Source organism: Nycticebus coucang, chromosome 10 (genome assembly GCF_027406575.1).
Source record: "Nycticebus coucang isolate mNycCou1 chromosome 10, mNycCou1.pri, whole genome shotgun sequence".
Taxonomy (NCBI): Eukaryota; Metazoa; Chordata; class Mammalia; order Primates; family Lorisidae; genus Nycticebus; species Nycticebus coucang.
The window spans coordinates 118,640,888-118,918,567 of NC_069789.1; the positions used below are offsets into that span (position 1 = coordinate 118,640,888).

General features: G+C 48.2%; 12 protein-coding genes, 1 long non-coding RNA gene, 2 other non-coding genes and 2 pseudogenes across 28 annotated transcripts; 10 read left to right on the forward strand and 7 right to left on the reverse strand.

The window, feature by feature from the left end:
- The first annotated feature begins 1,775 nt into the window (after positions 1-1,775).
- SLC1A5 (solute carrier family 1 member 5) lies at positions 1,776-16,319 on the forward strand. Of its 2 annotated transcripts, XM_053604173.1 has the most exons (8): positions 1,776-2,863; positions 5,321-5,363; positions 5,807-5,866; positions 7,246-7,412; positions 9,646-9,879; positions 10,582-10,776; positions 10,874-11,008; positions 14,173-16,319. In XM_053604173.1, the coding sequence occupies exons 1-8, from the start codon at positions 2,292-2,294 to the stop codon at positions 14,405-14,407; spliced, it is 1,641 nt and encodes a 546-aa protein (XP_053460148.1). In that variant the 5' UTR covers positions 1,776-2,291; the 3' UTR covers positions 14,408-16,319. The 2 variants fall into 2 exon arrangements, with proteins under 2 accessions (XP_053460148.1, XP_053460149.1); XM_053604174.1 differs by lacking the exon at positions 5,321-5,363 and having other exon boundaries at positions 2,845-2,863; positions 14,173-16,316.
- A 4,889-nt stretch (positions 16,320-21,208) lies between these two features.
- Positions 21,209-34,388, reverse strand: FKRP (fukutin related protein). Of its 3 annotated transcripts, none has more exons than XM_053604175.1 (5): positions 34,362-34,388; positions 33,458-33,575; positions 32,713-32,774; positions 32,480-32,603; positions 21,209-28,235 (listed from the first exon to the last, which is right to left on the reverse strand). In XM_053604175.1, exon 5 carries the CDS (start codon positions 28,195-28,197, stop codon positions 26,710-26,712), a length of 1,488 nt encoding a protein of 495 aa, XP_053460150.1. In that variant the 5' UTR covers positions 28,198-28,235; positions 32,480-32,603; positions 32,713-32,774; positions 33,458-33,575; positions 34,362-34,388; the 3' UTR covers positions 21,209-26,709. The 3 variants fall into 3 exon arrangements, with proteins under 3 accessions (XP_053460150.1, XP_053460151.1, XP_053460153.1); XM_053604176.1 differs by having other exon boundaries at positions 32,713-32,771; positions 34,362-34,377; XM_053604178.1 differs by lacking the exons at positions 33,458-33,575; positions 34,362-34,388 and adding an exon at positions 32,844-32,870 and having other exon boundaries at positions 32,713-32,771.
- On the forward strand, positions 33,588-62,876 carry STRN4 (striatin 4). 2 transcript variants are annotated; one of them, XM_053604169.1, is made up of 18 exons: positions 33,588-34,308; positions 42,679-42,782; positions 43,428-43,501; positions 45,673-45,751; positions 48,333-48,530; positions 50,479-50,620; positions 51,492-51,651; positions 52,218-52,331; positions 52,665-52,780; positions 55,678-55,853; positions 55,942-55,989; positions 56,955-57,076; positions 58,123-58,293; positions 58,436-58,576; positions 59,046-59,144; positions 59,287-59,373; positions 61,604-61,834; positions 62,041-62,876. In XM_053604169.1, exons 1-17 carry the CDS (start codon positions 34,027-34,029, stop codon positions 61,771-61,773), a joined length of 2,283 nt encoding a protein of 760 aa, XP_053460144.1. In that variant the 5' UTR covers positions 33,588-34,026; the 3' UTR covers positions 61,774-61,834; positions 62,041-62,876. The 2 variants fall into 2 exon arrangements, with proteins under 2 accessions (XP_053460144.1, XP_053460145.1); XM_053604170.1 differs by having other exon boundaries at positions 52,686-52,780.
- A 2,164-nt stretch (positions 62,877-65,040) lies between these two features.
- PRKD2 (protein kinase D2) lies at positions 65,041-107,343 on the forward strand. 3 transcript variants are annotated; one of them, XM_053604167.1, is made up of 19 exons: positions 65,041-65,125; positions 65,306-65,928; positions 68,108-68,246; positions 74,876-75,007; positions 79,716-79,870; positions 79,970-80,192; positions 82,172-82,249; positions 82,351-82,504; positions 86,704-86,821; positions 87,177-87,254; positions 88,902-89,160; positions 90,878-90,930; positions 91,048-91,120; positions 91,694-91,800; positions 92,622-92,783; positions 98,446-98,544; positions 102,831-103,098; positions 106,562-106,647; positions 106,931-107,343. In XM_053604167.1, the coding sequence occupies exons 2-19, from the start codon at positions 65,689-65,691 to the stop codon at positions 107,141-107,143; spliced, it is 2,637 nt and encodes an 878-aa protein (XP_053460142.1). In that variant the 5' UTR covers positions 65,041-65,125; positions 65,306-65,688; the 3' UTR covers positions 107,144-107,343. The 3 variants fall into 3 exon arrangements, with proteins under 3 accessions (XP_053460142.1, XP_053460141.1, XP_053460143.1); XM_053604166.1 differs by having other exon boundaries at positions 65,042-65,928; XM_053604168.1 differs by lacking the exons at positions 65,041-65,125; positions 65,306-65,928 and adding an exon at positions 66,992-67,734.
- LOC128597888 (U6 spliceosomal RNA) lies at positions 78,805-78,910 on the forward strand. The gene has a single exon (XR_008383442.1). It is a non-coding gene; the product is annotated as a U6 spliceosomal RNA (small nuclear RNA).
- On the forward strand, positions 82,940-83,045 carry LOC128597897 (U6 spliceosomal RNA). Its single transcript, XR_008383450.1, has one exon. It is a non-coding gene; the product is annotated as a U6 spliceosomal RNA (small nuclear RNA).
- Positions 107,344-107,669: 326 nt separating the features above from the next.
- Positions 107,670-107,802, reverse strand: LOC128597751 (uncharacterized; annotated as a pseudogene).
- A 13,281-nt stretch (positions 107,803-121,083) lies between these two features.
- Positions 121,084-125,866, reverse strand: LOC128595510 (uncharacterized). Its single transcript, XR_008382943.1, has 3 exons — positions 125,616-125,866; positions 125,385-125,478; positions 121,084-121,209 (listed from the first exon to the last, which is right to left on the reverse strand). It is a non-coding gene; the product is annotated as an uncharacterized LOC128595510 (long non-coding RNA).
- DACT3 (dishevelled binding antagonist of beta catenin 3) lies at positions 124,594-135,463 on the forward strand. Its single transcript, XM_053604171.1, has 4 exons — positions 124,594-124,968; positions 131,868-131,964; positions 132,124-132,276; positions 133,207-135,463. Exons 1-4 carry the CDS (start codon positions 124,720-124,722, stop codon positions 134,601-134,603), a joined length of 1,896 nt encoding a protein of 631 aa, XP_053460146.1. The 5' UTR covers positions 124,594-124,719; the 3' UTR covers positions 134,604-135,463.
- A 7,674-nt stretch (positions 135,464-143,137) lies between these two features.
- Positions 143,138-146,950, forward strand: GNG8 (G protein subunit gamma 8). 8 transcript variants are annotated; one of them, XM_053604188.1, is made up of 4 exons: positions 143,138-145,333; positions 145,909-145,992; positions 146,242-146,443; positions 146,767-146,950. In XM_053604188.1, the coding sequence occupies exons 3-4, from the start codon at positions 146,360-146,362 to the stop codon at positions 146,893-146,895; spliced, it is 213 nt and encodes a 70-aa protein (XP_053460163.1). In that variant the 5' UTR covers positions 143,138-145,333; positions 145,909-145,992; positions 146,242-146,359; the 3' UTR covers positions 146,896-146,950. The 8 variants fall into 8 exon arrangements, with proteins under 8 accessions (XP_053460163.1, XP_053460166.1, XP_053460168.1 ...); XM_053604191.1 differs by having other exon boundaries at positions 146,334-146,443; XM_053604193.1 differs by having other exon boundaries at positions 146,358-146,443.
- A 7,607-nt stretch (positions 146,951-154,557) lies between these two features.
- Positions 154,558-158,711, forward strand: PTGIR (prostaglandin I2 receptor). The gene is made up of 2 exons (XM_053604180.1): positions 154,558-155,834; positions 156,875-158,711. Exons 1-2 carry the CDS (start codon positions 155,067-155,069, stop codon positions 157,244-157,246), a joined length of 1,140 nt encoding a protein of 379 aa, XP_053460155.1. The 5' UTR covers positions 154,558-155,066; the 3' UTR covers positions 157,247-158,711.
- Positions 158,712-165,783: 7,072 nt separating this feature from the next.
- On the reverse strand, positions 165,784-175,410 carry CALM3 (calmodulin 3). The gene is made up of 6 exons (XM_053604183.1): positions 175,154-175,410; positions 170,752-170,782; positions 168,230-168,373; positions 167,966-168,072; positions 167,550-167,685; positions 165,784-167,433 (listed from the first exon to the last, which is right to left on the reverse strand). Exons 1-6 carry the CDS (start codon positions 175,154-175,156, stop codon positions 167,405-167,407), a joined length of 450 nt encoding a protein of 149 aa, XP_053460158.1. The 5' UTR covers positions 175,157-175,410; the 3' UTR covers positions 165,784-167,404.
- A 32,182-nt stretch (positions 175,411-207,592) lies between these two features.
- On the forward strand, positions 207,593-211,870 carry PNMA8B (PNMA family member 8B). The gene has a single exon (XM_053604172.1). The coding sequence runs from the start codon at positions 208,336-208,338 to the stop codon at positions 210,175-210,177; it is 1,842 nt and encodes a 613-aa protein (XP_053460147.1). The 5' UTR covers positions 207,593-208,335; the 3' UTR covers positions 210,178-211,870.
- Positions 211,871-218,372: 6,502 nt separating this feature from the next.
- On the reverse strand, positions 218,373-220,867 carry CCDC8 (coiled-coil domain containing 8). The gene has a single exon (XM_053604179.1). It carries the CDS (start codon positions 220,090-220,092, stop codon positions 218,770-218,772), a length of 1,323 nt encoding a protein of 440 aa, XP_053460154.1. The 5' UTR covers positions 220,093-220,867; the 3' UTR covers positions 218,373-218,769.
- A 6,435-nt stretch (positions 220,868-227,302) lies between these two features.
- LOC128595506 (ras-related protein Rap-1A-like) lies at positions 227,303-228,002 on the forward strand (annotated as a pseudogene).
- Positions 228,003-229,168: 1,166 nt separating this feature from the next.
- PNMA8C (PNMA family member 8C) lies at positions 229,169-230,736 on the reverse strand. The gene has a single exon (XM_053604182.1). The coding sequence runs from the start codon at positions 230,241-230,243 to the stop codon at positions 229,632-229,634; it is 612 nt and encodes a 203-aa protein (XP_053460157.1). The 5' UTR covers positions 230,244-230,736; the 3' UTR covers positions 229,169-229,631.
- Positions 230,737-262,658: 31,922 nt separating this feature from the next.
- PNMA8A (PNMA family member 8A) lies at positions 262,659-266,461 on the reverse strand. Its single transcript, XM_053604181.1, has 3 exons — positions 266,234-266,461; positions 264,716-266,087; positions 262,659-264,361 (listed from the first exon to the last, which is right to left on the reverse strand). Exons 2-3 carry the CDS (start codon positions 266,004-266,006, stop codon positions 264,345-264,347), a joined length of 1,308 nt encoding a protein of 435 aa, XP_053460156.1. The 5' UTR covers positions 266,007-266,087; positions 266,234-266,461; the 3' UTR covers positions 262,659-264,344.
- Positions 266,462-277,680: the final 11,219 nt, after the last annotated feature.

Sequence of the window (277,680 nt, forward strand, 5' to 3'; positions counted from 1 at the left end):
TTTATAAAGAAAATAACTTTGTTTCTGCTTTCTTCAGCCTTTTTTGTTTATAAAAACAATTCTTTTGGTTAATTTATTGGAACACTTATTCTATTTTATGGAATGATGCCGATTCTAGAATTGGAACACTTATTCTATTTTATGGAATGATGCCGATTCTAGAATTGCAAATACAGCAAATTAAGATCTTTAAAATTTTGTTGTAATTTTGTCTTTTGACAGTACCTAGGAGGAAGTGAATCATATGACCCTAATATAATAACTGGATGTTAATTAAAAAGTGTCAGGCTCTGACCTGGAAACGTTTATTGTGTTGTTGTTGTTCTTTTTCTTCTTCTTTCTTTCCCTTTTTTTTTTTCTTTTTTGAGTCTCAAGTTGTCACCCTCAGTAGGGTGCCTTGGAGTCACAGCTCATAGAAACCTCAAACTCTTGGGTTCAAGTGATACTCTTGCCTCAGCCTCCTGAGTAGCTGGAACTACCAGCACCGGCATAAAGCCCGGCTATGTTTGGGGGGCGGTGTCCCACTATTACCCAGGCTGGTCTCCTACTCCGGAGCTCAAGCGATCCACCTGCTTCGACCTCCCAGAGTGGGAACGTTTATTTCGAAAATTATAAATATTGGGGCCCGGAGCGGTGAGCTCACACCTGTAATCCTAGCACTTTGGGAGGTGAAGGCAGGTGGATTGCTTGAGCTCACGAGTTCCAGACCAGCCTGAGCAAGAGTGAGACCCAGGCTCTAAGGAAAAAAAAAAAAAAAAGTAGCTGGGCGTTGTGCGGGTCTCTGTAGTCCCAGTTGCTTGGGAGGCTGAGGCAAGAGAATCACTTGAGACCAAGAGTTTGAGGATGCTGTGTGCTATGAGCTATGACGCCACAGCACTGTACCGAGGGTGGCAAAGTGAGACTCTGTCTCAAAAAAAAAAAAAAAAAAAGACCAGGCGCGGTGGCTCTTGCCTATAATCCTAGGAGGCTAAGGCAGGTGGATTGCTCGAGCTCATGGGTTGGAGACCAGCTCTGGGCAAGAGCGAGACCCCCGTCTCTACAAAAAATAGAAAAACCAAGGCAAGAGGATTGGTTGAGTCCAAGAGTTGAAGGTTGCTGTGAGCTATGATGACGCCGTGGCGCTCTACCCAGGACAACTTGAGACTGTCTCAAAAAAGAAAAAAAGAATGAGAAAGAAAATTACAAACATTATTAAATAAATAACTCCATCTGATTTAAAAGATGACCTTTTATCATCTACATTTTACACTGGAGAAACTGAAGTTTTGAGAGGAAACAAAAGACAGAACTCAGGGCTGAAGAAGCGTTCCAAGCTGAGCTGATTTGAAAATTAACCACTCGAGGATCTTCTGCACTTCCTCACGCCAGGGACCAGCTATGGTTCAGTACTAGAGGTCTAATTTAAAGCCTCTTTCCTTTGGCGGGAAAAAGCACCAACTCAAAGCTCAGCTCCTCAGACCCCACTCCATTCTCTTAGGGCCCTGCCCCCATCCAGGCCCCGCCCCTGGACAGTGGGCTTGTTATTCCGCCTTCTACAGAGTGGCCTAGCCCAGCTCAGGCCTCAGCTCCGCCCCTCGTTCGTGGGAGGGCACTAAACGGTCCGCAGCCAATCGAGGTCCGCAGATTGATCCCCGTCTTTTTAAGCCCTGCCCTCCGCCCCTTAGCTTGGCAGCTCTAGCCAAGCAGCCTCAGATCCACGCGGCGCCTCGAGGGAAGTTCTATGTCGGCTGTAACTACTACCTCTTAGAATCCGAACAACACCACCTTTCATATCCACGGAACTGGATCTCCTCTTCGGTGCCTAAGAGCCTGGGTCCTCTCTTGCCAGAACTCCGCTTCCCGGCCTCCAGATTCAGGCGACCTAGCCCCTCTATTTCCAGGACCTAAGCACCCCGGGTCTCTGCCTCCCGGATCCAGTCGTCCCGGATCCGCACCAACAGGACCTCCTGCAAACCTCTGCCACCTGGGTTCACTTAAACCTTCCGGAGCCCAGCTTCACGTCCGAGCCGAGAAATTCCTGTATTCCAAACTCCAAGCTCCCAGAATTTGGGCATCTGGCATAGCCTGGAAGAACAGAGGAGCCCCAACGCTCGCTTTAGGGAACTCAGATATACTCCAGCTTCCAAGAGCCAAGGAACTTCGTCGCTGTGAATTCGCAACTCGAAGGAGCGGTCCGAAGTTCCAGCCTCCAGGCGCTGTTAGTCAACTCTCAGTCCTAAGGAACGTGGGCGTCCTCTTGAGCCTAAGCACTTCCAGTTTTTAGGGGCTAAAGAAGCCCAGTGCGTCCCATCATGGTGGCCGATCCTCCCCTTAGTGGAGACCTCAAGGGGTTCGCAGAGGCGGAGCCCACCGTGAAGGATGGCTCGACGCTAGTCCCTACCGAGGACAAAGGCAAGGCAGCGGGCGGCTGCTGCCGTTCTCGGGAGCAGGTACGCCGCTGCCTTCGAGCCAACCTGCTGGTGCTGCTGACAGTGGTGGCCGTGGTGGCCGGCGTGGTGCTAGGGCTGGCGGTTTCGGGGGCCAGCGGCAAGTTAGCCCTGGGCCCCGAGCACCAGACGGCCTTCGCCTTCCCGGGCGAGCTCCTGCTGCGCCTGTTGAAGATGATCATCTTGCCGCTGGTGGTGTGCAGCCTGGTCGGCGGCGCCGCCAGCCTGGACCCAAGCGCTCTGGGCCGCCTGGGTGCCTGGGCGCTGCTCTTTTTCTTGCTCACCACCCTGTTGGCGTCGGCGCTCGGAGTGGGCTTGGCGCTGGTGCTGAAGCCGGGTTCCTCCTTCGCCGCCTCCAATGCTTCGGTCGGGACCACTGACTCTATCAAACAGACCCCCAGCAAGGAAGTGCTGGATTCCTTCCTGGATCTTGTGAGGTCAGACCCTGCTGCCCTGGAGGTCGGGAAGGGGGTGCGGGAGTGGCCATGTGGACAGGACAGCGCTTTGGGTCCCCTAGAACCGAGACGACCCTTCTAGAGGCTTAGGAAAACGTAGGGGGATAGTGGCGGGGAGGGGTAATTTTGGCCTCTTGGGATTTCGAGGATGGACTCCCGGAGAAGGGGGCTTCTACATTTGCAGGCCTGGGTACATAAGTGTGATCCGCCTGGCAGGCAATAGATAAGGAGGTGGAGGTTTTTTAGAAGGAGGGGCAAGTGTAATGCTTGGAGGTGCAGGGAAACATGAGGGTCTGTCTGTCCTAAGGGAGAAGGACCCTGTGGGGGGAGGGGGTTCCAAGGAGAACTTTTGGGGAGGGAATCTTTGGGTGACTCAGGGTTCTAAGACTGGGCTTCTGGATATAGATTGGGGCTAGGGTCAGAGTGTTTGAGACCCCTGGGTAAGGAGCCCTTGGGGTTACTGGGATCTGAGTAATCCCTACCAGCCTGCCTCCCATCCCCAGGGCTCTCTATGCCACGTGTCACCCGGATATAGCCAGGTTCCTTTATTAGTCCCTTCCCTGCCCAGTTCAGCTGGGGCCTGGCCACTTCCCCTTACATCTTTCAGGTCTATCTGGGCTGTCCCTAGTAGGCTGTCCAGGAGGGGGCCAGTTATAAAGGGGAACACATTTTTTTCCTTCTGGCCTCTGCTCCTGCCCCCAAAGAATGGCCTTCTCCCTCCTTTGAGGAAGGCAGATTGCTGGGTCCACGTGGCCTTGCATATAGGGCCTGCTGATTCAGTGTCTCCAGGTGGGGGACTTCCTGGAAGTATGGGGAGGAAATGATGAGTCACGGAACAGGGTTTCCCCAGCTTCAGAGGTGTCAGTGCAGGCTGAGATGGGAGACTAGGGGGAGGAGGCTTGGTGGCATCTCCTGGCTGAGAAAGATAGCTGAGTCCTGGCCCAGATCTGGACTGGGTGAGTGAGGGCAGGCACACCCATTCTAAGGTTGTTTATGAGCATAGGCTTCCCCTGTGTGCCAAACAGCTGTAAGCCACACTTGGCCAGCCACCCAGACTAACTGTAAAATCTCACAAACATGTGGCCATATACCTGCTGTTGTACACATACATACAGCACTGTCTAATAAAACCCCTTTGGCACTCTGGGGATGCCACCAGCCACACCAACACCACAAACACGCGCTCAAGAGGGCAATACATACACACCAACAAACACACAATTATACTCAACTGTGAGTTTGGCATCCATCCACTGACGCTGTCCCATACATGTAGACAGTAACCTGCACCCCCAACAAGATAGCAGCATCTGCCAAACTGTACACAAACCCGACACAGGTATCCACCCACATCACTGGTCTGAGAGGGAGGAGGCAGAGCAGTCAGGACTAGGAAGCCAGCTGGCTGGGTTTGAATCCCAGCTTTGCCATTTGTTAGCTGGGCATATTTCTTCACTCTTCTGAGCCTCGGTTTCCTTTTCTGTAAAATGGGATGATGGTGTCTATCCCCAGGGTTGATGTAAACATTTAAGGAGGACAGTAGATGCTATAGATGGGTTAGCTCCTATTTTCATCTCATAGCAGACACCATCACATAAGAGTGGCTGTGTAAACACAGATAAATATTGATGAGACACACAATGGACACTTGTCGCCCTCTCTCTTATTTCCTCTCACTGCCACCTCCCCCACACCCAGATCTCCCCATACCCTCAGACCCACTTGCCAACCCCTCAGGGATTCAGCCCTTTTCTCAGCACTGCAGGAGAAAGTGGCTGATGCAAGCCATTCAGGATATTAAGTTTGCAGCATGGGGTGGAGCTACAGCCTGGAATGACCTGCCTTGGCCTGCCTCTGGAGGCCAGCATTCCTGTCCCCCAACCCACAATCCCTTGGGTCTCACATACCAGTCTCCTGGGCTGGAGGAAGCCAGCTCAGACTCCCCACTCCTTGAAAAAGTGTGCAAGCCCAGGTCAGACTCTGCCTGGCTGAGGCACGAGAAGGGGCAGCATTTGGGTACAAATGGGGCCTCAGGGCGGTGCCTGTGGCTCAGTTGGTGGGGCTCCGGCCCCATGTACCAAGGGTGGCGGGTTCGAGCCCGGCCCCGGCCAAACTGCAACCAAAAAAAACAAAACAGCCAGGCGTTGTGGCGGGCGCCTGTAGTCCCAGCTACTCGGGAGGCTGAGGCAAGAGAATCGCTTAAGCCCAGGAGTTGGAGGTTGCTGTGAGCTGTGTGAGGCCATGGCACTCTACTGAGGGCCATAAAGTGAGACTCTGTCTCTACAAAAAAACAAAAACAAAAAAAACCAAATGGGGCCTCAAAGTTTCCTCCCATCCCCCCTAAAGAGGCCAACCCTGTTCCCCAGACAACTTTGTCCTTCCCCTATTATTAGACACTTCCCCAGTGTCTAATAATCCCCTATATGTCTATCTCTGCAGAAATATCTTCCCTTCCAACTTGGTGTCTGCAGCCTTCCGCTCAGTGAGTCCTTGGGGGCATCCAAAGGGGTGGAGGGTGCACAGGGAGGGAGACAGCTAGTCTTAGCCCTTGTCACCTGATTTTAGGTAGTGCCTGGAAAAATGCACATGCCCACATGTTCCAGGCATTATGGGAAGGTTCTTGGGTAGCCTCTGGAACCCATCCCTGCTCTTCCTTTTCAAGAAATGAGAATACAGGTTCAGAGCCTCCTGTGGGTTTTAACTCTAGCTATGTGACTCTGGGCAAGTGCATTTACTTCTGAGCCTTGGTTTCCCTCTGTGGAAAATGAAGCTATTAATTATTCTGCCCCAGTGGGGATGCCAGTAAGTGAAATGAGCCCAGGTTTAAGGGATGCTTAGGGCAGGCTTTGAGCATTTTTAGCTTCAGAATGGGGTGTAGGGGCCTTGATGACACCTGACACTGATGCTTCTCAACTCTACCTGCAGTACTCTACTATCTCCTACAGAACGATCAATGGGACCACACTCCATGGAACCTCCGTGAAGGTAAGGGCGGGAGGGGGGTTGAGGCACCCCTTAGGCCATTAGTGTCCCTTTTCAGTTCTGTTACTGCTCCAGTCTGACTCTGGTGTGGAATTTGATTTAAATTCTCTGCAATTGTCTCTCGATTTCTGTCTTCTGCCTTCCGGATACATCTTCTCTTTGTTCCCTTTTACTCCCCATGGCTCCACCTTGTTCCAGTCTCCTCCTTCCCCCTTTACTCTCTTCACCCTTCCCAGCCCCTCCCATGCTACCCCCAGCCTGCTCCCTCCCACCCACCCTAAACCTGGCAGCTAGAGGGGTCTTTCTAAAGCCCAAATCTGACCCTACCTCTCCACTGCCCGAAGCCCTGCTGTGAACCACAGTGCCCTCAGGAGGAAGCCTGGGCTCCTTGCCGCCATCCATGACCAAGGTGTACCACTTAAGTCAGACCCCTACCTGTCTGCCCAGTTTCACCTTTGGGCATTTCCCTGCTGCTCATTCCACTCTTCTTTCCATTTCTTCTTTTTTTTTTTGAGACAGAGTCTCAAGTTGTCGCCTTAAGTAGAGTGCTCTGGCGTCACAGCTCACAGCAACCTCAAACTCTTGGGCTTAAGTGATTCTCTTGCCTCAGCTTCCCAAGTAGCCCGGACTACAGGCACCCGCCACACCGGGCGTTTTCTGTTGTTGCAGCTGTCATTGTTGTTTTAGCTGGCCTGGGCTGGGCTTGAACCACCAGTCGGTGTGTGTGGCTGGCTCCTCACCCACTGAGCTGCTATCACCGCCTTCTTTCCATTTCTTTTTTTTTTTCATCTGTATTAACTTTATTTAAATAAATGACTAATTTGCCACTCAATATGTCATATGGCTTCTCTGCATTGATCCTGCTTTATTTTCTCCATTTCTTTTTCTTTTTTTTTTTTTAAATGGCTAGGGCTGGGTTTGAACCCTCCATCTCCGGTATATGGGGCCTGCGCCTTAGTCCTTTGAGCCACAGAGGCCGCCCCTTCTTTCCATTTCTTGAACACCTAAGTTTCACTTGCCCCTAGACTGTTGCACATTCTGCTTCCTTTAAAACCTACTGCCCGTTTTTTCCTGATTCACTTCTCCTGTCCAAATCTCAACTCAGGTTCCCTTCCTCCAGAAAGCCCTCCATGACTCCCCCCACAACCCAAGCAGGCACCTCCCTCTCCTGGGCTCCCCCTTTCCAGCCCTGACCACTCTGGGTCATCCCCAGAGATAAGTGTATTTCCTTTGGACTTGGATTGCATGCGGTGGGAGGAAGGGCCCCCCTGGGGGGGCTGTCTCATCTTTGCTGGATCCCAGCAGTGTCCAGAGCAGGCCCTCAATGAGTGTTGCAGGTTGACTGAGTATCCCTACCACCCTTGTCTGTCTCTTCCCCAAAGATTCCGGTTGGGCAGGAGGTGGAGGGCATGAACATCCTGGGCTTGGTGGTGTTTGCCATCGTCTTTGGTGTGGCCCTGCGGAAGCTGGGGCCTGAGGGGGAGCTGCTCATCCGCTTCTTCAACTCCTTCAATGAAGCCACCATGGTGCTGGTTTCCTGGATCATGTGGTAGGTGGTGGGAGAGGAGGTGGGGTCAGGGGTTGGCCAGAGACATCTTGGATGTGTCTGAGTGAGGTGGGGGGAACCCTACATCCGTTTTCTGGAGCCAGATTTCATTTATATCCAGTATTAACCATTCCCTGGCTTTGTGACTTTGGGCAAAAGTGGCTTATCATCTGTACCTCAGTTTCCTTGTCTATAAAATGGGGACAATGCTATATTCCATTCTAAGATTCTGATGCTGGCTTATCAAGCTTACTGGAAGGTGATAAGACAACCAAGCTCAGTGCCTCAATTTCAGAGATTTAAATTGAATCAAATGCTCCCCTTTAACTGATCTAAAACAGTGCTTACTTCATAGGTCATGATGAAGATTACATGAGTGGCTGAGGCAGAGCACTTAGAAAGTGCTTTAAATGTCTGGCATGTAGTGGGCATTCACTTAACTTTTTGTTTATTTTTTTGAAAAAGAGTCTCACTCTGTTACCCTGGGTTGAGTGCCATGGCATCACAGCTTACAGCAACCTCAAACTCATGGGCTTAAGCAATCTTCCTGCCTCAGCCTCCCCAGTAGCTGGGACTACATGTATGTACCACTACACCTGGATAGTTTTTTCTATTTTTAGTAGAGACAAGATCTTGCTCTTGCTCAGGCTGGTCTGGAACTCCTGAGCTCAAGTGATCCCCCTGCCTCAGCCCCCCAGAATGCTAGGATTACAGGTGTGAGCCACCATACCTGTCTGCATTCACTTAATGTTATCTGTGACTATTAGCATTGAGAGTTGTTAAATGACTCCAGTTAGTGAGAAAAAAAATGTGCAGAGACCTCTGCTTCCCCCAGCTCTCTTCTCCCCTCCTTGTGTCCACATGGTCCTACTCTACTTCTCAGGTCCTGCCCTGGATTTAGAAGGTCAGAAATCAGTAGAGAGGCTGGGGTTGCTGCTTCCAATGCTAACATCTATGAAGCTTTCTGCCTCCTGACTGCTCTTGGAGTGAAAGCACTTTTCAGGGGAGGACCTCTTGTACCTCAGTTTCCCCAGCTGAAAAGTGGGTTTAACAGCAGCAGCCTCGAAGAGTAGAAGTCGGGCACAGTGAGTTAATAAATGTAGAGGTCTTTGTACAGTGCCCAGCCTATATAAGATGCCTATGGTAAATAATAGCTAATATTTTTTAAGCACTTTGCTTGTATAACTTCTGGGCACATCCCATTGGACTGAACTTGGGCATCTGGCCACATATGGCTGCACAAGTAGCTGAGAAATGATGCCTTTCTTCTAATAAGGATTTGGGATGCAACTAGCTGTAGCAGTCAGTCAGGCAGTCAGTCAGGGAGGCCTCCAGACTGGGAGGTGAGGGCGCGCTTTCGATCTTCACTACAGGCAAGGATGATAATCCACTTGGAGTTCATAGGTCACTTATTATGAACAAAAAGCTTTCAGCTGGGGCGGCGCCTGTGGCTCAGTGAGTAGGGTGCCGGCCCCATATGCCGAGGGTGGTGGGTTCAAACCCAGCCCCGGCCAAACTGCAACAAAAAAATAGCCGGGCATTGTGGCGGGCACCTGTAGTCCCAGCTGCTCGGGAGGCTGAGGCAAGAGAATCGCGTAAGTCCAAGAGTTAGAGGTTGCTGTGAGCCTTGTGACGCCACGGCACTCTACCCGAGGGCAGTACAGTGAGACTCTGTCTCTACAAAAAAAAAAAAAAGCTTTCAGCTGATTTCAGCTGGCATCTCATCCTCCCACCATTCCTGTGAGGTTGGTAGCGTTAGTCCCTGTTTTACAGACCTATTTGATGTTGTTTAATCTGCAGTGACTCAGGAGCTCCCTCACGGGGTTGCTGGGAGGATTCATCAGCTCAAGAGCTCAGCATACAAAAAATGCTCCCCGCTGGGAGCCACAGCCTTTTCAGTTTTCATGATGTGCTGAAAGTGTCAGTTCAAACTAGCTGCTATAACAAACAAACTCAGAAAATGTAAATGACTCACATTTGATGGGTGCTGCTTTTTCACTCACGTATCCAAAATCTGGTAACTGTGCTCCCTACACAGTGGTAGAAGCACTGAAGCCTCCTTTATCTCTTATCTTCAAGGAGAAAGAGCCCTGGGGTGCACAGGGAGGCTGGGTCTGGGAAAGGTGCCTGCAATGAAGCACTCATTGCTGGGGCTCCTGACCACAGGGAGGCTGGCACATGTGTCTGGCTGCTGGGCTCGTGGTCAGTGGTAGCAAGCTGTCTCCTGTGTGGTTAGGTACGCCCCTGTGGGCATCATGTTCCTGGTGGCCAGCAAGATCATTGAGATGGATGACGTGGGGATACTCTTCACCAGTCTGGGCAAGTATATCCTCTGCTGTCTGCTGGGCCATGCCATCCACGGATTCCTGGTGCTGCCCCTCATCTACTTCCTCTTCACCCGTAAGAACCCCTACCGTTTCCTGTGGGGCATCATGACACCGCTGGCCACCGCCTTTGGGACCTCATCCAGGTGCGGCCTTGGGGCAGACCAGGGCAGGATATTTAAGCTAAGGGGCATGCAGTGGCATCAGGTGTCTGAAGACCCCTGAAATGTTGCTTTGAGGGCATTACATCTGGGTACAGGGGTCATAATTTTATGAGTGTCTCATAAGGTCCTGGATTCCACACCCCCTTAATAGAAATTAAGAAATGACCTCTTCCTCCCCTGACAGTGCTCTCCTCCTACTCCCCATCACTTCCTCCCCACCAAGACCTGGCCCTGCAGGGCTCCAGTGCTCAGCTCTGGATCCAACCTCAGAACTCTTTCCACTTTATCACCCCAGTTTTCATCCATTGCAGCTGGGCCTACCCCTTCAGAACCAGACCCTCCACGTGGGTAGTAATTCTTAGTCTATTACTGGTAGAGACAGGGAAGGGATGTGGGGGGCCAATGAACACTCATGTGAATTTTTTTGGATATTTTGAGGAGCAGCAGGCTGTACTCTTCATGGGTCCTGGAATTTTGTGAGATCCCTAGCGCCGCCTGGCTGTGGGAAGAGAAATGGCTTAGAGAGCTGTGGGTGGGGCCTGGATCGGTTGGGCGGGGTCTGGGACGGAGGGTGGAGCTTGGGCGGGTGGAGGGCTGGAGCCACTGCAGGGAGTGGCCTGAGGATAAACGCGGGGTCCTGGCCTGGCTCCTAGTGGGCTGCCTCTGATCTAATGTCCCATGCAGTTCCGCAACGCTGCCGCTGATGATGAAGTGTGTAGAGGAGAATAATGGCGTGAGCAAGCACATTAGCCGCTTTATTCTGCCCATCGGCGCCACTGTCAACATGGACGGCGCGGCACTCTTCCAGTGTGTGGCTGCGGTGTTCATTGCCCAGATCAACCAGCAACCCCTGGACTTTGTGAATATTATCACTATTCTGTGAGTGCCAGGAGGCTGTGAGATCCTCGGGCCCAACTTGACCCCCATCTTTTCTCACTACAGTGTGGTCGACTTGACCTCCTCTCTCCTCCTCTAGGGTTACTGCCACAGCATCCAGTGTGGGGGCAGCAGGCATCCCTGCTGGAGGTGTCCTTACTCTGGCCATCATCCTCGAAGCTGTCAACCTCCCTGTCAAGGAAATCTCCTTGATCTTGGCAGTGGATTGGCTAGTGTGAGTATGGGCTTGGGGGTTCAGGGGCCCCATGGGTACCCCTGGGAAGGGGAATAATTGCGAGTCATTGAGGGTTGCTGTGCAGAAGAGAAGAGGAGAGGAAGGAAGGACTTTGAGTGTTCCAGAGGTCAAGGGATGGCATCTGGGGTTCTTTTTAGAACCCTAGAAAGGTAGTAGATCTGAGTGATTAATAAAGCTGACTCTAAGGCCAGTCTGCTTTGGTTCAAATCCAGCACCACCACCCCCAACTCCCCCTTGTTAGCTGTTGTGACTTTGGGAAGTACTTAATTTCCCTGCGTCTCTGTTTCTCCATCTATAAAATGGGAAGAATAGTCTGTAAGGATTATGGCCAGGCATGGTAGTTTATGCTTGTAATAGTAGCACTTTGGGAGACTGAGACACGAGGATCTCTGAGGTCAGGAGTTTCAGACCAAAGTGGGCAATGTAGTGAGACTCCAAAATTAGCTGGGTGTGGTGGTGCACTTCTGTAGTCCCAGCTACTTGGGAGACTGAGGCAAGAGGATTGCTTGAGCCCAGGAGTTGGAGGTTGCAATGAGCTCTAATGATGTCACTGCACTCCAGCCTGGGCAACAGAGTAAGACCTTGTCTCAAAAAAATAAAATGACACATAAAAAGGATTTGATGACTAATATACACAACTCCCCTAGAACATCCTCATAAGTAGTGAATACTATGTGTTAGCAAATAATTATGCAAGCTGTTAAGAGTATAAAGATTAGAAAGGAGTTTGGGACTGGGCATGGTGGCTCACACCTGTAATTTTAGCACTCTGGGAGGCCAAGGCTGGAGGAGTGGTTGAGCTCAGGAGTTCAAGACCAGTCTGAGCAAGACTGAGACCCTGACTCTACTAAAAATAGAAAAAATTAGCCTGGCATTGTGGTGGGCACCTGTAGTTCTACCTACTTGGAAGGCTAAGGCAGGAGGATCACTTGAGCCCAGGAGTTGGTGGTTGCTGTGAACTAGATTAACACCATAGTACTCTAGCCTGGGCAACAGTCAGACTCTGTGTCCAAAAAAACAAAAACAAAAAAGTCTGGTTTCAAAAGTTAAATATATTAAGTTACCATATGTCTCTGCAATGTAAGTATATATCCAAGAGAATTGAAAACATACGTTTACACAAAAACTTGTGCATGAAGGCTCATAGCAACATTATTCACAATAGCAAATAGGTGGGAAAAAACCTAAAAGCCCATCAGCTGATAATGATAAAATGTCATATTGCCATACATTGGGGTATTGTTCAACAACAAAAGGGAATGAAGCACTGAGGAACACACAAACTACAGCATAGACACCCCTTGAAAACATTCTGCAAAGTGAAAGAAGCCAGTCACTGAGGGCGACAAAGTGAAACTCTGTCTCAAAAAACAAACAAAAAAAACCACTCACTTGTATATTTTGTATATATTTTTTTCACTTTTTTTTTCTTTAGAGACAGAGTCTCACTTTATCACACTTAGTGGAATGCCGTGGTGTCATAGCTCACAGCAACCTCCAACTCCTGGGCTTAGGCGATTCTCTTGCCTGAGCCTCCCTCCCAGGTAGCTGGGACTATAGGTGCCCACCACAACTCCCGGCTATTTTTTTTTTTTTTTTGCAGTTTGGCCGGGACTGGGTTCTAACCTGCCACCCTCGGTATATGGGGCTGGCACCCTACCCATTGAGCCACAGGCACCGCCCCACTTGTATAAAGGGTGAATTTTATGGTATGTGAATTGTATCTTTATTTTTCCTTTAGTTTTTTTCTGAGAGAGGGTCTCACTCTGACCCCCCCAGGTGGGAGGGCAGTGGCATCATCATATGTCACTGCATCCTCCAACTCCTGGGCTCAAGAGATCCTCCTGCCTTAGCCTCCTGAGTAGCTGGGACTACAGGTGCCCATCTACTTGGTTAATTTTTAAATTTTTTGTAGACACGGGGTCTCACTATGTTTCCCAGGCTGATCTCCTCGTCTCAAATAATCCTCCCATGTTGGCCTCCTAAAGAACTGAGATTATAGGCATAAGCGGCTACACCTGCTCTTTATCTTAATTTTCTTTAATGACACATACACACAAATAAATATAAAGAGGAAGCACAAGGAGATCCTTAGCATTCTAGGGAGGAGAAAGGCTGGAGGGAGAGCTTTGGTATTCCATGGGGGATGGGGATGGGTCATTGGGTCTTTGGGGGCCCTAGTTGAAGGGAGACATGACTTTTTGAGGCTCCAAAAGGAATAAATTTTGTGTATTGTTGTACATTTGGGTCCAGAGAAGATGGAGGAAGAAATCTTTGGGGTTTGAAGGCAGAGAAAAGGTGATGGGACACATTGGAATTTCTTTTTTTTTTTTTTTTTTGAGACATAGTCTCTCTTTGTCATCCTCAATAGAGTGCTGTGGCATCTTAGTTCACAGCAACCTCAAACTCTTGGTCTCAAGCAATTCTCTTGCCTCAGCCTCCCAAGTAGCTGGGACTACAGGCGCCCACCACAACACCCAGCTATTTTTAAAGACAGGGTCTTGGTCTTGCTCAGGCTGATCTTGAACTCCTGAGCTCAAGCAATCCATCCGCCTTGGCCTGTAAGGGTGCTAGCATTACAGGCATGAGCCACCACACCCCACACATTGGTATTTCTGAAAAAAGGGAGGTAGGAACCTTCTGGGGTTGTAATAGACCTTTGAGGTTCTATAAAAGGGATCCTGGGAAGATGAGGAGGTGAGCTTTGGGTCTAGGAGAAGTAGGGTAGGGTTACCTGAAGGAGGATGGCATAACTGAACTTTAAGATTGCAGGGGAGAGAAGCCAGAGGGTTGGGCTTTGGCCCTTTCCTCCTCTCCCTTCCCACTCACTTCTCTATCATTTCTCTGCCTCTTTTATTTTTTTAGACAAAGTCTCCCTATGTTGTCCTCAGTAGAGTGCAGTGGCTTCGCAGTTCACAGCAACCTCAAACTCTTGGGCTCAAGCAATTCTCTTGCCTCAGCCTCCCAAGTAGCTGGGACTACAGGCACCCACCACAATGCCCAGCTATTTTTTGTTGTTGTTACAGTTGTCATTGTTGTTTAGCTGGCCCAGGCCAGGTTTGAACTCTCCAGCCTGGGTATATGTGGCTGGCACCGTAACCACTGTGCTACGGGCGCTGAGCCAATCATTTCTCTTCTTTTAGGGACCGGTCCTGCACTGTCCTCAATGTGGAAGGTGATGCTTTGGGGGCAGGACTCCTCCAAAATTATGTGGATCGTACACAGTCTAGGAGCCCCATGCCTGAGTTGGTTCAGGTGAAGAGTGAGATGCCCTTGAATCCACTGCCAGCCCCCACTGAGGAAGGGCACCCCCTCCTCACACACTACGGGGGGCCTGTGGGAAATGCTGCCACCTCTGAAAAGGAATCAATCATGTGAATCCCAGGAGGGATCTTCCCTGCCCTGATGAGGGCCACATCATGAGGAATGGCTAAAATGGACACACTCCAGAGAGCCAGAGGCTCCAGTCCTCTCCCAGACAGGAGATCTGGGAGGCCTCACTGCTGGGGTACATGTGTTTATATATGTATATGAGTATGTCTCCCTAAATGTCTCATGTTCTCAACTTATGTCCCTGACCCAAGGTTAAGAAATGGCAAGAAATAATATTTTCCCCATCCTGCTTCCAGGACCTGCCTGGCGTTCCCTGTCGCAGGGTACAGCTCTCAGGTCACCATGTGGAATTCTACCCCTGTTGGGCAGGCAAATATTCCAGTGTGATTGCTGTTCAAATATTCCAGTGTGATGCTGTTATTTTGGTGGCTGTAGCTGGGATATGTGTGTGTGTGTGTATTCTATGACCACCTGGTCTTTCCACGGTACAGCCCACCCTGTCCCCAGGGCCCCTATTCCTTCATAGTAACAAACACTACCAGGAACTCTCTGAGGAGGCCTAGGACAAATACTGCTGTCATACTTTCTAGCAATAAAATTGAGTGTCAGGGCTCGGTGCCCATAGCACAGTTACAGCATCAGCCACATACACCAGGGGGTTCGAACTCAGCCCAGGCCAGCTAAATGATAATGACAACTGCAACAAAAAATAGCTGCACATTGTGGCAGGCACCTGTAGTCCCAGCTACCTGGGAGGCTGAGGCAAGAGAATTGCTTAAGCCCAAGAGTTTGAGGTTGCTGTGAACTGCGAAGCCACTGCACTCTACCAAGGGTGACACAGTGAGACTGCCTCACCAAAAAAAGAAAAAAATTGTCAGTTTATTTCATCAAGTGTCTTTAAGTATTTGACTAAACAAACTAGCTACAACAATGAAGATGTCCATTTAAGAAGCACCACTGGAAACCACAATGAGACACCACTCTGTACAGGTAGACCACCTAATAACAAAAACAGTACCCTTTGGTGGGCCAAGGTACATTGGGGCGATCACCTGAACTCAGGAGTTCAAGACCAACCTGAGCAAGAGTGAGACCCCCATCTCTAAAAGAATAGCTGGGTGTCATAGGGGGTACTTGTAGTCCCAGATACTTAGGAGGCTGAGGCAGAAGAATCACTTGAGCCCAAGAGTTTGAGGTTGCTGTGAGCTACAACACTACGGCACTCCACTGAGGACAACAAAGAGAGATTCTGTGTCAAAACAACAAAAACAGTACCAAATACTGATGAGGACAAGGAATGACTGGACTTGTACGTTGTTGGTGGGAATGGAAAATGGCCCCATTACTTTAGAAAACCGGACAGCTTTTTTTTTTTTTTTTTGAGACAGAATCCCTCGGGTTGAGAGCTATGGCATCATAGCTCACGCCATCTGAAACTCTTAGGCTCTGATGATCCTCTTGCTTTAGCCTCCCAAGTAGCTCGCACTACTGGTGCCTGCCACAATACCTGGTTTGACAGTTTCTTATAAAGTTAAAATATACACTTACTGTGCACGTTAGGACTCACACTCCTGGAATTTACTCAAGAGAAATGAAAACTGTTGTTCATGCAAAAACCTGCACATGCATGTTTATTGTCTCTGAATTCATTATTGCCAAACTTTGGGGAAAAAGTAAAAAAAAAAAATGGATGGAAGATCAGTCAGCAATAAATAGAAACAGTATTGATTTTTACTGCAACGTGGACAGATCTCACAAATAATTTATTGATGCCAGTACATGCTGTATAGCTGCATTTATAGAAAGACTGGTCTGTGGTGAGAGAAATCAGAACAGTGGGAAATCAGACATGAGAATGTACATTGACAAGGCACAAGAAACCTATGATAAAGCAAATGTCTTGGTGTGGATGATGGTTCTATATGGAATTTTTTTTTTTTGTAAAGACAGAGTCTCAGTTTATGGCCCTGGGTAGAGTGCGTGGCCTCACACAGCTCACAGCAACCTCCGACTCCTGGGCTTAAGCGATTCTCTTGCCTCAGCCTCCCGAGTAGCTGGGACTACAGGCGCCTGCCACAATGCCCGGCTACAATATGGAATTTTTTTGAGACAGAGTCTTACTCTGTCGCCCTGGAGTTGAATGCTGTGGTGTGATCGTAACTCACGGCAACCTTAAATTCCTGCGTTCAAGCAATCCTCTTGCCTCAGCCTCCTGAGTAGCTAAGACTACAGGTTCCTGCCATACCACCTAGCTAGTTTTGTTTCTATTTTAGTAGGATTGGGGTCTTGCTCTTGCTCAGGCTGGTCTGGAACTCCTGAGCTCAGGCAATCTACTTGCCTTGGCCTCCCAGAGTGCTAGGATTACAGGTGTGATCCACTGTGCCCAGCCTCAATTTTTTAATTTGCTAAGTAAGTTAACACATAGTCTAAAAAGAGCATTTCAAAATCCACTGTGGTTTTCTTTTTTATTTTTTTTTGAGACAGAGTCTCACTCTGTCACCCTTGGTCTGTGGTGTCACAGCTCGCAGCAACCTCCAACTCTTGAGCTTAAGCAATTCTCTTGCCTCAGTCTCCCAAGTAGCTGGGACTACAGGCACCCACCACAACGCCTGGCTATTTTTTTGTTGCAGTTGTCACTGCTGTTTTAGTTGGCTGGGGCCGGGTTCGAACCCGCCACCCTTGTTATATGGGGCCGGCGTCCTACCCACTGAGCAACAGGAGCTGCCCAATCCACTGTGTCTTTTTTTTTTTTTTTTTTGGTAGAGACAGAGTCTCACTTTACTGCCCTCAGTAGAGTGCCGTGGCGTCACAGGGCTCACAGCAATCTCCAACTCTTGGGCTTATGTGATTCTCTTGCCTCAGCTTCCCGAGCAGCTGGGACTACAGGCGCCCGCCACAATACCCGGCTATTTTTTTTTTGTTGTTGTTGCAGTTTGGCCGGGGCTGGGTTTGAACCCACCACCCTCGGCATATGGGGCCGGCGCCCTACTCACTGAGCCACAGGCGCCGCCCTCCACTGTGTCTTAATGTTCAATTTATAAAACAATTTACTTCTAAACTTCGAAATATTTCTGTTATTAATATAAGGCAGAATATTCCTTTGAACACCTACCTCATGCATCACAGCAATGTTAAAAGTTGACCACAAAGAGATTCTACAGTTAGATTTTCTTTACGTACCTTACATTTCAATGTCTTTCATATTCCATAAGAAAGTATACAGATTATGCCCCCATTTGGAAGAATTAATGAACTTATGCACTTAAATTTTTAGGTAGATGTGTGTTTAAATGCAGAATTGTGTGTATTTTTGCCCTGTGTATATTCCAGTTAAGATTTCTGTGCAACTCATGGTAATTCATTCTCCATTGTGATCACCTACATAAGAATGCCATCAGCTCAACGCCTGTGGCTCAAGTGGCTAATGCGCCAGCCACATACACCTGAGCTGGTGTGTTCGAATCCAGCCTGGGCCTGCCAAACAATGTCGGCTGCAACCAAAAAAAATAGCTGGACGTTGTGTCGGGTGCCTGTAGTCCCAGCTACTTGAGAGGCAGAGGCAGGAGAATCGCTTGAGCTCAGGAGTTGGAGGTTGCTGTGAGCTGTGATGCCACAGCACTCTACCTAGGGCGACAGCTTGAGGCTCTGTCTCAAAAAAACAGAAAAAAGAACGCAGGCATCCCTTCACATCTGAACCCTCACTATCCACATAGTCCCAATAATGACCTTTTCTTTTGAGACCCCAAATTTACTACTTGAATACAAAACCCATTTTTTATTCAAGGTGCAGGTGTTTTCAGTTTTGAACAGAATATGGGCTACACTGTCATTACATCTCACCTGTTCTAACAGAATCTTATGCATTACTGAAGCATGTTAGACATTGTTGATAAGATCTTCCCCTTCCCAGGAGGGCCCCATGTTGACTTCTGCCAGGTGCCTGGAGGCACCCCTGCCTGGGTCTAATTGTAGATGGTATCTTGAGTATCTCTAGAATCTTTTTGTAGTTTACTTACACCCCAGGATCATTTCAGGGTGAAAGAGAAATAGAATTCATATCTGATGTTGTGCAGAATAGTTGTGTATTGCACACAAACATCATCACTAATTAAGTGTCGAATAATTAGGTAACTGGTGTTTTAAGTGTTTTCTATTATGCCACGATCCTTGGTGTGTTGTTATGTAGGTGTTTAAAAGTGTTTAATGATATTTTAGGAAATTGGTTGGGGTTTTTGGATGGAGCTGGGAGTGCATTATTTTCCCTACTTAAAGTAGTGGTTTATCAAAAAATTTTGCCATTTAACACTTTAAAAAATGGATTAGGTGTAGATTCTGAGGGATGCCTGGTTATAGAGATACATGCCATACACAAACTGCATATATGATCTCTGTGTACAATACATATGTTTACATATAAAAATATGTAACTTGGCCGGGCATGGTGGCTCACGTCTGTAGTCCCAGTGCTGTGGGAAGCAGAGGCGGGTGGATTGCCTGAGCTTGGAGGTTCGAGACCAGTATGAGCAGGAGTGAGCCAGAGTGAAACCCTGTCTCTACTATAAAAAAAAAAAAAAAAAGCCAGGCGCTGTGGCAGGCACCTGTAATCCCAGGTACTTGGGAGGCAAAGGGCAAGAGAATCGCTAAAGGAAGAACAGAAAAACAAAAAATAAGAAGAAAAAAAACTTCAAACTAAGCAGAGTGAAAGCCTGCTGAAATTGAAAGCAAAATAAATAAATAAATAAAAAGTAACTTAACTTTTGCTGAATGGTACTTACTCTTTTCTATTCCATCATACACACGCACGTATATGCACACGTGTATTTTGTTTCTTTTTGAGACAGGGTCTCTGTCTGTCACCTAGGCTGGAATTAAGTGGCCAGATCATAGCTCACTGCATCTTTGAACTCTTGGGCTCAAGTGATCCTCCCACCTGAGCCACCAAAGGTGGAACCATAGGCACTGTACTACCATGCCTGGCTAATTAAGAAAAATACCTGCAGAGAGATGAGGCCTCACTATGGTGCACAGGCTGGTCTTGAACTGCTGGCATTAATCAATCCTCTGTCTCAGCCTTCCAAAGTGCTAAGATTACAAGTGTGAGCCACCTTGTTCAACCTGTTCTACTTTAATAGCCATTGTCACCTCCTAACACTCACATATATAACACTTTATTATGTTTGTTGTTTACTGTCCTCACTCAGAAGCACAGGGCATGGTCAGCTCAGCGCAGTAGGATTCACGGGATGAATGAAGAAATCAGGCTCCAGCCACAGCACTGCCTGACTGCGAGAGGCTGGCTCAGTCCCGCTTTTGCTAGCTGCCAGCTATGTGACCTTGGGTGAGCAGTGCCCCACCTCACTGGTGGCAATGGCTCTGTTAAGACTCACCCAAAGCCTGCTGGTGAAGGTTTATGTAAGAGCAGAGGAAAATCACCTGGACAGCCACTCCCTGGGGCCCAGCTACCAGCTCCCTCTCTTTGTTTGCATTGCCTCATCACTCCTCTTGCCTCTTCTTGGGAGGGAGCCCTGCATTGAGCTTAGACTTGGGTTCTAGGCTCTGAGTGGCAGTATGAGTGCTGTGTGTGGGGTACATGAAGAGAGTGATAGGTGGGCTTTGTTTCTACCAACTGTAGGCTAATTTTCTAGGTCTGTTGGACATCTCCCTCTCCTTTTGTTGAGTCAACTTTATTGAGGTTATGACACATAATAAACTACAGCCATTAAAGTTGACAAATGGATGAATTGGGGCAGAGGTTTATGCAGTGAAAAAACAGCCCACAATCAAGATACATGAAATTTCCATCACCTCCAAATTTCCTTATGCCCCTTTACAGTCTGCCCCTCTCCCCCCGCCCCCCGCCACAGGCCTAGTCAACCCTTGATCTACTTCTGGTGGCTATGAATTAGTTTTGTCTCTTCTAGAATATTGTATTGATGGAATCATATACTATGCAGCTTTTTGCATCTGGCTGCTTTTACTTGACTAATGCTTTGGGGATTTTTTTTTTTTTTTTTTTTTTTTTTTTTTGTAGAGACAGAGTCTCACTGTACCGCCCTCGGGTAGAGTGCCGTGGCGTCACACGGCTCACAGCAACCTCTTAACTCTTGGGCTTACGCGATTCTCCTGCCTCAGCCTCCCCAGCAGCTGGGACTACAGGCGCCCGCCACAACGCCCGGCTATTTTTTGGTTGCAGTTTGGCCGGGGCTGGGTTTGAACCCGCCACCCTCGGCATATGGGGCTGGCGCCCTACTCACTGAGCCACAGGCGCCGCCCCATGCTTTGGGGATTTATTTCTGCTTTTGCACATCTCAGTAGTTCATTCCTTTCTTTTCCTTCAACCACTGTAGAGTGTTCCATTGTTTGGACGTACCACAGTTTGTTTATCTTTTCACTTATTGATTGGGTGGTTTCCAGGTTGGAGCTATTGTGCTTAAAGGTGCATTTGCAGACAGATCTTAACACGCCACTTGCTTTTCATAGCAAATATTTTGTAACATCCAGGGGCTGGTGATACACAAAATATTTACCATTTGGTAAGGCCATTGGCCTTCCGCCAACTTCCGGGACAGGGCTCTCCCTTCCTCCCCACTGTGCCCAGTGTTAACTTCTTGGCTACAGGTCAGAGGGAGGTCCAGGGGCTCCCCAGGGCGAGCCATGAGAATACTGGTAGTCTAGGGGCTCATGGAATGACTATTTACCAAAGGGTAAATAATCCATAATACAATGTTGTGTGTTTTAATCACCACCACAGCTATACCAGGGCATGTGCTGGCTTGAATGTCAGCTGTAAGAAAGTATTTTTCTGCTCTCCTGAAGTTCACAGATAATATAACTCGATTGCACGATTTAAAAAATAATCCTTTATTGCTCCGATTGTAATGAAAAGGAGGAATAAGAGGATAGTAGTTTATGAATGTATTTCAATACACAAATGTGTGGGGCCACCTCCCAAGAACCTGAGGAGTCAGCCTGACTGCTTACTCCTGTAATATAGGTGACTCCCTATGTTCTGGAGATGGTTGGTATTGGTGTCTAACTATAAGAACCACAAGTGTGATTTTCTGACTGGTGGACAATCCTTAGCCAAGTTTCTAAAAATACAAGCTTCCATCATTTTACATGGGAGATGCAATTCCTGGAAGACTCAGAGGCTATTACAAATAAAAAGGACTTAGTGGCCAGGCATGGTGGCTCACACCTGTAATCCCAGCACTCTGGGAGGCCAAGGAAGGTGGATTGCCTGAGCTCACAGGTTCGAGACCAGCCTGAGGAAGTGTGAGACCCTGTCTCTAAAAAGAAAAAAAAAAAAAAAAAAATAGCCAGGCGTTGTGGCTGGTGCCTGTAGTCCCAGCTACTTGGGAGGCTGAGACAAAAGAATCACTCTGGTGCAAGAGTTTGAGGTTGCTGTGGGCTATGAGGCCATGGTACTCTACCTGGGGCAACAAAGTGAGACTCTGTCTCAAAAATAAAATAAAATAAAATAAGAGTTGGTGTTTATAGAACAGTGTTAAATTCTGGGCTCTGATGATTACTAGCAGGGCTTTTACCTCCAAATAAGGCTAAATTACTGGTAAAAATATTGATGTATTTCTATTCTGCCTGGTTAATAATATAAGAATAATTGAGAAAGCAGGAAAAAATCGCTTCTCAGCCTTTTGGCTAAGCTTAAGTGTGAGAAAGCAGGAAAATTTTCTTTTTTTGTTTTAACTCGTGATTCTTCCAAGTAATGAAAATTCAGTACATATTCTAATATGAACTTGTTAGTTCAAATTAATTATTGTGACAAGTTTCCTATCATATACCTTAGCCAATAATAATGATATTGAATATATAAAACCATCAGACAGTATTAGAAAGGCTAGAAAATGTTTTAATGTATTTGCTCAGAACCATGTTCAGAATTAACTCTGAATCATGAGGAGAAAAAGCCCCAATGTTATGGTTAATCCTAAGAGAAATTCTTTTTTTTGAGACAGAGTTTCACTATGTCACCCTCAGAAGAGTGCTATGGCATCACAGCTTACAGCAACCTCAAACTCTTAGGCTTAATTCTCTTGCCTCAGCCTCCTAAGTAGCTAGGACTATAGGCACCCTCCACAATGCATGGCTATTTTTTGGTTGTAGTTGTTCTTGTCGTTTGGCAGGCCTGGGCTGGGTTCAAACCTGCCAGCTTGTTTAGGTGGCTGGCGCCCTAGCCGCTGAGCTATAGGCACTGAGCCTTAAGAGAAATTCTTTTTTTTTTTTTGTAGAAATTCTTAATCTATTGAGACTTGAAGTAACCTAATGATTCTCAATTTAGCAGAAAGTTGCTGGAACCATTTGATGAGTCCTTGTACCAAAACACAGTCAAGGCAGGGTGATTATTATTGTAAATTATAACAATCAATCAAGAAATCAGATTGGGCAGAGGGTGGGAGGAAGGTGAGGGACAACAATTTACATATTGGTGGGTGGTGCCTATGGCTTAGTGGGTAGGGTGCCGGCCCCATATACTGAGGATGGCAGGTTCAAACCCGGCCCCGGCCAAACTGCAACAAAAAAATAGCCTTTGTGGTGGGCGCCTGTAGTCTCAGGTACTCGGGAGGCTGAGGCAAGATAATCACCTAAGCCCAGGAGTTGGAGGTTGCTGTGAGCTGTGTGATGCCACGGCACTCTATTGAGGGCAATAAAGTGAGACTCCGTCTCTACAAAAAAAACAAAAAAGAAAAAAAAATTACATATTGGGTCAGGTTCCGTGGCTCACAGGATTATAAGGTGGCCTGTAATCCTAGCACTTTGGAAGTCCGAGGCCGGTGGGTCGCCTGAGCTCAGGAGTTCAAGACCAGACTGAACAAGAGAGAGACCCAGTCTCTACTAAAAATAGAAAAACTAGGTTGGGTGCGGTGGCTCATGCCTGTAATTCTAGCACTCTGGGAGGCTGAGGTGGGTGGATTGCCTGAGCTCACAGGTTCGAGACCAGCCTGAGCAAGAGCGAGACCTCATCTCTAAAAATAGCCAGGCACTGTGGTGGGCGCCTGTAGTCCCAGCTACTTGGGAGGCTGAGGCAAGAGAATCACTTGAGCCCAAGAGTCTGAGATTGCTGTGGGCTATGATGTTATGGCACTCTACTAGGAGTGATAAAGTGAGACTGTCTCAAAAAAAAAAAAAAAAAAAAAAAGAAAAGAAAAGAAAAACTAGCTGGGCGTTGTGGTGGGTGCCTATTGTCCCACTACTTCAGAGGCTGAGGCAAGAAGATTGCTTAGAGCTGGAGAGTTTGAGGTTGCTGTGAGATATGGTACCATAGTACTCTATGTAGGGTGACAGAGTAAGACTCTGTCTCAAAAAAAAAAAAAATTTACATATTGAATACAATGAGCACTGACCTGATGGCCAGCACGCTGAAAACACCTACTTCAGCATTATACAGTGTATCCAGGTAACAAACATTTGTACCCCCTTGAAATTTTGAAATAATAATAAAAAAAGAAAGAAATCACACTATAATTTCTAAGCAATGGCTGGGTGTGGCAGATCATGCCTGTAATCCCAGCATTTTGGGAAGCCAAGGCTGGAAGATCCTTTGAGGCCTGAAGTACAAGACCAGCCTGGACAACATAGTGAGACTTTGCCTTTACAAAAAATAATTAGGCAGGCATAGTGGCTCACACTTGCAGTCCCAGCTACTCAGGAAGCTGAGGCAGGAGGATCACTTGAGCCCAGGAGTTTGAGGCTGCAGTGAACTGTGATCATGCCACTCTAGTCGGGGTGATAGAGTAAGACCCTATCTAAAAAGCCAAAATGATTTCTAAATAAAACAATATCATTACAACAATTTGAGAATGAATTGAGTTTAAACATATATTCTTGGTAAACAATCTAAAGAAATATGTATATATAGGTAAAATCACTTGGATTAAAGAATAAAAGGAATATTTTATAATTTGATACATATAGATACATATTAATTTATATTATCATACCAGTTACAAAATATTTTGAATATCATCTTTCCTGCATGAATGTCTAATAGGACATTTGGGAACAGTATGAAACAGGACTCACTTTACTGTGTAGATGTGCTGTCACAATTAAGCATAACAGTCCTGGGCCATGCCTCTTACATGCCAAGAGCACTATCTGGTCATGGTGATAACCCAAACCATCCCCATACACTTCCCAGAATGCTCTCCAGGAACCTGACAGTCTCTTTGTCAACCATTTGCAGGTTAGGTGGTTAAAAGCAGAGGCTGGGTTATAAGAAATCAGCCCTTGAGTGTCTGAGCCTTAGGAGATTAGTTTCTCCTCCTAATCTATGAAGCCTCCTCCTCCAAGAAGTGTACAATCTGCAGTAGTACCAATCCCCCACCTTACAGGTTCAGAGCAACTTGCCTAAGATCATAAAGAAAGTGGCCAAGCCAGGATTCAAACCCAGCCTGCTTCTCAACCCCTTTACTGTAAATGCACTCCTGTGGGATAACCAATCTTACTGCCCCTGTGTCCCAGATGCAAAGCAGAGGTTCAGGAGGCCCAGGGTGGACCTGGCAGTGCTAAGGTTTGAAACCAGTATTCTCTTGCCTCAGAGCCTATGGGTTTTTTTTAACCTGTAATCTTCAAAACCAGACTCACACACCCAGGGGTGTGTGTGGAAAAAGTCACTGGGATGAGGTGAGAAAGCATAAAAACATCTATTCATATCTACTATTCTAAAATGGAATAATTTAAGTGTTATTGCCAACATACACACTGATAATAGTTCCTGTGCATCATTTATATTAAATAAATAAATATATACATATTGGGAGTACATCTCCAAATACTATTTACTCTTTTTTTTTTTGTAGAGACAGAGTCTCACTGTACTGCCCTTGGTAGAGTGCCGTAGCGTCACACGGCTCACAGCAACCTCTAACTCTTGGGCTTACGCGATTCTCTTGCCTCAGCCTCCCGAGCAGCTGGGACTACAGGTGCCCACCACAATGCCCGGCTATTTTTTTTTTTGTTGCAGTTTGGCCAGGGCTGGGTTTGAACCCGCCACCTTCGGCATATGGGGCCGGTGCCCTACTCACTGAGCCACAGGTGCCACCCATACTATTTACTTTTAGGAGCTTAATCAAAAAAGGAAGGTTGCCAATGCTTCTGCCTGCTAAGTAGCATGGCCTCCCCACCCCCCTCCTGAGAACCGTCAGTAGAGAGGGTGATGGTAAGTCCAGTGTGGGCTTAGAGCCTGACCACCTGGGTTCAAGTCCCCAATCTGCCACTTCCTAAGCTGTCTGATCTTGGGCAAGTGACTTCATCATCTGGCCTCAGTTTCTTCATCTGTAAAATGGAAATTATAGCAGCTGTCACTTCAGAAAGTTGAGGTGAGGGACAAATCAGTTAACCCATGTGAAATGCCGAGAACAATGCCTGGTACCCAGGTAAGTGCTAAGTGAATATGAACTATAGTTATTATCATTTACCCTGCTGTGCAAGTTAAAAGACAGGCACAGAGAGCTGAAATAATGAGGTAATAACAATGAGTGGGGCTGGGATCCCCAACCCCATTAGTGACCATAGCTGCACCTGGAAGAGGAGCCTGTTTTCTCCTGTGCAAGGCGAGTTAATAGCAGCATGCACCTCACAGAGTTCTCTCAGGAGGGAAAGAGGTCTTCTGGAAGAGGAGATAGTCATTTCTGTCCCTATTTCACACAGGGACTGACTTAGGCAGTGAGACTGTGCAACATCAGGAGCGGGTCAGACACGCCCTCTAGTGGTGGAAGCGACCTCAGCAGCCACAGGCCCTGGAGGCTTATTCTATGATACCCAGGGCACTCACTGAATGCTGGGAGTAACCTGAAGCACAGAGAAACTGTGACACCGCCCCAGGCCCACCTAACTAGTAAGGGCTAAGTAGAGCCAGGATATGAATATCACCAGTCTAGCCCCAGAGCTTACACTCTTTCTTTCCAAAAACTCCAACTTAGCTTCCCAGCACAGGGCTCTTGGATTCTTGGGCAGGGCCCCTTCTTTGAGGTCTAGGACTAAGAGGGGCCTTGCAGGAGGCTTGGCACTCTGGCTCCATCCACCAAATGCTAGTGGCTCCTTTGATGACCAGGATGCTTCTGATGCTCTCACACATATCTGACTCCTGATGAGAAGGAACATTTGAGAATCTCTGGATGGAGCTTCCTTCACATCTTTGGCTGGGTTCTCTCCTGCCAAAGCCAGGCTTCCATCCTGCTTTCCCTCTAGTTTCTTTCTTGGTAAGTTCCCCCCTCTCCCTCTCTACCACACACTCCTCACGCCCACACCAAGCTTCTCCACATCCAGATAGACTGCTCTAAAACAACTGGAATGTTCCCTGGACCCTAGGTAAGGGCAACAGGGCTTCAGCTGCTGCCTGTCAAACTCAGGAGAGCTGGGTTGGGGTATTCGGGGTTCTCTATGACTCCAGGGCCAAACTTGAGCTCCAGGAAACGGCGGTAGTTGTTAGGCGCTTGTGCCATGAAGCCAGCAAAAGGCAGAGGCACCAGAGGCTGCAGGAAGTGCTCGGGGAACTCGACATCCTGCCTGTGGTCTAGCCATGTGTCCTTGGTCATGACTCCATTGCGGGGGTAGAAGGGCCACAGGTCCACATGTAGGTGGTTGCTCTCACTGTACTGCACGCGGAAAAAGTCACCCTCCACGGCCTTCTCCCACACGAAGCCGCGCTCATCCACCACAGAACCAGCCTCAGCTCCCCGCAGTTGCTCGCAGTTGCCCACGTCCTCCAAGTAGATGCCCAGATCAACATCGTAGTCCCACGGGATAATGTCCCCATGGCGGGCCGCCCCTAGCAGTGAACCGCCCTCCAGCCAGTAGCGCACACCTGCGGCCTCCAGCACCCCCACCACGTATCGCGCGGTCTCCCGAAGTGCGCGCAGACAGCAAGGGGGCGTCCAGCGCTCTTGGTATAGGTAGGCCGGTGTGTCGCCCACCACTGTGCTGAAGCACCGCGTGGTCTCCTTGGTGCAGCCAAACCACTCAAGCCGCCCGCCCTCCCAGCTCACCAGGCGGATGCCCAGCAAGTGTAGCAGTGCTGCCCGCCGAGCGCGCCCCTCACGCTCAGCCTTCCAACGCGCGTGGGCTGTGGCCAGCGGGGGCTGACTTGCTGCGGCAAAGGGCAAGTCCAGCAGCTGCACTGCCCAGCCACGAAGGGCGGTCTGCAGGAAAAGGCTAGTGCTCACAGGCCGGGCCATTGGTGCCGAGAGGTTGAAGAGGTCACGTGCGCGAAGGAGCACCACTGCGTCCCCGTCCAGGGCATCGCAGCGGGGCGCAGTGGGTGCTTGGCCATAGCGGGCGGTCCACTCTCGAAGGCTAATGTTCAGGGACAGGCACCGGGCAGGGTTGGCTGTGGCCACGGGGGCGGCCACCAGGCGTGCACTTCCCACCCGGAGCACCTCTGCCATGCGCTCCAGCTGGCCCAGTGCCTCAGCCCGAGCCCCATCAGGCACCAAGGCCACGAACTCGGTGGCCACGTAGGTCTCTGGGCGGGAGGCTGCGGCAGGCCGGTCCAGGGCAGGCTGGAGAAGTGCCAGGCGAACATTGGGAATGCGAGGCAGGGCCAGGGGTGGGTAGGGGAGCGTGTCGGCCACCACCACCACGGGCTGGGTGGGGTCCTGCTGTAGGAAGGAGTCCACCAGTTCGGGCACCGCGTTATCAAATGCTTCGAACTCCCGCACTAGGATGGTGACACGAGGCCCAGAGGCAGATGCACGACGGGGGCCCCGGACCCGGGAGTTCCTAGGCTGGTGTTGCAGCCACGAGACATAGAAGAAGACCAGGAGATTGAGTGTGATGGCGGCTGCCAGAGCAGCCTGGCAGCGGGTGAGCCGCATGGGGCCGAGCTCAGGCCCTAGCTGGGCCTCCAGGCATCCTGGGGAGGGGAAATTAAGGAGAGCTGCAGTTGGGTATCAGAACCACCTCCCTCCCCCAACTCAGCCTTGTCTGGATTCTCCAGCTCTTTCTCAGTGCCCTTTCTTTTCCCTCTTTGGTTTCAGCTCTAATATCCACTCCTCCAGGAAGCCTTCCCTGACTTCCCAGGCTGGGTCAGGCACCCTCTCTGGGCTGCTTTAGCTCCTTGGGTCCCCCAAATATAGCCTGATCACCTGAAGTCATCACTGAGTGGGGGAGGGTCACTGGGTTGTGATACCCATGAGGGCAAGACCTGAGCCTGTGTTCCGGGCCTGTAGGTCAGCAGCTAGGGAGCTAGCCACATACATTGTAGCTGGCCGGTTTGAATCTAGCCAGGGCCTGCCAAACAACAATGACAACTACTACTGCGACAACAAAATAGCCAAGCGTTAAGGCAGGCGCCTGTAGCCCCAGCTACTTGGGAGGCTGAGGCTTAAGCCCAAGAGTCTGAGGTTGCTGCAAGCTGTGATGCCACAGCACTCTACCCAGGGAGACAGCTTGAGACTCTGTCTCATAAAAAAAAAAAAAAAAAAAAAAAAAAAAAAGACCTGAGTCTGTCTCTTGTTGGCTCAATGCCCACAGAAGTACTCTGTAAGTTTTTTCTTTTTCTTTTTTTGTTGTTGTTTTTGGCCAGGGCTAGGTTTGAACCTGCCACCTTCCACATATGGGGCTGGCGCCCTACTCCTTGAGCCACAGGCGCTGCCCATCTATAAGTTTTTTCAATTGAATCACCTTCCTGTCCACATTCTTACCCCATCCTTCTCTGTCAACTTCTTATTCAGATTCCAGTTCAGTTATAAACACCCTAACCCCATCCCCAAGCCCAACTTTCAACTCCCACCAGTCTCTCCTCCAGAAAGCCACCGCTGAATTCTTCCTTCCTTCCCTCCCTCCAGGTGAGGCTGATGTGGCAACACCCAAGCATTATTCCCAAGCCTCTCCCTTGCTCCCCATTCCTCAAATCTTGTGCCATCTGGTCATCTCCCTGATGGTCAGCCAGATCATTTTGGTTTATAAGAAAGGCCAGAAATATTTTTATTTATTTTTTTGTAGAGGCAGAGTCTCACTCTACCCTCGGTAGAGTGCTGTGGCGTCACACAGCTCACAGCAACCTCCAACTCCTGGGCTTAGGCAATTCTCTTGCCTCAGCCTCCAGAGTAGCTGGGACTACAGGCACCCACCACAACACCTGGCTATTTTTTGTTGCAGTTTGGCCAGTTTTCGGCATATAGGGCCGGCGCCCTACCCACTGAGCCACAGGCGCCACCCTATTTTGATTGTTTTTAAATCAGAATTATCCCCCCCTCCCTTTTTTTGAGACAGGGCCTAACTCTGTCACTTAGGCTAGTGTGCAGTGACGTGATCATAGCTTGCTTGCTATAGCCTCCAACTCTTAGGCTCAAATGATTCTCCTGCCTCAACACCTCTTGAATAGCTGAGATTATAGGGGTGTATCACAATGCCTGGCTAACTTTATTATTTTTTTTAAACACTGGCTAACTTTAACATTTTTTATAGAGATGGAGTCTCACTATTGTCCAGGCTGGACAATTTTTAAATGCTGGCCACTAATTAATTTGTTCTTTTAAGGGTGTAGGTAAAACTCATAGAAACAGGAAGTAGAATAGTAGGTGCCAGGGGTTGTGGGCAGGGAGAATGAAGAGTTGTGTAATGGGTACAGAACTTCAGTTTTGCAAGATGAAAAAGCTTGGAGATTTGTTTGCATAATATCATGAACGTACCTAACTAATGAACTGTGTACTTAAAAATAGTTAAGATGGTACATTTTATATATGTATTTTGTTACAATTAAAACTATTTTCGGGCGGTGCCTGTGGCTCAGTGAGTAGGGCGCCGGCCCCATATGCCGAGGGTGGCGGGTTCAAACCCAGCCCTGGCCAAACTGCAACAAAAAAATAGCTGGGTGCTGTGGCGGGCACCTGTTGTCCCAGCTACTCGGGAGGCTGAGGCAAGAGAATCGCGTAAGCCCAGGAGCTGGAGGTTGCTGTGAGCTGTGTGACGCCACAGCACTCTACCAAGGGCCATAAAGTGAGACTCTGTCTCTACAAAAAAAAAAAAAAAACTATTTTCATAAAAAAGAGTAATGGGTCACATCTAGATACTGCCAGGCTTAGGACACTCTGCTCCCACTTCGTTCATTGGCCAAACTCCCAAGTGAGCCCCAGATAGTGCTGTCTCCCTGTCCCCATCATAGACTTCAAAGATTTGGCTGTTCTCCAGCACAGGTGGTTCTGGGCCGGTACTCAAAAAAGTTTCCCCATGGAACTTTTATAGGTTTCTGCCCTTTTCAGAGAGAGGACATCCCACTAATCTTGGTACATCTTAAATACTTCTGACCCCACCTCTCCATTTCCATAGCTCCTCCTTCAATCTAGGTCTATCCAGGTTCCCACCCAACTTCCCTCTCATCTCTAGCCCAAGTCTCCTCTTAATGGTAGCCAGAAGAGTCTTCCTAAAGCACAAATATGACCTTTCCTTTCCCTGCTCAGAATTTGCCATGGCTCCCCAGTGCCTGAAGAAAAGTTTAAATTTCTTATAACATCCACCATTCCAGCCCATCTCTTTTTTTTTTTTTTTTTTGTAGCGGCAGAGTCTTACTTTATCACCCTCGGTAGAGTGCCGTGGCGTCACACAGCTCACAGCAACCTCCAACTCCTGGGCTTAGGCGATTCTCTTGCTTCAGCCTCCCGAGTAGCTGGGACTACAGGCGTCCGCCACAACACCCGGCTATTTTTTTGTTTGCAGTTTGGCTGGGGCTGGGCTTGAACCCAACACCCTTGGTATATGGGGTCAGCGCCCTACCCACTGAGCCACAGGCGCCGTGCCCCCCAGCCCATCTCTTGCCATGCCCTCCTCCAACATTATGCCTAAGTTACCCTGAACTTTTTCTCAAACAGGTCTTATTTCTAAGTGCTTGCATTCTGTTCCTTCTGTCTAGAAGATTCTCCTCTCAAAGACTGCTTTTCCTGAAGAATGTCTACTTATGTTTGAAGTCTCAGCTCAGATGCCCCTTCCTCCAGGAAGCCCTTCCTGAACCCCCAGCTGGGGAAGGTACTCCCTCTAGGCTCCCCAGCCCTGCCCATTTTGTTTCATCAGATGGGGATGGATGTGTCTGCCCTGCACAATGTATTTGGGGCCCTACCCTGGTCTTCTTGAGCACAAGTAGATTTGATGGCCAGATGAGAAGATGCCATGGGCTGATGAGGATGTGAGGGCAACTAAGAAGGAGAAAGGGATCATCTAGTACCCTGACAAGGTTGGTTCTGGCCTCAAAGTGAACCCTAGGGCTATAAAACCCTTCGTTAGGGCAAGGTGGATAAAATGATTTTGAAGGTCTAAATGTTCTACACTTTTCTGTATCGGGAGGATAATAATACCAACAATTTTATCAGCTCACCTTGTGCCAGCTCCTGTTCTAAGCACTTTGGGTATTTTTGCTTATTCAACCCTTTTGTTATGATCACAATTAAAGATGAGGAAACTGGGTGGTGCTGTGGCTCAGTGAGTAGGGCGCCAGCCCCATATACCAAGGGTGGTGGGTTTGAACCTGTCCCCGGCCAAACTACAGCAAAAAATAGCCAGACGTTGTGGCCGGCACCTGTAGTTCCAGCTGCTCGGAAGGCTGAGGGAAGAGAATCGCCTATGCCCAAGAGCTGGAGGTTGCTGTGAGCTATGATGGTACAGCACTCTACAGAGGGTGACAAAGTAAGACTCTGTCTCTAAAATAATAATAATAATAATAATAATAATAATAATAATAAAGATGAGGAAACTGAGAAGTGAAGCAAATTGCTCAAGGTTGCATAACTGGGAAACGGGAGACCCAAGATTTGACCCAAGAAGCTGCCTCTAGAGTTGTGCTTTAAATCAATAAACTCCACTGTCTCCCTTGGGTCCACTAGGAAGGCCCAACTCAGACAATCTTTGGTGAGCCTTCCCCAACCCTAACCTGACAGGTGCTTTCAAAGCTAAATGTAGTAAATTAATTAATTCAACTCGTTAACTCTTCAAACATATTTATCAAGTGTTCTCTGTGACAGACCCTGTGTTCTGAGGACACAGGATGAACAAGGTACTCATTGTGTTGGCCTACTAGAAAACAACAACAACAAAAAGACACAAAGGAACAACTTACAGGTAGGGCAAGAAACCAGCAGGGGACATGAGAGCAAAACAGGGACTTGCCTTAGAAGAAGTGGTCAGGGAAGGAGAGAACAGTTAACCTGAGCCCTTATTAGTCTCTCTGTTCCCCACAAAACATTGTAAGTGAATCCAGATTCTCTTCAGTCTTCAGCCTCAGCCCCTGCATCTGGAGAATGGGAATATGATGGGTAGAAAAAATGAAATGTGAGAAACCCTTTGGGAATGAGCAAAGGGCAGTTTCCAAATGAGTGCTAGTGGCATTGAGGACTTCTTACCTCCTGTGTTGTAGGCTGGGGGAGATCCAGAAGTGTAGTTTCAGCCCATATCAGCTGCACTGCTGAGGAAAGGAGAGTCAGAAGACCCCATATCAGCCAATACAGCATAAGAGAACACAATTTCATCTTACCCACAAAAGTAGCTACTAGAAGGTCAGGGAATCTTTTCTTTTGAAGTTCCATAAGCTTGAGCACCACTTGGGGAGGGGTGGGTGGGAGGGAGTCAGTTATCATAGCAATCTATAACCATCTCTCTCTCATGAATGTGTTCAGAAAAGGTAGGGCTAGAAGTGACAGAAGTTGTTACCATGACAACCCCTCCCTAGATAACACTCCACCTTGACAGACAAGCTTCAAACATCCCACACTTTGACAGGCCTGGTTCCTAGGGTCACTGGAAAAAGGGGTGTGTGGCTGCCCTGTTACCATAGTAACTAAGGCTGAGCCTTGCCTGTTTTTCACTTTCCTGAGGATGGTCCAGGCCCTGTAACCATAGCAACTGTGCCTCAGCAGAGCAGCTCCTCCTCTAAATAAAAACACCTGGTTGATTTGGTCCATAGATGATGGTTACCATGGTAATGCCAGCAGGTTGGCTATGGGAGGAGGGGTTGGGGAAGAGGTGTGTTTCTCTTGGAGATCAGTGTACTTGGGACTGGGGGTCCTTTCTACCTGAGTGTCAAGTGGGAAGGGTTGTCACAGTAGTGCTGAGGGCAAAAGCAGAAGGAACACTAGAGACTTAGGTTACCTTAGCCACCTTCTCTTGATGCGGAGTCCAGAAAGGTTTGGGGCTCCACAACCACAAGGTGGAAGGGAGGGGAGACTGGGGGGCTTCAGGCTGGGGAAGGGTTACCATGACAGCCGACCTGGCCAGGAATCAGAAAGGATGGGATCAATGTTGAAACTGTCCCCTGGTGGTCGCCCTTTCTCTCAAAGAGGACAAGTGATTGTCCAGGAGAGTGGTATTTGGGTCTGAAAGGGGTAAGATTTCGTTTTGGGAAGAAGTAGTAGAAGAGGGGGCAAAAGTCTTGCTTTTGTTAGGGTGACACTCGTCTGGGGACTGGGTCTCTCTTGCCCACTTCGGGGCGCACGGCCCCGCTCCGCTTGTCCTTCCCATCGGCAGGCACGCACGTATTCAGGGTAGACCAGGGTGGGCAAGGCTCGCGCCCAGCCTCGTGCTCGCCGCCGCCCCCCCTGTACCCCCCTGTACCCCCCGCCCCCGTACCCAGCAGGGCGCGCTCGGGTGGGGGGGGGGGTTGGCGCGGCCGCGCAGGCGCGCGAGGCACAGTGGGCGCGCGGACCGGCCCCGGGGCCTCCATGATGGAGGAGCGAGCGGCCGCTGCGGTCGCTGCCGCCGCCTCCTCCTGTCGCCCGCTCGGCTCTGGCGCGGGCCCCGGCCCGACTGGGGCCGCCCCGGTCTCTGCCCCTGCCTCCGGGCCCGGCCCGGCGGGTAAAGGAGGCGGCGGCGGAGGCAGCCCTGGACCCACGGCAAGCCCGGAGCCTCTGAGCCTGCCTGGGATCCTGCACTTTATCCAGCACGAGTGGGCGCGCTTTGAAGCCGAGAAGGCCCGCTGGGAGGCCGAACGCGCAGAGTTGCAGGTGAGCGCCGCCCCAGGACCCCCGACCCCCCACCCGGCCCGGCCCGGCCTCACCCGCCGCCGCCGCTGCCGCCATCTTGGAGCAATGGCCGCCGGGACGGCCGGGGGGGCGGGAGGGGACCGCTACGGTCCCGGAGAGCGAGTGAAGGGCAGTCCCAGGGGGGTCCTGAGGGGGCCTAGGGGCGGGAGGCGACCGGTTCGACTTGAGATGGGAGTGTAGGGACCCGGGAGCGGGAGAGACCGAGACCGGCCGAGAGAAAGGTTAAGAGGGGCCAGAACCCGCTGGGAGTGGGAGTGGGATTGAGCACGTCGGTGGAGGGGCTACAGAGAGAGACGACTCGGGAAGGCTGAGAGAACTCGGGGAAGGGTGTGGAGACGTGTTGAAGGGGTCTGAGAAGGATCTGAGTGGTCTCGTATGGGAGTGAGCAAAAGCTCGCACCTCCGTCCCTGGCGACCAGGTTTGGGATAGAGGGAGCGTCTAGGGGGCCCTTGAGATCGGTCGAGAGCGGCTCCTGGCCGGCAGCCTCGGAGAGGAGGGAGAGGAAGTCCGGGAGCCTGGAATGGGGTGTGTTTGGGGGCATTTGAATGGGGAGCATTCAAAAGATGGCTGTGTAAGGACACTGGCGGTTGGAGGAGGTTTTCGAAGGGTCCTAGGGTGAAAGTGCATTCCTTGTCCTCTGAGGAAGAAACTTTGGGAGTTCGGACAGCTTGCTGAGTAGGGTTCCCTGGGGTGGAAGCGTGGGCAGGGGAGAGGAGTACCCTAGATATGTCCAGCTGGAAGAGCTTGAGAGTGGAAGCGCTAATTTGGGAGCATGGAGGAGTGGTGGCGATGGAGGTGAGTGTAGGATGTCAGGTAGAGAGCCCTTCACCCGAATAGGGGTTGGTCTGCATGTCCAGTGTGGAGATGAAGGGTCCTGGGATGGGGCCAATGAGGAGGGATGGGGTACCCTGGGATGATGTATTGGGAGGGGAGCATTTTGTAGACAGGAAGGCAGAGAGAGGTGGCATCTCAGGGGAACCCTGGGAGGAGATGTGTTTGTGGAAGTTTCTGGGAAAGGAACTCATGGTTCGTGAAGTAGTTTGGGAGCAAGATGTGCCTGGGGATGATGAATGGAAGAGCAGTAGGCTGGACTTTGTGACTTACTGAAGTGTCAGGTCCATTTGTAGTGTCTAGAGAAGCCTGGGAATCAGAGATGGGAGGATTTGAGGGGATATGAGTATGGACCACCAGGAGTCTGAGTGTTCCTGGGCTGGGGTATCATAGCAGAAGTTGTCAGTACTTGCTTCTAGCAGCCCTTCTTTCCCCTTCTGATTTGATGTTTCTTATCGGGTTGAAATAGGTACACAAATAACTGATTAAAATTTTGTCCAGGAGCATCCAGCAATTCTTCCACCCCCACTGGGAATCTTAGCTTTCGGTAGCTAAGGCTTGGTGCTGAGGTGGGAGAGGAGTCTTTATGTAAGCACTGTTCGCTTTTGTGTCCTGATCCTGATCTCTGGAGCTCTTCCCCAGCATACATCTCATTAGATCTTCTAAATGTCCCATTGTGTAGGCAGTGCGAGTGTCTTATCTCACTCAGCAATAACGAGCAGGTGCTATTTATTGAGCACATACTGTGTCTGGGGCACTGTATTATGCACTTTAAAGATGTGCATCATTTAATTCTTGTAACATGTGGGAGGGTAAATGATATCTGCTCCCCCCCTTTTAAAAAACGTTTGGAAGAGGAAATGGAGTCTTTGAGAAGGATTCCAGCAGAGGAGTGACAAGGCTCTATACCTCTCTGCCCATGCAGTATATCTCTCTGCCACCCTGTAAAGATGAAAACACTGGTTCAGGGAAGCTAAATGACCTCACAGTCATCCAGCAGTCATGGTGATACCGGAATTTCATCTTCAGTAGGTTCTTGGTCTTGGTGATTTGAAGAATGAATCCACAGACCACAGATCAGTGGTAAGACAGGATTAATTTTACAGAAAAGAATACAAAAACAACAAAGCTCCTGACAGAAACAACACAAGTCAGGGGGAAAAAGCTCTCTCTTCCTGGACTCTTTGTCCAGGGGTGTGTGTGTGTGTGTGTATCTATCTATCTAGTTGCATGGGTCCACTGTAGTTACATTTGGCAGGACTCAGTAGTTACATTTAGGGGCATGGGTCCTCTGTAGTTACATTTGGCCCTGGACTCCTTAACAAATGAATGGATACAATCCCTTTGATTCCCAGGCCTAGGAAACCTACATGAAGTTGACCAGGCCTGGGAAATGGGGCTTCCCTGTTCAGCTGCAAATGCAAGGGGAGGGAGACACTAAGGTGCTGGTGTCTCCCAGCAGTAATCTGGCCCTTCTGGCCACTGGGACCTCCTGCCCCCATTCCCCCACCCCCACCAGCCCTCTCTGGTTCCTCTGCCAGCTGCCATTGCACCAATACCACCAGGGTGGAGGTGGCAGTCCTCCCCTCAGCTCTTCAGAGCTGGCTGGGGTGCCACCTGTCCTGTATCAATAGCAGAGGTGTGGGTCTTTGGAATTTTACACTGTGAACCCTATAGCACCCCCCCAATACCACCTTTGATCTTTGAGATTCTAGAGGAAAGATGTGTGCTTCTCCACTTACTTAGTTGTGTGCTTCTCCACTTACTTAGTGACCCTTCTTGCAATTTGAGAGGAACTTCTGGGGAACAGAGAGGAACTTAGGCTCTCTCTTATTTAGGCTTTAGCATTATCACTTTTTTTTTTGTTCTTTTAATAATTCGAGCATGTGGTGTATGTATGTATACACATATATATGAGTGAACAGGGAAAGTTCCTCCCTTTTTCCCTTGCCTCCTCCTCTCTCCAGCTTTCCTCCCTAGCTGTTACTGTTATAAAAGTAGTTGTGTGTGTATAATACATGAGATCATCCCACATGTATCATTTTGTGACTTTTTTCACATCATGTGTTTTGGTGTTCCTTTCATATCAGCACAGAGTTCTCTCTCTCTCTCTCTTTTTGGAGACAGAGTCTTCCCTCTGTTGCCTGGGGGGCTATAATGCAATGGTGTCATCACAGCTCACAGCAACCTCAAACTTGGGGCTGAAGTGATCCTCCTGCCTCAGCCTCCCAAGTAGCTGGGACTGCAGGTGTAAGCCACTGTGCCTGGCCTCTTTCTCATTATTTTTGATAACTGCATAGCATTCCATTGGATGTTGGTACCATAGTTTATTTAGTTTAACCCCTCTTGATGGCCTTTCAGACTGTTTCTAGTTTTTCCCCATCAGACATAGCTACAGTGAATGTCCTTTATGCCCATGTGAGGATAAGGCAGAACAGATGGAGGGAATAGCAGAGTGAATGTGTTTATCAAATGGTGATTGGCTCTGCCACATTGCCCCACCAGATTACATCCCCAGCAGCACTTCTTTCTACACACCTTTACTTGAGCACCTCCCTCTTACAGAAGGTGTGACTTCACCTATGAGATTCTTTAAGACCCGGACAGTGGACAGTATCAGCTCGTTTTGACAAACTCTGAATAACTTTTCTTTGAAGAGCTGATAATAGCTGCTCCTGGCAGAAGACACGCTGTTTGTAAGTGCTGAGTACCTGTGTGCTGAATGGCAGCAAAGGCAGCCCCTTGTAATCCTGCCAAGAGGCACCCAGAGTGTGGAGCAAGAAGGTGGCAGAGCTGCAGTTTGATGTAAGCAGGAATTTGCTATGTGAGGTGTTCCCAGAAGTAGGCAATATGGCTTCTGTCCTTTGGAAACTTTCAGGCTAGCCGAGAAAACTAGCTTGCAAAGGAGACTTCAGAGAGCTATTCACGTTCATGCAGAGTTGAGTTCTAGATTGTACGCTTCTGCCCCTGTTCTGTGGTACCTCTGAGAGGGGGAAGCTCTTTGAGGACAGGAGTAACCTTTGGGGAAGGGATCTGAACTTGACATTCGTGTAGGAGCAGTGACAGGGAGTCAGCAATGAGTGCAGTGCCAGCACAGAAAGTGTAGAGTCGTCCCCTGCCCACTTCCAGCATCCCAGGGAGTTCTGAGGGATCCACTGGAGACTCACTCCTCCAGCAGCTGCTGAAGCTTGGGAAGAAGGCTTTTAGGAGATGCAGAGCTGGGTGGCTAGATGGTGCTGAGTGAGGAACCCCTCTTGGGGGTGCTGGAAAATAAAGCTGCCAATTCAGAGGGGCCTCAGCTCCTGGAAATACTAAGATTCAGGGACTCCTTGGGAACCCTTTCAAATGCTCCTTTGCTAGAGAGTGAATAGCCAAAGGGTAGGAGAGGCCAAGGCAGGAGCCAGGTATCAGAATGGTTTGGGGGCACTTGCTCTCCTAGTCTGGCCAGAGGGAGTGACAGAGGGTGCGTGTAGAGGACAGAGCACTTCCAGATGCCAGATCTGGTGCCCACCCACCATGGCCCTTGTAGAGGGTGCTTTGCAGCCAGGGAGAGACTGGCCACTAACACTTGCCTTTTCTGGTGGGATTCCACCAACCTGAGACACTTCACCCACATCTTTCTGGTTCTCTTTCCTCTTCTGCAACAAAGTCTGAGATCCTGGTGTGGTGACTGGGAAAGGGGAGATCAAGGCTAGGGGAGGTGGTGGGAGAGATGTGAGTGGTGGTTGAGTGAGTAGGGAGGTGGGTAGCATAGTGGACTCCACCTTCTTCCCCCACAGACACCATCACTATGTCCTTTGCTCCACTGCCATTTCTTCCTGGATTTTTGTGACTGCCCCCTTCTATGATTTGTGCCTCTGCCTCTAGCTTTGCTGTCCTTCCCCACCCTCCCATCAGTTCTCTAGTTATAGCTGGGGTTACTATGTAACATGCAAATATGGTTACCTCTCTCTCTCCTGCCTACAGCGCTCTTCCATAGCTTTCCTATGTTTTTGGGATAATTTTGCATTTGATAGCATGGCTTCTGTCCTTTGCCAGCCTCTCTACTTCTTTTAACTTTCATCTGAAGCCTTTTACACATTCTCAAGTAGTGGCACTGGACTCTTTAGAGTTCCTTATTAAGCTCACTATGCAACTTTTGTTGCTGCACTTTGACAGCAGGCCAACTTTTAGTCAGCCTTAGGTCTCAGGTGAACTGTCATTTCCTTGTCCCTCCTCCCATAGCACACTTTGGTCACTCACTGTGGACCGAGTCATGCTGTATGTGAGTTGCTGCTCATGCCTGTCTCCAGCGAGAGCCATGTGGAAACAGGATCCATGTGGCTTTTCAGATACTTCCTAGTGCCTTCCACAGTACCTGACATGTGGTGGGCAGTTACCACATGGTGGTGGGTTTGGATGAGTGTAGGCTCTCAGCAGTCTGTGCTGGGTTGGGAGGAGAAGGATCCATAACGGAAGCTCAGAAGGACAGGGAGGACCATAAGGAAGAAACTTGGGGTTTGTGTTTTTTTTTTTGCATCCAAAATCTTTTTTTTTTTTTTTTTTTTGTGGTTTTTGGCCAGGGCTGGGTTTGAACCCGCCACCTCCGGCATATGGGACCGGTGCCCTACTCCTTGAGCCACAGGCGCCGCCCAACATCCAAAATCTTTTTAATAGAACAGTAGGTTTCAGGGTTAGTTTTTATAGGGGGTTTGTGTTTAATGATTGACTTTTTCTTCTCCACTTCTGTCCCCACCTTCTTTTTTTTACTTTTTTTGAGACAGAGTCTCACTTTCTTGCCCCCAGTAGAGTGCTATGGCATCATAGCTCACAGCAACCTCAACCTCTTGGGCTCAAATGATCCTCCTGCCTCAGCCCCCCGAGTAGCTGGACTACGAAGCCTGCTACAATACCCACCTATTTTTTTAAAGATGGGGTCTTGCTCTTGCTTAGGCTAGTCTTGAACTCCTGAGCTCAGGCAATCCACCTGTCTCGGCCTCCCATGTGCTAGGATTACAGGAGTGAACCACTGCACCCAGCCTTATTCCCACCTTCTAAAATGATTTATTGTATAGATTTGGGGGACAGAGAAGATAGACAAAAGAGGCCAGGCACAGAGGCTTGTTCCTGAAATCCTAGCACTCTGGGAGGCCTACGCAGATAGATTGCTTGAGATCAGGAGTTTGAGCCCAGCCTGAGCAAGAGGGAGACTTTGTCTCTACTAAAAATTGAAAAAAATTAGCTGGTCATAGTGGTGTGTACTTGTAGTCGCAGCTACTTAGGAGGCTGAGCAGGAGGATTGCTTGACCCAGGAGTTTGACGTTACAGTGAGCGATGATGATGCAACTGCACTGTAGCCCAGGTGACAGAGTAAGACCTTATTTCAAAAACAAAAAAACAAAAAGCCCCACAAAGGGCAGAAACTTCCACTTTAGCTATATCAATCACCTGTGAGTAGTCTGGCTGTCCTCAGTTACCTGTGAACATATGTGTTGTAAAAATGTTAAAGGTGATAAAGGTTCCGTTCTCTCAATGGAGAGGTGAGATTTCTTTTCCATTACATACATTGATTTGTTGATGTCCTACACCACCCCCACTAGAATATAAACCCCATTCTGTTCAGTGCTGTATCCTCAGGATTAACATGTACAACAGTACCTGATACATAGTCAGGACTTAATAAGTATTTGTGGAGTAAATGAATGAGTGAATGATCTTTTGTCATACATTAATGCAGGGGTCGTCAAACTACGGCCTGCAGGCCACATGCGGCGGTGTGATTGTATTTGTTCCCGTTATGTTTTTTTACTTCAAAATAAGATATGTGCAGTGTGCATAGGAATTTGTTCATTGTTTTGTTTTTAAACTATAGTCCGGCCCTCCAACAGTCTGAGGGACAGTGAACTGGCCCCCTGTTTAAAAAGTTTGAGGACCCCTGCTAATGCATGTATATCCCTTTTTATTTATTCAAAAGGAGGCCTACCATTGCATGTATGCTTGTAGGATAAATCCTTGGAAGTGGAACCAAAAGGAAAATGTGCATTTAACATTTTTATAGATATTGCTGGATTGCCCTACAGGAAGGGTGTGTCAGTTCATGAACCACCAACAATGTATGAATGTGCTTGTTGCCCTGGCCTGAGTGCTCTACTAACCTGAGGGTGACACCTGGTCTCTGGGGCAGGATGGAGGTATTAGCAGGCCTGAGTATACTGTGCATGGGGCAGTGCGCCAGGGTCCAGTGAACTCCATGGCGGGGGAAGCAGTAAGGGGCGGCATCAAGGAGGTTACCCAGAACATATAGCGCTGGTGTGAGGCTTTGAGACTGAGAACAGCCTGGAAGAGGCTGGAGGCTTCTGGTGGAGTCTTAGAAGCTCTTCGGCAGGGACATGGTGTGCAAGGAGCTAGCTGGGACCAAGAAGATGCAGTTGGCCATGATGGCAGGAGTCCTGTAAGCCAGAGACATTCATATCTGATTGGTCTCCAGACTCAGAGGCATCATAGCTCCCCTGAGGAACTGTGAAAGAATGGACAGAGAGAATAAAAATGATAAGAAAAGTAGAAACTGAGACTCATTAGCCTGTATTCTTATGATAGGGGTTGGACTGAGCAGAACGTAACACATGGGGGGAGGCTCTCTTATGAGCCCTATTTCCTAGAGGGGCAAATGGAGGCTCAGAGAAGGTTGGTGACCTGCCTCAGATCTTGCAGCACAAATGTGTCAAAGCTGGGCCTGGAGCTCAGGCTGTCTGGGGCTGGAACAGCAGAGCACTTGGGGAGAAGCCAGGGAAGAGCCCTGGCCTCTAGGCTTTGGCTTCTGGAACATGGTCAGGGACCAGGATCTTGCTTTGAAAGCAGTTGGCCCAGTGTCTCCAAATGACCTGTTGACAGACCAGAACAAATTAGACAGCCCCAGCCAGCAGTTAGTGTGAAGTGCTTGGCAGGAGCCCTGGGTCATGTCTGTGGCACATCTCTCTCACACCCTGGGCAGAATGCAGTGGGACAGTTTGTCCCCACAGTGGGGGTCTAGTTAAAGCTTTTGTATTGGAGCGGGAGCTCAGCCGAGCCACCCACTCTTGTCCCTGAGCTCCAGAAGTAGCTTCCTACGCCTCCCAGAAACAGATGCTCTGGTAAGAATAGTGGGATGCCACCTCCACCAGCATCCTTAGGGCTGGCACCTGCCATGGGGTGTGGGGGAGTCCAGGCTGTTAATGCCTCCTCTCCTCCTTACCTTCATCCTTGATCTGACTTCTTCCCAAAGTGTAGTCACCAAGTTAGACCCAAGCTGCCTCTATTTTAATTTCAGGGGTTAAAGGACTCAAGGTCTTTCATTGTGGGTGACATGGCAGGGTTCCCTGGAAACAGATCCAGCATGTCCTCTTGGTGTTCCATTGAGGAAGTGGCTGCCGCATGTCATTGGGTGGGAAGGGGCTGGAGCCGTACCTGAGTGTGTAAGGGGCCACCCTCGGGGAGTCTGAGCCCTGCTGTCTTCCTTTGCTTTTGTCTCCCTGGTCTCCCCAGGCTCAGGTGGCATTCCTCCAGGGAGAGAGGAAGGGACAAGAAAATCTAAAGACAGACCTGGTGCGGCGGATCAAGATGTTAGAATATGCGCTAAAGCAGGAAAGGTGAGCCCTCCTCCCTTCCCTGACCCTGCCTTCGGAGAGTCAGTCTTAAGCACAGTCTGAAAGCAACTGGCGGGCAGCACCTGTGGCTCAAAGTGGTAGGGCGCCGATCCCATATGCTGGAGGTGGTGGGTTCAAACCCAGCCCTGGCCAAAAACCACACATACACACTAAATAAATAAATAAATAATCAATGAAAGCCACTGGCTGTGCTTCTCCCAGCTAAGGGAGATTTGGGGTCAGACATTCTCTTCTAGTCATCCCAATACCATAGGGTTCTGGAGGAAGGAGGGGTGAAAAAGACATAGCATTCAAGAACCAGCAGCAGTATTCATGATGGTGGCCCACCTTTTTTATCCCTTCCAGTAGCCTAACGGATACTATTTCTGATAAGGAACTGAGGTTCAAGAGGATAAGTCACTAATTCGGGAACTCCTAGGGCAGAGATAGCAAGGTAGTCTGGAATGACTGCTTTACTACCATGCCATCTTTGGCACTGCCTTTACCGGGCCATGGGGTACAAGGGGACATTTCACCTTCAGAGGTAAGAGAGTGGATTAGGGGAAGGCCCTGGGATTTGAGATTCCTGAGGTGACTGCTGACTTTACATTTCTACATCTCTTACTCATTAATCATTTACTCTTTTAGGGCCAAGTATCATAAACTGAAGTTTGGGACAGACCTGAACCAGGGGGAGAAGAAGCCAGATGTGTCAGAACAAGGTACCAACCTCTGATCCTGTTGGAGGCCCCTTCCTTCCAAAGGGGGCAGTGTGGTAGAGAAGTGTGAAGATGGTACTGCTTTCTTGCTTTGCTCCATAGAAAGCAGAACTGGCCCTAGGGGCTGGAGGAGTCTCTCTATTTTTTTTTTTTTTTTTCAGAGACAGAGACTCACTTTATCACCATCGGTTGAGTACTGTGACGTCACAGCTCACAGCAACCTCCAGCTCTTGGGCTTAGGCGATTCTCTTGCCTCAGCCTTCCTAGTAGCTGGGACTACAGGCACCAGCCACAACGCCCAGCTATTTTTTTTTTTTTTTTTTTTGTAGAGACAGAGTCTCACTTTATGGCCCTCGGTTGAGTGCCGTGGCATCACATAGCTCACAGCAACCTCCGTCTCCTGGGCTTAAGCGATTCTCTTGCCTCAGCCTCCCAAGTAGCTGGGACTACAGGCGCCTGCCACAACGCCCAGCTATTTTTTGGTTGCAGTTCAGCCGGGGCCGGGTTTGAACCCACCACCCTCGGTATATGGGGCTGGCGCCTTACCGACTGAGCCACAGGCGCCGCCCCCGCCCAGCTATTTTTTTGTTGCAGTTTGGCTGGGGCCGGGTTTGAACCTGCTACCCTTAGTGTATGGGGCCGGCATCCCACTCACTGAACCACTGATGCTGCCCCTGGAGGAATCTTTCTCAGGGCCCCTCCCTTGCAGGCTATTCTGTGTCAGGTACTATGCTGGGCCTTGGGGGCCAGTCCCACCTGACTCCCTCTGTGAAACAGGGACAGACTCATGACCAGCTCATGGGATCCCTCTGTGGGGGGCAGGTGTTGGGATGGTATCAGAAAGCTGGAGAAGCCCTCAGCACCTGTAGCTCAGCGGCTAGGGCGCCAACCACATATACCGGAGCTGCCAGGTTTGAATCCAGCCTGGGCCTGCAAAACAACAATGATAACTATAACAAAAAATAGCTGGGTGTTGTGGCAGGCGCCTGTAGTCCCAGCTACTTGGGAGGCTGAGGCAAGAGAATCCCTTGACCCCAAGAATTTGAGGTTACTGTGAGCTGTGATGCCATGGCACTCTTCCGAGGGCTACATAGTGAGATTCTGTCTCAAAAATAAATAAATAAATAAATAAATAAATAAATAAATAAATAAATAGAAAGACTTCACCAAAGAGCACTTGAACTGGATTCTCATTCAGTCATTTACCCCCAAAAGAAAAAGAAAAGAAAAAATAAATGAATTAAAAAAAAGAAAAGAAAAGAAAATTTGTTTATTTATGGGGTGTTGGCTTTGTGTCACAAGTCAGGAACATGGCAGAAAGCAAGGTAGACATGGTCCCTGACCTCTGATCCCTTAAAAGTCTAAGCTTCTTAAAAGAAGAATCAGTTCCCCAGCAGGGGAGCAAGAGAAGAGTGTGTACAGATGAACAGAGGTGCATGCTGAGATAGTGTCTTGCTTTAGGGGACCTGAGTTAGTAGTGCAGCTGGGCAAGTAGGAAGGAGGAAGGACATGGTAGGGTGGGCCAGGTAACAGTGGGAGCTTGGCCAAGGTGAACTGTAAAGACCTTAACACTCCAGGCTGACGGTGATTATCAGCCTCTTCTAACTAGAATGTAAGTGCCACAAAAATAGGGGTCTTTGTTTCCTGATATAGCCTAAGCCCCTAGCTAGGCACAACATAGATGCCCAGTGAATGTTTGATGAATAAAATACTAAACAAATTATCTAATGTAATATTCACAAAAATCCCAAGAGGTAGATGCCATTATCAGCCTTGTTTCTTAGTAGAGGAAACTGAGACCTGGGTTACACTGACCTGCTCAAGGTCATATAGTTGGGAAGTGGCAGAGTGGACTTGAACCCAGTCTGCCCATTCTCTTAGAACCAGGCCAGCTTTCTGTGTAGGGAAATAGCAACTTGCTCTGAGTTTTAAGATAAAACCCTGATCTTGTATGGGGACTAGTCTGGGGAACTGTCAGGAGACAGAGCTGAGGGATCTTCAGGGAGGAGGAATCTTGAAGAGCAGAGGGGAAAGGGTGGGTTTCAGATACTCAGGAAGTGACACCATAGGACTTGTGACAGTGACCAATTTGGGTTTGAAGAGTGAGGAAGATGGAGGAGGTGATGGGTAGGAGGCAGTACCCTGACTAAGACAGCCTCCTCCTTTCTCTCCAGTCTCCAATGGCCCTGTGGAGTCTGTCACGCTGGAGAACAGCCCGCTGGTGTGGAAGGAGGGGCGACAGCTTCTCCGACAGTGAGTGTGCATGGGGTGAGGGGCTGGGGATGGAAGGCACATTTAGCTCGAGAGATAAATCCTCCAGGGACTCCACAGTCCTTCCTGTCCCTATTGGAGACACTGAAATATCAGAATGGCCTGTCACCCTGTGGTGGAGACTTGCCTGGGGCCAAGGAAGGAAGACTCACTGCAGGGAGGTATACCTGAGGACCCCCATTCTTGTAATGTGACCCTGAATGCCTCTGTGACCTTTCTTAAAAGGATAATGTTAAATTATTGTTTTTACTACTGAAGAGATGTGTGCATTTTGGAAAACTTGGAAAATACAAGAAAACACAAGGAAAAATAAAAATCACTTGTAATTCCACCACCCGAGAAATTTCATACCCCCATAAACATTTTGGCATATATACTATCAGTCTCTTCTGTGGATATATCTTTGTGTGTGTGTGTATGTGTGTGTGTGTATTTTATAAAAACTGGGATTTTTCATTCCCTATTTGCTTGTTTTATAATGCATTGTTTTTGTTAAGAGCTCTCCCTATAAATTAGTTATGTTGCTTTTTTTTTTTTTTTGAGATAGTGTCTTACTTTGTCACCCAGGCCAGAGTACAATAGCATGATCATAGCTCCCTGTAACCTCTAACTACTGGACTCAAGCAATTTTCCTGCCTCAGCTTCCTGAGTAGCTGGGACTACAGGTGTGCACCATCATGCCCAGCTAATTTTTTATTTTTTGTAGAGACAGGGTTTCACCATGTTGCTGAGGCTGATCTTCAACTCCTTACCTCAAAGTGATCCACCTAGGCCTCCAAAGGTGCTAGAATTACAGAACTGTATAATCATCTGTCATATGGATAACCATAAGTGTCTACCACTGGTTCCTTCTTTTTTTGCAGTATTTTTTTTTGGCTGGGGCTGGGTTTGAACCTGCCACCTCCAGTACATGGGGCCAGCGCCCTACTCCTTTGAGCCACAGGCACCGCCACATTGGTTCCTTCTTATGTGTTTTGTTGAGGGTGTTTTAAACTTTTTAGTATTGTAGACAATGTGGAAAACATCAGGAAGATATTTGTGTATTTCCTTGATCTCCTCAAGTTGAGTATCTGGTGGTGCAATTGCTAGCTTAAAGTGTGCACAACAATAACTCCAAAATGACAATACTAATAATAACAGGCCATACTTACAGTTACCTGTTATGTGCCTAACACTTGGCTAAACAGTTGCCACACATTGATTCCTTACATAAGTCCCCTTATGGTGTGGCTACTAGCGTCCCCCCTTATTTTCAGGGGGAGGCTAGTAGAGAAAACCTAAGTGCAATGGGACGATCTGTTTCTATAAGGTCATGTGGTTGCTGAGGCAGGATCTCAGTGAGCCCCACCCCAGAGCCCAACTTCTAAACCACCATGCTACTCTTCCTGTCTTTTGGGAGGGAGATGGGAGCCTCACACACACATAGGCACTTAAGAGATGAGACATGCATGGGGCGGCGCCTGTGGCTGAAGGAGTAGGGTGCTGGCCCCATATACCAGGGGTGGCGTGTTCAAACCCCACCCTGGCCAAAAATTGCAAAAAAAAAAAAAGGATGAGACATGCAAAGAACATCTGTGCAGCCTGATAGGTGAGGGGCGGGGCAAGGCTCCAAAGGGATAGGGGAACAGAAAAGAAAAGAATTTCCAGCCAAGCAGGCTCTTGAGGACTAGCAAGGAACTTTTGTCTCCTCTCTTTTGAAGCCACAGATACCCATGATTGACTTTTTTTTTTTTTTTTATTAAATCATAGCTGTGCACATTGATATGATCATGGGGCATCGTTCACTAGCTTCACAGACTGTTTACCAAGTTTTTTTTTTTTTTTTGAGGCAACGCCTCACTCTGTTCCCCAGGCCAGAGTGCTGTGTGTGGCATCATAGCCATAGCAACCTCAAACTCCTGGACTCCAGGGACCCTCCTGCCTCAGCCTCCCTAGTAGCTGGGACTATAGGCATTTTTCTTCCTTTTTAGATTCCTTCATTTGTAGGAGTCAGTGGAGTAAGTGTCAAGTGTTCCTCTTAGATTCCTAATCCCATTTTCTAGAGGTCACTGCTATTAAGTTTCATGTATCTTTCTAGGCCTCTTGGTGCACATAATATAAACATGTGCTTCTGTGTGATGTAAACTTATATACCTGTTAATGCTTTTTTTTTTTTAAATAAATACTGGATCCCTGAGGAACATGTAATGTACCTGTTTCATTATGTTCCTTATCATGGCAGCTTTCTTTGACATTCTGCCATGTTTATTTTCTGCCTAGTGTGTCTATCAGTAATTTGCTGATATGTCCCTGTCAGTGGATGTTGAGGTTGGTCCTGCACTTTGAGTCCCCATGGGACCCTGCACGGGACATCCTTGTGGGATAGCATTGTGCATGGATGTGAGGATTTCCACTGGAAGGGGTCTTAAAAGTGAAAGTGCTACATTGTGGGTGTGCTTATGTAAAATTTTGGTATATACTCTTAAGTACACTCGTAAGTTGCCCTGTGCCAGGGTGTTGCAGTTTGTGTTGTACATGAAGAAGCCTAGGGGTTTTGACTCGAATTGGCTCTGTCCCCCTGCAGGTACCTGGAAGAGGTAGGCTACACAGACACCATCCTCGACATGCGGTCCAAGCGAGTCCGTTCTCTGTTGGGCCGCTCGCTAGAGCTCAATGGGGCCGCAGAGCCTAGTGAAGGGGGCCCCAGGGCCACTCCAGGCCCTGGGGGGCTCAGTGGTGGTGAGTCACTCCTGGTGAAACAGATCGAGGAGCAGATAAAGAGGTGAGCCCTTGGGCCTGGCAGGTGCATCATCCCCTCTCCTGATGATGTTCCTGGGTGCTCTGGTGGTGCCTTCTCCTTCTGGAATATAGTGTGGGCTCATTTGTTCCGGAATTCTCTGTCCCTTCATTGCTTGGATCCCATAAATTATGTTCTGGGTGCCCCTCCACACACTCTCCCAGGGCCTCATCTCCAGGCTGCTCCTCTCCTGAGACTCACACCTGTATCTCCTTTGCAACACGGGGCGCCTGCTGAAGGCTGACTTGCCAGTGGGGAGCAAAACACATGTGGTTGCTGCTCTAGGGGGCTCTTCTTTGCTCATTCTCTACTCTCATTAATTACAAATTCATCAGAATAAACATCATGTAGGTAATGCTGAGTGCTTTGAGGAATATAAAAGATAATGAGAAAAACTAATAGAAATAATGCTACCATGGACATTTGGGCTGAAAATTACACAAAATGGAGGATGAGCCACATAAGTGGCTGGGAGGAGAATGTTCTAGGTAGAGGGAACAGCAAATGCAAAGGGCCTGAGGTAGGAGGCATCAGTTTAAGGCCCACATGGCTGCAGGAAATGAGCATATGGGCTGTGGGCTATGGAGAGGTGGCAGTCTCAAAGCAGGTCATAGGGCCTCACTCTTGATCCCCAGCATGTGGACATTTGTTTTGTTTTTTTTTTTTTAGAGACAGAGTCTCACTTTGTCACCCTGTTAGAGTGCCATGGCATCACAGCTTACAGCAACCTCCAGCTCTTGGGGTAGGGCAATTCTCTTGCCTCAGCCTCCCAAGTTGCTGGGACTACAGGTGCCCACCACAACGCCGGGCTGTTTTTGTTGCAGTTGTTACTGCTGTTTTAGCTGGCTGGGGCCCAGTTCGAACCCGCCACCCTTGGTATATGGGGCTGGCGCCCTACCCACTGAGCCACAGGTGCTGCCCAATGTGGGCATTTCTTGAGAGCCATGGGCCATCTGCAGTGACTGAGGGAGTCAGTATAGATGATGCAGAGAAGAGATCTGAGGCCTGAGCCCTTGGGGTCACCCTCTTCCCCCACTTAGAGGCTGAATGGAGGAGTAGGGGAGGAAGCTGGAAGGGAGGCTGAGCTGGCCTTTGCTGGCACAGCCAGTATTGTGGGAGGAAAACCCATGAGAATGAGAATAAGAAGGCGTCTCCGAAGTGAGTTGGCAGCCTGGAGCCAAGTGAGGGTAAATCTTCAGTGATCTCTCCACAAAGTGGTAACTGTAAAGCTGGGCAGTGTCCAAGAACTCTCTGGAGCGTCACCCTAATGGCAAATAGGAAGGTGTTTACATTTACCTGAACTTGGAATTCCACCCTGCTCTTCCTGTAGAGTCAGGTTTGTCAGGTTTGGTAAAAGCCTCCCCTGCCAAAACTTGGCATCGTGTGGAAGCTGGGAGGTAGAAGTAGGAGTGCCATCTATCACTGGGGATGGTTCAGGCTTTTTGGGAGCAGGGACCATGAAGCACTGGTGCCCCTACTGTCCACAGCCGAGCTGGCTGTCGGTCTCTGAGCATTTGTAGAGAGCCGGGTTCCTTCCTGATGGGCATATCTGCCCTTTGCCTCTCCTGTCTTTGGGGTCTGACCAGGCTCAGGGAGTGAGGGCTGTCAAGTCAGTGGCACTGTCTCCAGCTTCCCTCTGACTCACCACATGAGGGAGCTGTTGGGTCAGGATTGGGGGCATCCTCCTGAACTTGGATGGGTGCTCAGTGAGGAGCAGGAGCTAGGTCTGGTCAGAATGAGGTTCCAGTTGGAATGTATCTGTGAGACAGAGACTAGAGATGAGGCACTGTGTATGATCACCGTCAAGGCTACATGGGGCTTAGGTGTGCAGCTGGGTCAGGCTTTGGCCATCATGTCTGGGCTGGTGCCTTCCCTTCTGAGCTTTGACACCTGGCAGGTCTGAAGCCCCTCTCCCCCTCCTTGTCATGGGTAGGAATGCAGCAGGCAAAGATGGCAAAGAACGCTTGGGTGGCTCGGTGTTGGAGCAGATCCCCTTCCTGCAGAACTGTGAGGATGAAGACAGTGACGAGGATGACGATCTGGACAGTGTGCAGCATAAGAAGCAGCGTGTGAAGGTGAGCCCCTCTCCCCACACATCCTCTTCTGGTCCAGATGTGGCACGATTGCATCCCTTCCCTAAGTCCAAGCTCCTTTTGCAGCAGGCCTGTGCCTCGGTACCCTGCAGAGCGCCTCGGTCTTTCCTGCTGTCAGGGCCTCCACCTGTGCTCCCCTGTTCCTGCCTGCCCTGTACATGGTAGAGGGGCAACCAGACCTGGAGGAATTCATAGTTGGCTGAGGCTGCCCAGGCTATGGGCAGAGTTCAGATTGGGTGACCTGGGGCAAGTGGCTTCACTCTGTTCGGCCTCAGTTTCCTTGCCTGTGATATGGGAAGAGTAATTGCATCCATCATGGTCAACAGGTGGGGGTTCATTGAAGCCATGTATGTGGAACTTATTCAGTGCCCATTCAGGGAGTGTGAATTGTTCTTGTGTGAGCACAGGAGCTGGGGCAGTGTTTGGTGAGCGCTGATTCTATCATTCCTGCTGTATTCATGGGGGAAAATGCTGAGGATGTTATATGTAGCTGAGCACCTCATTCACTCATGCATAGACATGGTGCACACATGGTGCTCCCCCTTGCAAGCCCATTGCTGTGCTCCCTTTTCTTCCTGAGAGCCACTGTGCTGTGGGGCCTGCTCAGCACAGACCAGGAGGAGGGGCTATGTGAGTGTGAGGGGCCCACTCCTACCCCTAGTGAGAGGCAGCAGCTGAAGGTGGGGTAGGGAGAGTACACGGTCACAGCAGATGGTGCAGGATAGCCAGTTGGCAGCTAAGGCAGTCCCTTTTGAAGGGACAGGCAGAAGGCTAGGAGTCCTGGCTTGTCTGTTCTTGGACGCTTAGTCTCTGAACAAGAGTCCCCTGACCAGTCTTCTTCTCCATGTCCCAGCTCCCATCTAAGCCACTGGTGCCTGAAATGGAAGATGAGGATGAGGAGGATGACTCTGAGGATGCCATCAATGAGTTTGATTTCCTGGGCTCAGGAGAGGATGGGGAAGGGTCTCCAGACCCTCGGCGTTGTACTACAGATGGGAACCCCCATGAGCTGGGTGAGTCAAGGATTCTCTAGTCATGGGGGTGGTGGGGCCAGACCCTAGGTCCTGCCCCTTCCGCACAAAGCTGCCTGCAGCTGCTTCCTGTCCCCGGGTCTCTACACCGGACGGATACACTTCCTGAGAGGAGAGTGGCCAAGGAGAGCAGGAGACCCAAGCTGTAGTGGCTGGGGTGCCTCATCCCTTCCCTGGAAAATCCCCTTCGGGACACAGGCAGGCCCACATCCAATTCTGGCTGACCTCAAGGAAGGAACAGGATGAAGACCCAGTGGGGGAGAGGCAGGTGGGGTAGGACTGTGTCTTCCTCCCTGTCCTGTGAGTCCTGGCTGGGAGGGCCCCTGGGGGTCATGTGGGATGCATGGCAAAGGCCACTGCGACCTGCTTACTGCCTCACTGAGGGTCCTAGTCAGCCTCTGTCTCCTCTGCCTGTCTGCCATCTGGGCCCAGAGCTACATAGTTGCCCACAGTTACAGGAAGGCCTCCAGTGGTAGGGAAGGCATCTCCTGTGTGAGGCTGGGTTGGAAACTGGTGGGCAACTCCTGCCCTGTGCCTTGTCCTTGCAGAAAGCCGGCGAGTCAAGCTCCAGGGCATCCTGGCTGACCTCCGAGATGTGGATGGGCTGCCCCCCAAAGTGACTGGCCCACCTCCAGGCACACCCCAGCCCCGGCCACACGAAGGTAAGAAGCCCCCTGTGCCCCAGCCCAGTCTTGTAGGCCCACAGCAGAAGGAGGCTGCAGAGCTAAGCCCAGGGCTTCTGTGTCCTCAGGGGTCGAGGCCCAGCCTCCAGTCTGCAGCCTCCCTGTCCCAAAAGTTGGTCTGTCTGTCTCTGTCTCCCTCTTTTTGTCTGTCCTGCCCTGTCTGTCTCTCTCTGTCTCCTCCTTTCCAGCTGTGATTCTTGGTCTTGCCCTTTCCCTGTCTCTCTTTCTTGTTCCTTATCTTTCTCTCTGCCTCTTTCTTTCTTTCTCTCTCTCCCTGGCCCTCCCTGCCCCTCCCTCCCCTCCCCCTACCAGGTTCCTTTGGCTTCTCCTCAGACGTTTTCATCATGGACACTATCGGGGGCGGGGAGGTGAGCCTGGGGGACTTGGCAGATCTCACCGTCACCAACGACAACGACCTCAGCTGTGATGTAAGTTTTCCAGGTGCTCCCATCCGGCCCCCAGTGGACATCATGCCCAGAGCTCTGACTGGGTGCTGTACTCAGAGGTCATTCCACAGCCCTAGGAGGTGGCTTCTCCTGCTCAGTTTTACAGAGGGGTACAGGTGCAGGCAGGTGGAGGGACATGACCGTGGTAACTAGAAGACTAGAGCCCTAGAAGACTCCAGAGCCCCTGTCTCAAGCACATGCCAAATTCCTTCACTAAATGCTCCCTAGCACCCTTGGCATTTGGAGATGCAGGAAGATGTCCTCAAGCCAATCTGCTGTGAATGGGGCCAGTGGGCTGGAATGAAATGCTCTGAGCCTGAGATCTGGACAGACCTCTGGCCATCTGGGAACCTCTGGCTTGGGTGCACGTTTGCGTTTCCCATGGCAGGACAGGCTCTCAGGTGTTGGTGATCCCAGTGAGGCTGGGGCACTGCTGTGGGATGCAGGGAGGGAGGCCACAATGGAGGCCTGAGCTGCAGAATGTGTCGAGGAGTGAGCGGCAGGGCCCTTCTCCTTGTCATAAGAACTTTCCCACACTGAGGGAGGGATGGTGTTCTGAGCTATCTGGGGAGGGAGCAGGGGAACCACAAGACAGCAGATCCTTTGGCTCTAAAGAACTATGGTAGAGGGCGGCGCCTGTGGCTCAGTTGGTAAAGGCGGCGGCCCCATATACTGAGGGTGGCGGGTTCAAACCTGGCCCCGGCCAAACTGCAACCAAAAAATAGCCGGGAGTTGTGGCGGGCGCCTGTAGTCCCAGCTGCTCGGGAGGCTGAGGCAGGAGAATCGCCTAAGCCCAGGAGTTGGAGGTTGCTGTGAGCTGTGTGACGCCACGGCACTCTACCCAGGGCAATAAAGTGAGACTCTGTCTCTACCAAAAAAAAAAAAAAAAAAAAGAACTGTGGTAGAAGTAATAGCTAAAAAGGGGACCTTGAGTTGAGTAGAGGGTTCTTCAGGTATGAACTGTTTTAGGGCAGGGCTCTGAGGCTCACCTGGCAATCCCATTGTTGGCTTTCCCAAGCCTGGCTTTGCTGGGTCCCCCACTTGGTAGGTGGCACCACCGTCCATCAGGGCATGTTCAGTGTCTCTAACAGGTCTATTGATTCTACTCCTGCCACCTCTGCACTTGTGTTCTTGTTTCTGCTTCCCTAGTCAAGTGTCTGGTCTGAATGTCCTTATCTCTCCCTGGGACTTTATGACCTCTTAACCTCTGTCTCAGCAGCTATTCTTACTTGCCCCTGATCTGAGTGCCCCATGGTCTTGTCAGAAGGAGCCATGTCATTCCCCTGCTCTAAATTCTTCCCTGCCTCCCTAATTCTCTGAGGCATTTTCCAAGATGAAGTACAGAATCTGATGCAGCTCACCATTCTGGCTCTTGCCACCCACCAGGCCTCATTGGCCTCTCTCCTCAACTTCTGTATTCCTGCAGTGTGGACCTGTCAGGCCTGGACCTGCCCTTGCTACTTCCTACCTCAGGACCTTTGCACATGTAGTTTCACTTCCCCTGTCTCCTTTCCTTTATTTGGTTAAATCCTACTCACTTATCTCTTCCTCAGGAAAGCCTTATTGACCCCACAGAGGAGATTGGGCTGTCTAGTATCTCCTCCTTATCTCCTCATGTTTTTTTATTTTTTTTTGAGACAGTCTTACTCTGTTGCCTGGCATCATAGCTCATAGCAACCTTGAACTCTTGGGTTCAAGCAATCCTTCTGCCTCAGTCTCCTGAGTAGCTGGGACTAGAGGTGCCTGCCATGATGCCCAGCTAGTTTTTTTATTTTTAGTAGAGACTGGGTTTTTTCCTTAATCAGGCTGGTCTCAAACTCCTAAGCTCAAGGGATCGTCCTGCGTTAGCCTCTAGAGTGCTAGGATTATAGGCTGAGCCACTGCACCCGGCCTATCTTGGTGCATTTTTATATTCTGTTCTATTTATTTATTCATTCATTTATTTATTTTGGAGAGACAGAGTCTCATTTTGTTGCTCTCAGTAGAGTGCCATGGCATCACAGCTCATAGCAACCTCAAACTCTTGGTCTCAAGCTATCCTCCTGCTTCAGCCTCCCAAGTAGCTGGGACTATAGGTGCCTGCCACAACACCCGGCTGGTTTTTCTAGTTTTAGTAGAGACAGGGTCTCTCTTTTGCTCAGGCTAGTCTCAGACTTGGCCTTCCAGAGTACTAGGATTATAGGCCTGAGCCAGCACACCTGGCCCTCCTAGTGCATTTTTTTTTTTGTAGAGACAGAGTCTCACTCTATGGCCCTGGTAGAGTGCCATGGCATCACACTGCTCACAGTAACCTGCAATTCCTGGGCTTAGGCAATTCTCTTGCCTCAGCCTCCTGAGTAGCTGGGACTACAGGCGCCCACCCCAGTGCCCAGCTGTTTTTTGGTTGCAGTTCAGCCAGGGCTGGGTTTGAATCCGCCACCCTCGGTATATGTGGCTAGTGCCCTACCCACTGAGCCATAGGCCCCACCCTCCTAGAGCATTTTTAATTCATACCATTCCTCATAGTTTGTAATCCTGTGCACTTGTGGGATGATCTGATTATCTCCTCTGTGTCCCCTTCCTCTGAACTTCCAGTCTCCAAAGAGTCAGGCTCACCTTTGTCTTCTCAGAACCTATCGTACTGTGTGAACTTGCTGTGTGAGTGAGGGGACTCTGCTCTGCCAAGTGGAGCGTAGGCTATAAGCATGTTAGGACTCTGGAAAGAAGGCTCATTGGAGCAGCCTCTTTCCTTGGCTGTCAGGCCCTCATGCCCTTATACCCTCCCTCCTGCCAGGATGACCTAGGTGGGGAAGGGAGGGATCCTGAAGTCCTAGGTGTCAGTGTCTGCCTGACTGCCAGGATGGATGAGGGGACACTGAGGCAGCTCACCACCCCCTCAGCTGTCTGACAGCAAAGATGCCTTTAAGAAGACGTGGAACCCTAAATTCACCCTGCGCTCACACTACGATGGCATCCGTTCCCTGGCTTTCCACCACAGCCAGTCAGCTTTGCTCACTGCCTCTGAGGACGGCACACTCAAGCTCTGGAACCTGCAGAAAGCAGTCACGGCCAAGAAGTGAGGGCGACAATTCCAGAGTGGGGGGTGCCCCTGGGAGAGGATGACAGGTCTCTCGGTGACAGTGGGCTCCTCTGTCTTCTCACAGGAATGCTGCACTGGATGTGGAACCCATCCACGCCTTCCGGGCTCACAGGTATGGAGGCTCCTCAGAGGGTTTCTAGCAGTCTTGATTCTATACCTGCTCACTGCCATCCAGCAGGACAGGGGCAGGAGGCAGGGTGACAGGAAGGCTGAATCCCCACGCCTTTCCTGTGCTGCACAGTGCAACCCTCTGCACATAACACGCCCTGTCTCTGGGGCCATGTGTCAACTTTCATGTGTCCCTGTTGGCTAGTCCTCAGAAGAGTACATGGAGGTGAGGGCTGAGAGAAGCCAGGGCACAGGCAACTTGCCCGGGTGGCACAGCCAGAGCTCCAGTGGCTGAATTCCTTTTGGCCATCTTCGAAAAATGCTAGTAGAGAACTTTAAGGTCCTGTGGCAAAGAAAGTTTTTTTTTTGTTGTTTGTTTGTTTTTTGAGAGTCTCATTTTGTCACCCTTGGTAGAGTGCCATGGCGTCTTAGCTCACAGCAACCTCAAACTCTTGGGTTCAAGCAATTCTCTTGCCTCAGCCTCTGGAGTAGCTGTGACTATAGGCACCGGCCACGACGCCCAGCTGTTTTTTTTTCTTTTTTGTTTGTTTAGCAGGCCTGAGCCAGATTTGAGCCCACCAGGCCCAGATCATGTGGGTGGCCCCCTAACCACTGAGCTATGGGCACCAGCCAAGAAAGGTTTTAAACTTCTTTTTTTTTTTTTTGTAGAGACAGAGTCTCACTGTACTGCCCTTGGGTAGAGTGCCGTGGCGTCACACGGCTCACAGCAACCTCTAACTCTTGGGCTTACGCGATTCTCTTGCCTCAGCCTCCCAAGCAGCTGGGACTACAGGCACCCGCCACAACGCCCGGCTATTTTTTTTTTTGTTGTTGCAGTTTGGCCGGGGCTGGGTTTGAACCCACCACCCTCGGCATATGGGGCTGGCGCCCTACTCACTGAGCCACAGGCGCCGCCCAGGTTTTGAACTTCTTGTCTCATCTCCCTTCACCCAACTTTGTACCCTCCAGGGGCCCTGTGTTAGCAGTAGCCATGAGCAGCAATAGTGAATACTGTTACAGTGGTGGGGCAGATGCCTGCATCCACAGCTGGAAGATTCCAGACCTCAACATGGACCCCTATGATGGCTACGGTGAGGATACCTCCACCTGCCTTCTTTTCCTCCACTCCTGCCCACTGGGGTCATTCCCTCCACACACGTTTTGTGTTCATCACTTGCCTGCTGCTGCAGGGATGCTGGGAGTATACGTGATGGGGCTCTAGCCTGGCGCAGTGATTTAGTGTGTGACTCTTGAGGGACAGGCGAGCTGAGGTGGGAATGATGTTGGTGGGAGATGGTTCATCTGCTCTGAGAATCAACATGGGGTAGTCTCAGAGAAGGCAGAGGCTAGGGCAGCTGAGCCTAGGGACCTGCACATTGTGCAGTGATTGGCCAAGGTCTCTGTGCTTGAGTGGAGGAAGTATGTGAGGTGAGAGTAGAAGAGGTGGAGTTAATGTGGCCAGATTGTAGGAAACCAAGGTTTATCTGGGGGGCACTTACAAGTGAAGTGAAGTGACCAGACTCCTAGCTTCTGTTCGGTATCTGTCCCTCATGCTCTTATAGTCCTGCCTACAAGAGGTCAAGGGTCAGTATAGCCAAGTTAGCTGCCACACTTTGGGTGTCGGCAAGGTTAAAGCCAAAGTTACCTGGGAGGACTCCAGTAACCACAGAGTGGAGGCCATGGCAGGACCCTGAGCGACCAAAGAGCTTTAGTGAGACTAGGCATGGGCAGCAAAGACTGTATGGGCTAAGGATGGGTCCAGTGCAATGAACAGTGGCTGTGTGCCAATCCTCAGGGGCCACAGAGCCAACGCTGTTCCTTCCTTCCTTAATTGAGTCCTAAAAATTATGTATGGATCACCTAGTTTCTGGGCCCTAGGGAGACAACCATGAACAGATGGAAGTCCTTGCCCTCTGGAGCCCTAGAATCTTCCCCAAAGAGCTAGTGGTTGTGAGCAGCTTCTGGCCTGTACCAGTGGTGACAGCTCTGGAGGGGGGCCAGGGTTCTGGAGGTGAAGCTGGGTGAATGGATGGCTTAAGTCCAGCTGCCCAGGTCTTGGCATAGCTGGAGATCTGGATGGTCTGGTGTGGGGCTGGCAGACCTGATGCAGCCTGTTTCCTCTCTGCACTGGGTCCAGACCCAAGTGTGTTGAGCCACGTCCTGGAGGGCCATGGGGATGCTGTGTGGGGCCTGGCCTTCAGTCCCACCTCCCAGCGCCTGGCCTCCTGCTCTGCTGATGGCACTGTCCGCATCTGGGACCCCAGTAGCAGCAGCCCGACCTGTCTCTGTACCTTCTCTACAACCAGTGGTGAGTAGGGGACCCTGGTACCTCACATAGGAGTGGTGTGGAGCTGGAAGCCATCAGGGTGCCTCCTGATGAGGGCCCAGGCCTCCCATCCCACAGCCCCCCACCCCAGGACTGGGCTGTCAGGCAGCCTTCTCTCTTTCAGAGCATGGGATCCCCACCTCAGTGGCCTTCACCAGCACCGAGCCTGCCCACATCGTGGCCTCCTTCCGCTCTGGCGACACTATCCTGTATGACCTAGAGGCTGGCAGTGCCCTCCTCACGCTGGATTCCCGGGGGAGCAGTGGTAAGGGAGCCCCCGGGGCCTGTGGTTGGGCCGAGCCAGGGAACTAGGGTCTGCATACTTACAAGGTCTCATTTCTTCCTGGTGCTTTTGTGACCTGCTTGACAGATCAAGATGACTCCCCTGTGCCCTCAGGGGCCCTGAGGCAGGAAGGAAATAAGGTCCAGTGAGGGCTGAGCCCTGCCCTCACTCACAGCTTTTGCAGGCCGAGGGGAGACTACATCATAGATGCCCTGTTGGCCCTCTTGGTAGAGCAGATGCATATTTTAATATCCCTTTCCTCTCCAAACCCCCCAAATAGGTCCAGGGCTCATTTTGCAGAAGCAGCTCTGAGACCTGGGAAGGAGTAGTCTTTGGGGCCCCCACATCGACACTGGGGCAGAGGGTAGAGTCAGCTGTTCTCCTCTCTTGCTTTTGTCCTGGTCTTTCTTCCCCCTTGATGTCCTTCCCTTTCCCCCACTTGTCCTTCCAGGACCAACCCAGATTAACCAAGTAGTAAGTCATCCAAACCAGCCCCTCACCATCACTGCCCACGATGACAGAGGCATCCGCTTCCTGGACAATCGGACAGGTGAGACCCAGCCTCTGGGGCAGGGTAGCCCAGAGTGTACATGTCCCCATTGGAGGCTCTCAGAGCATCTTCAGCCCCCTCACTTTCCTGGGTGTGGCCCAGAGTGGGAAGGGAACCTGCCACCCACCCCCTCTCTCTTCAGGTAAAACAGTGCACTCCATGGTTGCCCACCTGGATGCAGTCACCTGCCTAGCCGTGGACCCCAATGGCGTATTCCTGATGTCAGGAAGTAAGTTGGGACCCTCTTAACTGTCCCTTCCCCACAGCATGGGATACAGCATGCTGTACCCAGCAGGGTTGGGGAGAAGAGGAGACCTAGGCATTGGCCCTAGGAGGCTTTTGGGGCTGGGGCTTGAGGGAAGCTGGTCTGGGCAGGAATCTCTGTGGTCATGATGACATAACAAGACTCAGCAGCGAAGCACGGGGTCAGAGATCACAGGTGACACTGTGGCTACAGTGTCTCATTTAAAATGAGTTTTCTAAGCAACCCTGTGTGCTAGGTACTTTTATCCCCATTTTACAGATATGGGGCCTAAGACTCGGGGCTAAGTTTCTTAACTTGGTCACAGCCCATTGCGCTGTGGGAATGAAAGTCCAGGTCTAGCTAATGAAATCCCCATGGAGATTTTGAGCATTTAGTCCTACCCTGCTTTCCCTGACTGGGGGCACTGAGGCCCAGTGACTGCGGGGCTGTGCCTAGAGGGGATGGGGCAGGATGTGGGCTGATGGAAAGGTTCTGGAGCTCCCTAGGGGTGAAGGATAAGGCCTGCCTCAGAGATGCCTGGCATCAGACCCCCGAGACCCTGCACCAGTATCAATGACCCAAGTGTGTGTAGATCACATAGATATGCAGGCAGAGGTGGGAAAGGGGGTGGATGGGTGGGGCGTGGTCATGGGCGGCTCTGCCTCACATCACCGTGCAATCATGGGTGGGCAGCTCAGCCCTAGGCCTTGTTCTCCACCTGCCCCTTGGTAGCAGCAGCTATCACGTGAGGGGACAGGACAGTCAGTGAGATGTAGCCAGGTACAGAGATTTATTTATTGATTTGAGACAGAGTCACACTATGTCACCCTCGGTAGAGTGCTGTGGTGTCACTATGTGGCCCTGGGTAGAGTGCCACGGTGTCACATCTCACAGCAACCTCAAACTCTTGGTCTTAAGCAATTCTCTTGCCTCAGCCTATCAAGTAGCTAGCTACAATACCTGGCTATTTTTTTGTTGTAGTTGTCCTTGTTTGGCAGGCCCTGGGCCATGTTTGAACCCGCCAGCACCAGTGTATGTGGCTGGCGCCCTAACCACTGAACTATATACGCACTGAGCCAGGTTCAGAGATTTAGTATGGAAAGTGCTCCATCCTGGGAAGTGTGAAGGCAGTGGGGAGTGCTGAGCCTTCCCTGGGCCTGATCTTCCTCCCACCTCTTACTCTCACCTCTTCCCTCCTCTCCCTACCCCTGCTTAAGTCCTGTAGTCACATCCACCTGCTGTCATTCTCAAACTTGTAGGTGCACCTGCCTCTGGACCCTATGGCTGTCCCACTGCCTGGAAGCTCCTCCCTCCATTCCTACCTGGGCCATCCTGTCCTCACACTGGTCCCAGGCTTGCTTGCTTCTATTTTCTTATTGTCTCTCACGCTGACAGCACGATAGGGCAGGGAGATTTGCCTATTTTGTTCACTGCACCCACGGGGTACTCAGTAATACTTGGTGACTTGATGGATGGTTGACAGGATGGGACAAAAGCATTTTCCTGGCTGGCGCCTGTAGCTCAGCAGCTAGGGCACAAGCCACTACATTGGAGCTGGTGGGTTCGAATCCAGCTCGGGCCTGCCAAACAGCAGTGACAACTGCAACCAAAAAATAGCCAGGCATTGTGGCGAGTGCCTATAGTCCTAGCTACGTGGGAGGCTGAGGCAAGAGAATCACTTAAGCCCAAGAATTTGAGGTTGCTGTGAGCTGTGACACCATGGCACTCTACCCAGGGCCACATAGTGAGACTCTGTCTCAAAAAAACAAACAAACAAACAAACAAAAAAAACATTTTCAGGGCAGCGCCTGTGGCTCAGTCGGTAAGGCGCTGGCCCCATGTACCAAGGGTGGCCGGTTCAAACCTGGCCCCGGCCAAACTGCAACCAAAAAATAGCCGGGCGTTGTGGCGGGCGCCTGTAGTCCCAGCTGCTTGGGAGGCTGAGGCAAGAGAATCTCTTAAGCCCAGGAGTTGGAGTTTGCTGTGAGCTGTGTGAGGCCACAGCACTCTACCGAGGGCTATAAAGCGAGACTCTCTCTACAAAAAAACAAAACAAAACAAAACAAAACATTTTCCTTTGGGTCTGTGTCAGGGGATGACTGTGCAGAGGGGTGGTAGTGAAGAGGGTTGAGTCCCACCTGACCTACGGCCTTTGGACAAGGCCAGGAATCTGAGTGAGGAGCTAGGTGATAGCCCCTTCTCCCAAACTGCGCAGGCCATGATTGCTCCCTGCGTCTGTGGAGCCTGGACAACAAAACATGTGTGCAGGAGATCACAGCCCACCGCAAGAAGCATGAGGAGGCCATCCACGCCGTCGCCTGCCACCCCAGCAAGGCGCTTATTGCCAGTGCTGGTGCCGACGCCCTGGCCAAGGTCTTCGTATGATGCCCACCTGGCCCCACTCTGCCACCTGGCTAGGGAGTGGGGCCAGGCAGGTGGGGCTGAGGTGAGGGCCTGGTGCCCATTTTAGTTGCAGACAAAAGGGATAGAAACCACCCCCTGTATTCTTACTGCTGGCTCTTTGGGTTATACCAGGTCCCACAGTCCAGTCGGGGACACTGAGAATAGCTGAGGTAACCCCTTGACATGCAGGGGAGGGGGCAGCACCCTAGAGGTTGTGGTCCAGTCCCCCCTCCCTTCTGTCTCCTGCAGGTGACACTCAGCCTCACTTCAGAGGCGCAGAGGCCTGGCCTCTTCCCAGCTGGTGTGGAGCCTGGTGGTGCTAATGGACCTTTCCCCAGGAGCCCCATCCCCCACAGCTTTCTTCCCTGAGCATCCAGCTTGGGGATCAGCCCCTTTTAGGAATCCCCCTTGAAGGTGGTCTCTGGGGGGGTTTCTCCCTATGCCCTGACACCTGCTCCTGGTATCAGAGCTGCCTTCTGGAGGGCGGCACAGCCAGGGCCAGCTGCTTTTGAGAATCACTTTTTCCAAGACGCCAGAAGGTGCCAGGTTCTCCCTTTGAGCTCCTGCCCTCTCCTCCCCATCTCCCAGACCTGGTGGGAGCTATGCTGGGAGGAATCCCAGATGCCCGCCCTTGGTGGGCTGGAGCCACAGAGCTGAGCCCTGGCCCCCTGTCCTCCACCCCTCCACTGCTTCCCAGACACTAACCGTGGCTTCCAGGCCAGGAACTGCCCAGCACTCCCAGGGCAGCCCTCCCAGCCCACACCGGGTCGAGCATGGGGAGAACTGGCCTTCTTGTGCCCCTCTCTGGGGTGTGGAGGGTGGAATAGGGTGCCCTGGGCCCCCTTTACCCCCTGTATATCTGTATAAATAATGGAATTTTAATGGCGCCCACCCCCACCCACGTTATCACTGTGTGATAGTCTTGGTCAGTCTCCTCACCCTCTACTCTTTTCCTCTATTTATTTCACTCTTTTTGTTTGGTTCCACCCTGTGCCCTCGGTCCCCCTTTCAGGTTCCTGTTTATAAGCCTCATCCCCTCTGCCCCTATCTTATATGTGAAAACTTGTCTCAATAAACCCTTTGGAATAAGATGGGTGACAGTGCCATCTGTGGAGGGGCCTAAGGACTTTGGGGGAAGAGTGGCTGGCTCTGCCCAGGTAGGGTGGAGTTTGGAGAGAGGGGATGTGATGACTGAGGTTTTGTGGTAGGGAAGGGGACCTGGGGAGGGGCCTAGAGCTTGGGCAGGGTGTGGTGGATAGCGAAAATGGGGGCACTGGACCAGATCTCCTTGTGCCCTTTCTTTCTGTTCCTAAGGGGAGGAGCCTGACAAGCAGATGCTGGGAGGTGGCAGTTCAGCTAAAGAAGCAAACCCCCACCTGGGATGTGTGATGGGTGGTGAGGCAGGAGGGCAGGTGCCTGAAGAACCCAAACTTTCCTCCTCTCCCTGCCCCATGCCTGGGCCTACATGGAGCAGACGGGGAAAGCCTGGGACCTGCCAGCATAGGATGGCCACAACGTTACCAGCTACAGGCTCTGCTGTGCTGGGGGTGGTCCTTAGAAGAGAAGCTGTGGGCACCCTGATGGTCCCTCCTTTTTTGTCCCTGTGGCTGATGTTAGCTATGCTGAGCCCTGTACATGTCTTTCCACTGGGTCCTCACAGCCTTACTAGGAGGTACCATTAACAGGAAGGATGGGAGTTGCTCTAGTAACTCTGGCAGGTCATCAGATTTAGTGTCCAGTCCCATCTTCCTAACTTTCACTGCCTCCCAGTCCTTGGGCAAGTCCCAGCACATCCAGGACTTGACACTCATGCCTACCTCCTGGGTTGAGGCCTGTGAACTGCACACTCAGGACATGTTGGCATTTCACTGTGACAGTCATCTGCCCCTCTAGAAAAGGAGTACAGGTAGGCAGAGGCCCTTAGGTGATACTGACAAGAGCCCACTGTTGGGTCCATGTGGTCTTGTTCCCCCGCCCTGGGCTATATGCAGTTCCCCAGGTGGTAGTTTGGTTTTCCTTCCAGCCTCAGACTTCCTTCCCCAGCCCCAGACCCCGGATGTGGTAAAAGATCGATACTGTATGGACCTCATCTACCTTCCATGGCCCCTGTACCAGGTAGGTGGGGGGATTCTGCCTGCAGCTCCCAGCCCCAGCCAGCCCTGGTGGTCCATCTCTAGGATGCCTTTGGGGCTGAAACCTAAACTTGACCTGTCAGTGAAGGGAGTGGGTGGAGCAATTTGGTGATCTTTGGACCAGTCACTGTTTCTCTGAGGCTTCAGCTTCCTGTGTGTAATTATGAACTGGGGAGGAGAAATCAAGTCTGAGCAACAGATATTTGCTGGGTGACTGAATAGACATATCCACCCATGAATGCCTGAGTACTTCAGGCACCCACCACTTCAACTCTGCAAATTGTTAGTGACAGCCACCATTTACTGAACTTTTTGCTGTGCTCCAGGCATTTGTATACTATCTCTTCCATCCCACAATTCCCTCTGGATTCAGTCCTATCACAGTCCCATCTAACAGATGGAGAGACTGAGGCTCATAGAGAGGAAGTCACATAGAGAAAGACACATGCACGTATCCCCAGGAGAATGTCAGTTTACCACCTGTGAAGTGGTGTGGGTGTAGGTCCTCCCTTCCAGGCACCCCCAGGCACCGTCCTGAAGGAGGTGGGTATGGAGCCTTAGCACTGGTTCTCCAGTTAGCCCTATGCACCTTGCCCCAGATCTCTGGAGCCAGACAAGGGCCTCCTGCCCATCTGGAGGCCTCGGTCTTCCCACCTATTGAATGGGCTGAGGGTAAGCACGAGAGATGCCTGAGAAAAGAGAAGCCAAGCCCAGAGAGCTGTCCAGGACCCGTTACCCTATTTCCCATCTCTTCTCAAGCGGTGGGCGCCGGCTGCCTGCAGGCCGAGAAGGCTCTCATCCTTAAAGGGCCAGTTACCCAACCGGGTCCTGGGACCTGTGGGGGTGGGGGTGGCTCGCCCCTCTCTGTTCAGCTCAGGGGAAAGTTAACTTTCCAGACTTGCGTGTGTAGAGGGGAGGAATCAGTCTTCCCCCTCAGCCCCCCATCTCCCACCCCATCCCTGGATGTCAGATACATTAAGTCGGGTCCCCATCTCTGAGGCCCGCCCTCCCCTTCCGCCCCCACCCCCTCGACGGGCCCCGCCCCGTGACGTTATCGAGACCCGCGCCGATTGGCCAACTGTGCCATCGCTCGGGACACTTCCTCCTTCGCCGCAGCCGCCAACTTAAACTTTGACGGGGGGAAAAGAGCCACCGGCACCCGGCGCGACCCTACCTTGCCCACATCCCCTACCTCGCCGCCGGTAACGCCCCTTTCCCCACTGTTCCTGACTGAACTTTTCTTCAACTTCCGCGACCCGTGAGATTCCCTCCTTCCCACCCCGGCCCTCAGGACCCCTGTGCCCATCCCCGGGCCGCCGGGGCTGGGATCCCTGGGATCCACTAGATCCCTGACTCAGAGACTCTTGGTTTCCACTTCCCAGGTCTGTGAATCCCTCGGGCCGCCTTCTTAGAGCCACTGAATTTTGGGATTTCCCCCCTTGCTCCCTTCTCAACCGCCCTCTCTGAAAGGGGCTCTTCTGATCCCTCTGATCTGACCTACTAGATTTACCTCTCCAGTTTCCTAGAATCTCTTAATCGCTGGGTCCCCCAAACTACTACTTTGTTCCTTTCTTATCTTCTGTGATTCTTTGATTTCGGGAGTGCTTTTCTCTAATTTCCCAAGATCCTGCCATCCTCAGGTCCCCTTAACCTGACAGATTGCCCGTCTCTGATACTCGCGCTCCTACTACCAGCGCACAAGATCCCTCGGATCTAGGACCTGGGTTACCCGGGTTTCCCCAGCTGGGATCCCGGGCCTCCCCCCATGGCCGCCGCCCCCTCCTATCCCACGGGGCTTCCCGGCTCTCCCGGGCCAGGGTCTCCTCCGGCTCCCGGCGTCTTGGAGTTGCAGTCGCCGCCACCGCTGCTGCCCCAGATCCCGGCTACGGGCCCCGGGGTCTCCTTCCACATCCAGATAGGACTGACCCGCGAGTTCGTGCTGTTGCCCGCCGCCTCGGAGCTGGCCCATGTGAAGCAGCTGGCTTGTTCCATCGTGGACCAAAAGGTGAGGGTGCAGGCTCCCTCCTATCCAAGTTGGGGAAAGGTACGAGGAGAGGGGCACCAGCAGAGGCCTGACATGGGCGAAAGGGAGGATGAGCACTGGGTGACAGGGGTGGGGGGCTTTGGCCCCCAGTTGCCTTCTCACCCCACCACCTGTTTAGAGAGGACTAGACAGGGGTGAGATGTCCCATTGGCCTACCCAAATTCCCTGACCCTGCATGTTGTTTTCATCTGCAGCTGGCAGGGAGGAAGGGAGGGGCAGGCCAGGTGTAGAATGGATAGGAAGGGGCAGGTGGGGGGGGGATCTCCCCATTCATACCCATTGGGGGGCTCCCATTTTCGTGGAAACAGTAGAAACTGAACCCAGGCTGGCTATGGTGATCGGGTGACACATGGGTGTAGGTGCCGGGGCCAAGTGAGGTCTCAGAGCCTTGTCCTCTCTCAGGCTTGAGACATGTGACTGTGCTGGTAGGTGACCTTTCTGCACCCCCAGAGACCCAGGGTACTCTGTTCCCTCTCCTAATCACAGTCCCCCACCCCTACCCTTAGTTTTGGACACCAGGATCCCTCCAGGGTGCAGTCTGGGAATCAATCATGGCAAGGGGAACAGGTAGAACTAGATGCTTGAATCCCAGAACAGAAAAGGTTAGAATGCTTATGCTTGTGTTGTTAGAGTGTTAGACTGTAAAAACATTAGAGTATTAGAATCATAAGTAGTTGGAATACGTATCCTATGTAGGTTGTTGAATAGCTCTGATAATGAAGTGTTCCAATATTAGAATCCTAGCTTGCTGAAATACTAAAATATTGGAATATTATTAGATTCTTAGGTTGTTGGAATCCTAGAATGTTAAAATGTTTGAATTTTGGAATGCTGGTTGTTGGAATGCTTTAATGCTAAGATATTTGAATATTAGAATCCCTACTCTGTCAGACTCCTAGAACATTAAAATATATTTATTTTTTATTGTTGGGATTCATTGAGGGTACAATAAGCCAGGTTACACTGATTACATTTGTTAGGTAAAGTACCTCTTGCAATCATGTCTTGCCCCCAAAAGGTGTGGCACACACCAAGTTCCCACCCCCCTCAGAACATTAAAATATCAAATTATTGCTAATGTAGGTTATCAAAATCCTAAAATGTAAAATTATAGTATGTTAGAACCTGGGATGTATAATTTCATAATGTATAATTCTACAAAATATTCAAATTCCAGTATCTTCTCAGACTCCTGGAAATGAATCCTTTGGGCTTCAGAAAAACATGGGGCCAATTCCCCCATATTATGGACAAAGAAACTGAAGCTTAGATAAAGACCTCCCGGGTGGTCAGGACCAAGACAGTGCTGGTCTCCTGTGGACCCTGTCAGCAGCAAGAACAGTTATGGCTTTGCCCATCAGCACCCAAATCTAGCAGGCCCAGCTCCCCACCCCCACTCCCAACTCAGTCTGCTCCATGGGAAGCCCGGGATGGTGGTGCAAATTATCCTCTGGGTGAAATTTTTTGTCCAATGCTCAAATCCCCAGCATGTCGGCCCCCCAGGCCTCACCCTCCCAGTCCAGGTGTGTTAGGGCCCCTTTCCTTACCAGGCCCCACCTGCAGTTTCACTTTCTGTTCTGCCAGGTTTCATTTCCTGCCCCCATCACCTCAAGCTGGAGACCTGGACACCTGGGTCCTTTGAGCTCTTGGGGGGCACCCTCCCTATTTCCAGTCCTCTTGCTCTAACTCCCCAGACCCTCCTTTCCCAGGAGTCCCCAAATCCCCTCCTTCCAGCTCACCCTGCCCCAGTGCTGGGCCTCCAGCCAGGTAACTGTGACAACAATAGATCCAGGAAGGAAGCTGGGGCGGGAAGGCTGATAGGGGAGGGGGCGCTCACCAAGCATGGCCCCACCCCCGGGATCCGGAAAAGTGGAGGGGTCTTGGTTCCCGGACCACTCTCCCTCCCATCCTAGCTCACCAATCCAGCTACCAAACTCGCGCTGGCGCTCTCACCCTGCACACCTGGGGCTTTGGCATCCTGTCCAGCTTGAGCTGGGGTTGGCAGGGGACAGGAAGCGAGGGGCTGCGGGGTCTCTGAGTTTCCGGGGGAAACAACTGGCCCTGCCCTGAGAGGGTTCCAGTCCGCTGCTGAAGGCAGCTCTGAGCTTTTCCGTTGCCACCTCCTCCTCCCGCTCTCTAGTTCCCTGAGTGTGGCTTCTACGGCCTTTACGACAAGATCCTCCTCTTCAAACATGACGCCACTTCGGCCAACCTCCTGCAGCTGGTGCGCTCAGCCGGAGACATCCATGAGGGTGACCTGGTGGAGGTGGTGCTGTCAGGTGAGCCGCAGTGGCTGGTTAGAGGCGGAGCCACGGACAGGGCCTCCAGGGAAGGGAGGGGAATTGGTCTCAGAACAGCTTTTTTTTTTTTTTTTTGCGACAGGGCCTAATTTTGTTGCCTAGGCTTGAGTGTAGTCCTGTCATCACAGCTGGCTGCAGCCTCCAACTCCAGGGCTCCAGCGATCCTCTTGCCTCAACCTTCTGGGTAGCTGGGACTCCAGGGTGGTGCCACCACACAGGGATAATTTTTTATTTTTTGTAGAGGTGGTATCTTGATATGTGCCCAGGCTGGTCTCCAACTCCTGGCCTCAAGCAGTCCTCCCTCGTTGGCCTCCCAAAATGCTAGGATTACAAACATGAGCCACCATGACTGGCCAGACCCTCTTTCTTAAAGTTCAAGGCCAGTAGTTCTTGGCCTATGCTGCAAATTAGAATCACCTGGGGAGATTTTCCTACCTCCCTCCCAAATGGATGTTTTATATGTGGTGCCTTCACACTGTGGAACTCACACAGCACTGAGCATGAACCATCCACAACAACATGGATGCATCTCACATACAGAATGCTGAAAGAGAGAAACTAGACTGACGCCAGACTACATATATTGTATGTTTCCACTTAGGAAACACAAAGAGATCAATTTCTCTAAGTCAGGAGAGTCGGTGCCTTTGGGGAAGATGGAGGCTGAGTGAACCCGCCAGGGCCTTTTGGAGTACTGGTTTAAATTTCCATATATTTATCAGTATGCTGGGGACATGGTTTGCACAGTTGGCACTTTTCTAAACACGTTATGCTTTAATGTAAAGTAAAAATGTTCTGGCAGGGCGTGGTAGCTCACACCTGTAATCCTAGCACTCTGGGAGGCCAAGGTGGGTGGATCACTTGAGCTTAGGAGTTGAGACCCAGCCTGAGCAAAAGCAAGATCCCATCTGTACTAAAAATAGAAAAACTAGCAGGGCAGTGTGGCCAGTGCTCGTAATCCCAGCTACTCGAGAGGCTGAGGCAAGAGGATCATTTGAACCCAGGAGTTTGAGGTTGCTATGAGTTATGATGCCAGGGCACTATACCAAGGGCAACAGAGTGAGACTCTCTCTTTCTCTAAAAAAAAAAAAAAAAAGTTCTAATATCCATGCTTCCTCCCACTAAGATGCCAAATAAAATCAGAATCTCTGCCAGATGAAATGAGACTTGGACAAAAGTATTTTTACAGGTGATTACCTAATGGACAGCCAGAATCTAGCCCACCCACTCTACATTCCCATTTTATAGATGGGCAAGCTGTTACCACCTGGGTTCCTCATGAGGGTGGGGCATCTGCCTTGCTCATGGCCATAGCCTCTCTCTTTTTTAATTTTATTATTATTATTTTTTTTAGAGACAGAGTTTTACTCTGTCACCCTCCGTGGAGTGCTGTAGCGTCACAGCTCACAGCAACCTCCAGCTCTTGAGCTTAGGCGATTCTCTTGCCTCAGCCTCCCAGTAGCTGGGACTACAGGTGCCCAGCACAACACCCAGCTATTTTTTGTTGCAGTTTGGCTAGGGCCGTGTTTGAACCTGCCACCCTTAGTTTATGTGGCCAGCGCCCTACTCACTGAGCCACAGGCGCTGCCCTCTCTGCCTCTCTTGCATATTGCAATGCTCAGTAAGATTTGTCGAATGAATAACAGTTTAAAGCTTGGATTTACACATTTGGTGACTTCATTCAGATTTTAAATATGCTCTTAAAAGTTGCCTTTCTTGAATTTTTATCTTCATTCTAGTGTCTTCTCTAAACCTGAGTCTTGTTTATATAATGTCTCCTGGACAGTTTTCCTTGACATCTAATAGGCATCTCAGATGTGGCCTGTCCCACTTCTAAACCTGTTCTTCCCGTAGGCTCATGTCAATGAAGGATTTGGGGCTTGGGGTCCAAATCTTGGAGCATCCTTGACTTCTTTTTCTCCTACCCACTCACTTGAGCCATCAACAAACCAACTGGCCCTGTAATAACATACATCTTGAATATATTTCTTATCACCCCACTGATCCAAGCACCCACTAACCTCCTGCCTACATGCCTAGACCATTTCAGTAGAATTAAGTCAAAACATGAAACACCACTGCTCAGAATTATCCTAGGACACCCCAGTACCCTGGAAATGAAATGCAAACTTCTTAGCATTGTCTCAAGGCCATCTATGATCTGGCTTCAGCTAGTTCCCTGAATTTATATCATTACTTTCCTTTCTTGGTTCCATGCATACATGTACGCTCTCTCTCCCCTTGAACAAACCAAGCTTCTTCCCACCTGGTCATCTGTGATTCTGCCACTTCCCTGAGTTTATCTCAACAGTGCCTATTGGCTCAGCACCTGTAGCTCAGTGGTTAGAGTACTGGCCACATGCACCAGGCTGGTGGGTTCGAACCCAGCCAGGGCCTGCTAAAAACAACAATGACAACAATAAAAAAAAAAATAGCTGGGTATTGTGGCAGGTGCCTGTAGTCCCAGCTACTGGGAGGTTAAGGCAAGAGAATTGCTTAAACCCAAGAGTTGGAGGTTGCTGTGAGCTATGACGCCACAGCACTCTACATAGTGAGAGTGTGTCTCAAAAAAACAAAAAACAGTGTCCATACTTTCTTTCTTCTACCCCTGCTTGCCTGCCCACTGTCCCTTAAATAGACCAACCTCCTTCCCACTTAGAGGACTTTGCGCTACTGTTCTCTCTGCTTGGAAATCCCCCCACCTTGCCCCCTATTTACTGTTGTCAGAGCACTTAGCATTGTCTGAAATTTCCTTGTTTATTTATGTGTTTATCTTTCTTGTCTGTCTCCCCCAAAGAATGTCAGTCCCTGACAGCAGAATGTAAATCTTTTTTTTTTTTTATTGAGACAGAATCTCACTTTGTCACCCTCTGTAGGGTGCTGTGCTTTTATAGCTCTCAGAGCCATAGGTGCCGCCCTCTTTTTTTTGAGACAGAGTCTGACTTTGTTGCCCTTGGTAGAGTGCTGTGGCGTCATAGCTCACAGCAACCTCAAACTCCTGGGCTTAAGCAATTCTCTTGCCTCAGCCTTCCAAATAGCTGGGATTACAGGCACCTGCCACAATGCCCAGTTATTTTTAGAGACAAGGTCTCATTCTGGTTCAGGCTGGTCTCGAACCGTGAGCTCAGGCAATCTGCCTGCCTTGGCCTCCCAAGTGCTAGGATTACAGTTGTGAGCCATTGCTTCTGGCCCTTTAAATTCTTCTTGTTCGTAACTTTATCCTGAGTGTATAAATAGCGCTTGGTATGTACAGCAGTGTCTCCTTTCTGTTGCATGAGGTTAAGAAAAAATAGCTTAATGTTAGACTGAAAATTCTGGGGAAAACATAAATGAGACTTAGTTCAAAAATGAAACAGTTGTAAAATAATACCTGACATTTAGTGAGTATTTTCTATGCACTAGGCACTGTTTCAAGAGGCTTCCATATATTCATTCATTTAACCCTTAAAAGAAAACCTGTAAGGGCCATGCATGGTGGCTCAACGCATGTAATACTAGCACTTTGAGAGACCGAGCCAGGATTACTTGAGCCCAGGAGTTTGAGGCTAGACTGGGCAACATAGCAAGACCTAATCTCTAGGCTTGGTGCCTGTTGCTCAGTGGTTAGGGCACTGGCCACATACACTGGGGCTGGTGGGTTCAAATCCAGCCTAGGGCCTGCTAAACAACAACAATGATAACTACAAGAAAAAATAGCTGGGCGTTGTGGCGGGCACCTGTAGTCCCAGCTTCTTGGGAGGCTGAGGAAAGAGGATCACTTGAACCCAAGAGTTTGAGGTTGCTGTGAGTTGTGATGGCACTCTATTGAGGGTGACAAAGTGAGACTGACTGTCTCAAAAAAAAAAACAAAACCAAATCTCTACAAAAAAATATTTTTTCTTTTGAAAAAAGCAACCTGCATTTTTCAATCTCCTGCCTCAGGTTGCTGTGAGCTGTGACGCCATAGCATTCTACTGAGGGTGACATAGTGAGACTCTTGTCTCAAAAAAATAAAAATAAGATAAAATAACACCTCTAGGGCAGCACCCATAGCTCAGCGGGTAGTGTGCAAGCCACATATGCCAAGGCTGGCAGGTTTGAACCTAGCCCAGGCCAGCTAAAACAATGACAACTGCACAAAAAAATATAGCCAGGCGTTGTGGCAGGCGCCTGTAGTCCCAACTACTTGGGAGGCTGAGGCAAGAGAATTGCTTAAGCCCAAGAGTGTGAGGTTGCTGTGAGCTGGGATGCCACGGCACTCTACCAAGGGTAACACAGTAAAACTCTGTCTCAAATTACAAAAAAATTAATAATAATACCTCTATTTTATTAGGTAGAATTTAAGAGAGACAGTAAGTACAGCACTAAGAGGATGAACTCTGGAGCCAGACTGGCCTGGGTTTGATTCCAAATTCTAAGACTTGCTAGCTATGTCACCTTGGACAAGTTGCTTAACCCATCAATGCTGTATCCCATCTAGAAAATGGGCATAATAACAGGGTGTATCTCACAGGGCTCTTGAGAAGACTGACTTAGTATTTTAAAGTACTTAGGCCAGTGCCTGGCCCATTGGGTGATTGTTAAGAAAATTGATTTTGTTTATTCTGTCTGTCTTTCTTACTAGAGGCCTGGTAGAGGTTTTGTTTCTTCTGTTCACCTACAATAGTGCTCAGTATGTTTTGTTCCTTTTTTCTGCTTATTTTATTTATTTATTTATTTTTTTTTTTGGGGTGATTTTTGGCTGGGGCTGGGTTTGAACCCGCCACCTCCGGCATATGGGACTGGCACCCTACTCCTTGAGCCACAGGCGCCGCCTTTCTGCTTATTTTAATTTATGTATTTTTTTGAGATAGAGTGTCACTTTTTCGCCCTCGGTGGAATGCCTAGGCGTCATAGTTCACAGCAACCTCCAGCTCCTGGACTTAGGCAATTCTCTTGCCTCAGCCTCCTGAGTAGCTGGGACTATAGAAGCCCGCCACAAAGCTCGGCTATTTTTGTTGTTGTTGTTTGGCTGGGACTGGGTTTGAACCCACCACCCTCGGTATATGGGGCTGGCACCCTACTCACTGAGCCACAGGCGCCACCCAAGCTTATTTTTATTTATTTTTTCCTTTTGTTTTTTTGAGACAAAGTCTCAAGCTGTTGCCCTGGGTAGAGTGAGTGCCTTGGTGTCATAGCTCACAGCAACCTCCAACTCTTGGGTTCTAGCAATCCTCTTGCCTCAGGTTTTCTATTTTAAGTAGAGAAGGGGTCTCGATTTTACTCAGGGTGGTCTCAAACTCATGAGCTCAAGCAGTCCACCCGCATCAGCCTCCCAGAGTGCTAGGAGCCACTGTGCCTGGCCTGGTTTTTCTCTTTAAAGGTGAGAAAACTCAGGCACACAGTATTTGTTTCCCTTCTTGATGCTCAGGCCCTAACTGAGACTAATTAGATCAAACAGATAGGCTGTACCACAGTGTAGCTGTCTTCACTGTTAAATGATAACTTTTATGGTACTATTTTATAATAAAATATATATTTAATTATATATTATATTAATATATATTTATTATAAAATATAATAACATAAAAGTTATCATTTAACTCCTCTGCGACCACTGTGGGGAGATGCTCTTTGGCCTAGTATGCCAAATAAATGAGGGTGAGGGTGGGACACAGGTTTCCATCTGGTTTGTTTGATTAGTTGGTTTTTTTTTTTTTTTTTTTTTTTTGGAGACAGTCTTACTCTGTTGCCCTGGGTAGACAGAGTGCTGTGGTGTCAAGGAAGCTCACAGAAACCTCAAACTCTTGGGCTTGAGCAATCCTCTTGCCTCAGCTTCCCAAGTAACAGGGACTACATGCACCAGCCACGACACCCAGCTAGTTTTTCTATGTTTAGTAGAGAGGGGTCTTGCTCTTGCTCAGGCTGGTCTCCAACTCCTGAGCTCAGGCAGTCCACCCTCCTCTTTCTCTCTGAGTGCTAGTATTACAGGTGTGAGCCACCGCACCCGGCCTGGTTAGTTGGTATTTTTAATTGTGGGGGGGCACCTGTGGCTCAGTGAATAGGGCGCCGGCCCCACATGCCGAGGGTGGCGGGTTCGAACCAAGCCCTGGCGAACTGCAATAAAAAAATAGCCGGGCGTTGTGGCGGGCGCCTGTAGTCCCAGCTACTTGGGAGGCTGAGGCAAGAGAATTGCCTAAGCCCAGGAACTGGAGGTTGCTGTGAGCTGTGTGACGCCATGGCACTCTACCGACGGCGATAAAGTGAGACTCTGTTTCTACAAAAAAAAAAAAAAAAAAAAATTAATTGTGGTAAAATACAATAACATAAAAGTTATCATTTTAACAGTTAAGGACTGCCACACTGTGGTACAGCCTATCTCCAGAACTGTTTTCTTGTTGCACAACTGAAGCATTAAACAACTTCCCATTTCTCACTCCACCCCAACCCCTGGCAAAGGTATATAGGTGTTTTGTCCAATGGTGGAGCTGGGTTTTGAACCCAGGCAGAATGTAAAATGAGAGTGAATGAAGAAAGGAAAGATCAAACCTTGCTACTGGGAGGACTATGAGAAACCTGGGAATAGAGGGAGCTGGAATAGCTTCAGCCCGCTCCTGCTCAAGCGTCTGCTTTTCTGTGCTACCTGCAGCGTCAGCCACATTCGAGGACTTCCAGATCCGCCCGCACGCCCTGACGGTGCACTCCTACCGAGCGCCTGCTTTCTGCGACCACTGCGGCGAGATGCTCTTTGGCCTAGTGCGCCAAGGCCTCAAGTGCGACGGTAAGAGCCAGAGGACTGGAGGCGGGGCCTTGCTCTGGGGCGGAGCCTAGGGCGGATGACAGAGGTTGGGGAGACAGGGCGGGGCTGGAGGCGAGATTAAGGGAGGGGCGGGGGTTGGGCAGTGCTCAGAGCTGTAAGCTGAGCCTAAGAAGTTATGGCGGGAGGGAGGGGTAAAAGCCCAGAAATGGAGGCTGGGAGAGAAGGGGAGGGGCCTAGGAGGGGCTGAGATCTGGGGACCCAGCCTAGGTGATGAGTCTGGGAGGGAGAAGTAGGGGCCCCCTGGGGCAGAGCTTGTGGGAGGGCATGTGGCTGGGGAAGAGGACAGGGCCTGTATCAGGGATCAGAGCAGAGAAAACAGAGCCCGTAGCAGATACATGTTAAGAGATTTGTTGCAAGGAATTGGCTTACTGGATTGTAGGAGTTGGTTAGGCAACTCCCAAATCCGTAGGATAGCCTGGAACTCTCTGGAGCAGCTAACCACAGGTGATTAGCTGTGAAACAGCTAAACAGATGAAATTTCTTCATCTGGGACGTCTCAGTTCTAAACCTTTCAAGTGATTGAACTAACTCACCCATGTAAGCTAGGATCATCTCCCTCACTTATAGTCAATTGGTTGTGAAATTTTTTTTTCTTCTTTTGAGAGTCTCACTCTGTCCCCTAGGATAGAGTGCCATAGGCTCAGCCTAGCTCATAGCAATCTCAAATTCCTGGACTCCAAGCAATCCTCCTGCCTCAGCTTTCTAAGTAGCTGTGTCTACAGGTGTACACTACCATGCCTGGCTAGGTTTTCTATTTTTAGTAGAGATGGTGGTCTTGTTTTACTCAGGCTGGTCTCATACCTCTGACCTCAAGTAGCCCTCCAACCTTGACCTCCCAGAGTGTTAGGATTACACGCATGAACCACTCCCTTATTTAATCCTAATTATCTCTATAAACATCCTACTTCCAAATAGTCACACAAGGGTTAGGGCTTCAACATATGAACTGGGGCGGGGGGAACATAGACATTCAGTTCATAATAGCACCCATATGCATCTCCTTAAATTATATTTAATAAAAATAAAGGAACACATAGTATTCCTTTAGCCTAGATGTCTCGATTCACCCCAAATGTCAAGATCTATAGGTTCACTATTCCTGTTATTAATGCTTGTGAGTGAGGACATTGAGATGGGGACTCTACCAGATGACAGACAGCTTTATTGGCTATGAGGATGCACAGTAGATGATGACCATTCATTGTGTGATGATGGTCTGCATCTTCATCTCACACACCCCAGTAGCAGGTCCTACTAGTAGAGGCACATTCTCAGGTATTCCATTAGCTACCATGTCTAAGAGAAGAGCTCCACCCCTGCCATGCTCATACAGAAATCCACTCTCCAGTACCCTATGTTCCAGCCTTAAGTGTACATGTATTATTTAAGAACTCTAGGGGCAATATTAAGCCTATAGGAACCAATTCAGTACATTCAAAGGTATTATCAATACTGTCATCAACCAATTCTCAAGGTCTCAGCATATGCACCCTTTGTCATGGTACAACCCTGGTGTCATCAAGTTATAATGGGTTCTCAGCACGGACTTCATTGGCCTAGCTTCATAGATGATGGTCCAAGTTCTTATGTTTGCAAGAGAGGCCCAAATGACTATACTCAATGCCATTGACACCTTCCAATGGGAGTCTGACCCTATCTTGATCCTTATATTGTAAGTTATAGATAAGATTCTGAAATTGCATATGAGCAATTAAAGGCTAAAACCCAGAAATGGTTCCTGTATGCAAAGATTATTCGCCATGTTGGTGCTCCTCTTGTAGCACCAACAGCCTGCACAGTGTTAGGCATGCGTCCTAGACAGTGCCCACATGGAGAAGTATTGAACGGGAAAGCCTCCATGGGGTAGGCCACTAGAAGGCATGCTTCTCAAGGTGTTCCGAAAGAGGCTTCCAAAGAGTGGAAGAACATTCTGTGCTCCAGAATAGAAAGTGATCCTGGAATCATTTGGAATCACTGGAGATGTATTAGAGCAAGTATATATAGATCCAGTAGGAAAATTGAGCCTAATTCCTCCGTGGATGATGTTGACTATTTATTTATTTTAAAGATAGGCCTTGCTCCATTGCTGAAGTACAGTGGTACTGTCATAGTTCATTGCAGCCCCAAATTTCTAGGCTCAAGCAAGCCTTCTGTCCCAGCCTCTTTTTTTTTTTCTAAACATAGTCTCAAGCTGTCTTACTTTCCCCTGAGTAGGGTGCCATGGCATTGTAGCTCACAGCAACCTCCAACTTTTGGGCTCAAGCGATCCTGCTACCTCAGTTTTTCTATTTTTAGTAGAGACAGGGTCTCGATTTTGCTCAGGCTGGTCACAAAATCATGAGCTCAAGCAATCCACCTGCCTGGGTCTCTCAGAGTGCTAGAATTATAGGCATGAGTTACAGTGCCTGGCTGCCCCAGCCTCAACCTCCAGCTCCTGGGCTTAGGTGATTCTCTTGCCTCAGCCTCCCAAGTAGCTGGGACTACAGGCACCCGCCACACCGCCCAGCTATTTGTTGTTGTTGTTGCCATTGCTGTTTAGCAAGCCTGGGCCGAGTTTGAACCCACCAGCCTGGGTGTATGTGGCTGGCACTGTAACCACTGCTACAGGTGCTGAGACTGATTTGCTTATTTTTAAAACTTTTTTGTAGAGAAAGGGTCTCGTTATGTTGCTTAGGCTGGTCTTGAACTCCTGGTCTCAAGTGATCCTCCTGCCTCAGCCTCCCAAAGTGCTAGCATACAGGTGTGAACCACTGAGCCCAGCATGAGGTTTTAAAGTAAAAAGCAATAAAATAGGCCAGGCACAGTGGCTCACACCTTAAGATTTTTAGTTCAAACCAGATTATTTATGTCACTAATCCTAGTACTCTGGGAGGCTGAAGTGGGTGGATTGCCTGAGCTCAGGAGTTCAAGTTGCAGACCAGCCTGAGCAAGAGTGAGACTCTGCCTCTGCTAAAAATAGAAAAACTAGCTGGGTGTTGTGGCAGGTGCCTGTAGTCCCAGCTACTCAGGAGGCTGAGGAAAGAGGATATCTTGAGCCCAAGAGTTTGAAGTTTCTGTGAGCTGTGATGCCATGGCACTCTACCCAGGGCAACAGAGTGAGACTCTGTCTCGACAACAACAAAAAAAGAAATATATTCATATACATATACATACACACAAGCTGGATCCGAGGGCTCATACCTGTAATCCTAGCACTTGGGAGGCTGAGGCAGGAGGATCACTTGAGGTCAGGAGTTTGAGACTAGCCTGAGGAAGAGTGAGATCCTGTCTCTTTTTTTTTTTTTTTGTAGAGACAGAGTCTCACTGTACCGCCCTTGGGTAGAGTGCCGTGGCGTCACACGGCTCACAGCAACCTCTAACTCTTGGGCTTACGCGATTCTCTTGCCTCAGCCTCCCGAGTAGCGGGGACTACAGGCGCCCGCCACAACGCCCGGCTATTTTTTGTTGCAGTTTGGCAGGGGCCGGGTTTGAACCCGCCACCCTCGGCATATGGGGCCGGCGCCCTACTCACTGAGCTACAGGTGCCGCCCTGAGATCCTGTCTCTTTAAAAACTAAAAAATATTTAAGAAAAAAATAAAATTATGGACAATAATGAAATCATACTTCTGCCTCATGTGATACAGCTATCCTGATTATAACTGAAAATTCCTTCCCCAGAAGGATGCAAAGTCTTTAGGTGATATTCACTCTTCTCCTTTAACATCCTGTAACTTAAATACCGTTATATAGCATTAACTATTATTTATAAATCTTAGGTGCATCGGCTAAGATCGGGTGCATATACTAAGATTGGAACAATACAGAGATTAGCGTGGCCCCTGTGCAAGGATGATACACAAATTTGTTAAGCGTTCCATATTTTTGTTCTGAGCAATAAAATTTCTTAAATAAAAAAATCTTATGTTAGATGATCAGAGGATAAAAGAGGGAAGAAGAAATTACTTTGTATACACACATATTCATAATGAAACAAGAAAGAAGTACAACTGTTACAGCCTTCATTTCTGCAACTGGTGGGGTGACCCAGCCTTTCATTTCCCAGAGGGTTTGGGCCATTAGCAGTTCCGCCTGAATGGGGTTTTTGCCGTTTTTCATTGACTTTAATCACACTAAGAGGCTCCCTAAGGGATCTCCTAGATTCCAGACCTACAGAAAAGAGAAAGGGGGGCCAGATGAGAGGATGAGCAGACCTGGAGGGTTGATGAATTTTGCAGGGTTGCTGGGGAAAGGGGGCTTCTCTTGGAAAGTTGAGGACAGGGTGAGGCACAGAAAAGGGTGGGACAGAGATAGAAGTACACAGTCCTTGGAGAGGATTCAAGGGAGGTGCTGATCATAGAGGGATGGGGCTGGGCACAGCTTTGGGAAACACCTTCCAGGTGTCCCTTCTTGGTGGTGGGAAGGGGTAGAGTGGGGAGCAGTGGGGTTGCATGTTCGGAGGTTTGCAGGATAGGGGGGTGGGTTGGGTGGGAGGGCTACAAACTGGAACTGGGGTAGAGCTTGGGGTTGTGCTCTTAATGAGAGTAGTGCTTCTTGGAGGGGATTGAATTAGGGGAAAAAAAGGACAGGGCCTAGTGGGGGTTTAGGTGGAGAGGGCAGAGCTGCTCAAGAAGGGGTGGCAGGCCTAAGGGGGATGGAGGCTTGTCTCTGACTCTCTGATGCCCCCTTCAGGCTGCGGACTGAACTACCACAAGCGCTGCGCCTTCAGCATCCCCAACAACTGCAGTGGAGCCCGTAAGAGGCGCTTGTCATCCACGTCTCTGGCCAGTGGCCACTCGGTGCGCCTTGGCACCTCCGAATCTCTGCCTTGTACGGCTGACGAGCTGGTGAGGGTTTGGGGAGTGGAACGGCTTGGTGGCTGGGGGGTGACAGGGCCCCAGCATGGGGGCAATGCAGTGATGTTTCCCTCCTACTCTCTCTGTCAGAGCCGCAGCACCACCGATCTTTTGCCTCGCCGGCCACCATCCTCCTCCTCCTCCTCTTGTGTTTCATCCTACACCGGCCGCCCGATTGAGCTGGACAAGATGCTGCTGTCCAAGGTCAAGGTGCCCCACACCTTCCTCATTCACAGCTACACACGGCCCACCGTTTGCCAGGCCTGTAAGAAACTTCTCAAGGGCCTGTTCCGGCAGGGCCTGCAGTGCAAAGGTGAATGGGGCCTTGACTTGAAAGACAGACCCGGCAGAACCTCCCGGTTTCCTAATACTCAGTGTTTGTGGCAGGACACAAGAATCTCAGCACAGTATTCTGATCCCTAGAAACACAGGGCCTCAGAAGGGGAGTTTCCTGTATCCTGGCAGTCTGGGAACTTTGGAATTCTGAAAATTTAGAATGTTATTTTACAGAACCTTGGAATCCTACTACCTAAGAAATCTGGATTCATAAAGCACTTAGCATTGAATTCTAAAGCTGTACAGCCTGAGAATTCTAGAATTACAGAACCCTAGAGATAGGAGTTAAAAATTCTGGAATCAGCTCAGCACCTGTAGCTCAGTGGCTAAGGCTCCAGCCACATACACTGGAGCTTGTGGGTTAGAACCTAGCCCTGCGTTGTGGCTAGTGCCTGTGGTCCCGGCTACTTGGGAGGCTGAGGCAGGAGAATCGTTTAAGCCCAAGAGTTTGAGGTTGCTGTGAGCTGTGACACCTAGTACTCTACCCAGGGCGACATAGTGAGACTCTGTCTCAAAAAAAAAAAGAAAAAAGAAACAAAAAAGAATTCTGGAATCATAAAATTCAACTAAAATAACCACAGAACTTTAGGCCATAATCTTAGACTTACTGAGTTACAGATTCTCAGAATAGTAGAATTTTGGAACCAGAGGATTTCAGAATAACAGAAGCTTAAATGCATCAAATTTGAGAGTCTAAGAAGTCTAGAAAGTTACAATCTTGTAATCATCTAATTCTAGAATCTTAAAAGTGTAGACTCCCAGAACTTTGAACAATCAAATCCTGGAATTTTATAATTTTAGAGCTAAAGAACCATAGAGCTATCAAATTCTACAATCTTAGACATATAGAATCTTAGAACCTTGGAATCATCAGAGGAAGAGAAATCTAGAATTACAGAATTGTCAACTTTTTGAGTTTAGATATATGAAACCCTGAAACCTCAGACATTAAGTAGTCTTTTTTTTTTTTTTTTTTTTAAAGGAGTCTTTTAAAAAAAAAGAGTCTTGTTTCGGCAACTGTGGCTCAAGCAGCCTAAGGCGCCAGCCACATACACCTGAGCTGGCGGGTTCAAATCCAGCCCAGGCCTGCCGAACAATAATGACTGCTGCAACCAAAAAATAGCCGGGCATTGTGGCAGGTGCCTGTAGTCCCAGCTACTTGGGAGGCTGAGGCAAGAGAATTGCTTGAGCCCAGGAGTTGGAAGTTGCTGTGAGCTGTGATGCCACAGCATTCTACCCAGGGCAACAGCTTGAGGCTCTGTCTCAAAAAAAAAAAAAAAATAAATAAATAAATAAATAAATGAGTCTTAGAAGCTAGAATCATAGACTCAGAATCATTGACATATAGAAATCTAGAACCATAGAACTTTCAAAAGTAGGTTTTCAGCAAACTCTAGAATCTTTGATATGTAGTGGCCTAGAACCTCATAGTCTTCAAACTCTAGAGCGGTGGTTCTCAACCAGGAGCAGTTTTGCCCCAGGGGATGTTTGCAGTGGTTTAGAGACATTTTTGTTTGTCACAATGGGATGATGCTACTGGCATCCAGTGGTGTGCAGGTTAGGGATGCCGTTAAACATCCTACAATGCATAGAACAGCCTCCAACAACAAGGTATTATCCAGCCCAAAATGTTAATGGCACCAAAGGGTGAGAAGCCCAGCCCTAGAGTCTAGAGTCATAGTTTGCTAGAACCCATTATATTCTAGATTTTGGAGTCTAGGTTAGTGGAAACTTACAGTGTTAGAACCTTACAGTCATAAGCATTTTGAGTGTGACCCAAAGTATTCCCACTTAATCTCATCTCCTCATAGATGAGGAAACCATTGGCTCACAGGAGGGAAATGACTAAGGAAGGGGAAGCCAGATTTTCTAACCCAGAAGCTTTGAGGGTTAGGGGTCAAGGTTCAACCGTTATAGGTAACCTCTCTTTCCCCTTGTTTCCTGTCTTCCTACCAGACTGCAAGTTTAACTGTCATAAACGCTGTGCTACCCGAGTCCCTAATGACTGCTTGGGGGAGGCTCTCATCAATGGAGGTAAGAGGTCAGGAGAAACTGAGAGGACCCATTCATCAATAGAGGTAACAGGGCATGGCAGGACTGAGTAGAGGACTCTCTGATGGCTCCATGTCTCCCAGATGTGCCAATGGAGGAGGCTACTGATTTCAGCGAGGCTGACAAGAGCTCCCTCATAGATGAGTCAGATGACTCCGGTGTCATCCCAGGCTCCCACTCGGAGAACGCCCTTCATGCCAGTGAGGAAGAGGAAGGCGAGGGAGGCAAAGCCCAGAGGTACCCACGGAATGCTCTAAGTGGCCTCAGAGAAGCCCTTTCCCTCCAACCTCAACTTTCTCATCTGTACAATGGGCTGACACCACCTTATACAGAGGGTGCCAAAAAAATTGTGGAAAACGCTATATTAAAATTGTAATACTGGGGCCAGCTGCAGTGGCTCATGCCTATAATCGCAGCACTTGGGAGGCCAAGGCAGGTGGATTGCTTGAGCTCACAAGTTTGAGACCAGCCTGAGCCAGAGCGAGATCCCGTCTCTAAAAAATAGCCAGATGTTGTGGCAGGCACCTGTAGTCCCAGCTACTTGGGAAGCTGAGGCAAAAGAATCACTTAAGCCCAAGAGTTTGAGGTCACTGTGAGCTGTGATGCCACAGCACTGTACTGAGGGCAACATAGTTAGACTCTGTCTCAAAAAAAAAAAAAAGATACGTCGTGATGCTCACTTTGGTGGCACATATGCTAAAATTGGAACAACACAGAGAAGATTAGCGTGGCCCCTGAGCAGAATGACATGCAAATTTATGAAGCATTTCACATTTTCAAGTCATATCCCTTAGGTACTGACTGGTCACTCATAACAGTGTTTTGTTTTGTGACAGAGTCTCACTTTTTTGCCCTTGGTAGAGTGCCATATAGCATAGCTCACGACAACCTCAGACTCTTGGGCTCAAGTGATCCTCTTGCCTCAGCCTCCCAAGTAGCTGGGACTATAGGCACTGACCACTGTCCCAGCTATTTTTAAAAATGGGGTCTTGCTCTTGCTCAGGGTAGTCTCAAACTTGTGAGCTGAAGCAATCCACCCAAATCAGTCTCTTGTTTTTTTTTTTTGAGACAGTTTCACTCTGTCACCCTCGGTAGAGTGCCATGTAGACTGCCATGGTGTCAATCTAGCTCATAGCAACCCTAAATTTCTGGACTCAAGTGATCCTCCTGCCTCAGCCTCCAGAATAGGTGGGTCTGCAGGTGCTACCACCACACCTGGCTAATTTTTTTTATTATAATTATTTTTTGTAGAGTGGCATCTCACTATGTTACCCAGGTTGATCTCGAACTCCTGGCCTCTAGTGATCCTCCCAACCTTAGCCTTCCAAAGTGCTAGGATTACAAGAATGAGCCACTATGCTCACTCAGTATTATTAATACATATATAAATAAGTGTAAAAATACAGTAATACACATGTAAATAAATATCATTGCTGAGAGTATGTACACAAACATATTTTAACACATTGACTGCCACACTAGGAAAATAGTTTTTTCCCCTGGGGACCCAATGTGTTATAGGTCAAGCACATTAACTGCCATGTTGAGTTGTGGACTCATGAAGCATATATAACTCACATGCCTCTTAACCTAATAAAACACTGTGACCCCAAGAAAATCATTTTATTTCCTAGTGTGTCAATATGCAAGAGATCTGTGAGTTATATATGCTTCATGTGGCTCCAAGCTTAAAAGTAGCATAAATTAAATACAACTCACATGGGAGTTAATGTGTTAATAATGGATACATGATATTTTTTAAAAAACTGTGGACCCTATTAAAGCATTTCTTCTGAAATGATCCTTCCCATAGGGATCATTATCCCCATTTCTCAATTAGAAGGTTGAGATCAGACCAGGTGCAGTGGCTCATGCCTATATGCTAGCATTCTGGCAGCCCAAGGTGGGTGGAACACATGAGCTCAAGAGTTCAAGATCAGCCTGAGCAAGAGTGAGACCACCATCTCTACTAAAAATAGAAAAACTAGCCAGTGTTGTGGCAGACGCCTGTAGTCCTAGATACTTGGGCGGCTGAAGCAAGAGGATTTCTTGAGCCCAAGAGTGAGCTGTGATGCCATGGCACTGTACCCAGGGTGACAGAGTAGGACTGTCTCAACAACAACAACAAAAATACGGGCGCAGTTGCTCACACCTGTAATCCCAGCACTTTGGGAGACTGAGGCAGGTGGATTACTTGACTCAGGAGTTTGAGACCAGCCTGAGCAAGGGTGAGACCCATCTCTACTAAAAGTAGAAAAAAATAGCCAGGCATGGTAGCACATGCCTATCATCTGAGGCAAGAGGATTGCTTGAACTCAGGAGTTTGTGGTTTCTGTGAGGTAATGACAGTACTCTACCCAAGGCTACAGAGTGAGATTCTGTCTCAAAAAAGAAAAAAGAAAGAAAGAAAGAAGGTTGAGATTCAGGGGCTTTAGCCAACAGTTAATAAGGGAGAGGAGCTGAGACTTCACCCCAAAAAGCCAGGGCAGTATAAAGTCATATGGCCGCTTTCACAGGTGCATCAGTAAATCTTTTTTTTTTTTATTTATTTATTTTTTTATTTTTATTTTTATTTTTTTTTGGCTGGGGCTGGGTTTGAACCTGCCACCTCCGGCATATGGGACCGGTGCCCTACTCCTTGAGCCACAGGCACCGCCCGCATCAGTAAATCTTTAATGAACACCTGCTGTGTTCTGACTCCAGATGCACAGCTAGAGTAGCATGGATAAAATTCTCTGCCGTCAGGGAGCTGACAGTCTCACTGGGAAGATAGCTAGTAAATAAATGCATTCATAGCATCAGACAACTGCTACAAATAAAAATAAGACAATGGATGCCTGTAGTCCCAGCTACTCAGGAGGCTGAGGCAAGAGGATCACTTGAGCCCAAGAGTTTGGGGTTGCTGTGAGCTATGATGATGCCGTGGCACTCTACTCAGGGTGACAAAGTGAGACTCTGTCTCAAAAAAATAAATAAATAAAAATAAATAAATAAATAAAATAAGAGAAGAGGAGATGGAGAATGGGAGACCTGGTATTAGCTAGGGTAATTAAGGGGGATTTCTCTAAGGTGATATTTGAAGGGAAAGAGGAGCCATGTGGAAGATATCATAGGAAACACCTTCTAGACAGTGGGGACCAGTAAGTGCAAAGGCCCTGAGGAGAGACCAAACATGCTACAGGAACAGCAAAGGGACCCATGTGGCTGAAGCAGGGAGGGCAAGGGGAAGAGGCTAGAAGAGTTCCAAGAGGGGACAGGTAAGCAGGTCACAGTGATCATGAGGAGTTATGTGCTGGTGCCATTGAAACCAAACAGCCTGAGATTTCTTTTCTCCCAGGTTTTCCCTAGTAACACAGTAATGGTCTGTAAGAGTTGGACCTTGAGGGGTTTGTGTTGAACGGTGCTGGGAAAAGGAGCCTATTTCACAGGCGAGGAAACAGACTCAGGCAAAGGGAAGTGGCCAAGACCATCTGGGTCCCAATGTAGCACAGAGTTCAAGAGATTATCAGTTCTGGATGTGGGCAGGTCAGCGTCTCCTCACTGTAATAACAGCATGAGTACAGATGAAGGAAAAGAGGTTACAGAGAGGCTGAATTGCTTGTCCAATGTCACCCAACTGCCTCCACAATCACTGGGCTAAATGCTAAGTAGCACTTGTGAGAGGTCTTCTGTGTGCCAGGCACTGTGCTAAACTCCTTAGAAAGGTTTCACTCCTCACAGAAACCCATTTGGGTGGAGAAACTGAGTCATGAAGAGGTTAGGTAATTTACCAGGCAGCCTGACTTGGGAAGCAGCCTCTTATCAAGGCCTTCTCAAGAATACCCTTCCTCAAGCTGGAGGCAGTAGGTAATGCCTGTCATCTCAGCACTTTGGGAGGCTGTGGTGGATCACTTGAAGCCAGGAGTTTGAGACTAGCCTGGGCACTGTAGAGACCCCCATCAACTACAATAAGTTAAAAAATTAGCCGAGTGTCCCCTTCCTCACTGTGAGAAGGCTGGAAGACATGGGAGGGGGAGAACTGGGGAGAAGTGACAAAAACGGGGGAAAAAAACCCAAAACTCAACTACCTTGTTGCCCGGAGATGTCCCCTGCCACCCCAGGCAGTATGGACCTTTTCTGCTCATGACTTTTTTTTTTTTTTTGAGACAGAGTCTCAGTATGTCACCCTCTGTAGAGTTCTGTAGCGTCACAGCTCACAGCAACCTCCAACTTTTGGGCTTAGGCGATTCTATTGCCTCAGCCTCCCAAGTAGCTGGGACTACAGGCGCCCACCACAGCGCCCAGCTATTTTTTGTTGCAGTTGTCATTGTTGGTTAACTGGTCCGGGCCGGGTTCGAACCGGCCAACTTCGGTGTATGTGGCTGGCGCTGTAACCACTGCTATGTGTGCTGAGCCTGCTGGTGACTTCTTACCCCTTCCTCTGCCTACCCCCGCAGCTCCCTGGGGTACATTCCCCTAATGAGGGTGGTGCAGTCAGTGCGTCACACGACACGGAAGTCCAGCACCACACTGCGTGAGGGTTGGATGGTTCATTACAGCAATAAGGACACGCTGGTGAGTGGGTCGAGGCAGCGTAGCTAGAGCTAGTTAGAAGAGGGCGGGAATATTTTGAGCAGGTGGGGACTAGGTGGGGGCGGGGCCATGCTAGGGACTTAGGTGGGAGGAGGGGCGGGGCCGGAGTGAGAGAATTGTGGATGGGGTGGAACCACGTGGGCGGAGTGAGAGAATTGTGGATGGGGTGGAGCCACGTGGGCGGGGCTGGGGGGGCGGAGAACTTGGCGGCGACAAGCGCCAGGGCCCTGCCATGGGTGCTCCAGGCATCAGGAACCCCAAGGAGTGCCATGGGACTAGACAGGACATCACAGCACAGCGTAGGGGTCAGCCTCACCCTCTCAAACATCCCCTCCAGAGGAAGCGGCACTATTGGCGCCTGGACTGCAAGTGCATCACACTCTTTCAGAACAACACAACCAACAGATACTACAAGGTGGGCCTTCACGCTCTCCCCTAGACTTCCCTCTTTGCACATCCTTATCCACTCACTCTCCTGGCCCCAGTTACTACAGCCAAATCCTGCGAATCACCCCCTCTCCCTACCCCCAGTTTCCCTGCTTCCAGCCCATCAATGAAGCCACCTATTTGATTCTGGCCCCACCACTCCAGCTGGGGGACCCAGGGCAATTTCCCTACCCTCTCTGCCTCAAGCTCTCTTACCTGCAAAATTCTTCAGATAATAGTGCTCACCTAATTCAGAGCTAAACCACTAAAGCAGTTTGCTTGGGGTGTGGCATGTGCTGAGTTACCAGTAATTACAAGCTTTCCCATCGCTATTCCTTTAGAATTAATTTATTGAATTATGTATGTATATTCATCACTCCCCTCCCCCCATACTGCTGCTGCGTTCCAGCCACTCTCCTACCTGGAAGGTTGCAGCAGTCTCCTTGGTGGGTCCTTGCTTCTGTGCTTGCAACCACAGTCTTTTCCCCATGTAGCAGCCAGGGGGGTCTTTATTAAAACCATCAAAACCCTCCACTGGCTCCCATTGCTCTTAGAATAAAACGCAGACTCCCTGCTGTTACCTGCCCTGGAGTGTCTTCCTTGTACTTTCCCTGGCTGATTCCTTCTCCCCTTTGTGTCTTGCCCAGCATCCTCTTTGTGACTTGCCCAGACCATGCTATCTAAAATGCCATCCCCAGCTCCCATGTGTCTATCTCATCACCTGTTTTTTTTGTTTGTTTGTCTTGTTTTTGTTTTTTGAGACAGTCTCACTGTCTCTCGGATAGAGTGCTGTGGCATCCTAGCTCATAGCAACCTCAAACTCTTGGATTGAAACGATTCTCCTGCTTCACCCTCCCAAGTAGCTGGGACCACAGGTGCTGGTCATGATGCCAGCTAGTTTTTCTATTTTTAGTAGAGACAGGGTCACTCTTGCTCTGGCTGGTCTTGAACTCCTGAGCTCAGGCAATCCACCAGACTTAGCCTCCCAGAGTGCTAGGATTACAGGTGTGAGCCACTGCAGTCGCCTAATCACCTGGTTTTATTAGTTACCTAAGTCAGTCTTTCCTTCTTCCCTCCTTCCTTTCCTTTTGTCTTTCAGCTCATTTCCCATCCATGGTCCCTGTGCCTTCTGTCCTGCCTGGATCCCCTCAGACTGCCTCCTGGTCTCTCCTCTTGATCTCATCATGTCCCATCTGTCTTCCGTACACAGAGGATGCTCCTCCCACTCTTGCCCAACTTAAAACCCTTTGGTGGCTCCCTCCGGCCCTTGGACAAAGCCCAGGTTCATCCCTGTTGCTTGTGAGGCCCTGCATGGACACGCTTCCTTCCTTAGACATTTCTCAGGCACCTACTGAGTGCCAGGCACTGTCCCAGGTGATGGGGCTATGGCACATCCTTTGAGCACAGGTCTTTCCTCAGGGCCTTTGTGTGTGTCATTCCCTGCACTCTTGATCTCTTCTGACCTTTCTATCTCTGCTTCAACATCACTTCTGCTAAGAGGCCTCTCCTGACCTCCATGCAAACCAAGCCCATCCCATCCTCATTGGCATTGGATCCTGGGTGCCCCTCTGAGTAAGTGGGAGAGCCCAAGGGTGAGCCTGGCCTTCTCACCTGCACTGGTTCCATGTCCTGCCAGGAAATCCCACTGTCAGAAATCCTCACTGTGGAGTCTGCCCAGAACTTCAGCCTTGTGCCACCAGGCACCAACCTACACTGCTTCGAAATCATCACTGCCAACGCCACCTACTTCGTAGGAGAGACTCCTGGTGGGGCCCCAGGTGGGCCAAATGGGCAGGGTGCTGAGGCTGCCCGGGGCTGGGAGACAGCCATCCGCCAGGCCCTGATGCCTGTCATCCTCCAGGATGCACCCAGTGCCCCAGGCCATGCACCACACAGTAAGTCCCCCACCCCAGGGCCATGAGAGGATGGTACTAGAAGGGTCAGGGTAGGATCTGGGGGAAGGGAAGAGCCAAGAGGAAGGAAAGCAATTGTAAGGTTGAGAATGTGGCTCCTGGACTCAGCAGACCTGGATTCAAATTTTAAAAGAACCCCTGGCCTGCTATGGTCTTGGGCATATCACATTCCCTCTCTCAGCCTTGTCCCAGGTGACTCCTCATGCACATACTGAGTGCCTCCTTAGTGCCTAGCATGTGGCACACAGTGCTAGGGACATAGTGATGACTAAGACAGCCAAGAACCTGCCCTCATGGGGCTCACAGTGTAGTGGGGGCACAATACCCATCCCAAGACAGTGACAACCCAGGGTGGGCAGGGTTGCAACAGAGGAGCCAGGAAGCTGGAGGAGCTTGTGGGGGAGGAGGTGTCTGACCCAATCTGGGTGTCCAGGAGGGCTTCCTGGAGGTGGCAACATCTGAACTGAGACCTGCAGGCTGAGGAGGGGTGAGACAGGGGAAAGCAAATGGGAAGTCATTTCAAGCAGATGGAAGGAATGATCAGAGTAGTAGGTCCTGATGCTCTAGAGCTCAATAATCCAGGGTAGGTGGCAGACAAAAATCGTCATCCAACATGTGCTGCAGTGATATGATATAGTCCCAGGAGTGACATTTGAGCTGAGACTGGAGGATGAGAAGGATTTAGCCAAGTTTGGCAGAGGGAACAACATGTGCAAAGGCTAGGAGGTAGGAGATTGCTTGCTATATTTGAAGCCCTCCAAGCCAGTGTGTCAGGAATAGCATAGTAGGGGTTGAAGTTGGCAGTGTCTGCAGTGATGGGGCACCTGTGGTCTTAAGGAAACTTGTGGCTTGCCTTGTCCTTAAGAGCAGGCTTTTGACTAAATCCAGATTTCACATAACAAATCCTTTTATTACATGGGGTGCAGGAGAGAAAGATGAAGATTTTCTTGTCTCCTTTGGTGCTTGAAAAAGAACGATCTTGAAAAGGTCTCAGATTCCCTACCTCTGGATGCCTTTAGGCCATTTAAGGGGCTTAGACTTCCTCTTCAGGACACTGGGAGCCATGGCAGGATTGTGAGCAGGGGAGGGACAGGGTCAGGTTTGCTTCAGTATGATCCCTCTGGCTTCCTTATGGAGGGTGAATAAGAGGTGACAGGGTTGAGGCAAGGAGACTGAAAGAGGCTAGGGAGCAAAGACCCAGAGGGGAGGGGTGCACAGGGGCCTAGGTGGGGCTGTGGGTAGGTGGAGGAGAGAGGGACATTCAAATGGCAGAAGAAAAAGGACTTCAGAAATGTCTGGCTGCGATTGGGTACAAGTTCAGGGGAAGATGCAGAAGTCAGTTCAGATTTCCCCTCCAAGCCTCTATATCCTCTGTAAAATGGAATCAGTGTTGCCTCCCTTGGTGCTGAGATCATGGGTTAAAATATTCAGCAAAATTCATTTGTGACCTCACTCCTTGAGCCCCTCAATGCATCTCATTTTTTTCTCCCAGTGGCCATAACAGGGAGGTCCTTTTATTTTCTCCTATTTTCTAGATGAGAAAACCAAGGATCATAGTGAAGAAATCACTAGCTTCAAGTTGCACTTTGTATCAAACAATGGACTCAAGTGTGGGTGGTGTGGCTCCTGGGGTCACCTTTGGAGGTATGGGGGAGGCCAATCCGGGCGCCTCTCACCTCCGTCTCACCTTACTTCCCAGGACAAGCTTCTCTGAGCATCTCTGTGTCCAACAGTCAGATCCAGGAGAATGTGGTGAGCCTTCTATCCACACCTGATGCCCCCCCTCCCACACCATCGCCCCCGGTCTCTTGCCTCCTTTGTTCTCCACCTCCACTTGCACCCTTGACCCTCCCTACCTCCACCCTGCAGGACATCGCCACTGTCTACCAGATCTTCCCAGATGAAGTGCTGGGATCAGGGCAGTTTGGAGTGGTCTATGGAGGTAAGGAGGCGTCAGAGGTCGCCCAAAGGGGATGCTGGGGCTGGGAAGTCACTCTGACTCCAAACCTTCCTTTCTAATTGGCTGCATGATTACCTCCTGTTTTGATTGGCTTAAAAAGATAGATCCTCGATGCAAGTGGTTGCAGATTCTCCTCTTTTCATTGGAAAAATCAATTGGGCTCCTTGTTATTAATAGGGAGTGTAAATTCTATACTTTAATTGGCTATAGGGTTACATCCTAGACTCGAATTGAATAGGAAGAGTAAATTCTACACTCTGGCCATAGAACTAGATCCTAGCTTTTGATTGGTTATAAATCTTGTGTTCTTGTTATTGATTCCCCTCCTTTAAAGTCTTTTTTTAAAACTAAGGTGCTCCTTCTCGCCCTCCCTCCTCTCCCCCCCCCCAACATGTTTCCTGGGAACCCCTCAGAGCCATCCTGATGGCCTTCCATCACCTTTGTCTAGTTCTGGCTGAGTCTCATGGTAGAAGTGGGGCAGCAGGGATGGGGCTCCTCTTTCTAGGACTGGGATGTCTTGTTATTTCATCTGCAACTTCTCCTACCCCTACTCAGGAAAGCACCGGAAGACAGGCCGAGATGTGGCGGTAAAGGTCATTGACAAACTACGCTTTCCCACCAAGCAGGAGAGCCAGCTGCGGAACGAAGTGGCCATTCTGCAGGTGACCACCAGAGTCTATGCAACCATCTCTGCCATGGCCCAGGGAGGGCCTTCCCTTACTGCTTCTTCCTTTCAGTGGGCAACTGATCCAGTCTGGGGGTGATCAGGGAAGGCTTCCTGGGGAAGGGCATGTGCATGTTGACACTGAAGGGGTGGAGAAAGTTTTTTGAGCAAAGGAAGCAGCCTGTGCAAAGACCTGGGGCAGTGGGGGAGGGAAGGGAGATTCCCACAGACTGAGAGAGGGAGCATGAGGTCTTCTGGGAGGAGGTAATGGGAGGGGAGATAAGGGAGGAGAATGGAGCCAGACTTTGTGTACTTTGTCCTGGGGGACCTGGGGATCCTTAGAAGGATCTTGAATGGGGGAAGGGACGGGATCAGGTATGTGCTTTAGGCAAACCCCTCTGGCTGTCATCTGGATGTGATTAGAGCCAGAAGGCTGGGTGAGGATGTGGGCAGGTGGGGTTGTTAGACCAGGTGACTGTGGTGATCCAGATAGCTCTAGGGCTGGGGGAACAGGGAGAAAGGCACAGATTTTACACACACAAATGTACAGAGCTCCTTCTTATTTCTCCAAGCTTCTTTCCTCCTGCAGCCTGCACCTTCACCTGAGTGCCATGATGTCAAGTTCCTTCTGGGCACCTGGCAGGCAGAGTCCGTGGGGGGTTTCTCTGTCTTGGCCTGTGGGAATCTCCCTTCCCTCACCCGGTGCTCACCCTCCAGGGACATCTTCTCCTTGTTTGCTATACACCTGTGCCCATGGCTGATGCTCCAAGCTGAGTTTATGGGCATCCTTGGCCCTGAACCATCTTCCCATCCCCCCAGAGTCTGCGGCACCCTGGGATCGTGAACCTGGAGTGCATGTTTGAGACACCTGAGAAAGTGTTTGTGGTGATGGAGAAGCTGCACGGGGACATGTTGGAAATGATCCTCTCTAGCGAGAAGGGCCGGCTGCCTGAACGCCTCACCAAGTTCCTCATCACCCAGGTGCGCCTGACCTCCCCCCCCCAATTCCCCTGGCCCTCCAAGCCCCATCAGGCAACTGTATCGAGCCCCTAGGAACCTATAAGGCTAGGCCTGCACCGGTGGAAGTTATAACAGTAATTAATAGAAAACCTAAAGGAGTGATAATAACCGTAATAGAAAAAAATAAGAGGCTTTTAGTCACAATAAGGAGTCTGTTCCCTGTCTTTGGCAAACATATTTTGCCCTGTAAACCTGTCTTTCTCTTTCTCAATAAACTTCTTTTCATTCAAAAAAAAAGAAAAGAAAAATAAGATAGTGACAATAATTATAAAATATTAAGAATAATCATAATGATAAAAAAGACAATGGAGTAATAATACTAGAAAAATAATAGAGCAGTAGTAATCGTGATAGCTGTTATATTGTAAAAAAAAACAATAAATGAGTCAGGCTCCTTGGGCCTGACTTTACTCTTCTAGAAACAAAGGGGAAGTGGCCTTTTCTCTTTCTCTCTCTCATTCATTCATTTGTTCATCAGATTGTTCAACACACACTCCCTGAGCTCCTGCTCTGTGCTCAATCCTATGCTGTGCAGTGGTGGGACATAGTGGTGACCAAGACAGCCCCAGCCCTAACCAGTGTGCACCCACATTAGCAGGGCTGGGACAGAGCAGGCCGATAATGGTGATGAATGATGTGGTCACTAACATTTATTGAGGCCTTCCTTTAACTCATTTAATCTTCATAGTAACCTTTGTGGTAGGTGCTATTATTGCTCCCCTGTCATAGTTAAAAAAACTGAGGCTCAGAGACATTAAGTAACTTGTCCAGAGTCACACAGCTGATGTGGTATTTGAACCTAGGGTTTGTGCTTTTAACTAGTAATGTCAAACTAATTTGTGTTATAGTCAAAAAGACTTTGGGTGTGTTTGTGTGTGTGTGCACATTTGAATTAGTTTCACATGACATACCTCACTGCATGTTCTTCCCCTTATGTTTTTACTTCAACAATAGTTGAATTGTGTCAAATGATGTGTATCGCCAAATTCCTCAGTTGGTGAACATGTGGGTGGTTTTAACTTTTCCTCCATTATAAACAACAACCTGTGAACACCTGCCTGTAAACATAGCTGGACTCTGGTGGGAGAATTTCAATAGAATCTGTTTCAAATAGTGGACTCCCGAGGCCAGGGAAATTTGCTTTAATTTTTTAAAAACGATGCTAGTCATTCCAAAATCCCTTTCAATCTTTGCTCCCACCAACAAAGTACGAGGGTGTCTGTTTTCTTACTCTTTACAACGTTGAAGAAAAATGGTTGGGCACGGTGGCTCACGCCTATAATCCTAGCACTCTGGGAGGCTGAGGTGGGTGGATTGCTTGAGTTCAGGAGTTCAAGACCAACCTGAACTCACTTGTTCAAGAGTGAGACCCCATATCTACTAAAAATAGAAAAACTAGCCAAGTGTTCTGGTGGGCACCTGTGGTCCCCAGCTACTCAGGAGACTGAGGCAAGAGGATCCTTCAGCCCAGGACTTTGAGGTTGCTGTGAGCTTTGATGCCACAGCACTCTATCCAGGGTGACAGAGTGAGACTCTGTTTCAAAAAAAAAAAAAAAAGGGCGGTGCCTGTGGCTCAAGGAGTAGGGCGCCGGTCCCATATGCCAGAGGTGGCAGGTTCAAACCTAGCCCCGGCCAAAAACCACAAAAAAAAAAAAAAAAAAAAATTGGACAAAAATAAGTATTCATTTTATAGTTGAAAAACAATACTTCATATGCCTTTATTTGGTAGTTTAAAAATTATGGGTGAGGTTGAGCATATTTCCATATTTATTGGCCTGTGCTTTATGTATCTTTTGCTCATTTTTTCAGTTAGATTATTTAGTGTTTTTCTTACTGAATAGTAAGAGCTCTTTGGATATAAGGGACATAAGATCCTTGACACTTACATTGTTCATTTTTTTTGTTTGTTTGAGACAGAGTCTCAGTTGCCCTGGGGTTGAGTGCCGTGGCGTCATAGTTCACAGTAACCTCAAATGCTTAGGCTCAAGTGATCCTCCTTCCTCAGCCTCCCAAGTAGCCAGGACCACAGGCGTCTGCCACAATGCCTGGCTAATTTTTCTATTTTTAGTAGACACGGGGTCTTGCTCTTGCTCAGGCTGTTCTTGAACTCTTGAACTTATACTGTCCACCCACCTCAGCCTTCTAGAGTGTTAAGATTACAGATGTGAGGCACCGCGCCCTGCCCTGTTTTTCATTTCTTTTATCCCAGTATTTGTTTGCCTCTTCATTTTGTTTTTGGCTTTTATTGTCATAGAGTTTTAACTTTTACAATATTAAATGTTCTCTTTTCTGGTTTCTGTGTTTCACATCCTTCCTACAAAGGACTTCTTCAAGGACATCTTCTCTGTTGGTTACAAAGTCCTCAGTGCTGTGTTTCCTTTTATCCTGGCCCCCTGCACCCTTTCTCTCAAGCAGTGTGCCTGTGTTCATCAGGCTGGGTTGTGGGCTGGGGCAGGTTCATCCAGACTTTAGACAGGGAGGGGAAGCTGATTGCTTTCAGCAACCAAAGTCTTTCTCTTTCTGCTCTTCCATCTTTTCCTTTCTTTTCACCTCCTCTTTCTTCTTTCTACTTCTCTCTCTCCCCACAGATTTCTGCTTTCTGGGCTCTTGTCTGCCTCACCCCCAAGTCCTGTGCTAAGCCCTTTACCTCATGAACTTATTTAGGCCTCATCACCATTACTGAGGTAGGTATTATTATAACACCCCACACACACACACCTTATAGTTGGGGAAACTGAGGTTCAGAGAGGTTACACAGCTGAAGACCCATCTGGCTGAGATTTGAACCGGACCTATCTAGTTTCTAATCTATCCTCTCTGTTCACTGCAATAACTGGGAGAAAAACAAATGAACTAACAGGAAATCTGGAGATGACATATACGAATGCATCTTGGTCTCCCATGTGTGGAATGAGGAAGTTGGACTGTATGTAGCAGGGGCTTTTAAATGGTATTTCCTTACTAGAAAGTCACCTGGTGGAGACAATGAGAAATTAAAGAAATGTTTAAATTCTGAGACATAGGGTGGGCTCAGTGGTTCACACCTGTAATCCAAGCACTCTGGGAGGCTGAGGTGGGTGCATTGCTTGAACTCAGGAATTCAAGATTACCCTGAGATACAGTGAGACCCCGTCTATACTAAAAATAGAAAAACTAGCCAGGTGTGTGTGGGGGAAGGGCACCTGTAGTCCCAGCTACTTAGAAGGCTGAGGCAAGAGGATCACTTAAGCCCAGGAGTTTGATTTTGCTGTGAGCTATGAAGCCACAGCACTCTACCCAGGGTGACAGAGTGAGACTCTGTCTCACAAAAAATAATAAAAATAAAACAAAAAAAATTAAAAAATTCCAAGACACAGAAGATTACAATTACAATCCTATATCACTCTGTGCTTCCAGTGTTTTTGGTACTTTGGGTTGGAATCAAGGAAAATTATGGTTCCTGCAGAAGAGTGGTTACAAACAATAGCAGTTTTTTTTCCTTAAATTAGCTTACCTTGCCATTATAGAGTATTCAAATGAATACACAGAGCAGAAGCATCTGCATTTGAGGGACATAGATAAATATATTTACCAATAGGTTATCACAAAAGTAATAACCAGAGCTAGGCATGGCTCGCACCTGCGACCCAGCTAGTCAGGCGGCTAAAGTAAAAGGATCACTTGAGCCCAGGAGTTTATGACCAGTCTAGACGATATAGTGAGACTCCACTCCCAAAATCATAATAATAATAATACATAATAAGTTAGGGCACTGGTCACATACACCAGGGCTGGAGGGTTCGAACCTGGCCCGGGCCTACTAAACAATAATGACAACTACAACAAAAAAATAGCTGGGTATTTTGGTGGGTACCTGTAGTCCCAGCTACTTGGGAGGCTGTGGCAAGAGAATTGCTTAAATCCAAGAGTTTGAGGTTGCTGTGAGCTGTGACAACACAGTACTCTATTGAGGGTGACATAATGAGACTCTGTCTCAAAAAAAAAAAATAAATAAATTTTTGCTCAGTGACCATGCTCAGTGGTTAGGGTGCCAGCCACATATCCCGGGGCTGGTGGGTTCAAACCTGGTCTGGGCCTGCTAAACAACAACAACTGCAACAAAAAAAAATAGCTGGGTATTGTGGCAGGTGCCTATAGTCCCATCTACTTGGGAGGATGAGGCAAGAGAATTGCTTAAGCCCAAGAGTTTGAGGTTGCTCTGAACTGTGACGCCACGGCACTCTACTGAGGGCGACATAATGAGACTCTGTCTCAAAAAACAAAAAAAACGTAATAATAACCACTAAGAACAGCAACAATGATAGCTAACATGGAGTATTGGGTCTGTGGAAGACTTGGTCCTAAGTTTTTTATGTGCTCATTTGAACTTCACAGAACCTGTGAGGTGGTTGCTATTAGGACCCCTTTATTATTATTATTATTTTTTTAACAGAGTCTCACTGTGTCACCCTCGGTAGAGTGCTGTGACATCACAGTTCACAGCAACCTCAAACTCTTGGACTTAAGCGATTCTCTTGCCTCAGCCCCAATTAGCTGGGACTACAGGCAACCTCCACAATGTCTAGCTATTTTTTGTTGTGGTTGTCATTGTTGTTTTAGGAGGACCGGGCTGGGCTCAAACGCACCAGCCTCATTGTATGTGGCTGATGCCCTATTCACTGAGCTACAGGTGCCAATCCTAGGGCCCCCTTTTTTTTTTTTTGGAGACAGAGCGTCAAGCTGTCGCCCTGGGTAGAGTGCTGTGGCATCACAGCTCACAGCAACCTCCAACTCCTGGGCTCAAGCAATTCTCCTGCCTCCGCCTCCCAAGTAGCTGGGACTACAGGCACCCGCCACAAGTCCGGCTATTTCTCAGTTGCAGCCATCATTGTCGTTTGGCAGGCCCTGGCTGTATTTGAACCTGCCAGCTCAGGTGTATGTGGCTGGTGCCTTAGCCGCTTGAGCCACAGGCGCAGAGCCAGGACCCCATTTTATAGAGGAGGAAATTGAGACCCAGAGGGGTGAATGGCTTACCCAAGGCCACAAATTAGTAAGTAAAGAGCCAGGTTTTACAGACTGGGCAGACTAGCTCCAGGATCTCCCTACCTCTTAAGAGAATTATATTTGATATATAAATCATGTCATCTGTATATTATTTGTTTTTTGCATTGTTTTGTATAATAGTTTTTTAAAGGATAGAAAAAATAATTTAATTGAATCACACAGTAGAACCTCCTTGAAAGTATCTTCTCTATTAATAGCACTCAGTAGTAGGGGCAGCGCCTGTGGCTCAAAGGGGTAGAGCGCCGGTCCCGTATGCCAAAGGTGGCGGGTTTAAACCCAGCCCCGGCCAAAAAAATAAAAAAAAATAGCACAGTAGCTAATCATGCAGGTCTCAGGTCTTAGGGTTGTCCCAGCCACTCTGGTCTAGCCCAGATTTTCTAGAATTCTGCATCCAGCTCTCATCTCTGGTGTAAATGGGTCTGGGGTACTGACACTCTTGGGTGTTCCAATACCTCCCTGACCCTGATAGGGCACCTTAAGGGGTGCAGAGAGAGGGTGGATGTGTCTGGAAGCTAGCTACTGGATGTGGAGTCTGGGCAATGCCTGTCTACCTTTCTACAGCCCCATCTCCTTCCCTCAGATCCTGGTGGCTTTGAGACATCTTCACTTCAAGAACATTGTCCACTGTGACTTGAAACCAGAAAACGTGTTGCTGGCATCAGCTGACCCATTTCCTCAGGTCAGTCATGTCCCCTTCTGATTTGGGGGAAGTCCAGTCAATGCTGGTGGCAGGTGGGGATTGTATTTATCAAGATACAGTCTCAGCAGCCTGTGTACAGAGGCAAGATGACAATGATTTAAATAAGTGGGGACTTCTTTCTCATGTATATAGTCAGATGTAAACAATCAGAGGCTGCAAAAGCAATTCAGTGGTGTTGGGAGTGGAGCATCCTCTTGTTCTGGCCTCTCTGGGGTGTTGCTGGCTCTTTGGGGACCCCCACAGTGTCTGCTGTCCAGCTAGGGGAAGGGAGGAAAGAAAAAAAGGAAAAACAGACACACCCCTTTCCTTCCCTAAGGCAGTAAGTCCTCATTTCTTGTTGTTGTTTGAAACTGCAAATTAAAGTAATAAAATGTATAATGGAGCCAGTTTTACATGGGTTAATTGATATAAACAAGAATGAAGTTCCTATGGCATATTTTTGGTAACAGAAATGTCACCAAACTTCTAAATAAAGACTGAAAACAGGTCGGCACCTGTGGCTGAAAGGAGTAGGGGCGCTGGCCCCATATGCTGGAGGTGGTGAGTTCAAACATAGCCCTGGCCAAAAACTACAAAAAAAAAAACCCCAAACTTCTTTTTTTTATTAAATCATAGCTGTGTACATTAATGCAATCATGGGATACAATGTGCTGGTTTTATATACAATTTGAAATATTTTCATCTAACTGGTTTTTTGGTTTTTTTTTTTTTTTTGATTGAGACAGAGTCTCACTTTGTCACCCTGGGTAGAGTGCTATGGCATCATAGCTCACAGCAACCTCAGACTCTTGGGCTCAAGCGCTTCTCTTGCCTCAGCCTCGCTAGGAGCTGGGACTACAGGCGCCTGCCACAATGCCCAGCTATTTTTTTGTTTATTTGTTTAGCAGGCCTGGGCTGTGTTCGAACCCACCAGCCCCAGAGCATGTGGCCTGGTGCCCTAACCACTGAGCTACAGGAGCCCAGCCCAAAAATGTTTCTGATATTAAACATTGAAGGCCAGGTGGTGATTCATACCTGTGAACCTAGCACTCTGGGAGGCCAAGGCAGGTGGATTGCTGGTCCAGAGTTACAGACCAGCTTGAGCAAGAGCAAGACTCCATCTCAAAAAATAGCCATGCGTGGCTCAGCACCCATTACTTAGTGGTTCGGGTGCTGGCCACATACACCAACTGAGGAAGGTGGGTTTGAACCTGGCCTGGACCAGCTAAACAACAACTGCGACAAAAAAATAGCTGGGCGTTGTGGCGGGCGCCTGTAGTCCCAGCTACTTGGGAGGCTGAGGCAGAGAATCACTTAAGCCCAATAGCTTGAGGTTGCTGAGCTGTGATGTTATAGCACTTTACAGAGGGTGACATAATGAGACTCTGTCTCAAAAAAAAAAATTAAAAAAGATACAAGGTGAAATTAATTTTAATAATATAATTTATCTTAACATTACTTTATTCAACATATAATCAATATAAAAATTATTAATGAAATATTCTACTTGCTTTTCTTTTTTTTTTTTTTTTGAGACAGAGCCTCAAGCTATCGCCCTGGGTAGAGTGCTGTGGCATTACAGCTCACAGCAACCTCCAACTCCTGGGCTTAAGTGATTCTCTTGCCTCAGCCTCCCAAGTAGCTGGGACCACAGGTGCCCACCACAACACCTGGCTATTTTTTGGTTGTAGTTGTCATTGTTGTTTGGCAGGTCCAGGCTGGATTCGAACCCACCAGCTCTGGTGTATGTGGCTGGCGCCTTAGCCACTTGACGTAGAGGTACTGAGCCTCTACTTGCTTTTTATACTACATCTTCAAAATCTGGTGTGTGTTTTATTTATTTATTTTTTTGAGACAGAGTCTCACTTTGTGACCCTTGGTAGAGTGTTCTGGTGTCATGGCTCACAGCAACCTCAAACTCTTGGGCTTAAACAATTCTCTTGCCTCATCCTCCCAAGTAGCTGGGACTACAGGTGACTGCCACAGTGCCCAGCTATTTTTAGAAATGAGGTTTTGCTCTGGCTCAGGCTGGTCTTGAACCTGTGAGCTCAGGCAATCCACCTGCCTCGGCCTCCCAAGTGATTACAGGTGTGAGCCCCTTTGCCCGGCCCTTGTGTTTTTTACATTTAGACCCTATCTCAATTCAGATGCTAGATTTTCATCAGAAATACTTGATTTTTAGGCTGTATTCTATCTCAAAAGAAAAAGCTTGATTTCTATTTAGATTTTATAAGATTAACAGTTGGGAAAATGGATTGACATGCCCAAGTTGTTCCTAACATATTTAACTTTTCAAAGAACTGAATCAAGGATCAATTTTTAAATGTAAACTAATTAAAATGAAATTAGAAGTCAGTTCCTCAGGCTCACTTCCTACATTTTGGGAAGTACATTTCCTTATCAGCCACCATATTAGACAGTGCAGATCACAGAGGGCTAAGCATGTCATGTGTTGATCAGATTGTTATTCAAATGTCATTAAATCTGTAATGCATTCTATAACATGGTTCTGTGAACTCATATTACCAGAAGATGTATAACCTTGTTGGAGAGTCAGAAAATCTCTGTGCAGAAGGAGAAACAGCTTTTATGGAGACAAGTATTCTAGGCAGAGGGAACAGTGTGTGCAAAGGTGCAAAGGCTCTGTGGTAGGAAGAGCTATACTTTTGATTTTTTTTTTTTTTTTGTAGGGACAGAGTCTCACTTTATGGTCCTCAGTAGAGTGCCGTGGCCTCACACAGCTCACAGCAACCTCCAACTCCTGGGCTTAAACGATTCTCCCGCCTCAGCCTCCTGAGTAGCTGGGACCACAGGCGCCTGCCACAACGCCCAGCTATTTTTTGGTTGCAGTTTGGCCGGGGCCGGGTTTGAACCTGTCACCCTCGGTATATGGGGCCAGCACCTTACCGACTGAGCCACAGGCGCCACCCTACTTTTGATTTTTTAAATAGGCATATTGAGATATAATTTACATAATATACAGTTTATCCATTTAAAGTATACAATTGAGTGGCTTTTAGTAGTTTCACAGTTTAGTTGTACGTGTATCATCACAGTCAATTTTAAAGCATTATCATCACCCCAAAAAGAAACTTATACCTCTTAGCCATCATTTCCTCATTCCTGTCCCCTCCCCCACTACCACCACTAATCTTTCTACCCCTGTGGATTTGCCTCCTCTGGACATTTCATATAAATGGATAGAATCATTCCATAATACAACATATAGTCTTCTGTGACTGGCTCCTTTCACTTAGCTTGTTTTCAGGGTTCTGTCATCCCAGCTACATGGGAGGCTGTGGCAAGACGATTGTTCAAACCCTGGAGTTTGAGACTGCTGTGAGCTATGATGTCACAGCACTTTACCTAGGGTTAACAAAAGTGAGACTCTGTCTCAAAAAAAAAAGCTTGTCCATGACCTTAGATATTGATAGTGAAGGAGAAGCAAGCACATACTAGCAGCACTTTGCACCCAGTCCCATTTAATTCCTAGAAAAGTCCTAGAGAAGGCTGCTATTAACATCCCAATACAGTCTCTACGCCAGCCATATGCACCAAGGGTGGTGGGTTCATATCCAGCCCAGGCCAGCTAAACAACAATGACAACTGCAACAAAAAATAGCTGGCATTGTGGCAGGCTCCTGTAGTCCCAGCTACTTGGGAAGCTGAGACCAGAGAATTGCTTAAGCCCAAGAGCTTGAGGTTGCTGTGAGCTGTGACTCTATGGCACTCTACCGAGGGTGACAGTGAGACTCTGTCTCAAAAAAAAAAAAAAAAATCCCAATACAGATGGCAAAACTGCAGCCTAGAGAAGTTAGGTGCCTGGCTTGCGATTACAGAGGCCCATTCTGTGCTAGACACTGCTCCTAACACATATACTCTTTTAATCTAAACTGCCACCCTTTCAGGTAGGGACTATTAAAATCTCCACTGTGCAAAAGAAGAAACAGAAGCACAAGGAGGTTGAAAGACCTGGTCATTCCAGGTGGCAGAGATGTGGCAGCAAGCAGCATTTATTGAGTGGTCACTGCATGTCAGGCCCTGTCCTGGGTGCTCTGGCTGGATTAACTTGTGTAATCCTCACGGCAACCCCTTGAGATGGGTCCGGTTATAATCCTGCTCCTCGTATAGATGAGGAAACTGTGGCACAAAGAGGGGAAGTCACTTGCCTGGTCACTCAGCTAATGAGTGGAGGAGGCCGCATTTGAAACAATATTCAATTTTCTCTGGAATACCAGGGACGGCTTTATCAGGCCCTCAGACCCTGCACCCCGCACCTTCTGCAGGTGAAGCTGTGTGACTTTGGCTTTGCACGCATCATTGGTGAAAAGTCATTCCGCCGCTCAGTGGTGGGCACCCCAGCCTACTTAGCCCCCGAGGTACTGCTCAACCAGGGTTACAACCGCTCACTGGACATGTGGTCGGTGGGCGTGATCATGTATGTCAGCCTCAGCGGCACATTCCCCTTTAACGAGGATGAGGACATCAACGACCAGATCCAGAACGCTGCCTTCATGTACCCTGCCAGTCCCTGGAGCCAAATCTCAGCTGGAGGTAGGTGGGGTTCCCTGACCACGCAGGTGGGCGGCCAGGGTTGGAGGCGGAAGAGTGGGTGGGGTCTCTATAGGTGGGCCCTGAGCCTGGCACCTTGAAGGGGCAGAGTCCAGCGATGAGACAGGACTGTGGGAAGGGTGGTTTTGTAAAAGGTAGGCTGGGTAAGTCCTGTCTAGAACTGTGGGCAGGGCCCAGAGACTCAGGCCTAGGCTAGGTTACGTGGGCTGAAAACTAAGGGCCAAGACAGATACTTGGAGCCTTAGGAGCTGAGTGAGACTTGACTTGTTTACAGTGGGACCAGGAGAAGGACTGAACTTGGGGAAGCCAAATGGCCGAGGTATCCAGGAGAAGAGCCACATACTTCCAAGATGTTGGGTGGGATCTAGAGCTTTTAGGGTTATGTCCCTGAAAGGGTTAACCCCGCAAAAGGTGGGCAACTTGGGCTCTGGTTACTCTGCTGGGTATGACTAGGGTGAAAATGGACTTGAAGCCTGGGGGCAAGTTTGGTGACAGAGGTGACCAGTCTAAAGACCCGGCCATGGAGGGTTTCTGAAGAAGTCCAAGAAAAGGGCAGACCCTGAGATCCTCCCTGAGCTGGGAGCAGATGGGAGATGGGAGGAGAGAGGAGTCAGGACCGAGGCAGACATTGGGATGTCCGCATCTGGGGACTTTGGCCTTGTGGCTAGGTAGAGGCACTGAGCCTTGGTGACTTCAACCTGCCGCCTTGGGGATTTGCCTAGGAAGGTTTCGTCCTGAGGCTGGGAGCTTTGAGGTCAGGGGATGGGAGAGGGGTGAGATATTTAGGGGTGAAGGCCAGGGGCAGGTGCTAGAGCCAGAGAGTTCAGGAAGACTGTGTGGGAGGAAGGCTACGGAGCCAGTTGTTTATTGATAACCATAAACACATACATGTTGAGTGCTTCTGTGTGTCTGGTACTGACCGGCCTCGCCTCTGGGAATACTGTGATGATTTGGACAGCGATCTTGTAGGGAGCAGCTTGTTGAGTGGTCTGTGAAGAGCAGAAGGGGAGAGAGTCCCCTCTGAGAATGCAGCCTCACAAAGTTAGAGTGGGGAAAGCACCAGGGAGGCTGCTCAGTGCAGGAGAAAGTCTTGGTGGTGGGCCTGAGAGAAGCACTAAGTGGAAAGAATGTGGGACAACTTGAGTCCTGCAGTCATACTGAGGATCCTCAGGATTGTTTTTCAGGACCTACTCAGAATGTCCCTCAGTTTAGGTATATTGTGCGTGCAAGAGTGAGTTTGAGTGTGGAGAGACCGGTGTGAGAAGCCTGTGGGTGTTAGCTGGAGCAGGGTGCCTATGTACACACAGCTTATCCTCAGATGGCTTCACACAGGGAGGGCTTAGCCACAGGGGTTCTCATCAAGGAGAGAGCCTCAGGTAGGTGCTGGCTTTTCTTAAAGCTTGAGACTCACAAGTGTCTTTTTTTTTTGTTTTTTGAGACACAGTCTTATTATGTCACCCTCAGTAGAGTGCCTTGGCATCACAGCTCACCACAACCTCAAACTCTTGGGCTTAAGCAATTCTCTTGAGTCAGCCTCCCAAGTAGCTGGGATTATAGGTGCCTGCCACAACACCTGGTTGTTGCAGTTGTCATTGTTGTTTAGCAGGCCCAGGCCGGGTTCGAACCCACCACCTTTGGTGCGTGTGGCTGGCACCGTAATCACTGCTACAGGCCCCGAGCCACACTAGTGTCCTTTTCGGAAAGAATGAGCCTCAAACTCTGGGCCTTCTGCTTGCAACAGTGACCGACTATCATCTGATAACATTACTTTAAAGATGGGGTTAGGATAGGTCTTGATAAATCCATCATAAATTAAAAATATTGTAATGCATAATACATTGAACTCACCAAACGTCCTAGTTTAGCCTAGCCTACCTTAAATATGCTCAGAACACTTAGAAAAGTCTATAGTTGAGAAAAACTACCTAACACAAACCTTAATTTATAATTGAATATCAAATATCTAATGTACTGAATATTAAACTGAAAATCAGAATGGTTGAGTGGATACTTGAAGTATGGTCTCTACCCAATGCATATTGCCTTTGCACCCTCATGAAGTTGAAAAATCGTAAGTTGAACCCTCATAAGTCAGAGACTGTCTGTATTTTCATTTTACTTTTATGGATATTGCAAGTGATCGTCAGATTTTCATTGACCAGAGTAATATGAAGTTTCCATTTTAAACCCATGTTTTTTGAGTCTCATTTTGTCACCTTAGGTAGAGTGCTATGGCATCATAGCTCACAGCAACTTCAAACTCTTGGGCTCAACTGACTCTCTTGTCTCAGCCTCCTGAGCAGCTGGGACTACAGGCACTCACCACAACGTCCAGCTGTTTTTAGAGACGGGGTCTTGTTCTTGCTCAGGCTGGTCTCTAACTTCTGGGCTCAGGTGATCCACCCACCTCGGCCTCCCAGAGTGCTAGGATTACAGGCATGAACCACTGTCCCTGGCCCTATTTTTTCTTTTCAAACAAAATAAATACATGTATGTTCACCTTAAAAAATGAATTCATTTAAAATGAAATGAAATTTTACCTTGTTTTCTTTTGGCATAGTTTAAATTCTCAGATGGTTCACATTTTTAAATATACAGAAAGGCCTACAGTGAAAATTGTCTCTAATTCCTTTTCTTTGTCTGTTTTTCCCAAAGGCAGTGACTATTACAAGTCTCCAGTTACCCTCAAGAGATATTTTATACATATGCAAGAAAATAAGTGAACATATATTATTTCCCCTTTATACAGATGGCAGCATACTAGTCACACAGTTTTTCACCTTGTTTTGTCCATTTACATATAACAGTAGATCTTGGATAAATAAGTTGGTTTAAATAAAAATACTAAATGAAGAGGCTCAGCACCTGTGGCTCAAGTGGCTAAGGCGCCAGCCACATACACCTGAGCTGGCAGGTTCGAATCCAGCCTGTGCCCGCCAAACAACAATCATGGCTGCAACAAAAAATAGCGGGGCGTCGTAGTGGGCGCCTGTAGTCCCAGCTACTTGGAGGCAGAGGCAGGAGAATCGATTGAGCCCAGGAGTTAGAGGTTACTGTGAACTGTGATGCCAGAGCACTCTACCCAGAGTGACAGCTTGAGGCTCTGTCTCAAAAAAAAAAAAAAAACCTAAATGAAGAATAGTGTAAGTATACCTTTATGTACCTGTGTATGACAAAAATTGTGGAGGTGACATACAAACAGGAAAACTGAGGTAGAGAACTGGTGAGGAGAAGGAGCTAGTGTAGACTCATGCAGGCAGGAGGAGCTGAATTTGTAATTTAATGAGGAAATGAGGGGGTTGAGTGATTGGCACAGGTAAGGCTTCTAAACCACCAGGGGTAATACAGATGGCAGAGCTTGATGGCAGGTAGGTAGGCTGGGGGTTCTGTTGGAGGAGGAGCAACCCCTCATACCCAGGGCTTAAATTCTGTGCTTCCTGTGCAGCCATCGACCTCATTAACAACCTGCTGCAGGTGAAGATGCGCAAGCGCTACAGCGTGGACAAGTCTCTCAGTCACCCCTGGTTACAGGTGATGCAAGGGGCGGGGCTTACCCATTGGTTGGGTTGGAGGAAGGGGTGTAGCTACATCGCTTATTGGCCAGGCAGATAGTGAAGGATATGGATACCGACCTTTTCCCTGGATCTGGAAGGAGGCTGGGTCTCCTATTGGCTGGGCTGCGGAGGGGATGAAGCTAAATTTCTGGGCTGGGAAGGTGTGGCTTCACCTTTGGTACCCAACTCCCACTAGCAGAACAGATAGCGTCCAAGCACTGCCCTAGTGCCAGAGTTAACCCTGCTTCTCCCTGGCCCAGGAGTATCAAACATGGCTGGACCTCCGCGAGCTGGAGGGGAAGATGGGCGAACGGTATATCACGCACGAGAGTGATGACGCACGCTGGGAGCAGTTCGTGGCTGAGCACCCACTACCTGACTCCATGCTGCCAGCAAGCAGGGAAATTGTTGGGGTGTTTCCGCCACAGGACCACGACATGCAGGGGCTAGCTGAACGCATCAGTGTTCTCTGAGGCCCCGTGCCCTTGTCTAGCTGCCGCCCTAGACAGCAGCCCTTCACACCATCCAGCTATGAACTTTTCCAGGGGAAGTGGCTTTCTTCCCGAACTAGATGGGACACGCACAGAGGGTAGGGAGAATTATTTCCAAAGGCCCTTCCCTAACAATTAAAACAGACTCATCTCTGGCCTCATGGCCTCAGTCTCTGACCACACTGCACTCTTGAATCAGTCTGTTGTTCACCAAGATGGAGTTCATCTGGAAGGCGCCCTGCCTGAAACGAAGGGAGGCCGGAAGAGGTAGGGAATGGGGACTGATGGGAGAGGAATTTGGGAAGGATGACTAGCTGGGGTAGGAAATATAAAGGAGGACTGCCAGGAAAGAAGACTAGAAGGGAAAAATACAAAGGTATACTAGGGAGGAGAGGGAGCAAAATGGAAGAAGAGTTAGGAAGGGGGGAGAGATGGAAGAACATGACGGAGTGGGAGGACTTGGAGAATAGCACCTGATCTCATGGTTTGTGATAATTAATTCCTTATTTAGTGGTGTTACTACTAACCATGACTAGTAATAACAGTGCAGTTAGCACAAGTCTGGTCTGCAGCAAAAAACTGATACATAAAATTTAGTATTTTTCTTACACTTGATCTTAGCCAAAAGGCCGAGAAGCAATGGTGTTTTTTTAGTACTGATGTGATCCCTTCTCTACACACTGAATATGCTCATTCACCCAGGGGTCCTCAAACTGCGGCCCGTGGGCCACATGAGGCGGTGTGATTGTATTTGTTCCCGTTTTGTTTTTTTACTTCAAAATAAGATATGTGCAGTGTGCACAGGAATTTGTTCATAGTGCTTTTTTTTTTTTTTTTTTTTTTAACTATAGTCTGGCCCTCCACCAGTCTGAGGGACAGTGAACTGGCCCTGTTTAAAAAGTTTGAGGACGCCTGAGTTCTTATTCTTTCCTTCATTTCACTGTGTTGGATGATGCTGGGGACACGGAGGTGACCAAGAAAGCCCAGAGCCCTTCCTCATGGGATTCACTATCCAATGGAGAGACATACCTGTTCCCAGACAGTGATGACCCAGAGTGGACAAGGCTGAGATGGGAAGGCCAGGAGGCAAGGGCACCCTAGAGTAAGCTTGGAAGTCAGGGAGCCTGGGTGGTCTGGTCTGACCTCTGAAGCTTCATCTTGGCCTTGAAAGATTGTAAGAAGGGGGGCTGAACTGGAGGGAACAACTATCTGCCCCTGATTCCTGCCTTTCAGCTCGCTAATTCCCCATTGACACCCTGGCACTTAACCTGCCTTCCACTACTGTGGTGAGCAATCTTTAAACTTTGGGCACATTCCAACTTAGATGCCATACCTAAAGACCTATCTGAAAGGCAGGTTGGTAGTACATGCCTGTAGTCCCAGCTACTCAAGAGACTGAGGTGGGAGGATCACTTGAGCCTAGGAATTTGAGGCCAGCATGGGCAAAACAACAAGACCCCATCTTTTTAAAAAAGTGGGGGGCTGGGCATGGTGGCTCACACCTGTAATCCTATCACTCTGGGAGGCTGAGGCAGGTGGATTGCTTTAGCTCAGGAGTTTGAGACCAGCCTTAGCAAGAGCAAGACCCTGTCTCTAAAAATAAGTGGGCGGTCAGGCATGGGGGCTCACGCCTATAATCCTAGCACTCTGGGAGGCCGAAGTGGATCGCTTGAACTCGGGAGTTCAAGACAAACCTGAGCAAGAGTAAGACCCTGTTTCTTCTAAAAATGAAAAACTGAGGCAAGGAGGACACTTCAGCCCAGGAGTTTGAGGTGTCTGTGAGCTATGATGCCACGGCACTACCCAGGGTGACAAAGTGAGACTCTGTCTCAAAAAAAAAAAAAAAAAATCAAAATTTAATTAAAATTAAAATAAGCAGGCATTGTGGCTGGCATCTGTAGTCCTAGCTACTTGAGGGGCTGAGGCAAGATGATTACTTGACCCCAAGGGTTTGAGGGTGCTGTGAGCTGTGATACCATGGCACTCTACCAAGGGCAATAAAGAGAGACTCTGACTCAAAAAAAAAAAAAAAAAAAAAAAGACTTAACCTCAGCCCCATTAAAAACAGAAAAGAATCTAGCAGCCAGTGTAGGCTAGTACCATACTAGGAGCTTACTCTCTGGGACTTTCCAATTTATATCAAATTGTCCATCTGCTGGTCTCTTCTAGAGCTGCTGCTGCTTTTATATGAAAAGGCTAAAAGCCACAGGCAATGAGGATGTCCACCCCAGCCTGGACACCTCTAAGGCATAGAGCTAATGATATTGGGGAAAGTCTCTTAGACACCATCCCAATACCTGTACCTCTAGTTAGTCTAAGACTTAGGAGTATAGTCAACAGAGGAATGAATCCATTTCCAGTGACATACCTAGGTTAGAAAATGTATAGAAATCACTCAAACCTAATCTATTTCCACCTTGGTCACTAGTTTTGTAACATATGAGACCAGAGATTAGAGATATGATTCAAAAATAAAAATCTCTGGTGAAATGCCTCAATAACAGAATTTCAGGAGATAGCCTAGTGTCTGAGGATGTCATGAAAGAAAAAATTAAATCCACACTATACAAACTTACGGTCCTACAACTTAAGCTGTTAAAGACAAATTATGCATTCTGTCAGGTCCACTGGAACCACAAAACCAAGGCTTGCTAGAGACACTTGTAGGTACTGTAAAGGAAAGGGACAATGGACTTGAGAGTGTCCAGCTTAAAATGCAAAAAAGGAATTTGAATCTAAGATTTAGTCACCCTGGTAACTCACTCCCAGCAAACTTTCTCCCCTGTGTCCACAAATACCCCTCAACATGCAGGAGAAAATAACCATCAACCCCCTGAAAGACAGGGGTGTCTTTCACCCTGAAAGGGTGTCCTGCGAGGATTTTCGCAGACCTGGGGGTTCACCCTCTGCCATAATTGTCAGTCTCCCTGGCTCCTGATCTCAGTACACAACAATGATGGCAATAGGACCACAATTTGCTGTATGGTTTTGAGCCATTCTGGGTTCATTGGGCCCCCTCCTATCTAGCCCAACAGTTTCTTATTTAAACTATTCCAATAAAGAAAGGGATAGTCTGTCAATTTGGAAGAATAACATTCCAAGTTCACCAGTGGAATATCTCTCCCAGCTGCTAGCCCTACTCCATCCATCTCAGTCCACTAAACTTCCTCACAACCTCACAAATTCTACCTCCATAAACACCAATCTCTCCCTGACACCCACAACTCAAGGTCTGCTGATTTGCATTTCTGAATCTCTTTGGGCATCCATTTCAAAAGAGGGAATATCTGGAAGGTCAAACCTTTTTTTTTTGAGATAGAGTCTCACTTTATCACCCTCAGTAGAGTGCTGTGGTGTCATAGCTCACAGCAACCTCCAACTCTTGGGCTCAAGCGATTCTCTTGCCTCAGCCTCCAAGTAGCTGGGACTACAGGTGCCCGCCACAACGCTGGGCTATATTTTTAGATGAGGTCTCGCTCTGGTTCAGGCTGGTCTTGAATCCGTGAGCTCAGACAATCCACCCGCCTTAGCCTCCCAAGTGGTAGTATTACAGGCCTGAGCCACTGCACCCGACAGCTGCACCTTTTAAGGTAGAAAGAGATCCTTCCTGGCCCTCCTGAAATTGCTTTACTAAGCTTTTGACACTGGACTCCTCCTGGGGCCTCCAAGCCATCATTCAGAGTCTTTAATACCCACTTCTAGCCCCTGCAATAGTCCCATCCTGTCCTCAAGAACCTTAGTGATTGGCTTGGCACCCATAGCACAGTGGTTATGGCGCCAGCCATATGCACCAAGGGTGGTGGGTTCAAACCTGGCCTGGACCTGCTAAACAACAATGACAACTACAACAAAAAAGTAGCCGGGCGTTGTGGCAGGTGCCTATAGTCCCAGCTACTTGGGAGGCTGAGGCAAGAGAATCACTTAAGCCCAAGAGTTTGAGGTTGCTGTGAGCTGTGATGCCACAGCACTCTGATGCCACAGCAGTCCAGCAAGGGCGATATAGTAAGACTCTGCCTCAAAAAAGAACCTTAATGATAAAGGATACTGGGAATTCAAGACCTCCAGGCTGTAAACAGTCCTGCCAAGGTTCCTACTAGTGTCAAGTACACACACTATCCAGGCGTCTATCCCAGACTGCCCAACAACACACATTTTTTTTTTTTTTTTTCAGAGACAGAGTCTCACTTTGTCACCCTTAGTAGAGTGCCATGGCATCACAGCTCACAGCAACCTCCAGCTCTTGGGCTTAGGCAATTCTCTTGCCTCAGCCTCCCAAATAGCTGGGACTACAGGCGCCCGCCACAGCACCCGGGTATTTTTTTGTTGTTGTTGTTGTTGCAGTTTGGCTGGGGTTGGGCTTCAACCCGCCACCCTCAGTACATGGGGCCGGTGCCCTACTCACTGAGCCACTGGCATCGCTCAACACACATCTTAATGATCAGAGCCTCCATGCATTCTTTACCACACCTCTTCGCCACCCACAGTCCCTTTTCACTTTCCCCAGGAAAGTCAACAATAACCATTGATGGCTATGCCTCACTGGTTCATTGAAACCTTTACTTTTCCAGGACCAGGCATGGTGGGTCACGCCTGTAATCCTAGCTCTGTGGGAGGCCAAGGTGGGTAGATCTTTTGACATCAGGAGTTCGATACCAGCATGAGCAAGATCGAGACGCCATCGCTACTAAAAAGTAGAAAATATTAGTCAGGCATTGTGGCCGGCACCTGTAGTCCCAGCTGAGCGGCTGAGGCAGGAGGATTGCTTGAGTTTGACTTAAAAAAAAACCAACATTTCTCAGACTCTGAATGCTAATTTGATGGATCTGGTTTTCCCTTGCAATTCCATTCTGACACAATATGTGGATGATGCCCTTGCCTGCCCAGTCCCTTCCAACACCTCACTCACTGACAGTCGGTATCTGTCCCAACCCTTTTTCATAAAGGACACAAGGTATCTAAGGACAGGTGACACCTATGTAATGCACAAGTACCCTATTTGCCCCGAAGGTAAAATCTTACCTACAGAATGCATTTACACCATCATTCATTTTCCTTTATCCGAGATTAGGAAGCAACTCAACTCAAACAGTTTCTGGTCCTGTCATAAGCTGAATTTTGTCCACCTACTCCCCCAAAACATGTTGAAGTGCCACCCCCCAGTATCTCAGAATGTGACCTTATTTGGAAAGGCAATCGTTGCTGATGTAGTTAGTTGATGTCATGCTGGTGTGAGTGGGCCGCTAATCCAATATAACTGGTGTCCTTATTTATTTATTTATTTGAGACAGAGTCTCACTGTGGTGTACAGGCTAGAGTGCTGTGGCCTCAGCTTAGCTCACAGCAACCTCAAACTCCTGGGCTCTAGGGATCCTCTTGCCTCACCCTCCCAGGTAGCTGGGATTACAGGTGCCCACCACAATGCCCAGTTAATTTTTCAATTTTTAGTAGAGATGAGCCTTGGTCTCAAACTCCTGACCTCAAGGAATCCTCTCACCTCAGCCTCCCAGAATGTTGGGACTATAGGTTTAAACCACTGTGCCTGGCCTGGTGTCCTTATAAGAAAGTGACCACGTGGAGACGGACACACAGGAAAAATGCCACATGATGATGAAGGCAGAGCTTGGAGTGATGCATCTGCAAGCCAAGGAGTGCAAAAGATTGCCAAGAAACTGCCAGAAGCTGGACAGAGTCAAGGAAGGCCTTCCTTAGACATTTCGAAGGGAGCACAACCCTGCTGACACCTTGTTTTCCAACTTTTAGCCTCTAGAACTATGAGAAAATAAATGTCTGTTATTTCAAGCTAGCCCCATTTGTGGTATCTTATTTATTTATTTATTTTGAGACAGAGACTCACTCTGTCACCCTGGGCAGAGTGTGTGGTATCATCCTACCTCATGGCAACCTAAAGCTCTTGGGCTCAGGCGATCCTCTTGCCTCAGCCTTCCCGGTATCTGGGACTACAGGCACCTGCCACATTGCCCAGCTAATTTTTTTTCTCTTTTCTTTTTATTTCTTTTTTGAAACAGTCTCACTTAGTCACCCTGGGGTTGAGTGCCATGGCATTATAGCTCACAGCAACCTCAAACTCTTGGGCTCAAGCGATCCTTTTTGCCTCAGCTTCCCAAGTAGCTTGGACTACAGGTGCCTGCCTGCCATAATGCCGAGCTATTTTTAGTAAGACAGGTTTCATTCTTGCTCAGGCTGATCTCAGACTCCTGAGCAGGGCCTGTTTTGATGTTGCGGAACTTGAATTGGCTATGGCCTTTCAATTCGTCTAGGGACGCACCTTCCCTCTCCTCATTTAAGTTTCTCTAAGTCAATAGAGGACCTGTCCCTTTGGAATTTCCTACTGGATAGTTAAGGTAAGAACCATCTTCGTTCTCACCTTGGGGAAATTGGGATTTCCTAACGATGCTCCACCCTTCCTGTGTTTGAAAGATCATGCTTAGGTGTTCTTGCTCAAAAACATAACGGACACCAGAGACCTACAGGATTTTTCAGAGTCATCTTCAGTCTACCCTCAGGCCTTCCCTCTTTTGGTGCTGAGCAGCCACCAGAGCTGCATAACTGGCCTAAGCCACCACTGACAGTAGGTCATTCTCTCAAACCTTTATGTGCCTCATGCAGCTCACACAGAGCTGGCATTTTTTTCCACTTTCAGACTCACCTCTGCTGAGGTCCTACTACTGTCTCCCTCCCACATCACTGTTTTTCACTGCCCAAACCGGAATGAACCCAGTCACCCTTCTGTCTCTCCCATATGGGAGACACAGCCTCCTAACTATGGTTCCATTACCCCAAACCTTACTCTTCCTCATCCCTTATTTTGCTAATCCTCTTCACAACCTTTAATCACCCTCTTTGTGGATGGTTCTTTTTTTTTTTTTAGAGACAGAGTCTCACTTTATTGTCCTCAGTAGAGTGCTGTGGCATCACAGCTCACAGTAACATCCAACTCCAACTCCTGGGCTTAGGCGATTCTCCTGCCTCAGCCTCCCGAATAGCTGGGACTACAGGTGCCCGCCACAACACCCAGCTAATTTTTTGTTGCAGTTTGGCCAGGGCCAGGTTCGACCCTGCGACCCTCGGTTTTGGGGGCCAGCACCCTACCCACTGAGTCACAGGCGCTGCCCAAGTTGGTTCTTACCTTAACCATGCAGCAGGAAATTCCAAAGGGACAGGCCATCTATTGACTTTGAGCAGCCTGTACTTTTTTTTTTTTTTGAGACAGGGTTTCACTTTGTCAGGTACAGTGCAGTGGCATCATAGCTCAAAGCAACCTTCAACTCTTGGGCTCGAGCGATTCTCTTGCTTCAGCCTTCCAAGTAGCTGGGACTATAGATGCTTACCACAATGCCTGGCTATTTTTTAGAGTCTCTTTTCTCAGGCTAGTCTTGAACCTGTGAGCTCAGGCAATCCTCCACCTCGGTCTCCCAGAGTGCTGGGATGACAGGCATAAGCCACCTCTCCTGGCCTGAGCAGCCTGTAGTTTTAAGGGCCTTCCTGAACCCTAGTCCCTCAGATGAGGAGAGCTGGAGAAAGGGGAGATGTTGACCGAAGAGTACAAAGTTTCAGTTAGACTGAAGGAGTATTTTAGTGGTCTATTGCACTGTGTAGTGACCACAGTTAATATACTAATGTATATTTCAAAACTGCTAAAAAAAATGTCTGGGTGGGGTAACTCAGGTCTGTAATCTAAGCACTCTGGGAGACCAAAGAGGGAGGATCCCTTGGGCTCAGAAAACCAGTCTAAGCAAGAGTAAGATCCTGTCTCTAATAAAAATAGAAAAATTAGCTGGGCATTGTGGCAGGTGCCTATAGTGCTCACTACTCAAGAGGCTGAGGCAAGGAGGATTACTTGAGCCCAAGAGTTTGAAGTTGCTGTCAGCTGTAATGATGCCACGGTACTCTACTGAGGGCAATGAGGTAAGACTGTCTCAAAATAAATAAATAAATGATAAATAAAAATATCAGCTTGACTGAATCTTTCTGTAATATAGAGCAAAACCAGACATTGTGCCTCATGTATATACATAATTATTGTCAATGTCAATTAAAAATAAACAAATGAACTCCCAAAACAGCACATTCCTAGCACTCATCCGAGTTTGCATATTAGCCCAAGATAAGAGAGCCAGTTATCTTGCAGTGAGAGAAGGTATGCTTTTGGGGTAGCCCATAGTCTGTAGACTTTGGAAACAAAGAGGGTTCATGGCTGTTGTGCACACACAAATTAAAAATGGCACTCAGTTTGCCAAATTTTTAGAAGTTTTGCTTCTATCTGGAGAAATGGCAGTCCTTAATATGGAGGCATGTGCCAGTAGCCAGATCCTGGAAGCTACAGGGCGTTTCCTAGCTGCCAGACAGGAAATGTGCTACCTCTTACAGTCCCGGCATCTCAGCCTATTTCACTTCCTCATCTGCTCCTTGTCCCACCTGACACTCTACCTGAAAAACTCCAAGTCTCACAGTTTAAAGGTCCTGACATTGAAATGGCCGTCTGGTAGCTGGATCCATTCAGAGGGGCTTTGGAGATACCCATCACCAGGTCTTTTTGTGGTCCATCTCCTGAAATCCAGTCTATGGCCTTCACAAAGTCATGCATCGTGAAAAGGAAAAATTAAGGACCTCCTTCACAATCCATAGTGGGAAAACTTCAACCCTTATGTTGAACAAGTGTTCTTAGGGATCCCAACTACCAAAACCAAAACCCTGTAGTGGTGGGATGAGGGAGGGAACAGGCCCTGTTAGAAATGAAGGCTCATTTCTTTTTTTTTTGTAGAGACAGTCTCACTTTATGGCCCTCGGTAGAGTGCCGTGGCCTCACACAGCTCACAGCAACCTCCAACTCCTGGGCTTAAGCGATTCTCTTGCCTCAGCCTCCCTAGTAGCTGGGACTACAGGCGCCGGCCACAACGCCCGGCTATTTTTTTGTTGCAGTTCGGCCGGGGCCGGGTTTGGACCCACCACCCTCGGTATATAGGGCCGGTGCCTTACCGACTGAGCCACAGGCGCCGCCCTCTTTTTCTTTTTTTTGGCCGGGGCTAGGTTTGAACCCGCCACTCCGGCATACGGGACCGGCGCCCTACTTGAGCCACAGGCGCCGCCCAGGGGTTTAGTTTCATATCACTGCTTGTTAGGGGCTGACTGTGTTCTCTTCCAAATTTGTATGTTGAAGACCTAACCTGCAATCTTCAGAACGTGGGAGTATTTGGAGATAGAAGCTTGACAGAGGTAATTAAATTAAAATGAGGCCGGGTGCAGTGGCTAATGCTTATAATCCCAGCACTCTAGGAGGCTGAGGCAGGAGGAACCCTTGAGCTCAGGAGTTCGAGACTAGCCTGAGCAAGAGCACAACCCTGTCTCTACTAAAAACAGAAAAACTAGGCAGGCGTTGTGGTGGAGCCTATAGTTTCAGTTACTTGGGAGGCTGAGGCATGAGGATCGCTTGAGCCCAGGAGTTTGGGCTTACTGTGAGCGTTGATGCCACAGCAATCTACCCAGGCTGCCAGAGTGAGACTCTTGTCTCAAGAAAAAAAAAAAGTTAAAATGATCCCATTAGAGTGGGTCCCAGTTGAATCTGACTAGTGTCCTTATAAGAAGAGGCAGCTAAGACAAACGGAGACTGGAAATTCAGGTACAAAGAGGAGAAACCATTCGGGAGACAGTGAAGTGGCCATCTGCAACTTCACTGGAGAGAGACCACAGAGGAAACCCAACTGCCGACCCTCGAACTCAGACTTCTGGCCTCCAGAACTGTGAAGAAACGAATTGTTGTTTAAGCCATGCAGTTTGTAATATTTTGTTATGGCTGCCCTAGCAAACTAATAGACTGCTGTGACAAGTTACCCCAAATGCAGTGGCTTAAAACAATACAAATGTATTATCTTAGAATTCTGGAGGTTCAAAGTCTGCCATGGGTCTTAATGAGCTAATCCAGGTGTGGGCAGGTCTGCATTGCTTCTGGAGGCTTCAGAGCAGAATTTCTTGCCTTTTAAAGCTTCTGAGGTTTGGGTTTTTTTTTTTTTTTTAAGACAGAGTCTCACTTTGTCACCCTCAGTAGAGTGCTGTGGCATCATAGCTCACAGCAACCTCAAATTCTTGGGCTCAAACAATTCTCTTGCCTCAGCCTCCCAAGTAGCTGGGACTACAGGCACCCACCACAATGCCCAGCTATTTTTAGAGAAGATGTCTCACTCTGACTCAGGCTTGTACCCATGAGCTCAGGCAATCTGCACGCCTCAGCTTCCCAAGTGCTAGGATTACAGGCATGAGCTACCACGCCTGGCCTGAGGGTTTTTGTTAGTTTGTTTTTTTATTTTGAGACAGAGTCTTACTTTGTCACCCTCAGTAGAGTGCTATGGTGTCATAGCTCACAGCAACCTCAAACTCTTGAGCTCAAGTGATTCTCTTGCCTCAGCCTCTCAAGTAGCTGGGACTATAGGCATGAGTCAACACGCCCAGCTATTTTTAGAGATGGGGTCTCACTCTTATTCAGGCTGGTCTGGAACTCCTGACTTCAAGCAATCCACTAACCTTGGCCTCCCAGAGTGCTAGGATTACAGACGTGAGCCACTGCACTCAGCTGTTTTGTTTTTTAAAGCTTCTGAAGGCCACCTGCATCCCTTGGTCTGTGGCCCCCTCCTACATTTTTGAAATGCATCATGAGAAGTCTGCTTACATCTTCACATCTCTTTCTCTGACACTCCTTCTTCCTCTTATAAAGAACCTTGGGATTATATGGCATCCACCAGAAAAATCCCAGATAATGTCCCCATCTCAAGATCCTTAATCACAAAAGTCCTTTTTGCCAGGTAAGGTACCATATTCATAGGTTTCAGGGATTTGGATGCAGGCATCTTTGGGAGGCCATTATTCTGCCTACTAGAATTCATATCAATAATCTCCTTATGTAATAATCACATGAAGACCATGGGGATTCCAGATTCCTACTGGACCCTTGAGGACTCTAATCTATTTCTATCAGATTTCTCAAGGAATGACTAAGTATACTCAGGCTTGTCACCAACAGCTGCAAGATGCCTTCCCTCCAGACATTCCATTACAGTCTCTTTGTGATCTCCAAATAGAGTATTTAGACCTCAAGAAAAGACATCACAGGCTCAGCGCCCATAGCACAGTGGTTACAGAGCCAGCCACATACACCGAGGCTAGCGGGTTCCAACCCAGCCTGGACCAGCTAAACAGAATGACAACTGCCATAAAAAGTAGCCGGGCATTGTGATGGGCGCCGTAGTCCCAGCTACTTAGGAGGCTGAGGCAAGAGAATCACTTAAGCCCAAAAGTTGGAGGTTCCTGTGAGCTGTGATTTTACGGCACTCAACCGAGAGCGACATACTAAGACTCTGAAAAAAAAAGAAGAAAAGAAAAAGAAAAAAGTTACAGAAGACTAACCTTGAACTCAGATGGAATGGTTCCTACACTGTCCTCTCTGCACTAACACTGCTGTAAACTCCAGAATGTCCTGCCTTGAGTTCATGCCTCACAGCTGGAGAGATGTCAGACCTGTGCTGAATGAATTTCACTTCCACTGGAGACCTCAAATGAAAGCTCCTTATTTATTTATTTATTTTAAATATATTTTTTAATTTTTTAATTAAATCATAGCTGTGGGGCGGCGCCTGTGGCTCAAAGGAGTAGGGCGCCAGCCCCATATGCCGGAGGTGGCAGGTTCAAACACTGCCCTGGCCAAAAAAAAAAAAAAATCATAGCTGTGTACATTAATGCAATCATGGGGTATCATGTACTGGTTTTATATACAATTTGAAATATTTTCATCAAACTGGTTAATGTAGCCTTCCTGGCATTTTCTTTGTTATTGTGTTAAGACATTTGTATTCTACATTTAGTAAATTTCACATGTATCCTTGTAAGATGCTAGGTGTGGTCCCACCAATTACCCTCCCTCCACCCATCCTCCCCCCTCCCCTCCCTCTCCCTTTTCCCCATATTCTTAGGCTATAATTGGGTTATAGCTTTATGAAAGCTATAAATTAGTTTCATAGTAGGGCTGAGTACATTGGATACTTTTTCTTCAAATGGAAGCTCTTTTAAGAGCCCTAGAAGCAGACGAGATCGGGCGCGTTCAGGCTGGTATGGCCGTAGCCAGAGCCCTAGAAGCAGATGAGGCCACAGAGTAGACAGCTATTCCAAGAGCCTTAGGTCAAGAAGAAGACATCATGAAGTAATCAGCTTCCTTCTGGAATAGAACTATGAGAATTTCCCCTTTAATTAAATTTATTTATTTATTTAGGTAGAGTCTCACTCATCCCCTGACTAGAGTGCAGTGGAATCATCATAACTCACAGCAACCTCCAATTCCTGGGTTTAAGTGCTCCTCCTGCCTCAGATTCCCTAATAAGTGGCATTATGGGCACTCTCCACCGTGACTGGCTAATTTTTCTATTTTCAGGGTCTTGCTGTTGCTTAGGTTGGTCTCGAACTCCTTAGCTCAAGGGATCCTTCTGCCTCAGCCTCCAGAGTGCTAGGATTACAGGCATGAGCTACCACACCCGGTCTCTTATTCTCTCTCTATTTATCTTCCTAAGAATAAACATCTTCAAATACCTCATGACCAGAATTTTATTTATTTATTTTTTGACCAGAATTTTGAATCAACTCCACATTGAACATTCTGCTCAGCAAATTGTTCCACTGGTCTTGTATAAACAGCAGGTATGAGAAGCCAATCTTGACTTCACCCAGACACTGACTACTTAGAATGTCTTGTTATAAACTCTCCAGACCCTACCCTCAACTCTTGATTCTCTCCCTATTGGAAAATTGAGGCAGTCCAGGTCTATTTTGAACAAGAGGAGGACTGAATAAGGTTTATTTCTACTACAGTTCAACTCATTCTTCTCTTTGGGACTCACTAGATGCTTTTTTCTTTTCCTTTTTCTTTTTTTTTGAGACAGAGCCTCAAGCTGTTGCCTTGGGTAGAGTGCCATGGCATCACAGCTCACAGCAACCTCCAACTCCTGGGCTCAAGCTATTCTCCTGCCTCCGCCTCCCAAGTAGCTGGGACTACAGGCGCCCACCACAATGCCCAGCCATTTTTTAGTTGCAGCTGTCATTGTTGTTTGGCGGGCCCGGGCTGGATTTGAACCCACCAGCTCAGGTGTATGTGGCTGGCGCCTTAGCTGCTTGAGCCACAGGTGCCAAGCCCTCAGAACAGCTCTTAAGGTAGACGGTATTATGACCCATTATAAAGATGGAGCCCAGACAGGTTAAGTAAGTTTCTCAAGGTCATGCAGATGCAAAGTGGCAGAGCTGTTACCTCTTAGTCTGGCTTCAGAGACTTTGCTCGCTACCACTGCCACTGCTTTTCTTTTTCTTTTTTATTATTAAATCATAGCTGTGTACATTAATGCAATCGTGGGGTACAATGTGCTGCTTTTATATACAATTTGAAATATTTTCATCTAACTGGTTAACATAGCCTTCACAGTAGTTTGTTAGTTATTGTGTTAAGACATTTATGTTCTACATTTAATAAATTTCACATGTACCCTTGTAAGATGCACCGTAGGTGTGGTCCCACCAATTATCCTCTCTCCACCCATCCTCCCCCTCTCCTACCCTCCCTCTCTTCTTTCCCCATATTCCTGGACTATGATTGACTTTCATATGAAAGCTATAAATTAGTTTCATAGTAGGGCTGAGTACATTGGATACTTTTTCTTCCATTCTTGAGATACTTTGCCAAGAAGAATATGTTCCAGCTCCATCCATGTAAACATGAAAGAGGTAAAATCTCCATCTTTTTTTTTTTTTTTATTGTTGGGGATTCATTGAGGGTACAATAAGCCAGTTACACTGATTGCAATTGTTAGGTAAAGTCCCTTTTGCAATCATGTCTTGCCCCCATAAAGTGTGACACACACTAAGGCCCCACCCCCAAATCTCCATCTTTTTAAAGGCTGCTTAATATTCCATGGTGTAAGGCAGCGCCTATGGCTCAAAGGAGTAAGGTGCCAGCCCCATATCCCGGAGGTGACAGATTCAAACCCAGCCCTGGCCAAAACCTGCAAAAAAAGAAAAAAAAATTCCATGGTATACATATACTACAATTTATTAATCCATTCGTAGGTTGATGGGCCCTTGGGCTTCTTCTATGACTTAGCAATTATGAATTGGGCTGCAATAAACATTCTGATACAAATATCTTTGTTATAATGTGATTTTTGGTCTTCTGGATATATACCTAGTAGAGGAATTGTAGGATCAAATGGCAGGTCTATTTTTAGATCCCTAAGTGTTCTCCAAACATCTTTCCAAAAGGAATGTATTAGTTTGCATTCCCACCAACAGTGTAGAAGTGTGCCCTTTTCTTCACATCCATGCCAGCATCTCTGGTTTTGGGATTTTGTGATGTGAGCTAATCTTACTGGAGTTAGATGATATCTAAAAGTAGTTTTGATTTGCATTTCTCTGATGATTAAGGATGATGAGCATTTTTTCATATGTCTGTAGATCATGTGCCTGTCTTCTTCAGAGAAGTTTCTCTTCAAGTCCCTTGCCCACCCTGAGATGGGATCACTTGTTCTTTTCTTACTAATATGTTTGAGTTCTCTGTAGATTCTGGTTATTAAACCTTTGTCAGAGACATAATCTGCAAATATCTTCTCCCATTCTGAGGACTGTCTCCTTGCTTTACTTACTGTGTTCTTGGCTGTGCAGAAGCTTTATAGTTTGATCAGGTCCCAGTAATGTATTTTTGGTGTTGCTTCAATTGCCCAGGGGGTCCTCCTCATAAAATATTTGCTCAGGCCGATTTCTTCAAGTGTTTTCCCTGCACTTTCTTCTAGTATTTTTTATAGTTTTGTGTCTTAAGAGTAAATCTTTAATCCAGTGAGAGTCTATCTTAGTTAATGGTGAAAGGTGTGGGTCCTGTTTCAGTCTTCTACAGATCACCAGCCAGTTCACCCAGCACCATTTGTTAAACAGGGAATCTTTTCCCCACTGAATGTTTTTAATTGGCTTGTCAAAGATCAAATAACAGTAAGTAGCTGGGTTCATCTGTTGGTTCTCTATTCTGTTCCATATATCTACCTCTCTGTTTTCGTGCCAGTACCATGCTGTTTTGATCACTATTGATTTATAGTATAGTCTGAGGTCTGGTAGTGTGATTCCTCCTGCTTTGTTTTTATTTCTGAGTAATGTCTTGGCTATTCGAGGTTTTTTCTGATTCTATATAAAAGATTTTTTTTCGAGATCTTTTCAAGTATGACAGCAGAGCTTTAATAGAAATTTCATTAAAATTGTATATTGCTTTGGGTAGTATGGACATTTTAACAATGTTGATTCTTCCCAGCCATGAGCATGGTATATTTTTCCATTTGTTAACATCTTCGGCTATTTCTTTTCTTAGAGTTTCATAGTTCTCTTTATGGAGATCTTTCACATCCTTCATTAGGTAAACTCCCAAATATTTCATCTTCTTCGGCACTACTGTGAATGGAATACAGTCCTTGCTCTTTTTTCAGCATGACTATTATTGGTATATATAAAGGCTACAGATTTATGAGTGTTGATTTTGTAACCTGAGACACTGCTGTATTCCTTGATCACTTCTAAGAGTTTTGTAGAAGAATCCCTGGTATTTTCCAGATATACAATCATATCATCTGCAAAGAGTGAAAGTTTGATCTCTTCTGACCCTATGTGGATACCCTTGATGGCCTTTTCTTGCCTAATTGTGATGGCTAAGACTTCCAATACAATGTTAAAAAGCAGTGGAGACAATGGGCAACCTTGCTTGGTTCCTGATCTGAGTGGAAATGATTTCAATTTAACTCCATTCAATATGATATTGGCTATGGGTTTGCTGTAGATGGCCTCTATCAGTTTAAGAAATGTCCCTTCTATACCCATTTTCTTAAGTGCTCTGATCATGAAAGGATGCTGGATATTATCAAAAGCTTTTTCTTCATCAATTGAGAGAATCGTATGGTCTTTGTTTTTTAATTTGTTTTTGTGATGAATTATATTTATAGATTTACTTTTATTGAACCAGCCTTGAGACCCTGCGATAAAACCCACTTGGTCATGGTGTATAATTTGTTTGATGTGTTGCTGGATTCTGTTTGCTAGAATCTTGTTGAATATTTTTACATCAATATGTATTAGTGATATTGGTCTATAATTTTCTTTTCTTGTTGGGTGTTTTCCTGGTTTGCGGATCAAGGTGATGTTTGCTTCATAGAATGTGTTGGGTAGTATTCCTTCTGCCCCTGCCTTTCCACCTTACCACAAGGTGACTTAGTGCACAGGGAATCATAAAGAGGGACGTTCTCATAGGATCTTCTGGGGCCTGGCTTTAGAGTCAATGTCTGTCTGAGGAATGGGTATGAATATTAGAGCTAGCAGTTCTGAAGGTTGTAGGGAGGTACTCTCCACGTATTGACACAGGCTGGCCGCAGGAGGGTGCACCAGCCCCGTCTGCGAAGCCGGGGTGAAAGGAAGTCTTGGAAACCAACGTCAGGCTCAGACTCCTAGAACCACAGAACATTGAGAACAGAGCATCACAGAAGACTGAGAACAAAGCTTCTTAGAACGTAAAACAAAAGCCCCTGGATTCCGAGAATTATGAGAACACAGCCTTACAGGACCTGGGGGACAAAGTCGCTTAGAGTCTGTTCCGGTAAATCACAGAATCACCCAGGGTTTTATAGTTCCAGAATTTAGGATACAACCGTTCTTAAACTCTTAACAAGCAAGACCAGCTACATAATTTGACCGGCCTAATGCAAAATGAAAATGCGGTACCACTTGCTCAAAAAACAAGAATGTCAGACAGCAGTAGCGAAACATTAAACCAGACACAAGGGCCCCAAGACCGCGAAGCTGGCTCGCCTTAGAAGAATAATTTATCCGAGGACGTTGGTCTCATCTATAGCTGAGGGTCTGGGAAGGCTTCCTGCAGTGGAGGCTAAATCAGGGCTCGACCCGCTAACCCTTTTCTTCCCCTGCGCAGCCTCAGAAGCTGAAAGCTAGGGTGGCGCGGGGAGAAGCAGCTGCTAAACTGTCACGTGGACCCCATTCTCTATTTATAGATCACCCTTCCCCTCCAGCCGGACAGTCCAATGGCAGCCAGAGCTCGCCCGCAAGAGGGAGGAACCCGCTGCAGGACCGGGGAAGCAAAGACCAATAGCATTGAAGCAAGGGCGGACTTGTTTCATTGTGACGCGTGGGGGGCGTGGCCCAGACCCAGAAGCGTTGGCTGGGGGGCGTGGAGAGCACAGGGAGTAGGTAGCTGCGAGCATGCGTCGTGTTGGGCGGCGCTGATGCACGGCCCAGCTTCACGGTAAAGCAGGGTACTCGCCAATAGGCGGTGGTTGCTCTGTCTCCGGGGGCGTGGTCATACAGATAAGGCTCGGGTGGGCGGCCCAATGGGCGGGCGCCTATGCAGATGAGACGGTGACAGCCCGGCCAGCGGGCGGGCGGGCGGGCAGGCTGGCTGCTGGGGCGGGGAGGTGGGACCGGGAGAGGGGTGGCCGCGGGGCCCGGCCGGGCTGGGGCTGGGGGCCGCAGCCATGATCAGGGCCTTCTCGTTCCCGGTGAGCCCCGAGCGGGGCCGGCTGCGGGGCTGGCTGGAGGGTAGCCTAGCCGGGCTCTGCGAGTTGCACTGGCTCCGGGAGAGGCAGGAGTACCGCGTGCAGCAGGCTCTGCGGCTGGCCCAGCCCGGAATGGGGGGCGCCGAGGCCGAGGACGAGGAAGACGCTGACGAGGATGAAGATGCGGCGGCGGCGCGCCGGGCCGCAGCGGCCTTGGAGGAGCAGCTGGTAAGGGGCCGTCTGTCCATGCGTCCCTCCACCCCACGCCTGGGTCTGTCTGTCTGTCTGTTGAAGTTGGACGCTCAGACAACCGTGGGGGGTGGGGCGGGTAGGCAGGGAGTGAGAAAGGACAGGGGGTGGGGCGGGAGACCCCGGAGTTCGGTGGCGGAAGGGACCTGGCCTCCCCGCCCCCAAATCGAGGGAGGCGAGAAGCATCGACTCTGCGGGGGAGGGGAGCATGAGAAAGCTAGACCCCCATCTCCTATACCCTTTCCCCAAAGAAAATCCTTCTGCTCGTAAGTGGGTGTCAAGCCCAGGTCTGGGTACTTTGCATGCGTTGTGTTCTTGCAGCTTTCGAGACAGGGGGTGATAGTCCCCATTTTACTGAGAAAGAAATCGAGGCTCAGAGAGAGCAAGCGACTCACCCGAGGTCATACAGCCAGGATCCAGATATCCCCTTCTCTGGGCCCCACTAGCAGGGCTCCATCTTCCTTAAGTCCTGGTGTGCTTGGAGATCTCCTGAGGGGGCGGGGTGGGAAAAGGGGATCTTAGAGCCTCCTGAGGGAGAGACCACTGCTGAAAGGAAGGAAGCTCACAGTCCCTGAGGACCCCCTCTGGGATCTTGACCCTTAGGTGACACTTCCCCTCTTTCCTACCTGGTCACAGCCCTCGCTAACCCAAGAGGATGAATGTTGAGGCAGCACCGGGTCTGACTTCAGGACTCTGGTTGCTCTAATGGTGGAAGATGAGCAGAGATGTCCAGAATGACTCAAAGAGAAACTATCTCGCTCCCTTTTTCTGTGTCATTCCTTCAGTCTCCCAACCTGTCCTGGGTTTCCCTCACTCTCCTTACTGCCAGATCTCCGTGACTTTCTGTGTCTGCTTCTCTTTCTTAATCTTGTCTTTTTGTCGCTATTTCCCTCTGTGTCTTTCTCGGTCTTCCCTTCTTGCATTTCTGCACCTCTCTTTCTGCCCCACGTCCTAGTCTCTCTTCCCCTCCCCCCAGCCTGCAGACCCCAGCTCCACTTGCAGATCCCATCCCCAAGCCTGTGTGTGGTCAGAACTTCCCGTTTGGGGAAACCTGAGCTGAGGTTGCAGTGGAGGGGGCTCTCCTGGCTGCTGACCTCACCTGCCCCTCCCTAGATGAGAAGTAGGGAAGAGGACTGAAGCCAGACTCCGGGGCTGCATGCCCAGCCCCTCCCCATCTCAGGAGTGCACATTCTTCTCTGGAAACAGAAACAGCTGTGGGAGGCCCTACCCCCTCCCAAAGTTAGAGAGGGACGGTGAGGGCCCTCACCAGCTCCCCCCACCTCAAGCTGGCTGGGCTTTGAAGGCGCCTCCCATCCTGACTAGAGGAGAAGGCATGAGTAAGGGCTAGCCGTGCCCTTCCCCTGCTGCCCCTCAGTGTCCCTGCTTTTGCCCTTTACTTTCACCATCTCTGCCCCTCTGACTCCCTCTTCTCTGCCCTTCTGTGTCCCCTTCAGCCAGCCCTCTGTCCTGCCGGCTTGAGGTGGTAGTAGAAAGGCCTCCCCCCAGCCCCCAGTCTCTAGGCATCAGGGAGGCATCTCCTCCCGGCATCAGGGAGGAGGCGGTGGCAGGCGGGTGGGGGGGGGAGGGAGACAGCAGCACTTAGCAGTGAGGGAGGAGTGGAGAAGTGCTAAATATAAACCCCTGTAGTGTTGGGGGTTCCTGGGTCCTTCTGAACAGGGGGTAGGGGCCTCCTCTGATCTTTGAGTTCTTGCTTTATGACAAGTCACCCCCACACCAATTCCCCACTCAGGAATATACTCCCTTTGAAGAAAGACTGAAGCCAGATTTAATTACTTTCTAAAAGGAATGATGGAGATGCCAGGTAAAGACTAGGGATGTCACAGAGAAAAGCAGCAGGGACAGGGGCTCCATGGGTCTTGTTTGCTCCCAGGAAGGAAAACTGTTCCTTCCAGCAAGAAGGATTTAGGTTAGACTTGCAGAAGGACTTCCTAACAGAGCTCAAAGGGCATTGGGAAAACCTACTTAGGTGCATGTGAGGAAAGAATAAGGTCAGAGAAGTTTGGGCAAAAGAGTCTTCAGGGGTCCTAAGCACCCTCTTGTTAAGCCTGCCTGAGTTGGACAGCCTGCTTGCAGAAAAAGGACCAGAGGCATTGTGAGGAGGCAGAGAGCCAGATTCAGGCCAAAGACCTTCTGATCTTTTAAAGATTCATCCTTTTGCAGCTGGAAAGAATGAGGTCAGACTTACACAGAGAGGGCTGTCAACTGTGGAAGATATTTAGAGAGGGTCCAGTCACTGGGGTGGGTAGGCTTCTCCTGTCTGTCCCCCTAACTCTTGCTGCTCCTCCCTGTAGTGGAAGAACTGAAATTAGATAGATCTGGAGAAGTTATTAAAAATCCATCCTTTTCTATATTATTTATTTATTTATTATTATTTCTTTTTTTTTTTTTTTTTTTGGCCGGGGCAGGGTTTGAACCTGCCACCTCTGGCATATGGGACCAGCGCCCTACTGCTTGAGCCACAGGCGCCGCCCTATTTATTATTATTTCTTTAGGGACAGGTCTAGCTCTGCCATCCAGGCTGAAATGCAATGGTATGATAATAACTCACTGTAACTTCAAACCCTGGGCCCAAGACATCCTCCTGCCTAAGCCTCCTTTGTAACTGGGACTACAGGTGTGCACCACCACCTAATTTTTTTTAAATTTCGGATTAATATAATAAGGGTACATAGAATTAGGTAACATTATTTGCATTTGATAGGAAAAGTCCATGTTGTATTTGAGTCCTTCACCCAGGAGATGTGTCATATACCCCTGTATTATACCCATTAGATGGAAGTTTACTGAGCCCCTTCCCTCCTTTCCCCATTTTTTGAATTAAATTATGTTTTTCCTCTCGTGTGGGCCTGCGGTTGTTCATCTACTAGTTTCAAATAAGTATCGAGTACGTGGGATTCCTAATTTTTTTTTTTTGAGACAGAGTTTCACACCCTTTTACATTTCTTTTGAATTATATAAGGAAAACACGATTTTCTATTTTCCTTGTAAGAAATGCATAGCTTTCGTGTAATAGTACAATTTAGCATTTATTACACATTAAAAGGAACTGCTGCCTTAGCTCATTTACTCCCTTCAACAATCCTGTAAAAGATGGAGTCATATAATACCCATGTTACAGATCAGGAAACTGAGGCTCAGAGAAGTGAAAAGCTGAATTTGATTCCTGGGAATCTGGTGCCAAGTCTTGTCTTCCTAAACATTTCATTCTAGGCTGGTGCTGTGGCTCATGCCTGTAATCCCAGCACTCTGGGAGGCCAAGGTGGGTGGATTGCTTCAGCTCAGGAGTTCGGGACCAGTCTGAACAAAAGTGAGACCCTGTTTCTAATAAAAATAGAAAAAAACAAACAGGCATGGCAGCAGGTGCCTATGGTCCCACCTACTCGGAGGCTGAGGCAAGAAGATTGCTCAAGCCCAAGAGTTTGAGGTTGCTGTGACCTATGACAACGCCACAGTACTCTATCCAGGGTGGCAGAGTGAGACTCTGTGTCAAGAAAAAACAAAAAACAAACAAACAGAGAAAAACACTTCGTTCTATTATCCATTCCTTCCTTGAACTCGTAAATCCAGCCTCTCCTCTGAGGTCACTATTATTGTTACCTTGGTGTGAGTCCTTTCAGACCTCTTCCAATGTTTCTACTCTCAGAAACAGCTTATGTACCAAAAAGGGTAGAGCCGTGCTTTTCACAAATTCTACTTTCTTCAGTGGGGTCCCAGAGATGATGCCAGTGGTTCCCATAGTGTGACCCCTGGACCAACAGCAGCACATCACATGGAACTTGTTAGACATGCAAATTCTTGGGCTCAACTCCAGACTGGAATGGAAAGCTCTGGAAGTGGGACTCAGTAATTTGGTTTTTAACAAGCCCTCCATGTAATTATAACTCACTCTTGCTCATATCATATAAGTTCTGTACTTTCCTCTTTTTGCTAAATGTTATACCTTGGTGATGATGGTTCTATATAGAAATTTGCCCCATTCCATTTTAACAGCCACATAGTATTCCATTGTGTATATTCATTCTTCCTTCAAATATTTCCTGAGCATCTACTTCATGCCAAGCATTGTCTTGGGCACTGGCAGGGGGTACAGCTATGAACAAAAGAGACAGAAATCTCTGCCTTCCTAGGACTAACATTGTAGTGAGAGATTCAACAAATTACATGTCGTTAGATAATTTTAAATCAAGAGATTACTGATATGTAAGGGAAAAAAACCCCAAAGTAGGGCAACTCTGTGTAGAATGACAGGGGAACTATTTTGGAAAGGTGTCACAGAAGAGATCACCCAACTAAAGACCTGAATGAAGCAAGGGAGTGAGCCAGTAGGAAACATTCTCCTAAAGCAGGACTATGCACGGCATTTCTGAAGGACAGCAATGAGGCCAGCATAGCTAGAGCCAAGTGAACAAGCCAAAGATTTATGGGAGACATGGCACGGGGCATATGGGCAGTCCGTGATTTTTTAGCTGCTCCCTGATGCTACACAATTCAGCTGCTTTTTAGAGTTTTGACTCCACCATGAACATGTTACATACCCAGGGCAGGAGCCCCAAACTGGAATGATTTGTTGACCTTCCTCACATAAACATGCTCCCTATGGGGGCTTCTGTTCTGGGGGAAGGGGAGGGGACGGCCACAGGATTCAGAAGCTGGGGCGGGGGGTAGGTTGTGGCTGTGGGGGAAGCCAGCCAGTCTTTCTGCCCTAAATAGGCAGGGCTGGGTGCCTGTCCTCTCAGCCCCTCCTCCTTTCTTCCCTTCCTCTTGCCGCCCAGACAAGCCGCTTTTGTCTGAGGGTCAACGGTCCTCGTCCTTGGCTCAGCCCCAGGCTTCAGTCAGTTTCATGTGAGACTTTTCCCTGACTCAGACCCTCAGTTTTCCAAAATAGGGTTAAGTCCTAACATCTTGAAGACCCCCTCTGTGTTGTTTCAGCCCCTATCCCACCCACTGTCACCATCACTTCTCTAAGAGGGTTTTTTCATCTCCATTTATTCACATCTGATATGAAATGATCTTTTCTTGCAGCAAGAAGGATCCAAGGTAGACTCAGAAATTTGTTTTGGCCATGGGAGTGGTAAACAGACACTGGGGACTTTTGAAGGGACTGGAGCAAGGGCAAGAGGAGGATGTGGTCCAGGGAACAAAGTAATTTGCTGGGGATGATTGCTCCAGTACCACCAGTAAGGCTAGACTCACAGAAGGACTTTTCAGGAAGCATGGAAGTTCTTTCTAAGGAAAGGAGCAAAGAGGTGTAGGAGTTGTGGTCAGCCTATGTTTTCCATATGAGGGAAGGAGTTGGTCTGCAGCAAGGAAGACTTGAGGAATACTTGCAAAAGGACTTTTAATTGGTGATAATGGTCAATGGGGAAGATGGGAACATATGAAAAAGAAGAAAGACTGGGAGAAGGCAGGTGCATGGCTCAGCAATCTGCTGGGTCCTAGATACCACCTTTTAGCAGTGAATTGTCCTTATGGAAAGAAGACATATGGCCAGCATGGTGGCTGGCCTGTAATCCTAGCATTCTGGGAGGCCAAGCTGGGTGGATTGCCTGAGTTCAGGAGTTCAAGACCAGCCTGAGCCAGAGTGAGACCCTGTCTTTAAAAATAGCCGAGCATAGCTGGTGCGCGGTGGCTCACACCTGTAATCCCAGCACTTCGGAGGCTGAGGCAGGTGGATTGCCTGAGCTCACAGGTTTGAGACCAGCCTGAGCATTGTGGCAGGTGCCTGTAGTCCTGGCTACTTGGGAGGCTGAGGCAAGAAAATGGCTTAAGCCCAAGAGTTTGAGCTTTGCTGTGAGCTAAGATGCCACAACACTCTACTGAGGGTGACCAAGTGAGGCTCAGTCTCAAAAAAAAAAAAAAAAAAGCTTGGTGCCTGTGGCTCAAGTGGCTAAGGCACCAGCCACATACATACCTGAGCTGGCGGGTTCGAATCCAGCTGGGCCCGCCAAACAACGACGTCTGCAACAAAAAAATAGCCGGGCATTGTGGCGGGCGCCTATAGTCCCATCTACTTGGGAGGCGGAGGCAGGAAAATCACTTGAGCCCAAGACTTGGAGGTCGTTGTGAGCTGTGATGCCACAACACTCTACCCAGGGCGACAGCTTGAGGCTCTGTCTCAAAAAAAAAAAAAAAAAAGCTGGGGCAGCGCCTGTGGCTCAGTGAGTAGGGTGCTGGCCCCATATACTGAGGGTGGTGTGTTCAAACCCGGCCCCAGCCAAATTGCAACAAAAAAATAGCCGAGAGTTGTGGTGGGCGCCTGTAGTCCCAGCTACTCGGGAGGCTGAGGCAAGAGGATCACTTGAGCCCAAGAGTTTGAGGTTGCTGTGAGCTATGATGCCAGAGCACTCTACCAAGGGGGACAAAGTGAGGCTGTGTCTAAAAAAAAGAAAGACCTGAAGTTAGGGGCAGCCCTGTGGCTCAAAGGAGTAGGGCGCCAGTCTCCATAAGGAGGTGGTGGGTTCAAACCCAGACCGGGCCAAAAACTGAAAAAAAAAAAAAAAAAAAAAAAGAAAAAGAAAAAAAAACCCCTGAAGTTAGACTCAAAGAGGGGCATTGTAATAGGGGTTAGGTAAGCACAGATTGGGAAAGAGTTGATAGGGAAGGGGCAAGAGATGGGGCTTTCTGAGGTCTCATCACATGTAAGAGAGATAAGATGAAACTGCAGCACGAAGGACTTTCTATGGGGATGAAGGGACAGAGATCTTGAGAGGGTCTTGGGTCTCAGCTACTGCTTTTTTTCTTTTGAAGTCAGACCCTCATTGTCAAAGCAAACTCTGCCCATGAGCTCATGGAATAGGGGATTAGTTAGGCAGAAGACTGGGGGCCTTCTGACCATCCTGCTCTCCCCATGCCCTTAGGAGGCCCTTCCTGGGCTCATCTGGGACCTGGGCCAGCAGCTGGGAGACCTGAGCCTGGAGTCTGGGGGCCTGGAACAGGAGAGTGGGCGCAGCTCTGGTGAGCATGGGTGGTAGGGTAGGGTCTGCCTGGGACATCTCTATTTACATACCCTATTTCTCAGGGTCCCTCTGTCTCTCACTGCCCATCTCCTTTCCACACCCTTGGTTTTCCCACCCAAACCCCCTGATTGTCTCTCTGCTTCTTCTGGGAATCCAGGCTTCTACGAAGACCCCAGCTCCACAGGAGGTCCAGATTCACCACCTTCAACCTTCTGTGGGGACAGTGGCTTCTCTGGATCTGGCTCCTATGGACGCCTGGGTCCCTCTGAACCCCGAGGCATCTATGCCAGCGAGAGGCCCAAGTCCCTAGGTAAGGTGGGTGGGGGGTGAAGCCCCAAAGCCAAGGAAGGAAGGACAGTAAGAGGATGATTTTGAGCATAAATTTCTAAGTCAGACCTGGATTCAAATTCTGACCTTGACATTCCCTTTTCCTGTGATTCTGAGCATGTGTCTTCTTTCTGGGCCTCTGTTTCTCTGTCTGTTAAAATGGAATGATAACAGCGCCTGCTTCTTGGGGATGTTTTGAGTTGTCAGTGAGTCTCTGCCCTAAGGCATTGGACTTGGCACATGATAGTCACTCAGTAACCAAGAACTACTGTTATTCATTTATACAAGTAAGTTCTGGGGCCCCAACTATGTACTATCCTAGGACCATGCTAGGAATGAGGGATATAGCAATGAAGAAAATAGACAAATCCCTGGTCCTCATCCATCTGACATTTATGGTTGGAGGAATAGATAATATACAAGATAAATAAGCAAAATGTCCAAGGTGCTAGATACTGGCATGTGCTCTGAGAAGAAATAAAGCAGGGAAAGGTACTAGGGAGTGTTGCTTTGCTGGGAAGGTCTTCGCTGAGACTAACAACTGAATGGTGTTTGAAGTGAAGGAGTGCATCTAGCAGGTATCCTGGGAGAGGAAGGCTCCAGGTAGGGGGAATGGCAAGCACAAAGGCCTGAGGCCAGAGCATGACTAACCTGTGCTTCCAGGAGGCCACTGTGGCTGGAAACTAGGAATGTAGAGGAGAGGGGTGAGAGATGAGGGTTAGGACAAGTTATACAGGTCCTGCAGGCCCCTGTGAAGATTTTGTTAATAACCTTAGCAGAGGGAAGGTGGGGAAGCAGGATTTTTGATGAGATGGAGTTGGGGAGGGAGGGAGGCAACCAGCCCCTTTTGGGCTGGATGAGAAAGGACTTTGCGACCCTCCCCCCCACCCCCTTTTTTGCCTCCATTCCCCAGGAGACGCCAGTCCCAGCGCTCCGGAGATGGTGAGCGCTCGGGCAGCGGTACCACGGTCCTTCTCAGCGCCCTACCCGACGGCAGCAGGGTCTGCGGGCACGGAGGCCTGCTCCTCAGCGGAGCGGCGGGCCCGCGCCGGGCCCTTTCTGACGCCCAGCCCTCTGCACGCCGTGGCGCTGCGCAGCCCGCGGCCCTGCAGCCGCCCTCCGACCGACTCTCCGGACGTGGGGGGCGCGGGGCGGCCCCTGGACGGCTACATCTCAGCGCTCCTGCGCAGGCGCCGCCGCCGGGGGGCGGGCCAGCCCCGGACCAGTCCCGGGGGCGCGGACGGTGGCCCACGGCGCCAGAACAGCATGCGCCAGCGGCCGCCCGACGCGTCCCCGCCCCCCGGGGGCGCGCGGCCCGCGACGGAGCCGTCGGTGGAGCGCGCCGGGGGCCGTCCCACCAGCCCGGCAGCCATGAGCCGCGCCTGGGCCTCGCCGTGGGAGTCGGAGGCGGCGGTGGAGCCCGCCCCGTCGCCCGCTGCCCCCTCGCCTCCTGACAGCCCCGCTGAGGGTCGCCTGGTGAAGGCACAGTACATCCCAGGTGCGCAGGCCGCCACCCGCGGCCTCCCTGGCCGCGCGGCGCGCCGCAAACCGCCGCCACTGACCCGTGGCCGCAGCGTGGAGCAGTCACCACCCCGGGAGCGTCCCCGGGCAGCCGGCCGCCGCGGACGCATGACCGAAGCCTCGGGCCGCCGGGGCTCGCCCAGGGCTCGCAAGGCCGCGCGTTCCCAGTCTGAGACCAGCCTACTGGGGCGCGCCCCCGCAGCTCCTCCCGGCCCCCCCAAGTACCCCACAGCCGAACGGGAAGAGCCTCGGCCTCCACGGCCCCGCCGCGGTCCAGCGCCCACCCTCGCGGCTCAGGCCGCAGGGTCCTGCCGCCGGTGGCGCTCCACGGCCGAGATTGACGCTGCCGATGGACGCCGCGGTCGTCCCCGCGCCCCACCGGCTCGAGGCCCAGGGCCTGGCCCATCCCCGTCAGCTCCTCAGCGCCGTCTGCTTTATGGCTGCGCGGGCAGCGACTCAGAGTGCTCAGCTGGACGCCCGGGGCCCCTAGGACGCCGGGGGCCAACATGCGGCGTTAGCGGGGGTTATGGGGAGAGTGAATCGAGCGCCAGTGAGGGCGAGTCGCCGGCTTTCAGCTCTGCATCCAGCGACTCAGATGGCAGTGGTGGCCTCGTGTGGCCACAGCAGCTAGTGGCCGCCACAGCGGCCTCTGGGCCAGGGGGTGGTGCTGGTGGAGGGGCACACGCTGGCCCAGCCAAAGTCTTTGTGAAGATCAAGGCTTCCCATGCTCTCAAGAAAAAGATACTGCGTTTCCGTTCAGGTTCTCTCAAGGTCATGACTACCGTGTGAATTTGGGGATTTGCTTGGGCTCCCCTTTCATGGCCTCTGCACCACCACACTTCCAATCACTGACCCATCCTCACCTACCTTCCAAAGACCATCGTTTTCTCTGCTTCCAAAGACCTTCTTCACTGTCCCCATTCATAGCAGTCTTGGTTGAAGAGGCTTCCCCTCCGCCACAGGGAGGAATGGGGAGGAGGAACCTCCCCTGGAACCTGTTAGAACCCAGTTCAACTTCTGGCTTCAAAGCACTTGGGCAGGAAAGTTCCTGTTCTCTGGGCCTCACTTATCTCATCTTTCAATAAGTGTCCATGTATGTGAAAGGGGTAATTCAGTTTGAATTTCTCCATTTTAGTTTAGAAGCTTAGTCTGTTTGCTCCCCTTCACTTATCTCACTGATCCTCTCGTCTACTCTCCTTGTCCAGATGTAGCTTCCTATCATTCACAAAGTGCCCCCTCCACGTCCCTGGCCCTTAAGATATCCCCTTGGCACCCTGGTCAGAGCTCTGTCTGACTCAGGTGGTTCCTGCAGAGTGCCCTGGGAAGGGAAGGAGCACGAATTTGGGGGTTTTGAGGGTCAAGTAGGAGTTGGCAACACCTGGAAAAAAGGACTCTTTCACCTTTATCCCTGGACAATTATGGAGCATTGGGAAGTAGAAGAGGGGAAAGAAGATGGTTTATATCTGGTGCCCCCCACTGTGAGAAAATGGGGGAAGCTCAATGACCCTCAACTGTTCCAATCTAGTATTTTGTTTTCTTTTTTTAAATTACTGTATTTATTATGACGATGGTGACTCCCCAGTGCAAAGGGGGGCCAGATTCTGTGTGTTTCTCTAACCTCTTTGTAAATAAATGCACAATGTTACATATGTGGTGGACTCTTCATTCAATGGTGAAATGGGAAAATACTCCTTTTCCTTTGGACTAACATTTATGGAGCAATTTGTTTGCATTGGATATGGTAGTGACTGAAACCAGATGGCAGGTCCCAGTGGGTCTCAACATCATCTTTCAAACACTGGTTATTTTGCTTCAATGACTCTGACCTTTGATTGGGTTATGTTTGATCATAAATATGGTTTCATAAAAATGAGAACACTGTAGGAAAGGGATAGCCCCTAAATTTCCTCTCTCATAATCAGTTTGATGTGCATCCTTCCATGTTTTTCTTTTTTTTTTTTTTGTAGAGACAGTCTCACTGTATCGCCCTCTGGTAGAGTGCCGTGGCGTCACACGGCTCACAGCGACCTCTAACTCTTGGGCTTACGCGATTCTCTTGCCTCAGCCTCCCGAGCAGCTGGGACTACAGGCGCCCGCCATCCTTCCATGTTTTTCTTCTTTTTTTTTTTTTTCTTTTGAGACAGAGTTTCACTTTGTTGCCCTTGGTAGAGTGCTACGGTGTCACAGCTCACAGCAACCTGCAACTCCTGGGCTTAGGAGATTCTTTTGCCTCAGCCTCCCAAGTAGCTGCGATTACAGGCACCCGCCACAATGCCCAGTTATATATTTTTTCTTTTTTTTGTTGTTGCAGTTTGGCTGGGGCTGGGTCGAACCCACCACCCTGGGTATATGGGGCCAGTACCCTACTCACTGAGCCATAGGCACCTCCCAGTATTTGTATATTTTTTATATATGTGAAACTATATTTACATAAGTTAGACTATATTATGCAGTGTTTATCACTTTTTGAGTGTGAATTCATCTGTGCCTGGAGATTTCTTTATGGAGAAGGTTTAAATTAAGGATTAAATTTCTTTGGTAGTTATAGTACCATTTAGTTTTTCTATTTTTTCTTATGTCAGTTTTGCTAAGTTATATTCATCTAAGAATTTGTTCATTTCATCAAATTTACATAATACATTTTCCTATCACTTTTGTTTATTTATTTATTTTTTTGAGACAGAGCCTCAAGCTATCATCCTGGGTAGAGTGCCATGGCATCCCAGCTCACAGCAACCTCCAACTTCTGGGCTCAAGCGATTCTCCTGCCTCTGCCTCCCAGATAGCTGGGACTACAGGTTCCTGCCACAACACCCGGCTATTTTTTGTTTGCAGCCATGATTGTTGTTTGGCAGGCCCAGGTTGGATTCAAACCTGCCATCTCAGGTGTATGTGGCTGGCGCCTTAGCCTCTTGAGCTACAGGTGCCAAGCCTCCTATCACTTTTATTATTATTAATAGTTGCATACAAGATTTCGTTGTGGGGGCAGAGCCTGTGGCTCAAAGGGATAGGATGCCAGCCCCATATGCCAGTGGTGGCAGGTTCAAACCCAGCCCCAGCCAAAAAAAAAAAAAAAAAAAAAGATTTCATTGTGGGCTTGGCACTCGTAGCTCACTGGTTAGGGTGCTGGCCACATACACTGAGAATGGCGGGTTTGAGCCTGGCCCAGGTCAGCTAAACAACGACAACTGCAACAAAAAAAAAGCCGGGCGTTGTGGCAGGTACCTGTAGTCCCAGCTACTTGGAAGGTTGAGGCAAAAGAATTGCTTAAGACCAAGAGTTTGAGGTTGCTGTGAGCTATGACACTACAGCACTCTACCAAGGGCAACATAATGAGACTCTGTCTCAAAAGAAATAAAAGAAAGAAAAAGATTTTATTGTGGGGACTCCTACAATGACAAACCCTATTGTAAGCTCTCCAATTATTTTGCCATTATGAATTTTGCTATAGTCATATCCTTTTATTTGCTTCTTTGTGCACACACACATATCTATATTTGTAGTGTCAAGTCCTACAAATTGAGTTGCTTGGTCATTATAGTGTGCTCTCACTCTTTCACCCTGGGTAGAGTACTGTGGCATCATCATAGCTCACAGCAACCTCAAGCTTTTAGGCTCAAGTGATCCTCTTGCCTCAGCCTCCTGAGGAGCTGGGATTATAGGTGTGTGCCACCTATAATTTTTAGTTTTTCTATTTTTTCTATTTTTAGTAGCGATGTCTTTGCTCAGGTTGGTCTCAAACTCCTGAGGGAGTGCTGGGATTATAGGTGTGAGCCACCGCACCTGGCCTAAAAATAGTAATTGACACCACCATTCTACTTTCCATTAACACTACCTTCAGTTAACATTTCTCTCTCTTCTTTTTTTTTTTGAGACAGGGTCTCACTATATTGTCCTAGGTAGAGTGCCATGGCATCACAAGTACACAGCAACCTCAGACTCTTGGGCTTAAACAATTCTCTTGCCTCAGCCTTGCGGGCAGCTGGGAGTACAATGCCTGGTTATTTTGTTGTTGTAGTTGTCATTGTTTGGCAGGCCCAGGTGGGGTTTGAACCTGCCAGCCCTGGTCTTATGTGGCTGGCACCCTCGACACTGAGCTACAGGTGCAGAACCAAACAGGTAACATTTTTTTTTTTTTTGAGACAGAGCCTCAAGCTGTTGCCTTGGGGAGAGTGCTGTGGCATCACAGCTCACAGCAACCTTCAACTCCTGGGCTCAAGCGATTCTCCTGCCTCTGCCTCCCAAGGAGCTGGGACTACAATTGCCCGCCACAGGTCTGGCTATTTTTTGTTACAGCCATCATTGTTGTTTGGCAGGCCCAGGCTGGATTCCAACCCGCCAGCTCAGGTGTATGTGGCTGGCGCCTTAGCTGCTTGAGCCACAGACGCAGAGCCCAGGTAACATTTTTTGCAGCAATTTTTTTTTTTTTTTGTAGAGACAGAGTCTCACTTTATGGCCCTCGGTAGAGTGCCGTGGCCTCATACAGCTCACAGCAACCTCCAACTCCTGGGCTTAAGCGATTCTCTTGCCTCAGCCTCCCGAGTAGCTGGGACGACAGGCGCCCGCCTTTTGCAGCAATTTTTGAGATACCCATTTTTCTATCCTGTTACCACACAAAAGATGCTGTTGATTATTTTCATTTTGCCAATCTTATGGGTAAAAGTTGTGTTCTGTTTGTATCTCTTAAGGTGGTACATGATTTTATTTTATTTATTTTATTTTTTGAGATAGAGTCTCAAAAAGGGTCACTTTGTGACCCTTGGTAGAGTGCCATGGTATCATAGCTCACAGTAACCTCAAACTCCTGGGCTTAAGTGATTCTATTGCCTCAGTCTCCCGAGTAGCTGGGACTACAGGCACCTGCTACAATGCCCGGCTATTTTTATTATTTTATTTTATTCTATTTTATTTTGTTTTTTTGAGACAGAGTCTCAAGCTATCACTCTGGGTAGAGTGCTGTGGCATCACAACTCACAGCAACCTCCAACTGTTGGACTTAAACAATTCTCTTTTCTCAGCCTCCCAAGTATCTGGGACTACAGGTGCCTGCCACAACGCTCGGCTATTTTTTGGTTGTTGTTGTCATAATTGGTTGGCAGGCCCGGGCTGGATTTGAACCCTCCAGCTCCTGTGTATGTGGCTGGTGCCCTAGCTGCTTGAGCTATAGGCACCCAGCCCCAGCTATTTTTAGAGATGAGGTCTCACTCTGGCTCTGGCTGGTCTTGAACCTGAGCTCAGGCAATCCACCGCTTTGGCCTCCCAAATGCTGGGATGACAGGCATTAGCCACCATGCCCGGTCTGGTTTTGTATGCTTATTGACACTTGTATTTTGTTTTATGTGAATTGCCTTTCATCCCCATTTGTCCATTTTTCTATTGGATAAGCCCAACATTAACTATAGTCATTTCATGGATGGGTAAATGGAAGCTTAGAAAGGGGCCAGTACATAACCTGGTCACATAGCAAGGGGAAGCTGGGGCTAGGATTAAACCTCCACCTGATTCCACAGTCAGAAGAATGGGTATGTGCTGCTGCTTTGACCCTTTTATCTACATGGGTGTGGCCACCTCTGTCCCTTTGAACCCTGAAAGAGTAGGGCCCAGGCCTGCTTTGTTCACTAGTATCTCCAGCACCCAGCCAGGCTCTGGGGATACATCAGGGAATAAAATAAGAGGGAAAGTCCTTGCCCTGTGAAGCTTCTTTTAGGGGTGGGCAGTGATAAATCCACATTTCTCTTAGAGTAGCAACGAATAAAGGTTATTTTTTGAAATTTGCCAGGAAAAGCCGCTGCTTGTCAGGCCCTTGGGAATGTTTGCCACATCTCCATTCCATCAAAGGAGCAAGTGAAGCCAGGAAAGGCAAAGGGACTATGGCTACCCAGGCCACTTAGTGGTCAAAATGACTGATGTACACATCGATGAACTTCCTTCTTTTTAAAGATTTTGTGCTTACTCGTAAGAAATAACAGTTAACATGTATGCTGACATTTAATCCTCACAACCTCGTAAGATACTAGTATTATGCCCATTATACAGATGGAGAAATGGAGGGATAGGTTAAATAATTATCTGAAGCTCACAAGTGGGAAAACCAGGACTTAAAATAAATCCAGGCAGCTATCTCCAGAGTTCATGCCTTTAGCCGCTGCCCTAGATGGCCTATTTGCTATATGTAGTATTTCTGAAAGGACATACAAGCTGGGCTTATGGGCAAATGGGATGAAAAGGCAATTCACATAAAATAAAATACAAGTGTCAATGAGTATAGAAATTGGGCCAGGCGTGGTGGCTCTGCCTGTAATCCCAGCACTTGGGAGGCCAAGGCAGGTGGATTGCCTGAGCTCACAGGTTCCACACCAGCCTGACCCAGAGGGAGACCTCATCTCTAAATAGCCGGGCATTATGGTGGGCGCCTGTAGTCCCAGCTACTTGGGATGCTGAGGCAAGAGAATAGCTTAAGCCCAAGAGTATAGCTTAAGCCCAAGAGTGTGAGGTTGCTGTGAGCTGTGATGCTACCACATCTACCAAGGGTCACAAAGTGAGACTCTGTCTCAAAAAAAAAAAAAAAAAGACACAAGTGACTAGTCACAGGGAGGGAAGATAGGGGGCTAACATAATAAATAAATTCTATAATTTGTTAAAGTTGATAAGGACTGTGGAGAAAAACAGAGCAGAGATAAGGGAATTGGGACAGATGGGGGAGGGGAAAGGAAGTTTGTAATTTTGAGCTGAGAGAGCATGAATGGTCTAATTGAAAAAGTGACATTTGAACAGACATCTGCAGGAGGTAGGAAAGTGAGGCTGTGGAGATCTTGGGGAAGAACATGCCAGGTACAGGGAACAGCCAGTGCAAAGACCCTGAGGCAGCCTGTACCTGGCATGTTGGCCAAACAGGATGGAGGCCAGGGAATGAGAGCCCTGGGAATGAGGAGGTGGGACTAAGAAATGGGAGGGACCCCACATTGTGGAGTCCTCATAGGCCATGGTTTTCTGAGTGAGGTGGGAATCATGGGAGAATTTGGAGCTGAAGACAGATTTATACTTTGGGTTTTTGTTGGGGAGGAGGTAAACAGCTCTATTGAAATATAATTCAGATATCATAAAATTTGTCCCAATAAAGCATACAGTTCACTGGTTTTTAGTGTATTCACTGACTGTGAAAATATCACCACAATCAATTTTAGAACATTTCCATTTCTCCCTAAAGAAACCCTGTACCCTGGGCGGCCCCTGTGGCTCAAGGAGTAGGGCACTGGTCCCATATGCCGGAGGTGGTGGGTTCAAACCTAGCCCCGGCCAAAAAAAAAAAAAAAAAAGAAGAAGAAGAAAAAAAAGAAACCCTGTACCCTTTAGCTATCATCCCCCAATTTTGACAACCCCTGCCAACCACTAAGCAACTTTTGTCTTCTATAGATTTGCCAGTTCTGGACATTTCATATAAATGGAATCATATAATATGTGGCTTCTGTGGCTTCTTTCACTTAGCTTACAGTTTTCAACATTCATTCATTTTGTAGCATTTATTACCACCTCATTTCTTTTTTTTTTTTTTGTGGTTTTTGGCCAGGGCTGGGTTTGAACCTACCACCATCTGGCATATGGGACCGGCACCCTACTCCTTGAGCCACAGGCGTCACCCCTCATTTCTTTTTATAGCCAAATGATATCCCATTGTCTGGATATACAACATTTAGTTTGTCCATTCATCAACACAACAAATGTATTGTTTCCTTGTTTCAGCTATTATGTATAATGCCACTATGAACATTTGCGTGCAAGTTTTTGGGTGGATGGAAATATGATTTCATTTCTCTTAGTTATACCTAGGAGTGGAATTCCTGGGTCATTTTGGGAACTCTGTTTAACCTTTCAACTAACTGCCAGACTATTTTCTAAAGCAACTGCACCATTTTACATTCCTACCAATGTATGAGGGTTCATATTTCTCCACCTACTCACTGACACTAGCTATCATATTAGGACTTAGTTTTAAACAGGGTCTCTCTGGCTGCTCCGTGGGGAACAGGCTGAGAGGGACAGAGGTGGGAGCCAGGAGCCAAGTGAGGAGGTAGGCCTCCAGCTGGAGGAAATGGCAACTTGCACCAAGGTAGGGGTAGTAGAGGTGAGAAGTGACTGGATTCTGGAGATAGTTTGAAGAGAGTCAGTGGGATTTGTTGCTAGATCAGCTGGGGAGTGTGACAGGAGGTTAAGTCGAGGATGATCCCAGGGTTTTGCCATTATCTGAGATGGGTAAGCCTGAGGCGGGTGAGGGTTTGGCAGAAGGATTCAGGAGCTCGGTTTTGAATGCATTGAGTTTGAAATACCCTCTAGACAACCAGGTGGAGATACTCAGTAGGCGCTGGGTATTTGATCCTGAAATTCACTGATGCGATTCATCGATTATTTCATGAGTAATTAAAGCCATAGCCGCATCTGAATTTAGGGTCTCAGTTTCCTCTTCCCCAAACTGGGGACAGTAATATCAAAGAGCACTAGGTTGCCCTCTGGCTGAAGCTTAGGGCAAGACCTAACTTTATCCATAGGGTAGAAAGACGGCTGGGTGTACAGCTCTTGGACAGTAGCGGAGGTTATGCTCGTTTCAGGCAGTGCCGGTCTGTCTCGCCACCGCCCCAGCCTCCAGCAGCGGTCGAGAAGAGGTGCAGGGAAGATTGGGTCGTCACTGTGTCTTCTCCCGCTCTAAGCTGGGTTTTCTCGTTGGGGGCTGCCCAGGCCAGAATTGCTGATGGAAACCAGCTGCGTGAGGCGCAGAGGCTCGGCCCGCGCCCAGGCCCCTCCTCGGCGCCGGCAGACCCCGATGGGGAGGGGGGAAAGTCTTGGCTCCCCTCTCCCCTTTCGTAGCCCGGCCTGGGGCCCTGGCACGTCCGGCGCGCCTGATGCTTTCCAGATGTGGGCCGGGTTCCTCTCCCGGATTTGGCCCAGTTGCGCCCGCAGGGGAAGGGGGAGGGAAGCCAGGGTCTGACACCCCCTATCAAATCGCTACCAGGGACCTGGGCTGGTATTCCCTCCCCGCCTGTCTCGTTTTCCTGTCCTGGAGGTAAAAATCGAATCGGGGTGGGCCGACTGCGGTAGAGACGCTCCTCCCCAACCTCTATGTCTTCCCAAGGCTACCTCCTCTGCCGGGACAGGAAAGAGCCCCAAGCCTCAAGCTCCGCCCCTCGGAGCACGCCTCTGCCAGGCCACGCCCTTCCAATGTCAGCCCAGACCGCCTCTAGAAGCCCTGCTCCAGGCCCCGCCCCTCTGGCGCGCCTCTGCAGGCCCCGCCTCCGCCGTCGGGTCCCCAAGTGGAAGGAGTCCCAGTGGGTCTCTTTGTCTCTCTGCGTGCCTCTGTCTCCATCTCTGTGTTTCTCTGTCCCTGTGTCTGACTCTACATTTCGGTTTGTGTCTCTACTGTGGCCTCTGTGTCTGTGTTTCCTCTGTATCTCGTGTCTCTGTTTCTCTCTGCAGTCCTCTCTTCATCTGTCACTCTTAATCCCTAGTCTCTACTTCTCTAAATCTCTGTGTCCTTCTCTCTCTTTCTGCGTCTCTCTGTCTCTCTCGCATCTCTTTCCCGCTCTCTGAATTTCTCTGTGTGCCCATTTTCTGGGCTTTCCCTCTGGTCCCTATCTCCCTCCTAAGCCTTTTTCTGGACTTGGAGCTCCGCTTCCGTCTCCCGCAGGGCCAGTGGGGTCGTCCTGCCCTCGGTTCCTGCCTCCTATGTGGCTTTGGCGCAGGCAGGGCGGGCGGCTTAGTGGACCGCTGGCGCCCCCGTGTGGCCTGCGGGGGTTGTCGGGAGAGGCTGGGGGCTAAATGTGAGCGCCAGAAGGGGTGTGTGCGGAACAGCTGCGGTGTCTGTGGGTGACTCCGGGAGGCTGTGCGAGTGTGTACTTCCCTGAGATGGTTTGTGACCCTGGAAGATTAACAAGTGTGCACTGCCGTGAGATGGTGTATGACTGTGTTTGGCTGTATGACATTGTGTGTGATGAGTGTGATGAGGAGTGATTGAAAGGGACTGCATGTGTGACATTATCAGTGATACTGAGAGACTGTGGGTGATCATGTGTGGCATTGTGAGGGTGGGTGTGAGTGGGTGTGAGAAACACTCTTTGGGGGACTGTATGTAACACGGAGGGGCCTATGTGGAGTGAGAGATTGTGTGTGATGGTGCATGTGAGAGGGCAGTGCGTGCAACAGAGTGAGCATGTGAGCGCTGTGTGCATCACACGGGCAGACTGTGTGAGAGAGGGTGAGACTGATGACTGGAATACGTAGAGAGACGTGTGAGCAGGCATCGTGAGAGGTTTGGAGGGGGCTGGGGTGTAATAGACTGTATGCCTGAGTGTGCATCTGTGTGAGGCACTCAGGTAGAAGAGTGAGGGAGACCTTGTGTGTGTAAGTGTGCAATGCTGGGACATTGTTGTGTGAGCACAAATGAGACCGTGTGTGGTACACACTGTGAGTCCCATACACAATGGCGTATACATGTGAAACACTGTGAGATTCTGTGACACACTGAGCCATCACGTGTAACTATGTCTGACACCAAGAGATGGGATATGTGCATGTGACAGAGACAGACTCTATGAGGCTGTGTGTGGAGGGCATGTGTTAGATGTGTGTGACTCTGAGAGATTGTGCTGGAATGTGTGTGACCACAGTGCATGTCACTGGATAGTTGACCATGTGTTACTAGGAAATACTATAAAACAGTTTGTGATAGTACTTGGCAGGGAGGGTGCATGGGTAATTAGATGTCACCGTGTGAGGCACTGAGAAAGTGTGTGTGAGGCTTTGCTAGGGTGTGAAACTGAGAGAATTTAAATTGCGCATGAATGTGTGTGACTTTTGAGAGATTGTGTGTGACACTGTGACATACTACTGGTACATTTGACACTCTCAGATAGTTTATTTGACTGGGCAGTCATGGGAGCTGCTATTTTTGATGGTGTGCTACACTGTGAGTGACTGCGTGGCATTGTGAACGACCGTGGATGTTGTGTTGAGCACAGGTCATTCATGAGACTGTGCCACCATGTGACACAGCATGACAGGATGCTTCACTGTGTAAGGCACTCCCTGTGAGAGTCTGTATGTTTTTGGCAGGGGTCCATCTGTGATAGGGTAACACGGAGGTGACAAGTGTGAACCCGTGTGATAGGGTGAGAAAGTATGTGTGACAGAGTGAGAGGCTGTGTGGGGCACCCGGGGAGGGTTTATGTGACCGTGTAATAATTGCAGCAGGGCATGGGGGCACACCTAGAGAGACTGTCTTTTCTTATGACTGTGAGAGACACAGAGAGGGAGAGAGAGACATAGGGAGAGAGACAAAGAGGGGCCCAGACAGACAGAGAGGAAGACCCAGAGAGACAGCTCCAAGGTGGGGCAGAAGGCGGTGGCTGGCGGCAGGAGGCGGGTCCTCAGGGGCTGCGCCCCAGGGGAGGGGGCGGGGCGGGCTGGGGGCTCCCAGACGCTGCCTCCCAGCCTCTGCCACCGTGCGCCATCCCAGCCCTGAGCAGCAACAGGTAAGAGTCTCTGGTCTTGGTTCCAATTGCTAGTCCCTTTCCCTGCTCTGTGACCACTGTCTGTCGGCCTGGGAATGACTTTATCCTCTTGCGTTCCCATCTGCCTATGTCTCCTTCTGTCCTTCCATTTGCCCCCCTCTCCTCCTCCTTGCTCATCTCGCTACCAATCCCTCCGTCTCCCTCTCTCCCTGGTCCCTTCTCTCCTCTGTCCCTCTCTTCCCTCCCTCTGTCTCTTATACCGTGGGTGCCTTTCTCCCCTTCTGTCACTCTGTCCCTTCCATTGTCCCTCTATCTTCTTCCTCCTTCGCACCACTCCCCATCTCTTTCTATCCCTTCTCAATCTCTTCGTTTTCCCCATGCCTCAGTGTCTCCCTATGTCACTTTATCCCTTTCTCTGCCAGTCCATTTGTCTCTCTCTCCATCGGCTCTGCCCCTCTTCCCAGTCTCTTCCGGGCTGCTAATGAGCAGAGGAGCCTTTGAGGTGGTCAGGGCTGAGGAAGGGGGTCCCCCGGGGGGTGTAGGGGGCAGCTGCTGCTAAGGCCCTAATGAGCCCCCTCTGCGCCCTTCCCGCCGAGATCTGAATTCTCAGTTCTCCCTGGAGCCACCACTAATTGGCCTGGGGAGGGGCCCCCTCCTGGTGCATACTCCATCCTCAGAGGGTGAGGACACCTGGATCCTGATCCAGCACCTGTGGCCCTGTCCTTTCGTCCCTCCCTCCACCTGCATCACAACCTCCCATCTGTGCGTCCCTCCTGCCTCCCCTGGCCCCTCTCTGCTCCTCTCCACACCTGCCTCTAGGTGCTTCCATTTGTGCACCCCTCCGTCCCTCCTCTGATTCCTTTCCCTGTAATCTGTCTCCCTTCATCTGCCCCTGCCACCCCATTCGTGCACCCTTCCACCAACTCCAGGTTACCCGGGCCACCTCTACCAGCCCCACCTCTGGATCCAGAAGTGTCCTAACCTACTCTACGCCCACCCACCCCCTTCAATTCTCGCCCAGCTTTTAACCCCTTCCCCACCACAGCCATGTCCAACAACATGGCCAAAATCGCCGAGGCCCGCAAGACGGTAGAACAACTGAAGCTGGAGGTGAACATCGACCGCGTGAAGGTGCCGGGTCAGGATGGGAACAGGGTGGAGGTTCTGGAATTGGAGTCTTCTGGGGACTGTGCTGGGGGCGGGGTCCAGAGCCGCAGTAGGAGGATCCCTTTGGAACAAGGCAGGACACCGAGTGGGGCTTGGTGCAGCTTGGAGGGGGTGGAGCCTTTAGGGCAGGGCGGGGCCCACAGCCACTCGGAGGGGCGGAGCCGTGAGGACAGGGCGGGGCCCACAGCGGCTCGGAGGGGCGGAGCCATGAGGGCGGGGCCCACAGCGGCTCGGAGTGGCGGAGCCGTGAGGGCGGGGCAACAGCGCTTCAACCAGTGCGCCCTCAGGTGTCCCAAGCAGCCGCGGAGCTCCTGGCTTTCTGCGAGATGCACGCCAAAGACGACCCGCTGGTGACGCCGGTACCCGCCGCTGAGAACCCCTTCCGTGACAAGCGTCTCTTTTGTGTACTGCTCTAAGCCCTCCCGACAGCTTACCCTGTCCTGCCAAAATATGAATCCAATAAACTTGGTGACTGTAGTAGTGCCTGTGCTTTTATGGAAACTGAGTGCACACAGAGCTTAGGGCCATGTGAGGGGGGAGTATCCCTTACCATTTTTTTTTTTTTTAATGAGATAGAGACTCACTATGTCATCCTCTGTAGAGTGCTGTAGCATCACAGCTCACAGCTACCTCACACTCTTGGGTTCAAGCGATTCTCTTGCCTCAGTCTCTCTAGTAGCTGAGATTACAGGCTTCCGGGGTTTTTTTGTTTGTTTGTTTTTGTTTTTGTAGAGACAGAGTCTCACTTTATCGCCCTGGGTAGAGTGCCGTGGCATCACACAGCTCACAGCAACCTCAAACTCCTGGGCTTAGGCGATTCTCTTGCCTCAGCCTCCCGAGTAGCTGGGACTACAGGCGCCCGCCACAACACCCGGCTATATTTTTTTGTTGCAGTTTGGCCGGGGCCGGGGCCAGGTTTGAACAGCCACCCTTGGTATATGGGGCTGGCGCCCTACTCACTGAGCCACAGGCGCTGCCCAGGCTTCCGATTTTTGTTGTTGTTGTTGTTTGTTTGTTGTTGTTTAGCAGGCTGGGGCCAGTGTCAAACCCACCAGCCTCAGTGCACGTGGCCAGTGCCCTTCTCACTGAGCTAAGAGTGGCCAGCCATCCATTCCCGTTCTTCTGAGTGGGTGTGGAGTGAGGGGTATTATGGGGTGCGGAGGGCATACAACTCCTCCAAAGCCTCGGAGGAAATGGGTGCCTGCGCTGTCCTTTACTGAGTGCGCCACCATCTGAACTTGACCTTCTTTAATTGTCCCAAAGCCCCAGGAAGCAGTTACTTGTATGATACCCATTTTACAAATGAGGAAGCTAAGTCAAAGGAAGTACCTTGCTCAAAGTCATGGACCTAGGAAGTAATGGGGTGAATTCAGACTGTGGACTCTAGTGCTCCTAGAACAGAATCCCTCAGCTGCTTCTCTCCTCTCCTTCCTCCTGGGTTGGAGACTCTTAGAATCCCCACTGGCCATCCCATGGCTCTCATCCTCTGATGACTCTTTTTCATACCCAACTCCCCCTTACCACAGGCCCACTTCTGTCCCCAAGTGCTGAACTTTCCCCTGTTCCTTCCTTCCTTCATCCTTGCACACCCTCCCTGACAACCTATTCTGTGACCAGCACTGGGCAAGGTTGGGGAGATGGTGACAGAGACAGCCCTGGTCCTGCCCTTTTGGGGCTCAGAGTTCAGTGAGAGAGACAGATCTGTTCTCAAATGGTGACAACCCAAAGTAGGCAGTGCTGGGATAGGTGGTGAGCTCAGAGGGAGCACCTAACTCGGCTTGAGGGTCAGGAAGGGCTTCTGGGAGGAGGGCACATCTGAGCTGGGACATGGTAGTAATGAAACCTGAGGACCTAGAGAAGAGAGAAACACGGCTAGAGGAAGGGAGAGGAGACAAATTAATGAGTATATTCCTTCGTTTAACTATACATATGTTCTGGAGACACAGAGGTGACTGTGACAGCCTTAGCTCTGCCCTCTAGTTCCCAGTTCACACTCTGCTGGCTCACAGAACATACAAAGCTTGCAGCTGCATTTTTCTGGCTGTCTATTTTTGGCCTCCATCATGTTTAAAAATGTTTTTGACTTGGTTGCCAAATTGAAAAACAGATAGTTCACGTGAAAGACTATTATTTCCGGCTTCTCTGGAATTGCAAGTAATGGTGACCCACAGGGTAACCATGGGCTATGAGGCAGGGCCTGGGCTTTCCAGCTTGCCAAAGTCCCACCATGTCCCATTGTCAACTATTTAAGGAAGCTAGAGGGCCAGCTGCCTTTTATCACCGAGCCTGTGGTGGGGGCTTCTGATAGAGGAAGGGAAAGTGAAATGTTCTGTGTATTGATTGAAAGTTGGGGAAATGCAGACTGCAAAAGCTGTGGGTTTGGACCATTATTTTACCTGGCTGGCCTGAGGGCCACCTCCTCCCCTTCTCTCCCCTCCCCTGAACCTGACAGTCCTGCTCCCCAGCTTGGGGCTGCACCCCTGGACCCGGCTGGAGGTGGCTTGCTGAGACTCCCTTCCCCAGTGGGGCTGTGCATGAGTCCAGCAAGTGCTCCATTATTCACATTGGATTAGGGTCCCCTGGGCCCCAACTCTGAGCTTCCTGTAGGATTGAGGCAGGATGGGCTGTAATTACATCTCTCTCCTGCCTCCCACCTCCCTGCTGGCTCTGGCCTGGTTGCATCATGTCTGTGGGAGCCCCGGGGGAGCTGGGGGACAGGAGAGAGCCAAGGATGAACCGGGTGTAGAGGAGGAGGGGGGAGAATGCTGTGAGGGAAGCAACTAGGATTCCGGAATTCATAGACCCAGCATGCTTGTGGCTTAGAACCTGAAATGTGAAGGATTCTAGATCCAAGATGTCTGAGGGCTGGAATTCTGGGGTCTCTCAACCCCATGGGGCCAGGACCCTGGGGGTCTGCATCCTTGTCTGAGTAGGATTCTGGAGCTCAGCACCTCAGGAATATAAGGAATTTCATGAGTCTAGCCTGCTGGGATTTAGACTTTTCCAGTGCTGGAATCTCAGAACTGTGTGGTGTAAACCCTTCTTCCTTCACTTTGCTACTCTTTGGGGGACAGAAACGTTAGAGAAGTCGGGATGGCTGGATGAGACCTGAGTCGGGGGAAGAGAGGACCAATCCAGAGGGGACCAGGAGGAGGTATCTGCCTGGAGGAGAGGAGAGGCAGGGTAGGAAACTAAGGCTGGGAGAAAGGAAAAGCCAGAGGGGACAGGGCAGAGGGACAAGGCAGGTCCCTGGGTGACCTCCATAAGCACAGATCCGAGTAATTTTATTAGCCTTACAACTCCACAGCAGCACCAGCTTCTGGACACCAGCTGCTGTTTCCTGCCACTCCTAGTGGTGAAGTCAACTCTGGGTCCAGGCCCAGGCCCAGGCTGGGGTCAGAGCCAGGCCCAGAGATGGTGCAGGGGGAAGTGCTTGTTCCAATCTATGTCTCCCTGCATCCACCCCAAGCCTGAGGACTCTTGGCTGCCCCATTCCAGGCTGTCTTCCTTCTGGACATCACTGCCTGCATCCCAACCCAGGGCTCATGGCAGTGCCTGGCATAGCTGAGGGGGTGGGGGATGGGAAGCCCAGAGCCAGGACCAGCCATGATCTTGGCTGTTATTGACAGCACTCTTCCAAGCCCCATCTCCCTTAATGCTCATGGTAGCCCTAACAGGCCTTGTGTAACTTGTGTTTATAGCCCTTTTACAAAGAAAACAGGCATGGTGCAGTGACAGCACCCAACCAGTTGGGGCTTGATGACTGTCAAGGAGAGGTTTGGGAGTAGCCAGATCATGCAGGCTAGGAAGTGATGGTACCCCAAGGTGAGAAGCACAGCCCAGGAAAAGACAGGGCAGACAGGAGCAGGAAATCCCAGGAGCAGGGCAGAACGCAGAGGCAGGTAGATGAGCAGGGGCCCATTTCAGGAGGAGGGCAGTGGGCAGAGAAAAATGGCCTCTGGCTGTAGGGGCTGGGACCTGTCAAGGTGGACAGGTCTACATGGACATATTGGATTCTCAAAGCAGTGAGAGGGCATAGGCAGACTGCAGCTGGGAACAGCTGGTTGTCCGTGTGTGGAACATGAGATGAGACCAGCCTCCTCCAATGGCCAGTGCCAGAAGAACGGAAATCAGGGAGTCTGGACAGGGTCGGGCCCAGGGCAATGCAGGATCTCAGGTCTGAGGCATGTCCAGATGCAGGTCTGGGCAGGCTGCCGCAGACACTGGCCCTCGGGTGTCAGAGAGGCTTCATTTCCTGGGCTGCTTGGCATTGCCCTCTTGAAGACACCCACCAGATGGGAGTCCTGGCTGGGTGTGGGATGACTCTGCTGAGAGCCTGCCTGCCCAGGCTTTGCACACTGAGTGAACGCGGGTGGTACCCTCTGGGCCCCTCTGTGTCCCCAGCCCTTGGCACACAGTAAACTGCTAGTTAGGCTTTGTTAAATGAATAATAGCACCAGTAGCTATTTGAGGGTTTCTTGGGAGAGAGGCAAGGTGAACTCTATCTTATCTTTACTCAGCTCCCCAACAACAAGGTCAAGGAAGCCATTTGATAAGAAGCACATCGAAGCTTTTCTAGGGGAAGTCATTTTTCTGGGGTCACACGGTGAGCAATGGAGATGAGCTTCAAAACCCATTCTCGGCTGGGTGTAGTGTGGCTCATGCCTGGAATTCCAGCACTGTGGGAGGCCAAGGCAGGAGGATCACTTGAGGCCAGGAGTTTGAAACCATCCTGGGAAAGTTTGAAACCCCTGTCTTTATGAAAAATTAAAAAACTAGCCAGGCACGGTGGCGGGTGCCTGTAGTCCCAGCTTCTCAGGAGGCTGAGGTGAGAGATGGCTTGAGCCCAGGAGTTTGACGCCGCAGTGAGCTATGGTAGTACCACTATATTCCAGCCTGGGCAACAGAGTCCCTGGTGCAAAGCAAACAAACAAACAAATAAAACCCAGGCATCCACTCATACACCCAGGAAGACACAGCCCTAAGAAACATATGAGCCGCGGGCGGCACCGGTGGCTCAGTGGGTAGGGCGCCGGCCCCCTATACCAAGGGTGGAGGGTTCGAACCCGGCCCCAGCCAAACTGTAACAAAAAATAGCTGGGCGCTCTGGTGGGCATCTGTAGTCCCAGCTACTGGGGAGGCTGAGGCAAGAGAGGTTGCTGTGAGCTGTGACGCCATGGAACTCTACCAAGGGTGATAAAGCGACACTCTCTCTAAAAAAAAAAAAGAAAGAAAGAAACATATGAGCCCACACTAAACAGACACACAGAGACACACATGCACACACACCTATATCCTTCAAGGAAAACTCTGCTCACAAGGCCACACAGAATGGGACACACCCATGTAGACATACTCATGCCTACAAAGACACACATGAGCTGACATTACACACACCCTCACACGTACACAAACATACACATGCATGATACACAATACACATGTATACACACACACATAATTGCCAAGCTGATAAAAATGCTCCTTAGGTCACATAGGGCCCACTAATCCCACACAGACTCACATACTGAGTCCCTAAAACACCACGTTCTCCTGGCCCCCATCTCTGTCCCCTCATAGGTGCGGTGTGTCCCTGAGTCAGTCCCCATTCTCAGTGGTCTCTTTCCTCCCTCCCTCTTCTGGCCCCCACCCTGGGATCCCTCCAGGGAGGCACAAGTCCTCTTTCTAGCAGTGGCTAGAGAGAGGAAAGTGCTGACTCACTCTCTCAGGGCAGTTCCTTCCATAGCCCTCCCCACCCCAACCCACTCCCCGGAAGCCACCCCTCCTCCCATAGTGCAGTTGGGGTGACCCTGCACTCCAAGGCACCTAGTCCGGAGCAGAACCCCTGGTGGGCCCTGCTGTGGGCTTGGCCTGTAGGCCCTGGCTGGAGCCACAGCCAGGCAGGAGGATTGGTATCCCCAGAAGGTGAGCGAGGCACGTCCAGCCCTGGCACGAACTTCAGGGACCCTCAGTCCCCTATTAGGAGCGTGTCATAGTCACTGCCATCCCTACTTTCTCCTGATATAGGAGCACAGAACTGATGCTGGGGTTGCCAGGGCTTGCTGTCCCTAGTGGCATAGGCAGGGAAACTGAGCCCTGGAGGGGGACAAGGACTAATCTGAGATTCCAATGGGCACAGGAGTAGAGGGGACTTCCTGACTGCTAATGGTCCTGGAGTGGACAGGAAGCCAGAGGGAGGGAGGCTCTGGGAAACATAGTGTGTTCTCCCCACCCCCACTGCCAACAACTCCCCTGATGCCAAGACAGGACGCAAGCCTGCTGAGCATCATCCTTCATTAATATGATAGGACTTCCTGAGTTCCCTCTGGTCTGCCTGGGGACCAGACAGCATGAGGTGGGAACATGTGGCTGGGATACCTGGGACACAAGGCACCCCTAGAGTGGGGCTGGGTGGCAGCCCAAGGCGCCCCTGTGGGGCTGGAACTGGGGCACCCACCCTGCCGGAAGCTGGGGTGCCAGCTGGGTATGAGTGATAGGAGATGGGGAAAGAGGGAAGGGGCTATGGTCCCAGCGTGGGGCAGAGAGGGCAAGACTACAGCTGCCTACGGGTCAGAAGTGTCTCTACTGGCTCTGGATGTGAGACATCTGAACAGGCTCTCTCCTTACACGGGGCACTCTGAGGTGTGCTGTAGGCCCAGGGTGGCCACCAGGCCTGTGAGGCTTAAGTTACCCCACTGTATAGATGAGGAGACTGAGGTACACCAGCTTCCTGTCCTGTCCTTGCCTGAGACCATCACACAACAAGAAGGTTTGCTGGGCTTTGTGGGGGCCGCCTGTAGTCCCAGCTATTTGGGAGACAGAGGCAAGAGAATCCCTTAAGCCCGAGAGTTGGAGGTTGCTGTGAGCTGTAATGCCAGGGCACCCTACCAAGGGTGACATAGTGAGACTGTCTCAAAAAAACAAAACAAAACACAAGAAAAAAGGTGGTCAGATTGGGAGAGGAACCCATGTCATATGGATGTGAACCCCTGAGTTTGTAATCCTCACACTTAAACTGCCTGCCTGAAAAACAGGGGCTGTGTGGGAGGTCCTCTAAGGTCCCACCTGGTCCTTATAGGCTGGAGGCTGCTTGGGAAACTGTAGTCTTCCGTGGGAAGGGGGCTGTGCTGGCAGTTGGGATACATGAGTTGGCCACACTGGCCTGAGGCTGTGGTGGCAGCTGGGGTTGTGTGTGGGGAGGGTGGGAGAGATCTGGCAACAAAGTTGGAGCTCTGGACAGCTTTCTGTGGCTTAAATATTATTCCCAGAGGTCAAAGTCACCAGAGCTTGGCCCAGGGCCTGGGAGTTCTGTGGTGAGAAGTAAGAGGGCAGCTGGGTGTGCCCCTTTGATGATGGGCCATGAAAGTCCCGTAGGCCTGTCCCGTTCAAGTGTATACTGAATATGCTCTTCCACACTCCCTTCTCAAGGCTCTGTCCAGTGATCTGGGAGCCCAGGGACAGGCGAGAGAGATGGCATTTTTTTCTTGGAAAGGACACTTCCTTCCTCAGGCTTCTGAAGGAGTGAATTGTGTCCTGGGACCAGAAATCTCAGTAGTGTCTGGAAAACACTGCATCAGGGAGGAATTTCCTGGTCATTTCTCAATCCCTGGGCAATGTCCTAAGGCTGGGGCCTGGAGCCCAGAATAGATACCAGAGGCCACTCCAAGACAACCCAGGCCATGGCCACCCCCTCAAAAACCAATCAGTTGTGCCCCTCAGATCCCTCTTAGCCCTCCTGTTGGGCTCCAAACCTGAATGATGGTAACTCAGGGATCCCGACCTGAGCCAGAGAAAGAAAGAGACCTATGTGTGGGGAGGTGGCAGGTGGCTTGGTGATCAAGACTGAGAGAGGACCGGGAACGAGAGTGAAGGGGAGCGGAGGGGCAGAGGCGGATGATGGATGTATACTGGGTGGGGGACAAGGAAGGCTGGCACAGCACGGAGCCCAGGGGGCCTCTGGAGAACTGCTGGGGGAGGGAGGGCGGGGCAGAGAGAGGAAATGAAAAAGCGGGGTGAGCAGGCAAGATGAGTAGGGAGAGAGGGAGGGAGGGAAGGAGGGAGGGAAGGAGTAGCTGACACATGAGACTGACAAATGCAGCCAGAGACACAGAGCAAGCAAGGGAGCTAGAGACGCAGGGGCCTGGGCAGAAGAGACTGAGAGACTGCAGATTCTCGGTGAGGGGCTGGGAAAGAGAAATGCAGAGAAGGAGGGGATAGAAGGCTGAGGGGGAAGGGAGAGGAGGACCAGGGAGGAGACAGAGACAGGGAGACAGCAAGAGACAGAGAGAGAGAGAACTAGGGACAGCCAGAGATGGAAGGACAGAGACAGAGATAGAGAAGGAAAGAAATAAGGGGTGGGGGGGGGAGGAGAGAGAGACAGGGACAGAGACAGAGAGGGACTGGAGGAGACAGGAGGGAGAAAACACAGACACACACTAGGAGACGAGGAGAACTGGGGTTGGCTGGAGACCCCAGGTGCCACAGGGAACGTGGTCTGGAAGCATCTGAGCGGGCCGGGCCACAGGGGAAAGCCCGGCTCGCTGTGAACCACCTCCTGCCCTTGGGAACTCTCCCGCCCAGGCCGGGGATGGCGGATTCCTGCCGGAATCTCACCTACGTGCGGGACTCGGTAGGGCCGGCCACCAGCACCCTGATGTTTGTGGCGGGCGTGGTAGGCAATGGGCTAGCGCTGGGCATCCTGGGCGCGCGACGCAGGTCGCGCCCGTCGGCCTTCGCAGTGCTGGTCACCGGGCTGGCGGTGACAGACCTGCTGGGCACGTGCTTCCTAAGCCCGGCCGTGTTCGTGGCCTACGCTCGCAACAGCTCCTTGCTGGGCCTGGCGCGAGGCGGCCCCGCGCTGTGCGATGCCTTCGCCTTTGCCATGACCTTCTTCGGCCTGGCCTCCACGCTCATCCTCTTCGCCATGGCTGTGGAGCGCTGCCTGGCGCTCAGCCACCCCTACCTGTACGCACAGCTGGACGCGCCGCGCTGCGCCCGCCTGGCGCTGCCCACCATCTACGCCTTCTGCGTCCTCTTCTGCTCGCTGCCCCTGCTGGGCCTAGGCCAGCACCAGCAGTACTGCCCGGGCAGCTGGTGCTTCGTCCGCCTGCGCTCGGCCGAGCCCGGCGGCTGCGCCTTCTCGCTGGCCTACGCCAGCCTCGTGGCCTTGCTGGTGGCTGCCATCTTCCTCTGCAACGGCTCCGTCACTCTCAGCCTCTGCCGCATGTACCGCCAGCAGAGGCGCCACCAGGGCTCGCTGGTCCCCGGTCCCCGGGCGGGTGAGGACGAGGTTGACCACCTGATTCTGTTGGCCCTCATGACGGGCATCATGGCTGTGTGCTCCTTGCCTCTCACGGTGAGTTCCCTTTGGAGCTGAGGGAGGGAGGAGAGGAGGGTTGTGCCCATTCTCAGATGGGGAAGTTGAGACTCAAAGAAGGTCAGGCAGAGGTTTTGTCCACAGTCAAAACTTCTCCAGACTTTCTGGAGAAGTCTCTCCCCATTTGCTTCTGCCCCATTTGATTCCTCCTGACCACCTGTCTCCTGTCCTTACCATCCCCACCCCCACTACTTAAGCTCAGCCCATTCTTAACCCTACCCCTGTAATGAAAACAAGATCGACTGTTCATTGCTCTATGCTGGCTTACAAGTACTTTTTCAGATAATCTTCAAATTGACTACCTGCACTCATTCCAAAAAGCATTTAGCAAGAAAGGAACAAAAGTCCTATCCTGTCACCATTTTTACAGATGAGGGGCAGTGTCTCTTGTTCACAGCACACAGAGCCAAGTCTCTACCCTTGGCCCTCTGATTCCACAGCCTGACCTCCCAACTACCCAGATCCCCAATGCCCCAGCCTGGGCCCCACCCTTGCATCCTTGCCTCAATTTCCTGCCAGGGCTTCCAGACTGCTCCTATGGACCAGAGCAGCACAGATCCTGGCTCCTATCCAGTGTCTGTGACACCTGGTCATGGCCCCTTTATTGTAGGCCTCTGTTTTTCTGTAAAATTAAAGAGGCTAGGCTGGATTTGGGGATTATGATTCAGACACTGGAAGCTATGGACAAATATGCACAGTTACAACCACAGCTCTGTCTGCAGATTCAGGGAGCCCAGAGGTGTCAGACTCAAAAATCTATGGAGCCTGAGGGTCCTCCCAGCTGCAAAGGGCAGGGGGACCCACATGTTCAACCCCATCTCTCTCTCTTTAGGCCTCTGCTGGGGCTTTCCCTCCCTCTGCTTCCAGGATGCATTCGCTACTTGATTTTCATCTTTTCTTATTTCCTTCCCTTCTGATATGCCACCCCTCCCTCATCCCTGCCGGTGAGCAAGTGGGAACCAGGGTGGGAGAGGCAGATGACTCCTGGGTGCTCCTTGACGCCCTCAACCTGCCTTCAGATCCGCAGCTTCACCCAGGCCATCAGTCCGGACAGCAGCGAGATGGGAGACCTCCAGGCCTTTCGCTTCAATGCCTTCAACCCCATCCTGGACCCTTGGGTCTTCATCCTTTTCCGCAAGGCTGTCTTCCAGCAACTCAAGCTGTGGTTCTGCTGCCTGTATTCTGGCCCCATCCGAGATGATGTGCAGACTCCCCTCTCCCGGCCCCCGAAGAACCCCTCTGCCCATGGGAGAAAGGAGGGGAGCTGGGTGCCTTTGTCAGCCTGGGGTGAGAGGCAGGTGGTACCCTTGCCTCCTGCACAGAGGTCCAGCAACAGCACCGTGGGAACGCTGTCCAAAGCAGAGGCCACTGTCGCCTGCTCCCTCTGCTGACATCCTAAGCTGACTCTGTGAGCTCTACACTGTCTTCAGGGAACAGGAGCCAGGAAGCAGGGTCAGGGCTAATAGGTGCAGATGCCAGAACCTTGGTCCCCAAACTCTGGGGCCATCAGCTGCTATTTCTTCTCCATGAGGGCAGCCACTGTAGGCTCTGGGAGGAGAGTGAGGGACAAGGGAACATTTGTCCTGAAGCACAGAAAGAATCGTTCTCTCAAAATAACCAGTGGCCTGGCCAGCCTACTCTGGCCCTTGGGTCCCCATCCATCTCACTGTCTAAATATTTAGAAGGCGGAAAAGTTCCCAGCAGCTTCTGTGTACTCAGGTCTGCTCTGCTTTGGATGTCAGCTCCTATCCTCATCCATAAGGGGGCCCAGCTGCCCACCCCAAATCCCAAGCAGCAGCCCTGCCCTCTCCAAAGCCATTCCAAGAGCCACTCCCTCTCTGTCCCAGGAGAGCCAGGGATTCTCAGAAAAGCACCCTGCCTCCCCTTAGCCCAGCCCCTGTCAGACTTGGGGGCCCTGGCACCCCAAGGGGAGGTGAGAGGATGCAGAAGCTGCTGCACTGTGACAATGCAGGACATGTGCCTGATATGAAAGGGGCCTGAGACACTCCACCTAGGTTGGTGGGCATGAGGAATGAACCGTGGGGTGCAGGTGGTGGAGAGATAGATGGAGAAGCTGGCGGGTGAACAGGTGCAGTGGACAGATCCCAGGACTGCCCCAGAATGCAGACCCAAGTCTTGTACCTGTCGCCAGGCTCCTGAATAAATAACTGCCTCCTTACAGAGCTTGACCTCACCTTATGTATCCTTTGGGCCCTCATAAAGATTCGATTAATTAATTAATCCATTCGTTCAACAAATACTCAGTGGACTGACTCTGTGTGGCATTAAGGACATAGATAAGCCTCTGCCCAGCCAGCCCAGCATGCTGCAGGGTGATTTCCAGCCTGTCTCCTCCCCCTGCCATTCTCTGCCCTCAGAGAGACCCGGAATCAAGGGTGCGCAGGAGTGAGCTGACTAGTGTGAACGGAAGTGAGTTGGCGTTTGGGGGTGGAGGGCGAATGAGAGCCATCCTGGCCCCCGACCGCCAGCCTCAGTTCCTCAGTTCCTCTTTCTCACTCTCCCCCCACCCCTGCCCTGGATTAAAACAATGAATCCACACCTGGAGATGACTGGGGCAGGTGAGACTGAGCCTCTTATAAAGACAACAGCTACTCACATGCCTTTTGCTCCATCCACACGACAGCTTATTATTTTTATTTAAAGATGTGGGTCTCCCTATGTTGCCCAGGCCGTATTTGAATTCCTGGGCTCAAGTGATTGTCCTACTTCAGCCTCTGGAGTAGCTGGGCCAACATGCCTGGCATCACCCTATTATTAGGGCCTTTCTGCTGAAACTGGGATCAAGGTCCAGAAGGGGCAATCATCTGGCCTAGGGCACACAACGAGGGGAGAGTTGAGCAGAAGGGCACAGTCCAAGCTGGCTGTCTCCAAGTTACTGAGGTACTGTGGTTTCCTTTTGATCATAATCTAGTACTTAGTTTACAGGGTTGCTTTTGGGATTAAGTGAGTTGTTCTAAAAAGCCATTTAGCACAGAGCTTGGAATAAAGCCCACAATAAATGTTAGCATTATTGCCAATGTTGCTGTTTCTGCTATTGTTAGCTGGGCAAACACTATTTAAAAAGAAAGCGATTCTTTAAAAGCAAAGCAAGGCTTTGCTTCATTTTTTTGATCCCCCTCCCCCCAGTCACTATGTTTCAAAGCACAATAAAAAACAAGAGGTACCTGGGAGAGTTAAAAGTGGGTCAAGGTGATCAATTCATGGGTTTGTAGTTTCTGTGTGGGGTCATGAAAATGCTTTGGACCTGAAGAGAGGTGATGGGTGCATAGCACTGTGAATACACTAAGACGCTAAATTTCACTGAATTGTAACTTTAAGATGGTTTAAATGATAACTTTTATGGATATCTTACCACAATTAAAAAAATGTAGCAGTGAAAAAAGTTCAGAGGGCAGTGCCTGTGGCTTAGTGAGTAGGGCGCTGGCCCCATATACTGAGGGTGGTGGGTTCCAACCTGGTCCTGGCCAAACTGCAACAAAAAATAGCCAGGCATTGTGGCAGGTGCCTGTAATCCCAGCTACTCGGGAGGCTGAGGCAAGAGAATCGCCTAAACCCAAGAGCTGGAGGTTGCTGTGAGCTGTGATGCCATAGCACTCTACTGAGGGTGACCAAGTGAGACTCTGTCTTTTTTTTTTTTTTTTTTGCAGTTTTTGGCGGGGGATGGGCTTGAACCCACCACCTCCAGCATGTGGGGCCAGCGCCCTATTCCTTTGAGCCACAGGCACTGCCCGAGACTCTGTCTTTAACAAAAGAAAAAAAAAAAAAGAAAGAAAGAAAATAATTGAGGAAAATATTTAGAAACTTTTTACTATTTATAGTATTACAGAGTAATACTATATTGGTTGATGTTAATAATAAAAAAGTCCACTTGTAAAACCCCCAAAATGGCTGGCCATGGTGACTAATGCCTATTTTCCCAGCACTGTGGGAGGCTGAAACAGGTAGATTGTTTGAGTTCAGGAGTTTGGGACCAGCCTAAAGAAGAACCAGATCCTGTCTCTAAAAAAAAAAAAAGAAAAGAAAAAAAAAATTAGGCAGGTGTTGTGGTGCAGGCCTGAAGTCCCAGCTACTTGGCAGTCTGAGGCAGTCTTAAGCCCAGAAATTTGAGGTTGCTGTGAGCTAGGCTGATGCCATGGCACTCTAGCCTGGGGCAGCAGAGAAAAAACCCCTCAAAAAACCAGGTCAGGAAACATCAGTTTGGGGTCCTGCCTTTGTCACCAAACCTGGCCTGGCCTCAGCAGGAATAGACCCAAGGGCACCCCCAACAGAGGATGGTGAAGAGGGGATGGATGGGCAGGGGGCCAAGAGGGGATGGATGGGTAGGGGATGGAAGGACACTTATGGGTATGGTGGTGGCACTTATTTCTTGTCTGAATCAGCCCCGAAGGTGGGTCAGTTCTGTCTAGTCGACCGCTTAGGGCTGGTGACGTGCCATGGCAGGGCTGACCACTCTGAGGTGGGTGGTGTCATCCTTCCCATTTTTTTGGTAAGGAGGGGACGCAGAGAAAGCTGGTTTTCTGCTGCTCTTGCCCACTAGGTAGGCCTGACATCCCACTATTATTTCCCACCTTTGACCTGCATGTCTACCCTATCTACCAGGCCAGGGATTTTCAGACAAAACCCACTTCATCCACCCACAGCCCCTTGGGAATGATTCAGAATTTTCTCCAAGCAGAGATCCTGACCTCTGATCTCTGATAGGTTCATCCTCTCTGCCATCTGCTGCAGACCTGTTCTGAAAGCACTGTCTGGCGGCTTCCCAGCTGGCAAAATTCCAAAGGCTCCACCCCAAGTCATGCTTTGCTCCCCAGCAGCCTTGGCCTTATCAGCCCACTGTGGTTTCCCCAAAGAGGGCTTCACACCTTTTGGGCCTCCATATCTGTGGATACTTTGCTCACTCTTCCTGGAACAATTTTTTCCCTTCTTCATCGATCAAAAGCACCCTTGCCCACCAAGGTCTTACTCAAACTGCCCCTCCTCCTAGAACACTGCTCCTCCCAGATGAGCTATCAGCACTTTTTCTGTGTTGGGACAGTAAACACAGAAAAACCCATGGCTACATCCTGTCATGGCACAGATGTGTCTGGTCACTCAGTGGGGTCTTGCTGAGGGCTGTCCTATGATGCTGAGGACACAGCAGTGATAGAGATAGCCCTGGCCCTGGCCTTCTAAGACTCAAAGTCCAGTGGGGGAGACAGTCTTGTCCGCAGAATGGGCAGAGTTAGGAGGAAGGAATGGCTGAGTGGGGACACAGGAGTGTTTCTGTTGGGCTAGCAGTTCTAAGTCTGGTGTCTAACACGTCCCATTTTTGGCTTCCTGTATACTCATTCATTCATTCAACATGCTTTCCCTTGAGCTGCTCTGGGCTGAGGCTGCTCTTTCCCCTAGGATATGGTGGTGACTGACAGAGCGTTGGCCCTACCATACTCCATCCAGTGGAACAACAATTGAATAATCACATAAATATGTGTTACAATAAACAGCTAAAATACAAAATTATAAGCTGTGCTGTGTAGTAAGCAGTGTGGTGCAAGACTCTGTGAGAACACATACAGTTGTCCTATAGTACTGGTTCCAGGATTCCCCTTAGATGCCAAAATCTGCAAAGGCTCATGTCCCTTATATAAAATGTTGTAGTATTTACATACAACCTATTCATATCCTCCTGTATACTTAATTTTTTTGAGACATAGTCTCTCTCTTGCCCAGACTGGAGTGCGGTGGCATTGTCATACTTCCAACAACCTCACACTCCTAAGTTCAAGTGATGCTCCTGCCTCAGCCTCCCAAGTAGTTGGGACTACAGGTGCCTGCCGTAATGCTCAGCTATTTTTTAGAGATGAGATCTCACTCTTGCTCAGGCTGATCTTGAACTCCTGGCCTCAAGTGATCCTCCTGCCTTGGCCTCCCAAAGTGTTAAGATTACAGGTGTGAGCCACTGTGCCTGGTCTAGCTGTATTATTTTTATCTATTTAGAGTATTTTCTTTCTTTTTTTTTTTTTTTTAGAGACAGAGTCTCACTTTGTCATCCTCCATAGACTGCCATGGTGACATAGCTCACAGCAACCTCCAACTCCTGGGCTTAGGCGATTCTCTTGCCTCAGCCTCCTGAGTAGGTGGGCAGGTGCTCTTGTTGCAGTTTGGCCAGGGCCAGGTTCAAAACCACCACCCTCGGTATATGGGGCTGGCACCCTACCCACTGAGCCACAGGCGCTGCTCTATTTAGAATATTTTCTTTCTTTTTTTTTTTTTTGTAGAGACAGAGTCTCACTTTATGGCCCTTGGTAGAGTGCCGTGGCATCACACAGCTCACAGCAACCTCCAACTCCTGGGCTTAAGCGATTCTCTTGCCTCAGCCTCCCAAGTAGCTGGGACTACAGGCGCCTGCCACAACGCCCAGCTATTTTTTGGTTGCAGTTCAGCCGGGGCTGGGTTTGAACCCGCCACCCTCGGTATATGGGGCCGGCGCCCTACCAACTGAGCCACAGGCGCCGCCCTAGAATATTTTCAATCTGAGGTTGATTTGAACCCAGATACAAAGGGCCAACAGTGCTAGTACTAGGCACTTGCCCTAGTCTGAGGTGGGGCCCAGGAAATGACATGCTGGGAACGGGTCTGTTTCCCTCAGAAAGACTTTGTTTTAAAATTCATTTCTTTATTCATTTCCATTTCCCCAGGACTGGGTCTAACCCACAAATGAAACTTAACACATATATCTCATGGTCAGACCAGGAGTTGCAGCTCCCCAGAGGGCCTACTGTGGTCATTGCTCCACCTGCTGGTCACACTGGGAGTGACACTTAGAAGTGGCCCAGAGCCACCTCTCAGAAGTGAAGAGGACTAGGGAGCCCTCACATTGACACTTACTGGCACTCCTAGTGTGTTCCCTTGTCTAGTTACCTCCTCAGGTCACGTTTTGAGTTTGTCTAGCAGACCTGTGAGCCTGAGCTGGAAAGGATTCCTGATCCAAGCAATTCTCTGCTTTGAGCAGGAGCCAGCTTCCCTTAGTGCTTGCCCAGGGGCCATTAGAAGCTGAGTGCCCTCTATGTGTCTGTGATTAATAAAGGATGGGAGAGGGAAGTCATGATTATTTAATAATGCAGGCTTTCTAACAGTAAACCTCTTTCAAAACATAGGGCCCAAGGGGGAAACTGATGATAGGCAGCTGAGAAGCACAGGCAACAGGATGTCCTGGGTGACAGCATGGGCATTTGGGATCCGAGTGTGCTGGGGCTTGGTGACCCAGCTCAGCCACTTCCAAAAATGTGGTGTGATATGAGCAGCTTCACCTCCCCTGGTCCCCATGCCTTTCCTGTCACCATGCCAATTTCTCCCCTGCCCACATGCCCGGGGCAGAGATGTACATCATCTCTGAATTTTAGTATGAATCTATTTGGCCTGGTGTGTGAAGAAAATGAAACGATGCCTATAAAATGCTTGGCACAACCCACTGAGGTGAATATTTTTTGGATCTTTAGTTTCCATTTTGCAGAACAGACATTGAGGCCTAGAGAAGTGAGGTCACTGCTTCAAGGTTATCAAGTAGGAAGTGGCAGAGGTGGCCCTTGAGCGAGGAGTCTCACTCCATTCAATAGACAAATTGTGATTTGAGCCAATTCTGTGGGGCATGAAAGCCTCTCAGGGAGATTCTAGACCAAAATTTTCCACAGGTATCTTGGCTGCTAAGAGGGTAGTTCCCCTCTCAGATTCCACCATCATGATGCCAGACTCAGCCTACCCTCCCCACTGGCTGTCTCTGGCCTGCCTGAAGTCAGTATTTTTTATTTTTATTTATTTTTTTTAATTTCAGCTTGCTTGTTCATTCTTCATTTGAAGTTTTTTGTTTTTCTTTCTTTTTTTTTTTTTTTACTGTTCTGCCTTTGGCGATTCGCTTTCCCTTTGCCTCCCCAGTAGCTAGGATTACAGACGCCTCTCCACAACGTCCGGCTGTTTTGATGTTAGTAGAGATGGGGTTTCACTTTGGCTCACTCCTGCTCATACTGGTCTCGAACCTCTGAGCTCAGGCAATCCACCCGCCTCGCCCTCACAGCGCTGGGACTACAGGCGTGAGCCACCACACCCAGCCTGAAGCATTTTAAACAAAAGACTACCGGGCGGCGCCTGTGGCTCAGTCAGTAAGGCGCCAGCCAGTTCAAACCCGGCCCCGGCTGAACTGCAACCAAAAAAAAAAAAATAGCTGGGCGTTGTGGCGGGCACCTGTAGTCCCAGCTACTCGGGAGGCTGAGGCAAGAGAATTGCGAAAGCCCAGGAGTTGGAGGTTGCTGTGAGCTGTGTGATGCCATGGCACTCTACTGAGGGCCATAAAGTGAGACTCTGTCTCTACAAAAAATAAATAAATAAATAAAAATAAATAAAAAAAGACTACCATTTATTTTCTCTAAAGCCCAGCAGTTGAGAGCTTAGACTATCAGGTCAGATCTGGTTCAGATTCCAGCTCTGCCACCTCCTACATAATAACCTTGGAGTAGTGACTTCATTTTTCTGGGCTTGAGTTTCCTCGTCAGCAAAAATGGGGACTAATAGCACCCAGTTCAAAGGGCTGCTTGAAGGCTTCAGTGAGATGATGGATGCAGAGCTGAGAAGACAGACTGTGAACGAGGAAGGCACCCAACAAATAATGGCTGGTGCTTATTAGGCACTGAGTGAGCACCTCAGGCCTCCTTCCTGATCTCTTATATCCAATCCTCAGCTCAGCCCAGTGGGTAGGTACCCCATTTATGGACAGGGTCATGAGAGATGGTAAGGCACCTGACCAAGGGCCAGGATCCTAAGGCCAGTGGTTGAGCCCAGGCCCTGAGTTCTTATCTACTATATTCTGTTGTCTTTTTGCCAGATATCAAAACACAACCACTTGGCAGGAAAAGTGGGCTCAGAAGCTGGGGCTCTGGGCAAATGGCTTGCCACTCCCAACTTCTCCCCTCATAAAGCTGGGCTCCAGTGGCCTACACCATCCAGGATCCAGCACAGGTCTAATTTCTCTGCCACAAGGAGGGCCCTGAGGATCTGCCCTGCCAGGCTTCGCCAACCTTCCAAGGCCAGGTGAAGATGAGTGGCAGGACCTTTTATTCTATGGACTTGTGTCTCTGTTGCACCACCTAACTCCTGTGCTTGTGTAAGAAGTTTAGAAATTAAAGACAATGTTCCCTAACTTTTCATTACCCATACCCCTGAGAGAGAAGCACATGGGATTTGTAGGCTGGGGGCAACACATGTATTTTAGGAAAAGCTCCTAAGGATTCTGACACATCCCTCCACTATAGCCTCTCTGGAGTGGGAGGACTTCAATCTTCACTGAACACAGAAAGTTAATGAGTTTCCTGTAGTTCTCAATTGTTCTGGGATTTTTGTTCCAAACCAGTCCTGAGTCCCACACCCTTTCTGTGGGCTCAGGCCTGTTTTCTCACTGAACTTAGCACATTTGGGCTTCCCCCTCCCCCAAGACACCCTGCTGAGGTTCACCCAATGTAGGTGAGCCCCACCTTCCTTTCTATAGCTCACTCAGCCACATGCTGCTCCAGACTCTCACCAGCTTCACTGGCTTATAGTTCCTCGTCCTCAGGCCCGTCTACATACGCTGTTCCCTGACTGGAACACCCTTTCCTCCCCTAAAGGGCTAGGCATCTGCCCACTTGTCAGGTCTCAGTTTAACCCTGCCACCTGACTGGCTGAACCCTTGTTGGCAGTCCTGTGGAGTGATGGGTCTGCCTCTCAATGCTCACCGTGAGGTCTATTTGTGCCCTTGATGACATTGCTCTCTAGCGGGAATCATAACTCTGATTCAGGTGCTCACTCTGCTATATTGACTGGTCATATCTTTAGAGCCAGCATGGAGGAAAGGCTCTTCCACAACAGGCCCAGAAACTAAGACAAGTGGGGAAGAAGCAAATCAGGTAGTCACTGTATTTTATTGGAAAACATTGATATATATTTTTCTTCACAGCTTGAACTGAACACAATATTGCCCGGTTTAAAAAAAAAACAAAACCAAAACATTCCTCACGCCTACCTGCCCTTACCCTCAGCTCTTGGCTGGGTCTCCCATTATGCCCTGTCCCTCCCTCCCTCAGAGGCTGGGTGCCAGAGGGTTGGATGAGAAGAGATTCTCAAAGCTGGGCAGGTCCCAGGAAAAGTCACTTGATCCACCTGGGCAGTGTGGGGGGGAATGGGAGGAGCCAGATGAAATGGTCAGAAAAGGGAAAACAACCCAGACGACTGAACTGCCCATATTGACTTACTTGTCCCAGAGGCGAAAAGTCAGAAGCAAGGGCACGGATCATGCTCTCCGCTGGGGAATGTGGGGGCAGGCAGGTGGGCAAAGGAAGAGGCAGGGGAAAGGAGGGCACAGAGCACAGATGTGAGGAAGCAGCGCCAAGTCACCACAGAGAAGCGGGAGGTGCCGACTGACCAGGAAGCAGTGGCTGCCTCAGCTGCCATCCTCTGGGCGGCTGGCCAACAAGATTGTTTTATTGCAGGTATGTTCTTTTGAGAGTGTGGTGGGGCCCATCTTCTCTCTCCCCACCCTTCTGCAAGCCCGGCATGGTTTTGGATGAAATCGAAGTTTCAAGGGCCATACAGGAAAAAAAAAGGGTAACCAGCACATTACAAAGTGACCAACCTCACAACCATTCCCAGGACGGGCCCTCAGGTGGGTGGGTGCATCATGAGGGAGAGGCATGGGATGTTAGCACCAGGTATTTACAGAACAGCTTGAGATTGCTTTAGGAACGTGGGCAAGTACAATTTGCAAAGTGGCCAAATGAGCAGTCTTCCACTCAGCCACACCTCGGAAAGCCAATCCGATGGTTTCAGAACAGCAGCCAGTGGGGTCTGAGTGCTGCCCACTCTGTCAGTCCCTGTCTGTGAGTCAGCCCCCTTGAGTAGTAAAGAATGCCAGCTTCCAGGGCCCCCTTGCCTCCCTCCTGGGCCACATCTGGTCAATGCCACAATTCCTCAATGCCCCTTCAATCCTTCTGGAATGCCTCTCTTGGCACCCCTGCCCCAAAAGGCTGCTGGGATCTGTACATAGGATCACAGGGCTGGTCGCATGCAATGGCAAAGAGCATGCTCTTCTGCCTGGGCGAGGGCCTCATTTCCCTTCCCAGCAGGTCCCAGGACAGGGCTAGCAGCCACCCCAGCACCCAAAATAAGATGACAAACCAAAGGGAACAAACCAAAATGGGGGAGAGCCACCTGGGCTGGAGGAGGAGGGCAGAGGCTCCTCCCCTAAGGGAACGGGAGGGATTCATCTTATGAATGCATCCGGCCTTGAAAGACATGAATGGAAGGGGGGAGGGCAAAAGGAAGAGATGAGGGGGCATGGAGGGAGACTCAGGAGGAAGGAGAAAGAGCAATCATGCAGCTTGGGACAAATCTTTTGTTGCTTTATCAGATTCTCAGTCAATCAATTGGTTTGCTAGAACCGGGGTACGCAGGGGAGTGTTGAAGAGAGAGTGCGCGCGCGAGAAGAGAGATCAAGAGAACGGGCATCACCAGCTGCCCGGTGGCCTTCACTTTGCAGTCATCATCTGTACAAACTCTGTGGAGTGAAAGAGAGAAGGAGGAAATCAGATGAGCAGGCTGAGCGCTGAGCAGCACTCTGACATGGGTGACCTGAGGGCTTGTTCCCAGAGACAAAGCCTGGCACTGACTCACCTTCATAATTGACCTGGCCATCTCCATCGATGTCAGCCTCTCTGATCATCTCATCCACTTCCTCATCGGTCAGCTTTTCCCCTAGGTTCGTCATTACGTGACGCAGCTCTGCAGCGCTGATGTAGCCGTTCCCATCCTGGGGGGATGGGCGGGGGGATAAAGGCTTTCACTAGGACTTCCCCGGGGAGGACAGAGGCAGCAAGAGAGACCATCGTCACCCTCACCTGGCAGTGACATAGGGAAAGGGGCTGCCCGAGGTGGCAAAGCAGGTTAGTAGTGACTAGCACTGGGACCCAGGCCTCCCTAAAGTGGTGGCTCAGCAGCTCCAGTTCTAGGCTGTCTGCCTGAAGGCTGGCATCAGTCTTCTTCTTCTTTTTCCAGGGACAGTCCATCTGTCCCTGGAAAGGACTGCTTACCTTGTCAAAGACACGGAACGCCTCTCTGATCTCCTCCTCACTGTCTGTGTCCTTCATCTTTCTGGCCATCATGGTTAGGAACTCCGGGAAGTCAATGGTCCCATTCCCTGGAAAGTGGGGAAAGGAGGGAGGAATTCCATAGCCACATGGGCCCTGGAAAATGACCCTAGAGTCCCAGCAGAAGAGATACTGGTACATCTATCACCCTGAGGGAGACGCCCTGTACCATGAGTATGGCTGCCTACATAGTCCCTGGGTACTCACCATCTGCATCCACCTCATTGATCATGTCCTGCAGCTCTGCCTCAGTGGGGTTCTGTCCCAGGGATCGCATCACTGTCCCCAACTCCTTGGTGGTGATAGTGCCATCTCCATCTTTGTCGAAGAGGGAGAAGGCCTCCTTGAACTCTGGGGGAAATAGGGGGCTGAGTCAGGGGTGAAGAGGCCCATGGGGAAATCCTTCCCTTTGGATGCTGGACTCTTCCTGAAGGCCAAGGGAGTCAGTCCCACCTAAAGAAACTGGGACAGACTTCAAGTTCTGTCCAACCCTTTCTCCTTGGTGCTCAGGGTAGAACCCTTCCTTCTTTCTTAACAGTTACTGAACATCTATGCTGTGCCAGGCAAAGCTATGCATTCTGTCATGCCAGCTCAGTGAAGCCTATGGGGAAAATGGGCCAACAGCTGTCCGTAGATAGATAATTCTACACTTCTTTTTGGTCCCTGGCTTTGATTTCTCCCTCAAATAACGAAAGGGACCAAAGTTATAGAGTGGGTGAGAGCTAAGAGAATTTTCATCTGAAGCATGCTACGCAAGGTCAACTGGTTGGGAAGGGTAGGGGAGAAAAGTGAGGGGTGGCTATGGAATGCCTTGGGCTGGCCTGAAGAAATGTGGGCACTGAGTCCCTTCTGACTGGGACTGCCAACCCTGTGCCCTGCTGTGGGTGCTACCCGCTTCCAGAGGAGGAGCTGAGCCGCTGTGTGTGGTGAAGTGTGGGGGTGGTCAGCAGAACATGGTTGACGGACGGTGCGTGGGGTGGGTGGGGGGATGGGAGGCCAGGGGACGGCTGCCAAGCCAGGAGGATGAAGAGCTAGTTGTGCTGAGTGGGAAGGCCACAGCTGGGGACACATCAGGAGTGAGATACTGTTTGCAGAGAGGAGAGGGAAGCACGTGGCTTCTGCCCTCCCACTGTGCCCATTTTGGCACCTGGTGCTCCCCTCCCCCCAAACCTCAAAGAACAGATGCCCAGCAGCCTATTCCCAGAGGGTGTAGGCTGAGGTGAGGTGGTGGACACTTTGCTAATGGGGACAAGGTGATAAGCAGAGTGTATGTTTGTGTTAAGAGTTGGGGTATGGGTGGCAGGCAGGGTAGGACACAAACAGCTGGGCAGCTGTGACCCTGATCTGCGAGGCCCCGGGAAAATATAACAGTCTCCTTGAGGATGTTGGCACCTCCCTGTGCTGAGGCCTTGTTGTTCTTGGGGAGGGAAAGAGGTGGGTCATGTGGGCACCCTGAGCTCCCTGGGTACTAAACAAGGCAGTCCTCTGCCTTTTCTCAGTGGGTCTCCATGGGGACAAAATTTTGAAGCTGCAAATGTGACTCTGTGTGTTAGGTGCTGGGGGTAGAAATAAGAGAGAGCAAGTCCATTCCTGCCTCCACCCACTTCAGAAGGCTAGGCATTTAGCATTTGTCACATAGCTGGCTCAACCTGAAAGCAAAGCTGGGGTTCAGGTAACTGGCATGGCCCAGGGGTCCATTCCCAGAATCTTCCCTCTTATCTACTTTGTGCTGGCCCACAGCTAAGGAGATAAACCAAGAGTTGGCCCTTACCCTTAGGCAGCTCAGTTTGGGGAAGAGAGAGAATATATAGAAATAATCACATAACAGTCCCTGTAGCTGAACTTTCTGGGGGCTGGATGGCTACAAAATGAATTAGGCTCCAGGGATTTCTTTTAGTTTACTGAGGGATACACAACCATTTCTTTACTCACTTGTTCCACCAGCAAAAATTTATGGAGCACCTACTATGTTCAAGGTACTGAGGATACTGCAGGGACAACATAATCAAGTCCCAAACACATGGAGCTCATATCTAGTGACAGGAAATATAATAGGTAAAGACATAAAAAAATTACAGAGAGAAAGGCTATGAAGGAAATAAATAGTGATGTAACAGAGAGTGAAGGAAGGCTGTCTACTTGAGATGTGGGGTCAGGGAAGGCCTCTCCAGAATGACATCTGAACTGAGACCTAAAGGATGAGAAGGAGCTGCCCAGGCAGAGCTGGGAGAGAAGCATCTCTAGCAGAGAAAAAGGCAAGCACAGGCACGTGCAGAAGGAAGTGAGTGCAAAGCACAGGCAACTGCAGAGGTGGGAGTTACGGAGCCATCTCCTAGGCGGCTCCTAAAGTGGGACAGGAGCTCTGCAGGCCCGCAGGGAGGCAGGGAGTGCATTTTCTAAGCCTATCTGGTTGGAGCTGGGAGAGATAGCTAGGTTCCTCCTGCAGCCACTGATATCAAAAGCCCTAGGTGACCCAAGGCCAGAAGAGGAACACAGCCTTTGTCTTGCCATCTGGTGAAGATCCGTCTCAGGACCATAGGGTTTGGTGTCCCTGGGGCTCTGGTATGCTCTTACACACATTTACCAACATTGTAGGCACAAAGTATAGCATTAGGTGATATAGGGAACACACATGCTCATCCTTCAGATATTATCCTGGACGACTAAGATTTGGCTGGGGGTGCAGAAGCTTTCTTGAGGCAGGGTGAGGGGAATGCGGTAAAACTCACCTGCGATCTGCTCCTCAGTCAGCTGGTCAGCCTAGAAAAGCAGGAAGGAGAAAGTTAGTCACCAGGATAGTAAGCTACCATGGATGTATCTTCCTTACTCAGCCCAGCACCTTCTGGTGAGGCCAGTTCTACTCACTCTTGCTGGGTGAGGGAGGTGCATGGAAGAGCCAGGGGCTGAGGCACAGCCAGGGTCCAGGGATGAAGTTGGGTATTAGGGTAGGCTGGACACCCAGGTCTGTTGGATGCAGGGCCTGATTAAGCTGCCCAGACCCATGGGTTTCCAATCTCGACCCAGTGTGCTGGAGCCATAGGCATCGGGAGAAGCACCTGCCCCAGCCCCAAACCATCTGCACTGCTGTGGTACAGTACAGGTTTGTGCCTGGCTGCTGGGAGCCTCAGAGGCTGTGTAAAGGGAGCAGTTGCCCTGGGGGCCTAATCAAGCAGCTCTAGAAGGCTCTGAACTGAAACAGGCCAGTCCATGGGCAGGGCACAGGATGATGGCTAGGGCTATTCTTTGCTAGTTTCTGTGTCACCTATTTGGAGGTACTAGGCCCAGGCAGGTACTAGACCCAAGTGGCAAAAATTCTCCTAACTAGTGCTTCTGAGATGCTTGAGTGCCTGAAAGAACTATGGTCAGGCTAGAGGCAGCTGGTTTACTCCTTGTGCACAGAGTACCATTCTGTTCTATTTCTTTTGGGTAGGAGGGACAAATGTCAGGGAGAGGACTGCAGCATGCAGCAGCAGTGGTGGCAAAGGACTGAAGTCTGCTTGCACTGCAGTTTTTAACCCCTTTCAGCCTTGGCCATTCTGGGAACTGGCCAGTTGCTGGCAGGCAGCCCTTGCTGCATGCGGGGTTTGGGGGTAGGGCAGAAGAGATGCAGGGACTAGCTTCTCCTACACTGGTGTGCTGGGAATCAGCCACATACAGAGAGCCTGTGGGGCAGGCTGATGGGGGCCTGAATCCCAGCATTAGGTAGCCAGAGGACAAATTTTCCTTGGTTTTTATAAATGCTGTTAATAAAGTACCACCATCTTCAGAACTCTTTGGGTCCACATGACTGTTCCCCTTCCTTTACTTCCTTTCACAATTAGGGGGAAAGGGCTCTAAGTCCATAGTGGGTTTCTACCCCTGAGTTTGAGAGCCTCAGAAACTGATGCAAACTACTGTGTGTATTTGCATTATTCTACATAGAGGTTGTAGAAGCTAGAAACAAACCACTGCCTGCTTCTCTCACTCCCACTTCATCCCAAATATTAAGAATTGCAGATTAAAAAAAAATTCTTTTTAATCTCAGGTAAGAGGAACTGACGCCAAGCCCCACAAAGACAGAATGGTAAGGGAAATCAAAGTGATGACGACAAAGGGGAGATGGCTGAGGGAGCAGGAGAAAGGAAGGCAGAGGAAGAAAAATGCCACACATGCATATTCTAGAAAAGTCCAAAGTCTAAAAGGAAGGTCAGGATGACAATTAAGGATTCTTCTGCATTGCCTTCAGAAAAGACTGGGTTTTTAGGCTCCTAAATGCTAACCTGGCAGCCCCAGGCCCATGAGCCCCTTGCTCCATCTGCCTCACTTGGCTCCTCTGGGCAAAGAAACCTGGGGCCATTCCCTAGGTTCTGACACCTGAGGAAGCCACTTGAAGAAAGTGAGAAGAGAGGATGGGCTTTTGGTTACAGAGGCCAGGCAATGCCAGGGGAGGGGAAGAAGAACGGAGGAGAGGAGCAGCCTGGGGAGGAGGCCTGCCATTCCATCTGCTTTTCATTCTCTTTCCCTGCCCTAGAATGGAAAAGCAAGCCCAATCAGGGAATTCCCACCCCACACCCCTGCTCTGCAAGAAGCCCAGATCTCCCTCACTTTTGGGCATCACTGTGAGGGGCTGGGGACAAGGAGGCTGGGACAGGTTGCAGAATGCTCAAGAGTGGCTATGAAAGCTAGTGTTAGCTATTCCCCACCAAAAAGGTGGAAGATGCAGATGAGGTACTGCCACGTTTGGTTGTCATAGGGTTGCTGCAAATAGGCGTGGCTCTGCACAAGAGCCTACCAGACACTCTCTCCTCCATTTAGGAGACTCACTTACCGGCTTGGTCAAGGAAAGGTCCTAGCTCTGAACTATAGATCTCAAAGTATGGTTGCTGCCCACGAAATATCACCCGAGAAATGATTATTAATCATTGCTGGGACCCCTTCTCAGAGCTTCTTTCCCTTCCAGAACTGAAGATTGTAAGCTTTCACCAAAAACTGTCTCCAAAATAAGCCAGCTGGTCTCTAGCTTTCTTATTCCTCATCTTAGCCTCTAGCAAGGGGCTGGACAAGGGAAAAAAAAAAGTGGGGTGGGGGAGGGTAAGAGGGTATTATTTCTCTGCCTTGTCCCAGCCCCCAGTCAATGCCAGAGAGCAGTGTTAGATGAGATCAGAAACCAAGGCCAGGGCCCCTCACCCGGGCCAAGGAGGAGCCACAGAACTCAGGCCAAAGTCCAAGGCCAGTTAACAGTGACTTGTCCCACTCATACCTTGCTCATTACAAATGTAGAGAGAAACTAGTTAGGGCAAAGCTCCAGCCCTATTTGGGGGGTAGGGGGCCTGCTGGCACCTGCTAGCATTTTAAGGCCCCTCTAGCAAGCTTCTGCTGGGGGAAAATGGGGTAGCGGCAAGAGGAGCCACCAGGTCTGTGTCAGCAAGTATGAGATCTGATACACAGCAGCGGCTGCCTGCTCTCCCAGCCTTGCCAGGGAGGATGGCTGCGCACAGGTTCCCAGGCTGAGCCTGGGGGGGCTGTGGGTGTTGTGGGTGGCAGGGAAAAGGAAAGAACTAGTTTGCTGGTTTTCTCTCAAAGCCCTAGCTGCGAGAATTGACAGAAGCACTCAGTGAGGACCCTGAATGGAAGAAGTGGCCCTCAGGCTGATGAAGGTGTCCCCCCAGGAGGCTCTCTCTGTTCAAGTTCTGCAGCCCCTAGCCTGAGGGCAAAGGAATAGGCATCTGATTGTCACTGACGCCACACTGTACTGCACTGTCATTTGGCACAAGTGAGGAGATGCAGAATGGTGTGTGAAGCTGGAGATCATGAGAAGGAAGCACTCCTGTTTGGAAAAGGCAGCTCTCTTGGCCTGAAAGTGGAAGCAAGGGGGTGAGGTCTCTGGGGTTAAAAAAGCCAGTTCATCTGATGTGCCCCAACTTTGATCCCTCACCCCCATTTCACACAGTTTCAGTGCGCAATAGGGGCCTGAACAACTCCGCCCACCTGCTCCCACTGCCCTGGTGCCTTCCACCCAGCCCTGTTATTTCTGGGAAGGGGGACTGAATAAGCATTCCCTCTGGCCTCTGCAGTCCACTCCCAATCTGGTCTGAGCCATCTTTGTCCTCGCCTTTCCCTGGAGATGGTATAGACAGCTCCAGACAACCACCTCCAAACCCAGGCCCACCTTAGCTGCCATTCATTCTCTCCTTCCGCCTCACCTCCCACTGCCCCAACCAATGCCCTCTCCCACCCCTCACCTTGGAAACCCATCTTCTCACAGACCCAAACACAACACTCCTCCCCAATCCCTCCATGAAAATAAAACAACCCCCCCCCTTCCTAGTCTAAGTAGTAACTCATTAGTAACCTGAGAACCTTTCCTAGCTACCCCTGGAAAGCATCACAAGCCCCCTGTTCCCCCACCACTGAGAAGCACCAATCTTGCTAACTCCTTTGAACTCCATCCACGACCCTGATCCTTCTCAGTCCTGGAAGGCTTCAAGCGCATCTTCTAACCTCTGCTGCCACCCACCCCTCGCCCTCCTCCTCTGCAGTGCTGGTATTTGCAGACCCCCCCCCCCACGCCCCATCTAATTTGCAGAAGTCATTGGATGCCACCCCGACCCTCTCCCCTGCCCTCTAGGCGCGCCCCCCTCTACCTAGGCCCAGCTGCCCACCACCACCCCTTCGGGAGCAGCCCAGCCTCCCTGCATCCTCTCAGGACCCCACAGCCTTCATCGGGGCCCAAACAGTTCCCTTCCCCAGCCCATTTTTCCTATTTCATCCCTCTGGGGTCCAAACACTCCAATTCGGAGACCAAACGCCCCATCCTGGTTAAAAAAAAAATCCTTTTGGGGGGCTCCAAACGTCTCTTTTGAGAATCCAGACGCTTCCATCCTGGGTTCAAATGCCCCCTTTGGGGGGCTCAGATAACCATTTGGGAATCTAAACACCCCATGTGGTGCTAAAGTCGCTTTTGGAAGCCTTCTGGGATCCAGACGCAGCGCTCTGGGTTCAAGTGCCCCCAACAGAGATGTAGAGAGGGGGTCCCGACGCTCTCGCTGGGGCCCCGACGCCCCCGCTCCGGCTCACCCTCCCTCTCGGGGGTCCTGCCCCGCCACGCCGGCCTCCGAGCCTCAGCTTCAGCGGTCCCCCAGCCTCACTTACCATGGCGAGGCCCGGGTATCCGGAGCACGGGGATCAAGGTTTCTCCGGCGGCCGCAGCAGCTGCAGCAGCTCGAGCTCCGCCGCGCGTCCGCGACTCCACACTCACCGCCCGCAGCGCGCGCCGCCGCCGCCGCCCGCCCCAACCGTCCCTCAACTGCCGCCGCGCGCGCCCCGCTTCGCCCGGTCCGCGCGCCGCACTGCGGCTCCCACGAATCCCTCCGCGCTCCGCTCCGCAGCTACGGGCCCGCGGATCTTTAGTCCCCACCCCACACGAGACCGGGATTTGCCGCCGGGCACGCGCGCGCGCTCTCTCGCCGCTGGACTACTTTCTGTCGCCGCGCGCCGGTCCCCTGTTCCCAATCCACTTTCCTCCCCGGCGGAAGGGTACCTCTCGGCGGCGAGTGAGGCGACACTCTGTGAGCTGCGTCGCTATTGGTCCGATCCTGTGGCAGAAATGAGAGCATGTTGCCGATTGGTCCGGTCTTCCCTGCAATGCGTCAAACTGGGACAAGCCACTCGAGTGGTGGTGGGGAAGCCTCAAATGTGTGGCGGTGTGGAGCTCAGAGACACAATGAGGCAAAGGAGGAAACTGTGTGGCTGTTAGAGAAACAAATACATTGTCTTGGTGTTCGGGGAGTGGCAAAATGCTTCGGGAAAGCGATAGGATGACTTTCTCCGCTCTCCCTTTTAACAGATGGAAGGTGGTTCAATCCAAAATGCTGGGGTCTAGAAGCTCCGCCCCCAAAGGGCCCTTTGAGACCGTGGGGTCTTCAAGGTTCCGCGCTAAGCCTAAGGCTCAGCCCTCCCGGAGTATGTTTCTGCGTCCCAAGACACACTCTTCCACCGTGCAGGGCCCCTATACTCCCTTCATTCTTGATGCGGTAAGGGTTTGTGAAATTGGAGCAGTCCCAGGACAGCCTATGGTAACGTGGTGTTGATTCAGTCATTCATTCAATAAGCATTATATGGGCGCATTCTGTATACAGGGATCTGTGCTTGCCTGGGAAGACCATTCTTCCCAATGACTCTCTGGTTGTCTCCTAGACGACCTGGTTTTCATTCCTTATTCCAGAGTTGTAGGAATAGCAGGAAAAACTGATGTGAAGGTTAGCTGAGGCTGTTTACCTGAGATCAGAAAATGCCATCCTTGTTTAGAATAGGAGCTGACATTCTTTTATGTGTCCCCCTCCCTACCAGAATGATTGGCTGAGGGCTGGGCAAATGAGTCAAGCTGGGCCAATCATGCCCCACTTGAAATAGGTGTAGACTGAGCCAATGAGAACCCTTCCTTGAGTTTTTGGATATGGAGCTTGCCTTTTGGGTGGTGTGAGGGTGAAGGACTAGGTTCTTCCTATAGGTTCAGCCTGTGGCCATTTCCTCACCTGACCCCTGTATACCTCAGGGAAGAAAGTATCTAGAGAAGATGAGAATAAAACTGATACAGGGGACAGTTGAGGAAGAGGCGGATCAAGAGTCTTATGGCTGGGTGCTGTAGCTCACGCCTGTAATCCTAGTACTCTGGGAGGCGGGTGGATTGCTTGAACTCAGGAGTTCAAGACCAGCCTGAGCAAAGGTGAGACCCCGTCTCTACTAAAAATAGAAAAACTGAGGCAAGAGGATGCTTTAGCCCAAGAGTTGGGAGGTTGCTGTGAGCTGTGAAGCCACAGCACTGTACCCAGGGCAACAGCTTGAGACTCTGTCGCAAATAAATAAGATAAAAGTCTTATTGCCATTAACTGTCCTGGTTCCAGTACTCTTGACGCTGGCTGCCCAATATCATGCACAAATTTTTATTAAATGAACCATTAAAACTTCCTTTTTATCTCGTTAGCTTTAGCACAATGAAGTCAAGTTTTGTGATCTCTATCTTCTCTCTCACCCCTCAATTTCTACCGGGCAGATCTTAATTTCTGTATTACTTATGCCTGTGAAATAATAAAAATAATACTGTTATTATAATTATTAAATATAAATATTAAAATTAATAAATAATAATGTTATTAATGCTTTTGAGCACTTAATCTGTGCCAGACACTAGTCCAAACATCTTTCCTGCATTAACTCACTTAATTATTGCAACCTCCCTATGGACTTGTTACTTCCATTTTGCACCTAGTGAAACTGTTTTGTTGCCATTGGAATGAAATGATACCAGAGAGGTAAGAAGTCTTGATTGAGAGCAAAGTGGAGTTTGCCCATGGCCATACAGTAGGAGGCAGAGTCAGAATCTGAACCCAAGAAATTCGGCTGCAAACCCTTAAACCCTCTCTTAAACCCTCTTAAACACTACATTGCACTACCAGAAGATATCATGATGGCTGCTAGTGCCAGAGGTTGTATTTGTCTGTCATTATCCATTCTCTCTGTATTCTAGAGTTGTGTTCCCCAGCCATGGTCTGTTAGGAACTAGGCTGCACAGCAGGAGGTGAACAGTGGTGAGTGAGCAAAGATTCATCTGTATTTACAGCCACTATCCATTGCTCTCATTACTGCCTGAGCTCTGCCACCTGTCAGATAAGTGGCCACATTAGATTCTCATAGGAACACTAACCCTACTGTAAACTGTGCATGTAAGGGATCTAGGTTGTGTGCTTCCTATGAGAATCTAATGCCTGATGATCTGAGGTAGTGATGTAATACACTAAATCATTCTGAAACCATCCCTGCCACCCACCTGGTCCATGGAAAAATTGTCTTCTATGAAAACAGTCCTTATGCCAAAAAAGTTGGGGAGTAACATTGACCTTAGCTGGGCATATTGACACCAGAATAAAAACATTTCCCAACCTTTCTTTTAGTGGCCATCTGACTGAATTATGGCCAAAAAGTTAATAGCCAAAATGGCATATGTGACTTCAAGTCCCATAAAAGGAGGGACTCCTCTTTTCCTATCGGTAGAGCAGTCATCTTGGGCATAACATGAGAGACTGGTCATGAGTATGGCACCTGGGACCTTGGTGCTTTCTTGGAGCAGAGGCCCTTCCATCCCTAGTGTCAAACTTTAATTTGAAAGAGAAATACATATCTAAACTGCTTAAGCCACTGTTATTTTGGATCTCTCTGTTATAGCTGCCAAGCATAGCTGCTAACACCCTCCCCATGCACCCCCTTTTGGTAACTTCCTTTCCTTTAGTGGAATCTAATTCTTGTGCCTTCTTTAGTGAAGGCCCCTGTTGTTCAGGCATAAGCCAATCCACATAGCCATACTTCCTTGCTTCTGATTGGTTCAGAGTTAGCTATGTCATCCAATTTATTTTGCATGTATGGCATAATTTGCATTCAAAAAATGCCACTAATCTTAAATACTCAATTAAATGAATTTTGAGTTTTGACGATTGCATACACCTGTGTAACCATCATCCAAGGTAGAACATTTCCATCACCCCAAAGGTAGCTCCCCTGTGCCTCTTTACAGTCGATTCTTGCCCTCCTCAAGCAACCATTATTCTGACTTCTGTAATCGTAGATTAGTTTGCTTGTTTTAGAATTTTATAGAAAGGGAGTCACATTTATTTTTATTTAATTTTAATTCTTTTTTCTTAGATGTGGAGATTTTGCTGTGTTTCCCAGGCTTGTCTTGAACTCCTGGACTCAAGCATCCTCCTGCCTTGGCCTCCTGAGTAGCTGGGATTATGAGGAGCCACCATGCCCAGCACATGTATTCTTTTGTGCTCAGCTTCTTTTGCTCAATGTAATATGTTTGAGCAAAAATTGCATAAGACATACTGATAAAACTTTTCTTTTGCTGTTTATCTGAAATTCAAATTCATCTAACCATCCTGTATTCCTATTTGCTAAATCTGGTAACCCTGGTCTCAAAACCTCTCCTTTCCAGGATTGAGAAATGATGTTAGTGACCTTCTAGGGAACTCTCTGGGCTTCCAGGCTTCCAATTTGTCTATGTTACAGTTGTTCAAGAGTCTCAGTATTAACCTCAAATCTTCCTAGCTTTAGGAATGACCAACAAACTAAGACTCAACTCCATTGAAGTCAGGGAAATGTAAATTAAAATCCCAATAACATGGGCAGGGCATGGTGGCCACACTCTAGGAGGGCTAGTGGGTGGATTGCCTGAGCTCATGGGTTTGAGACCAGCCTGAGCAAGAGCGAGACCCCCGTCTCTAAAAATAGGCAGGCAGGGCGGCGCCTATGGCTCAAAGGAGTGAGGCGCTGGCCCCATATACTGGAGGTGTTAGGTTCAAACCTGGCCCCAAACAAAAACTGCAAAAAAAAAAAAAACCCCAAAACAAACAAAAAGGCAGGCATTGTGGTGGGTGTCTGTAGTCGCAGGTACTCAGGAGGCTGAAGCAAGAAAATCACTTGAGCCCAAGATTGAGGTTGCTGTGAGCCATAACGCCATGGTACTCTACCATGACAAAGTGAGATTCTGTTTAAAAAAAAAAAAGAAAACCAAAACTCCAATAACATATCAGTTTATATCCACCAACTGGACAAACACCAATTCCAACAATATTATTTATTGCTTCACCCACACCACAATCTGATGACTGGATTATTTTTTTTACTTCCCCTCTCTGTGCTCCCCTGTCTCAGTTGCTCTGTTCAAGCTACATAGACCTCTTTGCTGTTCCTTGAACATTTCTGGCTGGCTCCTGCCTCAGGATCTTTGTATTATTTCCTCTTCTTCAAGTGCTCTCCCCGCAGTGTCCATGTGGTTTATCCCCTCCGTAGCATCAAGGCTTGGTTCAAATGATACATTCTCAATTATGACCTACCATGACCATCCTATTTAAAATTGTGACCCTTCCCTGGCAAAAGACCTCTTTCTGCGTCAACATAGGAAAAGCATTGTCAGTGCCTGAAGGCAGAGGTATTCTGAGGACAACCAGACACAAGCAGGGTAGTTGGCTTGTGGAGGCAAGGTGACTTACCATTCCCAGCCCTGGAAACCCTACACCTTAATTTGGCCAAAGGAGACACCAAAGTTCAGCAGCACCACATGTAGGAGTTTTGTTCAATAGGTTTGACTAGAGAGTCAGTCTACCCACATTACCAGGATATCCTCTTTGGGAATTCCCCACTTGGGAGGGACAGAGCTCCGATATTTTACTAGAGCCAAGATAAACCTGGGCTTAAGGCGCCATCTAGTGCTGAAAAGATGGCAGTAACATAGTGGAAAAAGAAAAAAAGAATCAGGTAAATTACAAAGAATCTCTAAGCAAAGATTTCTACTGAAAATCAAAACCAGCCCGGGCGGGGTGGTTCCCACCTATAATCCCAGCACTCTGGGAGGCCGAGGCAGGCGGATTGCTTGATCTCAGGAGTTCCAAACCAGCCTGAGCCAGAGCAAGACCCTGTTTCTAAAAAACTATCCAGGTGTTGTGGCGGGTGACTGTCATTTCAAGCTACTTGGGAGGCTGAGGCAAGAGAATCACTTGAGCCACAGAGTGTGAGGTTGCTGTGAGCTATTTGAGCTATGACACCACAGCACTCTGCTCAGGGTGACAAAGTGAGATTGTGAGAAAAGAGAGGAGGGGAGGGAGGTAGCAAGGAAGAAGGGAAGGGAGGGGAGGGAAGGGGAAACTAGAGAGAGCAGACTGGAATAAATAATGAATCCCTCAAGGCAATGATATAGTTGTATATCCGCAAGAAACAACAGCAAACAGGGAACTCTAAGCTCTCTAAATGGACAATGTAAGGGGCCAGAGACTTGTAATGAGTGCAATATATGAGTGTTCTGTCCAAGAATTCAAAATAGCAGTTTTAATGAAACTCTGTGACCTCCAAGATGATACAATAAATTTATCAGAGGAATTTATTATTATTAGATTGCAATAATAATTTAAAAAAAGAACCCAGTAATCTTGAAACTGAGAAATACACTTGCTGAACTGAAAAATTTATTAGAGGCTCTCAATAGGAGAATGGATCAAGCAAAGGAAATAATCAGGGAACTCAAAGATAGGCTGTTTGAAAAGACACAGAATGAAACAGAATAAACATCCCCTTCAAGACACAGAAAGTTATCTCAAATGACCAAATCTAAGAATTACTGGCATTCAAGAGGGAGTTGAGCAAGAGCAAGGAGTAGAAAACTTAGTCAAAGAAATAATAACAGAAAGCTTTCTAACACTTGAGAAAGATTTAAATATCCAGGTACAGGATGCCATTCTGCTTCCAGCATTACCTACTGAGTTATCTGGAGATCTTTGGTAGTCATTGAATAAAAGGCAGGTCTAGCACATGGATCCTTAAATATTCCCCAAAATATACTCTCTTCTCAAATGACATTTTTGTCCTCAAAACAATTCTTATATTCTTGGATTCTTAGAGCTCCAAGGCCAAGACCGTGCTGAGTCTTTAGCTTCCCATCCTCTGTAGTAAAACTCCCTCTTTCCTCAAACAGTGGGCAAGGAGGTACTGAGTGAAAGATTCCACTCTACCCTACATGGCCTTTAAAAGTACGGCAGAAACCCAGCCCCAGCTAAAAACTGCAAAACAAACAAACAAAAAACCAAAGATGATCACAATAATATCTCCTGTTCCACATGCTCTCTTAGAATCAAAGAGTGGAGTCTGTATCCTCTTCTCTTGATCTTAAGTGGGCCTTGCTGACTGCCTCGACTAATAGAGCAAAGCAGAAGTGACATGGTATGATTTCCCAAGCTAGATCATAAAAATGCCATGAGTTGTTCTTTTAGGACTTTTGACTCTTGAAACCTAGCTGCCATGCTATAAGGAAGTTCAAGCAGCCAGAGGATAGACTCATATGGAGAGGAAATGAGGTTCTAAGACTTCAGTTCTGGCTAAGCTCCCAGAAAACAGCTAGGAAAACAGCTGTGTTCTTGAAAGTAGACTATGATGCTTTACATTAACCCCATGCAGAGCAGTGAAGTGTTCTAATTGAGTCTTCTCAAAACTGCAAATTAGTGGGGCTTTTTTTGTTTGTTTTATTTTGACAGAGTCTAACTGTGTTGCCCTCCATAGAGTGCCTTGCCATCATAGCTGACAGCAACCTCAAACTCCTGGGTTCAAGTGATTCTCTGGTCTCAGCCTCCCAAGTAGCTGGGACTACAGGCGTCCACCACAATGCCCAGCTAGTTTTAGAGATGAGGTCTCACTCTTGCTCAGGCTGGTCTCGACCTTCTGAGCTTAAGAAATCTGCCCATCTCAGCCTCCCAGGTGTGAGCCACCACACCTGGCCTTACATCGCAAACTTGTAAGAGAAATAATTATTGTTGTAAGCCACTAGACTTTGGGGGTGATTTTCAAATTCTCTTAGCAATTTTCAAGAATAAAATACATTGATATTAAACTATACTCACCAATAGATCTCTTGAAACTATTCCTCCTGTCTAAATGAAAATGTATATCCTCTGACCAGCATTTCCCCACTGCCCCTGCTACCCCTGGTAGCCACCACCCTATTTCTATGATTTTAACTTTTTTACACTCCCAATATGAATGAGATTAGGCAGTATTTGTATTTCTGTGCCTGGCTTATTTCACTTAACTTAATATCCTTCAGGTTGGCCCACATTGCTACAACTGACAGAATTTTTTTCTTTTTAGGCTGGAAAAGGAAAACAGTATTAGGAACAGTATTCCATTGTGTATGCACCTCTCATGTACCACATTTTCTTTATTAATTCATCCATTGATGGACACTTAGGCTTATCCCACACTTTGGCTATTGTGAATAATGCTGCAATGAGCATGGAAATGCAGATATCTCTTCGACATCCTGATTTCATTTCCTTTGGATATATATACCCCGTAGTGGTATTGCTGGATCTTGAGATGACTTGTTGTGCAGCTATAGATAGAACAAAAAAAGAAGCAGCTAATCAGAACATGGCAGGGCCGCTACTTGGGTTCAACAAGCACTTTATGCGCTGAATTGGCCCACACGCATATCCAAAGCTAGCTATTCTTTTTTATTTTTATTTTTTTGAGACAGAGTCTCACTTTGTCACCCCTGGTGGAATGTTGTGGTGTCACAGCTCACAGCAACCTCAAATTCTTGGGCTCAAGTGATTCCCTTGCCTCAGCCTCCCAAGTAGCTGGGACTACAGGTGCCTGCCCCAATGTCCAGCTATTATTATTATTATTATTATTATTTTGAGACAGAGCCTCAAGCTGTCGCCCTGGGTAGAGTGCTCTGGCATCACAGCTCATAGCTCCAACTCCTCCAACTCCTGGGCTCAAACGATTCTCCTGCCTCCACCTCCCAAGTAGCTGGGACTACAGGTGCCTGCCACAATGCCCAGCTATTATTATTATTATTATTATTTTTTTGAGACAGAACCTCAAGCTGTCGCCCTGGGTAGAGTGCCCTGGCATCACAGCTCATAGCAACCTCCAACTCCTGGGCTCAAGCGATTCTCCTGCCTCCACCTCCCAAGTAGCTGGGAATACAGGCGCCTGCCACAATGCCCGGCTATTTTTTGGTTGCAGCCGTCATTGTTGTTTGGCAGGCCCGGGCTGGATTTGAACCAGCCAGCTCAGGTGTATGTGGCTGGCACCTTAGCCACTTGAGCCCCAGGCACCGAGCCATGCCCAGCTGTTTTTAGAGACGGAGTCTTGCTCTAGCTCAGGCTGGTCTCGAACCCATGAGCTTAGGCAATCTACCCATCTCGGCCTCCCAGAGTGCTAGGATTACAGGTGTGAGCCACCGCACCCTGCCCAAAGCTAGTTATCCTTTCTGAATAGTGTAATGGAGAAGAATAGATACTTTGGAGCCAGGCAAGCATAAATACTTAACCATGGTTCCAATACTTTCCAGTTGCACGACCTGGGCAGTTTAATCACCTCTTTGAACTCCTGCCCTGTGCAATAGGAGAGAACAATAATTTCTCTCCCACAATTAGGCAGGAGAATTTAGTGGGGTTATGCATCTAAGTGTTTGGCCAATAGCATAGCACATAAGAGCTCCACAACTAACAGTTGTGATTTTTCATGACTATTAGGTAGGTGGGTGTTAATGCCTCTTGCTGATAAACCCAATGGACAGCCTCTCTTGAGGGTAGATCAGGAGCCTTTTGAGTTCCACCACACTCCTCCTACTCCTCCTAAACCCAGTCAGACAGAACTGGGTTTAAATAACTCATGGATCCTCCAGTTTCTGGCTGTGTGGCCTTGGGCAGGAGACTTAACCTCTGTTTTTAGAGTCCTCATCTGTAGAAAGAAGGGAAGTCACCCGCCACCCCCCTTAAGAGTTGCAGTGAGGTTGGAGGGTGTAGAGGGCATAGTGCAATGCCTGGCACACACCAGGAGGCCATAATGTGTGCACAGAATACCCAGGGATCTCTGTCTTAGCTCATTCCTGGCTAGGAGGGAGTGTTGAGCCCTCCAGAGCCAGCCATGCTGTCTTCTCAGCTCCCATCAGTGGGGGCTCCAGTGAAGATGACAGCCAAGTGCCACAGCAATACCCACAACTACCATTTATGTGTTGCTGATGGTGTGTGGGGCTGAGCGCTTTGGTTCATTTAAATGAGAAAGGACTCTCAATGTCTTTTTAAAAACAAGAAATCTAGCAGAGTCATAGGCTTTTATTTCCATTATGTCTCTGGGAGAAAAGTGCCAATGAGTCTCTTCTAGTTTAAAGAGAGAAAACCTGCAGCCGTTTCTTCTTTTTAATAATAGAGAGATGATGGCTATCACCATGGCAACAAATGATCCAGAAAGACAGCCAATCAGAATTGCAGCCTTCTCCGGGAGGTTATTTTTCTCAAGATTCGTAACAATTTCTGGGAGAATCTCACAAGAATCTTTTGTTCCAGTTGTCCTTCTAAGGACACTCTTAAATGAACAGACCAGGTTGATGATAGGAACTTAAGACTCTGATGGCCTAGCACATAGTTACTTGATTGAAGCAGATTCCTTAGACAGTTTTTTTATTATTCAAACAGCATTTCTCTCTGTGTAGCTGGAGGAAAGAAAATAATATCTTCGGGAGGGGGGTGGGGCCTTAGTGTGTGTCACACTTTATGGGGGCAGGACATGATTGCAAGAGGGACTTTACCTAACAATTGCAATCAGTGTAACTGGCTTATTGTACCCTCAATGAATCCCCAACAATAAAAAAAAAAAAAGAAAAATAAAAAGAAAATAATATCTTCATTTCTTTTTTTACATTTAAAAAATTACCTTTTGTCCAGACATAAAAAGAATCAAGAAAAAAATTGTTTTTATTTTCTTTAAAATTACATTTTAATCCTTATTTTATTTATTTATTTTTTTTGTAGAGACAGAGTCTCACTGTACCGCCCTCAGGTAGAGTGCCAGGATGTCACATGGCTCACAGCAACCTCTAACTCTTGGGCTTACGCGATTCTCTTGCCTCAGCCTCCCGAGCAGCTGGGACTACAGGCGCCCACCACAACGCCCAGCTATTTTTATGTTGTTGTTGTTGCAGTTTGGCCGGGGCTGGGTTTGAACCCGCCACCTTCGGCATATGGGGCCAGCGCCCTACTCACTGAGCCACAGGCGTCGCCCTTATGATTATTTTTTGACACTCCCTTTGTTCAGGGTTGGAGGCTTGAATTTTAAAGGGCTGGTGCTGAATTTCCTGGTTGGTACCATAGACAGGCCCTGGAAAATCAATTTTACTGGCTAAGTACCTAGCATTTTCCTTCAACAACTTATAGACACTGATGTAGTCAGACTTCACTGTCCTCATAGTTCTTTTTTTTTTTTGGAGATAGAGTCTCACTTTGTCACCCTTGATAGAGTGCTGTGGCATCACAGCTCACAGCAATCTCCAACTCTTGGGCTTAAGCAATTCTCTTGCCTCAGTCTCCCAAGTAGCTGGGACTACAGGTACCTGCCACAACACCTGGCTATTTTGTTGTTGTTGTCATTGTTGTTTAGTAGGCTCAGGCGGGGTTTGAACCCACCAGCCTCAGTGCATGTGATTGGCACCCTAACCACTGAGCACAGGTGCCATGCCTGACCTCATAGTTCCTTGGAGTAGCTGTGCTCAGTGTGGCCACAGGCAGAGATGTTGTCCAACATGCTGACTTTAAGTATGAGTTCTGGAGCCAGGCTGCTTGGGTGTGAATTCTAAGCCATGTGACACTGTGGAAGTTACTTCACTGCTCTGTACCTCCAGTTTTTTTGTTTTTTTTCTTGGCCAGGGCTAGGTTTGAAGCCCCACCCTCGGCATATGGGGCTGGCACTCTACTTGAGCCACAGGCACCGCCCCTCTGTACCTCCATTTTTACATCTGTGAAATGGGTGTAAAATAATACTAACTTGTGGTGGTTTTAAAACATGCCTGTAGATTCTTTATATTCCTCTTATAAAAAGATTGATTCTTATTTCTGTTTCCTTGAATAGGAGCCAGATCTTATGGATTTGCTTATCATGACTAGATGCTAAGTGATTTCTGAAGCTAGGTTAGAAAAGGCGACAGCCACTGTCTGGGTCTTTCTCTCCTGGGATTTGTGCCTTGGGTACTCTGACCTGCCATGCTGGAGAGACCCCACAGAGTCAGAAGAGCCTTTGGCACCAGACATATAAGTTACGAAAGCTTCCAAATGATCCTAGACCCAGCCGTCATCCGACTGCAGATGCATGAGGGACCCAGAGCTGCAACCCTCTAGCTGAACAGCTCCTGAATGCCTCACCCCCAGGCACCGTGAGAGATAATAAATGATAGTTATTATCATTTATTGCCAAGTCTTGGGCTGATTTGTTGTACACAAGTACATAACTTTTATATCAGGATCGTAGTTAAGTGAGATCATGTATATGAACTGTCTGGCACATGGGCTGAAAAATAAAAATCGTTATCATTAACATTTTCTGCTTGCTTCTGTGTTATAGACTGAATGTTTGTGTCCTCTTCAAATTCATATGTAGAAGCCCTAACCACCAGCGTGATGGTAGTTGAATGCGAAGCCTTTAGGAGATAATTAGGTTTAGATCAGGTCATGAAAATGAGCTCCCCATTGTGGAATTTGTATCTTTATAGGAAGAGGAGAGACCAGAGCTTGCTGTCTCCACGTGCACACACCAGAGAAAGGCCACAGAACATACAGCAAAAAGGCAAGTCAGAGGCCGAACCTGTCAGCTCCTTGATCTTGCATTTCTCAGCTTCCAGAACTGTAAGAAAATAAATGTCTGTTGTCTAAGCCACCCAGTCTGTGGTGTTTTGTTATAGCAGACTGAGCAGAGTAAGACATTGAATTCCCTTCTGCCACCCTTTGGCTCACTGACCTATAAGGTAACAGACCTTGCCTCCACCCCTATCCTCCGCACACCCAGGGACAAAGGTTTAGGGCCCAGATCAGCCTAAGTGGGCAGGGAATGAAAAAAAATTCTGTTTTTCTAGAATACGCCTTTGGTTGTGGCACTGTCGTAATAACTGCCCTTCCACTTGCTCCATCTTTAGCCACACTGTATCTGCAACGGAAATACACACATGGAAACTTAGTTCCTTACAGCCATGGCTTCTCAGCAGAAGCTACTTTAGGGATTTTAAACAGAGAGAATTTAGGTGGTCTCCGTAGCTCAGTGGGTAGGGCGCCAGTCACATACACCGGGGCTGGCAGGTTTGGACCCGGCCGGGCCAGCTACAATCAACCATGATGACAACTACAACCACAACAACAAAATGGCCACCTGTTGCGGTGGGTGTCTGTGGTCCTAGCTGAGACAAGAGAGTTGCTTGGGCTCAGGGTTTTTTTTTTTAGAGATAAGAGTTTCATTTTGTTGCCCTTGGTAGAGTGCTGTGACGTTACAGCTCACAGCAACTTTCAGCTCTTGGGCTTAGGCAATTCTCTTGCCTCAGCCTCCTGAGCAGCTGGGACTACAGGCACCCACCACAACACTGGGCTATTTTTTTGTTGCAGTTTGGCTGGGGCCGGGTTTGAACCCGCCACCCTCAGTATATGGGGCTGGCTCCCTACTCACTGAGCCACAGGCACTGCCCCGGCTCAGGGGTTTGAGGTTGCTGTGAGCTGTGATGCCAGAGTACTCTACCCAGGGTGGCAGCTTCAGGTGCTGTCTCAAAAAAAAAAAAAAAAAAAATTAAATCTAAAGTACTGGGGCGGCGCCCATGGATCAGTTGGAGGGCGCCGGCCCCATATGCTGAGGGTGTCCAGCCCCGGCCAAACTGCCAGGTGTTGTGACTGGCACCTATAGTCCCAGCTACTTGGGAGGCTGAGGCAAGAGAATTGCCTAAGCCCAGGAGCTGGAGGTTGCTGTGAGCTGTGACGCTACGGCACTCTACTGAGGGCGATAAAGTGAGACTCTGTCTCTACCAAAAAAAAAAAAAAAATCTAAAGCACTGGTGGTGTCCATAGTTCAGTGGGTGGGCGCCAACCACATACACCTAGGGCTGGTGGGTTCGAACCTGGCCTGGGCCAGTAAAACAACAATGACAAATGCAACAACAATAACAACAACAAAAATAGCCAGGTGTTGTGGCAGGCACCTATAGTCCCAGCTACTTGAGAGGCTGAGGCAAGAGAATCGCTTAAGCCCAAATGTTTGAGGTTGCTGTGAGCTGTGATGCCATGGCACTCTCCCCAGGGCGACAGCTGAGACCCTGTCTCAAAAAAAAATCTAAAGTACTATCTGAGTGCAGTGGCTCATATCTGTAATCCTAGCACTCTGAGAGACTGAGGCAGTTGGATTGCTCGAGGTCAGGAGTTTGAGACCAGCCTGAGCAAGAGTGAGACCCCATTTCTTACTAAAAATAGAAAATTAGCCAGGTATTGTGGCAGGTGCCTTTAGTCTCAGCTACTTGGGAGTCTCAGGCAGGAGGATCATTTGAGCCCAAGAGTTTTGAGATTGCTGTGAGCTATGATGATGCCATGACACTCAAGTCAAGGGCAACAAAGTGAGACTGTGTCTCAAAATAAATAAAATAAAATAAAAAATAAAAATTTGTATAGTTACATGTATACCATGGAATATTATGCAGCCTTAAAGATGGAGACTTTACTCTTTCATGTTTACATGGATGGAGCTGGAACATATTCTTCTTAGCAAAGTATCTCAAGAATGGAAGAAAAAGTATCCAACGTACTCAGCCCTACTATGAAGCTAATTTATAGCTTTCGCATGAAGACTATAACCCAACTATAGCTCAAGAATATGGGGAAAGGGCCAAGGGAGGGGAAGGAAGAGGGGAGGTTAGGGTGGAGGAAGGGTAATGGGTGGGGCCACACCTACTGTGCATCTTAGAATGGGTACAGGCGAAACTTACTAAATGCAGAATACAAATGTCTACATTCAATAACTAAGACAATGCCATGAAGGCTATGTTGAACAGTTTGATGAGAATATTTCAGATTGTATATGAAGCCAGCACATTGTACCCCTTGATTGCACAAATGTACACAGCTATGATTTTACAATAAAAAAAGAAGTTAAAAAATTTTGTATAGTTCATTAAGTACATTCACAATGTCCTGCAAGCATCACTGCTATCTGTCAAATTCCACAACTCTTTCACTACACCAAACAAAAACCCTCTGCCCATTAAGCAGTGGGAAATCAAGGTCAGGGCAGGGCCATACTCTCTCTGTCACCTGGAAAAGAAAACCCTTGCCTCTCCCTAGCTTCTGGTGGTGGCCTTGGTGTTCCTTGGCCTGCAGCCACATAACTGGAGTGTCTCCTTCTGTCTTCCCCTGGCATTGAGTCTTCACCTCACCTTCTTACAATGACCCCAATCCTGTTGGATTAAGATTCCACCCTACTCCAGGATGGCTTTATCGTAATTTAATTAATTACATCTGCAACCCTATTGCCAAATAAGATCACATTCTGAGGGACTGAGAAACAGGGCTTCAACATAGCTTTTTGAGAAACAGAGTCCAACCCATAGCACTTATAAAGAGCTTTGTGTTTATAATGGCCCCCTGGATAATCTAGGATAATCGCCCCATCTCTAGAGCTTTGACTTAATCACATCCCTTTTGCCAAGTAGCATAACATTCCTGGGGATTAGGACCTGGGTATCTTTGTTTTTTAATTTTTTTTTATTGTTTCAGGTTAATTTGAGGGTACAAAGAATTAGGTTACAATGTGTGCATTTTTGAGGTAGAGCCCCTCTTATAATTGTGTTCCACCCGCAAGAGGTGTGCCATATACCCCTAACATTGTGTCCGTTAAGTGGGAGCACATCCATGTTCCCACCTCCTCCTCTCTCCCCACTCCCTTGTTCCCTTGCCCCCCTCCCACCTTGAATTAATTTGAGTTTTTCTCTTATGTGGGGGTGTGTTAGATCATCTACTGGCTTCATATTATTATTATTATTATTATTATTATTATTATTGAGACAGAGTCTCACTTTGTTGCCCTTGGTAGAGTGCCATGGCATCAGAGCTCACAGCAACCTCAAACTCTTGGGCTCAAAGTGATTCTTTTGCCTCAGCCTCCCCACTAGCTGGGACTACAGGCGCCTGCCACAACACCTGGCTATTTTTAGAAACAAGGTCTCACTCTGTCTCAGGCTGGTCTCGAACCTGTGAGCTCAGGCAATTTACCGTCTCGACCTCCCAGAGAACTGGCTTCATGATAGAATTGAGTACATTGGGCTCTTGCTCCTCCATTCTTGTGATAGTTTACTACGAAGAATGTGTTTCAGCTCCGTCCAGGTTAATACAAAAAACGTAAGATCTCCATCTTTTTAAATGGCTGACTAGTATTCCATGGTATACATACACCACAGTTAATCCATTCCTGGGTTGGTGGGCATTTAGGTTGTTTTCACATTTTGGTGATTGCAAATTGTGCTGCAAAAAACAATCTAGTGCAAATGTTCTTATGATAAAATCATTTTTTTCCTTCTGGGTAGATGCCTAATAATGGGATTGCAGGATCAAATGAGAGGTCTAATTTGAGCTCTTTGAGGATTCTCCATACTTCTTTCCAAAGAGGTTGTATTTTTGCAGTCCCAAGGACTTGAATCTCTTTAGAGGGGCATCATTCCGCTTACCACACCAACCCACTCTCTGAGCTCCAGGGTTGGCCAGAGATCTCCTGATGTCCCTCCCTGTGTCTGCTGAGCACTTCCTGCTTACCATGTCCAAACTGACCTCAGTGCCTACCTCCTGAACTTGTTGCTCTCACATTCCTGTTCTAGGGATGACCCTTCCATCTCTCCTTTCAGTCTCATCTCCTCCTATCCTCTCATCTCTAGCCAGGGAAATCAGGGAATTCTATTTTTCAAAATGTTTGTTTATTTATTTATAAATTCTGTTTTTCAAAACATTTATTTACTTATTCATTTATTTATTGAGACAGGGTTCCACTCTGTCACCAGGGCTAGAGTGCAGTGGAATCATCATAGCTCGATGCAACCTCAAAATCCTAGGCACAAGTGGTCCTCCCACATTAGCCTATTAAAGTTCTGGGACTACAGACACTAGCCACCAGGTCCTACCCAGCCAGTGTTTCTTGAGCATCTATTCTGCGCCAAGTCATCTTCTAGGTGCCAGTGACACTGCAATGAACAAATCAAAGACAATTCTTGTCTTTGTAGAGTCTTCATTCTCCTGTAGGGGGTCCCAGGCAACAATAAAGTAAAGGTGTTAAATACACGATTTATTATGGATTTCAAAAGAAACTTAATTCCCCCCATCCCCCATTTTGCCAATCCTGCCTCCATGTCTCCCTCACCTGGAGTTTGTCATCATCACCGTGTCCTCGCTTCTGACCTGCTAGCTGATTTTTAATCCCCTATTCTCCAGCCCTGCTCCCTGCTGGAGCTCAATGCTGCCCTAGAGAAAGGTAGCCATGTTTAGCAAGTAAAAAAAAGGATGCCTAGTTAGATGTGAACTTTAGATAAATGAGGCTTAAAAAGTATAAGTATATCCCAAATGTTGCATAGGATATACTTATACTGAAAATGTATGTATGTATATGTGTGTGTATATGTAAATATATATATACACATATATATTTTTTAATCTGAAGGCGACACAACCACGAAGTCAGAACTGTTCAAAGTAAAATTCCCCACTTTGTCACTCTGTCATAGTTTCCCAGCAGAGGGAGCCATGGCCATATTTATTATCATCCTAACATGGTTACTTGTGGTGGGATGGCCTCAGATGAGCCTGGCTCCTTGTGTTTATGCCCTTCTGAGATCAAAGCCCCTTTGGCTATAGGTTGGATGCAGCAACAGGCTTCTAATAAATAAGAATATGGTAAAAGGGATGGGGATGTTGCTTCTGAGATCAGGCTTCTTCTTTGCTGGTCCTGTCTAATTTGTCTCTGCTTGCTCTGAGGAAGCTGGTGCCATGTGGAAAAGCTGAGGGGGCTGCAACTGATGTCTCCAGCAGCAGGCAGCAGGGCCACCAGGGCAGCCATGGCCAGGTGAGTGAGTCTGGAAGGCCTGGCTTCCATTCAGGCTGGGTACTTAGGAGGTTTGAGGCAGGAAGATCGCTTGAGGCTAGGAGTTTGAGACCAACCTGGGCAACACAGGAAGACCTCTTCTCTACAAAACAAACAAACAACAAAAAAAAAACTAACTGGGCATGGTGGCATATGCTTATAGTCCCAGCGACTGGGTAGTTTGAGGTGGGAGGATCGCTTGAGTCCAGGAGTTAGAGACGGCAGTGAGCTCTGATCACATCACTGTCCTCCAGTCTGAGCTACAGAGTGAGACCTTATCTCTAAAGGTATATAAACTGTACAGTTCAATAGCTTTTAGTATAATCACAGAGTTTTGCGATCATCAGGAATGTCTAATTCTAGAACATTTTCATCACTCCAGAAAAGAAATCCCATGCTGGTTAGCAATCACACCCCATTCTGCCCTCCCCCATCCCCTGCAACTGCAAGTCTACTTTCTGTCTGTACAGATTTGCCTACTGTGGGTATTTCATATAAATGAAATCATAAAATATGTGGGCTCTTGTGTCTGGCTTCTTTCACTAAGCATAATATTTTCAAGATTCATCCATGTTGTAGCATGTATCATTATTCCATTTGTTATAATTTGTTTTTTTAGAAATCAGGTCATTTGTCTTATAGATTTCCCACATTCCGAATTTTTCTGACTGCATCCCTGTGGGGTCTTTTAATATATTCCTGTGTTCCCGTTTATCCTGTAAAGCAGTAATTAGAACTAGAAGCTCAATTAAACTTAGATCCCATGTTTTGGCAAGACAACTTCACAGATGGTGCTGTGAGCTTCCATAAGGTGTCTATAGGCCATTGCTAGCTTCTGTGATTACCCCATCTTTACAGAAACTATTTGAGGCCTTTGGAAACAATAGTCTTGTGTAGAACAATAATATATAGAATCTTATCTTTGCTATTAACTGATTCTCCTTTATGGTCCATAAAATCTTTTCTAAAAACAGTTTATTTCACCCTGCTTGGTGGCTCATGCCTGTAATCCTAGCACTCTGGGAGACAGAGGCAGGTGGATTGCTCAAGCTCACAAGTTCTATACCAGCCTGAACAAGAGTGAAACACTCCTCTCACACACACCCCCATCTCTACTAAAAATGTAAAAATTAGCCGGGCATTGTGGCAGGTGCCTGTAGTTCCAGCTATTCAGGAGGCTGCGGCAAGAGGATCGCTTGAGCCCAAGAGTTTGACTTTGGGATACAGACCACGAAAGTGGTAGGAAGGGCGGGAGCCTTCTGAGTAGGTATGGTCGTGTTGTTTTCTTATTGACCACCAGATGGCGCGCTGGATTAAATAGTATTAATATTAGTGCAGTACGTAATTGCCCTCGGAGAGCAGCCACCTCCATTTAAGCCACTAGACTCTCTGCTAAGTGCTTGTTGATTTAGATGTATCTCTCAATTTCTTTGTTAAAAAAATAAGTCTAGGAGACATCTAGACTTTTATTTCATCATATTTGGGTAAGGAGAGAAATTCTCTTATTCCTTAAAAACATACAGAGATGCCATTTAACTCCTTGTCCCCATGGCAACAAACAAGTAAGACAACCAATCAGAACGCAAGCTTCTTTGGGAACTCCTTTCTCATCCGATGCTGCAATAATTTCTAAGAGAATCTCCGATTCCTTTATTCAAATTATCGTTCAAGGAGAAACTTAAATGAACAGAGAACAGACCAAGGAGGTAAGAAGAAAATTCTTTGGAGCCTCCTGGCTGCGCAGATCAAGATGGATGTTCAGGGGAATGTCCTCAATTTCCCACTTTATTAAAACCGATTCTTTAAGGCCAGACGCGGTGGCTCACACCTGTAATCCCAGCACTCTGGGAAGCTGAGGCAGGTGAATCCCTTGAGCTCTAGAGTTAGAGACCAGACTGAGCAAGAGACCACCTCTCTACTAAAAATAGAAAACTAGCTGGGCATTGTGGCAGGTGCCTAAAGTCGCTGCTCTTGGGAGGCTGAGTCAGGAGGATCGCTGGAACCCAAGAGTTTGCTGTGAGCTAGGCTGACGCTGTGGCTCTCTAGCCAGGGCAAAAGAGTGGGACTCCTCAAACAAAACAAAACGATTTTTTAGATTGATTTCATGACGCGTAATAATACTATCTTTCTCTCTAGCTGCAGGAGCAATGTTGTATCTCCTTCATCTCAGTCTCTGTTTTGTTTAATGCTTCAAACTATTTTAATTTTTATTAAAACATTAAAAATCTTGTTATTCCTCTTTCTGCCATCTTTTTGTGCCACCATAATGGTGCGCATGAATGTCCTGGCTTATGCTTCTCAAGAGCATCAACAATGCTGAAAAGACGAGGCAGGTGGATTGCTTGAGCTCCGGAGTTGGAGACTAGCCTGAGCAAAAGGGAACCCCCCTCCTTCATCTCTACTAAAAGTAAAAAAACTGAGGGAAGAGGATCGCTTGAGCCCAAGAGTTGGAGATTGCTGTGAGCTATGATGCCACAGCACTCTACCTGGGAGGACAGCTTGAGACTCTTTCTAAAATAAAAAGGTTGAAAAGAGAGGCGCATGCCAGGCTCTTAAAAGGCTGTGTTCCAAAGTCATCATCCAGTTTTTTTTGGGGGGGCGGGTCTGGGTTTGAACCCACCACCTCCAGCATATGGGGCCAGCGCCTTACTCCTTTGAGCTACAGGCGCCGCCATCATCCAGTTTTGTAACTGTGATGATCGAGCGTGATTACATTGGTGAATTTGAAATCACTGATGATCGCAGTCCTGGGAAAATTGTGAACCTCACACACTGGTTAAACAAGTGTGGAGTGATTAGCCGCAGATTTGATGTGCAACTCAAAGATGTGGAAAGTGGTAGACTCATCTGCTCCCACTGGCCAGTTTGGTTTCATTGAACGGACAACTTCAGCTGGCATCGTGGACCGTGAAGAAGCAAGAAGAAAACACAAGAGGAAAAAATCCTGGGCTTCATTTTCTAAGGATGTAATATATACTTAAAAACAAAATACCTCGATGGACAAACAAAAACAAACTTTTTTTTTTTCATCTCTTTTTTTGGACTTCCTTCGTTAATGGTGAAAACTTGCATTCTAAAGGGCTAGCTGTCCAGTTTCATTGTTTGGTGTCTCAGGCAAAAAGCAGACCCAGGGAGCTCCATTTTACTGGCAAAAATAAAGGACTCAATCAAAGTTTACTTAATGAAAAATAATTTGCAGGAAAAGAAATGTGGCAACTACAGGGTAGAAGATATTTAAAAGGCATATTAATGAATTGCAATGGTTGGACCTTATTTGTATCTCATTTGGTCAAACTTTAAAAACATTGATGAAGAAACAATTAGTAAGTTGAAAGTTGAATGAATACTTAATGATTTTCTTTTCTTTTCTTTATTTATTTTTTGAGACAGAGCCTCAAGCTGTCGCCTTGGGTAGAGTGCTGTGGCATCATAGCTCACAGCAACCTCCAACTCCTGGGCTCAAGCGATTCTCCTGCCTCCGCCTCCAAAGTAGCTGGGACTACTGGTGCCCGCCACAACGCCTGGCTATTTTTTGGTTGCAGCCGTCATTGTTGTTTGGCAGGCCACCAGCTCAGGTGTATGTGGCTGGCGCCTTAGCCGCTTGAGCCACAGGCGCTGAGCAGAATACTTAATGATTTTAAAGAAATTATTGTTACTCTTTTTGATTTAGTATTGGGTTAAATAGTCCTCTGGCCAGGTGTGCCTGTAATCCTACCACTCTGGGAGGTTGAGGTGGGAGGATCCCTTGAGCTCAGGTGTTCAACACCAGCCTGGACAACATAGTGAGACCCCATCTCTAAAAAAAACTTTTAAAAATGGAAGATTAGCTGGGCCTGGTGACCTATGCCTGTAGTCCTAGCTATTCTAGAGGCTGAGGTAGGAGTATTGCTTGAGCCTAGGAGCCAGGAGTTCCTGGCTGCAGTAAGCTATGATCATGCCACTGCACTCCAGCATGGGTGACAGACCAAGACCTTGTCTCAAAAAAAGAAAAAAAAAAAAAGATATCTGGCATTTGCTCAAATTATACCAAAAGTGGATGAGTTTGGGTGGGACAGGATTGGCTGAGGATGGATGTTGGCTGGTGATGGGTATGTGGAGTTTCTTATCTTATTATTTTATATCCTATCTACATTTGTCTATGTTTATTGTTTTCCTTCATAAAAAGTGCAAAACAAGTCTCTACACGTTTGTAAATGCCCCCCTCAGGAGATGCTATATGGCCCCAACCTCTACTGCTTTTTGAAGACATTTGCAGTTTAGACACCCCTAGCAAATTAAAATTCCCTTTAGTTGTTTCCCTACCTTGAAGTCTTACACGTCATATAGAAGGGTGTGGTGTGGCATGCATAAAGGGGTGGGCAGGCAGGATGGGGGAATGGGGCCACCCCACACTCACCCACAGCTGATACCCAGGAGGAATGAGCAGCACCCTGCAGAGAGGACTATCCAGGGAGTCCAGGCTATGGTGGGCGCTCAGGTGAGTGGAGACCCTCTCTGGAGGTCTGATGATCAACTGATGATCTCACAGCCACTTCCAACCTTTTCTCCATGTGCTATCTAATTCTATAGAAGCTAAAAAAAACAACAAAAAACCAGATTTTTTATTTCCCAGACTCCCTTGCACTATAAGACAGTGACCAGTTCTGATCAATGAGTATGCTGGGAACTTCTGGGAATTACTTTTGCTCCCAGATAAAAGAAAGGAGGAAGGAGATCCCCATCTCCCTACTTTTTGCTTGTTATATGTGAAGGTGATACCTGGAACTTGGCAGCCATCTTGTGACTATGAGGCAACAAGCTGGAAAGCAAAAACCAACAAGTAGAAGAACAGAGGATTTGGAGTTCTGGACAATGTACTTGATCTGCTAATTAAACCTGGAATCCTCATTGCTCCACTTTCCTTCTTAACTTTATTTAATTAAGAAGCTAGGAAATATCCTTATTGCTTATGCCTACTGTTGGTTTGATTTTTCTATAACCTGTAACCAAAACATTCTGGATGATGTATGCTCCTTCCCAAGTTATTCAAAAGCAGGGCTCCTAAAACACAAATTTCCACACAGGCCAGGCCACTATTGTGAGGGAGAGAAGTGGTTGGAGAAGGACTCTAACAACTGGGGTATTTGTGCCTCATTTAAGGGGGAGACAGGACTCAGCTCAGCAGAAATGTAGTCTCAGTATTGGGTGTGTGAGCATTGAGTTCCAAATGTTGTCAGTGAATTAATTCAAAATTTAAGATCACCATATGGAAAAGAAGACCGGTCTGTGTTCTGTCTCCATCTGGCCCAGGTATCTGCAGCATGTGGCTCTTCACTGAGGGAGAAGCCTCCAGAGAAGGGGGTGCCCTGGGGTTTCTAGTGTGCCACAGGTAAAAGGAAAACCCATAGCTCTTCCAGCCTCCCTGGACCTGACTTTATTTGAGGGGAAAACTCTTGCACTGGGAAGTATTTCTTTTCTTTTCTTTTTCTTTTTTTTTTTTTTATTAGAGACAGAGTCTCACTTGGTCACCCTCGGTAGAGTCACAGCTCACCACAACGTCCAACTCCTGGGCTTAGGTAATTCTCTTGCCTCAGCCTCCCAAGCAGCTGGGACTACAGGCGCCCACCACAACACCCAGCTATTTTATGTTGCAGTTTGGCCGGGGCCGGGTTTGAACCCCCCATCCTTGGTATATGGGGCCAGCGCCCTACCCACTGAACCACAAGTGCTGCCCGGGAAGTATTTCTTTATCTCCAGCAACTGTGAGAACCTTTTCCCCGGAGAGATACATTTAGTCATAATATTAACTCAAATAATAACAGAAACTGCAATTCACATAGAACTCACTATGTGCCAAGCTCTGCTATAACCTTATTTTACTTTAAAAACTAAATCTACTGTTTGGGCGTGGTGGCTTACACCTGTAATCCTAGCACTGTGGGAGGCTGAGGCGGGTAGATCATTTGAGCTGTGGAATTCAAGACCAGCCTGAGCATGCGACCTTATCTCTACTAAAAACAGAAAAGTAGCCAGGCATTGTGGTGGGCCTCTATAGTCTCAGCTACCTGGGAGGCTGAGGCAAGAGGAACTCTTGAGCTCAAGAGTTTGAGGTTGCGTAAGCTATGATGACATGGCATTCTACCCAGGGCAACAGCGTGAGACTCTGTCTCAAAAAAAAAAAATCCTCCCCCAACCAAAAACTACAGCTGTTATAACCTCCTTTTACTTTTACTCATATAAATTTAGGAAAGGGGAAAAAGCATATGGATTCTTTGCCCAACTCCAACTCCAAGAAATCCTTCCCAGTGCCTGTGCAAGGTGAGTTAATTAAAACAGGATTAGTGATTCTTTATATTTCCAGCTTAAGCAATATATTGTTTCCTATTTAAAAACCAGGCAACAATTAAATATAAATCCACATAACAAACCTTTAAAGCAAACTTTGTAGGAAACATAGCCTCAGGGCAGCGAGTTACATTCCGGGAGGACTTGGGCACAAAACCATTGGGGTTTAAGTGGCTTTTTATAGGCAAGCTTTTTGCTTAACAATCCATCCAGCAAAGGCAATATTGTCACAAAAATTAAAGTATGTGTGTTGACCCAATGTTTATTCATTCATTCAACTCACATTTATTGAGCATCTACTCTGTGCAGGATAGGTGGAGACACTGGGGATGTAGCAGTGTCTACAGTGTCCTAAGTCCCCGATCGTATGTACCTTACACTCTTACAACTCCCCTAGATCTTTCGCTCATCCGCCTGGGAAACACACGCGTGCCTACAACCTCTCCAGTGCTGAGTTTCTCGTTTTTATGAGCTGAATTTTGTCCACCCTAAATTCTATGTTGAAGTCCTTACCCTGATCCAGTCAGAATATGACTGTATTTAGAGAAAGGTTTTTTTTTTTTTTTTTGAGTCAGATTCTCACGCTGTCGCCTTGGGTAGAGTGCCATGACATCATCATAGCTCATAGCAACCGCAAACTCTTGGGCTTGAGCCATCTTTTTGCTCAGTCACCTGAGTAGCTGGGTCTACAAGGAGAGCGCCACTACTCCCCGCTAGTTTTTCTATTTTTAGTAAAGACGGGGGTCTCGCTCTTGTTCAGGCTGGTCTTGAACTCCTGAGCTCAAGCAGTCCACCTGCTTTGGCCCCTTAGAGTGCTAGGATCACAGGCGCAAGCCACCGCGCTGGCCTTTTAGAGAAAGGGAGTTTAGAGAGGCAATTACGATAAAATGAGTCTTTAGGGTGCACTCCGTCTACCTCATTCTACATAAACTCTACCTCTTGATAGGGAGAAGCCTAAGGAATCTGTGCTCATCTTTATCCGCTACTGTACTAACTTTACACGTGTTAACTCAATGAATCCTCAAACAATCTCAGAGCCTTGGCGTCAACATTGCCATGATTCTAGCGCTGAGGAAGTTGAGCCGTCACAGTAGACGGCTCCCGTGAGCGCAGTCCTCCTATTCTGTCAATGCCCAGCAGAGGGCGCTCCACATCCAGCCATTGTCACAGGGGGTATTCCCCCCCACCCCCATTTTGTTCCTAATGTCACATTTAAGACTGGACATTTTTTCCTAGGCAGGCCCATAAGAGACCAGGACCGTTACTTCCCCTTTCCTCAGTTTTCATCCTTCAGTCTTTTTCAAATAGGACCAAGACTCCCGAGTTTCCCTGGGCTCCCCTGCAGAAGCATTGTCTTTTCCACATCTGAAAATAGGCCTCCTTCTTCCCTCCCAGACCCTAGTCCCTTAATTACTTCCTCCTCCTCTCAGGAAGGAGTCCTGTCATCCTGGTATTCAGGAACTCCGTGTCCATCCTTGGCTAATGGCCCCCCTGCAGGATATATCACACCACACCTCTGTCACCACCATGCCTTGTGACCCTGGACAGGTCCCTCAGCTTCCCTGAGACTCACTGGGCTGCTGTAAGGATTGCAGAGGGGTCCCCTAAGTAATAAGAATCTTCCCTAGAGTGTACAGGGTCTCAGGGCAGTGGTGGTGAGGTGCTGCTTGGTTGGCGCCCCCTTTCAAGGGCTGCCTCATTTTCATCAAGGGGTCCAACTCTCAGTCACCACCATCTCTTTTAGGGACTTTGGCCAAAAACAGGACAAAGAGCTGTGAAGTGTTTCTCACTTCACTGTGAGCAGTGTTTTTCAGCCTTTTTTATCTCATGACACACTTCAACCTATAGTTAAACGTCCACGGCACACTGGCTCAGCGCCTGTGGCTCAAGCAGCTAAGGTGCCAGCCACATACACCTGAGCTGGCGGGTTCAAATCCAGCCCTGGCCCACCAAACAACAATGACGGCTGCAACTAAAAAAAAAAAAAAATAGCTGGGTGTTGTGGTGGGCGCCTGTAGTCCCAGCTACTTGGGAGGCGGAGGCAGGGGAATCACTTGAGCCAGGAGTTGGAGGTTGCTGTGAGCTGTGATGTCACGGCACTCTACCCAGGGCGACAACTTGAGGCTCTGTCTCAAGAAAAAAGTCCACAGCATACTAAAATTATGTTGATTAAAAAAAAAAAAAGTAAAGAGCCAGGCATGATGGCTCACACCTGTAACCCCAGCACTCAGGGAGGCTGAGGCAGGTGGATTACTTGGGCTCAGAAGCTCCAGACCAACCTGAGCAAGAGTAAGATTCCATCTCTACTAAGAACAGAAAAACGAGCTGGGCATTGTGGTGGGCACCTGTAATCCCAGCTACTTCGGAGGCTGAGGCAAGACTATCACCTGAGCCCACCTGAGGCTGCTGTGAGCTGTGATGCCACCGCACTCTACCCAGGGTGACAGAAACTCTGTCTCAAAACAAAAACAAAAACAAAAAAAGAGCAAAAAGGAAAAAAAAAAAGGAATATACTTATGGTGCTTTGAAGTTCTTTGGAAAATAATTTAATTAATTATCTTTAAAAATTTTTGAGCCATGGCTCAGCTCCCATAGCAAAGTGGTTACAGCGCCAGCCACATGCACTGAGGCTGGCAGGTTTGATACCAGCCTGGGCCAGTTAAACAACAATGACAACTGCAACAACAACAACAACAAAAATAGTTGGGCATTGTGGTGAGTGCCTGTAGTTCCAGCTACTTGGGGGCTGAGAGTTTGGAGTTGCTGTGAGCTGTGACGACACAGCACTCTACTGAGGGCAACATAGTGAGACTCTTGTCTCAAAAAAAATTTTTTTTGAGGCATGCCTAAAATTTTCTCACAGTGTGAAGGGCCCAGTGGTGAATCCTAACCCTGCGCTGGGGCAGAGGAGGTGGGTGAAAAGCGGCTACAGTTTAAAAAGACCATTTTTTTCCTCTAGTTCTAAATGAGTAATTGACCTTGGGTCTTCTGTGAATGCCAACACCTTATCTCAAAACAACTTGTAACATAGCAACCACAGGTTTTTTTGCAGCCAGAAAAAATAGTTTTTAACAAACTTTGTAGTAACTCTTTAATTGCTGGAAAGAGAGGGTTTTGACTGCAACACTACAATGTTAACTAACTCCCACCCAGAGATGTTAAGGGCAATGGGAGCCATAGGGGATATAAGAAAGAGAGAAGATAAAAAGGCTAGTTAGCAGGGTGAGGATTCGGGGGCAGAGTCAGTTTTTCACTAGGGGCTGAGAGATTCTCAGCAGCCGCCCCTTGGGTGAAAGCTGGCCCTGGTGCCCCAGCCACAACCAGGGAAAGCCCGCCCTCCCGAGTCTCACAGCCTCTGGGAGGGGTCAATTCCAGATAGAGCCAGAAAATGGAACATGCACTCCTTTATTCTCACAGCCTCCAGGTAGGGTCAGTCCTGGATAGAGCCAGCCAATCCTAAACCTCCCAAGTTACCTCAGTCTCTGTGCCGACCAACCCCCCAACTTGGTCCCGCTTTCCCCCAGGAAATTTCCCCCACATTTTGTTGCAACCCAAAATGCATCACGCCAAAGAGTATAAAACCTGCCATTATTTCTACCTTGGGGTTGTCCCCTCTGAGCAGAGTCCTGCCGGAGGTATAGCCTGAGCCTGCTTGAATTAGCAGTTGTTGGCATTATTATTATTATTCCTTCCTTCACGGGCATGGGGGAGGAGTGATGGCAGGTGGGTTGGATTAGAGATTTGTTCTGTTCTCTGGGGAGGGACAGGGGGCCTCAGCTCTGGCAACCCACAGTTCAATCAGAGTTATTAATAAATTAATTCATTTGTTTGTTAAAAAACCTCCTCTAAGTCTGGGTGTGGTGACTCACGCCTGTAATCCTAACACTCTGGAGGCCGAGGCAGTATTTGCTTGAGCTCAGGAGTTCAAGACCAACGTGGACAAGAGCGAGAGCCTGTCTCTACTAAAAATGGAAAACTGAGGCAAGAGGACCAGTTGAGCTCAAGAGTTGGAGGTTGCTGTGACCTATGATGATGCCATGGCACTCTACCCAAGGTGACAGCTTGAGACTGTCTCAAAAGAAAAACAAAAACAACTCCCCAAACCTCCTCTGGCCCTTCTGCATGCTGGGTGGTGCTGGAGACCCAGCAAGGACCACGACATTCCTGGACTTCACTCCTGGGGCTCATGGTCCATGGGCGAGACAGAAGTGACAGCCCAGAAGGGGAATCTGACCAGTCTAGGCTCTTTAGGCTGGAAGGAGACCAGGGAGAAGGGCTAATCAGACCTTTTGGGACCTCCTGGACCATAGTGGTGAGGAAGTAAGCGTTGTCTGAGGACACTGGGGAGCCATAGTAGATTCTGGGCAAGGGAGGAGCAGAGGCAGATTTGTGCTACTGTGTAAGGTGAATGGGAAGGGATGAGAAAGGGAGGGAGCCCAGGAAGGAGACTGAGAAGGGCAGTGAGGAAGCACCTGGACAGGGGTGAACCATGGATGGGAGGAAGCATCAGGGTGAAGCCCAGGCCTCCCAGGAAAGAGAAGGCCTCACCTGTACCTCCTCTGAACCCTGTGGGTTCAGCCTGATGCCCCATCTGGGCCCTCCTCACTGGGCGTTCCCCACCTGGAGTACCCGCATCCCTCAGCCCAGAATCCAGGCCCCCACAGGGCCCACAGCAAGTCCTGCAACTTGGGACAGGTCCTGGGTCTGCCCACAATGGCCAGAAAAGACCATTTGACCCCAACCTGCTGAGGGGCTCAGAGATTCCTCATCTCTGAAGAAGAGCTCCAACTTGGGGCAGACCTGATCCCTGAGCTTGAGGCCATGGTGTCCCCACTCTGCACACTTTCCCCTACTGCATCCCCCAGGGGTTGACATGCTCAGGCCTCTCCGTTGGTTCACATGTCAAAAGGAGTGCCTGGGTCTCCTGGGTGTGTGACCAAGTCCCAGCAGGGTTAAGAGGAAGGACTGAGGGTTTCTCACCAGGGGGGTGCACCAGGGCCACTGGTTAAAGACCCACTGACTGGAGCTTGCGGAGCGCACAGGTGCACTGGACAAAATAACTTGCCCAGATTGAATCAGCTCTAAAGTGGGGAGCAAATCATAATAATTATTATCTTTATAGCGTTTCCTATATTCCAGGCCCTGTTTGAAGCACTCAGATTGTTTTCACCCAAGTATAGGCACTCTTACGGAGCACATTTTACAGATAAAGGAAACTGAAGTTCAGAGAGGGTCCAGAGTCACACAGCGCTGGAGTCTGAATCCAGGAGGTCTGGCTTGACTCAAACCCCATCCATGTGACTCCAGAGTCTGTAACTCAAAACCTGCCACTTGCTGCCCCCCAAACACCAGGCGAGGGCAAAGCAGGGTGTGGGGTTACAAGGGCAGCTGTGTGAACTGGGACAGATCACCAGGTACCTGACATACTGGCAGGGGAGACAGCATGGTCCTAGGGCTCTAAACCTCCCCACCCCCCTGCTGGGGTCCCAGGTGCAGGGTGGGCTGAAAGTGATCAACCTGATTAATAACCTTCATCAGACTTGCTGAGGACCACCTAGTGCTTTCTGGGAGTCCTGCTGTAAGCACTGAGCATGTCATATCCTCTTCCATCCCAGACATTGGGCAGCCCTGGACAGCCCCCTGAAAGCCTAAGATGCCCTGATCATTGTGACAAATCAAGCCACCTCCCCTCCCCAACCAAGTGTTTGCAAAAGGCCCTACCCCAACCCCCAGGAGGTCATACAGCCCCCATTAAGAACTCCTGAAAGGGAGAGGGGCTTCTGCTTGGCCTTTATATGCTAGGGCTGCCCTAACAAAATACCATGGGCTGGGTGGCTTAAATAGCAGTAACATATTTTCTCACAGTTCTAGAGGCTGGAAGACCACTATCAAAGTGCTGGTAGGGCTGGTTCCTGGGGAGGCCTCTCCTTGGTTGCAGATGGCCACTTCTTTGCTGTGTCTTGAGATGGCTTTCCCTCTTTGCCTGCTCAGAGAGTGAGAGAGATCTCTGGTGTTTTCTTCCTCTTTCTGTAAGGACACTAGTCCCAAGGGATTGGGGTCCTACTCTTTTTACCTCATTCACCTGAATTACTTCCCTGAAATCCCTGTCTTCACATTCAGTTACGTGGGGATTAGAGCTTTTGCATATGAATTTTTGGGAGAAACAATGCAGCTTTGTACTTGTGGGTCTTCCTGCAAACCAGATGCTCTCCTAGGGCATTGGTGTTCCCCTTATGGGCTGCAAGATGCGTCACATTGTTCTGTCTCATATTGAGAATGAAACTTTCATTTCAATAACACTCAGAACTGGGCATTTTTCTGACACACAAATTTCCTCTTGAACCCTCATGACCTTGTGATAAAGTGGGGTCACAGAGATGTGAAATGACTTGCTTGGTTATTGGCCAAGTGCAGAACTGCCCGGTAACATTTATAGGGTCTTTGTGGGAAGGAAGAAAAGTCTTCTGCTCTGCATTTTTTGGGAGTAAAGAATGGGTTTTTAAATTGATCATGGTGATGGTTGCACAACTTTGCGAATATACTGGAAGCCATTGAAATGTACCCTTTAAATGCATGGATTATATATATGGTGGGTGAATTTTCGTTCTTTCTTTCTTTTTTTCTTTCTGAGACAGAGTCCTAGGCTCTATCTCTAAAATAAATAAATAAATAAAAAGTTAAAAAAAAAGACAAAGTCTTACTTTGTCACCCTTGGTAGAGTGCCATGGTGTCACGGCTCACAGCAACTTCAATCTCTTGGGCTCAAGCAATCCTCTTGCCTCAGCCTCCCGAGTAGCTGGGATTAAAGGAGTCCACCACAACGCCCAGCTATTTTTAGAGACAGAGTCTCACTCTGCTTAGGCTGGTCTCCAACTCCTAAGCTCAGGCAATCCACCTGCCTTGGCCTCCCGGAGAGCTAGGATTATAGCTGTGAGCCACCTCACCTGGCCTGAATTTTCATTTTTACAAGAATTTTACCCATGGCATCCACACTAGACTTAGATAAGTGCTGGCTTCCTCCTTCTCTTTTGTTGTATTTTCCGATCTGGCAGGGTTATAAATAAAGTTGTGCTAAACATGTTCATACACATACACACATATACACACAGACACACATCCCTAATGAATTCCTCAGAACAAATTCCAATGGCACAGTATGGCTGTCAAATCTTGAAATGTGGCTGCTCCAAAGGGACTTGTTATGACAAAGAATGTACGACATTTCATTAATAATTATTTTATATTGATGACAACTCTGTATATTTCAGGATAAATGAAAGCTATTCTTTAAATTCGCTTCACCTGCTTCTTTTTTTTTATTTTTTTTTCAGAGTCTTGGTTGCACTGGGTAGAGTGCTCACAGCAACTTCAAGATCCTGGACTCAAGTAATCCTCTTGCTTCAGCCTCCTGAGTAGCTGGAACTACAGGTGCCCGCCACAATGCCCACAGCTAATTTTTCTTTTTTAAATAGAGTTGGGGTCTTGCCCTTGCTCAGGCTGGTCTGGAACTCCTGAGCTCAAGCAATCCACCTGCCTCAGCCTTCCAGAGTGCTAGGATTACAGGCACGAGCAACCATGGCAACCTGGCCATGGGCAAATGCTTACTCACTTTTATTTTCCATGCTTTGTTCTCCTTTGTTCCATGCTTGGTGTCATGAGCCACCAAGCCTTACCTGTTTCTTTTTAGTTATTGGAAGTGGCCACTAGAAAAAAAATTTTTTTTTAATTGTTGGTTTTAATTTTTTTTTTTTTGTTTGTTTTCTTGGCCAGGGCCGGGCTTGAACCTGCCACCCCCGGTAGATGAGGACGGCGCCCTACTCCTTGAGCCACAGGCGCCACCCTAGCAAATTTAACATTATGCATGGGGTTCACATTTGGACTGGCATTGGATTTCTGTTGGACAACTCTGCATCAGAGAGAAGAGTTACATCCATCTGGGGATGGGGAAGATAAAAGGAGAACAAAGCATGGAAAATAAAAGTGAGTAAGCATTTGCCCATGGCCAGGTTGCCATGGTAACCTTGCCATTACTCTTCAAATGTAAAAAAAAAAAAAACAAACAAAACTCAAGATGAATATATCTATTATTTAACAAATGTTTTTTACAATAGTAAGTTCTTAATAAATACTTCTGGATGTTACCTTTTATGGAGTGTCAATATGGGCCAGCCTCTCTTCAAAGTGCTTTTAAGGGTCATTCCCTTTAATCCTGGTGAGAATCCTTTGAGGCAGGAATGTGGTTGTTCCAATCTCACAAAGGAGCAAATTGAGGCCTAGAGATGCTGCTTCAGAACATTCCAAAGAGTTACACCTAGGTGGGGGGGAGCTGTAGGAAGTGGGACATAAATCTAAAGGCTGAAGGCTGCAGAGCCTGATTAACCCAGGGTTGAGTTGAGTGGCAGCCTAATGGGCACAGAAGCAGGGGGAAGCAAGTGCATATTTGGGGTAGCTATGACTGACCTTCACATGTCCCAGTCAGTTCCACTCAAGGGATAAGCTTCTTGTGATCTCATGATCATACACATTTTCGAAACTATGTACAAAAATATAGGTTTAATTGTACAGGCATAGTTAAGAATAGAGGAACATACATGGAGGCAAGGTCTGGTCCCATTGGATAAGGCTTGTACCCCATAAGTAAATTCAATATTCCCAGAATGATGCCAGCTGCTCATAGATGAGGCCTAGGTACCCTCATGTGATACTAAGATCCATAGATTATGATTGAGGTTAGTATCTAGAGAGAGTCCTGGTTTCACCAGTGCCCCTTGAGTTAGATCTGTAGACTCCCGAATTCCACTCGTCCACTGGGAAGGGGGATTAAAACCCTGACTCAACCCTGTATTCTCTGGAAGGATGCCTCTATCTTCAGAATGAGGTCGGGTCTCCTTGAGTGATGTCTGGCCCCTTGTCAATTTGATCTTGTTTTTTGCAGATCAACGAAGATGAGCTTCCTTCCCATCGGACTCCTTTAAGAAGGGGTTCTCTGACCACTGTGACGCTGACCAGCCTGAAGTGTTGCTATGGAGACAGGGTCCAGCGTGGGGGGCGGAGGAGAAGGGTGTGCGAAGGGAGGACTATGGAGACGCGATTGCGCAGGCGCAGGCCCGAGAAGCCCTGTCGCAGCGGAACTGCTGAGATACTAGCCCCGAGCACAGAGCAAGAGGCAGCTCCCCCAACCCCCAAGTTCCTCCAGGTGCTCTCGCTCGGCCCCGCCCCCCTGCACCTGCCCCGGATGCCGCGTCACTCAGGCCTGCGTTAGGGACAAAGGGATGGAACAGCTGGGCCTGTCCTGGAGAACAGAAACGTAAGCCCCCCTGTGGGTCCTCTGACAGTCCTGGGGAGGGGTCCTGGGGGAAGGCCACTATGCCCCGCTAAGCAGCAGGCAGCCAGCCCGAGACCCTCCCCGCCTCCAGCCTTGCCAGATTCACCTGAACTTGAACTCTCAGACTTCCAGGGTGGCTTCTAGGGTTATTGGCAAAGTACACTGCAGCCTGCTTCGGGGTCCTTCCAGCCCAGAAATTAGTACAGAGGGGGGCGGCACCATGGCCTTGAGCCTTTTGCAGGACTGGTGCAGGGAGCTAAATGTGGACGTGCACAAAGCCCTGCTGGTCACCGGCATCCCGGAGGGCCTAGAACAGGTGGACATTGAAGCAGTCCTGCAGCCAAACTTCCTGCCCCTGGGCACCTTCAAGCTGCGGAACGTGAGGGCCATGAGAACGGAGAAGGCCAAAGCCGCACTGGTGGAGTTTGTGGAAGACACTAATCATGCCACCATTCCCAGGGAGATCCCGGGAACCGACGGGGTCTGGAAGGTTCTGTGTATGGAGCGTGCGCAGGACGCAAGAGTCCTGAGGCAGATGGAACGTCTGTTGCTGGATGAAAGGGTCCCTGGGGAAATGCCTACCCCTGCTGCTTTGGAGACCCAGGCCCAAGGTTCGGGGCAGGCTGGGCGGCCTTCTGGGGCAGCCAGGAATGCTAGGAGGGGTCGTCGGGGTCGCAGAAACAGAGCCAGAGGCAACAGGTTGACCCGGAAGGGCACAAAGAGGGGTCGGGGAGGGCGTCCGTCCACTTCCGCAGGGAGCGAGTCAGAGGACTCTTCCGACGAGAGCCTGGGAATTGTGATCCGGGAGATCCAGGAGGGAGACTTGAGCGGAGACGAGGATCAGAGCGCGCTGTACGCGACGCTCCAGGCTGCAGCCAAGGAGCTCATTAAGAAGTGGGCCCTCCAGAGCACGGAGGATGAAGAAGATGGTCCTCGGGAGTTCCTGGCCCTGGTCACCGTGACTGACAAAGCCAAGAAGGAGAAGGTAGTGAAAGAGACCCCTGAGGCTGAGTCTATCATCAAAGACAAGGCCGGCGTCCCCGACTTAGTGGCCCTACTGGCAGTGAGAGATACCTCCGATGAGGAGCTGCCGACAGACGGCGAGGCTTCAGAGAGTGACTCCCAGGACAATGAGGACCAAGAAAAAGAGGAGATGGACAATCCCGAGTTTGTGGCCATTGTGGCATATACGGACCCCTCGGATCCCTGGGCCCAGGAAGAGATGTTGAAAATCGCTTCTGTGATTGAGGCGCTGGGCTGGAGCGACGAGAAAGACGAAAAAGATGCTCTTCCTCAGGTTTTGTCTGTCATGTCCAAGGACACCTCCGGGACCCGCGTGAAGGTGGAGGCGGCGGGCCGCGAAGTGGACGCCATGGTTCTGAGGAAGGCCCAAGACGACGGGAACCTTCTGGAATGCATTTCTACCTTAGCCAGAGAGGAGGAGCCAGAGATCTCCTCCAAGGGGAAGAAGGCTCCGCGAGGCCTCCTTGGGGGCTGGGGTGAGGACGGTGAGGATGAGGGGGGCCTCCTGGAGTTGGTGGCGCTCCTGGCCGCCCAGGACATGGCCGAGGTGATGAAGGAGGAGAAACCAAACCCCTGGGAAGGGGAGAGGTACAAATATGCCAAAGGCAAACTGGGGGAGGTCTTGGCTCTCCTGGCCGCCCGCGAGAAGGAGTTGGAGGAGGCTTCGGACGAAGCGTCTGAGGAGGAGTCGGAGGAGGCGGAGAGCGCGGAGTCAGAGCCGGAGGACGCGGCGTCCAGGAAGCCCCTGACCAAGAAGGCGCGCACGGCCCCCCGGGGCCCGGCTCAGGCCGGCGCGGCGACGGTCGCCGCCCCCGTCCAGTCCCGAGCTCAGAAAACCCGCGGGGTTGGCCGTGGCCGCGGCGTCACTCCCGAGAAGAAGGCCGGGAGCCGGCCCTCGGCCAAGGAAGACGCGGCGGGAAGCAAGAAGAAGAAAGGGGGCGCGGGTGCCGGGGCCCAGGGCCAGCCGCCCGCCAGCTCCAAGTCCGTGCGCGGAAGGAAGGCTCGTCGGGGTCAGAAGCTGCGCGCCAAATGCCGCTAAGTGACTCCCAAAAAGGACGTCGCGGCTGCGAGCGGCCGGAGTGACTCCTTCCCTTCCCTCCCCACTCCCGCAGAGGCCATCTCCCCCTGAACACAGGTGCTGGGCCGGGCCTGGGCGTCCTCTGGGTACAAGAGATCCTGATGGAAGAAACCCGACGACGGGAGAAGGAAAAGAGAAACGCGCCAGAGGCAGCGCCTGTGGGGCTGAGACGCTGGCTGGCGACCCGCTGAGTGCGCATGGCTTTGAGGGCTCCAGTCGCTTCCTGGTGAGTGTGTCAGTGACACCTGGCACCTGAGGAGGTGAGCAGGGCCAGTGAGCTCTTTATGGCTCTGTGGGGCCCCGATCGTTCTGGACACTTGCTCCTGGCCAGTGGGTGTTGTCCCCCACCCGGACTGATTGGGCCCAGGGTCTGTGTGGGGCAGGGGTGTCAGGGTGTAGCTGAGCCCTGAAGGTGGAAGCTTCCTGCCACTGAGAGGAGATAATTCCAGAAAGGAAAGCAGGACAGGCAGAGGGTAGCTGGGAGAAGGAGGAGGAAGAGAGGCAAGAGAGAGGAGGGGGAAGTCCTGCAATGGCAGACCAGGAATGGGGCAGGGGGGAAGGGCGGCGGAGGAGGAGGAATCGGAAGACACACCAGCCCTGCCCCTGGAGGGGTCAGCTGATACAAATGACCCAGCCCAAGGCCAGGCCCACCTGCCCATGTCCACACTCAGATGGCAGTATTTACCAAAAATTCTGATCATTTGCCTATGTGTTCAATTTGGAGTAATTGACATAAAAATCCAGATTTCTGGGTCCTCTGGGCAGAGTGGACTGTGACCTCTTCCTATAGGCTGTGTTTTCCCTGGATCCCCACTTCTCATGGGTCTGGCCTTGCAGCCCCTGATTTAAGACAATGAGGGTCTTGGGTTCACACTCTGTGTGATTTAAAGGTCAGAGGGGACCCCTGACCTCTGCCCACATGTGAGGGACAGAGGCTCTCAGGGCCAATGTACAACTGGTCAGAGGGAGGGAACGTCCCCATGGAGGAAGCTGCTGCTCTGCCCTGGCATTTCCCAGAGTAAGCTGGAGGGCCTCAGCACCTGCTGTCCCAAGTGCAGATGCTTTAGGGTTTGTTTTTTTTTATGTGTGTGTGTGTGCATGTGTGTATGTGTTCATGTTCATGCTGTGCCCTGTGCTTCAGTCCTCCCTGCTGAGCTTGATATTGTCCCTAAATAGTGATCTCCCTTGGACACCTTACCCACACCCTTGGGTCCCTGGGTGGTATGTGTGTTTCCTTGTCCATCCCCAGAAGGTGAGGAGCCCATTCATTGTGCTAGAAGGGTTCTGCCCTTCCTATTTCTCAGAAGGCCCAGGGGCCCTGGCTGGGTCCTCACAGCCCAGACTACACTGTCTGAGCCCCATGTCAGGAACACCCAGGTGCAGAAGCAGGCTGTGGATGCTTCTCTGTGCTTGGAAGCCTCCCCCATCCTGGCGGCAGGGTTCTCCCTAAGCTCATGGAGGAGGAGGGGTGTGCCTGGGACTGGGGAAGAAAACCCTCCCCACTAAGTGTTGTTGGATGGCGGCCTGGCCCTGGGTCCAGCAGCCTCCGGTATTGCCTGTGGGTGGGGAGAGCCTGAATGTCACCTCTCCCCAGAGCAGTCGCAGGCTCCTCTCCTTGTGTACTATGTCCCCTGCATCCTCCAATAAAGTTGAATTAAGCTCTGTGGTCTGTTTTCTTCAGTTCTGGGACTTGGGGCAGGGGGAGTGTCAGAGTTTGGGCATTAGACTCCTCATTGTCATGGCTGACATTTGCCCAGAACACCCTGGAATTGCACCGTTTGTTTCTGCAGTGCCTGGCCCCCTCCTCCTAGGGTTCAGCCTCAGCTCCTTGGCCCTTACACAAGACCTATGGAGCCCGTGACTCCTCCATGGTTCCCCTGTGGCCCTAACCCTGGCCAGGTCCTTCCATGGCGTCCACTCAGATATACTCTGGCAGGCCACAACCCTATCTGCCCTCTCCTTAGCCTCCACTCCTAGCCTCCACCCTCTACCCCCAGCTCCCAGCCTCATGTGTCTCCTGCCCTTCCCTCTATGCAGTCATCCCTGCCGAGGCTTCAGTTTCACCCTAACTTTGATTTTGACCTCTCTCAGTCTCACACTGGACACTGTCCTATTCTCCAGTCCCCTCTCCTCCCACCCAACTACTTCTCAACCCTGTCTAACCCTTACCCATGCCCCGGTCCTGCTCCAAGGCTCAGCTCCCTCCACCCCAACTTATCCTCATCCTGGCCTGCTCCCACTTCCTGCTGCCCTTTCACCCTACATTGCGCCCTGAAACCCAAACTGCCATCCCTCCGCTTGTATACTTTTCCCGGAGTAAAAGGAGACCCCTCCCCCAGTCCTTGCCCCAGTCTTCTGCCCTGGACTTCAGACTGAGTCCTCCACTCCTGCTTGAATTTTTGTGTCTTCCTCTAGGTCCTACAGCCTCATATGGCTGTGTGAAGGAGTCCTCTTAGAAGCCACATCTAATGTCTGAGAGAGCTTCCTACGTCACCACAGCTCAAAATAGTAGTTCTTTTAATGGTCTAGGCCTGTTCTGTCCAACAGAGGCAATTGCCCACATGGGGCACTTTAAAAGTAAGTGTAAGAGAAATTAAATCAAACTCCCATTTCCTCTGTCTTCCCAGCTACAAGTGCTCAAGAGCCACATGTGACTGGTGGCTACCACATTGGACTGGGTTGGTATGTGACATTTCCTCTGCCACAGAAAGTTCTCTTGGACAGCTCCAATCTCCACAATCTTGTCCCCATCTTACTTGTCTTTTTTCTCACTAGCCTGTGTGTGTCTGAGGGGGCCTCAACCATCCAGATCTCAGCAAACACACTGGGCATTTTTCTGCCTCAGGGCCTTGGTACTTGCTGTCCCTGCAGCTTGGCATGCCCTTCTCCAGGATATTTGCACAGCTCCATCCTTCACTTCAGGCCTGTCTTTCTTCCGGTGTCACATGGGGTGGGGGGGGCATTCCTGACCACATACCAAAGATACAACACCCACACCCTCACTTTATTTTTCAGAAGTCTGATTGCCCCTGACACACTCATTTGGTCCTCACATCTACAGTACTTGTCAGGGGGATTAATAGAGGAAAATGGTGACAATCAGGAAGTGCAAAAAGAGGGAAGTCAGGTTGCCCAGAGATTACTAATGCAGCAAGCCGTTGGGATCCCCAGGGCTGGAGGAGCCACGTGGAAATGCCCACGTGGAGAGCCCAGGTTGCTGAGCTGATGCTGCTGCCGCCGAAGTTCCACACGTGGAGCCAATTTGCTTGAGCGACCCAGGAGCCCTTGGTTCACCAAGGTGGCTGTCTCCGCTGCTGCCTCCAGTTGCGTCCCCTTTCTGACACTTTCCACCTCCCACCAGTGCCCCATCGCCTCCAGTAGACCCTGGCACAGCCCTTTGCGGCCAGGCTGCGGGTCCTGCCCAGTAGAGGGCAGGTGGGTGTGGAGGGGACGGTCAGCAGAGCCGCTCAGGTGTAGCTCCCGGGACGGAGTATGACCTGACCTGTCTCCGCCGGGTCCCCAGACCCAGCGCGGTGTCCGGCATACGGTAACTGTTCAGTTGACACCTGTTGAATGACTGAAGGATAGAATGAAGGATGTTGACTGGGCGAGCCAGACTGCAGATGCGCCTGGTGAAGAATGTGCTGGAAAAGCTCCCCGGAGGGATGCACCGAGAGGGTGTGGGGAGGAGCGTTTGGGATACAAGGGGCAGCGGTCTAAGGACTCCGAGGTCCCCATGGAAAGGCCCAGAACAGCGCCGGGCGCGCAGAGACCAGCATGGCCACCGGCGGCAGCTTCATCCCTTCGCGGAGCCTGGCGCGGCTGGGGGCGCCGGAACAAAGGAGGGAGCACAGGCAGGGGACAAATTTCCTAGACACGATCAAAGGGTTAGGCAGAGAGGACGGCCGGGGAGAACAGTTCGGCAGGCCAGGACCCGAGGGGCGCCAGGGCGGGAAAGAATTTGCAGTGGTCGTCAGCGTGGTGGTCCGGGAAGCCCTCGCTGAGGCAGGGACACCACAGCAACACTCGAAAGAAGGGGGGTGGGGGGCAGCAGGAGGAGGCCTGAGGGAAGCGCCAGACAGGAGTAAGGAAGAGCCACCCCACCCCAGGGCTGGGATAATAGGGGCTTATTAACGTGAGGTTGCTGGCCCCTCCCATGCCAGGCTTATGCTGAGAGTGGGGGAGACAGTGTCACCAAACCTGCCACCTGTTACCACGTGGTCGCTGTCTAGTTGGAGTTCAACGTGACTGGAATTTAAAAGTTATGTAGCCTTGCAGTGGGTGCTCAGAGGTCGCGGGGGCCGAACAGCGCGTGTGGACTTTATAAATAGAGAGTGCCTGGGATTTCAATGCTGAATTCGTCCTGACCCCGCTGCTGGCTCAGGCGGAAATAAAGGAGCCCTAAGATTCCCGGGGGTGTGACTAGGTGTTGGAGCGGAGGAAGATGCCAGGACTTCAGAGCTACAAAACGACATATTCCCTCCGGTATCTGGTTTGCAGGCCCCCAATTCAGGCCTGCCCAGGGGTGTCAAGTCTCAGCTGCAGGATTCCAAATAACCACTAGGAGGCGCCCTAAGACCGAGGACCGCTGGTTAAAATCGTGAGAGCATTGGCCGCTCTGGACATCAGTCCGGCGCCTGAAAAGCGCCAAAGCTCCATCCGGTCTTGGAGCGCTGGGCTGCGGAAAGCGATCTTTACTACAGGGCAGCGGTTCTCATGGTGAGATCCTGAGACCAGTGGCACCAACGTCTCCCAGGAACTAGATACATATACCTGCCCCGCACGCGGCCCAGATCTACAGAGCCACGTTGGGAGTGGGACCCAGCGAGCTGTTTTCCAAGGCCCGCAGGACTCGAGAGCTACTGCCCTGGGGGGTGGGGTCTATCTCTAGGACCGTAGGGTCGAGGTTCAGCCCCGGCTGCACATTGGCAATTACCCCGAAGCTTTAGGAACTTTTATTTTATTTTTTATTTTTATTTTTAGTGTTTTGAGTCTTAGTCTGTTGCCACAGGCTAGTGTGGTATGGCGTTAGCCTAGCTCACAGAAACCTCAAACTCCTGGGTTCTGGTGATCCTCCTGCTCTGTCTCCCGAGTAGCTGGTACCCACAGGTGTCTGCCATTCCTGGCTAATTTATCTTTTTTTTTTTTTTTTTTTGTAGAGACAGAGTCTCACTGTACCGCCCTCGGGTAGAGTGCCGTGGCGTCACACGGCTCACAGCAACCTCTAACTCTTGAGCTTACGCGATTCTCTTGCCTCAGCCTCCCGAGCAGCTGGGACTACAGGCGCCCGCCACAACGCCCGGCTATTTTTCTGTTGCAGTTTGGCCGGGACTGGGTCCGAACCCACCACCCTCGGCATATGGGGCCGGCGCCCGAGTGGAGTCTTACTCTTGTTCAGGTTGGTCTGGAACTCCTGACCTCCAGAGATCCTCCTGCCTCTGCATTCCAGAGTGCTAGGATTACAGGCATGAACCACCAGACCTGGCCTTTAGGAACTATTGATGTGCCAGCCATGCCCTGCACCATTGCAGGAGAGCTTCTTGTATGGGCTGGGCACAGGCTCCAGGTGATTCTGGGGTGGCCAGGGCTGGGGACCACTGTCAGGATCCCCTCAGAACTGACATGTGTTGTGAAGAACTGACCACCACTGACATACGACAGGAATAAGACCAGGTGACTCTGTTGGGGCTGGTTTGAGCTTGAGCACATCACACCTTTAGTCCCCTGACCAATGCTGGGAGGGAAGCTCTGCTATGATCCTCCTCCAGATGAGTAAGTGGAGGCACAGAGAGGGTAAGTAGCCAGCTCAAGGTCACACAGCTTGCAAGGGGCTGTGCTGGAGGAAACCAGGCAGCTGGACTCCAAGCCTTGCCTCACCCTGTCCCCAACTGTTTCCTCTTCGGTCACATACTGTGGGCCTGGGAGGGGATGCAGAAAGTCCCCTGTTTTGGGGTGGCATCTCTCTCCTCTGTGTCTGTGTTCTGTCATTTTGTCTTTGATGACAATGATGGGTATCTGGTCCAGATAGGGCTGATTTGGAGTCAAATCTATAGTTTTCTGGGGTTCCTCCAAGGAAAACTTGGTTCATTTGAAAGAAACCACAGCCCCAGAGGTGTGAGCCAGCTGCCTTTGAGGACAGGCCCTACAGGCATCATTTGAAACTTCCTTGGATTAAAAATTTCAAAGGCCCTGTTACCATCTCCTCTCCGGTTACCCATGGGCTCCGCCCTGTGTAGGGCCTCCCTCTATGCTCATGCTGGAGATGCTGAGGACAGAAGTGTGGGGAAGGTTGTGCCCACTTTAGGGAGGGGCAGACTGAGACTCAGTGAGGGGCGCATGTGCCCAAAGCCTCAGAGAAACTCAGGGGGGTTATAGAGATAAGACCTAAGGAGAGGTGTGAAATATGTGTTTCTCCAAGTATTTGTGTGTCTATGCCTGGTTCTTGAGTTTTTATGAGGTCGCATGTGTGTGGCTGTGTGTATGGAAGTATGTGAGAGTGGCTAGCAGTGTGCGCATGGGCCCATGAGTAGGTATAAATATTGAAATTTATAAATGTGGCGGTGTGAGTCTGAGAGTGTGCGTGGGGCTTTCAGTGTGTATAAAGCACAGGGAGTCTGTGTGCCTCTGTGAGTACCTGTGTGGGCACTACAGGTGTATCTATGTATCTGTGTGTGTGTGGGGGGTTAATCAGAATGTTTGTGAGTGGGTCTGCCTGTGTGTGTGTTTGGGGTGTGTGCTGTGCCTGCATGTCTGGGTCTGTGAGCATGTGTGTGTGTGCATACATGTGTGTGGCAGTGAGGGGTGTGACACAGTGTTGCCAGGGGTGGCTGATGTCTGAAATGCACACAGCTCCGTGTTATATCCATTTTGCCTCTTGCTCGGGGTCCATACACCTTCTTTCCCACAGACCCTGATGTATCCCCAAGACCCTCCAAGCTCTGGACCCTGTGGGAAGGAAAGGCAGAGAGGGACACAGTCTTGGGTGTGTAGAGTTTATTACGTATGTGCCATGCGCTCCACCCATCTGCCGTTTTCTCCCCATCTGAGTTTCTCCAGGAGTTTTGTCTTTGCTGTTCCCTTTCACCTTCCAGCAATCCAGGCAGGCCAGGTTGAGACCACTCTTGTCCAAAGTGGGTAGCAGTGAAGGAGCCCCAACTACCACCACAAGCCTGATATGGAAAGCATGCCTCAGTTGCTCCAAAAATTTCCCTGGTCATTCTGCCTCTTCGTCCTCACACCTGTGAAGTCCACCCCCCAGGTGGGGTCTACACATTGTCTTTTCTCCAAATCCCCCAGGGGCCTCTTTCTTGCCAGAATGTGAGCCATGAACTACAGCTGGATGTCGGCCACCAAGAGGAAAAGGGCTCTAGCAAGGTTACAGGGTACACCATGCAGCAAGCAGCAGGATAGGGAACCACTCCATTCAGAAAAGAACAAGGAAGGGGAAAAAGAAAGATGTGTGGTACGATAGAATTCTTTAATTCCAAGGGAAAAAATGAAGAAACCCAGACCAGGCCTGCAGCCAGACAGGAAAACAGAACTTGGCTTTGGACCACTCCTCTCCATGAATTCCCTTTTCTCCTGCCCTCAGCGAGGCTGGGTTGTGCTCATTTGCTGTTTTTCACTGCTGAGGGTTGAGTGGGGGCACAAAGCAATACAGAAAGACACCCCAACTTCCTCCTAGACTCCACAGGGCCTTGACAGCCCCATTTCTCCCCAGCTCCAAAAAGCAATTATGGAACAGGACAGCCTAACTTCCTTTGGGGCCAGCTCCTATCAAAATGATTTTTCAATGTGTCCAGCGGCCAAGCTGCCCATGTTTGTGGGGCTTGATCCAGACTCCAGGGCCCCACACACAGCTCTAGCAAATCCACGTCTCTGGTGCCAAGGGCCTCAGAATCTGCATCTGAATGTGTTTCCCAGATGATTTTCTGGTACCTCATAACCACAATCAGAGTGAAGTGTGCAAACCCTGGGCCCATTTACTCCAAACCAGCAGGACCTAGGACGTGGGGATGGCAGGCAAAGTGACAACATGAACCCAGGGGTCCCCATCAGGAGAGGTAGGAGTAGAATAACAGCAAAGACCAAGTTACCCTGAAGCACTTGTTAGTTGCCAAGTTCAAAGTCAAGAAATCAGTTTGTAAACATTTTATTTGCTTATTGTAAACATTTTATTTGCTTATTGGCTTGAGCCCTCCTTAAGTTCAAGGAGGAGTCCTCATTAAGTGTGTGGGCATAAGGGAGATAGGAGAAGGAAGGAATTTCTCCCTCCCCTGAATCTCTCCCTTTTTCAAGCTGAGCACCTAGAGTTGCATTTGAGGAAGTTAAAAATCCTAAGTGATGCAACCCCATTGTATCGATTTCTTCATTTATACATTCTTTGGGTCACTACAAGGAGTCAGTATTTTAAAAAAAATCAATGCATGAGATATAAAAATTTAACAAGAAAAGAGTTATTAGGTGGCAATGTGGCAGGTACTCTCTGTCTCTTTCTCCACTTCCATTTTCAAGCAGGAGGGCAGGGGGTGCTCTAAGACCCAAGCCCTCACCTCACAGCTGGTCTTCTATCTCTGCCTGCTCTGCTTCTGCTCTGGCCTCAGCCCTCAGCACCCTGAGGCTCCTGGCCTTGCCTGCCCTGGGGACTCTCTTGGGCAGGGTTGGCAACCGAGGAGTGTGCCAGAAGGCTCTCCGGTGCTTTCGAAACCATGAAAAGCGTCCAGGGGTCTGGAACCTCACTGTCTTGACCTGCTTCCGTGCCCTAGCTCCTGTGGGCCCCTGGGCAGCTGAAGCTTCAGCTTCCTGGGTACCCAGGGCCCCTGTCCTCTGATTATGCGCAGACTCTGCCCTTTGATCAAGTAGGGCCTCTGCTCGCTCATCAGCTACAGCCCCTTCCCCCTGTTCAGCTGCAGCGTCTAGCCCCTGGACAGCTGGGGCCCCTTCCCTCTGGTCATCTATCTCCTCAGCCCTCTGATTATCTGCAGCCTCTGCCCCCTGGTCAGCCTGTACTTCTGCCCCTTGCTGCATGGATGCTGCCTCCTCCTTCCTGCGGAGCCTGAAGGAGGCCCAGTTGACCTTGGGCCTCCATCGTCGGGGGGAGGTCTCAGGCACATCCCCATCTGCAGCATTTCCCACATTATCCCCACGGCTGGTGCTGCTGGGCAATGATGCCCCATTTCTCTCCACTGGGGTTGGGGCCTGCAGGGCCTCGCCCATCCCGGGGCCCGACCTTGGGGCCCAACCCTTCACCCTGCGCTTCAACTTCCCCCAGGACACCTGGCTGACATACTCTCGCCACCTGTCGGCCTTGGACATCTGGGGCCCCAGGTTGTCCTCAAACATCGGCACTGGCAGTTTGAGGCGGGGGCGTGCGGGAGGCGCGCTGGGCTTTTTCTCCCCTCGCCGGAGGAAGGCCTCGACCAGTTCCTCATCATCCTCACTCTCCAGGTCACTTCCAAGGAATTTGCTGCCCAAGTAACTGACAGGCATTTTGCGCACCTTCTTGGTCCGCCTCGAGTTTTTGTTGCCCTTGTCTCTGGAGGTCTCAAAGTCACTGAACTCGCTGTCGCTAGCATTGCTGCTGTCATACGTGCCCACGACCAGGCGCGGCGGAGGAGTTACCATTTGCGGGACTCTCCTTCTCACGCGGGGCTCCTTGGGCTTTTTGGGGGGCTGGGGCGGGTGCGGGGTGTTCTTCTCGATGATGCGGGCCACGTCCTCCAGGGTTCGGCCTTCTTCTTCTAGAAACTGGATCAGCCGCTCCCGAAATTCTGCTTCTTTAGTGGCAGGCTTGGAGATGACCCTCCAGACGCCCCCGGCCAGCCTGACCTCGCGGGGGATGAGCAAATAGTCTACATCGTCCCCGATCTGCAGCATCCCCACCGTGGAGTCTTCCTCCTTGCGGAACACCTTGCCAATCTTCTTAAAGGTCCCCACGGGCTTTAAGGCTTCCACAAGGACGTCCAGATCCACATCTTTGCAGACATCCGGGACGCTCCAAAGGATCAGGCAGTCGGGGGACGGGAGGAAGCCCCAAGGGAACCAGCCCCCCACATGGCTTTTCTCGAGAGTCTTTAAGATCTCCAGGGTGGTATCTGGGTTAAGGGGCAATGAGCCCAAACAAACTACTCGTAGCCCCTAGTCTTGCGAGGTGGAGAGGGTGTGTCCCAGCACCGCTGACCGGAGGGTCTCGCCTCTCCAGCCAGGTATGAGCCAGCTCCACCCAACTTCTCCGCCTGCAACAAATCCGATCTCGGCCAAGTTCGGCTCCCTCAACGACTCGTGGGGCTTACTTCCCAGGATGCTTACGTGAGCCGTGAGCCGCGAGTCGCTGTGAGGTCAGCCCCGAGGCTCAAAGCCCTTTCTAAGCTGGAAGCGTGATGTCCCAGCTCCAAGTTGGGGCGCACAGGCTGCCGGTGGTTCTTCCTGGCTCAGGCACCAGGGACGCGGCTGGAACTTGAGAAAGGACTTCGCAGACAAAGACGGCTCAGCCGTGGCTATTCAATATGGCCGAGGCGCTGGGAGGCCTCAGCTTGGCCCTCCAGTAGGGTCCCTCCCGCCCCCAGGCAGGCCGCCACCAGCTCCAGGCCAACCTGGCCGCGCCTCCCGCCCGCCAGCCCTAGCGTCCTCGCCCTCTGCGGTGCAGCCCAGCGGCAGGAAGTTCCTCCTCGTCCTCCCCCAGCGTGAGGCCCACCTTCCCGGTCTCATCTTACACTCCCGACTCGGAAGACTGACAGGGGGGCTGTCCACTCTCTTCGGGAGGCCTCTCTCCTCTCCCCATAGGGGTGTGGCTGCGTCCTGGGCCTTGCTGGGGCCACCGCTTCCTAGCGCAGCGGCTGAGGCCCACGTCAGCGCCTTTCTCAAAAGGCAGCGGCTCCAAACCTGCGGTCCTAAACGTTTGGCTGAAAAGTGTGGGTTTCAGCCAAGCCTTGCAGACGGGTGTGCTAACGGAGTAGACCTTTTGAGAGCCATTGGAATGTGTTTTACCATTTTTAATTCCCCCGACTGTTGGTACCATAGATTCCTACCTTTATACCCGCACACGTGGGTAGAGAAATTGGTACCGGGGTCTTATTGCGCCAGTCCCTAGCATGGTGCTTGGCTCCCTGTCTGCGCCCAGTGCACAGTTTTGAGTGGGTAAATGAACCTACATGTTGATCAGTAGGGACTTCTCCATCTTATGGTCTGTTCTTATAGTGAAATGCTATGCAGCTGAAAAGAAAATATGCCTGCCTTGTCTAAGGATAGGCAAGTTTTATGGAGTACTTCCTGTAGTAGGCACCATTCCAAGTGCTTTCTATGAATGGACTCATGCAATCCTCCTATACTGTAAGATACCTGAGTATTAGTCTCATACAACTGAGGAAACTGAGGTCCAAGGGAATAAAATCACTTGCTGTATGCCACAGCCAGAAAAATGGTTGAGCCTGGATTTGAATCTGAAACAGTCTGCCTTTTGAGTATAGACCAAAGCGTCTAGATGGGTATACATGCTGGTCACAGGGACAAGCACTGCCCACAGTGGCTGTCTCTGTGGAAGAGGACTCCCAGAGGTGGGAGAGACATGCACTTGTTACTCTACATCCCTTTAGGTTGCTTAGATTTTTATCAATCAAAAATGCTGTTTGGGCCAGATGCGGTGGCAGAGGCTTCTGCCTCTCAAATCCTACACTCTGATTTGAGAGGCAGAAGCAGGAATATTGTTTGAGCGCCTTGAGCAAGAGTAAGATTCTGTCTTTACAAAAAATAGAAAAATTAGCCATGTGTGGTGATGTGAGCCTGTAGTCCCAGCAATTCCAGTTTTGTGAGGCAGGAGAATGGCTTGAGCCCAGGAGTTTGAGGTTGCAGCTAGATATAATGAGGCCACACTGCACTCTAGCACAGGCCGGCAGCAAAGGGAAACTCTGTCTCCAAAACAAAACAAAAAAACCTAACTAAAATAAGTTAAATAAAATCAAGGGTCTTTAGGTCCTTGGGCAAACACCCTGCACCTCTCTCAGCAATGTCCCTCACCTTCCTCTGGCCCCTGTTAGAGCGTCACCATCTCCAGGAGTCTCTCCAGCTTCCTCCCCACCCTTACCCCCACCTACCTTCTCCAGGGAATCCTTAACTCTTACCCTGTGCCACCATCCTTTCTAGAACAAAGTTTTTCAAAGCATAGAATTACATTTATTGGATTATAGAGGAAACCAAAGATAATGAAATGTAGCTGTAAGAGATAATTAAAGAGCCCACAAAATGCTGGTAAACTAATGACTAATACCGGGACAGTATAAAAATGAATGCGTGTAACTTTAACGTATGGCGTGTGATTTTATTTAACTCTGGAAGGATCAGAGCAAATGTTTAGAGAAACCGGGAAAGGAGAGGCAAAAGACAGGAGAAAGGGAAAAAGACACGTGGACTGGAGGCGGGCAAGGTCTCAGCGAGGCCTTTCCACAAATACTGGCTTATTCGGGTTGTTTTTCTCTTGCAGAGCAGCGTCCTTGGGCTTCGCTTGATTTTTTTCCTCCGGGTTAGCTCCAGAGCAGGCGCCGCGTTCAGGGGCCTCCCGCCAACCCCACCCCTCCCTTTTGCTCCTTTGCTGGTCTCGCCTACCAGCGGTCTCCGCGGCAACCCGGGAGCTGGCTGCGCTATTCAGCCTGCGTGTGCGCTGGTGGGACCCAGAGTTGATGAAGGGAGGAGTGGAGGGGGTGCCGTGGAGGGAGGGGATGGGCAGCTCCTCTTCTCTGCCCCTTAAGCCTTCTTTCGCCCTCATCCCCTGAAAGCCAGCTCCCCTGAAAAGCTGCTTTGTAGAGGCCAGAAACAGGGCGTTCAGAGAAGTTTTGAACAGGCCTTCAGAGTTCAAACCCTGAAGAATTTCTGCAGATCCACTTATCAGAGAACCAGGCTGCCCTGTGACTCCTGGGATGTCAGCTGGAGCCTCTCCAGCCCCAGAGAGATCCAGATCTGTGTCTGGAGCACAGAAAATGCTCATAAAGACTTGGTTTCAATCCCTATTGTGTTTTGCTGTAGCCTCAGGCAAATTACTTAACCTCTCTGAGCTTCACTTTCCTCATCCATACAATGAACTAATGATCGTGATAATAGAACAGATTAATAATCCAATCCCTTAGCTACTCATATGAAATGCAAAAACTCTGAATTTAGCACCAATAAAAATATGTGGAGGACCAGGTGTTGTGGCTCACACCTTTAACCCTAGAACTCTGGGAGGCCAAGGCAGGTGGATTGCTTGAGCTCACAGGTTCCAGACCAGCCTGAGCAAGAGCGAGAAAAAAGAGCTGAGTGTTGTAGTGGGCAGCTGTAGTCCCAGCTACTAGGGAGGCAGGGGCAAGAGAATGGCTTGAGCCCAGGAATTTGAGGTTGCTGTGAGCTATGATGCACAGCAACTCTACCAAGGACAATGAAGTGAGACTGTCTCAAAAAACCAAAACGAAAAAGAAACAAACAAACAAAACAAACAACAACAACAACAAAAAAAAAACAAGAGAACAACACGTGGAAACAACACCTGGGTGAATGTGACAATATTTATAGTCAGTTTATGTCTTTTAGTGTCAACATCCCACATTTCACTACAGAACTATTAGTGGGATTATAGGGTTTCCCAGACACACCTCCTTTAACGAATTCCATAATATAAGCTATAGTCATTGTTATCATATTTCTAAAATTCAAAACTCTCTGAACTCTGAACCACATCTGGCCTGAGTTTTGTTATATTGGGCCATATCTCTTGGGGTTAGCAGGATATGATGAACTAATGATATGAAGGCTTTTGCAAGTGCCCATAGTGGGATAGATGTTACTCTCTTTATTCCAGATACATTGCTTCACTTTTTGTATCAGCCCCTGGAAAATAGCCTGAGATCCTGAGAAGCCTGCAAGGTAGAATACAGCTGTGTATTTTGTGTTCTCTTGGCCATTGACATCTGATAACATCTCTTTTACAAATAATGTAGCCCTGGAAAACTGCAGGCAACCCATGAAAGTGGTTTTCAGCTGTTGGATCACTTTTTCCAAATTAAATCTTACATAGATCTCTCTCCTCAAGATATTAAAGAACAGACTTTGTTTTCATTAGCATACATTTATTTTATGAGTTCATATTTATACAGTACAGCACCAACCACAAAGAACAATAAAGAATTTTAGCAGAACCCACTTTTGAAATCAGGGTTTTATAGAGGACAGATGTTGCCCTCCATCAGCGGATACACTCAATTTGTGAATTTTTGTTTGGGATTTGCCATGCCAGTGATATCTTGACTCAGGTAAATAGCTTCAAATGGTAACAGTTTTACATAAAGGCTTGTATTGCAATCCCAGGAAACTCTTTGTAGTCCAGAAAATCTCAAAAGAGAAGTGGTAGGAGATTTGGGGTCCATGGGTAACATTGAATAACTGCTCACATTGTATATCACAAATATAAACATATGGGAAACAACCCAAACACATAAAAAGCATAAGTACAGTCTTTTTTTGTTTGTTTTTGTTTTTTGAGAAAGAGTCTCACTCTGTCACTCTACGTAGAGTGCTGTGGCATCATAGTTCACAGCAACCTCAAACTCTTGGGCCTGAGCAATTCTCTTGTCTCAGCCTTCCCAGTAGCTGGGACTACAGGTGTGTGTCACCAGTCTGGCTAGTTTTTCTATTTTTAGTAGCTCAGGCTGGTCTCAAACTCCTGACCTCAAGCAATCTACTCACCTCAGCCTCCCAAAGTGCTAAGATTACAGGCATGAGCCACCATGCCCAGCCCACAAGTACAATCTTAATGCTGCAATATAAGAAATGTTACAGTATCCCTTACTATACAATGATTATGATTTGATGGGAGAACAGCATGCAACAAACGTCCATGAGGCTTGTGTAGCATTTATTCAAGCTCAGACTCCATGTGCAACAATGAACACAGTAGCATAATATTCTGTGAGTGGGTATGCCTAAGCCAGAAATTTACAAAGAATAAAAAGATCAATATAGAGCTACAAACTTCTTGACCTTGGATTTGCAAGCATTTCAAATATGTTTGGGGATGGTAGGAAAATCTCTGTCTCAACCATTGAACAAAAGAAAAGGATGTTGAGGTTAATGCCAGGATGGGAAATAGAACTCGGACTCTGAGATTTTAGGTTATGTCATCAAAGTTGAATTATAAAAATTCCTCCTGTTTCTTGACAATTACTGGGAGTGCAAGACACTAATACAAATTTCTGACTGAGTTTCTGGCTGCAGAGAATCTCTTATCTTTTGACTCTGATACCGGGGAGGAGGGCAGTAGCTTCCCAGAAATAAGAAAGGGGGTTGGATGCTGGAAGTCACACACATGATTGATGTCTACCGCAGTAAGACTTCGGGGTCTCCAATGTTACCATTTGGTCAGTAAGAATCTGTTGTGTATGTGTGTGTGTGTGAATGTGCACACATGCTAGTGTGTAAATTATATTTTTGAAAAGATTCAGCTCAAACCTTTGCAGATTTCTGAACTAATGGAAGTTTGCAAATTCACAGGTCAGATGCACCTGAACAAGAGATTTGTCTGTTCATGCATATTTGCATTGTACTGTTTTCTTCTTCTTCACCATTGGAGGAGACTCAGCTTACAGACTTGGGGACTTAAAGTTGTTAATTGGTAACTCTTGGAAGTGGCCTTGTAATTATTTACCCCCTTTGGACCATTCCCCAGAAGTCTTGCCTTTCATTCTTTAGAGAGGGGAGCCCATGCTAGGATTTCACTTGGGGAGACCCAGGCCCTCACCCCAGGCACCAACCGGGGCCCTCTTCTGACAGCTTCTGTAAGGGAGACAGGGTGTGGAGAATAACGACAGCTTTTTCGGAGGTTACACCCAGAACAGAGAGTTCCTCAGAGCCAGTTAGCAGGCAGCTCACTTTGCCAGCCATGGTTTCTGCTGGATTTGCGCATAGCAGGGTGGCCCGCGTGGGACAAGTTTGTGCCAGAAGTATATTACATACTTTCAACAGACAGAAAACAGATCTAGAATTTGCAATGACAGAATTTCCAGTAGGGCACAAAGCTAGAGGAGTCTGTACCTCCCCCAGTCCCCCAGCAAGAGGGGTTGTCCCTAACAGGTCGCGGGTGATGGCGGAAGGTGGATAGAGGACGTTCTCCAGAGCAGGGATATCCGTAACACGTTCTTCCTGGACCTGTTTGGGTATTTTGTTTCAATTTTGGTAAGAAACCTGCAAAACCTAGGAATTCGGGACCCTATTTATCCTCCTTCATTTCCTGCAATGGGCGCAGGCGCCTTGGGCAGCCCGCGGTCTCCGTGGCAACCGGCAGAGGCACTGCTGGGCTCTGGCTTAAACTGCGACTGCGCGGCTGCTGAAAACTGGGGTGGTCTCGCAAGTGTCAGAAATCGCTCACGGATCTTTTCCTCATTTAGAAGTTACTCTCACTCACAAAATACCTACACACATACTCAGGTGCTAAGCGCGCACTCTCAAATGTTACCCACGCTACTTTGAATTAGCTGCCCACACACTCCGATGGCACCCACGTTCACTCGCTTGTATTCAAGTAACCCGAATGTTACTCACACCTACTCACATATTTAACATGAAAGCCAAGAGGGCAGGATTTTGGTATGATTTGTTTTCTGCAGTATCCCCGTTGCCTGGCACACTGTAGGTGCTCAGGAAATATTTGTTGGTTGCATGCGTGCATGAATGAATGATCCACACTCAACCAGATATTATGATCACTCAGATATTACCCACATCTATTCAAATGGCACCTATGCTCACTCAGATGTCCCCAAGTAACTCAAATATTGCTCACTTACTCTGAATGCCACAAAGCCAGGGATTTTTGTTGGGTTTGCTCCCTTGCCTATCCCCAGCTCCAAGAACAGTGTCTGGGATGTAGCAGGCATGCAATACTTATCTACAGGATGAATGAATGACCCATACGCAATCAGATGTTGACCACACCCACTCAGCTGTAACCCTCAAGTTAGTTAACTCGGATACAAATATCCGCTTCATTCACACTAGTCAAATGTTACCTGTGCTACTCAGATGATACTCGTTCTTAGAAGTTACCAACTCGTTCCGGAGGCGCCGCCACCGTCGCCGCCGTTCCCGAAACTGTCGCTGCTGCCGTCGCCGCATAGAGCCGGAGCAGGAGCCACAGGTGAGAGGAGGGAGGAGGAGGAGGAGGAGGCGCTGGACCCGGGAGGGGGGATTATCAGTATTTAAACAGACCACATCATGCGTGAATACAAGCTAGTGGTTCTTGGTTCAGGAGACGTTGGGAAGTCTGCTCTGACAGTTCAGTTTGTTAAGGGAATTTTTGTTGAAAAATATGACCCAACGATAGAAGATCCCTACAGAAAGCAAGTTGAGGTAGATTGCCAGCAGTGTATGCTCGAAATCCTGGAGACAGCAGGGACAGAGCAATTTACAGCAATGAGAAATTTGTTCATGAAGCATGGCCAAGGGTTTGCACTAGTATATTCTATCACAGCTCAGACCACATTTAACGACTTACAGGACCTGAGGGAACAGATTTTACGGGCTAAGGACACAGAAGATGTCCCAGTGATTTTGGTTGGCAATAAATGTGGCCTGGAAGATGAGCAAGTAGCTGGCAAAGAACAGGCCAGAATTTCTCAAGACGGTGGTGTTACTGTGCCTTTTCAGAATCTTCTGCAAAGTCAAAGATCAACATTAATGAGGTATTTTATGACCTGGTCAGACAGATAAATAGTAAAACACCAGTGGAAAAGAAGAAGCCTAAAAAGAAATCATGTCTGCTGCTCTAGGCCCGTAGTCAGCAGTAGCTCTGAGCCAGATTACAGAAATGAAGAACTATTGCCTAATTGGAAAGTGCCAGCATTCCAGTATTCAAAAAATAAATCCGAACAGGCTTCTCCTGTTTTATATATTATGTGAAGAATTTAGATCTTATATTGGTTTGCACAAGTTCTCTGGAGAAAAAAAATTGCTCTGTGTATATCACTTGGAAAAATAAGACAATAGTATTTCTCCTTTGCAACAGCAGTTATAACAGATGTGAAAATAAATATACTTGACTCTAATATGATTACAAAAGAGCATGAATGCATTTCAAATGTTAGATATTGCTACTATAATCAAATGATTTCATATTGACCTTTTTATCATGATTCCTCCCTGTCAAGCACTAAAAAGTCGAACCATTATACTTTATATCTGTAATGATATAAATTATAAAATTTCCCCTCAAACTCATTGCATCAGATAACTTTTTGAGTCATTGACTTCATTTTATATTTAAAAATTATGAAATATCTCTTGTCATTATATTCTAATTACAATTGTGCATAATGCTTTGGAAAAATGGGTCTTTTATAGGAAAAAAACTGGGATAACTGATTTCTACGGCTTTCGAAGCTAAAATATATAATATACTAAACCAACTCTAATATTGCTTCTTGTGTTTGCTGTCAGATTAAATTACAGCTTTTATGGATGATTAAATTTTAGTACATTTTCTTTCTTTTTTATTGTTGGGGATTCATTGAGGGTACAATAAGCCAGGTTACACTGATTGCATTTGTCAGGTAAAGTCGCTCTTGCAACCATGTCTTGCCCCCAGAAGGCGTGGCACGCACCAAGGCCCCGCCCCCTCCCTCCTTCCTTCTCTGCTTTTCCTCCCCCCCATAACCTTAATTGTCATTAATTGTCCTCACATCAAAATTGAGTACATAGGATTCATGCTTCTCCATTCTTGTGATGCTTTACTAAGAATAGTGTCTTCCACTTCCATCCAGGTTAATACGAAGGATGTAAAGTCTCCATTTTTTTTAATAGCTGAATAGTATTCCATGGTATACATATACCACAGCTTGCTAATCCATTCCTGGGTTGGTGGGCATTTAGGCTGTTTCCATATTTTGGCGATTGTAAATTGAGCTGCAATAAACAGTCTAGTACAAGTGTCCTTATGATAAAAGGGTTTTTTTTCTTCTGGGTAGATGCCCAGTAATGGGATTGCAGGATCAAATGGGAGGTCCAGCTTGAGTGCTTTGAGGTTTCTCCGTACTTCCTTCCAGAAAGGTTGTTCTAGTTTGCAGTCCCACCAGCAGTGTAAAAGTGTTCCCTTCTCTCCACGTCCACGCCAGCATCTGCAGTTTTGAGATTTTGTGATGTGGGCCATTCTCACTGGGGTTAGATGATATCTCAGGGTTGTTTTGATTTGCATTTCTCTAATACATAGGGATGATGAACATTTTTTCATATGTGTGTTAGCCATTCATCTGTCTTAAGTTACCCACTCACGGGAACAATACCCATCCTCACTCATGTTACCCGCACTCACTCGCATCACCCAAATTCACTCAGAGGCACCTACCCTCCCACGCTCATCACCCACACCCACGCAGACGTCCCCACGCCCACCCGACCTCATCTCACAGCTTCTTGTCAGATGCATGATGCCGTCGCCGGTTTTTCTTGTGCCTCTTCTTGCCCCTCTTGCTATCTCCAGCCTTGCTCTCCTCTGAAGAGTCCAGATGGGGCCCTGCTTCCACCCTGGCGGTGGCCCCAGCCTCTGGCTTCTCCCCCAGCCCGGGCACACAGCACTTTCTTGCAGGCAGCTCTCTGGGGCCCTTCACTGTTGGGCACAGTTCCTGTCTCAAGACCCGGGCCACATCCTCCACCGTCCTGCCCTCGCTCTGCAGAAAGAGGTTCAGCTTGGCCAAGAATTCAACGTCCTGCTTCCGCGGCATGTAGACCACTCTCCACACACCGCCCTTGCCCTTGATCTCCCTGGGGACCACAGCGTAGTTGATGTCCTCCGCCAGCCTAATGATGGCTGCCCTGGATCTCTCTTCTTCCACAAAGGCCTTCCCAGCCACCTCGAACTTGCCTAGAGGTTTCAGGGGGACCCGTATGATCTCTTCAAATTCCTCGTGATTGCAGTCCTCTGGGATCCCCAGGATCATCAGGGACTTGTAACTGTCCACCTCCAGGGCCTTGCACCCGTGTTCCAACAGTGCAATGTCCTTTACGCCGAACAGCATCTTGCCCAACTCTTTGAGGCAGCAGTATGCCTGCTGGCGCGCACCAGAGCCGCCTCGGGAATCCAAAAAAGTATCCAGGATGCCGGAATCCCTTCTCAAAGGCCACGGAAGATTGAGGGCTCTTGGGCCGGATGCTGCACACAGGCCCACTTTGTTCAGCTAGTTAGAGACGCCCCCAGACACTGTCCGCAGGGCTGTGAGATGTCCGTGGTCTGTAGCCTCCCTCAGAGGGCGCTGGTGGGAATTCCCAAGGACTTACGTCTGTCCAAGAAGCTGACTGGTGGTTCCCGGGCAGGGCCGCACCAGGGAGGGTCTGGAGATGCTCTTTTCCCTTTCTCAGCGATGGCCTTCCCAAAGGTCTTGCAGACCCCAATGATCTGAGCAGATCTCCCTGGCAAGGTGATGTGAGAGGGGCCTGGCGGGCAGGAGGTTCGTCCCTCACCGCTGGCGCAGAGGTCGCTCTCCGTGCCCTGCGGCCGCCGGAAGAAGAGGATGTGGCGGATGCACTTGTCTCTCAATGACGTCACCACCTCCTTCCCCCGCTCAGGCTCCGCTGTCTCCTTGGCAACCGCTGGAGCATCGCCTCTGCCATTGGCCGCCTGGCTGCGTTGAAATCAGAATCCGAGGAGGTTATTCGCGGGTGAGAGGTCAGCCACTCGTCATAAGAAGTGCCCTCCCTTCTCGTTTGAGAAATGGCTGATGCCAGGGAGTAGGGGCACAGGGAAGCATCTTTTGTGGTCAAAAGTAAAGAAATGCTCCAACAATGAGACCACCTGGAAGGACACAGGAGCCAGCTTGAAAAGCTCCCACTGCCAAACTTTGGGACAATTTGAGTATCAATGTTAAAAATATGAAAAACAGATTATAATACTTTGACTGAAACAAGGATCCATGTCCACATAGATACAAGAAAACGAATGGAAAGTTTGGTGAGGAATGTGGGTTGTTACACAGTCTCAAAGTATCTGCCTGTACGATACTTATTTATCAAAGGGAGTAGCGTGTCTTTACAGTGGGGTCGTTGTTTGTAGGACACACACTGTAATGTTCAGGTTTGATGGGGCAGGAGATTGGAACCTTACTCTCAAAGTGGTTCAGGGAGGAAAACATTCTTTGTACCATATTTGCAACTTTTCTGTGTCTGTGATTGTTTCAAATAAATTTTAGAAAAGAAATAAGAAATGTCCCCCACCCACATGATCACCTCTGCAAAGTCCATTCCTCCCCTCCCTGACCCCATTAATAAAGTCATAATATTTGGGTTAGATTGACATCCTTCGTACAGCCACCTCCAGCGATGAGCACCCATTGGTTTGAACTAACCAGCATAATCTCACCTCCCTTCCCATAGTGACTGGTTCAGAAATGGTCACTCAGGTAAACTGGGCCAAAGCTAATTAGTGCAGGATATCTCCCTGGTCATGGAGAACTCTGTAAGCCCAATTAGAATGAAGAATGAAGCTAAGAACTTCTGTGACGAGCATGGGAGAAATACTCTTGTTTTTCCTTCTAGACGGGAAAGAATAAGCTTGGGAGCTGCAAAAGGCCATCTAAGAACCATGAGACAAGCCATTTTGTGGATGAATTTTGCACCAGAGGAAGGCAGAGCTGAGAAAATAATGAACAATCACAAGCCATAGTCAGGATGACATCATGTGCCTCAGGATCAAATCATACCTGAAATCTACATCCTCTGAAACTTCATTCTTAAGAACTGTTGTTATTGCAATACAACATTTATAGATATATGTGCACAAATTGTAAATGAAAATCCATTAACTGAACACATTGTGTTCTATAAATAAATAAATGGACATCACTACATCCCAGAAGAATCCCATGCTTTTTCCAGTTACTATATCCCCTCTTCAGGGTAGCTACTATCCTGACTTTCAACAGCATAGATTAGTTTTGTCTGTTTTTGTATTATATATAAATGGAATTACATATTATGTGCTCTACATTTCTTGGTGAACATATGAGTACATATCTGTTAGTTTTAAGCCTAAGCAAACGTTCAGCCTCAGCCGATCAGTATCTGCAGTCAAGTTTCCCAACGTAGTTTTACCATTTTATGCTTCCACTAAGCAGTGTGTGAAAGTTCCGGTTTCTCCACATTCTCATCAACACTAGGTATTATCAGACTTTTCACTTTGGGTATTCTGGTATATATCTCATTATGTGTGTCCTGGGTAGACTCTTGTTGTGTTTTTAATATAAATATTGCTAATAACCAATGAAATTGAGATTCTTTTCAGATGCTTTTTGGCCATTTGATTATCATGTTTTGTGAAGTCTATTAAAATATTTCACTTATTTTTCTGCTGGGTTGTCATCTTTTTCTTTTTCTTTTTACTTTTTTATTGTTAAATCATAGCTGTGTACATTAGTGCAATCAAGGGATACAATATGCTGGTTTCATATACAATCTGAAATATTCTCATCAAACTGTTCAACGTAGCCTTCATGGCATTTTCTTAGTTATTGTATGTAGACATTTGTGTTCTGCCTTTAGTAAGTTTCGCCTGTACCCATTCTAAGATGCACCGTAGATGTGGCCCCACCCATTACCCTCCCTCCCCCCTAACCTCCCCCCTCCCTTCCCCTTCCTTGGCCCTTTCCTCAAAGTCTTGTGCTATATTTGGGTTATAGCCTTCATGTGAAAGCTAGAATTTAGCTTCATAGTAGGGCTGAGTACATTGGATACTTTTTCTTCCATTCCTGAGATACTTTGCTAAGAAGAATATGTTCCAGCTCCATCCATGTAAACATGAAAGAGGTAAAGTCTCCATCTTTCTTTAAGGCTGCATAATATTCCATGGTATACATGTACACAATTTGCTAGTCCATTCGTGGGTCGATGGACTTGGGCTTCTTCCATGACTTAGCAATTATGAATTGGGCTGCAATAAACATTCTGGTACAGATGTCTTTGTTATATTGTGATTTTTGGTCTTTTGGGTATAAACCTAGTAAAGGAATTATAGGATCAAATGGCAGTGCTATTTTTAGGTCTCTAAGTATTCTCCAAACATCCTTCCAAAAGGAACATATTAGTGTGCATTCCCACCAGCAGTGTAGAAGTGTGCCCTTTTCTCCACATCCACGCCAACATCTCTGGTTTTGGGATTTTGTTATGTGGGCTACTCTTACTGGGGTTAGGTGATATCTCAAAGTAGTTTTGATTTGCATTTCTCTGATGAATAAGGATGATGAGCTTTTTTTCATGTGTTTGTAGATCATGCGTCTGTCTTCTTTAGAGAAGTTTCTCTTCAAGTCTCTTGCGCACCCTGAGATGGGATCATGTGTTCTTTTCTTGCTAATATGTTTGAGTTCTCTGTGGATTCTGGTTATTAGACCTTTATCAGAGGTATAACCTGCAAATATTTTCTCCCATTTGGAGAGCTGTCTGCTTGCTTTACTTACTATGTTCTTGGCTGTGCAGAAGCTTTTTAGTTTGATCAGGTCCCAGTAGTGTATTTTTGATACTGCTTCAATTGCCTGGGGAGTCCTCCTCATAAAATATTCACCCAGGCCTATTCCTTCAAGAGTTTTCCCTGCACTTTCTTCAAGTATTTTTACAGTTTCATGTCTTAAGTTTAAATCTTTTATCTAGTGAGAGTCTATCTTAGTTAATGGTGAAAGGTGTGGGTCCAGTTTCAGTCTTCTACAGGTTGCCAGCCAGTTCACCCAGCACCATTTGTTAAATAGGGAATCTTTTCCTCACTGAATGTTTTTAATTGGCTTGTCAAAGATCAAATAATGGTAAGTAGCTGGATTCATCTCTTGGTTCTCTATTCTGTTCCAGATGTCTACTTCTCTGTTTTTGTGCCAGTACCATGCTGTTTCGAACACTGTCAATTTATAGTACAATCTCAGGTCTGGTAGCATGATTCCTCCTGCTGTGTTTTTATTGCTGATTAATGTTTTGGCTATTCGAGGTTTTTTTCTGATTCCATATAAAATGAAGTATTATTTTTTCAAGATCTTTAAAATATGACAATGGAGCTTTAATAGGAATTGCATTAAAATTATATATTGCTTTGGGTAGTATAGACATTTTAACAATGTTGATTCTTCCCAGCCATGAGCATGGTATGTTTTTCCATTTTTTAACATCTTGAGCTATTTCTTTTCTTAAAGTTTCATAGTTCTCTTTGTAGAGATCTTTCATGTCCTTTGTTAGGTATACTCCCAAATATTTCATCTTCTTTGGCACTCCTGGGAAAGGAATAGAGTCCTTGACTGTTTTTTTGGCTTGGTTATTGTTGGTTTATATAAAGGCTACAAATTTATGGGTGTTGATTTTGTAGCCTGAGACATTGCTGTATTCCTTGATCACTTCTAAAAGTTTTGTAGTAGAATCCCTAGTGTTTTCCAGATATACGATCATATCATCTGCGAAGAGTGAAAGTTTGATCTCTTCTGACCCTATGTGGATACCCTTGATCACCTTTTCTTCCCTAATTGCAATGGCTAAAACTTCCATTACAATGTTAAAAAGCAGTGGAGACAATGGGTAGCCTTGCCTGGTTCCTGATACAGGTGGAAATGATTTCAATTTAACTCCATTCAATATGATATTGGCTGAGGCTTTGCTATAGATGGCCTCTGTCAGTTTAAGAAATGGCCCTTCTATACCAATTTTCTTAAGTGTTCTGATCATGAAGGGATGCTGGATATTATCAAAAGCTTTTTCTGCATCAATTGAAAGAATCATATGGTCCTTATTTTTTAGTTTGTTTATGTGCTGAATTACATTTATAGATTTACGTATATTGAACCAGCCTTGAGACCCTGGGATAAATCCCACTTGGTCATGGTGTATAATTTTTTTGATGTGTTGTTGCATTCTGTTTGTTAGGATCTTATTGAGTATTTTAGCATCAATATTCATTAGTGATATTGGTCTATAATTTTCTTTTCTTGTTGGGTCTTTCCCTGGTTTGGGGATCAAGGTGATGTTTGCTTCGTAGAATGTGTTGGGTAGTCTTCCTTCTCTTTCTATATTTTGGAAGAGGTTTAGTAATATAGGTACTAGTTCTTCTTTAAAGGTTTGGTAGAATTCTGACGTAAAGCCATTTGGTCCTGGGCTTTTCTTTTTAGGGAGATTTTGTATAGTTGATGCTATTTCAGAACTTGATATAGGCCTGTTCAACATTTCCACTTCATTCTGGCTAAGTCTTGGTAGGTGGTGTACTTCCAGGTATTGGTCGATTTCTTTCAGATTTTCATATTTCTGAGAGTAGAGTTTCTTGTAGTATTCATTAAGGATTTTTTGAATTTCTGAGGGGTCGGTTGTTATTTCATCATTACCATTTCTGATTGATGAAATTAGAGATTTTACTCTTTTTTTCCTGGTTAGGTTGGCCAAAGGTTTATCTATTTTATTGATCTTTTCAAAAAACCAAATTTTGGATTTATTGATCTGTTGTATAATTCTTTTGTTTTCAATTTCATTTAATTCTGCTCTGATTTTGGTTATTTCTTTTCTTCTGCTGGGTTTGGGGTTGGAGTGTTCTTCCTTCTCCAGTTGCTTGAGATGTCCTGTTAAGTTATTAACTTCCTCTCTTTCTGTTTTCTTGAGGAAGGCTTTCAGTGCTATAAATTTCCCTCTTAGGACTGCCTTTGCAGTTTCCCAGAGGTTCTGGTAATTCATGTCTTGATTGTTGTTTTGTTCCAAAAATTTGGTGATTTCCTTCTTAATCTCGTCTATAACCCATCTATCCTTCAGCAAAAGGTTGTTTAGCTTCCATGTTTTTTTGTATGGGTATGCAGGTTCCTGTTGTTATTGAGTTCAACTTTTATTCCATGATGGTCTGAGAAGATGCAAGGAATAATTTCTATTTTTTAAAATTTTCTGAGGTTAGATTTGTGGGCTAGGATGTGGTTGATTTTGGAGTATGTTCCGTGGGCTGATGAGAAGAATGTGTATTCAGTCTTGTTGGGATGAAATGTTCTGTAGATGTCTGTTAGGTCCTGATGTTGAATGGTTAAGTTTAAATCTAAAATTTCTTTGCTTAGCTTCTTTTTGAAGGATCTATCCAGCACTGCTAAAGGGGTGTTACAATCTCCAGCTTCTATGGAACTGGAGGAAATCAAGTTGCTCATGTCTGTTAGTTTCTCTTATAAATTGAGGTGCGTTTTGGTTGGGTGCATAAATATTAATAATTGAAATCTCATCGTATTGAGTATTACCTTTAACAAATATGAAGTGTCTACCCTTAACCTTCCTTATTTCGGTTTTTCTGCTTTCTGTTTGCCTGGAGTATAGATGACCATCCTTTCACCTTGAGTCTATATTTGTCTTTTAATGTAAGATGCGATTCTTGTATGCAGCAGATATCTGGCTTGAGTGTTTGTATCCAGTCAGCCAATCTGTACCTCTTTAGAGGACAGTTCAAACCATTCACATTAATTGAGAATATTGATAAGCCTTTTGAGAGTCCGGTCGACATTTTTAATCCTTTTGCGACTGTGGAAGTTGGAATTTGATCAAAATATTCTGGGTAGGTTTACTTTTGTGGTGGAGGATTACGCTGGTCTTTATGAAGGATAGGTCTGAGAATATCCTGGAGAGCTGGTTTAGTTATGGCAAATTTCTTCAACATGTGAATGTCATTGAAGTATTTAATTTCTCCGTCATAAATGAAACTCAGTTTAGCTGGGTACAGGATCCTGGGTTGAAAGTTATTTTGTGTTAGGAGATTAAAAGTCGATGACCATCCTCTTCTAGCTTGAAAGGTTTCAGCAGAGAGATCTGCAGTTATTCTAATATTCTTGCCCTTGTAAGTGATGGTTTTCTTTTATCTGGCTGCTTTCAGAATTTTCTCCTTCCTATTAACTTTAGTGAAATTGATTATGATGTTTCTGGGGGATGTCTTATTTGGGTTGAGTCGTGCTGGAGTTCTGAAACTGTCTGCTATCTGAATTTTAGAATCTCTTGGCATGTCTGGAAAGTTCTCCTTCATAATCTCATGGAGAAGAGACTCTGTGCCTTGTGAAGCCACTTCATCTCTTTCGGGGATCCCTATAAGACGAATATTAGTTTTCTTCAAATTATCCCAGAGCTGTCTGAGAGAGTGATCTGTTTTTGCCCTCCATTTCTCTTCCTCTTTGAGAGTTTGGGAGCATTTGAAAGCTTTGTCTTCAATGTCAGAAATCCTTCCTTCTGCTTGCTCCATTCTGTTACTGAGGGATTCTACTGTGTTTCTCAGATCTTTGAGGGCTGCAACTTCTTGTCACAATGTGTCAAAACCTTTGGTAATTTGGTCTTTGAATTTGGTGAATTCTTGAGATATCTTTTGGGTTACTGCTTGGAATTCTAAGCGATCTTATTTGCTATCCAGATTCTGAATTCGATTTCTGACATCTCAGCTGTTTGTTTGTGCATAGGATCTTGTGCTGTGTCTGCCCCATTGATCCTTGGGGGAGTTGATCTACTCCGATTATTCATATTGCCAGAGTTTTTCTGTTGATTTCACCTCATGATTGTTTTTCACCATTGCCTCTGGCCATCCTCAGAGTTGGGGAGGTGTCTCTCCAAGATTAGACCCCAGCAGGATCACTCTATTGTTGCTGGATCTTTGTAGGGAGTGACCCTGTGTAGTTCCTCTGGGGCTGCCCCAGCCAGGGAGTTCTGGTTGTGGAAGCAGCTCCAGAGTGTGACACAGTCAGATCCAGCAACAGGGCAGGAGGTGGTACACACGGTTCTTTGAGTTCCTGGCAACCAGTGACTTTGGCACAGAGAGCCCAAGGCTCCAGCAGTCTCTGGCCAGGAGAAGGGCTCTGCACAGAGGCAGGGAGGGCTCCAGAGGGCACACAGCTACCAGAGTCCCTGGCCAGACCAGCGGGCCGGTGTGGAGAGTATAGGAGGGAGAACGCAGGGTTGCACGGGCTCCCACAGTTCCTGGTCAGGGCATGCAGAGGCCCGGTGGGTGTGGGTGGTGGGTCGGGGGTCCTGGTGCAGCTGTTATGGAGGTCTGGGTATCACCAAGCCCAGGAGTTTGAGGTTGCTATGAGCTGTGACGCCACGGCACTCTACCCAGGGCAATAGCCTGAGGCGCCAGTGTGCCAAAACCGGTCTCACTCTGCCCCTGAGGGTTAAGGCTGTAAGGCAGCTCTGTCCCCACCTTTAGGCTGCTTAGTCACTAGGTTACTAGCTCCCTCCGGATCCTTGCTCTGTGACCCTGAGGGTAGAGCTTGCTGGGGCAGTTCTCTCACAATGGTTCCCTGCAGCCCACAGCCGAACACTATTAGCTCTGTCCAGCTAAGCGGCTCAGTCTGGGGCCCTAGACAATGCCCAAAGTTCTCCACACTCCTGCTCAAGCTCTCCCCAAGGCAGTTCAACTGAGTGCCAAGTCCAAAAACACCGAAACAGTTCACAGTTCACATTCCGGTTTGCAGTCTCACTGCTGCTTGTACTTACGGCTGCCGTCGATTGAACACACGCAACCACTTGCCAGTTTTCCACTGTTTTTGTTCTCTTCTTGGGGCCCAGAAGTCCCTTGCTGACTTCCTGTATCCTCAAAGGGATGATTATAGGCAGATCCCACCAGCCAGAGATGCCTGGAGTCTTATCTCCCCAGACTCACCGTACCCTGTTGCAGGGAAGCTGTTACTCGGCCACCATCTTGGATTGTTTGTCATCTTTTTCTTATTGCTTTTCCGATCTTTATATATTCTAAATATTACCTTTATTGTTTTAAGCTAATTTGATTGTGATCAGATGACAATCTGGTATTTTACATCCCAAAATACAGCTTATCTGAAACAGAAAGACTCATGAGTACTTAGCATGCACACATTTTGTTTCGTCTTTTTCATATCTAATAATTGTTATGGCCATGAGCTGATTATTTTTACAACAGAGGCAGCAGAGGATATGTCTAGTGACATCTGAGAAACTTCTCTCTCAAATTTTAAAGCTACTTCTCTAACTTTCAAAGCATGTCCTCTGGGCTATCCTGGAGGCAGATTGAACAGGTAGTGAGATCTTGAAGGCATGTCTGATGGGGACCTGCAAGCGATCTAGGATGTGAAGCCTCCTCTACTCCTGAAAATCAGTCTGTCCTCCAGATTCGATCTCTCTGAGACCTTACACCCAGCTCTGTTTGGTTAGCAACTTTTCTCTGATGTTCCCACCATCCCTTCCTCCGTCCTTCCCTCCCCAGCTTTGCGTACGGTTGCCTAAGGTTCAATCCTTACACCATGTGGCTCACAGTGGACCTGTTTCCCTGTTGAGAACTCAACCATGACTTTGCCTTTATAAAATGACAGAGCTGGACTAATAATGTATTACTTTTCAAGCTTTCCAGTAAAGAGTTAGAGCAGAAAATGTGCCCTCTCAGGGTTTCAGGAACAGCTCTTCAACAGAGATTTCTCTGAAGTCCTACTTTGTTACTAAAAATTCACATTCCATAACATAGCATTGTCTGTTTTCTTTCCAAAGGTGAAGTAGAATTAGAAATGCCATATATTTGCCGTGGATGTATGAATCCTTGGCACTCCATTACATGTCCCTGGGTTGATACACGTTTCTAATGGAGAAGCAGGCAACAGAATGGTTCATTTATTCAACCCACCAGTATTTACTGAGAGATTTCCTTGTCCTAGGCTTGGGGCAATGTACTGGGCATACTTGAGTGAGTGAGACAGGCTCTGCTTTTAGGAGCTCAGTCTAGTGGTTATGATAGGCTGGCTCAGCCTGTTTATAGTCAGAGAAACCCTATAATTACCACAGAGTTGTGTTGTGATCCCTAGTGTGAGGTGTATAGAATGTAAGAGTTGGGCTGAGTTTTTTTTTTTTTTCTTCGCTCTTTTTGGCTGGGGCTGGGTTTGAACCCACCACCTCCGGCGTATGGAGCCAGCACCCTACTCCTTTGAGCCACAGGCGCTACCCAGTTGGGCTTAGTTTTCTGGGACATGTTTTGTTATAGTTTAAGAGAGAACGCAACAAGTGCTTTGGGGATCCTGAGCAATTAATCCTGTCTGGCTTTATCTGGGAAGGCTTCCTGGAGGAGGTGACATTTAAGAAATCTTTATGGATCCTTATAATAACCATGACAGTGATACTAAATAAATAATATTAAATAATGAATAATACTTAAAAACAGTAAAACTTAACATTTACATAGGGCATACTATCTGCCAGACAACCACCCAAGTTTTCCATGTGTACTAAGGCATCTGATTTTCACAACAGTCCCTAAGTTAGATGTTGGGTTTTTTGAGACAGAGTCTCACTCAGTCACCCTGGGGTTGAGTGCTGTGGTGTCATGGTTCACGGCAACCTCAAACGTTTGGGCTTAAGTGATCCTCTTGCCTTAGTCTACTGAGACGCTAGGACCATAGATGCCAGCCACACCATACTATTTTTAAAGATGGGGTCTTACTCTTGATCAGGCTGGTCTCAAACTCCTGAGCTCAAGCAACCCACTCACCTTGTCCTCCCAGAGTGCTTGGATTACAGGTGTGAGCCACTGTGGCTGGCCTTAGATATTGTTTTATTGAGTCAATCATGCCTTCATTCACTGAACATTGCTGAGCAGCTAAATCAGTTAAGCCCTTATCTGGGGCTAGATAGCTAGTGAGATTTTAATATTAATTTAATTTCTTTCTGTGAAGTTTTTCTTTCTGTTCAGATCATTTACCCACTTCTTTTTTTTAAATTAGGGTTTTCCTTCCTTCCTTCTTTTCTTTTCTTTTTTGCCGAGGAGCAAGAAAGCTTTACAAATGAAGTCAATCAGCTTATTATTTGTACCATATGTCATGACTAAGTTACTTCTTGGTTGGATTCAAGGCACTGGGGATACAGCAATGAATGAGACAGACAAAATTCCCTGATCTCCAAGAGCTGACACCCTATTGGGTAGGCAGAGCAAAGATAATTAAATAAGATACACATATAATGTGTTATGTGGTGATAATGAGAGATTATGGGGCAAAATAAAACAGCAGTGGGCAGGGAGAGTCAGTCACAGCATATGTAAGGGGTGGGGGGCTATGATCATTGCAGTGTTCCAAGTAAAGGCTTTGTGGAGATGATGGTTGAGAGCAAAGACTTGAAGGAGGGAAGAGAGTGGCCATGTGACTATTTGAGGAAATGCAACCCAAAGAGAAGGAAGCACCAGTGCAAAGGCCCTGAGGCCAGAGCCTTCCTGGTCTGTTTGAGGAATAGCAGAGACCACTGTGACTGTGGCAGAGGGAACAAGGGAGAGTTGAGAAGAAATTTGGAGAAAAAGCAGATGGCATGAGAGAAGAGGTGAAGGCAAGATCTTGTAGGTAATTGAGGGCCAGGGCACTATAGGAGTTTGCCAGGCAGGCAAGTTGTTGGCATTGGAGGGTGTGGATTTCTGAGAGTTGAGGAGAAGTAATTAATACCCTCCTGCAGCAAGGGTATACAAGCATGTATTTGCGTATCCATGAGCCCAACAGACATCAATACAAATAAAATGAAATACCAGGTGTTCTGGAGTGGATAAGAGGGGACCTAAGCCATGCTGGGAGTCTGTCCTGTTTGAGGTTGTGTCTATAGGACGTAGAACAAGGTTCCATAGTGCCACTCCCGCTAAACGTCCTCCTGGGAGGTTGTGTTTATACATGCCTTTGCCAGGAGTGAGAAAAGGAGGCCCACTCTCCACAGACTTGTGTTGCTGATTATTTAATCTTTGTAATTATACAGACTATCATTGTGTCTCATAATCTGACATTTCTTTAATCACAAGATTGAACAACATTTCCTTTTTTTTTCCTGTGAACCCCTTAGAATGTCTTTTACCTACATGCAGGTTTTTTAATTGGAGGGATTTTTTTAGCTGAAAGGTAAGAGATCATTGCAAAGAAAGGAAATTAACATTTCTGCTGCACACGTCCTGAGTATTTTTCCAAATTTGTTGTTTGACTTTGGCTTTGTTTAGGGTCCATTATGGCTGGAAGGTAATTTTAAGTTTTGTGTGATTGCATTTTTGTGTTGTAAAACGTGTGAATCTTTTCTTCATGTCTTCAGGGGCTGTGTTACTCTTAATAAGACTTTAAAAAAAAAAAATTCTTGGGCCTGGCAAGGAGGTTCACGCCTGTAATCCCAGCATTCTGGGAGGCTGAGGCAGGTGGATTGCCTGAGCTCATAGTTTGAGACCAGGCCGAGCAAGAACGAGACCTCATTGCTAAAAACACCTGGACATTTTGGGGGGTGCCCGTTGTCGCATCTTCCTGGGAGGCTGAGCAAAGAGAATTGCTTGAGCCTCAATTGCTTGAGCCCAATTTATTATTAAAAATAAATTTTGAGGTTTCTGTGAGCTGTGACACCATGGTACTCTACCGAGGACAACAAAGTGAGACTCTGTCTCAAAAAAAAAAAAAAAATTCTAAGATGACAATTCACCAATTTTTTCTTGGGTTAAAGTGTCACTTTTGACATTTAAATCTCCAATTCACCTGGGCTGCATTGTAGTATTTTAACAGGACATAATGTTATGTTTTTCTTTTTCTTTCTTTCTTTCTTTTTTTTTTGAGATAAGAGTCTCAAGCTGTCACCCTGGGTAGAGTGCCATGGTGTCGTAGCTCACAGCAACCTCAAACTCTTGGGCTCAAGTGATTCTTTTGCCCCAGTCTCCCAAGTAGCTGGGACTACAGGCGCCCACCACAATGACCAACCCTTTTTTAGTGCAGTGATCATTGTTGTTTTAGCTGGCCTTGGCCAGGTTTGAAACCACCAGCCTTGGTGTATGTGGCTGGCGCCCTATCCACTGAGCTGCGGGTGCCGCCCAATTTTATGTTTTTTCAATACTATTCAATCATTTCATGTTTACGGAGAAGAGTCCACTTTTTTTCAATGATATGAAATTCCGCTGTTATCACATAAATTCCTGTTTGTAGTTTTGGTCTCTCTAATCTGTCCTCTATAACCGGTTGTCTGTCCATTTATGTACCAGTCCCAAACTATTTGAAACCACACTTTTATGTTCTGTTTTCATTTATAAGGAAAATTTCTTTTTTTTTTTTTTTATTAAATCATAGCTGTGTACATTGATATGATCATGGGGCATCATTCACTAGCTTCACAGACTGTTTACCAAGTTTCACATATACTATAAGGAAGATTTCTTTTTCTTTACTTTTTTTTTCAGGCTTTTTAAATGGATCTTTTCTCATTTTTTTTCTTTTGAATCTCAGAATCAACTTGTCTATTTGTTTTTTGGAGACAGAGTCTTACTCTGTCACCCCAGGTAGAGTGCCATGGCGTCATCACAGCTCACAGCAACCTCAAACTCTTGAGCTTGGAGGATCCTCTTACCTCAGCCTCCCAAGTAGCTAGGACTACAGGCACCCACCACAATGCCCGGATAATTTTTCTATTTTTAGTAAGAAACAGGGTCTCACTCTTGCTCAGGCTGGTCCTGAACTCCTGAGCTCAGGTGCTCCCCTCGCCTCTGCTCATCTTACTGTTGCTAGAGCACATGTGATGCTCTTCTCTTCAGTTTGTTTCCTAAGCCAGTTCTCTGTGTGCTGGCACCTTGTTACTTTGAGGGGATTTGCTTTACAACCCGAAGCTAACTTTTTTAATCCTCGTTCCTTCTAAGAGTTTATGGGTTGATTCTCTTTCTAGGGACACAATCACATCATTTCTAAATAATAGTCACCCCTCCTCTTTTCTAATGTTCATGTTCTTATTTCTTTCTTCTGTGTAATTATGTGAGTCATGTTCTTTGGATCTGGGCCCAGCGCTCAAAGCTTCTGTTTTCTGGGGCAAGGCCTGAGGCCTCTGTCCATCCTTGAGACTCTCAAGATTATGGCCAAGGGTGCTTTACCATGAAGGGCATCTCTCATTTCTCTCAGGCTTGAGGGGAGTTAATAAAACATTGGAAATTATTTGTTGGGGGGTGGCTTTCTGATTCTTCTTGTCCTCCCAAATATCTCTATTGCAATGAACATAACATCAGCATCATATTATGAGGGTTGACATGTATTCTGAAAAGCCTTATATTTTGCTCAACAGCATACAGGCAGTCCCTGAGTTATAAACATCTGACTTACATACAGCTTGCACTTTTGAATAGAGGCCATTACAGTAAGTCCCCAAGTTACAAAGCATCCACCTGATGCAGGAATTGCACTTACAAAGGGGAGCTATTAAGGTAATAGCTAAATGTACCCGTCCCAACTTACATACAAATTCAAGAACAAACTTACAGAATTTATCTCATTCATCACCTGGGGACTGCCTTTATTAAAATCAAATAGTATTCCTGGAAAAATTCAGGTTAGGTCACCCAAAGACTATGTAACCACTTCTGAATTTTTCATGGCTTCTTTTTATTCATTTATTTATTTATTTAGACAAAGGCTCAGTCTGTTGTCCCAGGTAGAGTTCTGTGGTGTCATAGCTCATAGTAGCCTCAAACTCTTGGGCTCAAGTGATCCTCTTGCCTCAGCCTCCCCAAAAGGTGGACTATTGGCGCCTGCCACAATGCCTGGCTAGTTTTTCTATTTTTCTATTTTTACTTTTTGGAGACAGAGTCTTACTTTGTCAGAGTGCTGTGGTGTCATAGCTCACAGCAACCCTCAAACTCTCGGGCTCAAGCAATTCCCTGGCCTCAGCCTCCTGAGTAGCTGGGACTATGGGGGCCCACCATGATACCTGGCTATTTTTTAGAGATGGAGTCTCGCTCTTGCTCAGGCTAATCTTAAACCTATGAGTTCAGGTAATCCACCCACCTCAGCCTCCCAGAGTGCTAGGAGTACTGGCATGAGCCACCAAGCTGGGGTAGTTTTTCTATTTTTAGTAGAGACAGGGGTCTTGCTCTTGCTCAGGCTGGTTGAAATCCTGAGCTCAGGCAATCTATCTGCCTCTCCCAGAGTGCTAGGCTTACAGGGGTGAGTCACTGTGCCTGACCCCTTACATGGTTTTTAAAATGCCTGAAAATTCTTTCTCTTTTTTTTTTTTTTTTTTTGTAGAGACAGAGTCTCACTTTTTGGCCCTCGGTAGAGTGCCGTGGCATCACACAGCTCACAGCAACCTCCAACTCCTGGGCTTCCGCGATTCTCTTGCCTCAGCCTCCCGAGCAGCTGGGACTACAGGCGCCCGCCACAACGCCCAGCTATTTTTTGGTTGCAGTTTGGCCGGGGCCGGGTTTGAACCCGCCACCCTCGGCATATGGGGCCGGCGCCTTACCAACTGAGCCACGGGTGCCGCCCAAATTCTTTCTCTTATCAAAAGGCAAAATCCAATTTCCCTCACCTTCAAGATGGGCAGGCCTTATTAACACACTTGCAATAAACAGATTGTGGCAAGAGTGATGCTGTGTGATGTCTGAGGCTAGGGCATGCTGGGGTTACAAGTATCTTGCTACCCAGCCACTAGGCTGTCAGGAAGGCAAAGCCACAAGGAGAGGCTTTGAAGATACTTGAAAGACACTCTCGTCTCACCAGACATGTGATGAGTGAGTGAGTCTTCCGATGACTCCAACCCTCGGCTCCCCAGATGATGCTGATGCTCAGTGGAGCCCCTGTGAGCCAAGCTCAAATTGGATGTTTATGAGTGAAAGAAACATCATCGTATTAAGCCACTTTAGTTTTGTTGTTTTCAGTTAGATACAGCACTTACTACGTGCCACAAACTCTGTTTTCGAAACTTTGCAAATATGAACTCATTTTATTTGTGCAACACCCCCATTTTACAAAAGAGGAAACTAAGGCATAGGGAGGGGAAGGACCTTCTCCAAAGCCACAGAGCTGGTCAGAAGCAGAGCACCTTCAAGTCAGATGGCTGCAGAACTGACACTCTTAGACTCTCCTCTGTAATACTGCTGTGTGCTGCGTGTTTGATAAATGACATTTGATTGTGAAGATAGATTTTGTTTTTTAGAGGCAAGATCAGTGGTTGAGGATTCAGTCTGGGTGGGGGCACATGGAGGCCTGAGGAGAGAGAAGAGTCAGAAGCCTCCATCATGGAGAGGAAAACTTAATAGAATAAAAGGAGGGCTCTGCATTTGAGGTTTGCGGTGGTGGGTTTTCGGTGAAGTCCAGGAAGAGGCTGAGTTTTTTCCTGCTTCATGGCAGGGAAAGGCTTTGGCAGGGAAAGGCTTTTGCGTGGGAGGGGCGGCAGGGGAGGAAGAGAAGCGAGGCCCCTTCCCTAGTCCAGGTCCATCTGCAAATCCAGAGGGGCTCTGGGTCCTCAGCGCTCACAGGGGCCTGGGATCTAGCACCTGGTAGCCCGTCTGTCCTTCCAACTGGCCACCTGATCCCCTGTGAGCTAAGAACTGGGAACTGAGGCAGCACACAGCCAGGCCAAGACCAGAGGGAGGCAAGGGCTTGGAAGGGTATTCACAGACCTTGGCTAAAGGAACTGAGCTACATTCTAGGGACTGGAGCTCAGAGGCAGGGATTGGGGGCTGGGGCCTGGTAGGATAGCAGCGCTCAGAACTTGCAGCAACTCTGAAGCTGTTGGGCACTTCGGCTTTGGGCCTGATGTGGGCCCCTCCCCCCCACCATGGTACATGTATTTGGAGGCTGAATAATGCTCCCCCACCCTGAATCATGTCTTAATCCCCAGAATCTGTAAATACATGATCTCAGGGGCAAAAGGGACTTTGCCAATGCCCTGAAGTTAAGGATCTTGTGATGGGGAGGGGCCCAATGTCATCATCATCCCTCCTCCTTCCCTCTTCTTAGTTTTCAGTGTCTGTTACATCACTTTATGGCCATGTAGACCCTTTGTTTAGCTCCCACGTGTGAGAACATAGGTATTTGTTTCTTCATTCCTGAGATACTTAGGATGCAAGTCTCCAGTTCCAAGTTGCTGCAAATGACCTTATTTTATTCCATTTTAAATCTCAGTAGCACTCCCTGGTATGTATGTTCCACATTTTCTCTATTTGCTCATCGGTCGATGGTCACTTAGGTTTATTCTGTATCTTTGCGATTGTGAATTGTGCTGAAATTAACATTCAGGTGCAAGTGTCTTTTTCTACAAAATGGCTTCTTTTTCTTTGAGTAGATACCCAGTAGTGGAATTGCTGGATCTAATGGTAGATATACTTTTTGTTCTTTAAGGAATCTCTGTACTGGTTTCCATAGCAGTTGTACTAGTTTACATTCCCACCAACGGTATGTAAGTGTCCCCTTTTCACCGCCTCCTGCCAACATCTATTATTTCTCAACTTTTTAATAATGGCCATTCTGACAGGGAGAAGGTGGTATCTCATTGAGGTTTTAATTCCCATTTCCCAGATGATTAGGGATGTAGAGCATTTTTCCACAGTTTTTTGAACTTCAGTGCAAAACAATTCAGTTATTCACAACCCCCCTTTTGTGACCTTACTCTCATCAATGGCAGTCTTTGTGTGTGTGTGTACTTATCTCTTTATTTTGTAATAAGCACTCTTCAAAGTATCACCTAATTCGTAAGGCAGTGACAATAGCTTACAATAATTAATCGCAGTAGATTGTTAAAATAATGGCCCTCGATTTATCATACCTCCCTAGGCCCATGGTTACCTTTAAAAGATGCTATCTGGGCTCAGTGCCTATAGCTCAGCTGCTAGAGTGACAGGCACATACACCAGATACTGGTGGGTTCATATCCAGCCCCGGCCTGCCAAACAACAATGACTACTACAACCCCCCCCTTCCCAAAAAAATAGCTGGGCATTGTGGCAGGCACCTATAGTCCCAGCTACTTGGGAGGCTGAGGCAAGAGAATTGCTTAAGCCCAAGAGTTTGAGGTTGCTGTGAGCTGTGATGCCACAGCACTCTACCAAGGGTGACATAGTGAGACTCTGTCTCAAAACAAAAAAAAAGATGCTATCTGTTTCCTAACACCAGAATGTGGGTAGGTCTTGTTACTTGTTACTACTTCAACCAATAGCATGAGGCAGAAATGATGTAGTGTAACTTCTGAGGCTAGGTCTTAAGAGGCATTGCAGATTGTGCTTTTGACTTGTTTTAAAACCATTATGCAATGAAGAAATCTGGTCTAAACTTCTGGAGGGTGAGTGATGAGAGGGAAGAAGGGCAAAGCTGCCAGCCATCAGCCAGCACCAACTGGTGATGCCTGAATGAGCCACCGTGGGCTCCCACACAGGTTGACCTATCAGATGACTATGACTGAGTAATCCCAGGTGAAACCAGCACAAGCTCTCAGATTTCCAAGCCACAAAACCATGAAAAATAACAAGCCCACTGTATTTAATCACTGTCTTGAGTGGTCTGTTATGCAGCATTAGATGGCAGAGGCAGTGTGCTTCCTTCATCCATTCCCCAGCCTCCAGTACGTGAATAACCATGACACTGAGTCTTGTATTGGGCTTTCCTTGCTTTTTGAATAGAGTTTGAAAACATGCATGATTCACCTGATTTTACTTTTATAAAAAGAATATGCTGAATAGAATCTTTTTTTTTTTTTTTTGAGACAGAGCCTCACTTTTTCACTCTGGGTAGAGTGCCATAGCATCACAGGTCACAGCAACTTCAAACTCTTGAGTTCAAGTGATCCTTTTGCCTTAGCCTCCCAACTAGCTGGGACTACAGGTGCCTCCACAACACTGAGCTGTTTTTAGAGACAGGGTCTCACTCTGGCTCAGGCTGTTCTCAAACTCCTGAGCTCAAGGGATCCACCTGCCTCGGCACCCCAGAGTGCTAGGATTATAGGCACGAACCACTGTGCCAGGCCCTGAATAGAATCTTTTTTTTTTTTTTTATTGTTGGGGATTCATTGAGGGTACAATAAGCCAGTTACACTGTGAATAGAATCTTTTAAGATTTCCAATTTCCACTCTTACATTACATTACAAAATATATATATAGTGATTCATCCTTACTGCCATGGGTAGCTGCAGTTCATTTATTTTTGTCTGTTGTATATTATTCCATTATGTGAATATGCCCAGTTATATTTATCTCATGGTTGCCTTTATTTTTATTATTATTATTTTGAGACAGAGTCTCACTATGTCACCCTCAGTAGAGTGCCGTTGTGTCACAGCTCCCAGCAACCTCAAACTCTTGGGCTTAAGCGATTCTCTTGCCTCAGCCTCCCAAGTAGGTGGGACTGCAGGTGCCCGCCACAATGTCCGGCTTTTTGTTGTTGTTGTTATTATTGTAGTTGTCATTGTCGTTTAGCAGGTCCGGTCCTGGTTTGAACACGCCAGCCCCAGTGTATGTGGCTGGTGCCCTAACCACTGAGCTATGGGCACCGAGCCTCATGGTCGCTTTTAATAGTTTTCTGATGCAGTCCAGTGAAGTGGCTCACAGCTATAATCCCGCACTCTGGGAGGCCGAGGCAGGTGGATTGCTTGATCTCAGGAGTTCCAGACCAGCCCGAGCAAAAGTGACCACCCCACCCCTAATCTCTACTGAAAATAGAAAAAAAAACCCAACTAGCCAGACCTCGTGGTGGGTCCCTGCAGTGCCAGCTACTTGGGAGAGTGAGGCAAGAAGACTTGAGGTTGCTGTGAGCTAAGATGCCACGGTACTCTACCTAGGGTGACAAAATGAAACTGTCTCAAAAAAAAAAATTTTTTTTTTTGCATCACTCTAGAAAAAATATTTTGTGCCTTTAATAGTATATGTATGTTTTCTACATAAGAAAATGAAACAGTTATCACCTACACTTTTTTTTTTTTTGAGACAGAGTCTCACTATGTAGCCCTGGGTAGAGTGCCAGGGCATCATAGCTCACAGCACCCTTAAACTCTGGGGCTCAAGTGACCCTCTTGCCTTAGCCTCCAGAGTAGCTGAGACTACAGGCGCCCACCACGATGCCCAGCTAATTTTTCTATTTTTAGTAGAGATGGGGTCTAACTCTTGCTGAGGCTGGTCTCGAACTCCTGAGCTCAAGCAATCTGTCAACCTTGGCCTCCCAGAGTGCTGGGATTACAGGCATGTACACTCAGCCTACCTACACTTAAAAAAAAAAATAACAGTTAATAGTATTCTAATTACTAGTTAGTAGTTAGTATAATAAGAGGATTTTTTTTAAATTGATCAGAGTCACCTCTCAGCCACATTCGTTCTAAAGAAAGAATAGGGCCAGGTACAGTGGCTCATGCCTGTAATCCTAGCACTTTGGGAGGCTGAGGTTGGTGGATCGCCTGAACTCAGGAGTTCGAGACCAGCCAGAGCAAAAGACCAATCTCTAAAAAACAAATAGCTAGGCGTTGTGGTGGGTGCCTGTAGTCCCAGCTACTCTGAAGGCTGAGTCAAGAGGATTGCTTGAACCCAAGGGTTGGAGGTTGCTGTGAGCTATAAGGCCTCAGCACTCTAGTGGGGGTGAAAAAGTGAGACTCTGTCTGCAAAAAATAAAAAAAATGTCCACAGGAGCTATTTTGGCAGCAAGATTATGGGTCATTCCTTGTTTTCTTCTTTATATGGCTCCTTAATAAATAAAACCCAAACCACTGCAATCTAAAAATAAAGTATGTTAGAAGCCATGACCACATTGTAGGCTATAGCCACAGTAATTCTTTTTTTCTTCCTTTTTTGTTTTTCTGCAGGTCTGTTACAAAGACTTCATTTAACTTGATTTACTCTTGTAAATCTGTCGCTCTGCCTATCCCAGCCCAGGCACGTCCTAGTATGTGAGATTGGCTAAGCCAGCAGCTGCCACAGTTCACATTCCTCAGGCTTCAAGAAGTGACAGGGGCATCTGCCAAGGATTTATTCAGCCTCTGTGACATCAGAGATTTACAACAAATGATTGTGTAACAAGTTTGAACACAAGGGTTTGCTGTTATTGATGGCTTCCCAGCACTAACTTAGGGTATCTCCCTTGTGACTTTCTCATTTATGATAAGAAATGAGAAGAATTTTGTGATTGCTCAGAAATAAAAAACAAAACAAAACAAAACTTCCTCCATCACACCAGTTTGAATTTTTCTGGATCTAGGTAACCAAGATTAGAAGAGGCAGCTGTCTCCGGTGGTGCCTGTGGCTCAAAGGAGTAGGGCACTGGCCCCATATGCCGGAAGTGATGGGTTCAAACCCAGACCCGGCCAAAAACTGCAAAAAAAAAAAAAAAGAAGAAGAAGAAGAAGAAGAGGCAGCTGTCTAAAAGCAATGACTGGGTCACTCGGGCCAGAACATTGCTGAAAAGAAAGTGTGACCAGAGCATTTTATCAACCTAAAAAAAAAAAAAATATATATATATATATATAATAATTTAAAAGTTTTGAAAATAAAGAGGAAAAAAGGAAAACATCATTGAAATGATTTGACATACTTGCTTAGTGTGTCACTTAAAATTTTTTCTTTTCTTTTTTTTTTTGAGACAGAGTCTCACTATGTCGCCCTTGGTAGAGTGCTGTAGTGTCATAGCTCACAGCAACCTCCAACTCTTGGGCTTAAGCGATTCTATTGCCTCTGCCTCCCAAGTAGCTGGGACTATAGGCGCCCTCCACAACGTCTGGCTATTTTTTTGTTGCAGTTGTCATTGTTGTTTAGCAGGCCCAGGCTGCGTTCGAACCTGCCAACCACAGTGTATGTGGCCAGTGCCCTAACCACTGAGCTATGAGCGCTAAACCTAAAAAATTTTCTTTAGAAATTTTTGGTCACATACAATCTTCAAAATTCACATGTACAAAGCATTTCCATCGTAGCTTCTGCAATTTGTTTTTCTGCTGAGAAAACTATTCCCTCCAATTCTAAGCATATATATTAATTCAATATCTTCCCTACCCCCCACCCCGGGTTGAGCTATGATGTCATAGCTCACAGCAACCTCAGACTCTTGGGCTTGAGCAATCCTTTTGTCTCAGCCTCCCATGTAGTTGGGACTAAAAGGCTCCTCCTGGCAGTGCCTTAAGAGGCTGGTGGGTTCGAACCTGGCCCAGGCCAGCTAAAACAACAATGACAACTGCAACAAAAAAATAGCCAGGCGTTGTGGCGGGAGCCTGTAGTGCCAGCTACTTGAGAGGCTGAGGCAAGAGAATCGCTTAAGCCCAAGAGTTTGAGGTTGCCATTAGCTGTGACGCCACGACACTATACCCAGGGTGACAGCTTGAGACTCTGTCTCAAAATAAATAGATAAATAAATAAAAGGTTCCTGCCACAATGCCTGGCTAGTTTTTCTATTTTTAGTTGAGATGGGGTCTCAGTCTTGCTCAGGCTGGTCTCGAATTGCTGGGATTACAGGTGTGAGTCACCACCCCTGGTGACCGGCTGGGCCAGTTCACCATCTTTTTTGACCACTCGATGGCTTCGTGGTTTGCATTTAAATCTTTGCTCCATCTGGAATTTATTTCTGTGAAAGGAACATAGGAATATCCAACTTTTATTCCTTCACATTTCAAAGAAACATTTGGCCACTGATCCTTGCCTTGCCTGCTGGTTTGCAATGCCACCTTCAACAAAATGGAAAATCTTGTATTTGGGGGTGTCAAAGTGTTGGGAATATTGTATATTCCTAGTGCATTTTACTACCTAATAGGGCATACTCTTGCCCCCCCTGTACATTAGTTATTTTTTTTTCAAAATGGTTGGGTTGCTTTCATATGATAATATTTTTTCAACAATTTATCTTGCACTCATATATTAAACTCCAGGAGCTAGAGACGGAGGTGGCATGGCTTATAGTTAAATGACTATCAACAGCTGTGCACATTGCCTGGCCTGACGGTGAAAGCCACGGGGGTGGGGCTGGGCATTCAGCATGTATCCCTAATAGCACAAGACCATGCCTTTTTTTGTTACACATTCACTTGTTTTTATAGAACTAATATGCAGGGACTGGAGCTTTTCCATAGCAGCCGTGCCCAAGATTTTCTTGTCATTGGAACCTAGCGTGACAAGGCATGTGCTTTGCAGAAATAGATGGTAGAGTTTTTACCAGCATGCACACATGCTGAAAAGAATTTTTAAACTGACCAGCATAGGCAGGGATACACCTTCCAAAACAAGACCTCTTAGTAAGAAGTGCAAATATTTGTCCAGAAATGGCAGGAAACACGTCCAAGAATTGCAGAAAAATCTGGTCAACTTAGCAATATCAGTGAATGTGTTTGGGGTAGTTTAACTTTTTATTTTTTAAGTAAATAAAAAATGTTGTTTTAATGTAAAGAAGTATAGAGAAAATGAAAAAATGTCCTACTCTCTATATAGGCACTATAAAAAATAGTGTGTTGTGAAGTGTGAAAGTTACAGGACAGGGACATAACATGGTCCCTCCTCTCTTCCACTCAGTTCCCCACTTCAGGAGTAGCCAATTGTCATTTGTTGTTTTTCTTTCCAGAATAAAAAAGATTAGCTGGGCGTTGTGGTGGGCGTCTGTGGTCCCAGCTGCTCGGGAGGCTGAGGCAAGAGAATTGCCTAAGCCCAAGAGCTGGAGGTTGCTGTGAGCTGTGACGCCATGGCACTCTACCAAGGGTGACAAACTGAGACTCTGTCTCAAAAAAAAAAAATTGATGTATATACTACTATAGAGAACTACATAATGTTTTTCATTTATCGAAAGGTGATCATATGTGTCCCTGGTGCACCTTGGTATTTTTTACTTTATTAAATATTTTGGTCCAGGTGTGGTGACTCACACCTGTAATCCCAGCACTTTGGGAGGCCAAAGTGGGAGGATCCCTTGAGCCCAGGAGTTCAAGGCTTTGGTGAGCAATGATCACATCACTGCACTCCAGCCTGAGGGGCAGAGTGCAGCTCTGTCTCTTAAAAAATAAAAATAAAAATATTTTGGAAGTCATTCTCTCATCAGTGATAGACATTTAAACCCTTCTTTTATGTCTACAGAGAGTTCCATTTTCCTATGGTTGTAGCACAGTTCGTTTAACCAGTTCCACATGGATGAACCTTTACATGATTTTCATTTTTTACTCCTGTGAACACCTTTAATATTTCTTGAACATGTACCATGCCATTTATCTGAGAACATATTGTCAGATAAATCTGCTAGCAGCAGGTTTCCTGGGATCAAAATCAAAAGCCATTTTTAGAATCTGACAGCTACTGCCAAATTGCCCTCAGACGATTTGCATTCCCCAAAATGGTAGTACATGAGATTGTCTGTTTCACCACATCCTCACTAGCACTGGATTTTACACAACTTTTAGATCTTATGCCAATCAGATGTTGGAAAATGGTATCACATGATTGTTTTCTAGGCTTTCACCTCTATTCCGTTCATCTAAATGTCCATCCTTAACTCATAATTGTTTTGATATGCATTTCTTTAAGTGTAAGTGCTGACATCTTTTTATGCATTTATTGGATTTGGCATTTGTTTTCTGTCAATTCCCGTTCATATGCTTTGACTGTTTTTCTCAGGAGTTGTTCCTTTTTTTTTGGATCACTTACATGAGCTCTTTTATAAACTTTATTTTTTTTCCAATTTGTCACTATCTTTTCACTGTTATTCTTTTTCTCATACAAAAATTTTAGCTTTTCTGTGGCCAGAGTGAGTAAGTAGACATTTTTTTGGACAGTGTTGGGATTACATTCGATTGGCACCTAGTTTTGACCTACATTTACATGAATAGGCCCAGACTAGGTGACCTGCCTAGAAGTTCATTCTGCTTTGAAAAACTTCCTCCCCTCTAAGATTATCAATTGACTCATCCATCATTTCTAATACAACTCTCATAATTCCATTTTTTAATATTTTTTTGATCTGTCTGGCATTTATTTTGATGTAAGGAATGAATTATTTCCCCCAAATAATTAGTTTGTTGCCCCAACACAATTTTCTGAACAATTCATCTTTTCCGTGCACTCTAAATTTTTTTGAATTATTTATTTATTTACTGTTGCCTGGGCTAGAGTGCTGTGGCATCATCATAGCTCACAGCAACTTCAAACTCCTAGGCTCAAGTGACCCTCCTTCTTGAGCTTTCCGATTTTTTTTCTTTTATTTTTAGTAGAGATGGTGATTCACTCTTGATCAGGCTGATTTCGAACTCCTCAGCTCAAGCCATCCTCCCACCTCAGCCTCTCTGAGAGTGCTGGGATTACAGGTGTGAGCCACTGCACCTGGCCTTTTCTATGCATTTTTGAAGCTCCACCTGTGTCATAAACTGTGTTTGTATATTTATGCAGCTGTTTTCACACTTGGTAGTCTTTTCTTCAAAAGAAGGAATCATAAAAGTATAAGAAACTTATACCTCTAAAGAATAAAGTTTTAATTATTTTAATTAGGTTCATAATACATTTTAATATTTATCAAAGCCAACCTCCTTTAACCATTTATTCTCTGTTTTCTGGGTGTTTGTTTATTGCAGGTTTTCCCTGCCCTGTTCTCACGTGTTGACCATTCTTTTTTGTTTGTTTGTTTGTTTTTGGACAGAGCCTCAAGCTGTCACCCTGGTAGAGTGCTGTGGCATCACAGCTCACAGCAAACTCCAACTCCTGGGCTTAAGCAATTCTCTTGCCTCAGCTTTCCATGTGGCTGGGACTACAGGCGCCTACCTCAATGACTGGCTATTTTTTGGTTATAATTGTCATTGCTGTTTGGGAGGCCCAGGCTGGATTCGAACCCACCAGCTCTGGTGTATGTGGCTGGCGCCTTAGCCACTTGAGCTATAGGCACCGAGCCCATGTTGGCCATTCTTAAAACAGCTCTCACAAAAAATGTTTTAGCTAGCACACACAGAATCCTGAAAAAGCAGTGGTAGATTTCTTTGCTTCACAGGTCTGATCTTGGAGGATTCTGTGAGTGCTCACATTCCTTGTTTTATAGTAAAAGAGGAGAAACACTCAGAACTTGCCTCCAACATGAAAGTGGTCTATGGTCTTTGATATTAGCTATGACTTTGCTGTCATTCCAGAACATTCCCAGTGAGGCTGGAGCCCGAAGACTTTATTTCGAGTGTGACCAGACTTGTACACTTTGCAAGTCCCCTTACTTTTCCAGTTTTGCAAAAATGAATAAGCCCAGGTTGGAATTTCAAAAATTGGCCCCGGGGAAGCTAAAAAACGCTCCTAAACTACAAACACATGTTGATTACAAAACTCAAATACACATCCCAAGGTGACAGGGAATGTTTTCTTCCAAGTTCTACAGCACAGCTAATTTACCTGGCAGCAAAAGGAATGTGATTTCCACATATAACACAGGTGTTTGGCTTTGTGGCTTTTTTTTTAATGGAGGGGAAAGTATAAAGAAGAACCCCCCACATTGCCCTCCTCCAAAAAGATACATGATCCCAGCTGCCAGATTATTTACTACCTTTTGAAAAACTGAGATGAAATCCACACAACATAAAATTCATCATTTTTTTTTGAGACAGAGTCTCACTATGTCACCCTCAGTAGAGTGCTGTGGTGTCACAGCTCACAGCAACCTCAAACTCTTGGGCTTAAGTGATTCTCTTGCCTCAGCCTTCTACGTAGCTGGGACTACAGGCACCCACCACAACGCCTAGCTACTTTTTGTTGCACTTGTCATTGTTGTTTAGCTGGTCCAGGCCAGGTTTGAACTTGCTACCCTCAGTGTATGTGGCTGGTGCCATAACCACTGTGCTATGGGTGCTGAGCCAAAATTCACCATTTTAAAGTTTACATAATTCAGTGGCATTTAGTACATTTACATTTTTTTTTTTTTTAGACTGAGTCTCAGTCTGTCAGGCTGGGTAGAGTGCTGTACCATCATAGCTCACAGCAACCTCAGATTCTTGGGCTCAAGGGATTCTCTTGCCTCAGCTGCCCCAGTAGCTTGGACTACAGGTGCCCACCACAACACCTGGCTAATTTTTCTATTTTTAGTAGAGACGGGGATCTCACTCTTGCTTAGGCTGGTCTCGAACTCCTGAGCTTAGGCAATCCTCCCAACTCAGTCTCCCAGAGTGCTGGAATTACAAGCATGAGCCATCGTGCCCTGTCAAGTACATTCGCAATGTTGTGCAGTGATCGCCTCTATCTAGTTCCAGAATGTTTTCGTCTTCCTAAATGGAAACTCCTTACCCATTTTCCTTGCCCCTGGTACCTCTAATCTGCTTTCTGTTTCTAGGATCTTCCTGTTCTCAGCATTTCACACAAATGTAAGCATTCAGTAGGTGGCCTTTGTGTCTAGATTCTTTGCGTACCATAATTTTTGAGAACTAGCATGAAGAGTAAACAAAGCAGAGGGGTAAGGGCAGGGAATTGAGAAAATAAATTACAGGAGAAACATAGATTACACAAAAAATAGAGATGGGATGGGGAGGTCTGGTGCAGCTGGTGACTGCAGCCAGCACCCAAGTGTGTGAACAGCTTTATTTATATAATACCTAAACCAGGTTGCTTATATTAACAATGTTGCATATCAGTAGAGAAAAGGAGTGGGAATATTTTTGTCTTACAAGGCTGGATAAGTAAAAGGAGTTTTATCATAAACAACATTCTTTTTTTGTAGAGACAGAGTCTCACTTTACTGCCCTAGGTAGAGTGCCATGGCGTCACACGGCTCACAGCAACCTCCAGCTCTTGGGCTTATGTGATTCTCTTGCCTCAGCCTCCCGAGCAGCTGGGACTACAGGTGCCTGCCACAATGCCTGGCTATTTTTTTGTTGTTGCAGTTTACTGGGGCTGGGTTTGAACCCACCACCCTTGGCATATGGGGCCGGCGCCCTACTCACTGAACCACAGGCGCTGCCCATAAACAACATTCTTAATGACGTGAATCTTAGTAGATGGGGTGAAGAATAACTTTAGGGAAAGAAGGCTATGTGCTTTTAGGCAAAAGAGGAAAATATATATACCTACGTGACTTCTGGTGGAGGGAGAAAGGAGAAAGAGCTATTGTTGTCGGAAAGGAGAAGCAGTAAGCAGTTAAAGGGGTCATTCCTTGAAGGCACCGGCTGTGGGGGTTCTGTCGCCTCACAATCCACACTCCACACATAATGTTTTTTGAAGTTCATCCACATTATATCTATAGGTATTCAATAACAGATAACAGTGCTCTGTCATCTCTTTTAAAATAGTAAACAAAGAGGATCATAGTGCCTCTTTTTTTTCTTTGTAAGAGCTCTTTGTAAATTGAGGAAAATCTTGAGCCTGTCACCCTTGTAATATGCATGTCCCCCAGTTTGTCTGTTGACTTTATAGATTTTTTCCCCAAGGATTTAAATGTTTATATAGCCAAGTTAATTAATCTTTTCTGAATTTTTCTTAGAAATGACACAGTAAGTAAAGCAAGTAGACAGCCCTCAGAATGGGAGAGGATTTTTGCAGGTTATATTTCCGACAAAGGTCTAATAACCAGAATCCACAGAGAACTCAAACAAGAAAAGAACAAGTGATCCCATTTCATTGTGGGCAAGAGACATGAACAGAAGCTTCTCTGAAGAAGACAGGTGCATGGTCTATAGACACATGAAAAAATGCTCATCATCTTTAATTATCAGAGAAATGCAAACCAAACCCACTTTGAGATATCATCTAACTTCAGTAAGAGTAGCCCATATCACAAAATCCCAAAACTACAGATAATGGCGTGGATGTGGAGAAAAGGGAACACTTCTGCACTGCTGGTGGGAATGCGAGCTAGTATGTTCCTTTTGGAAAGAAGTTTGGAGAACACTCAGGGATCTAAATGTAGACCTGCTGTTTGATCCTGCAATTCCTATACAAGGTGTACATCCAAAAGACCAAAAATCAATTGACACCAAAGATATATGCACCAGATTGTTCATTGCAGCTCAATTTATAATTGCCAAGTCTTGGAAGAAGCCCAAGTACCCGTCGACCCATGAATGGATCAATAAATTGTGGTATATGTATACCATGGAATACTATGCAGCATTAAAAAAGATGGAGACTATAACTCTTTTATGTTTACATGGATGGAACTTGAAAATATTCTTCTTAGTAAACTATTTCAGGTATGGGGAAAAAATATCCAATGTACTCATTACTACTATACAACTAATTTATAATCACTCACACTTTCATATGAGAGATGAATCACAACTATAGCCCAGGATGAAGGAGGGAAGGGGAGAGGGGTGGGAAGGAAAGGTTATGGTTTGATAGTGGGAGGGTTAATGGTGGGACCTCACCTATGAAGCGTATTGCAAGGGTACAAGTCAAATTTATCAAGTATTGAACACAAATGTCTTAACACTGTGATTAAGTAATGAGGTGAAAGCTATGTTAATTAGTAGGATGTAAGCACTCCAATTTGTACAAATAATCAACACATTGAATCCCACAATGGCATAAATGTATTCATAATCTATGTATATATGACTTAAAAAGGAAAAAAAAATGCTTTCTGCTTCCAAAACTATAAGTCATCTGCCTCTTTTTTATCTAAATGTTCTGCAATTTTATTTTTATGTAAATGTTTCTTAATTTCATTTTTTATGTTTACATGTTTGATTCATCTGGAAGTTATCTATGGAAGCCAATTTTACTCTTCCTCCACCCCAATTGGCTAGCTAGTTTTCTAAGCACCAGCTAAGTTTAGAAAATCTCTTTTCTCTCTCCTAGTGCTTTAAAATAAATAGTACCATGGTCAGAGTCTAAATTCTTAGATGTCTGAACCTCTATTTCTGGGTTCACCCCTGCATCCCACTGATTACTGGTTCCTTCCCTCCCTCCCTTCCTTCCTCCCTCCCTTCTTTCTTTCTTTGACAATCTCAAGCTGTCGCCCTGGGTAGTGCTGTGGCATCATAGCTCACAGCAACCTCCAACTTGGGTTCAAGCAATACTGTTCCTAGTTTTTTCTTTTTGTTTTTTCTTTTTTTTGAGACAGAGCCTCAAGCTGTCACCCTGGGTAGAGTGCCGTGGCATCACAGCTCATAGCAACCTCCAACTCCTGGGCTCAAGCAATTCTCCTGCCTCCACCTCCCAAGTAGCTGGGACTACAGGCCCCAGCCACAATGCCCAGCTATTTTTTGGTTGCAGCCGTCATTGTTTGGCAGGCCCAGGATGGATTCGAACTCACCAGCTCAGGTGTATGTGGCTAGCGCCTAAGCTGCTTGAGCCACAGGCGCCAAGCCACTTTTTTCTATTTTTAGTAGAGATGGGGGGGGGTCTCGCTTTTTGCTCAGGCTGGTCTCGAACTCCTCAGATCAAGCAATCCACCTGCCTCGGCCTCCCAGAGTGCTAGGAGTACAGGCATGAACCACAGCGCTCAGTTCTCATTTCTTTATCACAAATAAACTATAGTGATATTGCAGCCTCACAATCCATTTCATTATCTACTAGTAGTGTTAATCTGCCCACATAATTTTCAATTTCCTAAATGTTCTTGGCCATTCTAGGGGGATAGACGATTTTAAATACAATAGTTTGTTTTATTTTAAGATGCAGTTTGATGAAACCCATCCAAGTGCTTGTAAGTCAAGGATGAGAAATTTGGGTCATCTTGGATCATTAACATCCCCTAATGGCTGAGCTCCTTCCCCTCATAAATGTGAGGGTCACAGTTTGCAATAGGAAAACCATCTCCAGTAGCTTCTCTCAGACACAGACTTGCTGCACCCATACCCTGCACCATCCAGCCCCCACAGATCAGTCCCCTGACCTCCAACTGAGTGTGACATCCACATGCTCAAGATGTGAACTGAATGCCCGATTTTACGAGAACAAAAACGTGGGTCCTGATTTTCAATACAGACCCACCCTAGGGGACAATGGTCTTAATCCAGAGCCCATTTTCTTCAGCCTCTGCAGCCAGGTCCCTGGTCCAGCCATCTCCCCACTGAGCTTCCACCACGCCTTCTGAGGTCTGTTCCCCATCAGGAGCAGATAGTGACCCTTTGCTTGGCACCCTCCACAGCACCCCTCTCACACAGATTAAAGCCACCATGTGTCCTTGCCAAGCCCCTTAGGTCCTCCAGAGGTCTATGACCTCCCCTCTCCACTTCCTGTCTCCTCGATCTTAACAGACCAGGTGTCCTCCTGCCTCTCTGGCACTGCCTGTTCCCTCTGCCTGGTAGGCCATGGCCCAGCCACCTGCTTGCCTCACCCACTCCGGGCCTGTTGCAGTATCACCTCCCCAGAGGCCCCCCCCATCACATGGAACAGCCAGCTCATCCCCTCACACACACACTTGCCCCTCCAGCTTTATTCCCCTACAGAAGTCACCTCTCCACCAGAGCCTGTCCCCTTACCACAATCTCAATTTCCTAGAGGCCAGGAATCCGTCTTGTTTCTGTCATACAGATGCTCTATTTGAAACCCTGGCAGAATGTCAGCATGGACAGACCAGGAAACTTTACCTCGGGCCCTGCTGGTGGTGCCACAGCTCTCCTCAGTGTAAACTGCACAGAATGTTGCCACCACCCAAGATGGTACCTGAGGAGTTTCCTCAAAGACAGCTGTCTTCCCTGCGCCATGTGCTCCATCCCTACTTCAGGCTTCCTGGGCCTTCCAGACTTCCCTAACGGTCTGGGCGTATTCAGAGGGAGTGACTATTATATGGGAGGAACTTAAACATTGTGGCCAAGTGTGGCTTTCCCCGTTGTGGGGGGTGGGAGGAAGGGAAGCACCTAATTAATGAACCTTTACTGGAATCCTCATGTGTGTGTCCAGTTCATTACCCCCACCTCCACCAGGTCTTTATGTCAGCTTCCCTTTTGGTCTCTTTTGCATTTTACCCGACAACTTCCAATCACCTTTCATAAAATCCTGACCTTGATCCCTGAGGATACTTCCCTTTTCCCAAGTCTGATTTATTCCATCTACAACCTGTGTCTATACTAAAATCCTCAGGAGAAATCGTTGAAGATACAGGTCCCCATATACAACCCTCAAGAGATCCCAATTTAGCAGGGAGGCGCATGAAATGGCATTTGAAACAAAGATTCCAAGTGATTGATAAAGAGACCACCCTGCTTCAGGAGTCCTTTGGGGTGGAGGGGTCCTTGGGCAGAGGTAAAATTTTTAGCTAAAAGACCTCACCTTCTGAGAGAATGGGAGAGGAAGGAAAGGTTTTCCTCTTCCAGTTGTTTCTAAAAATAAACTAGCACTTTCAGGGAATTGTTATCAGTTCCCTAGAAACTTCTAGAAACCCTAAGACCTGTGGGAGACATCCTTCCACATTAGAGTAAAGTAAAAAGGAGAAATGGTTTCTTGTCTCACAGATCATTAACAATTTTTTTTTTTGAGACAAGAGTTTTGTTTTGTCGCCCTTGGTAGAGTGCCATTGCATCACAGCTCACATGAACCTCAAATGCTTGGGCTCAAGCGATTCTCTTGTCTCAGCCTCCCAAGTAGCTGGGACTACAGGCGCCCGCCACAATGCCCAGCTATTTTGTGTTGTAGTCTGGCTGGGGCCAGGTTCAAATGCACCACCCTCGGTATATGGGGCTGGCACCTTACTCATTGAACCACAAGTGCTGCCAGGAACATTAACAATTCTTGAAGCTCAAACCCTAGTCTGAAGATAACTTGTGTAGCAGTATGTGCTATTTAGCAGGGGAACCCTTTCCTCACAATATATAGTCTGTGCAATCTCCATTTCTAGAAGAGACTAAACAGGATACGTAGTTTGCTAAACTTTATTTTGTATGTGTACACTTACATTTAATAATCATGGTGTGGATCTGGTAACACAATGAAGCCCTAACAGATATGATTTTTCAAACCAGGAGCTGGACAGTTGCAGGCTCTCAGCAGCTTCAAAGTCCAATTCACTCCTGGCTTCTGTCTTGCTCACACCCAGGAAAACCTTGATGCACACACACACACCAATAGCTGCAAATGGAAAGATGCTGCATCTTCAATGAGACTCATTCAATTTTTGAAATAAATCATCACAAGGAATCTGTTTTAAAGTTGAATCACTAATAACAACCAACAACTGTGTTCACATTCTTTCTCACAAAAACTGAGGTCAGAAAAGATACTCCAAAAACTTACAAAGGCTAAAACTCTGACAGAATATATTATTACTATGTGCCATGTTAATACATTTACTTGCTGTCACATAACTGAAGCATCACAACTGATGAGAGTGTGTGAATTACAAAAGGAAACATCTCTTCAGGAGTGTCACATTATATAGCACATGCACAGGCCTGGATTTCGTCCACTTCTCCCTTATCAAACTCACATTTACAAGAAATTCAATATACAAAAACAATTAACTCGAGATCTGTAGAGAAACAAATTAACACATGAACACAAGGTAATATTCTGATAGTCTTCAATGTGACTGGCTTGGTTTATATTTCTGAGTAGTCACTTTTTCGCTGTTTTTAGAAGCACATGAAAAAAAATAGATTTGGATTACATCTTGTGGATGCCTTGGGGACTCCCCAGGACACAGTTTGGAAACCACTGATCTCAGGGTTCCTGCCCTCTCCCCTACACATGCACACACATAAGACATGGTAGTCTGGTCTTAGTGTCTAAATTCAAAGGGTACAAATTAACAGCTGATTTTTTAAATATTTTTTTCCCTTTTACTATAAGAAGACATGGTCTTAAACTTTAAAGATGGTGATGGTTGGGTGGGAGGATGTACCGGATGGAGTCAAAGCTACAGAGCCAGAAACATAGGAATGCCCAAGTCCTTCCCTACCAATCATCCCTCTTCCCTAGAGGTTTCCTGAGAGGCTCACCCCAAATGGGAATCAAAGTGCCATTTTTGTTAACAAACTCTAAAACTCAAATACTTTAATACCTAAGCAGACATTCTTTTCTCCTAAAACCTTCTGGCTAGATAACGAGAGGATGGAATGTGAAGACGGAAGGAGCAAGAAAGCCAGGTCTTTATCAAAGGTTCTGGCTTAACTTAACCCGCTGGTGGCAGGAGTGGCTAGGAGAAAATGGCTGCCTGGCTTTTCAAAATCCTAGGCCCTGCAAAAGTCACTGGCCATCCCAAGGAGGAAGAAGGGAATTGGGAAGAAAGGGTGAACATGGATGAATACTAACAGTGACCCTATGTATAAAGGTGAATGGATGTTCTAGAAATTTCCCAATCTGATTACCAACTCTCCTGCCTCTGAAGGTAAGTTGAGGAGGTGACAAAGCACGCTTGATAGAGAAGGGCATAGAGCTATAACCTCCCACACCCTCCCATCTAAGATCTCTCCTATTATTTACCTTTCTACAAACCGGTTCCCTAAAAGAGTCAAAAGTCTTGTTTTATCCAATGACACAGAGAAAACTTGGCTCCTGACTTAGAACTTCTTCATTGGTCTTCTTTCAACTCTTCAGGAACGGGAGTCCCTCAAATCAAAGCTTTCTGGATTCTGTGGATAAATTAGAACAGTTCACATACTCTGATAAATGACATAACCACAAACCATTAAATTCGTACTGAGGGAGATAGTCAGATGGAGTGACAGAATGACAACAATGACACTCATCACTAAAAGGGTTGGTGGGTTTGTTTTGCTACCTTTTGCCTGCCAGTGTTCCCAACATTGGCCCTCAGAGGGTGGTTCTGGTTCTCATCATCTAAAACCTCAACTGGCAGGTCACACACCTTCTCCAATGCATTGGAGTCCTGTTCATAACCCTCTTGACCACCTCCACCTTTCCCAGGCTCTTTTCCTACCTGCCACTTGCTCCGCCCACCTAGTCACTTCAGTTGTCATTCTCACCATTGGTGTCCTCATGAGGAGAGCCTTCTGACTTTGACTTCGGTCCCCTGGATGTTGAGGCTGGTGACTCAGTGGGCCTCGAGCTGCGAGAGGCCTTCTGAACTGATGCATCCCTTCTTGAGCCTGGCCCCTTCTTTGGAATCACCGGCTTCTTCTTGGCATCTTCTGAGTTGACAAGGACATAAGAGACAGAGCCCAAGCTCACCTTCTTCTTCTTCCTCATGGGGGCAGGATTCTTTGCTGAGGCCCAGCCCACTGCCTTCTTCTTCCGGGTGCTCTCCTGACCGCCATCGTGGTCTGACTCAGAGGCCCCACCAAGGCTCTCAGCTTCTGCTGAGGCCTCCCGAGGTGGAGCTCTGGGAGTCTTCCAGGCACATTTTGTCATAGGCTTCTTCAAAGCCATCTCTTCCTGCTTTACACAGGGCTTTTGGTTGCTCTTGGTAGATTCTGAAATCTCCATGCCTTCAGCATCGCCAGCCACAGGATCCTCCAAGCAGGCTGCGCTGCTGGAATGGTTGCCTTTGGGTTTTTTCCAGGGCACTGGTTCTGGCTTGGGATTTTTTCTCTGCTTCTTTCTCCTAGAGCGGGTTTTAGCTCCAGCCTTTCGAACCAAAGGTTTGGGAGGGTCATCCTGGTTTTCCACCTCGTTCCAGTTGTTGGGGCTCTCCATCTTCAAGGCAGAGCCCACTTCTGCAACCAGCCCTGGCTCCTTCTTTACGGTCTTTCCCGTTGTTAAAACCCAGCCTTCTGCGTCTTCAAACTCAACAGCCTCCCGAGCCCTAGCTTCCTCCCTATTGCGGATCTCAGCATCCATGTAAAAGATGATTTGCACTACTGCTCCCAGGAGCGCACCCAAAGATTCTGCCCAGTTCTGTGAGGGTTGATTCTGGTTCTGGGATGGCGGTGGGTGGTTAAGCTGGAGCAGGCGGACCACATCCTCCCAGGTGCGCCCCTCAGCATCCAGGAATTCATTGAGGTTTTTTAAAAACTCAGCATCCTGGGTGGGGTCTCTACAGACCACTCTCCAGGCACCGCCTCTTCCTGGGAATTCCCGAGGTATGGCGCTGAGATTCACACCCTCACCGACCTCGATCAGGGCAGCTTTGCTATTTTCCTCCCTCAAAAAAATCTTGTTGAGCACGCGGTACGAGCCCAGTGGAGAGAGAACTCTATTCAAGGTCTCCTCAATTTCTGCTTGTCCACAGTCCTCTGGGATGCCTACGACCAAGAGGGACCTGTGGATGTCGACTTCCATCCCCCGGCACCAATCCTCCAGAAGGTTCATCGCCATGGTCTTGGACCTTTAGCGGCTCTAATCCCACGTTTAAGTGAAGACTCTACAAGGGAGATGTGGGCTGCCCAAATATTAACTCTGCAAGGTCACAAGAGAATACCGTCAGATTTCCGGGAAATCGGAAAGCTCAGAGATCCCCGCTGCCCCCTCCGTGGCTGGCGTGCAGGATTAAGCCTCGCGCTTTCCCAAGACCCTCCACCCCCACTCGGGCCCCGGGTGCTCACACGTGTCCGGGAATCTGCCGCAAACTGCCCTCAGCTCCTCCCCCGGGTCAGAAGCGCCGCCTGCCCCGCTGGGATTTATTTGGCAGCTCCGCCTCCGAGAGTTCAGGACAAGGACAGGCCGCTGTTGGAAGCAGCCGCTGCCGGGGCGTTGGATCTGGCCACCTGACGCAGCTGCTCTGGGCAGGAGCCGAGAAGCCGGCGTCCGCCCTCGCTCAGGCTCGGGCGGGTCACGCGGTGTCCCGCCTCGATCCCGGCACTTGCGCGGAGCCGAGGCTGGCGTCGCAGCGCGCGCCTGCGCACTTGCTTCCGTGCCGCCGTTCTGGGGCTTCGGGCCCGGCAGGTCCCGAGGTCTCCATGGCAACCGACCGTTGGTTGCTAAAACGGAGCTTGGTCTGCGAGCGGGATCCGCAATCCGGCTTCAAGCCGGGTAAAAGGGCGGACGTTTACGTGACCACCGAGCCCGGGGCTGGACGTGCTCGGATTGCCCCTCCTGGCCACTCTTTCCACCCTCGACTATGTGGTCCTGGGGAACTGGGGCGGGTGGGGTCTGTGTGGGCACCAGCCAGCCCTCGTCCTCTGCCCTCCTGGTGGATTCCGCGAGCGTGAACTCTTGAGACGCAAATCCGTGGGTGGAGTAAGGAGCGTCTCCCTTCCTCACCCCAGTTCCTCTAATAAAATCCTGGGTTCCAAAATGAATTTCCAGAAAATTCTAGAAACTTGTCATGGGCCAGGCGTGGTGACTCGCGTCCGAAACCCTAGCACCTGAAGCAGGTGGATCACGTGAGCTCAGAAGTTGGCGACCTTCCTGAGTAAAAGCGAGACCCGTCTTTACTAAAATTTAAAAAAACTGGTCAGGCACCGTGGCGGGCGCCTGCGGTCTCAGCTACTCTGGAGGCTGAGGCAGGAGGATCTCTTGAGCCCAGGAGTTGGAGGTTGCTGTGAGCTGTGATGCCAGGCACTCTACCCAGGGCTACAGAGTCTTAAAAAAAAAAATTATAATTAAGGAAAGAGGGCGGCGCCTGTGGCTCAAAGGAGTAGGACACCGGCCCCATATGCCAGAGGTGGCGGGTTCAAACCCAGCCTCGGCCAAAAACTGCAAAAAGAAAAAAAAAAAAAAAAGGAAAGAAAGAAACCCCTCATGGGCCTCCCTAACCCCATCAGGCCTGAAGATAGCGCCTCACCTTTCGTTGTTGGTTTCCTCCACTTGCTGCCCGTAGACAACACCTTTGTTAACAGTTAATTAAGCACTTTTTAGCCGGCGCGGTGGCTCAGCCTGTAGTCCCAGGACTCTGGGAGGCCGAGGCGGAACAGTCGCCTGAGCTCACGAGTTGGAGACCAGGCTGAGCTAGAGCGAAACCGCGTCTGGGGCGTTGTGGCGGGCGCCTGCAGTCCCAGCTGCTTGGGAGGCTGAGGCAAGAGAATCGCTTGAGCCCAGGAGTTTGAGGCTGCTGTGAGCTGTGACGCTACGGCACTCTACCCAGGGCAACATAGTGAGACTCTGTCTGAAAAAAAAAAAAAATTAAGCACTTTCCTCAGCTCGAGTTGCCGTCTGTCTCCAGCCAAGCCCTCACTGACTCACACCCAGCAATGCTGCTGCCGAGCTGTGTGATCTTAGACAAGTGACTTGAGTTCTCTGAGCCCCTTCTTTTTCCCCATGATAGGAACAAATAAAAACTTTCATGATCTGGAAATTTTCGTGAAGATTCAGGGAGATCATATACTACAGATACACTGAAGTGCAATTTTAGCCATGGTATTCAACCAAAATCTGGTCTTTGGGTTCAGTTTTGGAATTTCAAGGCTAAACAGTCAAATGCCTATTTCACTGCCATCTTTGGCATCCCTAAACTTCGATGCGATCGGTATTTGTGTGGCTGAGGAAGTTCCCTTCATATTTTGTGCAACAGGAAAAATCCATGTCATTCAAATTAACACCTCAATATTGACTTCTAAATACGCCATTAAAGATAAACACTCTAGCTGTAACTAGAGTTTTAAAATTCTACAGATATTCCTTATTCTACTCTTTTCCCCCATCTCACTACTGTACTTGAATAGTCTTAAAAAAAAAAAAAAGAAAATGTTAGGTTATTTTATATGTTGCACTTCATGGAATTATTTCCACAGTTGAAAAAGAGGTACTTCAGTTACTTTTAGTGAGAAGGGAAAGCGTGATCAGTCACCCATCACCATTAACAGCTGGTAAAACAAAACAAAACAAAACAAAAACAAAGCAAAGCTCCCCCCCCAAAAGAGAAAAAAGCTCTTGTTCCTTTAGCATTTAGCATCAGAAATCAGTAGGGTAGCTAGGTGAACAAGCTAGTAGCTGACTGTCTTTTTGAGACAGTCTCATTATGTCACCCTCAGTAGAGTGCTGTGTCACAGCTCACAGCAACCTCACACTCTTGGGCTTGAACTATTCTCTTGCCCCAGTCTCCCAAGTAGTTGGGACTACAGGAGCCTGTCACAATGCCTGGCTATTTTTTTTATTGCAGTTGTCGTTGTTTAACAGGCCTGGGCTGGACTCCAACCCGCTAGCCCTGGTGTATGTGGCTGGCACCCTAACCACTGGCCTACCCTGGTGCTTAGCCTGTACTCTGAAATTATAGTGCCAAAATTTTCATGTTTGGTTACTAGTTTTTTTTTTTTTGAGACAGAGCCTCAAGCTGTCACCCTGGGGTAGAGTGCCGTGGCATCACAGCTCACAGCAAACTCCAATTCCTGGGCTCAAGCAATTCTCCTGCTTCCACCTCCCAAGTAACTGGGACTTCAGACACCCACCACAATTCCTGGCTATTTTTTGGTTGCAGCCGTCATTGTTGTTTGGCAGGCCCCGGGCTGGATTCGAATCTGCCAGCTCAGGTGTATGTGGCTGGCGCCTTAGCCATTTGAGCCATAGGCGCCAAGCCGGTTACTAAATTTTTTAAAAATAAAGTTGTGCAAATTTGAAGTTTTCAGTAGAATTTCAGATTTATTTTAACACTTCCTTAAGTTTACTTTATGGTGATTTTTTTACCTTTGTCCAAATACTCAGTCATTCAACATTTTGTCAAAATATGTATTGGTTCAGATACATAGTAAGCTGTTGTATTGTTATTGTAAAGGCAAAAGTGGCAAGGCGCCTGCCCATGACTGAGTATTCTTCTTCTTCTTCTTTTTTTTTTGTTACGGTTTGGCCAGGGCTGGGTTTGAACCCACCACCCTCGGTATAAGGGGCCGGCGCCCTACCCACTGAGCCATAGGCGCCACCCTGAGTATTCTTCTTTTATCATCTTTCCAATGACCTGGAGTTTGTCATGAGATGATTAACTGTGGGTCCAGGAAAGTAACAAAAGATGTGGCATAATTGCTACCAAATGTGATGTTCTTGTTAAAAGGCTGTGGCCAATAATACTAAAATCTAGTACCAGCACAGGGAACTGTTGCAGATTTGCTGATTGAGAATGGATAAGATGAAAAAGTCAAAAAATAGTAAGAGTTGATGAGGAGAGAAGTAACTAGAACTCTTGTATATGTGCATGAATGGTGGTAATGTGTATTAGTACAATGAGATTAGAAAACTCTGGCTGTATCTACTAAAGCAAAACATACACAAACACTATATCCTAACAATGTATACAGAAATATGTTCACTGAAAGATAGGGACAATGGCCAGGCACGCTGCCTCACGCCTGTAATCCTAGCACTCTAGGAGGCCAAGGCAGGTGGATCACCTGAGCTCAAGAGTTCTGAGAAAAATCGAGCAGCCTGAGCAAAATCGAGACTCGGGTCTCTACTAAAATAGAAAAATTAGCCAAGCATGGTGGTGTGTGCCTATAGTTTCAGCTACTCAGGAGGTTGAGGCAGGAAGATCACTTGAGCCCAGGAGTTTAAGGATGCTGTGAGCTATGACACCATAGCACTCTACCAAGGGTGACGGAATGAGACTCTTTCTAAAAAAAAAAAAAAAAAAAAGAGGGGGCGGTGCCCGTGGCTCAGTCAGTAAGGTGCCGGCCCCATATACCGAGGGTGGCGGGTTCCGGCCCCAGCCAAATTGCAATAATTGCTGCCTGTGGTCCCAGCTACTTAGGAGGCTGAGGCAGGAGATTCGTCTAAGCCCAGGAGTTGGGGTTGCTGTTGAGCTATGACACCACGGCACTCTACTGAGGGTGACAAAGTGAAACTCCGTCTCTACAAAAAAAAAAAAAAGATGATGTTGTACATACGTGTGTACATATATATCGTGCATTCCAAAATATGGGAGATGAATATTTCAGAGAAAATTTTTCTATCTGTTTATGTGTATGTATAAGGGCTATGTAAGTATATGTTTATAAATATACAATTACATGTGTATGTATGTGTGCATCTGTGTACACATATGTATATGTGTGTATGTGTTAAATGGAGTCAGCTGCCTGCCCACACTCCCACTGAGGAGCCATCCTGTTTGCCAGCAGATTTAAAAATAGTTTTGAAGCACCCTTAGTAGGAGTTATTGCTGTGGTTTCCATGAGAACATGTGGTACTGTGGTTTCCACGGCAACACGTGCTGCTACGGCTTCCATGGCAACACATTGCACTGTGGTTTCCATGACAATGCATCCCTGCAGCCCCAATCCTCCCATTCATCCTGCACCCTGGGTTAAGGGTTACCCTTCCACCTTTTCCTCTCTGTTTTGTCTTTGTGTTTTTATTTTGCCCTGCTTTGTATTTTGTCTTTTTGAAATAGAGTCTCACTCTGTCGCCCTGGTTTGAGTGCCATGGCTTCCCTCCAGAGTGCTAGGAGTACAGGTCTACTATTATAATATTTATACTATCTAAAATTTTATTTCCCATGACACTGTAAGCCAAGGGCAGTCTCCTTCTCTGTCTTGTTCACCATTATATTGCCAGAACCTAGAGAATGTTTGCCACATAGAGATGTTTAAAAATTATTCACTGACTGAATAAATGGGTGCGTGTATTGACTGTCCTGACTGGGACTTGGGGCAGTCCACTTGGACAACCACTGCAACTCTAGTTAATGCCAAAGAGTGAGGCATTGAAAAAATAAGAAGAAAGAAAGTTTGGGATTGGCACCTGTAGCTTAGTGGTTAGGGCGCCGGCCACATACACCGAGGCAGGTGGGTTCAAACCCAGCCAGGGCCTGCTAAACAACAATGACAACTGCAAAATAGCCGGGTGTTATGGTGGGTGCCTGTAGTCACAGCTATTTGGGAGGCTGAGGCAAGAGAATCGCTTAAGCCCAAGAGTTTGAGGTTTCTGTGAACTGTGATGCCACGGCACTCTACCAAGGGCGACATAGTAAGACTCTGTCTCAAAAAAAAAAAAAAAGAGAAAAGAAGGAAAGTTTGCTTCTGTCTCTAGCACTTAGAAGGGAGTCAGAACAAAGGAGGTAGATTAGTGCTAATGAACTTGGAGAGAGATTTTTCCTAATGACCATCAAAGAGCCAGTCACTCCATGTGGCCATTAATCCTGTGGCTAGCCATTCCCTGGAAATGTTCCAACAAGCCCCCTCTCTGAGCTCAGGTGCAGCCTCATCAAGGTCAGAGTATTTACAGGTCAAGTGTGTTCTTTATCCCTCCCACGTCACTCCACCTCCCCCACATTTTCAAAAAAACTCGATTGCTGTATGGTGGCCTGGCAGGTTTTTCCACTGGATTTCTTCAATTCCCTCTTCCTGATGGCCCAGCTAAAAGAATCACCAAATTGTAAGAGCCAGTGAGAACTCAGGGATGGAACTGACTGCCTGCATGCTCCCAGAGACTCTCGTGATAATTATTATCACCATTATTATAGTAATATATTACTCCAAGATCATATAAAATTATTATTATTAAGTACATTCTAGCAACTGTGGATACAGCTGTAAATAAAAGGGACAAAAGCCCTGGCCTCGTGAAGCTCAGTGGAGGAGCTCAGCAATAAACACATCCATGGAACATAATGCCAGGAGCCAGAGGGGTATGGATACAAACGAGGCAGGCGAAAGTGACAGTGAGTGTGTGTGTGATGGGGTGGTCAGGAAGGTCCTTTCTGAGAGCTGAATGAAGTGAGGACAGGGTCATGCAGAACTGTGGGGCAAAGGCTCTCCAGGCCAGGCAAGGGGAATGACAGGTGCAAAGGCCCTGAGGCAGGAGCTGGTGAGATGCTTGAGGAAGAGGGAGCAGGCTAGTGTGGTTGGTGGAGAAGGAGGGAGGAGGAGAGGATGGGAGAGGCAGTTGGAGGAAACAGCGCTGGCTTATTGGCTTATGTAGAACCTTGAGATTTCTCTCAGAGGGACCTGGGAGTCATTCTGAGCAGGGATGTGGATTTGAACATCTCCCCTCACTGTAAGCTTTTCAGGACTCTCCCAACCCCCCCGGACTTCTTTCTGAAAAGCCTTGGTCATTCTTGACCTGGATCATACTTCCTTGTCTTTCAGGGCTGAGCTTATTTGCTCCTTCCTCTGGAAAGCCCTCCCTGACCCTCCATTAAAGTGTATTCCAGCACCTTCTTTAGGCTGTTTTTTTTTTGAGACAGAACATCAAGCGGTAGAGTGCTGTGTCATCACAACTCACAGAAACCTCCAACACCTGGGCTGGAGCGATTCTCCTGCCTCTGCCTCCCAAGTAGCTGGGACTACAGGCACCTGCTACAACGCCCGGCTATTTTTTGGTTCCAACCGTCATTGTTGTTTGGCGGGCCGCGTCTGGATTCGAACCCTCCAGCTCAGGTGTATGTGGCTGGCGCCTTGGCCATGTGAGCCGCAGGCGCCGAGCCTCTTTAGGCTCTTTTGTCCTACTCCTGCCCACTCCTGTTCATCAGTGTCTGGAGATAGGTCTGTCTTTCCCACTGGACTATGAGTCCTGTGAGGGCAGGGCCAGGGCTACTGTTGGTCACCACTGTGTCCCCAGCACAGGCTAGGCACAGTTTGGAGAATGTTTTCTTTTTTTTTTCCTGCCAGTTAGTTCTTTTTATTATTTTTCTTTAATTCCAGATTAATATGAGGGTACAAATGATTAGGTTACAATGTTTGCGTTGTTAGGTGAGGTCCCTTTGTAGTTGCGTCCCACCCCCAGCAGGTGTGTCATATACTCTCACATTGTGCCCCTTAGGTGGGAGCACACCCCCCTCCTTCTCCTCTCTTCCCCCTCCCCCAACTTGAATGGAATCAAATTTTTCTCTTATGTGAGCATGTATTTGTTTGTCTACTGGCTTCATATTAGTATTGAGTACATTGGATACTTGCTTTTCTATTTTTTTTTTTTTTTGAGATAGTCTCACTTTCTTGCCCCGGTAGAGTGCTGTGGTGTCATAGTTCACAGCAACCTCAAATTCGTGGGCTCAAGTGGTCCTCTTGACTCAGCCTCCCAAGTACCTGGGACTACCAGTGCCAGCCACCAACGCCCAGCTATTTTTTAGAGATGGGGGGAGAGTGTCTCGCTCTTGTTCAGGCTGGTCTTGAACTCCTGAGCTCAAGCAATCCACCCACCTCGGCCTCCCAGAGTGCTGGGATTACAGGCGTGACCACCGTGCCCTTTGCTTTTCTAGTATTGTGATACTTTATTAAGCAGAATGTGTTTCAACTCCGTCCAGGTCAATACCAAAGATATAAAGTCTCCATCTTTTTTTCTTTTAGGCTGAATAGTATTTTATGGTATACATATACCACAATATATTAATTCATTCATGCATTGGACAATGTTTTTATTGGATTAATTTACCATAAAGGCCCCAAAGACACCAGTGCAAAAGAGGAAGAGGTTTAAGGTGATGGCCTGATCCTTGATTTGGGTTCACATCCAGACTTCACGACTTCAGAGCTATGAAAACTTGCGCACATCACTCCATCCTTGTAAGCCTCGATTTCTCTGCCCATGAAATGGGGTGTTGGGAGGATTCCAGAGATGATGCATATGAACCCAGGGGCCTGTCATGTGGAACACACTCAGCACCGGTCACTTCACATCACTGTTGTTATCCAGTGGGGACATGAATGGATTTCCCAACAAGCACTTCTTGTCATTTCCTGTTTTGGGGGCTAGGGAACAGTTATGAACGTGTATTTTTATCTGACTTTAGAATACAAAAAAAAAAAAATAGGCTGGGCATGGTGGCTCATGCCTGTAATCCCAGCACTCTGGAAGGCTGAGGTAGGTGGATTGCTTGAGCTCACAGGTTCGTGACCAGCCTAAGCAAGAGCGAGACCCTGTCCCTAAAAAAATAGCCAGGCATTTCGGCAGGCGCCTGTAGCCCCAGCTATCTGGGAGGCTGAGGCAAGAGGATCTCTTGAGCCCAAGAGTTTAAACTCGCTGTGAGCTATGATGTCACAGCACTCTACCCAGGATGACAAAGTAAGACTCTGTCTCAAAAAAAAAAAAGAAGGAAAGAAAAACAGAATACCCATTATGAAGAGTTGAGAAAATATTGCAAAGAGGAAAATAAAAAATTTCCACAATTTCATTTTGTATGGAGAACACTGTCGTCATTTTTTGAAAGGTAAAATTATGACACTCACAGAAATACACAATGCACATGTGTCATTTTATTTAACTCATCAACTAACCGGAGATAGTACAACTGTAAGAGAAGAAATGGCTCCAAACCCCACCCCCTTAGATGCAAAAGTTACTTAATGATCTCACTACTTATCAGACAGTCACGTCAGCCAGCCTGTCCTCCCCTGGTTCTGACACTGCGAAGGTCATCACGACCCTGGGCTGAAGAAAAACAACAGCTGGAACATGTACAGATTAGAAACCCGACCCAGAGTCCTGCAGCTGGAGATCAAAGGGCTGGATGATGTATGGCTGAAGATAATGATTTGGGGAGGGTGTAAGAACTCTGTGAAGTCCTCTCAAAGTTAGGCAGGCTTTGAGAATGGCCTCCCTGTCTTCCTGGGATTCTGAATCTTGGTAAATAAAGGACAACTTTAACCCACGAGAGTGTTTGGCTCTTGCTCCCAGTCCTGGCGCCCCTGTTACACAACGAGATCAAAGGAAAAATACCAAAGAGCAGACACACACAGAGGCCCTTAGGAATGTTAAAATGAATTTCCTTCACATATAAAACTGCCTTTTCCCACAGTGGGGGCGAGAAATCAGATGAATCTCCACCATTATATCTGGTGGAGAGGATGATTTGCATTGCTTTTATCTATAGTTTACAGGGGTGCAAATAGCTCAAAGACTCAGAGACCTCAGAGAATCAATAAAAGGATGCTCTAGACACTTTAAACTTCCACGAAAGACACCAGACATCTTTTGGCACATCTCTCACAATTTTTCCCTACAGAAACAACTGAATATAGTATGAAATACCTGAGTTCAGCTTGTGTAGAGTATGTTATTTTATACAGCTTTGGTTGCTGTATTATATGTATGTGTGTGTCTCTCCTAGGTTACAGTGAAATGAATTTCTTACTATGGATTTTGGCCAATAACTTGTGACAGCTACTGCCACGGGTTAATTACATCTTTCTCCATGGATGGATATCAGTCATTTCCAATGTGTTGCCATTGCAAATAAAAAGCTGGGAAGGGTTGGTGGGTAGTGCCCTATGCAATTCTACAGTGCTCAGATTCAAGTGTGATTTCTCAAGCTGTTTGAAAGTACAATGCTTTTCCAAAGATACAGAATCTAGTCTGTATATTTTCTTCTTCTTTTTTTTTTGAGACAGAGCTTCACTCTGTTGCCCTGGGTAGAGTGCTGTGGCTCTGTGGCCGTCATAGCTCACAGCAAGCTCAAACTCTTGGGTTTAAGCTATCCTCTTGCCTCAGCCTCCTGAGTAGCTGGGACTACAGTTGCCCACCACAACGCCCAGCACTTGCTCTCGCTTAGGCTGGTCTCGAACTCCTGAGCTCAAGGAATCCACCCTCCTTCGCCTCCCAGACTGCTATGATTACAGGCATGAGCCTCCACGTCTGGCTCTGGTTTGCCCATTTTTATTGCACAGGACAGGGATCTAAGATAAAGCCCAATGCTTCGATATCACAAACCTGGCAACTCTATTCTGGGCCATTCTGAGTTTGTTCTCTCTCCCTCTCTGGAAATAACCAACAAAACCTGGGGATTATGTGGAGGGAGAAAGATATGTGTTCTCTGAGCTGGGGCTCCGGTTACAGCTGCAGCTGCAGGCCCTGAATTTCCTCCTGACAACATTCCAGCAGCTGTCTCAGCTCTGTGCAGCGAGGGAACAACATTCCAAGTAAGGAACCGTGGCCAGGAAACAGAGAGGCCCCACATTCTTCTTTTTTTCTTGATTTATTTTTGCTAAAAAACAGCCACCCAGCAAAATAATCTGTCCAGTAGAAATTGCACTGAGTGCAAAAATAATCAAATCTATGTTGAGAGATACTTAGTTTGTTAACAAACCTACATGTCTATAGAAAAGCAAGGAAGTATTTATTACAAAAGAGTATATTATTTCCTCCCGGGGCAGGGAGGTTTGGGGATGAGGATAATGACTTCTCCATGGGGTGGTAGTGACGTGGAGTTTGCTAGAAAATCATTTGTTAAACTGTATGTTTGTGTAGGGCATATGTGTTACACAGTGTACCATTTAAGAAATATTTTTAAGAAACAGTCGCACAGTCAAGGTTATAGCAGTGAAATAAAGATTATAACTATTTTCTAGAATGTTCTATGACCCAAAACCTGAATCCGGCAGTACAAGTGCACATTCTTCAAAGATTCATAAATGAAATGCACAAAACATGGTCAGGTGATGTTTCTGTCCTTTGCTGTGGAGGTTGATCACATTTGATCTTGGTGCCTGGAAAATGTCACCTGGTCAGAACACAGTCTTGGCTGGTGACTGATTCTGCTTTTTGTCTGAATTCTTAACCAAAGAAAAAAGACAATTAACTATTCTTATTTTTTTTAAGGTGTGTGTTATATTCCTTGGATTCTAATCCTAAATGTGTATTTACATTTGATAAAAGTTATAAATATCCACTTGAAGAGACAACAGCAGAAAAACGACTGGTAAATCAAATTTGATAAACATACCAAAGAGGAAATCTATCTTCATGGTTTATGGAGGGGGATTGTGTTCCCCTGTGGGCCTGGAGGATTTCGTGGGAAGGCAACAAAAATCACATGTACTTAAACCCTAAATGCAAGGAAATTGGAGAGGCAGGACATAGGACCAAGTGGGTCACCCTGATGAGGAACACAGACATTAGATCCAGGAATAGAGAGAGCTCATTCCAATAGAAACAAGTTTATGTAAGAATAAGGCTGTCCCCCAATCACCCTGAGGAAAGGTATTTTGCTTAGAGGTTGAAGAGCAAAATGAATCCTTTGTAGCCCTCTCTCTTTTTCCTGGCCAGAGTTGGCATTTCCATTGAAATGCTCCAGGTCCATCCCACTCTACTTAGTCTACTTATTTTTGGATTATTTTTTCACTCCAGTGACATTTATATGGGTATTTTTTATCTGACTCTAAAAGTAATGTATGATTACTGCAGAAAACCTTGT

Coding starts and splice junctions, on each gene's coding strand:
- SLC1A5 (XM_053604173.1), top strand. CDS start 2,292: ATGGTGGCCGATCCTCCCCTTAGTGGAGACCTCAAGGGGTTCGCAGAG. Junction 5,364..5,806: donor TGTCTGCAGCCTTCCGCTCA/GTGAGTCCTTGG, acceptor CTCTACCTGCAG/TACTCTACTATCTCCTACAG. Junction 5,867..7,245: donor TCCATGGAACCTCCGTGAAG/GTAAGGGCGGGA, acceptor TCTTCCCCAAAG/ATTCCGGTTGGGCAGGAGGT.
- FKRP (XM_053604175.1), bottom strand. CDS start 28,197: ATGCGGCTCACCCGCTGCCAGGCTGCTCTGGCAGCCGCCATCACACTC.
- STRN4 (XM_053604169.1), top strand. CDS start 34,027: ATGATGGAGGAGCGAGCGGCCGCTGCGGTCGCTGCCGCCGCCTCCTCC. Junction 42,783..43,427: donor TATGCGCTAAAGCAGGAAAG/GTGAGCCCTCCT, acceptor TTACTCTTTTAG/GGCCAAGTATCATAAACTGA. Junction 43,502..45,672: donor GCCAGATGTGTCAGAACAAG/GTACCAACCTCT, acceptor CTTTCTCTCCAG/TCTCCAATGGCCCTGTGGAG.
- PRKD2 (XM_053604167.1), top strand. CDS start 65,689: ATGGCCGCCGCCCCCTCCTATCCCACGGGGCTTCCCGGCTCTCCCGGG. Junction 82,250..82,350: donor GGAGGCTCTCATCAATGGAG/GTAAGAGGTCAG, acceptor CATGTCTCCCAG/ATGTGCCAATGGAGGAGGCT. Junction 89,161..90,877: donor CCCAGGCCATGCACCACACA/GTAAGTCCCCCA, acceptor CTTACTTCCCAG/GACAAGCTTCTCTGAGCATC.
- DACT3 (XM_053604171.1), top strand. CDS start 124,720: ATGATCAGGGCCTTCTCGTTCCCGGTGAGCCCCGAGCGGGGCCGGCTG. Junction 124,969..131,867: donor CGGCCTTGGAGGAGCAGCTG/GTAAGGGGCCGT, acceptor CCATGCCCTTAG/GAGGCCCTTCCTGGGCTCAT. Junction 131,965..132,123: donor GGAGAGTGGGCGCAGCTCTG/GTGAGCATGGGT, acceptor CTGGGAATCCAG/GCTTCTACGAAGACCCCAGC.
- GNG8 (XM_053604188.1), top strand. CDS start 146,360: ATGTCCAACAACATGGCCAAAATCGCCGAGGCCCGCAAGACGGTAGAA. Junction 146,444..146,766: donor TGAACATCGACCGCGTGAAG/GTGCCGGGTCAG, acceptor GTGCGCCCTCAG/GTGTCCCAAGCAGCCGCGGA.
- PTGIR (XM_053604180.1), top strand. CDS start 155,067: ATGGCGGATTCCTGCCGGAATCTCACCTACGTGCGGGACTCGGTAGGG. Junction 155,835..156,874: donor TGTGCTCCTTGCCTCTCACG/GTGAGTTCCCTT, acceptor ACCTGCCTTCAG/ATCCGCAGCTTCACCCAGGC.
- CALM3 (XM_053604183.1), bottom strand. Junction 168,374..170,751: donor GACTGAGGAGCAGATCGCAG/GTGAGTTTTACC, acceptor TATTTCCCCCAG/AGTTCAAGGAGGCCTTCTCC. Junction 168,073..168,229: donor CAATGAGGTGGATGCAGATG/GTGAGTACCCAG, acceptor CCCACTTTCCAG/GGAATGGGACCATTGACTTC.
- PNMA8B (XM_053604172.1), top strand. CDS start 208,336: ATGGCCTTGAGCCTTTTGCAGGACTGGTGCAGGGAGCTAAATGTGGAC.
- CCDC8 (XM_053604179.1), bottom strand. CDS start 220,092: ATGCTGCAGATCGGGGACGATGTAGACTATTTGCTCATCCCCCGCGAG.
- PNMA8C (XM_053604182.1), bottom strand. CDS start 230,243: ATGCTGTTCGGCGTAAAGGACATTGCACTGTTGGAACACGGGTGCAAG.
- PNMA8A (XM_053604181.1), bottom strand. CDS start 266,006: ATGGCGATGAACCTTCTGGAGGATTGGTGCCGGGGGATGGAAGTCGAC.